This window comes from Leucoraja erinacea, unplaced genomic scaffold, assembly GCF_028641065.1.
Source record: "Leucoraja erinacea ecotype New England unplaced genomic scaffold, Leri_hhj_1 Leri_81S, whole genome shotgun sequence".
NCBI classification, from domain to species: domain Eukaryota; kingdom Metazoa; phylum Chordata; class Chondrichthyes; order Rajiformes; family Rajidae; genus Leucoraja; species Leucoraja erinaceus.
In genome coordinates, this window is record NW_026576751.1 from 163,299 (window position 1) to 451,656 (window position 288,358).

At 46.6% G+C, this 288,358-nt stretch overlaps 1 protein-coding gene across 1 annotated transcript; it reads right to left on the bottom strand.

Moving 5' to 3' along the window:
• Positions 1–68,542: 68,542 nt before the first annotated feature.
• Positions 68,543–199,284, bottom strand: LOC129694837 (putative pre-mRNA-splicing factor ATP-dependent RNA helicase DHX32). The gene is given in 13 exon segments (XM_055631599.1): positions 68,543–74,702; positions 85,724–85,914; positions 89,876–90,066; positions 92,814–92,939; positions 100,503–100,694; positions 103,126–103,281; positions 116,995–117,094; positions 128,556–128,798; positions 139,714–139,815; positions 139,817–140,099; positions 151,191–151,384; positions 166,683–167,037; positions 199,143–199,284. Coding segments are annotated over 12 exon segments (2,283 nt in total). The 5' UTR covers positions 166,998–167,037; positions 199,143–199,284; the 3' UTR covers positions 68,543–74,512.
• Between the last annotated feature and the right edge of the window lie 89,074 nt (positions 199,285–288,358).

Here is a 288,358-nt window from a genome sequence, read left to right on the forward strand (position 1 = left end):
AGCCTTCATCCGCCTTCCCAGCCGTTGTGACGTTAGCTCCACTAAGGTCAGCCATCGTCCTCCGCCTGTTCCACCGTTGAGGTCTTGGTTGGATTGCTCTTTGTCAGAGACCTCCCCCTCGACCTTACTGCCATGGGTGGCCCTGCCAGGAGCATAGATAGCGCCAGACGGCATCGCTCTCAGGATCTCAGGTCCACACAAGCTTCTCCACCACGACAAGGTGACAAACCATGGAGAAATGTCACGTGTAGCAATTAAGGTGTAGCAGTAAGATATGTGAATTACCATACAGCCACCTCGAAAAATTAAACCCAAGCAGATTGGATTCTGTGCTGTACCAACACAGTTTTTGGGGACTGCACTGAAGAAATAACTAGAACAGGGGAACGGAGGAACAGCAAGGACTGTGGTCCTTACCACCCACCTCGGTCAACCACAGCTGAACAGTCCCATGGTGGTTGAACAATGGGGCTCTCCCTCAATATGAGTGATTGTTGGCTCCTTGATTCAATCAGAGAAACTCTGTGGGCTCTGAGGGATGTCCAGGCAGCGTACCGCTGTGACCAGAGCAACGTAACCACGAGGAACTGCAGGTGCTGGAATCTCGAGCAAAAGACAAAGTGGTGGAGTAACTCAGTGGGTGATAGTGTGGAAACAAGCCCTTTGCCCCAACTTGCCCACATCGACCAATATGTCACGTCTACATCAGGGGGCAACACTACACTACATAGGGGCGGCACAATGAATGAATGAATGAATAAGTTTATTGGGCAAGTATTCACATACAAGGAGTTTGCCTTGGTGCTCCGTCCGCAAGCGACAACATGGCATACAGACCAGTTAGGAAAGACACATAAAACATTAATAATAAAACATTATTATTGATTTTACTTCAGAGTCATGTGAGTGACTACGTGAAGACCCCGTCCAGCACGCATGCGCGACATAGCGTCTCACGCAGTGCACAGCGACGGACGGGAGTACGAGCTCTCCCGCAACAATTTGAAAACAAACCTTCAGGTAAGCAAATCTTACTCTGAGGACATGGTGTTTTCGAAACCCTGTTCTGCTTTATTTTAAATAGGAACAAAACAGTGAAAACAAGGAAGGTGGTTCCCCGTCGGGCTGCTATGGACCAGGAGGGTTCCAGCAGTGGGTGGCGACCGGCGGCACCTGGACCGCACAACGCTGCGCTCCACAGTCACCGACAGCATTCCGAGCCAAGCCCAGCGCCGCTAGCGCAGCTCAAGGGAATGGTGGCGACCAACCGCAGCGGGCTGGATGAAAGGCACAACGGAAGTCAGACCGGCCGGTTCACTCAGCAGAGTCCGGCAGAGTAGACTCCCGCCCGAGAGCGGCTAAAGGTGACCATTTCAAGCCTTATGGAAAGGCTCATGGAGCAAAAGCTCCAGCGAGACTTTCTCCGGGAGCTGGGGCAAGCTCACCAAGGGAGCACAAATACTCCCACTCCAGTGCACTGGCCATCGCATCTCCCTCAACAGAGGGGAGCGTTGGCGACCAGGGCTGGGTTGGTCAAGAAGCGGGGTCACTGGCTGAACAAAATTGGGAGTATGCTTGAGGTACAGGACCAGGAAGAGCTGCTGGGTGTGGTGAACCGCTACGTGGCAACACCACGAGTGGAACGGCCGTTACAGCCTAAACTGGCGGCCAGTCTGACTACCTGTCCTTTAAACCTCTCCAAGACAGGTAGTCATTGAGGCGTTGGACTTATTCATGCCTACCCCAAAATTGCATTTGCTCAATCTGCCTGCCATTACAGGGGATACATTGAGCAGGGTATTTAAACCCCAAAAAACTAAAAAATTGCAAAAAATGTAGATACCCCTGACGTCGGCTGTCACTTCACATGCTCATTCCATGGACAGGGTTGACATGCCAAAACACCCTGGCTTTACTGTGCAACACAGTATGTGGATGGATATGCCATTTATTGTCACTATACATGTACAGTGAAACTGAAAGCTGCTCGTACTCAGTGCATACATACAATTTTACACAAAAAACCAAATCAAGCAGAAAAACAAAAAAGAATTCAGAATTTTTTGCCTCATGGGGGGGGGGGGGGGGGGGGATAGGTGCACAAAAACTACGGCAGTACCTCTACATATATACATATAGGCAGATGGAAGTCATGGTTGGTGCGGTGGGCCCGCAGTGCATGTGTGGATTTGAATTTATGGTAGATATAATTCTCGGGAAGCAGCTATTCCTGAAAACGTCGCCACCCCCCCATTTGATGCACCTATAGCGCCTTCCAGAAACCGAAGCAGGTCGAACAGTCCAAACGCAGGATGGGAGGTGGTCTTTGGTGATACTTCTTTGCCCTGTGCTAAGGGGGCGGGAGGTGTAGGGGTCCATCAGGGAGGGGAGAGGGCAACCAATGATCCTCTGCGCTGTCCTGGTTACCCTCTGAAGCCTCTCCCTGTCTGCCATGGTGCAGCTGCCATACCATGCTGTAATGCAGTATGTCAGCAGGCTCTCAATGGACGAGCGGTAGAAGGTCAGCAGCAGGTTAGAGTCCAGGTTGTGCTTCCTGAGGACCCTCAGGAAGTGCAGCCGCTGCTGAGCCTTCTTGATGACCGCCGTCGTGTTGTCCGTCCAGGAGATGTCAGCAGCGATATGGACGCCGAGAAACCGGAAGGTGTTGACCCTGATTGGCAACCTCAGGAAGGAGGTCATAAAAGGTACACAAAATTGCTGGAGAAACTCAGCGGGTGCAGCAGCATCTATGGAGCGAAGGAAATAGGCGAAGTTTCGGGCCGAAACCCTTCTTCAGACTGATGGGGGGTGGGTGGGGAGAAGGAAGGAAAAGGGGAGGAGGAGGAGCCCGAGGGCAGGCGGATAGGAGGGTGGGAGGAGACAGCTAGCGGGTTAAGGAAGGGGAGGAGACAGCAAGGGCTAGCAAAATTGGGAGAATTCAATGTTAATGCCATCCGGACGCAAGGTCCCCAGGCGGAATACGAGGTGCTGTTCCTCCAATTTCCGCTGTTGCCTACTCTGGCAATGGAGGAGACCCAGGACAGAGAGGTCGGATTGGGAATAGGAGGGGGCATCTGAAGTGCTAGAGCCACCGGGAGGTCAGGTTGCTTTATTGCGGACTGAGCGGAGGTGTTTATCGGTGATACTGCATCGCCAAACATTGCCCACTCTTAGCTTAGTCCCCAATGTAAATTGCAGCTGACATCCTAGAGCAGAGGACTGCACCCCAGATGTGGTCATCCGCAGATGCAGGTATTGCCTTCAATTCGCACATCCAGGAATGATTGCTTGGGTCCTTGAATGGAGTCGAGGGGGGAGGTGAAGGGAAGGTTCATAAAACCTGCCCTCAACCTCAAAAATTCGCAGGACTGTGTAGAATGCCGACCTCAGAACCACAGATCCTGCTATTTGGCAAAGAATGACCAAATCAAGCCTAAAATCTGGATAAAGAATTCAAGGCATTTTCTGCCTCATGAGGGCAGGATCTGGAATGAGCAAACCACTCAAAAACCCAGTCGGCAGTACCTCTACGCATCCACCAGTAGGCGTCTACTTCATGGTACTGGTGAAAGCTCGGGGCCCGCATACCGTCCCCGCAAGTCATTCAGGACAGGGCCCCGAGCGGGCCCCATGGAAAACGCGCCACCCCCCAACAAACACCACCCCGACAGACAAGGAACTAGAAACCGAAGGAATGAACACACCACTAAACAACAGTGGAGGTAGGTGAGTATGGTTCCTACCATCACATAAAGGTCAGGGGATTGTGCTAACAGGGGGGGGGGGGGGGGGGGGGGCCCACACCTCAGGAACTTTCCAAATCATGAAAAGTTTATCACACTTGGTGGTTATATACCAAAAGCATTCAAGGATAAAAATTGAATTTAAGAAAAACTTGCCACCAGTTCAGCATGCAGCCCAAAGGGGTTTTACCCTCTCACTAAAAAGGAAACATGTGGGACAAGCTGAACTGGAGAAGACAAACAAAGGGGTCATAAAGAAGTCTAACTATGAACCTTTGGAACCCGTATTAAATTTACCAAAAAATCAAAAAAGATGGTGAATGTCGCACCATCATTGACTTAACCACACTGAATACTTTCGCCAGGTATACACACTTTAATGGAAAACATTTGTAACTACCAAACATGGATTTCCTAAGGATACTTTATGGTAGGCATCGACTTAAAAGATGCATACTATTCAGTACCCATTCATGAAGATCATCGGAGATACCTAAAATTTACCTCTATGGCAGTATAAATTATTGACTAATGGGCTAAATATGAGCCAAAACTGTTTCCAAGATATTCAAATCAGCCCTGACACTATTAAGGAAACATTGTATTTTCTGTGATTCCAAACCGCTGCTTTGAAGTATGTTGCGCATGCGTGCTGGACGGGGTCTTCACGTAATCCCTCATCATAACTCCTCATAAAATACAGATCAAACTTCAAACTGGTTCTTGTTTAATCTTACTATTAAACATGTGAATTAAACAAAATACCAGAGCAAAAGGAGGCTACAGATTTTTGGTTATTGAGTAGCTACTACTCGTGGAAAAAAGCTGTTTTTATGTCTGGCTGTGGCAGCTTTGACAGTCCGGAGTCACAGTCCAGATGGTATGTGCAGCCTCACAGCGCCAGAGACCTGGGTTAAAATCTGACTATGGGTGCTGTCAGTATGGATGTTGCCCATTCTCCCCGTGACTGCGTGGGTTTACTCTGGGTGCTGCAGTTTCCTCCCACATTCCATATAACCATATAACCATTTCCTAAGGATTACTTTACGGTAGGCCATCTCGGCCCTACAAGTCCATACCGAACAAATTTTTTTCCCTAAAGATCACCGGCCTGCATACCGTACCATAACCCTCGATGGGGTCCCTATGGCAGTCATAAATATGCCTATCCAATTTAATATTTAAAACTGTACCAATGAACCTGCCTCCACAAGTTCCACTGGGAGCTCATTCCACACCGCCACCACTCTCTGCGTAAAGAAGTTCCCCCGCATATTACCCCTAAACTTCTGTCCCTTAATTCTGAAGTCATCGTCCTCTTGTTTGAATCTTCCCAATTCTCAAAGGGAAAAGCTTGTCCACATCAACTCTGTCTATCCCTCTCATCATTTTAAAGACCTCTATCAAGTCCCCCCTTAACCTTCTGCTACTCCAGAGAATAAAGACCTAACTTTTTCAACCTATCTCTGTAACTTAGTTGTTGAAACCCAGGCAACATTCTAGTAAATCTCCTCTGTACTCTCTCTATTTTGGTTGACATCCTTGCTATAATTTGGCGACCAAAATTCTACACCATACTCCAGATTTGGTCTCACCAATGCCTTGTACAATTTTAACATTCCAAAAACGTACATGTTTGTAGGCTAATCGTCTTCTGTTAATTGTAAATTGTTGCTCGTGTGTAGGATAGTGTTAGTGTACGGGGTGATCACTCGTCAGTGCGGACTCAGTGGGCTGAAGGGTCTGTTTCCGCACTGTATCTCTAAAAAATGAAGAAAGTCACAACTGCCTAAGTTTAGCATATATCCCTCAAAACCTAAGCTATCCATGTACCTGCACAAATATTTTTTTAATGTGATATTACCTCCCTCAACCACCTCCTCCGGCAGCTCGTTCCATAGACCCAGCACTTTAAGTGGAAAAACGTTGCCCCTCACATTCTTATTACATTTTCCCTCCTTATCTCAAACATATGTCCTCTGGTTCTTGAGCAAAATACATTTATCTTATCTGTGCCGTTCATGATCTTATACAGCTCAATAAAATCACCCCACAACTCTCTGGGTGAAAAGGTTTTTCCACATCTCAGTCTTAATGGCCCACCCTATATTCTTGAACTGCACTTAAACTTTTTAATTTTTGAGAACTCCCTTTACAGACAATATTTTGTGCTGAGCAATAAGTATAATGACTAATAATGCAGCCAGCTTATTGCCAACATGAACATCTACAAGGTTGTGAAATATTACGTCAGTCAATGACTCCGGCAGTCGCCCAAAAAACTGCCAAGTGGGACAGGCCCTTTAGGACTGGATATTTTTACTGTGGATTCTTGATTTTTCAATAATTACCAAGTTTCCCGAGTACCTGCTGTTAGCGCCACGAGTTGCTAAGTTGCGTCCACGAGTTCCGACGTTCCCGCTTCGTTAATTGTACGTGATTACCACAAGTTCAATTTATTTTAAACTCGGGGTCACTCGTGGGTCGACTCGCACCGTGAGATCGGGATTTAAGAGTATCAGTGGTTATGTTGGGAAGGTAGGAGAATAGGGTTGAGAGGGAAAGATAGATTACCCACGATTGCACAATACCTTGCACAAGATGGCGGCGCGCACAGTCGCAGCGGCCCCTCGGGAGATAGTCGGAGCATTAAAAAGTGAGTGTTGTGTGTTCTGTCCAGTCTGTCCAAGATATATGTACTGCAGGAACATGCTCCTAAACATCGGGGCAAACCACGGTAGTAGTACAGGCGCGTTTTGGTGCGATTTAGACCAAATACGCCGCTATGGACTACTACTACCGGCTGCGAAGCCAAACATATCAGCCGCAGATATGACTACGTCCGGAGAGAGGAGGCAGGACAGGAGAGAGAGGAGGAGGAGGAGACGCAAGCGGTGTGAGAGGAGGCAGAAACGGGGTAAAAGAGCAGGCTCTTACACGAGGCGGAGACGGGGGGAAAGAGCAGGCATTCACGCTAGGCTAACAGCCAACCCCACCCGACCTGCAGTGCCCTCGCTTCTCCTCTCTAATGTCCGCTCCCTGGACAACAAACTTGACGAACTGCGTCTTCTCAGGACAACATATAGGGATATACGAAACTGCTGTGTGTTTGTCTTCACTGAATCATGGCTCCACGGCAATATCATGGACATGGCAATACAGCTGGAGGGAATGACATCATTCCGTGCGGACAGAGAGGCAGCTAGCTCTGGTAAGAGCCGAGGTGGAGGCCTGTGCTTGTACATAAACAAGGACTGGTGTGTGAACGCTACGATAGCCGGGAAACACTGCTCTCCGCTGATAGAATTCCTCATCGTGAAATGTCGGCCTTTCTATCTGCCGAGGGAATTCTCCGTTGTTTTTGTTGTGGCTGTATATGTTGCTCCAAGTGCTAATGCAAATTCTAAGGCCAACGAAGCACTGGGAGCTCTGCATGATGCCATCAGTGAGTTCCAGACCAAATATCCTGATAGCTTCATTGTGGTGGCCGGGGATTTTAATCACACCAGCCTTAAGACTGTGCTCCCAAAATTCAAGCAATATGTGGATTTTGAGACCAGGGGAGAGAACATCTTGGACTTGGTTTACACCAACACCCCAGAGGCTTACAAGGCAGCCCCACGCCCTCACCTGGGCCACTCGGACCACATTTCAGTGTTTTTAACACCAGCCTACAGACCTCTGCAAAAACAAGTCAGAGCGGAGAGAAAACACACCAGGGTCTGGCCAGAGGGAGCAGCCTCAGCACTGCAGGATTGCTTCCTGCACACTGACTGGGATGTGTTCAGGACAGCAGCATCCTATGATGACCTCATCAACATCGAGGAGTACGCAGAGACTGTAACCAGCTACATTGCCAAGTGCACCGAGGATGTCACTATCATGAAAACCTTCACTGCACGTGGAAACGAAAAGCCATGGATGACAGCAGAGGTGCGCTCGCTGCTGAGGGCTCGTGATGCAGCCTACAGAGCCGGTAACACAGCCGCTCTTCGATCTACCAGGACTGCACTGGAAAAAGGAATCAGGGCAGCGAAACGTGCCTTCGCGGGGAAAATCCAGGGACACCTCTGTGACACAGGAGACACCAGGAGGATGTGGAAGGGAATCCAAACACTGACGGGGTACAAGGCAAGGCAGCAGGTAACCGACACGGACACTTCTCTCCCAGATGAACTGAACAACTTCTTTGCACGTTTTGATGCAGCAAACACCACACCCAAGGGGAGAGCCAGCCCCTGCTTACAAACCGACCAGCCAGTCCTGACCATAGACTCAAGGGACACACGGAGAATCCTGTCTAAGGTCAACCCGTGGAAAGCTGTCGGACCCGACAACATCCCAGGACGTGTGCTCAAGGAATGTGCTGAGGAGTTAGCAGATGTGCTAACAGACATCTTTAACATCTCCCTTAGTCAAGCCATTGTCCCCACATGCCTCAAAACTTCCACAATAATCCCCATAGCGAAGAAACCAGTGGTTGCCTGCCTAAATGATTACCGCCCTGTCGCCCTGACCCCAATAATAATGAAGTGTTTTGAACGCCTGGTGAAACCCCACATTACTGCCAGCCTCCCCTCATCGTTAGACCCCCTCCAGTTTGCCTATCGCCCCAACCGTTCTACAGAGGATGCCATCTCTACCACGCTGCACACAGTACTCGCGCATCTGGAAAACAAAAACACATACGCCAGAATCCTGTACATTGACTTCAGCTCAGCGTTTAACACCATCATCCCACAGAGACTTGTGGAGAAACTAACCCTGCTGGGCCTCAACACCACCCTGTGTCACTGGATCTTGGACTTTCTGACAGAGAGACCGCAGTCAGTCCGTGTTGGCAAGAACACTTCAGGCTCGATCACGCTGAGCACCGGCTCCCCTCAAGGCTGTGTGCTCAGCCCGCTGTTGTTCACATTGCTCACACATGACTGTGCTGCCAGATTCAGGGACAACAGGATTATAAAATTCGCAGATGACACCACAGTGGTGGGACTCATCAGTGGAGATGACGAATCAATGTACAGGGAGGAAGTGAAACAACTAGTGGACTGGTGCGGCTAAAACAATCTAGCATTAAATGTCGACAAAACAAAGGAGATGGTTGTCGACTTCAGGAGGGCGCAGCCAAAGCATACACCCCTCAACATCAGTGGCACTGCAGTGGAGAGAGTGGAGAGCATAAAGTTCCTCGGTGTGCAAATTACGGACAGCCTCACCTGGTCCAGGAACACCACTGGGACCGTCAAACGGGCCCATCAGCGACTGCACTTCCTGAGGAAACTAAAACAGGCCTCACTCCCCACCAACATCCTCAGGACTTTCTACAGGGGCACGGTGGAGTCTGTACTCACGTACTGCATAAATACGTGGTACTCCACCTGCAACTGCTCGGACAGGAAGGCTCTGCAGAGGGTAGTGAGGGAGCAGAGAGGATCATTGGCGTCTCCCTACCCTCGGTACAAGAACTGTTCCAGAGCCGCTGTCTGAAAAAAGCTCAGAGAATTGCTAAGGACAAACTGCACCCCCTCCACATACACCTGGATCTCCTGCCATCAGGCAAGAGATATCGAAGCATCAAAGCCCGGACTACAAGACTGCTAAACAGCTTCCTACCACAGGCTATGAGGCTGCTAAACAGTCACTCTGTACTCACAGTCACTTGATTCTGCGGCTGGCACGGACACTTTAATAACTGGCACTGGCCACTCAAATCAGCTGCCCCGGACATTTTTATGATTGGTTTATTGTATTTTAACATTGTGTTTTACCTGCTTTTAACTATTTATACTGTTCCATCAGGGACTGGATTGTTTTTAGTGTGACTATTATGTGTGAATGTGAATTAAATTGTGAATCGGCCTGATTTTAACTATTTATACTGTTCCATCAGGGACTGGATTGTTTTTTAGTGTTATTATGTGTGAAATGTTTTAAATTTCATGTGCGATGCTCCGCTATTCACTGGGAAACGTCTTTTCATTTTGCACTGTACAACTGTTGCTTGCAAGATGACAATAAAGGTTGATTGATTGATTGATTGATTGATTGAATGACGGAGTAGACTCAATGGGCTGAATGGCCTAATTCTACTCCCATGAGGAAAGATTAGAAGGACTAGGCTTGTATTCACTGGAATTTAGAAGGATGAGAAGGGTTCTTATAGAAACATATAAAATTAAAAGGACTGGACAAGCTAGATGCAAGAACTTTCTTCCCAATGTTGGAGGGGAGTCCAGAACCAGGGGTCACAGTCTAAGAATAAAGAGGAGGCCATTTGAAACTGAGATGAGAAAAATACTTTTTCACCCAGAGAGTTGTGAGTTTGTGGAATTCTCTGGCACAGAAGGGGGTAGATGGCAATTCACTGGATGGATTTAAAAGAGAGTTAGAGCTCTACAGGCTAGCGGAATCAAGGGATATGGGGAGAAGGCAGGCACGGGGTACTGATTGTGGATGATCAGCCATGATCACAATGAATGGTGGTGCTGGCTCGAGGGGCCAAATGGCATCCTGCACCTATTTTCTATGTTTCCATGTTTCTATATTTCTATATTTCTATCACTTATGAACATATGGGTGGCACGGTGGCATAACGATAGAGTTGCTGCCTCACAGCGGCAGAGACCCGGGTTCGATCTTGGCTGCGGGTGCTGTCTGTACAGAGTTTGTATATTCTCCCCGTGACCTGCGTGGGTTTTCTCCGGGATCTTCGGTTTCCTTCCACACTCCAAAGACGTACAGGTTTGTACATTATTTGGATTGGTAGCAATGTAAAATTATGTACGGACTCGGTGGGCCGAAGGGCCTGTTTCCGCACTGCATCTCGAAACTAAACTAATGACTTATGATCTTATGAACAACTATTTGTAATCCTCTCCAGCTGTCATCTCAGGAAACATTTCTCCAAACACTCTCCCATGCAAGTATCCAGTGATTTAATGTTACCAAATTGATGGCACTTCCTATACGGTGATCGTTGCTGCCTGACTAATTGGTTATTGCAACTTGTTCCTCATCTCTTGACAGGATGTGGTCGTGATCTCCAACAAGTGCAGGAAGGGTTTTAGTTCACATCCAACAATCGTCCCAACATCAACTCAACAACACTTGCGGACGCAGCCCAGACCATCACTCAAACCAACCTCCCTTCCATTGACTCCATCTGCACCTCACGCAGCTTTGGCAAGGCCAGCAGCATCATCAAGGACCAGTCTCACCCTGGTCACTCCCTCTTCTCCCCTCTCCCATCAGGCAAGAGGTACAGAAGTGTGAAAACGCACACCTCCAGATTCAGGGACAGTTTCTTCCCAGCTGTTATCAGGCAACTGAACCATCCTATCAACAACTAGAGAGCAGTCCTGAACTACTATCTACCTCATCGGAGACGCTCGGACTATCTTTAATCGGACTGGGCTTTAACTTGCTCTAAACTTTATTTCCCTTCGTCATGTATCTGTACACGCTGTATCCCCCTTTTCTCTCTCCCTCTTTTCTCATAAAATGCAGTTACATTGACTATTCTCCGATCCACAGGAGCTGATCCAGAGTCGAGAGAACATTGGAAAATGATCATAATTTCATCAATGATTTCTAGGGCCACTTCCTTAAGTACTCTTGGATGCAGACCAACAGGCCCTGGCGATTTATCTACCTTCAGTCCCAACAGTTTACCTAACACCTTTTCCTGACTAATGTGGATTCCCTTCAGTTCCTCCCTCCAACTAGATCCTATGTCCACGAGTATTTCTGGGAGATTGTTTGTGTCTTCCTTAGTGAAAATAGCATCAAAGTACTCATTTAACTGTGCTATAATTTCTTTGTTTCCGCAAATTAGAGAAGTCAATGTTCGTACCGCTGGGGTGTAAGCTGCCCAAGTGGAATATGAGGCGCTGTTCCTCCAATTTGCGCTGGACCTCACTCTGACAGTGGAGGAGGCCCAGGACAGAAAGGTCAGTGTGGGAATGGGAGGGGGAGTTAAAATGTTCGGCATTACACAATGATAACATGGTTCAAACAGAAAAATGTGATCCATTCGTACATTGCTGATGAGTTGTAAGAAGGATTGTTTTAATTCCCTTTTATTTGTGTGGTCAAAGCAATACTCTATCAAACATTAGCACTGTGTTAGGAGCTCATCCACCCTTTGGTAGGTCTTACATAGAAACATAGAAAATAGGTGCAGGAATAGGCCATTCGGCCCTTCGAGCCTGCATCCTGCCTTCTCTCCATACCCCCTGATCCCTTTAGCCACAAGGGCCACATCTTACTCCCTCATAAATATAGCCAATGAACTGGCCTCAACTACCTTCTGTGGCAGAGAATTCCACAGATTCATCACTCTCTGTGTAAAAAATTATTTTCTCATCTCGGTCCAAAAAGACTTCCCCCTTATCCTTAAACTGTGACCCCTAGTTCTGAACTTCCCCAACATCGGGAACAATCTTCCTGCATCTAGCCTGTCCAACCCCTTAAGAATTTTGTAAGTTTCTATAAGATCCCCCCTCAATCTTTTGAATTCTAGCGAGTACAAGCCGAGTCAATCCAGTCTTTCTTCATATGAAAGTCCTGCCATCCCAGAAATCAGTCTGGTGAACCTTCTCTGTACTCCCTCTATGGCAAGAATGTCCTTCCTCAGATTAGGAGACCAAAACTGTACGCAATACTCCAGGTGTGGTCTTGTCTTTGCTCCTGCTGGGGGTCCACAGCCCACTCCTCACCTGGCAAACCAGGTGGGGGAGACGGTTTAGTCGCCGACTATCCGACCATGGAGCGGGTAGCACGGGATTACATGGTACCCGTGGGGGGGGGGAACTCTCCCCGACCTGACCAAGCTAAACATTCAGTCTTACTCAAAGAAAACTGAAGGACATTTAGCAGGGAGACTGATGGAGATGACTGAGAGAGTCAAAGTGTCATAGAATCATAGAGTGTAAACACTACGTTACTATGTTATCATTGATGCATGTCTAGTCTCCGAGAATATCAGAACTTTTTTGCACAGTACCTGGTTTGTGTATATTTTTTACACTGAATAAAGATAATTTAGATGCGGAAACATGTGGGCAATACAAATGGAAAACGCACAGAGTCTCTTGCGCACAGTAGGGGAATCGAGAACCAGGGGACATAGGTTTAAGGTGAGGGGCAAATGACTTACCTGAGAGGTAAATCTTTCCACACAGAGGGTGGTGGGTTTATGGAACAAGATGCCAGAGGAGGTAGTTGAGGCAGGTACTATCACAAAGAAACATTTAGACAGGTATATGGATCGCACAGGTTTAGAGGGATATGGACCAAACGCAGGCAGGTGGGACTGGTGTAGATGGGGCAATATTAGTTTAGTTTAGTTTATTGCCACGTGTACTGAGGTTCAGTGAAAAGCTTTTGCTGCCAGTTCATCAGTCGGCGGAAAGGCTAAACAGTATGACATTTGTGACCTAAAACCCTTCCTGCACTTACATAGAAACATAGAAATTAGGTGCAGGAGTAGGCCATTTGGCCCTTCGAGCCTGCACCGCCATTCAATATGATCATGGCTGATCATCCAACTCAGTATCCCGTACCTGCCTTCTCTCCATACCCCCTGATCCCCTTAGCCACAAGGGCCACATCTAACTCCCTCTTAAATATAACCAATGAACTGGCCTCAACTACCCTCTGTGGCAGAGAGTTCCAGAGATTCACCACTCTCTGTGTGAAAAAAGTTCTTCTCATCTCGGTTTTAAAGGATTTCCCCCTTATCCTTAAGCTGTGGATAACGGGAATCACTTGTGTAAATCACTTGTTGGAGATCACGACCACATCCTGTCAAGAGATGAGGAGCAAGTTGCAATAACCAATTAGTCAGGCAGCAACGATCACCGTCTAGGAAGTGCCATCAATTTGGTAACATTAAGTCACTGGATACTTGCATGGGAGAGTGATTGGAGAAATGCTTCCAGAGATGACAGCTGGAGAGGATTACAAATAGTTGTTCATGAGATCATAAGTCATTAGTTTAGTTTCGAGATGCAGTGCGGAAACAGGCCCTTCGGCCCACCGAGTCCGTACATAATTTTACATTGCCACCAATCCGGAGCTCGGAGGCTCCAGCTGCAGACCGGTGGACGGTGATATCGGGAGCTCGCGGGTCCGGGTGGGAGACCACTTTCCGGAGCTCCCGCAACGCGACTTCTCCAGCCCGTGCCGCGGGGTCGGAACGACCCGGAGCGGGGCCATACATCGCCCGGCGCAGCTTTAATGGCCGTGGGACATTCCAACGCCCGTCGGGGGCTCCAACTTTGTGACTTTTGGACCTGGAGCGGGGTCGTACATCGCCCGGCGCGGCCTAAAATGGCCGTGGGACTTACCATCGCCCGCCTGTGGCTTCAACATCGGGAGAGACATGGTGCAGGGGAGAGAAAAGACTTTGCCTTCCATCACAGTGAGGAGGAGATTCACTGTGATGGAGGTTTTGTGCAAATTAAATTGTGTGTATGTCTTGTAGGAATTGTCTTTGTTTGTATGGCTGTTTCGTTTGAGCCTCACTGAGGTTCAAATGACATGGAATAAATATTGTATATTGTATCGTATCCAAATAACGTACAAACCTGTACGTCTTTGGAGTATGGAAGGAAACGGAAGATCTCGGTGAAAACCCACGCGGGTCAAGTTCAAGTTCAAGTTCAAGTTTATGTTCAAGGTCACATTAATGTCACATGCAACAATTGGTACAGTGAAATTTGAGTTACTATGTACGGGAGAACGTACAAACTCTGTACAGACGGGCATCCGTAGTCGGGATCAAACCCGGGTCTCTGGCGCTGTGAGGTAGCAACTCTACCGCTGCGCCTCCTGTACCTTCACAGTGATTTACTATACCTTGGTACATGTGACAATAAATAAACCATTGAAGCACTGATTCATTATCATAAGGTCATAAATGATATGAGCCATTCGGCCCATCAAGTGTACTCCGCCATTCAATCATAGCTGATCTATCTCTCCCTCCTGACCCCATTCTCCTGATTTCTCCCCATAAGCCCTGCCACCCGTACGACGTTGCTTATGTATTGTGAGAACTGTCTCAGATAATTTTTGTTCCCTTTTATTTATCTCTGTGGTCAAAACCGTACCCGATCCATCGTTAGCATGGGCAGGATGTGAATAGCAGTCATCAGTGAATCAGTGAGCCATTCTCTAGCATGAGGCTCCAGATTCACGGCCTCTCATGACACAGCAAACAGAATATCACTGCCCAAAGCCAAAGCACAACCAAACACTCCCCACCCCATCACCCCAGGCAGCTTCACATAGAAACATAGACAATAGGTGCAGGAGTAGGCCATTCGGCCCTTCGAGCCTGCACCGCCATTCAATATGATCATGGCTGATCATCCAACTCAGTATCCTGTACCTGCCTTCTCTCCATACCCCTTGATCCCTTTAGCCACAAGGGCCACATCTAACTCCCTCTTAAATATAGCCAATGAACTGGCCTCAACTACCTTCTGTGGCAGAGAATTCCACAGATTCACCACTCTCTGTGTGAAAAATGTTTTTCTCATCTCGGTCCTAAAAGATTTCCCCCTTATCCTTAAACTGTGACCCCTTGTTCTGGACTTCCCCAACATCTGGAACAATGTTCCTGCATCTAGCCTGTCCAACCCCTTAAGAATTTTGTACGTTTCTATAAAATCTTCTAAATTCTATCGAGTACAAGCCGAGTCTATCCATTCTTTCTTCATATGGAAGTCCTGACATCCCAGCTAAACATCCAACCTTTCATACACTTTGTGTTTGTTTCATGTATTTTGCATTTATTTCATGAATTGTGTGTTTTTATGACTGTGTGCAGATCAATTTCCCTCCCGGGATAAACAAAGTTCTATCGTATCGCATCGTTATTCAAAGGAACTGACAAATATCTGATAAGGAAACTGATGCAGTCACAGTGCAATAGTGATACAGCGCGGAAACAGGCCCTTCAGCTCAACTTGCCCACACCGACCAACATGCCCCATCTACACTAGTCCCACCTGCCTGCGTTTGGCCCATGTCCCTCCAAACCTGTCCTATCTTTGTACCTCTCTAAATATGTTTTAAACGTTGCTGTAGTACCTGATTCAACTACTCAGGGGTGGCAGGGTGGTGCAGTGGCAGGGTGGTGCAGCGGCAGGGTGGTACAGTGGCAGGGTGGTGCAGCAGCAGAGTTGCAGCCTTTCTGCGGCAGAGACCCGGGTTCGATCCTGACTACGGGTGCTGTCTGTACGGAGTTTGTACGAGGATAGTGTTAATGTGCAGGATCGCTCGTCAGCGCGGACTCAGTGGGCCGAAGGGCCTGTTTCCACGCTGTATCTCTAAAACCTACCACCCCTTGGATGAAAAAAGTTACCCCTCAAAGGACAATAGACAATAGTTGCAGGAGTAGGCCATTCGGCACTTCGAGCCAGCACTGCCATTCAATGTCATCATGGCTGATCATCTACAATCAGTACCCCATTACTGCCTTCTCCCCATATCCCCACTATCTTTAAGAGCCCTATCTAGGTCTCCCTTGAAAGTATTCAGAGAACCGGCTTTCACCGCCCTTTGAGGCAGAGAATTTCACAGACTCACAACTCTCTTGGTGAAAAAGTGTTTCCTCATATCCGTTCTAAATGGCTTACCCCTTATTCTTAAACTATGGCCCCTGGTTCTGGACTCCCCCAGGTTCCTATTAAAAGTCTCCCCCTCTCTTTAAACCTATGTCCTCTGGTTGCCAACTCCCCCCTCCCAATGGTACTGAACTTTCGCATTTTTCAGCTTGAAATTGTGCAATCTGGTGCATACTGTAGCGAGTCTTTTAACTTACACTTGAATGCAATATTTATGCTTTAAATTGGATTAGCAATGAATAAGGTTAGGCTAAATTACATTCCACAGTAGAGCCAGGCTCTGACCAACAGGTGCAGCACATGAATGATATTGGTGTATTCATGTATGGAAATCAGATTATAATCAAGCACTTGTCCCATGTTGACCAACCTGGGTCTCACTGCACACCTGGTACCACTCCTAACCCTGACTCCACCTACTCTCATTCCTGACTCTGAGTCCAGCCTTACACCTGGCCCCCTATTCTACCCTGATCATAGCTGCTTACCTGCTTAGGTTCCCAGTGCTGAACACTCCCATTGTCCCAGCTTTGACTGCACATCTAGTACTATTCCAGACCTTGACTCTGGATGCACACTTGGCCTTGCTCCTAGCCCCTCTGCACTGACAATATATCTGGCCCACATATAAAGCCCCATATCTGACCCCCTGGACTTAACCTATTATGTTCAAGTCCACAGGTGCTTATCTAATGCAGTAATAATTTATGGGAACTTTGCTACATCCATTGTTATCTAACATGCTAGTAACTTTGTCAAATAAGTCATCAATTGGTTGAACACAATTTTGCATCCATAAAATTATACTCACTCAGCTACATAAGTATTCTGTTACCATTTCCTTAATTTTCCTAACAAACTGTCCTGAAGTCATTTTCACCCCCAATATTTTCAGTATTTTGCTGTCTTCCTCTCAGCTGGGACTTTTCCGAAATGCAAATTCCAATAACTATATATTTAAGCAATAATATTCTATTTAATGTGATCTTGAGAGTACTTAATATTTTCTGTGGTATTCATAACACAGCAATGATAAAAAAGAGTCTGAAGAAGGGTTTAGGCCCGAAACGTTACCTATTTCCTTCGCTCCGTAGATGCTGCTGCACCCGCTGAGTTTCTCCAGCATTTTTGTGTACCTAATGATAAAAAGATCTTTGTTTTGATTGCACCTACCAACATGCATACATTATTACATTACAGTTAATATGTACCAAGGGCAAATTTTTGTTCCAATGCTCCCCATTCCCAATTACTTTTACATGGAAGTAATTGAAATCCAAGTAAAGTTGGTTGGTTGGAGTCAGTATCAGCATAATTACTATATTAAACTTAGAATCTTCAGATGTCCTGGTTCAAGCTAAAACTAAAGACAAATACCTCCTCACACATTCACCTGCAAGTATCTCTGAAACTCCATTAAAATATGTCCCTTCTTTGAACAAACTCTTAAACATCGCATCTGAATCAGTTTCCATCTGATTACACTCCTTGAGGATGTTCATCTACATGTTCAATTAATAAAGCAATGAGATTGGGGACATTTCTATTCCTATCAAAGGAATTTGGGAGGGTGGGGGTTTAGAAATAGTCAGTGAGGTAAACAAACATAATAGTTGAGTGGCAAATGACAATAGTGCTACCTTCCCAATATTTAACTGAAGGAAATAATGGGATATCGGGGCTGTATGTTGTGACAGACAGCCTGACACCTTGCATGTCATTTTAATATTACACTTATCCCATCCCCCTGGATATTCTGGAATAATAAATTAAGGTTTTGTCAACTAATTACAAATCAGGAAGCGCTGAGCATTGAGATCCAGACATCATGGACAACTGGCCTCAGCTCCCCGCTCACATCTGGCAGTGCTCTCTGTCTGAACCAGGGGGATGCTGAGTGTTTTTGAAAGTGGGGGGCTGATCGATCACTGATCACTCGCCTTGGGGTACCCGGTGATGGAATGGAGCGACCCAGTGGGGGGAAGGTGTGGGAGGGGGGTTGGGACTTTTTTAAATATGATGTATTAAAATCATGTTTTAGTGCATTGTAGAAGTATGATTTCAATGATTTTTGTTTTAAGAGTTAATTTTTTAAGCGTGGTGGGTATATGGAACAAGCTGCCAGAGGAGGTAGTTGAGACAGGGACTATCCCAACATTTAAGAAACAGTTAGACTGATACATGGATAGGACAGGTTTGGAGGTATGGACCAAAAGCAGGTGGTGTAGCTGGGACATGTTGGCGGGTGTAGGCAAGTTGCGCCGAAGGGCCTGTTTTCACACTGTATCACTCTATGACTACATTATACCTCCACCATGCATGAATGCTTCAAAATCAAGTGGTTGAGTTTTATTGCCATATACTCAAGCATGGAAACATAGAAAATAGGTGCAGGAATAGGCCATCAGCCCTTCGAGTCAGCACTGCCATTCAATATGATCATGGCTGTTCATCTAAAATCAGTACCTCTTTCCTGTTTTTCCCATATCTCTTGATTTTGCTAGCCCCAAGAGTTAAATGTAACTCTCTCTTGAAAACATCCAGTGAATATGCTTCTACTGCCTTCTGTGGCAGGGAATTCCACAGATTCACAACTCTCTGGGTGAAGAAAGTTTGTCCTCATCTCAGTCCTAAATGGCCTACTCCTTAGTCTTAAACTGTGTGACCCATGGTTCTGAACTCCTCCCACATCGGGAACATTTTTCCAGCAGTTACAGTAAGTGAAAATCTAGCAGGCAAGCAGGATTCTTTCTCCAAACATTCCCACTTGACGGCCACTATCTTCCACCGCTTCTACCCAGTGCTTGGTACCTACTTACATCAGCCACTGGTTGTCCTCCAGGATGCACCGAGCCGCAGCCTGGTCCATGCCGGTCACCAGAGCGAATTCGGCAGAGACTCTCACGGCAGCGGCGCAACGCTTCCGACGCCTCCAACGGCCCGGGACTCTTGCAATGAGACTGCTCCATGGCCGGAGCTGCAGCGAGCGACTCGCCAGCCCGGCAAACACTCGCCAACCCGGCAAATACTCACCAGCCCGGCAAACATTTGCCAGTCCCCGACTCCCCTGTCCGCATCTGTCGCGGCCGGCGGCCATTGCCCCACTGCTTCTGCTTCCATCCCTCCCTCAGCCCCGGCTCTCCAACACCCGCGGCCTATGCAGTTGATATTAGTGTTGAAATTCTCGTTGATCACAGAATTTCTCATGACAGAGCGTGAGAAATTCTGTGATAAGCGTGAGAGCGTGAGAATTGGGCAAAATGCGTGAGTTTCACGCTCAATGCGTGAGAGTTGGCAGTTCTGCTATGTCCTCTAGTTCTTGATTCGCCTACTATGTGTAAAACTTAATGGGTAAATCTATTCCTCTCATGCATTTTATGCACCTTTACGAGATCACCCCTCATCCCCCTGAATAAAGTCCTCGCCAGCTTAACCTCTTTCGATAGTTCCATCCTTCAAATAATGGCAACATCCTCGTAAATCTTCTCGCACTCTCTCCAGCTTAATAGCAAGGTTACCAAAGCTGAGCGCAACACTCCAAACACGGCCCAGCTTTCAAGTGAGAGTGGCAAAGTTTAGAGGAGACGTGTGCAAGGCACGAAACTGCAGAGTTGTGGACGCAACCCAGACCATCGCACAAACCGACCTCCCTTCTATTGACTCCATCTATACCTCACGCTGCCTCGGCAAGGCCAGCAGCATCATCAAGGACCAGTCGCACCCCGGCCACTCCCTCTTCTCCCCTCTCCCATCGGCAAAAGGTATAGAAGTGTGAAAACGCACACCTTCAGATTCAGAGACAGTTTCTTCCCGGCTGTCATCAGGCAACTGAATCACGCTATCACAACCAGAGAGCAGTGCTGAACTACTATCTACCTCTTTGATGACTCTCGGACTATCTTTGATTGGAATTTACTGGCTTTACCTTGCACTAAGTGTTATTCCATGTATCTGTACACTGTAAATGGCTCGATTGTAATCATGTATATTCTTTCCGCTAGTTAGCACGCAGTTTGGATAGGCACATAGATATGCAGTGAATGGAGGGAGGGGTGTGCATGATGTGCAGGAAGATAATAGTAGGTCTTGGCATCATGCTTGGTACATACACGGTGGGCAGAAGAGGTGCAGAAGTGTGAAAATGCACACGTGCAGATATACAAGTTATAGGTGTAGAATTAGGCCATTCGGCCCGTCGAGTCTCCTCTGCCATTCAATCATGGATTATTCTACCTCCAAACTGAATTTTCCTGCCTTCTCCCCATAACCCTTGACACCCGTTCCAATCAAGAACCAGTGGAAACATCCTCTCCACATCCACTCTATCTATGCCTTTCGTTGTTTTTGTAAGTTTCAATGAGGTCCCCCCTAAGCCATCTAAACTCCAGCGAGTACAGGCCCAGTGCTGTCAAACGCTCATCATATGCTCACCCACTCATCGCTGGAACTGCTTCTATCCAACAACTGAACCATCCTATCACCAACTAGTGAGCGGTCCTGGGCTACCGACTACCAACATTGGAGACCCTCGGACTATCTTTTCTGGACTTTATCTTGCACTAAACCTTATTCGGCATCGGAAGAGAAATGGATAACAGGGGAGAGAAAAGACTTTGCCTTCCATCACAGTGGGTTCACTGTTTTTGATGTTTTTGTAAATTGAATTGTGTGTATGTCTGTAGGATATTGTCTTTGTTTGTATGGCTGTGGAAACGGAGTTTTGTTTGAGCCTCACTGAGGTTCAAATGACATGTAATAAATATTGATTGATTGATTGATTGATTGATTGATTGATTGATTGATTGATTCCCTTTATCCTGTATCTATGCCTCTCATCATTTAATGTATTTCAATGAGGTGTACTTATATTGAATGGTAGACATACAGCATGGAAACAGGCCCTTCGGCCCACTGAGTCCGGACAGACCAGCGATCCCCGCCCATTAACACTATCCTACACATACTAGGGATAGTTTATAAATATACCAAGCCAATTTAACCTACAAACCTGTACATCTTTGGAGTGTAGGAGGAAACCGAAGATCTCGGAGAAAACCCACGCGGTCAGGGGGAGAACACTCAAACCCCGTACAGACAGCGACCGTACTCGGGATTGAAATCTGGTGCGGTAAGGCATCAACTCTACCACCCAAATTTGTGGAATTCATTGCCACAGAAGGCTGTGGAGGCCGTGTATGGATATTTTCAAGGCAGAGACAGATAGTTTCTTAATTATTACAGGTGTCAGCAGTTATGGGGAGAAGGCAGGAGAGATAGATAAGCCATGATTGAATGGCAGTGTAGGCTTAATGGGCCAAATGGCCTAATTCTGGTCCAATCCCTTATAAAGTTAAACAAGGATCACATTATGCTCTGGGAACCTACAAACTCCGCAGAGACAGCACCCACGGTCAGGATGGAACCCAGGCCTCTGGCGCCGTGAGGCAGCAACTCTACCGCTGCGCCACCATGCCGCCCGAATCTTCAGAAGCGTGGAGCCATCTGACAGTGTACAAGTGCAGATGCAGTATAATGTGGATAAATGTGAGGTTATCCACTTTGGTGACAAAAACAGGAAAGTAGACTATTATCTAAATGGTGGCCGATTAGGAAAAGGGGAGATGCAACGAGACCTGGGTGTCATGGTACACCAGTCATTGAAAGTAGGCATGCAGGTGCAGTAGGCAGCGAAGAAAGCAAATGGTATGTTAGCATTCATAGCAAAAGGATTTGAGTATAGGAGCAGGGACGTTCTACTGCAGTTGTACAGGGTCTTGGTGAGACCACACCTGGAGTATTGCGTACAGTTTTGGTCTCCAAATCTGAGGAAAGACATTCTTGCCATAGAGGGAATACAGAGAAGGTTCACCAGACTGATTCCTGGGATGGCAGGACTTTCATATGAAGAAAGACTGGGTAGACTCGGCTTGTACTCGCTAGAATTTAGGAGATTGAGGGGGGATCTTATAGAAACTTACAACATTCTTAAGGGGTTGGACAGGCTAGATGCAGGAAGATTGTTCCCGATGTTGGGGAAGTCCAGGACAAGGGGTCACAGTTTGAGGATAGAGGGGAAATCCTTTAGGACCGAGATGAGAAAAACATTTTTCACACAGAGAGTGGTGAATCTCTGGAACTCTCTGCCACATACAGTAGTTGAGGCCAGTTCATTGGCTATATTTAAGAGGGAGTTAGATGTGGCCCTTGTGGCTAAAGGGATCAGGGGGTATGGAGAGAAGGCAGGTACAAGATACTGAGTTGGATGATCAGCCATGATCACATTGAATGGCGGTGCAGGCTCGAAGGGCCGAATGGCCTACTCCTGCACCTATTTTCTGTGTTTCTATGTTTGTAAGTGTGTTAGCCGGCTCTGAGGGGATTGCACATGGCGGTGAACAGATTCACTGAACACACACACACACGCACACGCGCACACACGCACACACACACGCGCACACACACACACACACACACACACACACACACACACACACACACACACACACACACACACACACACACACACACACTCACTCACTCACACACACACGCGCACACACACGCACACACGCACACACACACGCACACACGCACACACACACACACACACACACACACACACACACACAGAGCATTTCACAAAAGAACGATTTACTTCTTGTGCAGTCTGTGGTCATTCCTTGGAAAGTGTCGCACGAAATCATCCACTGCCGTGACTTCCCCCCAGAATACTCACCCCAGCCTGTGGTGTCACTTCAAACCGCACAATAGCAGTGACCAGGGGAGGATACACAGTGCGTTGGGGCTGGTGCACTGAGCACCATTCAAGTCCGGCTTCTCATCCAACTTCCCTCCATTCATCTGCTCCTTTATAACTTCATGTTATAGTTATAAGCTCATAAGGAAAAGGAGTAGGATTAGGCCATTCGGCCCATCGGGTCTACTCCACCATTCAATCATGGCTGATCTATCTCTCCCTCCTAACCCGTCTTCTCCCCATAACCCCTGACATTTTAGGAACAGAATTAGGCCATTCAAAACATCAAATCTCTTACGTTTCAGTTTCAGTTTAGTTTATTGTCACATGTACAGTGACAAGCTTTCTGTACATGTTTGTTTTTTCAATCATTCCCTCCCAACCCCATTCTCCAGCCTTCTCCCCATAACCCTTTGCACCCGTACTAATCAAAAATTTGTCAATGTCCGCCTTAGAAATATCCATTGACTTGGCCTCCACAGTCTTCTGTGGCAATGAGTTCCACAGATTCACCACCCTCTGACTAAAGAAATTCCTCCTCATCTCCTTGCTAAAGGGCCTGTCCCACTTGCCGATTTTTTCGGCGTCTGCCGGCATAATTGACTGATGTATCAGGTCACTGAGAGATTTGTGGCGTGATGACGTATTGGCGCCCGCTGGTTATTCAAGTGTTGCAACATTTTTTTGTTGCCGCTGGATTTTGAAAAGTTCAAAATCTTTTGGCGACACTGATATGACGCTGGCAGCCACCGAAAAAATGGGCAAGTGGGACAGGCCCTTCAAGGTACGTCCTTATAGTCTGAGGCTATAGCTTCTGGTCCTAGACTCTCCTGCTAGTGGAAACATCCTCTCCTCATTCACACTATCTGGCTGACTATCATAGTGTCATGGAGTCTTACAGTGTGGAAACAGGCCCTTCGGCCCAATTTGCCCACATCGGCCAACAAGTGGTCATGCTCCTATCACTTATGACCTTATGATCTTATGAACATGCCTACCTGTATGAATCAGCTAGCCAGTGGGCCACTACAGTGGCACAGTGTTGGTCCTGGTATGTCGGACATAGAACTAATATGAATGGGTGATCATTGTTCGGTGCGGACACATAAGGTCATAAGGAATAGGAGTAGAATTAGGCCATTCGGTCCATCAAGTCTACTCTACCATTCAATCATGGCTGATATATCTCTCCCCCCTAACCCCATTCTCCAGCCTTCTCCCCATAACCGCTGACACGGTGAGCTAAAGGGCCTGTTTCCATGCTTCTTCTTTAAATGACTCCAGAGGACATCGGTTCAAGGGGAGGGGGGAGAAGATTTAATAGGATCCTGAGGGGTAACGCTTTCACACAGAGAGTGGTGGGTGAATGGAACAAGGTGCCAGAGGAGGTAGTTGAGACTGGGAATATTTAGACAGGTGCATGGATAGGACAGGTTTAGAGAGATATGGACCAAAACCGGGCAAGTGGGACTAGTGTAGCTGGGAGATTGTTGGCCGGTGTGGGCAAGTTGGGTGGAAGGGCTCGTTTCCATGCTGTGTGACTCTATGACTCCAAATCTAAATATAATCACGTATATTCATGAGGGTGTGTTCACCAGCAGTGGATATCTGTTGGTATCCACTGCTGGTAGAAACAGAGAACTGCAGATGCTGGTTTATACCAAAGATAGACACAAATTGCTGGAGTTACTCAGCAAGTCAGGCAGCATCTCTGGAGATAATGATGAGTGACATTTCGGGCCGGGACCCCCAACGTCACGTATCCATGTGGTAAAGGGATGCTGCCTGGGCAAGGATGTGAGGGGCACGGGCCGGTGGGAGGGTGAACAGGGGTAATACCTCCAGCGCCTTCAAGGTCGCCTGCAGGAGGCACCCCCGAGACACAAAGCAGCACGGTGGCGCAATGGTGGAGTTGCTGCCTTACAGCTCTTGCAGCGCCAGAGACCCCGGGTTCGATCCCGACAACTGGTGCTGCCCGTACAGAATTTGTACGTTCTCCCCGTGACCTGCGTGGATTTTCTCCGAGAACTTCGGTTTTCTCCAACACTCCAAAGACATGGAGGTCTGTGGGTTAATTGGCTTTGGTATAAATGTAAATGATCCCTAGTGCGTGCAGGGTAGTGTTAGTGTGCGGGGATCGCTAATCGGTGCGGGTTCGGTGGACCGAAGGGCCCGCTTCCACTCTGTATGTCTAAAAAGAAAAACATCTAAAAAGAAAGATGGCCGGGAGAGGAGAGGAGAGGAGAGGAGACGGACATCGGTTCACGGGAACTGCTCCAGTACATCGAGCATGCAGGCCGACTGGTCTTTGGACTTTGAATAATGGCGCCAAAAATGGCAGCCCCCGCATGTGTAATAAATGCAAAAATAATGTCATTGTGCAGTTGCACATGTGGCAAGTAAAGCTCCATTGACTATTGACCTGCTGGGTTACTCCAGCACTATGTGTCTATCTTTGCCTGAATCTTGTGATTCTCTCAAGCTCTCAAGCATCAGCCCAACCTAACCCACAAAAAAATCCCCTCGCATGTTTCACCGACCTGGTCAAACAGAAAATCGAAGCATCTTCTGAATCGCTCATTCCACTACTTGCCCAATGTCTCGGGATGATTTGAGAAATCTTGGGAGATTATTCTCTGAAAGGTCAAACTGTTCCAAGAGGAAGGGTTGCCCTTTGAAGTTGCATACGGCTTTTCCCTGTGGCCAGCAGCCACATAAACTGCCCACGGACATCTCCAAAATCCCCGCATTAAAACACACAAACATGCAGACACATTAGAAGGGGATTAGTTTAGTTTAGATTAGTCTAGTTTTTCTTAGCTTACTTTATCTTAGCTCAGTTTAGTTTAGATTAGTTTAGTTTAAATTAGTTTAGTTTAGTTTAGTTTAGTTTTATATTAGTTTATCTTATCCTAGTTTATGTTTTTAGCTTATTTTAGCTTATTTTAGCTTAGTTTAGTTTAGTTTAGCTTTGCTTAGCTTAGTGTCGGTTAGTTCAGCTTAGCTTGTTGTAGCTTAGATTAGTTCTGTTTAGTTTAGTTTAGTTTAGTTTACTTTAGTTTATTGCCACATGTATCTTCCTAAACCTTACGTAGTATTGCAGTGGCACAGCGGTAGAGTTGCTGCCTTACAGCACCAGAGACCCGGGTTCTATCCTGACTACGGGTGCTGTCTATACAGAGTTTGAACGTTCTCCCTATGACTATGTGGGTTTTCTCTGGGTGCTCCAGTTTCCTCCCACACTCCAGGTTTGGTACAGGTTTGTAGGATAGTTAGTTTCTTTCAATTGTAAATTGTCCCTCGTATGTAGGATAGCGCTGATGACCAGGATGATCGCTGGTCAGCATGGGCTCAGTGGGCCGAAGGGCCTGTTCTCACACAGTTTCTCTAAAGGAAAGTATAGTTCCATTTATTGTCACAAGTTACAGTGAAAATGCTAACCAGTCAGCGGAAAGACAGTACATGATTACAATCGACCCATCCACAGCGTACAGATACGTGATAAAAGGAAAAACGTTTAGTGCACGATAAAGTTTAGTAAAGTCAGATTAAAGATAGTCCAAGGGTCTCCAATGAGGTCAATAATAGCTCAGGACCATTCTCTAGTTGGTGATAGGATGGTTCAGTTGCCTGATAACAGCTGGGAAGAAACTGTCCCTGAATCTGGAGGTGTGCGTTTTCACACTTCCGTACTATTTTGCCCGATGGGAGAGGGGAGAAGAGGGAGTGGCCGGGGTGGGACTGGTCCTTGATGATGCTGCTGGCCTTGCCGATTAATGTACAATTAGTATAAATAGGTGGTTGATGGAGTCGGTGGGTTGAAGGAACTATTTATCAGCTGTATCTCTCTATAAATAATCCTGGAACAACAGCTAATGACCAGCATGACCATTTATAGTTGGCAAAACCCAAATGTTCCACCACTATTTTTCAGGGTGGCACGATAGACAATAGACAATAGGCGCAGGAGTAGGCCATTCGGCCCTTCGAGCCAGCACTGCCGTTCACTGACTCCGCTATCTTTAAGAGCTCTATCTGGCCTATGATGGTGCAGCTGGTAGGGCTGATCACTTACAGCATCAGAGACCCGTGTTCGATCCTGTCCTCGGCTGCTGTCTGTGTGGAGTTAGCACGTTCAGTTCGGTTTCCTCCCACATCCCAAAGACGTACAGGTTTGTAGGTTAATTGGCCTCTGCAAATTGGCCCCAATGTGTCGTGAGTGAATGAGAAAGTGGGATAACACAGAACTGGTGTGAACTTGAGATCAGCAGTCGGCGTGGACTCAGTGGGGCTGTTTCCACACTATGATGCTGTGTCCAGTGAAGGATAATCTTCTGTCTATATGTAGAAACAAAGAACTACAGATGCTGGTTAATACACAAAAGGACACAAAGTGCTGGAGTAACTCAGTCGGGCAGCTCCTCCAGAGATGGGTCTGAAGAAGGGTCTGAAAAAAGGTCTCGACCAGGGGATATGGGGAGAAGGCAGGAACAAGGTACTGATTGTGGATGATCAGCCATGATCATATTCAATGGCGTTGCTGGCTCGAAGGGCCGAATGGCCTCCTCCTGCACCTATTTTCCATGTTTCAATGTTTCTATGTAATTCTGCCATTTCCTTGTTTCCCATTATAAATTCAACAGGTCCCTTACAGTCAGAGGCAGGTGAATTCATAATGGCAAACAAAGAAATGGCAGAACAGTTAAACAAGTACTTTGGTTCTGTCTTCACTAAGGAAGACACAAACAACCTCCCAGATGTATTAGTGGACTGAGGATCTAGTGAGAGGGAGGAACTGAAGGGAATCCACATTAGTCAGGAAATGGTGTCAGGTAAACTGTTGGGACTGAAGGCAGATAAATCCCCAGGGCCTGATGGTCTGCATCCCAGAATACTCAAGGTGGTGGCCCTGGAAATCGTGGATGCATTGGTGATCATTTTCCAATGTTCTCTCAACTCTGGATCGGTTCCTGTGGACTGGTGGGTAGCCAATGTAACCCAACTTTTTAAGAAAAGAGGGAGAGAGAAAACGGGGAATTATAGACCGTTAGCCGTACATCGGCAATGGGGAAGATGCTTGTGTCGATTATTAAAGATGTTATAGCAGCGCATTTGGAAAGCAGGGACAGCATGGATTATGAAGGGGAGATCATGCTTGAATAATCTTCTGGATATTTTTGAGGATGTAACAAGTAAGGGAGTGCCAGTGGATGTGGTGTATCTGGACTTTCAAAAAGCCTTTGACAAGGTCCCACACAAGAGATTAGTGTGCAAAATTAGAACACATGGTATTGGGGACAGGGTACTGACATGGATAGAGAACTGGTTGGCAGACAGGAAACAATGAGTAGGAATAATCATATCGTTTTCAGAATGGAAAGCAGTGACTAGTGGGGTGCTGGAAGGCTCAGTGGTGGGACCCCGGTTATTTACAATATACATTAACGATTTAGATGAGGGAATTAAATGTGACCTCCACGTTTGCAGATGACACAAAGCTTGGTGGCATTGTAAGCTGGGATGAGGATGCTATGAGGCTGCAGGGTGACTTGGATAGGTTGGGTGAATGGGCAGATGCATGGCAGATGCAGTATAATGTGCATAAATGTGAGGCTATCACTTTGGTGGCAACAAGAGGAAGGCAGATAATTATCAGAATATTGTCAGATTAGGAAACGGGAAAGTACAACGGGATCTGGGGGCCCTTGTACATCAGTCACTGAAAGTAAGCATGTACGTACAGCAGGCAGTGAAGAAAGCTAATGGCATGTTGGTCTTCGTTGCATGAGGATTTGAGTATAGGAGCAAGGAGGTCCTACTGCAGTTGTACAGGGCCCTGGTGAGACCACACCTGGAGTATTGTGTGCAGTATTGGTCTCCAAGTTTGAGGAAGGACATTCTAGCTATTGGGGAAGTGCAGCGTAGGTTCACAAGGTTATTTCCCGGGATGGTGGCACTGACATTTGATGAAGGAATGGGTCTACTGGGCTAGAAATTCACTAGAAATTAGAAGGATGAGAGGAGATCTTATAGGCACATATACAGTTCTTAAAGGATTGGACAGGCTAAATGCAGGAAAAATGTTCAGGATGTCGGGGTGGGGGGTGGGGGTCCAGAACCAGGGGCACAGTTTAAAAAGACGGGGTAGGCTACTTAGGACTGAGATGAGGGAAAACGTTTTCACCCAGAAAGTTGTAAATTTGTGGAATTCGCTGCCACAGAAGGCAATGGAGGACAATCAAGATGTTTTCAAGAGGGAGTTTGATTTAGCCCTTGGGCCTAAAGGAATCAAGGGATATTGGGAGAAAGCAGGAACAGGGTACTGATTTTAGATGATCAGTCATCATCATTTTGAATGGTGGTGCAGGCTCAAAGGGCCGAATGGCCTACTCCTGCACCTATTTTTTCTATGTTCCATGTTTCTGTTTCTAATTAGGCTATTCGGCCCATCAAGTCTATTTCAATCATGGCTGATCTATCTTTCCCTCTCAACCCCATTCTCCTGCCTTCTCCCCATAACTCCTGACACCCATACTAATCAAGAATTTATCTATCTCTACCGTAAAAATATCCACTGACTTGGCCCCGCAGCCTTCTGTGACAATGAATTCCACAGATTCACCACCCACTGACTAAAGACATATCTCCTCAACTCCTTCCTGAAAGAACATCCTTTAATTCTGGGGCTGTAACTCCTAGTCCTTCTTTGAAAACATATATATCTTGATTCAACTGGCTCACTTTTAACATTAAAGAGGGACTCCTTCGAGTGCAGATGCTGGTTTACACCGAAGATAGACACAAAATGCTGGAGTAACAACGGGACAGGAATGAAGGAATGCGTGGAGTGTCGGGTCGAGACCCTTCTTCAGACTGAGAGTCTGAGGAGAGGGAAGCAGAAATATGAAAGGGTAAAGTGTGAAAAACATGCATCAAAGGGGACAAAGTTCAAGGAGAATGTAGAATAGGTCATTTACCGAGGGGAAGGTGACAAAGATGCATACAAAGATAAAATCTAAACTGGAGGACAGTCAGACTGGTCGGGGAACTAGGATGAGGGGTGGAGAGGGTTGGAGAGCTAGCTTGGAGTTAGACATCAATATTTATATTGCTGGGTTTTAAGCAGCCAAAACGAAATATTAGGTTCTGTTCTCACTTGTGTTTAATAAATCTTAATGGGATATTTTTAAATGGTGATATTCTGTTAAAGCCTAAATTTGGTGGAATTTTTAAAAAGTTTTGCTGTGTGAAAAATCCAGGGAGGGAAGGTTGAACAATCACTATCTGAGGAATATTAACTGGGAGTGGTTCAGAAGAAGAAGAAATTTTAGCAAAAAAACCTAATATTCATTCAATGATCACACGTGCAAATTATCAACTCGCTGGAGTTTCGAAGGATGAGAGGGTAACCTCATTGAAATGTACCGAATGATGAAAGGCTTGGATCGAGTGGATGTGGAGAGGATGTTTCTACCAGTGGGAGAGTCTAGAATGGAGGCCACAGACTCAGAATAAAAGGCAGTGAAGAAAGCTAATGGACTGTTGGCCTTCATAACAAGAGGATTTCAGTATAGAAGTAAAGAGATTCTTCTGCAGTTGTATAGGGCTCTGGTGAGATCACATCTGGAGTATTGTGTACAGTTTTGGTCTCCTAATTTGAGGAAGGACATCCTTGTGATTGAGGCAGTACAGCGTAGGTTCACGAGATTGATCCCTGGGATGGCGGGACTGTCCTATGAGGAAAGATTGAAAAGACTAGGCTTGTATTCACTGGAGTTTAGAAGGATAAGGGGGGATCTTATAGAAACATATAAAATTATAAAAGGACTGGACAAGCTAGATGCAAGAAAAATGTTCCTAATGTTGGGCGAGTCCAGAACCAAGGGCCACAGTCTTAGAATAAAGGGGAGGTCATTTAAACATAGAAACATAGAGAATAGGTGCAGGAGTAGGCCATTAGGCCCTTCGAGCCTGCACCACCATTCAATATGATCATGGCTGATCATCCAACTCAGTATCATGTACCTGCCTTTTCTCCATACCCCCAGATCCCTTTAGCCAGAAAGGCCACAGCTAACTCCCTATTAAATATAGCCAATGAACTGGCCTCAACTACCTTCTGTGGCAGAGAGTTCCAGAGACTGAGATGAGAAAAAACTTTTTCACCCAGAGAGTTGTGAATTTGTGGAATTCCCTGCCACAGAGGGCAGTGGAGGCCAAGTCACTGGATGGATTTAAGAGTGAGTTAGATAGAGCTCTAGGGGCTAGTGGAGTCAAGGGATATGGGGAGAAGGCAGGCACGGGTTATTGATTGGGGACGATCAGCCATGATTACAATGAATAGCGGTGCTGGCTCGAAGGGCCGAATGGTCTCCTCCTGCACCTATTTTCTATGTTTCTATGTAGAAAGCCAAAAGGGGAGGAGATGGGAAGTTGTGGCCAGTGGTGGGATCCCGTTGGAGGTGACAAAAATGTCGGAGGGTTATTTGTTGTATGTGACGGCTGGTAGGGTGGAAGGTGAGGACAAGGGGGACTCTGTCCTTGTTACGAGTGGGGTGACGGAGAGTGAGTCAGAGTTACAGGGTAGAGAAGAGACCCTGGTGAGAGCCTCATCTATAGTAGAAGAGGGGAACCCCCGTTCCCTAAAGAATGATACTCATTCCTGGGATCATTCTCATAAACCTCCTCAGGAACCTCTCCAGAGCCAGCACATCCTTCCTCAGATATGGAGCCCAAAATTGCTCACGATATTCCAAATGTGGCCTGACCAGCACCTTACAAAGCCTCAACATTACATCACCCAGAGAGTTGTAAAGCTGTGGAATTCTCTGCCACTGAAGGCAGTGGAGGCCAATTCACTGGATGTTTTCAAGAGAGAGTTAGATTTAGCTTTTAGTGCTACAGAATCAAGGGATACGGGAAAAAGAAGGAACGGGGTACAGATTTTGGATGATCAGCCATGATCCTATTGAAGAGCTCGAAGGGCCGAATGGCCTTCTCCTGCACCTATTTTCTATGTTTCGATGTTACAATCCCAAGGAATGGCTAATGGAATGTAACTCAGACAAGCGGGTGGGTTTGCACTCTCTGGTACATGTGGTGGAATGGATGGCAAGTCATGGTCCTTATTCATTGTCCTTCCTCAACATCACCATCCCAAACACTCTCTGAAGAACATTGCAACAAGATAGTCTCTGAATGCGTCATCAGTCCAAACGCTTTATCAGGAAGGTGAAACTTTCTGAGATGCTGGTATTTTTCTTTCTCTTTAGGTTATTCCCCCTAGTCTTGGTTTGTGACAGACTGAGAAATCTCATGGGATTTAACCCTAACCCGAACCTACAAACACATCAAGGCACCAAAGGGGTGAGATCATTATTAGAACTGTTGAAAATGCACCGTACAGGAGTCTTTTTATCCAACGCAAGTGGATAAAGCTTCTCCCATTCACACTGATCATAGAGTGATACAGTGTGGGAACTTTGGCCCAACTTGCTCCCACCGGCCAACATGCCCCAGCTACACTAGTCCCACCTGCCTGCGCTTGGTCCATATCCCTCCAAACCTGTCCTATCCACGTACCTGTCTAACTGTTTCTGAAACGTTGGGATAATCCCAGCCTCAACTTGGAGCCCTTTATCCACTTGTTACAAGTACCGAGAACCAGCAAAAAGCTTTGCGTGCTATTTAGTCAAAGCAGAGACAATACATGATTACAATCCAGCCGCCCACAGTGTACAGCTACAGGATAAAGGGAATAGCAGCTATTGTAAATATATAACATCGAAGCCCGCTAAAGTCCGATTAAAGATAGAAACATAGAAACATAGAAAATAGGTGCAGGAGGAGGCCATTCGGCCCTTTAAGCCTGCACCGCCATTCAATATGATCATGGCTGATCATCCAACTCAGTATCCTGTTCCTGCCTTCTCTCCATAACCCCTGATCCCTTTAGCCACAAGGGCCACATCTAACTCCCTCTTAAATATAGCCAATGAACTGGCCTCAACTACCTTCTGCGGCAGAGAATTCCAGAGACTCACCACTCTCTGTGTGAAAAAACTTTTCCTCATCTCGGTCTTAAAAGACTTCCCCCTTATCCTTAAACTGTGACCCCTTGTTCTGGACTTCCCCAAAATCGGGAACAATCTTCCTGCATCTAGCCTGTCCAACCCCTTAAGAATTTTGTAAGTTTCTATAAGATCCCACTTCAATCTTCTAAATTCTAGCGAGTACAAACCGAGTCTATCCAGTCTTTCTTCATATGAAAGTCCTGACATCCCAGGTTCAAAGGTCTCCACTGAGGTCGATTGGAGGTCAGGATCGCTCTCTAGCTGATGAGATAACGGTTCAGTCAACTAACAGCCGGGATGAAACTGCCCCTGGATCTGGAGGTGTGCATTTGCACACTTCTCTACCTCTTGCCCGGTGGAAGAGGGGAGAAGAGGGAGTGGCCAGGGTGAGATTTATCCATGATTATTTTGCTGGCTGTTTTAAGCAGGTCAGGCAGCATCCGTGGAGGGAATAGAAGAGTTGACCTGAATTATCAGCAGTCCATTTCCCTTCACAGACACTCCCGACATGCTGAGTTCCTCCAATAGCTCATGTGATCGCTGATCAGCACAGGCTCAGTGGGCCAATGGGCTTGTTTGAGTATTGTATCCCTACAGTCTAACATCTATAGAAAGGTCTCCTCGCTGGAGTTTCTCCAGCACTTTTGTCTACCGTAGAAAGGTCTCCAATGAGCTAGATGGAAGGTCTGCACCACATTATAGCTGGATGAGAAGACCATTCAGTTTCCTGATAACAGCTGGGAAGAAACTGTCCCTGAATCTTGAGGTGTGCGTTTGCACACTTCTCTACCTCTTGCCCGGTGGAAGAGGGGAGAAGAGGGAGTGGCCAGGGTGAGATTTATCCATGATTATTTTGCTGGCTGTTTTAAGCAGGTCAGGCAGCATCCGTGGAGGGAATAGAAGAGTTGACCTGAATTATCAGCAGTCCATTTCCCTTCACAGACACTCCCGACATGCTGAGTTCCTCCAATAGCTCATGTGATCGCTGGTCAGCACAGGCTCAGTGGGCCAATGGGCTTGTTTGAGTATTGTATCCCTACAGTCTAACATCTATAGAAAGGTCTCCTCGCTGGAGTTTCTCCAGCACTTTTGTCTACCGTAGAAAGGTCTCCAATGAGCTAGATGGAAGGTCTGCACCACATTATAGCTGGATGAGAAGACCATTCAGTTTCCTGATAACAGCTGGGAAGAAACTGTCCCTGAATCTTGAGGTGTGCGTTTTTCACACTTCTGTACCTCTTGCCCGATGGGAGAGGGGAGAAGAGGGAGTGGCCGGGGTGCGACTGGTCCTTGATGATGCTGCTGGCCTTGCCGAGGCAGCGTGAGGTGTAGATGGAGTCAATGGAAGGGAGGTTGGTTTGTGTGACGGTCTGGGCTGCGTTTCAAAGTTCTGTGACTTCTGCCCAATAGGAGAGGGGAGAAGAGGGTGTGACACTTACCTTAAATCAGGGGTTGCCAACTATTTTTGTCCCGTTTACCCCTGGCCACGTTAATAGCACAAAACAATGTTATTTCACTAATTTATGAACAACTAATGATGAACAGATACCAGTATACCAGAACCAAACACAGTCAGTCAATGAGAGAAAATAGGTACAAATCCAGAATCAACAAATCTACCCCTCGGGTAGGCAAAATGTACCCTCTGGGGGTACATTTACCCCAGGTTGGGAACCCTTACATTAAAGCTATGTGGCATGGTGGTGCAGCTGTAAAGTTTCTGCCTTACAGTGCCAGAGATCTGGGTTCCATTGTGACTATGGGAGCTTACTGTACGGAGTTTGCACGTTCTCCCTGTGACCTCGTGGGTTTTCTCCGGGTGCCCCGGTTTCCTCTCACACTCCAAAGACGTGCGGGTTTGTAGGTTAATTGGCTTGGTATGAACGTAAATTGTCCCTAGTGTGTATCGGGAAGCGTTTGTGTGTTGGGGGTCGCTGGTCGGCATGGACCCGGTGGGCCGAAGGGCCTGTTTCGGCGCTGTATCTCTAAACTAAACATACGCTAAACTATGCCCTCCAGTCTTAGACAGTTACGTAGGTGAGACACGGAAGGATACAACTTCGAGTGGACAATTGGGATTGGTGTAGGTGATCCAAAAGGCCATCAAGGACCATGTACGACTCTATGACCACGAGTCGGACTATAACTATGATCAACACAAGATCAGTAGTGTAGTCAGTATGCTGCAAACAAGTTACTGCACAGCAAAAGTGTAATTTGACCTCTACTAAATGATTCTTAATAAATGGTAGCTGAAAGTTTCAAATACCGTTGAAGCACATTCAGTGGGAAGGAATGTTGATGCAAAGACCAGCCTCACCCATAATGAAAGCAACACCAGGATAAATGTACGTCTCAATAGACAATAGACAATAGGTGCAGGAGTAGGCCGTTCGGCCCTTTGAGCCAGCACCACCACTCAATGTGATCATGGCTGATCATCCCCAATCAGTACCCCGTTCCTGCCTTCTCCCCCTGACTCCGCTATCTTTAAGAGCCCTATCTAGCTCTTTCTTGAAAGGATCCAAAGAAACTGCCTCCACCGCCCTCTGAGGCAGAGAATTCCACAAACTCACCACTCCCTGTGTGAAAAAGTGTTTGCTCATCTCCGTTCTAAATGGCTTACCCCTTATTCTTAAACTGTGGCCCCTGGTTCTGGACTCCCCTAAATTCGGCCTTTTAGATCACCTACACCATGTTTCCTGCCTCTACCGTGTCCAAACCCTTAACGATCTTATATGTTTCAATAAGATCCCCTCTCATCCATCTAAATTCCAGTATACAAGCCCATGACAGTCCTGCCATCCCGGGAACTAACCTTGAGAACCTACGCTGCACTCCCTCAATAGCAACTGCACTCCCTCAAAAAAGTCTCCTGTGGGCACTTAATGCATGAGGAATACCCCTGAGACACGGTGTAATGGCAGAGTTTGACCGATATTTGTAAAAGATGCAGAGAGATTTACGAGGATGGTGCCAGGACTTGAGAGTCTGAGATGTAGCCAGAGCTCAGGATGGACATGGTAAATGGTAGGGAATTGAAGAATGCAGGTGAACAGAGGGATCTGGGAATAACTGTGCACAGTTCCCTGAAAGTGGAATCTCATGTAGATAGGGTGGTAAAGAAAGCTTTTGGTGTGCTGGCCTTTATAAATCAGAGCATTGAGTATAGAAGCTGGGATGTAATGTTAAAATTGTACAAGGCATTGGTGAGACCAAATCTGGAGTATGGTGTACAATTTTGGTCGCCTAATTATAGGAAGGATGTCAACAAAATAGAAAGAGTACAGAGGAGATTTACTAGAATGTTGCCTGGGTTTCAGCAACTAAGTTACAGAGAAAGGTTACTTGTTCTTGGTGAGACCACACCTGGAGTATTGCGTACAGTTTTGATCTCCTAATCTGAGGAAAGACATTCTTGCCATAGTGGGAGTACAGAGAAGGTTCACCAGACTAATTCCTGGGATGTCAGGACTTTCATATGAAGAAAGACTGGATAGACTCGGCTTGTACTCGCTAGAATTCAGAAGATTGAGGGGGAATCTTATAGAAACTTACAAAATTCTAAAGGGGTTGGACAGGTTAGATGCAGGAAGATTATTCCCGATGTTGGGGAAGCCCAGAACTAGGGGTCACAGTTTAAGGATAAGAGTGAAGTCTTTTAGGACCGAGATGAGAAAATCATTTTTTACACAGAGAGTGGTGAATCTGTGGAATTTTCTGCCACAGAAGGTAGTTGATGCCAGTTCATTGGCTATATTTAAGGAGTTAACATAGAAACATAGAAATTAGGTGCAGGAGTAGGCCATTCGGCCCTTCGAGCCTGCACCGCCATTCAATATGATCATGGCTGATCATCCAACTCAGTATCCCGTACCTGCCTTCTCTCCATACCCCCTGATTCCCTTAGCCACAAGGGCCACATCTAACTCCCTCTTAAATATAGCCAATGAACTGGCCTCAACTACCTTCTGTGGCAGAGAGTTCCAGAGATTCACCACTCTCTGTGTGAAAAAAAGTTCTCCTCATCTCGGTCACAAAAGATTTCCCCCTTATCCTTAAGCTGTGACCCCTTGTCCTGGACTTCCCTAACATCGGGAACAATCTTCCTGCATCTAGCCTGTCCAACCCCTTAAGAATGTTGTAATTTTCTATAAGATCCCTTCTCAATCTCCTAAATTCTAGAGAGTATAAACCAAGTCTATCCAGTCTTTCTTCATAAGACAGTCCTGACATCCCAGGAATCCCAGGAGTTAGATGTGGCCCTTGTGGCTAAAGGGATCAGGGGGTATGGAGAGAAGGCAGGGATGGGATACTAAGTTGAATGATGTGCTTCAGATGTGATAGAATTGGAGGGGCACGAGGTGGGGGTGTTGCATTGCTTGTGGGAAGATATTACAGCAGTGCTTTGGCAGGATAGATTAGAGGGCTCATCTAGGGAGGCTATTTGGGTGGAACTGAGAAATGGGAAAGGGGTAGCAACACTTATAGGGGTGTATTATAGACTGCCTAAAGGGGAGCGAGAATTGGAAGAGCAAATATGTAAGGAGATCGCAGATATTAGTAGTAAGCGCAAGGTAGTGATTGTGGGAGATTTCAATTTTCCCCACATAGACTGGGAAACACATTCTGTAAATGGGCTGGATGGTTTGGAGTTTGTAAAATGTCTGCAGGATAGTTTTTTGCAGCAATACATAGAGGTACCTACTAGAGAAGGGGCGGTGTTGGACCTCCTGTTAGGAAATGAGACAGGTCAAGTGGCAGAGGTATGTGTTGGGGAACAGTTCGGGACCAGTGATCACAATACCATTAGTTTCAATATAATTATGGAGAGGGGCAGAACTGGACCTAGGTTGAGATTTTTGATTGGAGAAAGGCTAACTTTGAGGAGATGCGAAAGGATTTAAAAGGAGTGAATTGGGATATTTTGATTTATGGGAAAGATGTGGAAGAGAAATGGAGGACATTTAAAGGTGAAATTTTAAGAGTACAGAATCTTTATGTCCCTGTTCGGTTGAAAGGAAATAGTAAAAATTGGAAAGAGCCATGGTTTTTAAGGGAAATTGGACATCTTGTTTGGAAAAAGAGGGAGATCTACAATAATTATAGGCAGCATGGAGTGAATGAGGTGCTTGAGGAGTATAAAGGATGTAAAAAAATCTTAAGTAAGAAATTAGAAAAGCTAAAAGAAAATATGAGGTTGCTTTGGCAAGTAAGGTAAAAGTAAATCCAAAGGCTTTCTACAGCTATATTAATAGCAAAAGGATAACGAGGGATAAAATTGGTCAAATAGAGAGTCAGAGTTGACAGCTATCTGCAAAGCCAAAAGAGATGGGGGAGATATTGAACAATTTATTTTCTTCGGTATTCACCAAGGAGAAGGATATTGAATTATGTGAGGTAAGGGAAACAAGTAGAGTAGCTATGGATACTATGAGATTCAAAGAAGAGGAAGTACTGACACTTGAGAAATATAAAAGTGGATAAGTCTCCAGGTCCGGACAGGATATTCCCTAGGACATTGAGGAGAGTTAGTGTTGGGGCTATGACAGAAATATTTCAAATGTCATTAGAAACGGGAATAGTGCCGGAGGAGTGGCGTACTGCGCATTTTGTTCCATTGTTCAAAAAGGGTTCTAAGAGTAAACCTAGCAATTATAGACCTGTTAGTTTGACGTCAGTGGTGGGCAAATTAATGGAAAGGATACTTAGAGATAATGTATATAAGCATCTGGATAAACAGGGTCTGATTAGGAACAGTCAACATGGATTTGTGCCTGGAAGGTCATGTTTGACTAATCTTGAATTTTTTGAAGAGGTTACTCGGGAAATTGATTAGGGTAAAGCAGTGGATGTTGTATATATGGACTTCAGTAAGGCCTTTGACAAGGTTCCTCATGGAAGGTTGGTTAAGAATGTTCAATTGTTAGGTATTAATGCAGGAGTAGCAAGATGGATTCAACAGTGGCTGAATGGGAGATGCCAGAGAGTAATGGTGGATAGCTGTTTGTCAGGTTGGAGGCAGGTGACTAGTGGGGTGCCACAGGGATCTGTGTTGGGTCCACTGTTGTTTGTCATGTACATCAATGATCTGGATGATGGTGTGGTAAATTGGATTAGTAAGTATGCAGATAATACTAAGATAGGTGGTGTTGTGGATAATGAAGTAGATTTTCAAAGTCTACAGAGAGATTTATGCCAGTTGGAAGAATGGGCTGAAAGATGGCAGATGGAGTTTAATGCTGATAAGTGCGAGGTGCTACATCTTGGCAGGACAAATCAAAATAGGACGTACATGGTAAATGGTAGGGAATTGAAGAATGCAGGTGAACAGAGGGATCTGGGAATAATTGTGCACAGTTCCCTGAAAGTGGAATCTCATGTAGATAGGGTGGTAAAGAAAGCTTGTGATGTGTTGGCCTTTATAAATCAGAGCATTGAGTATAGAAGTTGGGATGTAATGTTAAAATTGTACAAGGCATTGGTGAGACCAATTCTGGAGTATGGTGTACAATTTTGGTCGCCTAATTATAGGAAGGATGTCAACAAAATAGAGAGAGCACAGAGGAGATTTACTAGAATGTTGCCTGGGTTTCAGCAACTAAGTTACAGAGAAAGGTTGAACAAGTTAGGTCTTTATTCTTTGGAGCGCAGAAGGTTAAGGGGGGACTTGATAGAGGTCTTTAAAATGATGAGAGGGATAGACAGAGTTGACGTGGGAGTCAGGGGATATGGGGAGAAGGCAGGAATGGGGTACCGATTGTGGATGATTAGCCATGATCACATTGAATGGCGGTGCTAGCTCGAAGGGCCAAATGGCCTACTCCTGCATCTATTGTCTATTGAAAGCAAAACCATGAGAAATATACATCACCTATGGGGACTTTATGCAGAGGAATATGCCTGAGCTACAGTATGTATGCAGATTATGGATAACTCCAGTATTATGCAGGGAAATCTCATTAAAAATAAGTAATTCAGCTGGACAGGCAGCATCACTGGAGAACATGGATAGGTGACGTTTCGGGTCAGGACCTTTCTTCAGACACAAGGTCTGAGTTGTGAAGAAGGGTCCAATCCTGAAACATCACCTATCCCTGTTGGAGTCTGAAGAGGTGTCCCGACCCAATCGATTGATTGATGGATACGATATTGTCACATGTACATGAACAGTGAAATTCTTTGTTTTGCACACAATACACAAGGTATGCAAAGAGTAGCCACATAAAGGGCGCCAACTAAGTTATAAAAGTATTAAATCTAGTCCTGATCGTCCCTGTTCCTTCTCTCCCTCCACTTGTTTTCAGCGACAGATCATCACCGATCCGTGTTGGAGTCTGAAGAAATGGTGAAGGGGTAGCCCTCTATCTGCAGACAATAAGGCAGGCCCGTACGAAACTTTTCAAAAAGGGAGGTGGCATGACAGGATTACAAACATTTTATGTGAAATAATGTGCGTGCAATGAACATCACGAGCGTGGAGCCCCCTCGCGGACGGGGTTTTAGATGCTCTGGTGCATTCTGAGCCTTATTTTGGAGCATTTTTGCACCAAATTTATGACCAATATTTCAGAAATTATTTTGGTTGATGAGTAATGAGTGGGTGGCATGGGATGATTGGAGTCATTGTTGTATACATTTTTTTAAATCAAGAATTGTTGTCCTTGTTTTAATAATCAAGTTGTACTGTTGTAAAATGTTATGTAAAATGTTATAAAGCAGCATGCAAAAACTGCAAATAAAATACTGTAGGTTTTTGTAGTAAAGAAAACCTTTTTTTAGAAAATGTTTTGTGTGTTGATTTGATTGCCTGTTACTGTTAGACTGTGTTAGTGTGTGCAGTTCAACTTTAATGGTCCTCCTGACCTAACAACTTCACATCACATCAATTTCAACATGGAATTGTGATGTGAGTGCAACATTTAGTTCGACTTCAATTTCCATCATGAATTGGTCAAACTAAATGGTGCATTTACATTACTATGATCGCTTTCAAAGGTTCAAAGGTTCTTTATTAGTCACATACACCAATTGGTGTAGTAAAATGATTGTTGCCAATGCACCACATAAAAGAAAATACAGACATAACAATAATAAAGAAATTTAACATAAAAACATCCCCCCACAATGGTTCCAATTATGAGGGAAGGCACAATGGCCAGTCCCCATCCCATGTCCACCCATAATCGGGCCTAGTTTGGCCTCTGCAGTCGCCTTTACAGAGGCCCAATATTCCAGGCCGTTCTCGCCGGGTGATGGTGCTCCGGCGTCGGGAGAATCCTCACAGCAGCTTGGGAAATCTGGAATGGCCGCTTCCTTACCGGAGACCGCGGCTTCCGAAGCCGACAGGCCGTGCTGGATGGAGCTCCACCACTGGCGATCTCGGCGAGAGATCCCAGGCTCCCGATGAAAAGTTCAGCGCCGCCGCCCGCGGCTGGCCGCTCCACAGACCCGCAGCTCCGCGATGTTTCATCGGCGGTCTTCAACTCACCGGAGTTCCAGAGCAGCGACCCGGGCAAGGCATCGCACGCTCTGCTCCGCGATAGTGTTCCAGCGCTATGCCACTGCCGAAGCCGAGGTACTGGGCAGTCCCCTCAGGAAACGCCGCTCCAGGCCCGTTGGTCGGCCGCGAGGACGGGTCGAAGGTGCTTTCCGGAGAAAAGCCGCCTCTCCGACCAGGTAGGGACCCTGAAAAGCAGTTTCCCCCTTCCTCCACCCACCCCCCCCCCACCCCCCCCCCCCCCCCCCCCCCCCGAAATAAAAAGACCCGAGCTCCAGAAACAAAACCCTATAACTCGCTAAAATAAAAAAAGAGGTGAAAAACTGCAGGACAGCGGCAGGCTGGGCAGCCATACACGTACAGGACAGCGCCCACAAACTGAACTATATTACGGTCATACTATTATAACAAATTCTAGTTCCATGATGACTCATAAACAAGATCACAAATCACATTTTGAATTCTCAAACACAATGCGATTGTGAATAATTGCAGAGCTGCCAAGTTTCACTGAGCATTTCCGTATTTTGATGGCTGAAAATCAGTATTTTGGTGGGGAAATCGGTATTTCTCACATAAATGCAACAGAACCAACTACACGGTAACCGGGTTTTTGAAAATCAGTATTTTGCATGCAACCTCGTGTATTCTCAAATATCAGTATGGAATACTGAAAATCAGTACTACTGAATTGTGAAACCACGTCTGAAATGTGAATTTATAATTCTTGATTTTGATTCCATAACATATAAAAATATATAATAACATAACATAAATGTCACAATTCATCATATAGTTTACCAAACAATCAAACATGCTGGCACACTATGGCATCCCGGTGTGGTTTGCTAGCTGCATTGTGGCTGCAGAGGTGGACGCTGCACAGAGCATCACAAACACTCAACTACCCTCCCTGGATGACATATACAGTGCCCGATGCTTGCACCAAGCAGGGCACATCACACCCTGCAAACCATCTTTTCACTGCTACCCTCTGGGAGGCGATACAGGTGTCTGAAGGCTCGCACCGGTAGACTAAAAAATAGTTTTTACCCATGTGCGATAAAATAACTTAATTCTAACAGAGAAGCACAATATAATTCAGGGATGCAAGATAATGCACAATATTCTTTTAAAATATTTTTAATACCTATTTATTATTTTTTTACTGATTTGTGTATATGTGAGGCAATGGCTGTTGTGTTTGTTCTTTTTAAACCAAAGGAGATGCAATGGAATTTCCTTGCACAGTATTGTTCTATTCTATTCTATGATGCTGCATCATCATTCAGGTGCTCCTGGTAAATGTGTAAATGGTAAAGGTGAGCAGCATGGTAAGTGGAATTTTAAAGAATCACTCAGTGTTACTATTTTAGAGCCACGCTGACTAGCATGACTGAAATTAGTTCTTAGTTCACTGTCACTCAGCACTCAGCATGCCGTTTACCACTACTTCTGCTAATGCAAGGGCTTTCGTTGGCCTTAGTCTGTATGCCATCCCTGGTTCCACGAATATAGCACCTCAGGCCAGTTTATCTAGCATGGCAGTCCTCAGTTTGTTAATGCTGTCAAAGCATGTGTTGTTCCACAGTACACTGATGTAGGTGGCCCTAATTCTACCTCTGCTTGCAGTGCCACGTTTGGTCTCCCGAATTAGTTCATGGTTCCTCTTACAGACATTGACAACACTCTTGGCAGACCACAGACAGGAAGTGTCACAGCTGGCGTCCTGGTGCCATAGCAACAGCCTAGAGCTCAATGCGCTTAGGACAGTGGAATTGATTGTAGACTTTAGGAGAGCTCCCCCTCCCCTCACCCCACTCACCATCAATAACGCCACAGTCACATCTGTGGAGTCCTTTAAGTTCCTGGGAACTATCATCTCCAAGCACCTTAAGTGGGGGGCCACCAATGACTCCACAGTCATTAGAAACGGGAATAGTGCCGGAGGGTTGGCATACTGCGCATGTTGTTCCATTGTTTAAAAAGGGGTCTAAGAGTAAACCTAACAATTATAGACCTGTTAGTTTGACGTCAGTGGTGGGCAAATTAATGGAAAGGATACTTAGAGATAATATATATAAGCATCTAGATAAACAGGGTCTGATTAGGAACAGTCAACATGGATTTGTGCCTGGAAGGTCATGTTTGACTAATCTTCTTGAATTTTTTGAAGAGGTTACTCGGGAAATTGATGAGGGTAAAGCAGTGGATGTTGTATATATGGACTTCAGTAAGGCCTTTGACAAGGTTCCTCATGGAAGGTTGGTTAAGAAGGTTCAATGGTTGGGTATTAATGATGGAGTAGCAAGATGGATTCAACAGTGGCTGAATGGGAGATGCCAGAGAGTAATGGTGGATGGTTGTTTGTCAGGTTGGAGGCCAGTGACTAGTGGGGTGCCACAGGGATCTGTGTTGGGTCCACTGTTGTTTATCATGTACATCAATGATCTGGATGATGGTGTGGTAAATTGGATTAGTAAGTATGCAGATGATACTAAGATAGGTGGGGTTGTGGATAATGAAATAGATTTTCAAAGTCTACAGAGAGATTTATGCCAGTTGGAAGAGTGGGCTGAAAGATGGCAGATGGAGTTTAATGCTGATAAGTGTGAGGTGCTACATCTTGGCAGGCCAAATCAAAATAGGACGTACATGGTAAATGGTAGAGAATTGAAGAATGCAGGTGAACAGAGGGATCTGGGAATAACTGTGCACAGTTCCCTGAAAGTGGAATCTCATGTAGAGAGGGTGGTAAAGAAAGCTTTTGGTGTGCTGGCCTTTATAAATCAGAGCATTGAGTATAGAAGTTGGGGTGTAATGTTAAAATTGTACAAGGCATTGGTGAGGCCAATTCTGGAGTATGGTGTACAATTTTGGTCGCCTAATTATAGGAAGGATGTCAACAAAATAGAGAGAGTACAAAGGAGATTTACTGGAATGTTGCCTGGGTTTCAGCAACTAAGTTACAGAGAAAGGTTGAACAAGTTAGGGCTTTATTCTTTGGAGTGCAGAAGGTTAAGGGGGGACTTGATAGAGGTCTTTAAAATGATGAGAGGGATAGACAGAGTTGACGTGGATAAGCTTTTCCCACTGAGAGTAGGGAAGATTCAAACAAGGGGACATGACTTGAGAATTAAGGGACAGAAGTTTAGGGGTAACATGAGGGGGAACTTCTTTACTCAGAGAGTGGTGGCTGTGTGGAATGAGCTTCCAGTGAAGGTGGAGGCAGGTTCGTTTTTATCATTTAAAAATAAATTGGATAATTATATGGACGGGAAGGGAATGGAAGGTTATGGTCTGAGCGCAGGTATATGGGGCTAGGGGAGAATACGTGTTCGGCACGGACTAGAAGGGTCGAGATGGCTTGTTTCCATGCTGTAATTGTTATATGGTTAGATTATATGGTTAAAAAGGCACAACAGAGGATGTACTTCCTGCGGCAGCTGAGTAAGCACAATCTGCCACAGGCAATGATGGTCCAATTCTACATGGCCATTGTAGAGTCTGTCCTCACCTTCTCCATCATGGTCTGGTTTGGCTCAGCCACCAAGCACGACACCTGGAGGCTGCAGCGAATCGTCCGATCAGCAGAGAAGATTATTGGCTGCAACCTTCCCTCCATTGATGAACTGTACACTGCAAGGGCCAGGAAGCGAGCGGGCAAGATCATCTCTGACCCCTCTCACCCTGGCCACAAACTCTTTGAATCACTTCCCTCTGGAAGGCGACTCCGGACTGTCAAAGCTGCCTCAGCCAGACATAAAAACAGTTTTTATCCACGAGTAGTTGCTCTACTCAACAGCCAACAATCTGTAGCCTCCCTTTGATCTGGTATTTTGTTGGTTCACATGCTTGATCAATGGTGTTTTATCATTAATGTTTTATTATTATTAATGTTTAGTGTTTTCTGAATCATTTGTAACTGTCACTGTATGTCATGTTGTTACTTGTGGGCGGAGCACCAAGGCAAATTCCTTGTATGTGAATACTTGGCCAATAAACTTACTTACTTACCAGCACATATTGCCATTTGGCCATAAATCACATTTCCCAGTTCCATTTTCCGAGAATGTAACTGTGCAAACCTACTCACCACTTTGTCCAAGTCATGGGCAAAGTCATAGTGAATGTGCATTAAGGCGAGTGCAGACAGCCTGTCATTGCTCATGGAAATCCTGGTCTTTGCTTCTTTGCGGATCTGAAAACGTATTTGTCCTCGTTGGCTGGATCAAAGAAAGATGCCGAACTAATTGGTGCCCACTGCAAGCATGCCGCCCGAGGCGAGCATCTCTCTGTCACTCAGGCTCATGACCTCCGCAGTCAAATGGAGGGGGACAGGCTGGGTCAACAGAGCACTGTTGAGAGACTGGCTGCCGACAAGGCCAAGCACTTGAAGAGCCAGATGGCGAGGGGGTGCAAAGTGGAGCCCTATGGTTTGGGGCAGCACTGCCCTCGAGGAAGGCAGCGGCAGCGGCAGTGGGGCCAGCAGCAACATGAAGACTTACCTGGCCTCCGGCAGCCCCCAACATGTGCACACTCACAAACACACACGCGCGAGCTTTCGGAGGCTCAATCCAGCGCTAAATGCAGCTCAACTCTGCCTGTCTCGCCGGGTTAAATACAGCCCTGTCTGGACTGACGGATTACCAGCGCTGCTTCTCCGCGCTGGCCATATTTCCCCCAAGTCCAGGAAGGGCTGTAGGCTCACCTGGCGGGACAGGCAGAGTTAGCTGGGTTTAGCGCTGTTTCTCTGCGCTGGCTGTGGGCCTGGGGGCACCGCGCCCGTCTGACTGCCGACCAAAGATCCTATAGCGGAGGATCTTTGCTGCTGACCTCTCTGGCCACCCGCGAGATTTGGCCGGGGTCGATCCTGGCTGCGGATGAGGCGCAGGTCTGTGCCACGTCTCCCCCCTCAAATCACCACACTCTATCCTCCCTCCACCAATCATCTCGCTGAATCATCATGTCCCACCCCCCATTGCCTGCTGACCGACATCTCTCTCGTCCAATCGGCACCCTCGATCAACAGCCCCACCCCCAATGTCTTGCGGAAAGCGGCGATTTCACCGGGTATTAAAATCTGGATTACAAAAACTTAGGGGGGGGGGGGGATGTCCCCACTTCTCAAAACATGGGGGGCACGTGTCCCCTCTGGCCCCCTCGGGTTTTCCGCCCCTGCAAGGAACCACTCAGCAGCGCCCCAGGAAGCACCAACCACCACACCAGCATCATCCCAGGGTGCACATGTAACCACACCAGCAGCACCACGAGTGTCAGCAGCAGCAAGCCGCCCCCAAGGAGCAGGTTGGTAAAGGCGGATTATGGCGCTCGCACTCCGACATCAGCTGCTGCTTCTCCCGAGCCTCATGTCCTCTATCTGCACACAATAAGATAGATAAGATAAGATATATTTATTGTCATTTGGACCCCTTGAGGTCCAAACGAAATGCCGTTTCTGCAGCCATACATTGCAGGCTTTTCAGCAAAGTAGAAGCACACGTATGCAGGTGCTATGAGTAATTAGTCAGGGTAGGCAGTGGCTTTTAAAAATCTTGAAAACCGTGTATGCGCAGATTATTCTCTCCCTGGTGAGCTGTCAGTCGGCTTTTTAAAAAAATCTTGGAAACTGCCAATGCGCAGATTGTTCTCTAAATTTTTATCAAGTAATTTGTCTTCAACAGGTCCTATCTATTAATAAAGTATTTAAAAACATATAGCTCAAAGAAATTTACTTACCATATTATTTGTACACAAAATCCATTCTTCTCTCTTTGTTTCCTGGTGTACCAAGCTGTTTTAAATTTTCTCAATATGTTTGTTCCTTTGCGCTGTTGAAGGTCTTTAAGTTCCGGCGTTGGTCTGCCAGTTTTAATTATTTTGGTCTTTTCTTCGTAAGTTTGCTTCAAGAAACTTTTCAGGTAATCACTATCCATCTTTGAAAAACCCGCCTAGAAAATTGCGCGTGCGCATGTGCAGTAGGCTGGTGCGCAGCGCAGCACATGCACGCAGTCCATGGTGTATAGGCAGAATTTCAGCTGCCTTTACGGCCGGACCGTTCCCACTGATGGCTAGAAGCATCGTCGACGGCACGTGAGTAATAATAATAATAAATTTTATTTATGGGCGCCTTTCAAGAGTCTCAAGGACACCATAAGCACATACTTCCACATTTTAAATGTACTGCGGATGAAAGGCACGGGAGAATTATTCCTCCCTATGAGATCGATCTCTTAGGGAAGTCTAATTCTCCAGTGCATTTACTATTTATAACCATTTTATATATATTTTATCATTTTAGCCAGGGTAGCCACTGCCTACCATGCCTACCCTGACGGCACGTGCCTGAGCACATGGCATGAAAGGGAGAATAGACACACAAAGCTGGAGTAACTCAGCGGGACATGCGGCATCTCTGGAGAGAAGGAATGAGTGACGTCCCGGGTAGAGACCTTTGTTCATTTGTTCTATATCTCCCCCTACCATCGTCTAGAGGGCTTGAACAGCGGACCATCGGCAGTGGCAAGTGCGGAGGGTTCAAGGGCCCGACCACGGGTGAACAAAGGAGGAAGATGACTGAACTTTATTGCCTTCCATCACAGTGAGGAATGTTGATTCCACTGTGGCGGATGTTTATGTGAAACTTTATTTTATGTGGCTGTGTGTATTGTTGCTTTTCACTTAGTATGGCTATATGGGAACTCAAATTTCACTGTATTAATTAGTGCATGTTAGAATAAACGCAAATTTGAACTATATCTCTCATTTCCCTTTCCCCGGACTCTCAGTTCGAAGAAGGGTCTCGACCCGAAACGTCACCGTTCCTTCTCTCCAGAGATGCTGCCGCCTGTCCTGCTGAGTTACTCCAGCATTTTATGTCAATCTTCGGTTTAAAGCCAGCATCTGAAGTTCCTTCCTGGCATAAAAGGTACATGGATACGTTGGTAAAGGAACAGACAAAGGTCAGACATATTGATCTACCAGAACATGAAGCAAGATGTGAGCTACTGGAGGAACTCAATTTAGTTCCAGTGTAGTTTAGTTTAGTTTAGTTTAGTCACGTGTACCGAGGTACAGTGAAAAGCTTTTGTTGTGGGGGTTCTCCCAACGCTGGAGTACCATCACCCGGCGAGAACATCGGGCGCCGTGGTGGCGACTGTGGAGGCCTCAATAGGCCTCTGGGTGGACAAGAGGATGGGGGCTGGACTTTGTGCCTTTCCCCACAGTGGGAACCACTGTGGGGGGGATGTTTTTGTGTTTCGGTGTTGAACTTCTTGAATGCTATGTTGTATTTTTATTAGTGTGCTGCAGGGACATCTGTATTTCCCCTGAATAAGGGGATTAATAAAGTAAAAATCTAATCGAATCTAATCTAATCTAATCTAAATCTAACCAGTCAGCAGAAAGACAATACATGATTACAATCGAGCCATTATACAATCGAGACACATGAGACACATCTCTTATAGAAACTTACAAAATTCTTAAGGGGTTGGACAGGCTAGATGCAGGAAGATTGTTCCCGATGTTGGGGAAGTCCAGGACAAGGGGTCACAATTTAAGGATAAGGGGGAAATCCTTTAAAACCGAGATGAGAAGAACTTTTTTCACACAGAGAGTGGTGAATCTCTGGAACTCTCTGCCACAGAGGGTAGTTGAGGCCAGTTCATTGGCTATATTTAAGAGGGAGTTAGATGTGGCCCTTGTGGCTAAGGGGATCAGGGGGTATGGAGAGAAGGCAGGTATGGGATACTGAGTTGGATGATCAGCCATGATCATATTGAATGGCGATGCAGGCTCGAAGGGCCGAATGGCATACTCCTGCACCTAATTTCTATGTTTCTATGTTTCTATGATAAGGGAATAGCGTTTAGTGCAAGGTAAAGTCCGATCAAGGATAATCTGAGGGTCTCCAGTGAGGTAGATAGTAGTTCAGCACTGCTCTCTGGTTGTGGTGGGATGATTCATTTACCTGATAACAGCTGGGAAGAAACTGTCCCTGAATCTGGAGGTGTGCGTTTTCACACATTTTTACCATTTGCCCGATGAGAGAGGGGAGAAGAGGGAGTGGCCAGGGTGCAACTAGCCCTTCATTATGTTGCTCTGGCCTTGCCGAGGCAGCGTGAGGTATAAATGGGAGTCAACAGAAGGGAGGTTGGTTTGAGTGACGGTCTGGGCTACGTCCACAATTCGCCGCAATATAAAGTCATAAGGTTATAAGGAAAAGGAGCAGAATTAGGCCATTCAGCCCATCAAGTCTTCTCCGCCATTCAATCATGGCTGATCAATCTCTCCCTCCTAACCCCATTCTCCTGCCTTCTCCCCATAAACCCCGACTCCTGTACAAATCAAGAATTCATCTAACTCTGCCTTTAAAATATCCACTGACTCATTCCTGGGATCATTCTTGTGAGCCTCCTGTGTACCCTCTCCAGAGACAGCACATCCTTCCTCAGATAATGTGCTCAAAATTACTCACAATTTCCTGTGGTCTGGGATGAAGCTGTTCCCAAAACAAGCTGTGATGCATCCCGATAAAATGCTTTCTGAGGTGATTCTATCTATGATCTCCAGAGATGCTGAGTGACCCGCTGAGTTACTCAGCATATCGACACAAGATTCCAGCCTCTCCAGTTTACCTTGTGGCTTCATGGATACAATTGTTTATTCATTTTGCTCGAAGAAACTTAAGAAGGCTGAAATTCTAAACAATAATCTCATCTTTCTGTTTTTTATCATCAATGAAATGGATTGACTGTTTGGGGCCATATGAGTTCTCAGCATATCTCAAGACAAGATTAGGCAAGCAATGTACTAAGAAAGAAATATTAGTCAATTCAGTCACTGGCCATCTCCTATCATACCTGAGTTACCGGGAGTGGCATTTAGGTACGGCACGGTGGTGCAGCGGGTAGAGCTGCTGCCTCACAGCGTCAGAGACCCAGGTTCGATCCTGACTTTGGGTGCTGTCTGTACGTAGTTTGTACGTTCTCCAGGTGCTCCGGTTTCCTCCCACACTCCAAAGACATATAGGTTTGCTGGGTTAATTAGCTGGGTATGAGTGTAAATTGTCCAAGCGATCAGTGATCACCCTGCACACCAGCACTATCCTACACACTACACATTACAAACCTGTGTGCCTTTGGAATGTGGGAGGAAACCGGAGCACCCGGAGAAAACCCGCATGGTCAGAGGGACAACGTTCAAGTTCAAGTTCAAGTGAGTTTATTGTCATGTGTCCCTGTATAGGACAATGAAATTCTTGCTTTGCTTCAGCACACCAGAACATAGTAGGCATTGACTACAAAACAGATCAGTGTGTCCATATACCATGATATAAATATATACGCACTGAATAAATAAACTGATAAAGTGCAAATAACAGATAATGGGCTATTAATGTTCAGAGTTTTGTCCGAGCCAGGTTTCATAGCCTGATGGCTGTGGGGAAGTAGCTATTCCTGAACCTGGTTGTTGCAGTCTTCAGGCTCCTGTACCTTCTACCTGAAGGTAGCAGGGAGATGAGTGTGTGGCCAGGATGGTGTGGGTTTTTGATGATACTGCCAGCCTTTTTGAGGCAGCGACTGTGATAAATCCCCTCGATGGAAGGAAGGTCAGAGCCGATGATGGACTGGGCAGTGTTTACTACATTTTGTAGTCTTTTCCCCTCCAGGGCGCTCAAATTGCCGAACCAAGCCACGAGGCAACCGGTCAGCATGCTCTCTACTGTGCACCGGTAGAAGTTGGAAATTCAGAGTGTCTCCGAGGATCCTCCAGTGCTTCTACGCAGCGGCGGTGGAAAGCATCTTGTCCGGGAACATTACCATCTGGTTCGGGAATTGCTCTGCCAAGGACAAGAAGGCTCTGCAGAGAGTAGTGCGTTCGGCCGAACTCACTATGGGAACTTCACTCACCCCCCTGCAGGAACTATACAACAGGAGGTGCAACTCCAGAGCAAACAAAATCATGAGAGACCTCTTCCACCCCTGCAACGGACTGTTCCAGCCGCTACGGTCAGGCAAACGCCTCCGTTGCCATGCAGTGAGAACGGAGAGGTTGAGAAGGAGTTTCTTCCCAGAGGCAATTCGGACTGTAAACGCCTTTCTCACCAGGGACTAACTGTACAGAACGTTTTTCCTTCTATTATTTATTATGTAAAATAATATGTGTGTTATGATTGTGTTTATAATTTGTTTGGTTGTTTTGTTGTTCCGCGAGCATTGCCACTTTCATTTCACTGCACATCTCGTATGTGTATGTGACAAATAAACTTGACTTGACTTGACTTGACTAGAGAGAGTCTTCCTTGACAAACCGACTCTGCACTTGGTGCAGACAGCACCCGTAGTCGGGATCGAACCCGGCTCTCTGGTGCTCTAGGGCAGCAACTCTACCGCTGCGCCACTGTGCCACCCTCTGACCTTTACTGAACTGTAATCAAAAGAAGAATGTCACTGTACACGTCATAATACTGTAGAGAGTCATTCAACAACACATAACAACCTAAACTGCAAACGTAAACCATTGCTCTCGGCTAGCTATGGTGCTTGTCATTCCCAGGCAGCCTCACAGATCATCAGGGGGAGGGGTGATACCTCCTCACCAACCCCCATGAGACAGGAAATGAGCATCAGCTTTATAGTAAGACCAAAACCAAAGAGCTTCTCCAAATACACGGGCGGGCGATGCACTTGAAGGGTTTGTGGATTGTTGCTCTGATATTCAATGAAAGTTACGTTATTAAAACAACCTACCATTTCTCCGTAACCCGCCAAGGAGGTTGCTTCTCGGTTTAACCGAGTCGTGAAAGGAAGCTTGTCCTATACAACGATGAGTTCCTCCTCACTGGCTCCCACAGCCCACACCCTCGTCATGTCATGTTCACGGGGGCATCGGAAGGTCATTTACCCGAAACCTTCTCTCTCTCTCTCCCTCCTGATCCGCTGAGAATTTCCCCACTTTCGAGCTTCAGCTGCGGTTTCCAGCATAGGCTGGAGTCTAATGTTTGTGCTAATGGCCCCAGGGTTTAGTGTGGGGGATCATGCGCTTTTGTCACGAGCCAAGGGTGTTTTGTTGTCATATGTCCCAAAGAGAACAAACAAATTAGTCATCAAGATAGAGTGATACACAGGGCCAGATTTACGTACAGGCTAGACAAGCTGAAGCTTAGGGCCTCGAGATCTAGGGGGCCCTCGGGCCGCTCCACCAAGGTGTATGAAACTTTAGACATATTCGTATTTTCTGAGCCTTGTCCTTTCAACAGTCAGGAGTGTTCGAGTCGGCGCGTGGCTGCAAGTTTAACAATGTCAGAACAAGCTGCGACTGTGCCCGACCTGCCTGCTTCAGGGGATGAGATGAGGCTCCGGGCGGGGTAAAGGGTGGGTGGGAACGAGCAGCCACCCGCTACGATAGGCGGAATGGTCCTTTCTATAGTTAACCCTGCTCAACATCTCTGATGGGGCTGGTTTCCTGCCCACCGGGACCTCCCACGCTTTGCCCGCCGACCGTGGCCACTCCACCGCCCTCCGGCAGCCCGCAGCCGTCGCCCTTACCTGCAGCCTGGACTCAGCACCGGGCCTGAAATTTCCACACTCCAGACTCCTACTCCCCTGAGTTTGACTGCGCTGGGTCCTAGTGCTAGTCCCCCACAACCCTGCTAACCTCAGTGGCTGTTCCACTGGGTCTTCCCCATTCCCCTCAAACCATGTGAACCCCAGCTCTTCCCCACCCACACTACATTCCTCATACCCCCCTCCCCCCTGACCACCCACCAGCCATCACCTCGGCCTCAGTCCACTCACCTGCCTTCCTCTGGCCCCAACCCCCATACCTGCCGTGTGTTGACCAACCCCCCATGACCTCCCCGTGTCAGATACTGAACGGTCTGTCCTCAGCAGAGGCGTCACCTTTGTCCCCCTCCGTCCCCGCTCAATGAGTTCTGCGCCCGCCGCAATTTGGAGCTCTTCTTTGGAGCGCAGAAGGTTAAGGGGGGGACTTGATAGAGGTTTTTAAAATGATGAGAGGGATAGACAGAGTTGACGTGGAAAAGCTTTTCCCACTGAGAGTAGGGAAGATTCAAACAAGGGGACATGACTTGAGAATTAAGGGACTGAAGTTTAGGGGTGACATGAGGGGGAACTTCTTTACTCAGAGAGTGGTAGCTGTGTGGAATGAGCTTCCAGTGAAGGTGGTGGAGGCAGGTTCGTTTTTATCATTTAAAAATAAATTGGATAGTTATATGGACGGGAAGGGAATGGAGGGTTATGGTCTGAACGCAGGTGTATGGGACTAGGGGAGATTATGTGTTCAGCACGGACTAGAAGGGTCGAGATGGCCTGTTTCCGTGCTGTAATTGTTATATGGTTATATGGTTATTATATGGTTATATTATATGGTTCTTCCGAGGGCAGTCTTATGACAATGCTGCCAATATGGCTGGTAGGTACAAGGGTATGCAGTAAAAGATCCTCAAAAAAAAGAAATTAGCAAGATTTATTCCATGCGCTGCTCACTCATTACATTTGGTGGGTTGTTCGGCTGTTGATTGCTGCCTGATGCAGTGAACTACAGCTTTGGAATTAGCACTGAAATGTATACCTTCTTTTCATCCTCCACAAAGAGATGGGCAGTTCTAAAATCATTTTTGCAACCTCAGTCAAAAGTGCCTAAATATTTGTCAGACACTAGGTGAGAGGCACTGGCAAAAGCCACAGAAGCTATTTTGGAAAGTTAAAACGCTATCACTGAAGCCCACAGACATTTGTACTCTGATGTTAACGTGAAGGGTGATACCAGGCTTCAAGCTAACAATCTTTTACAGAAAATGGAAGAACTGGAATTTGTGTTTACGCTGCATTTTTGGACCCGTCTGCCAGGTCATTTCCACAAGGTCAACAAAGCCATTCAGAAATCCAAACTGTTATTGAGTACTTGTGCAAGTTTGTACAGTTCACTTCAGGATTTTGTAAGCAAAATTAGAGAAGATTTTGATGAGCTTGAGCAACAAGCAAAGGCCACCTTGCCAGATGTTAACTACAGAACTGTCTCAGGGAGACAAAGAGTAAGGAAATGGCAAGGAAATGATGGAAGTGGACCTGGTCCTGGTGCTTTAGATAAACTCTCTTCAAGAGATAAGTTTAGGATAAAATCCTTTATTCCTATACTAGATGCACTTGAAACCTTTTACCCACATTATACTGAACCTGCCATGCATCTGCCCTCACCCAACCTATCCAAATCACCCTGCATCCTCATAGCATCCTCTTCATACCTCCCCCCTCGACTGCATCCAAGGATCACAGCAGTCTTTTCAGGTTCACTTGCACCTCCTCCAACCTCATCTACTGTATCCGCTGTTCCAGCTGTGGACTCCTGTACATCGGCGAGACCAAGCACAGTCTCGGCGATTGTTTCGCTGAACACCTCCGCTCGGTCCACCTAAACCAACCTGATCTCCCGGTTGCTAAACACTCCCATTCCCACACTGACCTTTCTGTCCTGGGCCTCCTCCATCGTCAGAATGAAGTCAAATTGGAGGAACAGCACCTCATATTTTGCTTGGGCTGCTTACACCCCAGTTGTATGAACATTGACTTCTCCAACTTCAAGTAGCCCTTGCATACCCTCGCTCTCCATCCCCTCCCCCTTCCCAGTTCTCCCACCAGTCTTGCTGTTTCCGACTACATTTTATCTCTGTACTGCCCACTCCCCTGACATCAAGAGGAGTTGAGTGTAGGAGCAAAGAGGTCTTTCTGCAGTTGTAGAGCCCTAGTGAGACCACACCTGGAGTATTGTGTGCAGTTTTGGTCCCCTAATTTGAGGAAGGACATTCTTGCTATTGAGGGAGTGCAGCGTAGGTTCACGAGGTTGATTCCCGGGATGGCGGGACTGTCATATGCTGAGAGAATGGAGCGGCTGGGCTTGTATATTCTGGAATTTAGAAGGATGAGGGGGATCTTATTGAAACATATAAGATTATAAAGGGCTTGGACACGCTAGAGGCAGGATACATGTTCCCGATGTTGGGGGAGTCCAGAACCAGGGGCCACACTTTAAGAGTAAGGGGTAAGCCATTTAGAACAGAGATGAGGAAACACTTTTTCACAGAGAGTTGTGAGTGTGGAATTCTCTGCCTCGGAGGGCAGTGGAGGTTGGTTCTCTGGATACTTTCAAGAGAGAGCTAGATAGGGCTCTTAAAGAGTCATGGGGATATGGGGAGAAAGCAGGAACGGGGTACTGATTGGGGATGATCAGCCATGATCACCTTGAATGGCAGTGCTGGCTCGAAGGGCCGAATGACCTACTCCTGCACCTATTGTCTATTGTCAGTCTGAAGAAGGGTCTCGACGAGGTTGATTTGTGTGATGGTCTGGGCTGCGTCCACAATTGGCTGCAATTTCTTCCCAAACCAAGCTGTGATGCATCCCGATAAAATGCTTTCTAGGGCGCATCCGTAGAAGTTGATGAGAGTTGCAGGGGACATGCCAAACTTCCTATGCCTTCCTAGGAAGTAGAGGCGTTGGTATGCCACAGCTACAGTGGTATGCACAGTGTCCTGGTGTGCTACGGACTAGTTGAGCAGTTTGTGAATGGGATTTTTCGAGGTAAGTAGTTACAGTAAAGTGGAGAGGCATTACTGATTTTTTAACCAAAATTAACTTTTCTTTGTGCATTTATTCTTGAATGAAATACCTAGAAATACGTTAGTCAGCTTTGAGAGGGGTCACAATAGAAACTGAAATAAAGTTTGTGGTTAGAGACAACCAAAAAGGAAATAGTTCGAGTCATACTGGCAGTTCTGTGTAAGATGTAAATTTCTCTAAATCGGTGTTGTTTAGAAGCATTTTCACTGGGATCTGATTAATTAGTGCTTTCCCCCAGGAGTATTCCACCTCGTTGCAAAGTATCTTTCATGTGGTGAAACATTCCTGAAAGAATCTGGAAAACCTTGGACTTTTCAGCTTTGTCTAAAACTTGAACGACAAAAAGGTATCTGGAATACTCCCTTAATAAGAGGGATCTGGCATGAGGTGGGTGGAGGGGCGCTGAGAGCAAAGGGGGACCGTTAGGGCTACTTTAGGCTTCAGAGATACAGCGACAAAACAGGCCCTTCGGCCCACCGAGCCCGCGCCGACCAGCGATCCCCACATTATCACGATCCTTGAGACAATTTTACATTGATACCAGCCCATTAACCGACAAACCTGTGCTCCTTTGGAGTGTGGGAGGAAACCCGGAGATCTCGGCGAAAACCCACGCGGGTCGCGGGGAGAACGTACAAGCTCCGTACAGACAGCAGCTGTAGTCAGGATCGAACCGGGGTCTCTGGCACCGAAAGCATTATAAGGCAGCAACTCTACTGTTTCGCCACCCTGCAAAATACGGTATAAATTGTAGCAAGGAATCTGAACGCCCCAGTATAGAATTTACCTTTGTGAACGTTGGAGGAAGGTGAATCGAGGAGCAGAGGACAAAGGTTTAAGGTGAAGGGAGAAAGATTTACATGCCATATTTGAAACTCACCAGGACACAGTTGAAGCTGGTATGACTTGGGTAAGGAAAGGATGGCAAGAGAGGGAATGTAAAGATTCCTTGAAGTTTGAGAAATCAACATTCATATCACTGGCTTGTAAGCTGCCCATGGAAATGCTGTTGTTTGCCTCACTCTGACAAATGGAGGAGGCCCAGGACAGAAAGGTTAGTGTGGGAATGGGATGGGCAATAGTTATATGATGGTCAGGGCCAATTGCACATGAGAAAGATCAAGTCCTGAGAAGGATGGAGGAAAGGCAGAGGTGATGAGCATTTAAGACTCAAAATTTCGCTGACTGGAAAGGGGAGAAGAGGAAGTGATGGAAGTTAATAGTGTGGACTTTAGGGGAGTAGTTCTGGTAGATGCACAGAGTCTCTTGCTCACAGTCCCTCCCACAACCACCTCCCCTGGTAGCTCGTTCCATACACTCTTGCTCAGAGTAGGTGAATCGAGGACCAGAGGACATAGTTTTAAGGTGAAGGGGAAAAGATTTAATAGGAATCTGTGGGATAACGTTTTCACACAAAGGGTGGTGGGTGTATGGAACGAGCTGCCAGAGGAGGTAGTTGAGGCAGGGACTCTATAAACAACGTACCTCATTTAAGACACAGTTAGACAGGTACATGGCTCTTCAGGGAGATGCTAAATGCATTTCTCTGTAGGGTACACTGACAATGATATGGAATCTGAATCTGAAACACTGGCTTGTAAGGTGGGGAAAAATAGTTGTACTCCGACACATGGAGGAGGCTGGGACATGTTGGCCGGGGTGGGCAATAGTTATTGGACCGAATTGCACATGAGAAAGATCAAGTTTCCCCAAAGGCAGAGGTGATCACTCTATGGCAATATCGACCTCGGGGATAAGCCAGAAATACAGGCAGAACTCAAAGCAGATGTGTAGATGCGATCTCTTGCTCACAGTCCCTCCCCACAACCACCTCCCCTGGTAGCTCCAAAACACTCGATGAGTCAGCAGGTTGTTGAAGCCCTGACCACGACCTGTGGGATAACGTTTTCACAAAGCCTCAGTGCAGAGGAGGTTGTACTCAAGCTGGAGAAACAGCCAATGTAAATGGATAGGACAGTTATATGGATGGGGCTAGGGAACTGGGAGGGTTGGACAAATGGTCTGAGCGCAGGTATATGGGACTAGGGCAATATGACCTTATGCCAGTTACGGCACGGACTCAAAGAAGGGTCGAGATGAGCCTGTTTGTTGTGCCCTGAATTGTTCATATCATGGAAGTTGTACTCAAGCTGGAGAAATGCCAATGTAACATCGTGAAAGGAGGGAGATGGCTCCAACAAAGACCGCACATTTTAGCAGCCCTTGACGCAGCAGGGGGTTAATACATACAACATTCTGAGGTAAGATATGCATGCACTACACTCGAGTTGAGTTGAGTGATACAGCATGGAAATAGGCCCTTCGGTCCACCAGGTGTGTGCTGACCAATAATCACCCGTTCACACTGGTGCGATGTTGTCCCAGTTTCACATCCTACACACCAGGAGGCCAATTAACCCACAGACCTGCACATCTTTGGAATATGGGAGGAAACCGGAGCACCCGGATGAAACCCACTCGGTCACAGGGAGAACGTACAAATGGTGAGGATCAAACCCGGGTCTGTGGCACTGTGAGGCAGTGACTGCCACTGAGCCTCTGTACTGCCCATTCTTACATAGAAACATAGAAAGATTCTTGCTAATCTCTATTCTCACATTCCTTTTTTGCTGTTTCTATTTTCATTTTTACTTTCCCTTTCCGATTACTGCATTCAGCAATAACGTATTCACCTGACATGCATCTGGCAAGGCTAGCAGGCAGGGAAATGGACAGAAGATCTTTCTTCAGACTGAGGAACAAGGGAGAGAATCTCCGTGAATTTTCAGTAGCTGAAGCTCTGGGCACAGCTGACCCCCAAAACAAAACTATTCTGACCAAAGTCTTACAAAATTCTTAAGGGGTTGGACAGGCTAGATGCAGGAGGATTGCTCCCGATGTTGGGGAAGTCCAGGACAAGGGGTCACAGTTTAAGGATAAGGGGGAAATCCTTTAAAACCGAGATGAGAAGAACTTTTTTCACACAGAGAGTGGTGAATCTCTGGAACTCTCTGCCGCAGAGGGTAGTCGAGGCCAGTTCATTGGCTATATTTAAGAGGGAGTTAGATGTGGCCCTTGTGGCTAAGGGGATCAGAGGGTATGGAGAGAAGGCAGGTACGGGATACTGAGTTTGATGATCAGCCATGATCATATTGAATGGCGGTGCAGGCTCGAAGGGCCGAATGGCCTACTCCTGCACCTAATTTCTATGTTTCTAAAGTCATAGAGCAGAAACATTCCTTATCCACATCCTCCAGAGAAGCTGCCTGACCCGAGTTTGGTTTATTGTCACGTGTACCGAGGGGCAGTGAAAAACCTGACCTGCTGAGCTACTCCAACACTTTGTGGGGATATTTTTGCAAATCAGCATCTGGACTTCATAAGGTCATATCCAAAAGTCATAGGAGCAGAATTAGGCCATTCAGCCCATCAAGTTTACTCCGTCATTCAATCATGGCCGATCCATCTTTCTCTCTCAATCCCATTCTCCTGCCTTCTCCCCAACTAATCAAGTATCTGTCAATCTCTGCAGGAGATACAGGAGTAGGCCATTCGGCCCTTCGAGCCTGCACCGCCATTCGATATGATCATGGCTGATCATCCAACTTAGTATCCTGTACCTGCCTTCTCTCCATACCCCCTGATCCTCTTAGCCACAAGGGCCACATCTAACTCCCTCTTAAATATAGCCAATGAACTGTGGCCTCAACTACCCTCTGTGGCAGAGAGTTCCAGAGATTCACCACTTGATACATGACAAGGGGATACCATTTAGTACAAGGTAAAGCCAGGAAAGTCCGATCTAAGTCCAATAGTAGTTTAGGACCGCTCTTTGGTTGCGGTAGGGTGGTTCAGATGCCTGATAACTGCTGGGAAGAAATATTCCTTACATCTCCACAAATGTAAACATACCTTTTGTTTAGGGAGGAACTCCAAATGCAGGTTTAATCCAAAGACAGACACAAAAAGCTGGAAGGGTCTCGACCCGAAACGTCGCCTATTACTTTCCTCCAGAGATGCTGCCTGACCCGCTGAGTTACTCCAGCTTTTTGTGTCTGTACACCTGGTTTTAATGCCTAGACTTGGACATCTGGTTTTCAAAGGTCACCTGCCATGCTGTTACATGGTGTTGTCAGTGACTGAGCTACAGGGAGAGGTTGAGCTGGCTGGGACTCTATTCCCTAGAGAGCAGGAGGATGATCAATGGTGTTTTATCATTAATGTTTCATTATTATTAATGTTTAGTGCTTTCTGAGTCAGTCGTAACTGTCACTGTATGTCATGTTGCTACTTGTGGGCGGAGCACCAAGGCAAATTCCTTGTATGTGAATACTTGGCCAATAAACTTACTTACTTATCTCTTAGAGGTGCATAAAATCATAGATCGGGTAGATGCACAAAGTCTCTTGCTGAAAGTAGCGAAATTGAGAACCAGAGGGCGTAGGTTTGAGGTGAATAGTGAAAGATATTATGGGAATCTGAGGGATAATGTTTTGACTGAAATGGTGGTGGGTGTATGGAGAGAGCTGCCAGAGGAGATATTGAGACGGGTACTACCACAACATTTAAGAAGCAATTAGATAGGTACATAGATAGAACAGGTTTGGAGGAATATGGGCAAAACGCAGCCAGGTGGGACTTAGTGTAGATGGGACATGTTGATCGGTGTAAGTAATTTTGGCCGAAGGGCCTGATTCCACACTATGATTCAAAATATATCTATCAATATTTCCCCTTTATGGTTGCAATGAGCACACTTTGAAAAGATTGCAACAGCCACCTTAATAGACAATGGGTGCAGGAGTAGGCCATTCAGCCTTTCGAGCCAGCACCGCCATTCAATGTGATCATGGCTGATCATCCCCAATCAGTACCCCGTTCCTGCCTTCTCCCCATATCCCCTGACTCCGCTATGAACTAGCCTCAACTATGATCAGCCATGATCATATTGAATGGCGGTGCAGGCTCGAAGGGCCGAATGGCCTACTCCTGCACCTATTTTCTATGTTTCTAACTACCCTCTATGGCTGAGAATTCCACAGACTCACCACTCTCTGTGGGAAAAAGTGTTTCCTTGTCTCCGTTCTAAATGGCTTACTCCTTATTCTTAAACTGTGGCCCCTGGTCCTGGCCAATATTTAGTTGTACCTTTTTTTCCCCCATGTGTAGGAAGGAACTGCAGATACTGGTTTACACGGAAGATAAGACACAAAACGCTGGAGTAACACAGCGGGACAGGCAGCATCTCTGGTGAGATAGAATGGGTGAAGTTTCCAGTCGAGACATTTCTTTGGACTTTTTTTGTTCATGTTGGAGGAGATTCTTGGAATGTCTTCTCAAGGTCCCATAGTGAGGCCATCAGTAAACATCAGTGAAATCCACAGATAATCCCCTGGGTCATAATATTCCCCAGTGGTATTCCCACAGTACACGTTCACAAAGAACACTCAACTCGACAGGTGTAATGCTTCCTAATTATTACAAAAATGATTAATGCTATCGCATTTTACAATTAATGTCTTTATACCCCAAAGAGGAAATATAAAGCTACAGTCGGATTTTCAACAACCACCACTTTCTCAGAAGTTACTTCAAGCTAATGCCAAATCCATGTCCTAATATATTCTGTGTGCTGACAAAAATGATTAATTGTCTATCATCGGACATTTTGAACTTGAATGACAATTTTTAATGGTAAGAGTTTATACCCCTTGAAAGAGGAAAGAATCAGAATCAGAATCAGAATCTACAGTCGGATTTTCAACAACCACCACTTTCTCAGAAGTTACTTCAAGCTAACCACCTCACACTAGTTCACGGAATAAGAACCAAATCCATGTCAGAAGAGGCAAACTATGTTCTGTGTGCTGAAGCAAAGCAAGAATTTCATTGTCCTATCAGGGACAAATGACAATAAACTCACTTGAACTTGAATGACATGGAGAAAACAAAAGCACCATTTTTAAGTTGGTAAGAGTGCAGAGAAGATTTACAAGGATGTGAGGTCAGCCAGGAGACTTGAGGGCCTGAGCTACAGGGAGAGTTTAAGCAGGCTATCACTCCATTCCTTGCAGTACAGGATGCTGAGGGGTGATCTTACAGAGGTGTATTAGATCATGAGGTGAATAGATAAGGTGAATGCACTGCTTCTTTTACCCAGAGTAGGGGAATCAAGAACCAGAGGACATAGGTTTAAGGTGGGGAGGGTTAGATTTATTAGGAACTTTCTCACCCAACTTTTTTTTGCCCCTTCTACACGAGACTCACCTGTTTGCTTTTGGCCCTATCCTCTAAACCCATATACTTGTCCAAATGCTTCTTAAACATTGCGATAGTCCCTGTATTTACACAAAAGAGTGGCGAGAGTGTGGAGGAGGTAGTTGAGGTAGGTACTATCACAACATTTAAAAAACATTTGGGAAATGTTTAAATGTATGGGAAATGTTTAAATGGGTATGGGCCCAGCACCGGCAGGCGTGACAAGTGTAGATGGGGCATGTTTGTTGGCATGGGTAGGTGGGTCGATGGGCCTGTTTCAACGCTGTATGACTATATCCATAACTCAAGGAATATAGGCCACACACAGGTCGGTGGGACTAGTGTAAATGGGACGTTGGTCGGTGTAGGCAAGTTGGGCCAAATGGCCTATTTCCATGCTGTATGGCTCTCTATGACTCTAATATATAAAGATATCTCAGAATGTCTTGCACAGAGTAGGGGAATCGAGGACCAGAGAAAATAGGTTCAAGGTGAAGGGGAAAAGATTTAATAGGAATCTGAAGGGTAACCTTTTCACACAAAGGGTGGTGGGTGTGTACGGAACAAGCTGCCAGAGGAGGTAGTTACGGCTGCGTCTATCCCAACGTTTAAGAAACAGTTAGACAGGTACATGGATAGGACAGGTTTGGAGGGATATGGACCAAGCACAGGCAGGTTGGACTAGTGTAGCTGGGACATGTTGGCCGGTGTGGGCAAGTTGGGCCGAAGGACCTGTTTCCACACTGTATCACTCAATTACTCCAATTATCAAACTAAAGCTTACTTTAAAATCCTTCCATGGGTTGGGGGTGTTGATAGCAATGTCCATTTGCAGCTACCACTGAGGCTAGATATTTCAGAAGGAGGTTGAGAGTCAGTCAAATTACTGTGGGTCTCAGGGTGTGATCTAATGGCCAGACTGCCTCAATAATGCCACACCTCCTCACCTGAAGATCGGCCGTGAACCATAGTGTTCTTAACAATACAATAGTTCAGTGGCACAGCGGTAGAGTTGCTCCCTTCCATGCCAGAGGTTCATCGCGAGAGGATTTGATTCATAGTGAGAGGATTTGAGTATAGGAGCAAGGAGGTCCTACTGCAGTTGCACAGGGCTCTGGTGAGACCACACCTGAAGTATTGTGTGCAGTTTTGGTCTCCTAATTTGAGGAAGAACATTCTTGCTATTGAGGGAGTGCAGCGTCGGTTTGCCAGGTTAATTTCCGGGATGGCGGGACTGACATATGATGAAAGAATGGGTGGACTGGGCTTGTATTCACTGGAATTTAGAAGAATGAAAGGGAATCTTATACAGGTGCACAACCTTTTATCCGACGATCCAAATAACGAAAAGCTCCGAATAGCGGCCATTTTTTCGGTCCTTGAAGCTAGATGCATGAAAAAATATTCGGCCAGAGGTGGCGGAATCCGGTCGGTCCTCGAGAACCAGAAGGTGAGAGGTATGCTGCTACCTGGCCCAGTTTAAGAATAAGGGCATGGGAACTTTTAAACTCAGTACCCCACCTACACCCCTCTGACCATTTAGGACTGTGATGAGGAAAAATCTTTTCACCCAGAGTTGTGAATCTGTGGAATTCCCTGCCACAGAAGGCAGTGGAGGTCAATTCACTGGATGTTTTTAAGAGAATTAGATTTAGCTCCTAGGGCTAATGGAATCAAGGGATTTGGGGGAAAAAAAGCAGGAACTGGTACTGATTTTGGATGATCAGCCATAATCATAATGAATGGTAGTGCTGGCTCGAAGAGCTGAAAGGCCATAGTCCTGCACCTATTTTCTATGTTTATATATATTCTAATCCTGACCAAGTGTTGCTATCTGTACCGAGTTTGGATGTTCAAAGACGTGCCGGTTTGTAGGTTAATAAGCGTCTGTGAATTGTCCCGAGGGTGTAGGATAGATGTAGTGTACAGGTGATCACTGGTCAGCACGGACTCAATGGGCCGAAGGGCCTATTGCCACATTGTGTCTGTAAATTAAACTAAATTAAAAATTGTCACTATAAAATAACATACGTTTAGAATAGAGAGGAGTATGAATTTCATCAGCCAGTGGGTGGTGAATATGTGGAATTCATTGCCACAGGCGGCAGTAGAGGTCAGGTCTTTGGGTGTCTTTAAAGTGGAGATTGATAGGGTCTTGTACAGCACGGGTGTCAATAGCTACAGGGAGAAGGCAGAAGAATGGGGTTGTGAGGGGAAAATAGATCAGGCATGAGGATGGCAGATTAGACTGGAACATCCAAAATGGCCTAATTCTGCTCCAATGTCTTATGGTCTAAATTGCAACTTATATTTCAGGTTATAGTTAATTATACATTAATTTAATTACTCCAGCCGTTTTGGTGGGAAGTGAAGTTGTCTTTGTTTCCATAGTCCAGGGCTCTGGATTATTGTCCAACCTCACTGCCACCCATTGCAAATCTCTAAGAATTGCTTGGATAAAATTTCAGCAGCACAGTGGCTCAGTTGTAGAGTTGCTGCCTTGAAGTTCTTGCCACCCGGCTTCTATCCTGACTATTGGTGCTGTCTGTACAGAGTTCGTATGTTCTCCCCGTAACCTATTTGGAGTTTCCCCGGGATCTCTGGATTCCTCCCACACTCCAAAGACGTACAGGTTTTTAGGTTAATTGGCTTTGGTAAAAATATAAATTGTCCCTAGTGTGGGGGATGGTGCTAGTGTACGGGGTGATCGCTGGTCAGCATGGACTCAGTGGGCCTGTTTCAGCGCTGTATCTCTAAAGTCTGGTCTAAAATGTAGGCAGTGTGCTAAGTCCAGATAGTCCAAGCTGTTGGCCAGTTAAAATCATGCCTTCTTGACCAGAATAATATTATAAGAGACTGAGGACATTTTGAATGTTTTTAGTGACTTCTACAGATGGATCACAGCTTGGTTTGGTTACAGCTCTGCCCAAGAATTTTAGATGTAGTCCAATCCATCACAGAAGATCCACCCTCATCATTAAACTCCATGCTTCCACAAAAAAGCAGCCAACATCATCAAAGACGTCCCATTCCTTTTTCTTCCCACTCCCATCCGGTAGATACAGAAGCTTGAAAGCTACCAGACTTAGGAACAACTTTGTTACCAGGCTTTTGAATAGTCCTTCCATAACATAGGAATCTACCATTAGATTCACCTCTACCCCATTGTGGACATCGAGTCAAGAGTGGTTTATCTTCTAATGGAGGATTCTGACCAGAAACATCACCTATTCCTTTTCACCAGAAATGCTGCCTGACCCACTGAGTTACACCAGTATTTCGTGTCCATCTGTGCTCAAACGGAAGAATGAGCTTCTGGCAGCACAATAGTTATGGCCATTGGACTTTGTCTAAGGAGCTGATGCGCTACAATGCTGAGAACTCTGTACCTTCCCATTACTCTATCTATTGTATTTGTGTTTGAAGTGATTGTATCTGTGTACAGTATTATCTGATTTGTTTGGATAGCATGCAAAAGCAAGCTTTTCACTGTACGCGGCAAACATAAACATTAAATTAGACTTAACCACAAATTCTATTCTTAAGTGTATTCCTCACAGCTTCTGAATGCCATTAACCTCCGGTGACTTCCAAGAGCCGAAGCCATTTCATAGAAACGTAGAAAATAGGTTGCATCCGTCGCCACCATCCACCATCCGGATCGTCCAGCGAACATTCGGCCCTCTCCTCACCCGGGCACCTTTAGCCTTCGTGCCTCTAGGGTGCGTCCCACAGCTGGCCTAGAGGGCACGGAATGTAAGACCCCGGAGTGTGGGCTGTAGTGACTGTTCATGGAACGTAAGCAGTGCAGCACAGGAACAGGTCTTTGTGCCCCCTAATCGCAACCTTTTGAACCATCCTACCAACAACTAGAGAGCAGTCCTGAGCTACTATCTCCCTCATTGGAGATCCTCAAACTACTTTTGATCGGAATTCACTGGACTTTATCTTGCACTAAACGTTATTCACGTTATTCCCTTTATCAAGTATCTGTGAGTTGTTGGTATTGAATCATGAATTCTTGCTATTGAAGGAGTGCAGCGTAGGTTTACAAGGTTAATTCCAGGGATGACGGGACTGTCATATGCTGAGAGAATGGAGCAGCTGGGCTCGCATACTCTGGAGTTTAGAAGGATGAGACGGGATCTCATTGAAACATATAAGATTGTTAAGGGCTTAGACACGCTAGAGGCAGGAAACGTTCCCGATGTTGGGTCAGTCCAGAACCAAGGGCCACAGTTTAAGAATAAGGAGTAAGCCATTTAGAACGGAGACGAGGAAACACTTTTTCTCACAGAGAGTGGTGAGTCTGTGGAATTCTCTGCCTCAGAGAGCGATGGAGGCAGGTTCTCTGGATGCTTTCAAGAGAGAGCTATAGAGGGCTCTTAAAGATAGCGGAGTCAGGGGATATGGGGAGAAGGCAGGAACGGGATACTGATTAGGGATGATCAGTGCTGGCTCGAAGGGCCAAATGGCCTACTCCTGCACCTATTGTCTATTGAATTGTCTTTCCAGTGACTGGTTAGCACGCAACAAAAGCTTTTCACTGTACCTCGGTACACGTGACAATGAACTAAACTCCAACGCTCTAACTCAATCTTTGTGCCAAACATGATGCCAAGACCAACTCTAACCTGCCTGTACATGACCTACATCAACTCCATTCCCTGCATGTCCATGTGCCTATCCAAAATTCTCTTAAAAAACATTATTAGTTAGTTCCTGTACGCTGCTGTGTACTGTTCTATGTTCTAAGATGTCAGTTGCAGGCACAAGATCTTTTCAATGTAATGTGCACTCTGTTAAAAGAAAAACAGTAAAACAAAAATGGTTTTTGTTTCATTTTGTAATCGTTAAAATTCACATTACCATCACCACTAAAATTTGTTGATTAATTTTAAATATCGTCTGTATCACATTCATAAAAGTACAATAACTTTGCAATCGGAGTTCCATGTGCTTGTAAGGCCTGTATTCTAGAAATGGCGAGAGGGAGAAAAAGTATGAACCAAATTAAATATAGCAGCAACACCTAAATTCTCAGTTAGCTCCAGACTCAATAGTAGCACAGTAGAATATACCAGCTGTGCAGTTGGCACATACAGAACATAAACGTAAAACTTTCAATGTATGGACATTACTGTCCAAAGCAAAGCCACCATTTGCAAATTAAACACTCCTTCCTTGCTCACTACTCCTCGTCGCCCAAAACAAACCCACGGCAATGAACTTATGACTTTGTTGTTGCAGGATGTGACCTTAATAAATGTTTGTTGAAAACATTAATGCTCCTCCATCCCAAGGCACGAACCCCAAAACCACGGGAACATTTGAGAATCTACAAAATGATCCACATGCATTTAATGCGAGAGAATGATTCACAGTATGGGAAACGTAATGCAGCTTGTCAAGCATAATACAAATGTGTCTATAAATAGGGCTCTTAAAGATAGCGGATTGAGGGGATATGGTGAGAAGGCAGGAACGGGGTACTGTGGATGATCAGCCATGATCACATTGAATGGAGGTGTTGGCTTGAAGGGCCAAATGGCCCCTATTGTCTATTTACTTTTTTCACCCCGGTTACAAAGTTACATAGAATTATCTGGAATAAATAATCATTCTTGACAAAGACAAATACACCAATTTGATTTCTTGAGGAACAAGGTTCCCTAGCCAAGGATAGAGCAGCATGTTCTGCCTTAAAATTAAAATAAAACCTAGTTTTGAAACATATGCTTAGAGTTTCAATTGTCTAAATCACTTAATAGTAACTCATTTAATCACCATTTAAACCGATAGGAGTTGGCAACAGCAGATGTACAATATCATACTTCACGCCTCTACTGTTCGTTTCTCACAACCCTTTGTCTCATTTCCATCTCTGGCCTTGGCCCACTCATCTGCCAACCCCCCCCCCCCATATCGCTTATCCATGTTGGATTACCTGGAACTAGTGTAAACGGGTGATCCATGGTTGGCGTGGATACAGTGGGCCGATGGGCCTGTTTCCATGCTGCATCTCTAAACTAAACGTCCTCCAGAGATGCTGCAGCCACGCCGAGTTACTCCAGTAGTTTGTGTTTATTGCTCAAGATTCCCGCGCCTGCAGTTCCTTATGCCTACTGTGTAATATCTCAAATGTTCACAGTTTACTTCTTGTTAATCCAGAGCAGATGTGCCACTCATGAAACACTGAAGAAATGTCAATGCCTAGCTACCTGGATTTTAGTTTAGTTTAGTTCACGTGTACGGAGGGAGGCCAGTCCGCAGAAAGACTATACATGATTACAATCAAGCCATCCACAATGTAATACAGGATAATGGGAATAACGACATCTGCAAGATAAAGTCCAGTCAAGTCTGAATAAAGATAGTCTGTGGGTCTCCAATGAGATAGCTGATAGCTCAGGACCGCTCTCTAGTTGTTGAAAGGGTGATTCAGTTGCCTGATAACAGCTGGGAAGAAACTGGCGCTGAACCTGAAGGTGTGCGTTTTCACACTTCTGTGCCTCTTGCCTGATGGGAGAGGGGAGAAGAGGGAGTGGTCGGGGTGTGACATGTCCATGATTATGCGGGTGGCCTTGCCGAGGCAGCGTGAGGTATAAATGGAGTCAATGGAAGGGAGGTTGGTTTGTGTGATGGTCTGGGCTGCGTCCACAATTTGCTGCAATTTCTCGTAGTCTTGGATGGAGCTGTTCCCAAACTGTGCTGTGATGCATCCCGATAAAATAACATTTGTCAACTTGTTAGGTTTACACAAGCTCTGATAAAGGTGGGTCTGTACCTCACCAGCAGCAGAACAACACCAGATAAGGAGAAACAAGAAATGGCAGATTTATAAAAAGGCACCAAATGCTGGAGTAAATCAGTGTGTCAGGCAGTACCTGTGGAAAAGAGAAGGGTTCCAACCCAAAATGGCACCTCTCTCTGTTCTCCAGAGATGCTGCTTGACCCGCTGAGTTAATCTAGCACTTTAGGTCCAGTATTTCTGGAAAATATGGATGTCGGGTTGAGACCCTTCTTCAGATGTCAACGATAAACTGGCCTGCAGGTTAATTGGGTAGAAACAAGGAATTGCAAATGCTGATGAACAAAAAAGATACAAAGTGCTGGGGTAACTCAGCGGGTCAGGCAGCATCCCTGGAGAAAATGGTTAGGTGACGTTTCGGGTCAGATTAATTGAGCTGTTACTTTTTCCCCCACACCCAAGTTGAAACATTAGCGTTCAGCCACAAAAGGTGAATAAAATCCTATGCTGTCTTAATGGGTCAAAATTAAAATATGAATTTTAAAGCTATTACTTGTGGTGGACCTATGCCCCATGCAAGGCCAGTCAGCATATGTAGTTGAGATACATTAGCTCAACACATTGACTTTTATCAAAATCATAATGGAAATAATTTACAATTATTCACATTTGTGGCTCTCATCGTGATCAAAAGATGTGACTTTGCAAAAGTAATTTTATATTTCTTCTTGTGACTGATGTCCACGTTGGGTTCAACTTCCACACGTCTTGCCAACGTACAACCCAATCAGCTCAAACAGCAGCCATCAGTGCACTAGTTAGAACATAGTACACAGAAAAGCACCACATTGGAACATTGCAATATCAGTGCTGAATATAACGGGAAGATAAACTAATCTCTTCTCCTGAACAGGATCCGTATCCCTCCATTCCATGCCAAGCCATGTGCAAGCCTCTTAAACCCCACTGTTGTTATCTGCCTCCACCACTATCCATAGCAATGTATTTCAGGCACCCACCACCCTCTGTAACAATACCTCATCATCTCCTTTAGCTTGTCTCATCTTAAAGCTATCCCCTCTAGTTTAGTCTTGGGAAAAATGATCTTGCTGTTTACCCTAGCTATGGCTCTCATTATTTTATATACTACTATCCGATCTCCCCTCAACCTGAAACATTGAAACTTACCGAATAGTGAAAAGCCTAGATAGAGAAGATGTGGAGCAGATGTTTCCACTAGTGGGAAAGTCTACAACCAGAGGACACAGCCTCAGAATAAAAGGAAGTACTGTTAGAAAGATGAGGATGAATTTTTTTAGTCAGATGGTGGTGAATCTGTGGAATTCATTACCACAGAAGCCTGTGGAGGCCGTCAATAAACAATATTTTGAAGACGGATATTGACAGAATCCTGATTAGTACGGGTGTCAGGGGTTACGGGGAGAAGGCACGAGAATGGGGTTGAGAGGGAAAAATACATCAGCCAAGACTGAATGTTGGAGTAGACTTGAAGGGGCCGAATGGTCTAATTCTAACATGAATTCATGAACCTCTGGCATTCTACAGAAAACAATCGCAGTTGATCCAATCCAAGCTTATCCCTTTTAACATCTAACTTTCCCCATTGATGCAGAGAGATGAAGAATGAGACCTCCAGATGATATTTTCCCTCCTTAAACTTCAGCAACTGGGCCATAAAGAGACAGAGTGTAACTAGCACAATACAAGGTACAGAATCAAGCCTCGGCAACAGCACCAGGCATTTATTTCCCAGGGCACAGCTGGTCACTTTGCCACTTGTGATAACGGCTACCTGGAGCCCAAGTTAGTCAATGTTTTGGGAACCATTCACATATTTCATTTCAGCTCCAAGATTTGAAGTTACATGTAAAGACACTATTCTCTGGACACTTGTACATACCAACAAAAGCTTTGCATTCTACCTCGGCTCACGTGGCAAAAAAAACTAGAGGAGCTAAATACAAAAGCGTGATCCGTTTTCACCTACCATTCCAGAATTCCCTAGTTTTAGAGTTTTGATGAAGGATGAAGGCAGGAAAACAAATAAGGAAAGACTTATTTATTAAATAGGACACTTCAATACTCCGCTGTAGCATATTCAAAGCAAAAGCTCTGCTGATCAATCAAGAAAAGCAAAAACGAACAAAATCATGAGAGGACTAGATCGGCTAGATCGCATAGAGTCTGTTGCCCAGAGTAGGGGAATCGAGAATTAGAGGGCATGGGTTAAAGTGAGGAGGGAAAGATTTAATAGTAACCTGAGGGGTAACTTTTTCACACAAAGGGTGGTGTGTATATGGACCGAGCTGCCAGAGGAGGTAGTTGAGGCAGGTACTATCGCAGCTTTTAAGAAACAGTTAGACAGGTGAATGGATAGTACAGGTTTAGAGGGATATGGGCCAAATGCAGGCTGGTGGGACTGATGCAGAGGAACATGTTGGTCTGTGTGGGCATGTTGGCATGAAGGGCCTGTTTCCATGCTGTATGACTATCTAAAGAATGTGTGGAAAGATGCTCTGAAATCACTCATCCTTGGAATGAGAACCCACACCCCCTGACCATTTCTCCCAAGTAAACCGTACAGAGCAGACACAGAGAGAGGAACTAGAATGGCAGCGACTACTAGTTCTCTCAAACAATGACGACTATCGGCTTAAGCACCTCAGCTGCTACAAACCGATCCACTGGGCATCAAACTGGGTTGTACTTGAGATCATTTACAGAAGGTGGAGATGCTTCCAAATAAACAATCCACCGTGCCATGTGTAGAAACAAAGAACTGCAGATGCTGGTTAATACACAAAGTGCTGGAGTGACTCAGCAGATTAAGCAGCGTCGCTGGAGAACACAGATCAGTGATGTTTCCAGTCGAGACCCCCCCCTTCAGACTTCTTCAGAAGCATCTCGACCCGAAACGTCACCTATCCATGTTCTCCAGCGATGCTAACTGACCTGCTGAAGTTCTCCAGCGATGCTACCTGACCCAACATTTTGTATCTGGAGATCTCTGGTTCTGGATGTAATACGTTGAAAAGCTCTAGAGAGAGCATCACTCAGCACTGTGATGGTGGTGGATGTACTAGTCAAGATGGAGGTCCTCCAGTGTGCTGTATGGTGGTCAGATGTCCTGGAGTGTTATGGATAGAAATCTGTAAAACTTTTCACTGTACACGTGACAAGAAGCTAAACTGAACTGAACTATTGACCGATCCAGCATTCTAGTCAGCTCTTGCTCTTCTTAACGGAAGCCAACGTAAAAACTGGGGTAACCAACAAACTATCTACAAGGAGTAAAGGAGAAAGTTGCAAATCTAGTTGTATAATACAATTCCCAGTAACTATACAACCAATTTAGTGTCCAACCTCTTAAAAAGTCAAGTAGTGCATTCGACCCTTGTATTGCTACGTTACCTCCGTCCACGTTACAAGTGTCTCTTGTGCAAACTGCAAGGGACAACGTATTTGGATTTACAAATATGTCCATGAGCACAGATCAAACACGCACATGCGGATAAAGACACACATGCGCATACAGAATTTTCTCCAGGGTAGAGGTGAGTTTTTGTGGCGAGGTGTACTATGTACATATCCGGAAGCAGTAACGAGTACGATGGTCATGGAACCCTGAAGTGTTACACCAGAGAAAGAGGCCATTTGGTGCCACAATCACCGTCTTCACTAGGCATCTTATCGATTCATTGTTCACATTCATTTACTTCAACAGTACCTTTTAAGCGACGATTTGATTATCTTTCAAGAGAATTTATGCTGAGATAAGCTTTTTGTGTTAAAAATCTTGGGCCTCTGACTAAAGTATTGTTTTGTGTTCTTAGTGAGGAATGCCAGTTTTGGGAAATTGGGATATTTTCTTCACTGCCAGAGGCAGAATTAAAACAAAACATTCGCGAGCTGCAAAATTAAATATCCAATTACTTGCGTTCGTGCCAAGCTCAGAAGAACAATACCTGCACGCATCCATGTGGCAATTCGGCACGAAAGTGCAACGGTAGAGTTGCTGCCATACAGCGCCAGAGACCCGGGTTCGATCCTGACTATGGATGCTGTCTGTACGGAGTTTGTATGTTCTCCTTGTGACCAAGTGGGTTTTCTCTGGGTGATAAGACACATGCTGGAGTAATTCAGCAGGTCAGGCAACATTTCTGGAGAGAAGGAATGGGTGATGTTTCGGGACGAGACCGGGTGCAACGATTTCCCCCCACATTCCAAAGATGTGCAGTAGGTTAATTGGCTTCCGTAAATTGTGTAGGAGAGAACTAATGTATGGGTGATTGTTGGTCGGCGTGGACATGTTGTGCCACGCAGTATCTCTAAATTAAACTAAATTTCACTGTTTCCAGAGCAGAGTTGACACCATCACGTTAACAAAAAAGGCAATTCAATGTTAGGGGCCATTAACGCAAATGGGTGAAAATATCCCCAAAGCTCATCTAACATGGGACCTTTATAATGCACTCTGCAGTAAGTATAGAAGTACACTGCAGTTAGGGGTTATGGGGAGAAGGCAGGAGAATGGGGTTAGGTGGGAGAGATAGAACAGCCATGATTGAATGGCTGAGTAGATTTGATAGGCCGAATGGCCTACTACTGCTCCTATTACTTATGACCTTAAGCCCCTGGCAAAGATAAGCAGACCCAACCACAAGTTGCTAGCTCGAAGAAGAATAGGCAGATAAAAAGATAGGTCGGGGAATCATTTCATCTGAAAGTGACTCACTGTTTACTGAACCAAAATATGTTTTGACTAGAATTTCAGAATCACACAGCATTGAAAGTGGCCCACACTGTCTGTTCTTTGGGGGAAATTAGTCACTTGCTCCAACACTTTCCGCAAACTTTTCCTTCCAGTCTTCTTCCCACTCCCTCCAGGAGCGTTACGGACATTGTCACCCATGTTATGAAGATCACGTCCTGGGGCAGCAGAGATTAAAAAATCAAACCTCCTGTCGATTCTGTTAATAAGAGATGGCGAGATAAGTGTCAGAAGTATTTCCTATGCTGGATTTGGTTCCCAGGTCATGTACGGGCCATGTTGGAGGGCCAGTTGTCATTAATGGACCGGTGCCTTTGCTCTCTTTGCAGTGCGACCGCCTCTCTCTCTCTCTCTCCATTTACTGAAGCAGGCAGAGCTCCTCATTTTCGCCCACTTCCAAGTTTTCCTCCTCCCTCAGAGTTTCCTCCAACTCCTCATCCGGCTGGGTTTCAGCCCCGCTTTCCTTCTCCCTCAGTTCCATCAGCAGGTCACGGCTCTCGCTGGCTGGTAGGTTGCTAAGGTAGTACTGTGGTGCAAACTCAAGCAGCCTACAGGAAGGAAACAGAGAAGGAATTTTTAAAAATCAACAGATATTGGGGTGCCAGAAATTCCCAGCTAAAATGGGTTATATATATTGAATAGTGAAAGGCCTGGATTGAGTGAAAGTGGAGAGAGACACAAAACGCTGGAGTAACTCAGCGGGACAGGCTGGATAGAAGGAATGGGTGACGTTTCGGATTGAGAACAATCTTCAGACTGGAGAGGATATTTCCACTGGTGGGGGTGTCTAGGACCAGGGGGTACAACCTCAGAATAAATGGTTGTACCTTCAGAACGGAGATGAGGAGGGATTTCTATAGTCAGATGGTGGTGAATCTGTGGAATTCATTGCCACAGAAAGCTGTGGAGGCAAAGTCAACGGATATCTTTAAGTCGGAGATTGACAAATTCTTGATTAGTACAGGTGTCAGGGGATATGGGGAGAAGGCTGGAGAATGGTGTTGAGAGGGAAATATAGATCAGCCGTGATTGAATGACGGAGTAGACTTGATGGGACGAAAGCTCCTAAAACATATACAAATATTTTTGGAAAAAGTTGTAGCACATGGTGTTGGGTGGGGGATGGCGTTATACTGTCATGGCTACAGAGTTGGTTAGATGCAAGATACAAGATAAATTTAATTGTCACGTGTGCCAGATGGCACAGTGAAATGAATTCCCATACAGCCATACAATAAAAATAAACAGGACTCAACACTCTATAGAATTCAACATAAAACATCCCCACAGCAGAATCAAAGTTTCCCACTGTGTGGGAAGGCACCAAAGTCAGTCTCTTCCTCCACTGTTCCCCGTGGTCAGGGTCTCCCCAAGCCCTCCGCAGTTGCAGCTACGGGTGGCCCGATGTCCAGGACCGCTCGCCGGGATGATACCAGTCCGACGTCGGGGCTGCGGGACGTCCTCAGCGGCGTGGACACAGAGTCGGCCCCCTCCTACCGGAGTCGGCGGCTTCCAAAGTCCGTAGGCCGCGCCGGGTGGAGACCGCTGCTGTAGGCCCTCTGCAAGGCGCCCCAGGTCTCCTCGGTGTTGTTCAGCGCCGCCCGCGTTGGAAGCTCTCCGCACCAGAGCTCCACGATGTTGGAGCAGCGGCCCAACGCTCCGGAGGTCCAAACGGCGACCCAGGTAGGCATCGCCCGCTCCGCGTTGACTCCAGCACTGCGCCGCCGCTGTAGCACCCCTGGTCTGGTTCCCGGTCCCCGGCAGGAAAGGCCGCTCCGATCCAGCTGGTAGGCCGCGAGGTGGGGGGCGAGGACGCGACTCGGAGAAATAGTCGCGTCCCCGCCAGGAAGAGACTGGGAGACGGTTTCCCCCCTACCCTGCCCCCCTCCCCCACATAGAAAAGTAAAAGTTTCCCCCTAAAACAGACTTTAGACTAACTAAAATAATAAAAAAGATAGAGATGACATACAGGCTGTAGGTAGAGGCTGCTGCCAGTGCAGCGCCCCTAGTGAAGTTAATAAACAGAAAACAAAGAGGGAATAATGAATCAAATGTGGTTTGGCAGACTGTAACTTGTTGGGTAATACAGGGATGAGAATTCATAATCTCGCTCAACAATCTGCCTGTGGAGATGATAGATAACACTTAAAAAAAGATCAAAGGCAAACGTGGCTGCAGATGTTGGAAACCTGGAACAAGAGAACGGAAGAGCTGGAAGAACTCACACGTCTCACCACACGTTTTGCCTTTTAAGAAAGTTATTGGCTTTTGGCCGTCCTTGATCACAGCTTTTGTGTTAAGTCAATGGAAAAGCAATAGGGAACAAGATGCTAATTTCCGAGTATGAAAATGGCCATAACATTTTTAATACTGAAGATATGAAAGTGAATTAGGTGTCAAATTAAACTTCTCTTTGTGCTTTATCTGATTGGATAAATTGCAGACTTGATTTTTTAAATCTCAAAATTTTGTAACATTGCTATGTCAATATCCTACCCCCAATACCATGTGCTCTAATTTTGCACACTAATCTCTTGTGTGGGGCAGTAAATTGTTGTGGTAGCTCTACCATAAAGGAGAGAGGAAGGCTTGGTTGATGAAACATCTAGTGCCGTGCTGCCCATAACTGAATGGTCATAGAGTCTTACAGCACAGAAACTGGTCCTTCCACCCAACTTGTCCACGTCGATCAAGATGCCCATCTAAGCTAGTTCACTTTGCTTGTGTTGCCTCATATCCCTCTGAATCCTTCCTATCCATATAACTATCCAAATGTCTTTTATGTGCTGTTATCATAACTACCTCATCAACTCTCACCTTAAACCTTTGCCCTCAAGGTTTAATTTCCCAACCCTGGGAAAAGGACTGTATCAATATCATGATTTTATTCACCTCTCTAAGACCGCTCTTCAGACTCCAATACTCAAAGGAATCAAGACCATGCCTGCCCAACCCTATAACTCAATCCCTTGAGTCCAGGCAACTTGGATTTCGAGATCACACTGCACAAGGCCCTACAATTCATTATGAAAACTCTGTCTTAGTTTGACTTACCAAAATGCAAAACCTCTATACATACCTAAATGCCTCATTCATTGTGAGAAATACAAAAATTGTGCTCTCTTATAAATCAAATATAGCCCAGATAATAGTGATACATTTAATATGGTATACCAGCAGGTGATAAGCAGGTTAAAGGGACAAGCAAATAACCCTGATAGGAGCAGAATTAAGGTTAATTCTCAACCTACTCCGCCATTCAATCATGGCTGATCGAACTTTCCCTCTCAACCCCATTCTCCTGCCTTCTCCCCATAACCCCAGACACCCGTACTAATCAAGAATCTCTGCCTTTAAAATATCCACTGGCTTGGCCTCCACAGCCGTCTGTGGCAAAGAATTCCACGGTTTCACCATCCTGGGACTAAAGAAACTGCTCCTCATCTCCTTCCTAAAAGTACGTCCTTTTATTCTGAGCCTGAGGCATCTGACCCAGCATTCTCCCATTAGTGGACACACCCTATCCTCATCCACTATCCAGGCCTTAACAAATGTTTCTTTAAAAAAAATGCATATTTTCTGAGCAACCTTTAGTACAATCTGCCAAAGAAATAATGATTTTCTGTACATTTGCAAAGCTGGGAAATAGCAGTCAACACAAATTCAGAATGGGGAAGGCCCTGTCTGACCCTGTCAATTAATATTTTTTCAGGAAGTGATACCGTGAACTTTGGAAAACCCTATGATGTGGCATATCTAAAATTACAAAATCCCTCTATCCAAATTTCACAAAATAATTGTCAGTAGTGCAGGAGTGTAGATTCAAGGTGAAGATTAGCGGCATAAGTGTTTTGCCATGACTTTAGAATATAGTACAAAGACAGTACAGTACAGCACAAGAACAGGCCATTTGGCCCACAATGTCTATGCTGAACGTAATGCCTAGATAAACTGACCTCCTTTGTCCGCACCTGATCCATATCCTTTCACTCCCTGCATATCCATGTCTTAGAAATTCATACTTAAAAACAAAATAATGGAAGGATATGGATCATATGACTCTACTTCCTTAGAAGTCTTAGGAAGTTCGGCATGTTCCTGACAACTCTCACCAACTTCTAAAGATGCGCCATAGAAACCCTTTTATTGGGATGCGTCACAGCCTGGTTTGGACTATCTTTGATCGGAGTTTACCTGCTTTATCTTGCACTAAACGTTATTCACTCTGTACACCGTAAATAATGTGTAGGAAGGAACTGCAGAAGCTGGTTTAAACCGAAGATAGACTTAAAATGAGTAACTCAGCGGAACAGCAAGCCGCTCTGGAGAGAAGGAATGGGTAACTTTTCGGGTCGAGACCCGTCCTCAGAAGTTATCTTTCCGCTGACTTTCCGAGAACAAGGGCTGAAGAAAGTCTAGCATGGCGAGTGATGACGGTTTGCGGGGCGACCGGAATGGAGGAAGGGACGGATGCAACGAGCCTTTGTGGCCAGCTGCAGCTCGGACGGTAAAATGACGCCTCTTGCAATATGGATTCCTTGGGCTGCTCTGTGCATACTGTACTAACTGTACAATTGTGTTTATGTACGGGGATAGTCTTGCTGATCTGTATGCAAAAAAATGTATTTCACTGTACCTGGTAATACTGACAATAGAGAAATCATTGATCCATCCCCACCTGTTTGCACCTTCTGCCAAGACTACTCCCTCTGCAACAACTTGGTTCACTCATTCCTTCCCACGGAAGCCAACCTCTCCCCAGGTACTTTCCCCTGCAACTGCAGGAGATGCATCAGGTGAGGCAGATGTTCACGTGCATCTCCTCCAACCTCAACTACTGCATCTAGTGTTCCCGTAGTGGCCTCCTGTACATTGGTGAGACAGAGCTTAGCCTCAGCAACCGTTTCACCAAACACGCGCTGGGTCTGCTGGAACTCCTGGATGATAAATTACTTTAACTCTTTCTGTCCTGGGCCTCCACCATTACCAGAGTGAGGCCACACACAAACTGGACTGACTGCACCACACATTCTGCTTGGGTAGCTTACAACCTGATGGTATGAACATTGATATTTCTAATTTTACTTTGGAGTCACGTGAGTGACTGCGTGAAGAACCCGTCCAGCACGCATGCGTGGCATACTTCAAAGCAGCGGTATGGAATCACAGAAGACACAATAATTGAAATAAACATAGTAAAGAAAAGGAGCTTAAATACCAGTTGATCTCTATAATTGAGGGTGGGAGCGGAGGGCACGTAATCTCTCATCGTAACTCCTCATAAAATACAGATCAAATTTCGAACTGGTAAGTTCTCGTTTAATCTTACTATTTTACATAACGACACCAACCCCTCCCCACCCCTCCAATATGCTACACCTGGACTCGCACCTATTTATCCCCTCCGCTTCCACATACATCCACCTATATACGCACCACAGTGTTGCAGCGGTACAGTTCTGTCACACAGTGTGAAGGACCCAGGTTCGATCCTAACCACGGGTGCCGTCTGTACCGAATTTGTACATTCTACCCATGACCGCATGGGCTTTCTCCCAGTGCTCTGGTTTCATAGACATGCAGGTTTGTTGGTTAATTGGCTTCTGTAAATTGTCTCTAGTGATGGGATAGAACTAATATATGGGGACCATTGGACGGCATGGGCACGGTGGGCCGGGTGGCCTATTTCCATCTATATATCTAAACTAAACCACATTCCTTCCTCTAGCTTCACCATTTGCATCTCTTCAATCCTTTTGCCTCATACCATGTCTTTTCACCTCTGGCCTTAATCTGACCATTTTTCAAAACCCACCTGCATCCACCGATTACTTGTCCAGCTTCTCCTCTCTTCAGGATTTCTTTCAACTCCCCTCTCCACCCCCCCACCCCACGCATAATCAGTCTGAAGAAGGGACCCGACGCTAAATGTCATCTATCCACGCTCTCCAGAGAGACCAGCTGACCTGCTGAGTTACTCCAGCACTACAATGCCCTCTATAATGTTTGGGACAAAGGTCCATCATTTATTTATTTGCCTCTGTAGTCTACAATTTGAGATTTGTAATAGAAAAAAATCACATATGGTTAAAGTGCACATTGTCAGATTTTAATAAAGGCCATTTTTATACATTTTGGTTTCACCATGTAGATATTACAGCAGTGTTTATACTTGTCCCCCCATTTTAGGGCACCATAATGTTTGGGACATTGCAATATAATGTAAATTAAAGTAGTCATGTTTAGCATTTTGTTGCATATTTTTTGCATGCAATGACTGCTTGAAGTCTGCGATTCATGGACATCACCAGTTGCTGGATGCCTTCTTTGGTGATGCTCTGCCAGGCCTGTATTGCAGCCATCTTTAGCTTATGCTTGCTTTGGGGGCTAGTCCCCTTCAGTTTTCTCTTCAGCATATAAAAGACATGCTCAATTGGGGTTGGATCGTGTGATTGACTTGGCTACAAAGAATTGACCATTTTTTAGCTTTGACAAACTCATACTGCTAAAGCAACAAAGGTTTGGGATCATTGTCTTGCTGTAAAATGAACCGCCGACCATTGAGTTTTGAGGCATTTGTTTGAACTTGAGCAGATAGGATGTGTCTGTACACTTCAATATTCATTATGCTACTACAGGTGCACAACCTTTTATCCGGAGTTCCGGAAACCGAAAAACTCCGAAAACCGGCCATTTTTCCCAGGATGTCGTCTGCACACCAAAGCTCGCGTTTGGCGCCAAAATTGACCCGAAACGACCCACGGTCAACCCAGGTCTGTACTACTGTAGCGGCTGCCTCCTCCCCGGAGACCGGGGAGACACTTAAACATCTGTAAATCATTGCTTAAATGTTAGTCAGTTAGTTTGGAGGGCTTTTATGTGAAGGGGGGGTGAAGGGGTAAACTTTAATTCTTAGTCCCCTACCTGGTCGGAGAGGCGGGGAGCGGTCAATGCCTTACCGGGTCGCCGTGCAGTAAGCGCCGCAGCGCTGTGGCCGCCGACACACATCGCGGAGCTGGGGCTGCGGGCGTCCGGCCGCGGGCGGCGCTGGATTTGGAGCGCCTCGCAGCCAGGGGTAGAGTTGCCGGTGTCGGAGCTCCAACCGGCGCCGCCCGCGGCCGGACGGAGCCCCCAGCTCCGCGATGTTGGGAGTCGCCGACCAGGTAGGGGACTAAGAATCAAAGTTTCCCCCTTTACCCCCCCCCCCCCACCACCACATAAAATCCCTCCAAACTAACTGACTAACATTTATGCAATGATTTACAATGATTCCCCGGTCTCCGGGGAGGAGGCAGCCGCTCCAGACTTTTCAAGCCGCCTGCGCTACCTACCTAATCTAATCTAAAAATCTTCCATTTGGAAATCCGAAAATGTCCGAAATCCGACAAGTGTCTGGTCCCAAGGCTTTCGGATAAAAGGTTGTGCACCTGTACCATCAGCAGTTGTATCATTAATGAAGATAAGTGAGCCAGGACCTTCAGCAGCCATACATGCCCAGGCCGTAACACCCCCACCACCGTGTTTCACAGATGAGGTGGTCTGCTTTGGATCTTGGGCAGTTCCTTCTCTCCTTCATACTTTGCTCTTGCCATCACTCTGATATGTTAATCTTCGTCTCATCTGTCCACAAGACCTTTTTCCAGAACTGTGGTTGCTCTTTTAAGTACTTCTTGGCAAACTGTAACCTGGCCATCCTATTTTTGCGGCTAACCAGTGGTTTGCATCTTGCAGTGCAGCCTCTGTATTTCTGTTCATGAAGTCTTCTGTGGACAGTGGTCATTGACAAATCCACACTTGACCCCTGAAGAGTGTTTCTGATCTGTCTGACAGGTGTTTGGGTGTTTTCTTTATTATAGAGAGAATTCTTCTGTCATCAGCTGTGGGTGTCTTCCTTGGCCTGCCAGTCCCTTTGCGATTAATAAGCTCACCAGTGCTCTCTTTCTTCTTAATGACGTTCCAAACAGTTGATTTTGGTAAGCCTAAGGTTTGGCTGATTTCTATAACAGTTTTATTCTTGTTTCTCAGTCTCATAATGGCTTCTTTGACTTTCATTGGCACAACTTTGGTCCTCATGTTGATAAACAGCAATAAAAGTTTCCAAAGGTGATGGAAAGACTAGAGGAAAGACTAGGTGCTGAGAGTCTTATACCTGCATTAAGGGGGCAATTAAACACACCTGAGCAATTAAAGCACAAGGCATTGGGGGTTCAGTATTGATGTGGATAGAGAACTGGCTGGCAAACAGGAAGCAAAGAGTAGGCGTAAACGGGTCCTTTTCACAATGGCAGGCAGTGACTAGTGGGGTACCGCAAGGCTCAGTGCTGGGACCCCAGCTATTTACAATATATATTAATGATCTGGATGAGGGAATTGAAGGCAATATCTCCAAGTTTGCGGATGACACTAAGCTGGGGGGCAGTGTTAGCTGTGAGGAGGATGCTAGGAGACTGCAAGGTGGCTTGGATAGGCTGGGTGAGTGGGCAAATGTTTGGCAGATGCAGTATAATGTGGATAAATGTGAGGTTATCCATTTTGGTGGCAAAAACGGGAAAGCAGACTATTATCTAAATGGTGGCCGATTGGGAAAGGGGGAGATGCAGCGAGACCTGGGTGTCATGGTACACCAGTCATTGAAGGTAGGCATGCAGGTGCAGCAGGCAGTAAAGAAAGCGAATGGTATGTTAGCTTTCATTGTAAAAGGATTTGAGTATAGGAGCAGGGAGGTTCTACTGCAGTTGTACAGGGTCTTGGTGAGACCACAGCTGGAGTATTGCGTACAGTTTTGGTCTCCAAATCTGAGGAAGGACATTATTGCCTTAGAGGGAGTGCAGAGACGGTTCACCAGACTGATTCCTGGGATGGCAGGACTGTCTTATGAGGAAAGACTGGATAGACTTGGTTTATACTCTCTAGAATTTAGGAGATTGAGAGGGGATCTTATAGAAACTTACAAAATTCTTAAGGGGTTGGACAGGCTAGATGCAGGAAGATTGTTCCCCGATGTTAGGGAAGTCCAGGACAAGGGGTCACAGCTTAAGGATAAGGGGGAAATCCTTTAAAAAAAACGAGATGAGAAGAACTTTTTTCACACAGAGAGTGGTGAATCTCTGGAACTCTCTGCCACAGAGGGTAGTTGAGGCTAGTTCATTGGCTATATTTAAGAGGGAGTTAGATGTGGCCCTTGTGGCTAAGGGGATCAGGGGGTATGGAGAGAAGGCAGGTACGGGATACTGAGTTGGATGATCAGCCACGATCATATTGAATGGCGGTGCAGGCTCGAAGGGCCGAATGGCCTACTCCTGGACCTAATTTCTATGTTTCTATGTTTCTATGTCTAATTACAAACACCTGCCATGAAGCCATGTGTCCCAAACATTATGGTGCCCCGAAATGTGGGGACTCTGTATAAACACAGCTGTAATTTCTACTTGGTGAAACCAAAATGTATAACAATACCCTTTAATAAAATCTGACAATGTGCACTTTAACCACGTGTGATTTTTTAAAATTACAAATCTCTAAATGTGGAGTAGAGGAAGTAAATAAATGATGGGTCTTTGTCCCAAACATTATGAAGGGCACAGAATGTCTTTTCTTGCAAATCAGCATTGGCAGTTCCTTGTTTCTGTTTTAATCCAGTTCACCCACCTTCTTGCAACAACGTTTTGAGTACTTTCAAGTACTTATGCAGTTCCCTTTTGAAAGCCACTACTAAATCCGCTTCCATTAACCTTAACATTAACTACCCCTTCCTCCCTCCCTCCCCCAGTAGTGTATTCCAAATTCTAACCACATGCTGACAAACAGATTCTACGCACACCACTTTGGTTCCTCAGTCAGTTTTTCAGGATCGGTTTTCCTCTACTTATTCTGTCCACCCCCTATTCACAGAACAATCTCAGATTCTTCGAGTATTTAAAATCCCTCACCGCTAGAACCACCTTATGTCTCTTCTGCACTACCTCTTAAGGCCTTCACATCGTACCTAAAGAATGATATCTAGAATTGGATATAGCTGTTTTTTTACATTGTTAATTATTACTTACTCCCACTTGTAAGAGAGATCGGGTGCGGCAGAGACGTCCCAGATTTTTACCTTGATTAGAGGTTATTAGTTACAAGGAGAGTCATAGTCTTACAGCATGGAAACAGGCCCTTCAGCCCATCTTGCCCACGCCGGCCAACATGTCCCATCCACACAAGTCCCACCTGTCTGTGTTTAGCCGATATACCTGCAAACCTGTCCTATCCATGTACTGGTTTCTTAAACGTTGTGATAGTACCTGCCTCAACCACCTACTCCGGCAGATCGTTCCATACACCCACCACCCTTTGTGTGAAAAAGTTATGTCTCAGGTTCATATAAAATCTTTCCCTCCTCACCTTAAACCTATGTCCCCTGGTTCTCAATTCCCCTACTCTGGGCAAGAGACTGCACGTCTACCGGATCTATTCCTCTGATGGTCGAGAGATTGGACAAACTAGGATTTTTTTTCTCCTGAGTGTTGGGGGTTGAGGGAAGTTCGGATACGTATATAAAATTATGGAGGCTTAGATAGGGGAGGTACTCAGAACCTTTTTATTAGGGTGGAAATGTCAAAGACTGGAGGACACAGATTGAAGGGGAGAGAAGCATAGTTTAAAGGAGTTGTGCGGGGTAGGTTTTGTTTCACACAGAATACGGTACGTGGCAGTGATGGTGGAGGAGGCAGATATGCTATGTGACATCTAAGAAGATTTTAGAGAGGCACGTGGATATGCAAGGAATGGTGGGATTATGTGCAGGCAGATGAGGTTAGTTAAACCTGGCATCTTGTTTGACATGGACATTGTGGGTTGAAGGGCCTGCTCCTGTGCTGCACTGTTCTCTCTTCTATCTACTCCATAGTTCTATTCATAAAGCTCAGAATCCTAGAATCATTTTAATAGGTTTCTCAAACAATCCTGGCAAATGCAATGAGCTGCATACACATATAATACACACATATGCTCATGCTGCAGTTATAAAAGATGTTGGGGAGGCCATATTTAGAGTATTGTGTTCAGTTCTGGGCACCATGTTATAAGAAAGATGTTATCAAGCTGGAAATGGTATGGAGAAGATTTACAAGAAAGTTGCCAGGACTCGAGGGTCAGAACTATAGGGAGAGGTTGAGTAGGCTAGGACTCTATTCCTTGGAGCACAGAAGGATGAGGGGTGTACTTATAGAGGAGTATAAATTCATGAGAGGAATACATCAGGTTGATGCACAGAATCTCTTAGCAGGGGAATCGAGGACCATAGGTTTAAGGTGAGGGGGAAAAGATTTATGAGGAATTTGAGGGGTAACATTTTCACACAAAGGGTGGTGGGTGTATGGAACGAGCTGCCAGAGGAGGTAGTTGAGGCAGGGACTCACCCAATATTTAAGAGACAGTTAGACAGGTACATGGATAGGACAGGTTCAAACGCAGGCAGGTAGGACTAGTGTACCTGGAGCAAATTGGACCAAAGGGCCTTTATTCCATACTGTATGACTCTATAACGATCCAATTCTGAAGAAAGAAACCCATTTTACACCAGCCTTACATTTCCGGGTGAATCTCGGAGACAACACTAATACAGTTGTCTTGAAAGATGGTAAACTCATGATAAAGGACCCAGGAGGGAGGCGGCAGCTGAGGTTTTCGGGTGAGGTAAGACGACATAGGATGTAGGTGAGCCACGTGATTGTGATTCAGCATCAAGTAATTTCCAGATCCATCCACATCTCTGGCCACCTAGAAACAGGTCGTGTTTGAGGGCGGGGTAGAGAGAGGAAGGGTGCAGAGAGAAAAGGGGAAAGTAGTGTTATTAATCTGATATCATAAAAACAATCCTTACATTTTCCATTGAACTGCATATAACATAGAACATACTAAGAGCGCAGAATAGTACAACTTGAGAATAGGCCCTTCTACCCACAATATCAGTTAGAAATAGAAACAAGGAACTGCAGGTGCTGGTTAATAGATAGAAGGGCACAAAGTGCTGGAGTAACTCATCAGGTCAGGCAGCATCTTGGGAGAACGTGGATAGGTGACGTTTCGAATCGAGACCCAAAGCACCACCTATCCATGTTCTACAGAGATGCTGCCTGATCCTCGGGGTTACCCCAGTACTTTGTGTCTTATGATCCCGTTAATCTCCTCTATCTGCACATGATCCATATCCTTCCATTCCCTGCAAATCTATGTGCCTATCTAAAATATTTCCTCTGGCAGCACGTTCCAGGTACCAGGTATGTCAAAAAACCATCCCCCCACCCCCCTCCCTCCCCGACCTTACAGCTATGCCCTCTTGCCTTTGAAATTTCAAAAGGTTCTGACTTTCTCCCTTTATGCCTTTCATAATTATGTATACTTCTATCAGGTCTCCCGTATTGTGTCCATACCATACATCAAGAATGTAATCACAACCTCATTCCATCAAAGTGCTACGATTTCCCCGTCACATAAATTGTGAGCTCAACTTTAATCTGTGCTATATATCAAGCGCCAGAGACCGGGGTTCGAATGTGACTACAGGTGTTGTCTGCATGGAGTTTGTCCATTCTCCCTGTGTCCACGTGGGTTTTCTCAGGATGCTCCCGTTTCCTCATACACTCTTCAGACGTACAGGTTTGTAGATTAATTGGTTACAATTAAAACAGTAAATTGTCCCTCGTGTGTAGTGTATGGGGTGATCGCTGGTCAGCGAGGACTCGGTGTCCAAAGGGTCCTGTTTTTACCTGTTTTTACGCTGTATAGTCTATATATGCACATAAAATAAATTCTCAGAAAATCGTGTCAAGAATTCAAGAGATCCTATCGGGGGGGGGGGGGGGATTCTTGGCGACCTGCTACGACTATGACAGTCACTGGCAGTCACCTAAAAATAGCCTAAGTGGGACAGGCCCATTAGAGTGCCAAAGAATTGGGTTGAATCCTAACTGCAGGTGTTGGCTGTACAGAGTTTGGACGTTCTCCCTGTGACCGTGTGGGGTTTTTCTGGGTGCTCCGATGTCCTCCCAAACTCCAAAGACATAAAGGTTTGTCTGTAAATTGGCTTTGGTAAAAACTCTATAGTGTCCCTAGAGTGTAGCGTACGGGATAATTACTTGTCGGCGGGGTCTCGTGTATATATATACATATATACATATATATATATATATATATACATATATATATATATATATACACATATATATATATATACATATACATATATATACATATACATATATATACATATACATATATATATATATACATATATATATATATATATATACATATATATATATATATATATACATATATATATATATATATATATATATATATATATATATATATATATATATATATACATATATACATATATATATATACATATATATATATATATATACATATATACATATATATATACATATATACATATATATATACATATATACATATATATATATACATATATACATATATATATACATATACATATATATATATATATACACATACATAAAATAAATGCTCAGATCCTATCAAGAAAGAGGTTCATTAGAGCCGTTTTAGGCAGGTTTATTGGCTGTCGCAGCTAAACCCAGAGAGATCAACATCACTGAAAAGAGCGGCCACTCTATTTAAATTTATTATGGAAACTTCATTCCCTGAAGCAAGTCAACTTTGTGAACATTTCTTCCACAATTGAATTCTGCAGCTTCAATAATAACATGGTGGGTCAGGAGCCCTGGTGTTTGTTTTAAATCTGCAGTTTCTCGGTAGTTGCAGCAACATATTCTGCACTGTTTCTCTTTATAGTCAGTGGCACAGCATGGAAACAGGCCCTTCGGCTCAACTTTCCCACACTGGCCAACATGTCCCAGCTACACTAGTCCCACCTGTCTGCGTTTGAACCATATCCCTCCAAACCTGTCCGATCCTTGTACCTATCTAACTGTTTCTGAAACATTGGGATAGTCCCAGCCTCAACTACCTCCTACGGCAGCTCGTTCCATACACCCACCACCCTTTGTGTGAAAAAGTTACCCCTCAGATTCCTATTATATCTTTTCCCCTTCACCTTAAACCTATGTCCTCTGGTCCTCGATTAACCAACCTACCTTAATAAATGTCTACCGTTAGCATCAATTAGACTGTAGATCGTACTTTAGACTTTAGAGATACAATAGATACAGTAGGAGTAGGCATTTTGGCCCTTCGAGCCAGCACTGCCATTAAATGAGATCATGGCTGATCTTCCATAATCTGTACCCCGTTCCTGCCTTCTCCCCATCCCCCCTAACTCCGCAATCTTTAAGAGCCATATCTAGCTCTCTCTTGAAAATATCCAGAGAACTGGCCTCCACCGCCCTCTGAGGCAGAGAATTCCACAGATTCACAACTCTTTGTGTGAAAATGTGTTTTCTCATCTGTTCTAAATGGCTTATCCCTTATTCTAAAACTGTGGCCCCTGGTTCTGGACTCCCCCAACATCAGGAACATGTTTCCTGCATGTCTAAACCCATAATAATCTTACATGTTCCAATAAGATCTCCTCTCATCCTTCTAAATTCCAGAGTATACAAGCCCAGTCGCTCCATTCTCTCAGCATATGACAGAACCGCCATCCCTTGTGAACCTACGATGCACTCCCTCAATAGCAAGAATGTCTCTCCTCAAATTGGGAGACCAAAACTGCACACAATACTCCAAGAGTGGTCTCACTAGGTACAACTGCAGAAGGACCTCTTTGCTCCTACTCAACTCCTCTTGTTATGAAGGCCAACATGCTATTCGCTTACTTCACTGCCTGCTGTGCCTGCATGCTTACTTTCATAGACTGATGAACAAGGATCTCCAGATCCCGTTGTACTTCCCCTTTTCCCAACTTGCCATCATTCAGACAGTAATCTTCCTGTTTTTGCTACCAAAGTGGATAACCTCACATTTATCCACATTAAACTGCATCTGCTCACTCACCCAACCTGTCCAAGTCGCCTTGCATTCTCATAGCACCGTTCACACTGCCAACCAGCTTTGTGTTATCTGCAAAATTTGCTAATGTTATGTAATCCCTTCATCTAAATCATTAATATACATTGTAAATAGCTCCCAACACCGAGCCTTGCGGTACCCCACTAGTCACAGTGCGGAAACAGGCCTTTTGGCCCACTGATTCATCGCTGACCAGTGATCACCTCGTACACTAGCGCTATCCTACACACTTGGGACCGTTTGCGTTTTGACAGAAACCAATTAACCGACAAGCGATACATACTAAGGGACTGTGGTACACTGTGAAATCGACAGAAGGATGGAGGGTTGGGTGTTTATGCGTGCTATTTTCATGATATTTATTTTAGTTGTTTATCTTTTAATATTTTATCTTGTATGTATCGTTAGCTTTTAGAAATGTTTGAATGGTGCACTGACTGGCTGATATTTTTAAATTTCGTTGTACATGGTTCATGTTACAATGACAATTAAGAAACTATTCTATTCTATTCTATTCTAAGCCTGTATTTCTTTGGAGTGTGGGAGGAAACCGGAGCACCCGGAGAAAACCCCATGCGATCACAGGGAGAACTTACACACTCCGCACATACGAGCACCCGTAGTCAGGATTAAACCCGGGTCTCTGGCGCTGTAAGGCAGCAGCTATACTGCTGCGTCATCATGCCGACCTGATTACTATGGCAGGGGTCTGATCACGCACCTTAAGGAAGTAGCCAGAGATTAGAGCTCGCTTTATGTTGAGAACGTTCTCTTCCATCCCGAAGTTAGGTGGTGAGATTGGCAGCTCGATTCTCTGCATTAGCTCCAAAAGTTCGTAACGAATGATATCGGCCAACTTCAGAGCAGAATAACTCAGATAATTCTTCAGGCACCACGTTTCATCTTCATTATCTGCAAGCACATTTTTCAGTGACAACCACCCAGACTATCCTCACACTGGCAGATAAATTGAAATGCTCCACATGCAGTATAGGCATTATTAAGGAATTATGACAAATTAGGAACTTTTAAACAGCAAAAAAATGTTTTGGTCACTGCAGTTTTCATCCAGAGGCAAAGAGTCGGAAAAAAATGTTGGAAATAGGCAGAATGTTGATATATAAAGAAGCATGTTTAGTTTACTTTAGTTTATTAGTTTAGCTATATTTAAGAGGGAGTTAGATGTGGCCCTTGTGGCTAAGGGGATCAGGGGGTATGGAGAGAAGGCAGGTACGGGATACTGAGTTGGATGATCAGCCATGATCATATTGAATGGCGGTGCAGGCTCGAAGGGCCGAATGGCCTACTCCTGCATCTAATTTTTATGTTTCTATGTTTCTATTGTCACGTGTATCGAGGGAGTACAGTGAAAAGCTTTTTTATTGCGTGCTATCCAGTCAGCATGATTAAAATCAAGCCGTCTATAGTTCAGATACAGGATTAAGGGTAAAACGTTTAGTGCAAGATAAGAGTCTAGTAAAGTCCAATTAAAGATAGTCGGTGGGTCTCCAACAAGATCTGCCATTCCTTGGCCCATTTGCTCAGATGATCAAGATCCCATGGTGATCTATTCATGTTCTCCAGGGATGCTCCCTGAGCCACTGAGTTACTCCAGCACTTTGTGTTAAGGATTAGTGGGTATTAGCTTTAGAAATTGGAGAAACTTGGATTGTTTTCTCTGAAACGCCAGAGATTGAGGGGAGGCCTGGTCGAAGTTTATAAAAATTATGATGCTTAGATAGGGTATACAGTCAGAATCTTATACCTAACGTGGAAATTTCATAGACCAGAAGGCATAGTTTGAAGGAGAGAGGACCAAATTTTAAAGGAGATGTGTGGGGGGGGGGGGGGGAGAGCCTAGGTCTAGAGGTCATAGGCTGAGAATAAAAGGACGTATCTTTAAAAAGGAGATGTGAAGGAATTTCTTTAGTCCGACGACAGTGGATCTGTGGAATTCATTGCCACAGAAGACTGAGGCAAGCCGCTGAGGATGTTCTCCGGTTCCGACGTCGGAGTTCCATCATCCCAGCGAGCGGGCCTGAACATCATGCCACCCGCAAGTGACTGCGGGGGACTTCAGGAGGTCCCAACCACGGGTAAACATCAAAGGACATCAAAGAGGAGGATGACTCAACTTTGGGCCTTCCCTCACAGTGGGAAACTTTGATTCCGCTGTGTGGGGGAGTGTTTATGTTAAAGACTATCGTGTTCTGTTCTTCTCTTTTTATTCGTATGGCTGTATGGTGACCCCAAATCTCACTGTACCAATTGGTGCATATGACAATAAATGTCTCTTGTCTTATAACCATATAACAATTACATCACGGAAACAGGCCATCTCGGCCCTACAAGTCCGTGCCGAACAAATTTTGTCGGTCTTGTCTTGTCTGTGGAAAGTCATTGGATATTTCTAAGGCACAGATTAACAGATTCTTGATTAGTACGGGTGTCAGGAGTTATGGGGAGAAGGCAGGAGAATGGAGATGAGAGGGAAAGATAGATCAGCCACGATTGAATGGCGGAGTAGATTTGGAGGGCCGAATGGCCTTATTCTGCTCCTAGAATTTATGAATTAATGAAACATGATGTTCCCACACACAAAACCAAGCCGACTATCCTAAATCAGTTATTCCTTTCCAGTCCTTCAGACCTACAGTACTGGAGTGTATTGCTTTAGAGACAAGCACTATTAATTGCGGCACACTGCACTTGTTTCTGATTAGTGTCAATGTAGATTAACAGTGAAGAGCTTGATTTCTTTGATGTATGAGATTTTATTTCAGAAGTCTCAAAATAAATTTAAAACCTTTCTATTTTGCAGAGTGCAGAGAAGGTTCACCAGACTGATTCCTGGGATGTCAGGACTGTCTTATGAAGAAAGACTGGATAGACTTGGTTTATACTCTCTAGAATTTAGGAGATTGAGAGGGGATCTTATAGAAACTTACAAAATTCTTAAGGGGTTGGACAGGCTAGATGCAGGAAGATTGTTCCCGATGTTGGGGAAGTGCAGGACAAGGGGTCACAGCTTAAGGATAAGGGGGAAATCCTTTAAAAGCGAGATGAGAAGAACTTTTTTCACACAGAGAGTGGTGAATCTCTGGGAACTCTCTGCCACAGAGGGTAGTCGAGGCCAGTTCATTGGCTATATTTAAGAGGGAGTTAGATGTGGCCCTTGTGGCTAAGGGGATCAGAGGGTATGGAGAGAAGGCAGGTACGGGATACTGAGTTGGATGATCAGCCATGATCATATTGAATGGCGGTGCAGACTCGAAGGGCCGAATGGCCTACTCCTGCACCTATTTTCTATGTTTCTATGTATTTTGGGTTATAATTGTCACACAGCAGGAGCTAAGCTGATAAACAGAGTGGAAGTAGAAACCAGAGAGCAAAGCCAGAGAGGATACAAGAACACTCTGTGCAGGGATACAAGGAATGGAGGGATGACAGAGAGGGGAAAGAGAGCAGGTGAGAAAGAGAGTAGACAGAGAGAAAGAGAGAGCGAGAGATTCAGAGAGGGAGGGTGGGGTGAGCGAGGGAGGGAGAGGGAGAGATGTTGGGGGCAGAGAGAGGGGTTAGAGAGCGGGGGGGAAATTGTGACATTTTGGATCAAAGCCATGTATCATGACGAACTTTACAACCGCTTAATTCACACTTACGCTGTTTGAAGGCATTGTAGACATTGATGAGCGTAAAATGGTCGCCCTCAGGATGCAGAAGTACCCTTCTGCGAATCGCCGCAGATTCCTCCAAATGCTTTGGTGGCACAACGAAACACGGTGATGCTAAAAAGATAAATAATTCTGGTCAGAAATGTCTTTGGAATATCGATACTGCCTTTCACAATCTTAGATTGTCGCAAAAGCTTTGCAGATGATTTGAAGTGCTGAAACGAGGTCATGTAGGGAAACATGGCAGCCAATTTTGACCGTCAACTAAATAACCATATAACAATTACAGCACGGAAACAGGCCATGTCGGCCCTATAAGCCCGTGTCCGTAAATATGAAAGAAAGAACTGCAGATGCTGGTAACATCTAAGGTAGACACAAAATGCTGGAGTAACTCAGCGAGTGAGGCAGCATCTCTGGAGAGAAGGAATGGGCAACGATTTGGGTGGAGACCTTTGTTCAGACTGATGTAAGGGGAGGGGGCGAGACAAAGATAGAATGTAACAGATCTGGGGTAAGACGTGGTTGTAGAGTCGGGGGAAGGAGGAATCACAGAGGGGGACCAGTGAGAGAGGATGCTGCTGAACCCTCGTCGGAGAAAGAACTTCTTCAAAGTAGACATACCTTGAGGAGATTTCGCAGTGGAGTGTAAGAAAGATCTGCAGATGGACAAAATGTGTATCTCTCCTTCCATCCCATCAGCCGTCACATACAGCAAATAATCCTCCAACATTTTTGCCACCTCCAATGGGATCCCACTACTGGCCACATCTTCCCATCTCCATCCCTTTCTGCAGAGACCATTCCCTCCATAACTCCCTGGTCAACTCATCCCTTCCCACCCAAACCACCCCCTCCCCAGGTATTTTCCCCTGCAACCGCAGTAGATGCAACACCTGTCCCTTTACCGATCCCCTTGACTCCATCCAAGGATCTAAGCAGTCTTTCCAGGTGAGGCAGAGGTTCACCTGCACCTCCTCCAACCTCATCTACTGCATCCACTGTTCCAGGTGTCAACTTCTTTACATCAGCGAGACCAAGCGCAGGCTCGGCGATCATTTCGCTGACCACCTCCGCGCAGTCCTTCTTAACCTATCTGATCTCCCAGTAGCGAGTAAAAAAGGTCCTGAATTAGGTTGTGAAAGTGGGACAGGGGCTTTACTCTCCAAAACTGTCCTAGCCTTGTACCTGTCCTAATGTCTCTTAAACATTGTGATGGCGCCTGTCTTAACTATCTCCCAACTAACTCCGCCGGTGGCTTATCCCACCATCTTACCCCTCATATTTCTATTATATCACCTTAAACCTATGTCTCAATTCCCGATACTCTGGGCAAAAGATCCAGATACAGTTATCCAATCTATTCCTCAGATTTGAACACCTCTAGAAAAAGATCACCTCTCATCCTCCTGTACTCCAAGGACTAGGGCAAGGTCCCAGCCTGCTCAACCTCTCCCGATAGCTCAAGCCCCTGAGTCCTGGAAAAATCCTCATAAATCTTCCCTGCACAACTTTCCAGCTTGACAACATCTTTCCTACAAAGATAGATACAAAATGCTCAAATTACTCAGCAGATCAGGCAGCATCTCTGGAGAAAAGGAACCTGGTCCTTTTCCCTAGAGAAGACCTAGGCATTATCTACAGAGATGCTGCCTGGCCCGCTGAGATACTCCAGCATTTTGTGTCTATCTTCGGTGTAATCCAGCATGTGCAGTTCATTCCCAAACATCTTTCCTATAACATGGTGACCAAAACTGAAGACAATACTCTAAATGCGGCCTCAGCAATGCCTTATACAACTGTAGCACGACCTCCCAAATTCTATACTCAATAGCCTTGACTGATGAGCTGTCATGCAGTTTTTTTTGTCCAGTTGCGTGCTGGACACCAACACTTCAGTTCCCCACCCACATGCCTCAGAACTTCTTGTCTTAGCTCCTAGAAAATTTCTAGGGGTCTACGTTGCTGGATACCTCAGCTGGGGAAGATACCAACTCACTTCTTGGTCATAACCAGTTTGGAAATTCTGGGCTAAGTTTATTCTAGATTACAAAAACAAAACAATCTGCTACTGGCAGCAGAAGTTTCTCACATTGACTTGTGCTTCCTGTTGAAAGGAGAAATACTGTGAAGGAGAGATTTCCCAAGAAGTGCAGCATTCACAATCATCTCTTCAGGTCTCACTGGCTACCATGTGTTAAAGTGATAAACAATGCTAATTCTTCAGTCTGTGAAAGACAAGTGCACATGTAAGAGTCAAGTCAAGTCAAAGTATCCTTTATTGTCATTCAGACTGAACGAAATGTTGTGCCTTGCAGTCATAACATAGAATAAAATAACAAAACACACAATGAACACAGATTGAACATCCACCACAGTGAGTCTCCCAGGCACCTCCTCACTGAGATGGAAGGCAAACGTCTTAAAGTCCTTGTCTCTTCCCTCCTTGTTCTCCCTCTGAATTGAGGCGATCCAGGCTTCCGATGTTGTGACCCCGCCGGGTGATGGCAATTCCCGAGGCCGAGTCTGAGCTCCGCGAACGGGCCGGTTCAAACTCCACGGCCCGGGGCGGTCGAAGCTGCCGCCCTCCAGTCCAGCGGACGAAGCTGTTGTTGCGGGAGCTCCAGAGAACCGGTCACCAGCCTGGGACCTGCGAGCTCCCGACGTTGTCGTCCACTGGGCCCGTGGCCGAGCCTCCAAAGTCGGGTCGCCGCTGCCGCCGCAACGCCACCACAGCCCCGAAGTCGGCAAGTCCTGGCTCTGCCTCCGAAGCCTCGAGGTCGGTCCCAGTTGGAGGCCGCCAGCTGCGCGATTGGGCCTCAACGCAGACGGAGACGGGGGATACGACAAGAAAAGGTCGCATCCCCCCCGAAGGAAGAGACTAAAAACAAGATTCTCCCACCTCCCCTCACACATACACAAATAAAATAAACTGAAATAAACCAAAACAACAAAAAACAAAAAAAAGAAAAGACAAATGGACTGCAGGCGAGCCGCAACTTCCGGACGTTGACTTATTCAATTTTCTTCCCAACTTACAAGAAAGTAAGTTGTACTACTCCAAAGACGTACAGGCTTGTAGGTTAATTGGCTTGGTGAATGTAAAAATTGTCCCTAGTGGGTGTAGGATAGGGTTAATGAGCGGGGATAGCTGGTCGGCGCGGACCCGGTGGGCCGAAAGGGCTTGTTTCCATGCTGTATCTCTAAACTAAACAAAACAGGATTTGAAAATGGCACCAAACTGGTGACTACGTATTGCTAAACACTAACTCCCCCTCCCAATACAACACTGACTTTTCTGTCTTTTTCACACTTTACCCTTCCTTATCTGTGTTTCCCTCTCCCCTGACTCTCAGTCTGAAGAAGGGTCTCGAACCGAAACGTCACCCATTCCTTCTATCCAGAGATGCTGACTGTCCCGCTCTGAGCTACTCCACCATTTTATGTCTAACTTTGGTGTAAACCAGCATTTGCAGTTCCTTCCAACACAGACCATGTATACAGTCTTGGTGTACTACTGCTATACACTTGTACTGTAGCTGAGATGCTTATCCAATGCGTGTCTAAATGCTTATGTATAGTGATACTTGTACTGAACTGTATACAGGTGCACAACCTTTTATCCGGAGTTCCGGAAACCGAAAAGCTCCGAAAACCGGACATTTTTTCCAGGATGTCGTCTGCACACCAAAGCTCGCGTTTGCCGCCAAACTTGACCCGAAACGTCCCACGGTCAACCCAGGTCTGTACTACTGTAGCGGCTGCCTCCTCCCCGGAGACCGGGGAGACACTTAAACATCTGTAAATCATTGCTTAATGTTAGTTTGGAGGGCTTTTATGTGATGGGGGTGGGGGAAACTTTAATTCTTAGTCCCCTACCTGGTCGGAGAGGCGGGGAGTGGGCAATGCCTTACCGGGTCGCCGTGCAGTGAGCTCCGGAGCGCTGTGGCCGCCGACTCCCAACATTGCGGAGCTGGGGCTGCGGGCGTCCGGCCGCGGGCGGCGCCGGTTGTAGCTCCGACCCCGGCAACTCTACCCCTGGCTGCGCGGCGCTCCAAATCCAGCGCGGCCCGCGGCCGGCGGCCCGCAGCCCCAGCTCCGCGATGCTGTGTGTCGGCGGCCACAGCGCTCCGGAGCTTACTGCACGGCGACCCGGTAAGGCATTGCCTGCTCCCCGCCTCTCTGACCACGTAGGGGACTAAGAATTAAAGTTTCCCCCTTCACCCCCCCTCCCCACCACATAAAATCCCTCCAAACTAACTGACTAACATTTAAGCAATGATTTACAATGATTCCCCGGTCTCCGGGGAGGAGGCAGCCCCTCCAGACTTTTCAAGCCGCCCGCGCTACCTACCTAATCTACGCTAAAAATCTTCCATTCGGAAATCCGAAAAATTCCGAAATCCGAGAAGTGGCTGGTCCCAAGGCTTTCGGATAAAAGGTTGTGCACCTGTACAAAAATAATTTTCACTGTACCTCGGTGATAAAGTACCCGACCATAAGTACTGTATTGCATCCTAACCATTAAACACACTAATGCATGAGTAGGTTAATATATAATGAGCATTTGACAGCACTGGGACTGTACTCGCTGTAATTTAGAATAATGAGGGGGACCTCATTGGAAAATACAGAATAGTGAAAAGTTTAGGTAGAGTGGATGTGGAGATGTTTCCACTAGTGACACAGCCTCAGAATTAAACAATGTTCTTTTAGGAAGGATAGAAACATAGAAATTAGGTGCAGGAGTAGGCCATTCGGCCCTTCGAGCCTGCACCGCCATTCAATATGATCATGGCTGATCATCCAACTCAGTATCCCGTACCTGCCTTCTCTCCATACCCCCTGATCCCCTTAGCCACAAGGGCCACATCTAACTCCCTCTTAAATATAGCCAAGGATATAATGGAGAAATGTCTTTAGTCAGAGGGTGGTGAATCTGCGGAATTCTTTGCCACAGAAGGTGTGGAGGCCAAGTCAGTGGATATATTTAAGGCAGAGAAAGATAGATTCTTGATTAGTACGGGTGTCAGACGTTATAGGGAGAAGGCAGTAGAATGGGGTTAGGAGGGAGAGATAGATCAGCCATGAGTGAATGGCAGAGTAGACTTGATGGGGCGAATGGCCTAATTCTGCTTCTACCACTTATGACCTAATGCGGTGATCAAGAAAGCACATCATCATATTTACTTTCCTCAAGGGTAAGAGATGATTCAGCATGTCATGAGGATTTTCTTGGAACTTCTACAGATAACCATATAACAATTACAGCACGGAAACAGGCCATCTCGGCCCTACAAGTCCGTGCCGAACAACTTTTTCCCCTTAGTCCCACCTGCCTGCACTCATACCATAACCCTCCATTCCCTTCTCATCCATATGCCTGTCCAATTTATTTTTAAATGATACCAATGAACCTGCCGACACCACTTCCACTGGAAGCTCATTCCACACCACTACCACTCTCTGAGTAAAGAAGTTCCCCCTCATGTTACCCCTAAACTTCTGTCCCTTAATTCTGAAGTCATGTCCTCTTGTTTGAATCTTCCCTATTCTCAAAGGGAAAAGCTTGTCCACATCAACTCTGTCTGTCCCTCTCATCATTTTAAAGACCTCTATCAAGTCCCCCCTTAACCTTCTGCGCTCCAGAGAATAAAGACCTATCAACTTATTCAACCTATCTCTGTAACTTAGTTGTTGAAACCTAGGCAACATTCTAGTAAATCTCCTCTGTACTCTCTCTATTTTGTTGACATCCTTCCTATAATTGGGCGACCAAAATTGTACACCATACTCCAGATTTGGTCTCACCAATGCCTTGTACAATTTTAACATTACATCCCAGCTTCTATACTCGATGCTCAATCAATAAAGTTGCACAATAGAAAGTATTTTGTGATATTTAAAATAATGTTTTTGAGGGTTTGCCATAGTTACGTCACTCACATGCTTTCATACTTTGACTCTCTCACTGTTTTCTCCCTCGCAGAAGGATTATTAAAATTGCCTGCTGGAACTCTGAACTAAAAACATAATGCTGTTTCCAAAGTTCATAATCATAGGAATAGAATTAGGCCATTCAGCCTATCGAGTCTACTATTCAATCATAGAAACATAGAAAATAGGTGCAGGAGTAGGCCATTCGGCCCTTTGAGCCAGCACCGCCATTCAATATGATCACAGCTAATCATCTAAAATCAGTATCCTGTTCCTGCTTTTTCCCCCATATCCCCAGATTCCTTTAGCCCTAAGAGCTAAACCTAACTCTCTCTTGCAAACATCCAGTGACTGATCTATCAATCCCTCTCAACCCCATTCCTCCTGCCTGCTCCCCATAACCTTTGACACCCTTACGAATCAAGAACCTGCCAATCTCCACTTTAAAAATGTCCAATGACAGCCCCCCCCCCCCAGCTATCTGCGACATTGAATTCCCCAGATTCACCATCCTCTGACCAAATAAAGTCCTTCTCATCTCCTTTCTAAAGATAAGTCCTATTATTCTGGCATTCACATAAGAATTACACATCATGACTCATCAGGCCATTAGGTCATTGAGTCTACTCCACCATTCAATCATGGCTGATCTATCTCTCCCTCCTAATCTGTCTTAACTAGACTAAATTCACACGGGAGGGCTGGTCCCCCAACACAATATTCCACCTCTCCAACAATTCCGATATTGGGGGAGGAGGGGGGGGGAGCTTTCTGGAGCGCTAGTATGGGTGCTGTGGGTTGAAGGGACTGGTTTCCAGAAAACTAGTATGGACATTGTGGGTCGAATGAATTCTCGGGCTGGCAGCTCAGTCACTCAAGCCTGGTGTGCTGGCAGCTCACTCACTCACGGCTGGTGGGCTGGCAGTTGACACAGCTATTCATAGAAACATAGAAAATAGGTGCAGGTGGAGGCCATTCAGCCCTTCGAGCCAGCACCGCCATTCATTGTGATCATGGCTGATCATTCCCTATCAATAACCCGTGCCTGCCTTCTCCCCATATCCCTTGACTCCACTAGCCCCAAGAGCTCTATCTAACTCTTAAATCCATCCAGTGATTTGGCCTCCACTGCCCTCTGTGGCAGGGAATTCCATAAATTCACAATTCTCTGGGTGAAAACGTTTTTTCTCACCTATTCCTTGAAATTCCATTTCAAGCAGAATGCAGGCCACCAAGGTGACCTCTACCTTTCCCATCTTGCTGAGACTGAGCCACGCTCAGACATCCGAGTTTTATAGTCCCTCTCCCCTCCCACCGGAAGGGTGTGGCCTTCATGGCGTGGTTGACAGGAGAGAATCTCAACATATTTTAAACATTAATAAGTCTTTTATTTTTCATTGATGGTAACAATCCTCTTGTCCTGCGTAGCGTAGGGGGACTCTGAGAATGATGGCCAAAAATCACAGCCATAAGCGGTAGCGTTTTTTCTAAAATCAATATGCAGTGCAAACAGGAAGTGGTCAATATGAGACTTTTAATTATATAAATAACACAATGTCCTCTTTACAGGCCTGTTTAAAAAAATGCAACTAAAAAAATGCTCCACACACCATGGAGGCAACATTTTGCATGAGGTACGATTTTTAGTTTACCATCCTGATAGATGGTAGAAAAGATGAGGTAAATTGGGGGTGGGCGCAACAATAACTAAAAATTTATTTTTAAATAAATGATTCTCACCTATTACCATTGCAGCTATTGTTAACATCTCATTCACGCAGTCAAATTCACAAGATGCAAGCAGAGCTTTGGCAAGCTGGGGATCCAGGGGGAATTCAGACATAATTATTCCAACTTCTGACAAATTCCCGTCGTCGTCCAGAGCAGCTAAATAATCCAGGTCCTCCAGTGCCTGCATCAGAGCCTCGGGAGCTGAGAAAGACAGGGATCACACATCAACTCTTTGTATTAGTACAGCCACAGGACAATAATTACTATTGCCTCCAGAGTTGCTCGTAGAGTCTTGCAGCAAAATAGCGGGCCCTTGGGCCCAACTTGTCCACGCAGATCCAAGCTGCCCATGGCCCCTTCTAAACATTTTAGTTTAGCTTACTTTAGAGATACAGCACAGAAAGAGGCCCTTCGCCCCACGGGTCCACACCAACCAGCGATCCCCGCAAATTAATGCTATTCTACACACACGACAGACAATTTACAATTATACCAAGCCAGTTAACCTACAAACATGTATGTCTTTGGAGTGTGGGAGGAAACCGGAGCACCCCGAGAAAAACGGTATCGGTCACAGGGTGAATGTACAACCTCTGTACAGACAGCACCCGTAGTCAGGATCGAACCCGAGTCTCTGCCACTGTAAGGCAGCGACTCTACCGCTGCGCCATCGTGCCGGCCTTTTGTATCCATAAAGTCAGGTACCGACAAGCTCAATTTTAATGTTAGTTTTAAAGATACAGCGTGCTTTTCCGATTGAAATGTTGACTAGTGGTGCACTGCAGTGGTTGATACTGGGGAACATTTATTGTGCATAATCTAACTTAACGATTTGGATGTAGATGTTGGAAATTTTTTGTTTTAGTTTTTGCCACTCTACAGTTGCGCCACTGTGCACCCTAATTCTGATAGTTGCTACCTGCACAAGTCTACCTGCACAAGACAGTCAGGCTTTTCCAAGACTGAATGCACAGTGCACCCATCCAGACTGAATGGTTAGTTATTGACCCCACTCATTTTTTAACCATAGCTTCCAAGAGAACTAAAGAGTCATTTCACATCAATATCAGTATTTCTATGTCTGATGATTATGACCTAATTGTCCTCTTTTTTCAAGTAAACCAAATTTAAAGTAGAAGACATTTGCCTAATCAGTCTGGCACATGTGTAGAAGCTATGTGAAGGCATATGAGATGGATATTTGTTTAAGGTGAGAGGGGAAAATGTTAATAGGAACCTGAGGGGAAACGTTTCCACACAGAGAGTGGTGGGTATATGGAATGACCTGCCAGAGGAGGTAGTTGACGCAGGTATCATAACAATATTTAAAATATATTTTCACAGATTTTTTAGTTTAGTTTAGAGATACAGTGCGGAAACAGGCCCTTCGGCCCACCGAGTCCGCACCGCCCAGCGATCCCCGCACATTAACACACTAGAAACAATTTACATTTATATCGAGCCCATTAACCTATAAACCTGTATGTCTGAAGTGTGGGAGGAAACCGAAGATCTCCGAGAAAACCCACTCAGGTCACGGGGAAAACCTACAAACTCCATACAGACAGCACCTGTAGTCGGGATTGTACCCGGGTCTCCGATGCTGCAAACGCTGTAAGGCAGCAACTCTACCGCTGCGCCTTGACGTGGATAGGAAAAGTTTAGAGGGATATGGGCCAAACGCGACAGGTGGGACTAGTGTAGATGGGGCATCTTGATCGGCTGGGGCAGGTTGGGACAAAGAGCCTGCTTTCGTGCTGTGTGACTATGTGAAGGACTATGTCCATTTGTCTACGCTCTTCCAGAGCCTATTTTAAAGCTATAGTCGAGTTTGTCGATGATGTGTGGATGATGAGCGTTTGACGGCACTGGGCCCAGTATTTGCTGCAGTTTAGAAGGATGAGGAGGGACCTCATTGAAACTTGCTGAATAATGAAGGCCCTGGATATAGTGGACGTGGAGAGGATGTTTCCACTAGTGGGAGAGTCTTCGACTAGAGGGCGTAGCCTCAGACTAAAAGGACGTACCTTTAGAAAGGAGATTAGGAGGAATTTCTTCAGAGCGTGGCGAATCTGTGGCCTTCATTGGTTGTGGAGACTGCCATTGGGTATTTTTAAGGCGGAGATTGACAGATTCTTGATTAGTAAGGGTGTCAGCGGTTATGGGGAGAAGGCAGGAGAACGGGGCTGAGAGGGAAAGATAGATCAATCATGATTGAATGGACCTAATTCTGCTCCTAGAACTTGTTTAAAAGACATTTGAACGGGTAAATGGATTAGAGGAATATGGGAAAGGTTTTAGAGGTATATGGACCAAACGCAGACAGGTGGGACTATAGTAGATGGGGCATGATGGTTGGCGTGTGAAAATGGGCCGAAGGACCTGCTCAACTCCATTTCAAACATGCTCACATGTCTGTATGAGTCCAGGACCAGAGGGTGTAGCTTCAAAATAAAAGGACGTACCTTTAGAAAGGAGATGAGGAGGAATGTGGGCAGGTCTGTATGACTCTATGTGAAGGAACTAACCAGTTAACTCCTGCGTCCTGAACCAATTTTAAAGGTGTAGAAGAGTTTGTCCACACCAAGTCAAGGTACTTCTACACGACATAAAACTACCACCTTTCCCTTACCTGGTCTGTCCAGGAAGTCACATTGTCCCATGTCTGCAATATCCAGCCTCTTCAGCAGAAGTACCAGGTGACTCAGGTTGGTCTCAGACACTCGAGGTGGGGGAACCGACGCCATTTTGTTGTGGAATGCTTCCGAGTACAAGCGGAAACACTTCCCTGGAAAAAGAAAGCAGGCACTATCATAAGTAAAATAACTGCTGATGTTAGAATTTTGATATGAAAACAGAATAATGGAAGTTCAGTTTCAGTTTAGTTTATTGTCACATGTACCAAGGTACAGTGAAAAGCTTTTTGTTGCATGCCAACCCGTCAGCGGAAAGACAATACATGATTACAATCAATTTACTTGCACTGACTAGAAGTGACGTGTAGGAAGGAACTGCAGGCGCTGGTTTACACCAAAGACGTAAAATGCTGGAGTAACGGAGTTAAAGGGAAAGGGAGTAAAGGGATAGTTAATGACCCCAGAAATAACGGGACAGAAAGCTCACAAAGGGATAGGAGAGTATGGCCAAGTGTAAAAGGGATCGATGTGAAAGGTGAGATGCGTAAGGAATTAAAAGTATTGTATATGAATGCGCGAATTATAAGAAGTAAAGTAGATGAGCTTGAGGCTCAGTTAGAGGTTGGTAGATATGACATTGTGGGGATTACTGAGACGTGGCTGCAGGAGGATCAGGCCTGGGAACAATACACAGGGTTATACATCCTATAGAAAGGACAGGCAGGTGAGCAAAGGGGGGGAGGGGTGGAGTGCTGGTGAGGGGTGGAATTCAGTCCTTTGCGAGAGAAGACATAGGGACTGACGAGGTACAGTCACTGTGGATTGAGTTGAGGAATTGTAAAGGCAAGAAGACACTAATTGGTGTTATCTACAGACCCCCAAACAGTCCGAAGAAGGGTTTCAGCCCGAACCGTTGCCTATTTCCTTCGCTCCATAGATGCTGCCGCACCCGTTGAGTTTCTCCAGCTTTTTTGTCTACCCCCAAATAGTAGGCCGGATGTAGGGTGCAAGTTATGGCAGGAGTTAAAATTGGCATGTAACAAAGGTAATGCCACTGTGGCGATGGGGGATTTCAATATGCAGGTAGACTGGGAACATCAGGTTGGTTTAGGACCCCAAGAAAGAGAGTTTGTCGAATGCCTCCGAGAGAGATTATTTGAGCAGCTTGTAATGGAGCCGACAAGAGAAAAGGCAATTCTGGATTTAGTGTTGTCCAATGAACCAGATATGCTAAGAGAACTCGAGGTAAAGGAACCGCTTGGAGGTAGTGATCATTAGTTTTAATCTGCAATTTGAGAAGGAGAAGGTTAAATCGGAAGTGTCAGTGATGCAGTTGAACAAAGGGGACTATGAAGGCATGAGAGAGGAGCTGGCCAATGTAGACTGAAAAGGGATCCTAGCAGGAATGACGGTGGAACAGCAATGGCAGGAATTTCTGGGCATAATCCGGAAGATGCAGGATCATTTCATTCCAAAAAGGAAGAAAGATTCTAAGGGGAGTAGGAGGCAACCGTGGCTGACAAGAGAAGTTAGGGATAGAATAAAACCAAAAGAAAAGATGTATAACACAGCAAAGAGTAGCCGGAAGCCAGAGGATTGGGAAACTTTCATAGGACAACAGAAGGAAACAAAACGGGCAATACGGGGTGAAAAGATGAAGTACGAAGGGAAGCTGGCCAGGAATATAAAGAAGGACAGTAAAAGCTTCTTTAGATATGTTAAGGGAGAAAAGAGTAGCAAAGTCAAATGTGGGTCCCTTGAAGGCAGACATGGGTGAAATTATTATGGGTAACAAGGAAATGGCTGAAGAGTTGAACAGGTACTTCGCATCTGTCTTCACGAAGGAAGACACAAACAATCTCCCAGATGTACTGGAGGACAGAGGATCTAAGGGGGTAGAGGAACTGAAAGAAATTTTAATTAGGCGAGAAATAGTATTGGGTAGGCTAATGGGACTGAAGGATGATAAATCCCCTGGACCTGATGGTCTGCGTCCCTGGGTCCTCAGGGAGGTGGCTCTAGAAATAGTGGACGCATTGGTGATCATTTTCCAATGTTCAATAGATTCAGGATCAGTTCCTGTGGATTGGAAGACAGCTAATGTTATCCCACTTTTCAAGAAAGGAGCGAGAGAGAAAACGGGGAATTACAGACCAGTTAGCCTGACTTCGGTGGTGGGAAAGATGCTGGAGTCAATTATTAAAGTGGTAATAATGGGACATTTGGATAGCAGTAAAAGGATTAGTCCAAGTCAACATGGATTTATGAAAAGGAAATTATGCTTAACTAATCTTCTGAAATTTTTTGAGGATGTGACAAGTAAAATGGATGAAGGGGAGCCAGTGTATCTAGACTTTCAGAAAGCATTTGATAAGGTCCCGCATGGCAGACTGGTGACTAAAATTAGAGCACATGGTATTGGGGGTAGGGTGTTGACATGGATAGAAAATTGGTTGGCAGACAGGAAGCAAAGAGTAGGAGTGAACAGGTCCTTTTCAGAATGGCAGACAGTGGCAAGTGGAGTGTCGCAAGACTCGGTGTTGGGGCCCCAAATGTTTACCATATATATTAATGATTTGGAAAAGGGAATTAGGAGCAACACTAGCAAGTTTGCGGATGACACAAAGCTGGGTGGCAGAGTGAGCTGTGAAGAGGATGTTAGGAGGTTGCAGGGTGACCTGGACAGGTTGAGTGAGTAGGCAGATGCGTGGCAGATGCAGTATAACATAGATAAATGTGAGGTTATCCACTTTGGTGGCAAAAACAAAGGGACAGACTATTATCTCAAACGGGGTTAGGTTAGGTAAGGGGGAGGTGCAGCGAGACCTGGGCATCCTTGTACACCGGTCACTGAAAGTTGGCTTACAGGTACAGCAGGCAGTGAAGAAAGCTAATGGAATATTGGCCTTCATAACAAGAGGATTTCAGTATTGGAGTAAAGAGGTTCTTCTGCAGTTGGAAAGGGCTCCGGTAAGACCACATCTGGAGTATTGTGTACAGTTTTGGTCTCCTAATTTGAGGGGCGAGTCCAGAACCAGGGGCCACAGTCTTAGAATAAAGGGGAGGTCATTTAAGACTGAGGTGAGAAAAAACTTTTTCACCCAGAGAGTTGTGAATTTATAGAATTCCCTGCCACAGAGGGCAGTGGAGGCCAATCACTGGATTGATTTAAGAGAGTTAGATAGAGCTCTAGGGGCTAGTGGAGTCAAGGGATATGGCGAGAAGGCAGGCATGGGTTATTGATTGGGGACGATCAGCTATGATCACAATGAATGGCCTCCTCCTGCACCTATTTTCTATGCGTCTATGCTATCTTAGTGGGTCAGACAGCATCTGTGGAGAAAAGGAATATATGACATAGAAACATAGAAAATAGGTGCAGGAGTAGGCCATTCGGCCCTTCGAGCCTGCACCGCCATTCAATATGATCATGGCTGACCATCCAACTCAGTATCCCGTACCTGCTTTCTCTCCATACCCCCTGATCCCTTTAGCTACAAGGGCCACATGTAACTCCCTCTTAAATATTGACATTTTGGGTCGAGACCCTTCATCAGACCGAGTCAGGGGAAAGGGAAACTAGAGGTATGCTGGAAGTGATCATCAGGTTCAAGAAGGAATCACGTAGGAAATCTCTGCCTCAGAAGGCAGTGGACGCCAATTCTCTGGATACTTTCAAGAGAGAGTTAGATAGAGCTCTTAAAGATAGCAGAGTCAGGGGATATGGTGAGAAGGCAGGAACGGGGTACTTATTGTGGATGATCAGCTATGATCACAGTGAATTGAGGTGCTGGCTTGAAGGGCCGAAAGGCCTCCCCTGCACCTATTGTCTTGTCGTCGTTATGGCTATCCCTCGAGGTCGAGGTCGAGGATAATGGTCTACGCTCTGTTGGTTTTATTGGACTCTCAGGTGGCCTACGAGTCCAATCCTGGCTTTGCAGCTCACAGACGCCTGTGTGTGTGTTTGTTTTAATGTGTACTTGATGTTGCACTCCAAGAAGCACACGGTCCTTCACAGATCAATCTACTAATTCCAATGGCAAGGGAACCAAGACGATTGGAGCTGATAGATCTGTTGCAGCCTTCATCCGCCTTCACAGCCGTTGAGTTCAAGATAATTTAATCCGCCTGGTCCGCCGTTGAGGTCTTGTAGGTTGGATCGTTCTTAGTCTGGACCCTCATCCTCGACTTTATCGCCAAGGGTGGCCCTACCAGAAGCTGGTGCTTCCAACGGCAACGCTCTTGGAATCATGGGGTCACGCAAGCCTCTTCACCACGACAAGGTAAACAATCCGAAGTGGACCTATTGACAATAGTCTAACAAAAGTCTCAACACCTTAACACTATACAACACTAACCTCAACTAGGAGTTTTATTATCTAGGTGTGTTGCATTTACAAGCCTGTAATGCTGCTGCGAGTAAGAGTTTAATTGTTCTGTTGTCGAAACATAAGACAATTAAAAAATCTTGACTCTTTAAAGCTCTGTGGGACTTTGATTAGGCCACATTTGGAATATTGCATGACCGTCGGGTAGTACCAGCAATGGCTACCTCGCCAACAGTCTGTCTGTCCCTTCCTTTGGTGTTTCTTTAGTATGTGTTAATTGTATGTTTTAGTGTTCTTTAGCTTGTTTAATGTGGGGGGGTGAGGTTGGGGGGGAACCCTTTTTTAATCTCTTAGCTCGATGGAGATGCAATTTTTTTCCGTATCGTATCTCCGCCCGCACATCGATGAGTTGCCGGCCTTTGCTGGAGACCGACTTCGGGAGCTCCAACTGCGGGAACCTGCAGACGTTAACATCGTGGAGCTCGTGGTCTCTGGTTAGAGACCGACTTTGGGAGCTCCAAGCTGCAGGAGCTACGACCACTCTGACGGGGGAGCTTCGATCGCCCCGACGCATGGGCTTCGATCGTCGACTGCAGGAGTTTCGCTCGCCCCAACTGCGGATTGTTCAACTGCCCCGTCCGTGGGAGAATAAAGAGAAAGAAGATTTGACTTTATTGCCTTCCATCACAGTGAGGAACGTGGGAATCTGCTGTAGTGGATGTATATGTTAACTTTTATGTAGTTGTGTGTTTTGTTGCTTTTTTTTTTAGTATGGAAGTATAATTCGAGTTTCACTGTACCTTAATTGGCACACGTGAAAATTAACGGATCTTTGACCTTTCTGCTTAACACATTACAGGAGGCACATGCTTTGGAGAGGGTACAGAGGGGGTTTACCAGAATGCTGCCTGGATTAGAGGATTTCAGCTACAAGGAGAGATTGGATAAACGTGGATTGTTTTCTCTGGAAGGCCAGAGGTTGAGGAGAGACTTGATGGAAGTATATAGAATCATGAGGCATAGATAGAGTAGACAGTCAGAAGCTTTTTCCCAGCGTGCAAATGTCCAACATTAGTGTAGTGCAGCAGTAGAGTTCTTGCTGCCTTATAGCACCAGGGACCAGTTCGCCCCGAGACATACGTGGGTTTTCTCTGGGATCTCCGGTTTACTCCCACACTCCAAAGATGTACAGGTTTGTAAGTAACTTTCCGTTAGAGACTGTTCTTTTTTTAAAATGTATGTTCCTGCAGTCCACAAGTTGTGAGTACACTGCCGATCACAGTGCTGCTTGCAGGTGGGGGCTTCTACAAAGCAATGACGTGTATGTTTTTAACGGTCAGCATCCTCATTTTATTGATGGGCATTCCTGAAGCTACTCGCTTTATGTTGAAATTCTGGTGGCATTTCCACCTTGGCACTCCCCCAACTTCGAAGAAACCACGTAAGAAAAATGATTTAGCCTCAAGAGGATGTGGGTCAGGTTGTCAAGGCTGCAGTTCACATTCACCTGAGCTGTGTTGACCGCAAGGTCTGGCTTGATCTCTTCAGGAAGCGAGGAGGACCACTTTTACAGCATGTGACGGTAGACAGACTAGACAGAACAAATGCAGGTTGGAGAGAAAGGAGTTGCAGATGCTGGTTTACACTGAAGACAGACACAAAATGCTGGGGTAACTCAGCGGGTCAGCCAACATTTCAGGAGAAAAGGAATAAATGACATTTCTTGTTGAGACCCTTCTTCAGATTGATTATAGATTTGACCTAAAACTTCACCAATTTCGTCTCCCCAGAGATGCTGCCCGACCCGCTGAGCTATTCCAGCATTTTGCGTCTATCTTCAGTGCAGTCTGAAGTAGGGTTTCAACCCGAAACATCACCTATTCCTTTTCTCAGGAGGACATGGATAGATGACTTTTTGGGTCGGAACCCTTCTCCAGGTTTTCCAGTGTCACCTCTTCATGCCTTCCGGAGATGATGCCTTACCTGCTGAGTTACTCCAGCACTTTGTGCAGTGGAGCATTCAAAAGAGGAGAAACAGGAACTGCAGATGCTGGTTAAAAGAACACAATCTCCTGAGGGTATGCCTACTTTGAAGAAGGTCTCCTCTTCTCAGTAGTCCGGCAGTCTGTAGTAGGGTCTCGACCTGAAACATCACCTATCCATGTTCTCCAGAGATACTGCCTGTCCTGCTGAGTTACTCCAGTAATTTGTGCCCTTTTGCATATTAACCAGCATCTGCAGTTCCTTATTTCTACAATCTATTATTTTAGTGTTGGCTCAAAAACCTATTGAATTAAGTTCCTCCACTTTAATATATTAAACGTTAGACTATTAAGTCCTTATCAGTACAACATCTTCCCTTTCTATCCTTTTCCACTTCCAGCTGAGTATTCTGTCATGATTCACTGGCCAAACAAGAGCCATCTCCCTCATTACATAAGATCATAAGTTATTGGAGCAGAATTAGGCCATTTGGCTCATCGAGGCTACTCCGTCATTCAATCATGGCTGATCTACCTTTCCCTCTCAACTCAATTCTCTTGCCTTCTCCCCATAACTTTTGACACCATTACTTATTCAGAACGTGTCACTATCCGTGTTTTTAAATATCCATTGACTGCCTCCACAGTTGTCTGTGGCAATGAATTCCTCAGATTCACCACCATCTGACTAAAGAAATTCCTCCTTATCTCCTTTCTAAATGTACATCCCTTTACGCTGAGGTTGTGCCCTCTGGTGCTAGACCCTCCCACGAGTGGACACATCTTCCCCACATCCACTCTATCTAGGATATTGTATAGGAAGTAACTGTAGATGCTGGTTTACACCATAGATAGACTCAAAATGCTGGTGAAACCCAGCGGGACAGGCAGAATCTCTGGATGGGTGACGTTTTGGGTCGAAACCCTTCGTCAAGCTGAGAGTCAGGGGAGAGGGAGACACAGAGATGTAGAAGGGTAAGGTGTGAAAATGAGAGAACAAAGGGGGACAAATTTCAAGGAAAATGTAGAATAGATCATTGTTAGCTAAGGGAAGGAGACAACGAGGCATACAGAGATAAAATTTAATCAAGAAGGCAGTCAGACTGGTCGGAGAACTAGGATGGGGGAGGGATGGAGAGAGCGGGAAAGCCAGGGGGTTACTTGAAGTTAGAGAAGTCAAAATTCATACCATAGGGTTGTAATCTGCCCAAGCGAAATATGAGGTGCCATTCCTCCAATATGCATTGGGCCTCACTGACAGTGGAAGAGACCCAGGACAGAAAGGCCAGTATGTGAATGGGAGGGGGAGTTAAAGAGTTTAGCAACCGGAAGATCATGTGGGTCTAGGCAGACTGAGCAGATATTGAAGTTCCTATTGAATCCTAGTGACTAGTAGTACACTATAGGATGGATATGTTCTTCACTGTTCATTTTTTATGTATGTTCCTGCAGTCTACAAGTTGTGACCACACTGCTGATCACAGTGCTGCCTGCAGGTGGGGGCTTCTACAAAGCAATGACGTGTACTTCTTTAACGTTCAGCATCCTCATTTTACCGGCGGGCACTCCTAAAGTCACTGTGGTTTATGATGAATTTCTGGTGGCATTCCCATCTTGGCACTCCCCAAACTTCTAAGAAACCTCGTAAGAAAAAAGATTTAGCCTCAACAGGATGTGGGGCAGGTTGCCAAGGCTTCAGTTCACATTCACCTGAACTGCGTTGACCGCAAGGTCTGGCTTGATCTCTTCAGGAAGCGAAGAGGACCACTTTTACAGCATGTGACTGTACACAGACTAGACAGAATGAATAGCGGTTTAGTTTAAAGATGCAGCATGGAAAAAGGCCATTCGGCCCACCGAATATGAGCCGGCCTATGACCAAACCGTACAATATTCTGCATACTAGGGACAATTTACAGAATTCAATTAAACTAAAAAAACCTGTACATCTTTGGAGTGTGGGAGGAAACCAGAGGTCCTGGAGAAAACCCACGCAGGTCATGGGGAGAACGTACAAACTCCATACAGTCAGTACATGTAGTCAGGATCAAACCCGGGTCTCTGGTGCTGCAAGGTAGTCATTCTACCCCCGAGTCATTGTGCCGCCCCTATGTTGCAGATCTCCAGTTGTGAATCCGGCCAATTTTGCTGTATAACTATTATTTTGGTGCTGACTGGAAAAGGTATTGCCCGTTCCACAACTTTGATATATGAAACTCTAGACTGTTTGTTCATTTATATATATAAGCCGTATGTATATATATATATATATATAAGTGCAACTTTCTTTGCCTTTCTTCCCTTCTCCGTTTCTAATTGCACATTCTGTCATGATTCACTGCCTTCTTCCCTATATAAATGAAAGGCACATTTATCAGATGAATACACCTGGCAATAACAGTCATATCCAAGGGTCCGAGGAAGGGTCTCGACCCTAAACGTCGCCTGCCCATGTTCTCCAGAGCTGTTGCATCAACCGCTGAGTTACTCCAGCACTTTGTTTCTATGTAATGTCCACAGTCCGACATGAAAATATCCCCAACAATTGGTAGCACGGTGGCATAGCAGGACATTTGCTGCCTCACAGCACCAGACCTGGGTTCAATCCTGACCACGGGTGCCATCTGTATGGAGTTTGTACATTCTCCCCGTGACCTGCGTAGGTTTTCTCTGGGTGTTCCAGTTTCCTCTCACACACTCTAAAGACGTACAGGTTTGTAGGCCATTGGCTTGGTAAAATTGTAGATTGTCCCCCGGTTTGTGCAGGATAGTGTTCATGTGCGGTGATCAGAGGTCAGAGCGGACTCGGTGGGCTAAAGGGCCCATCTCCACGCTATATTTCTAAACTAAACTAAAACTGATTTGACTGGCCCAACTGCACTGATGCTGCAACCAAGTAAGGTCACCAACACCTCTACATCTTCAGAAGCCCAAACACATTCAGGACTTCTCCAATGACTCTGACCAAGTTTTCGTTGCACCCCAGAAAGCTTCCTATTTGGATGCAACATAGCTTGGTATAGCAACAGCTCTGCCCAAGACCGCAAGAAACTGCAGAGTGGTTCACACAGCCTAGTCCACGCACAGTCCAATGTCATGCAAACCAGTCTCTCCAGCTACATCAGCCACACTTCATGTTGCCTCGGGTAAGCAGCCAACATAATCAAAGATCACTCACATCCCAGTCACTCTCTCACCTCCACTCTCCCGTCCGGCCGAAAATACAAAATCTTCCAAGCACGCACCATCAGATTCAAACACAATTTCTTCCCTGCTGCTATCAGACTCATGTAACTGTACGTCATGTTGTTACTTGTGGGCGGAGCACCAAGGCAAATTCCTTGTAAGTGAATACTTGGCCAATAAACTTACTTACTTACTTATCAAAAACCCTCCATGCTTGTTAACTTTAGTTTAGAGATACAGATATAGATAGATATGGCATTTATTGTCACTATACATGTACAATGAAACTGAAAGCTGCTCGTACTCAGTGCATACATACAATTTAGCACAAAAAACAAGAAACAGAAAAAACAAAAAACAGAAGGGAGATGGGGGGGTGGGGGGAGAATAGGTGCACAAATTCTGCGGCGCTACATACATGTATACATATATACAGATGGAAGTCCGTGTTGGGCGGTGTAGTCAGTGCATGTGTGGATTTGAATTTATGGTAGATATAATTCTCGGGAAGCAGCTATTCCTGAGTCTGTTTGTCCCGGATTTGATGCACCTATAGCGCCTTCCAGAGGGCAGCAGGTCGAACAGTCCAAACGCAGGATGGGAGCTGTCTTTGATGATCTTCTTTGCCCTGCTAAGGCAGCGGGAGGTGTAGATATCCATCAGGGAGGGGAGAGGGCAGCCAATGATCCTCTGCGCTATCCTAGTTACCCTCTGAATCCTCTCCCTGTCTGCCATGGTGCAGCTGCCATACCATGCTGTAATGCAGTATGTCAGCAGGCTCTCGATGGACGAGCGGTAGAAGGTCAGCAGCAGGTTAGAGTCCAGGTTGTGCTTCCTGAGGACCCTCAGGAAGTGCAGCCGCTGCTGAGCCTTCTTGATGACCACTGTCGTGTTGTCCGTCCAGGAGATGTCAGCAGCGATATGGACGCCGAGAAACCAGAAGGTGTTGACCCTCTCCACACACTCGCCGTTGATGTGTAGGGGGGCTAAGTCGGTGCTGTGCCTCCTGAAGTCGACAGCGCGGAAACAGACCTTTAGGCCCACCGAGTCCGTGCCGACCAGCAATCCCCGTACGCTAGCACTATCCTACACACTAGGGCCAACTTACAATCTCGTCCCGAAACATTGCCAAGCCATTTTAATTGGAGATGTAGCTTTTAATTGGAGATGTAGCCTGATCCGCTGACTTATTCCAGTAGTTTGTGTTTTTTTGTGTAAACCAACATCTTGAACAGACCTCTCATATGCTGTGAATCAATTCCCAACCTCCCAATTGTAGCAGCCACTCGCACATTTTTCACCTGCACTTTCTCTTGAGCCATAATACTATATTCTGCACTCTGCTTACCTTCCCTATTGCACCATCTGATGTACCCATGTAGTGTATGAGTGTCTGTTTAGCACACAAAATGGAAGTTGTTCTCGGTATTTTGGTACATGTGACAATAATAGAGCAATACATACAGTAAACCAATACTACTAAATAAAGAACACTGAGTCAGGATGACAACAAACAATGACCAAGTTATAAAATTCCTGAATTATGAATCACAGGTCAATTTTTCTACGTTAGGTTGCCACAGAACTTCTCTTTTCTTCCAGATATCTTATCAGATTGAATGGAGCCAAAACACAACAGTCATAATGTTATATAAAGCACTATAGTCAAAGAGTTGTACACCACAGAAATAGAGTCATAGAGTCCCACAGTGTGGGGGGGGTGGAAGATTGCAACCTTCACGCGGTCCGCCCTGTTTCGACTAATGCAATCAACTAGACGTGCACAAACAGAAGATCAAATAGAACAAGTTGTCCTACAACTTTAAGCTGTGCATGCCACACGAAAGAAGAATAAGAGTGTGGAAACAGGCCCTTCAGCCCAACTTGCCCACACTGGCCAACATATCCCATCTACACTAATCCCACCCGTCTGCGTTTGGCCATTGGGTCGCTGATCTTTTCGAATTAGGCCATTCGGTCCCTCAAGTTTACTCCACCATTCAATCATGGCTGATCTCTCTCCCTCCTAACCCAATTCTCCTGCCTTCTCCCCATAACCTCTGACACCTGTGCTAATCAAAAATGTATCTATCTCTGCCTTAAAAATATACACTGACATGGCCACCACAGCCTTCTGTTGCGAAGAAATCCACAAATTCACCACCCTCTGACTAAATAATTTTCTCCTCGTCTCCTTTCTAAAAGATTGTCCTTTAATTCTTATCCTATGAACTCTCGTCCTAGACTGTCCCACTAGTGGAAACATTCTCTGCACGTCATTAACCTATAGTGATTGTATCCAATTCCAACTTTCCCGCTATATCTTTCCCAGGTAACACCAAGTGTGTGTGTGTGTGTGTGTGTGTGTGTCTGTGTCTGTCTCGGTGTATGACTCAGTGTCTGTGTGTGTGTGTGTGTGTGTGCGTGTGTGTGTGTGTGTGTCTGTGTGTCTGTGTGTGTGTGTGTGTGTGTCTGTCTCGGTGTCTCTCGGTGTCTGCCTCTCCCTCCATCCTCCCCTACCTCTCTCCCTCCCCCCCTCACCCCTTCCCCTCATTCACTCTCTCCACCTCTAACATCCCCTCCCAGCCCCCCCCCCCTCTCCCAGCCCCCCCCCTACCCCTCTCCCCCCCCTTCCCTACCCTCCCCGCTCTCTCTCCTCCCACTACCCACCCTCTCCCCCCTACCCCTCCCTCCCCCCGCTCCCCGCTCCTCCTCCCTCTCCCCACTCTCCACCCCCTCCCCCACCCCCTCCCCTCCCCCTCTCCCCTCCCCTCCCCCTCTCCCTCTCTTCTCCCCCACCCAGTCTCCCTCTCCCCCCCCCCCCCCCTGTGTGTTAAGGGGGTGGTTAGTGTGAGTGTGATGCCGCAGCCCCCCCCCCCCCCCCCCCCCAACCCGCAAACGCGCGTTGGGGAAACAGACCCAACGGGTCTGCACTTGGTCTAGTATTTTAATTAAAAGCATAGTCTAACCAAGGGCAACATGTAGGAAACATGTAGAAAAAGGGTCTCAACTCGAAAGGTCACCCGTTTCTTCTGTCCAGAGATGCTGAGTTACTTCAGCATTTTGTGTCTATCCGCAGAGACCTCTCCCTCCGCAACTCCCTGGTAAACTCATCCCTTCCTACCCAAACCTCCCTCTACCCAGGTACCTTCCCCTGCAACCGCAGAAGATGCAACACTTGTCGTAATACCTCCCCCCTCGACTCTGTCCAGGGACCCCGACAGTCCTTTCAGGTGAGCCAGAGGTTCACTTGCACCTCCTCCAACCTCATCTATTGTATCCGTTGTTCAAGATGTGAACTCTTATACATCGGCGACACCAAACGCAGACTGGGCGATCGTTTGATAGAACACCTTCGCTCAGCCCGCCTGAACCAACCTGATCTCCCGGTTGCTGGACACTAATTCTCCTTCCCATTCCCACACAGACCTCTCTGTCCTCGGTCTCCTCCATTGTCAGAGTGAGGCTAAATGCAAATTGGAAGAACAGCATCTCATATTTCGCTCGGGCAGCTTACAGCCCAGTGGTATGAATATTGATTTCACTCACTTCAGGTAGCCCTGGCATTCCCTCTCTCTTCCCCACCCAACTCACACTAGCTTCTTATTTTTATCCTACAGACAGCTAACAATGGCCCGTTTCCTTTATCATCATTACTTTTTTGCATATTTCATTCATTGTTCTTTATCTCTCCACATCATCATCTATTTGTTTAGAGATACAGCACGGAAACAGGCCCCTCGGCCCACTGAGTCCACGTCGACCAGCGATCCCCATGCACTATCCTACACGCACTAGGGACAATTTACAACTCTTTTTTACCGAAGCCAAAATAACCTACAAACCTGTGCGTCTTTGGAGTGTGGGAGGAAACCGGAGCACCCGGGGAAAACCCACGCAGGTCCTGGGGAGTACGTACAAACTCTGTACAGACAGCGCCCATGGTCAGGATCGAACCCGGGTCTGGCAGTGTAAGGCAGAAACTCTAATGCTGCACCATCGTGCCACCCTATCTCCTTATCCGTAACCAGCCTGAAGAAGGGTCTCTACCCAAAACGTCACCCATTCCTTTTCTCCAGAGATGCTGCCTGTCCCGCTGAGTTACTCCAGCTTTTTGCGTCTATCCCTTATCATGCATCTGTACACTGTAATTGGCTTAATTATAATCATGTATTGTCTTTTCACTGACTGGTTGGCACACAACAAAAGCTTTTCACTGTACCTCCATACACGTGACAATAAACTAAACTGAAAAATTCTGACTATTTCCAAACATTTCCGACAGTTGATGCATTTGTACAGACAATACAAACAGCTCACGCATTATTAACTGGCCTGATGAGCATTTAACTGGTGTGTGCCATCTTACCTGGGCAAGTGTGACCTAGTCTCTGGCACCTCAGCTCAGCCTGGCTCTTGCTAATGGGTTGAATTACCTGAGAATCAGCCCGAATGCGAGGATTATATACCTGAGAGAGGAAATAAAAAAATATGAGGAATAAGACAATACACGAGATATTAGCCTCAAAACCTCTAGACAATTTTCGATGAAAGTCATGTAAACAGGCAGCCCCAGCTTTCCAACACATAACACACTGGTGACTCTCATATATAACAATTCTTCTGGTGATGGATTCTTCTGCTCTTACAGGATTCACAAATCACTGCCGAAAAATGTGTGATTCTTTTTTTACAAATGCAGTGTGGAAACAGACCCTTTGGCCATTGAATCCAGGCCTACCCGCGATCCCCGCCATTAATACTATCCGACACACACTAGGGGAAGTGTAGGAACTAGGGACCCTGGAGAAAACCCACACATGTTGCGGATACAACATTGATACATAGACAATAGGTGCAGGAGTAGGCCATTCGGCCCTTCGAGCCAGCACCACTGTTCAATATGATCACGGCAGATCATCCACAATCAGTACCCCGTTCCTGCCTTCTCCCCATATCCCTTGATTCCGCGAGCTCTATCTAACTCTCTTTTAAATTCATCCAGTGAATCGGCCTCCATTGCCATCTGAGGCAGAGAATTCCACAAGTTCACAACTCTCTGTGTGAAAAAGTTTTTCATCTCAGTTCAAGTTCAAGTGAATTTATTGTCATGTGTCCCTGTATAGGACAATGAAATTCTTGCTTTGATTCAGCACACAGAACATAATAGGCATTTACTACTAAACAGATCAGTGTGTCCATATACCATAATATAAATATATACACACATGAATAAATAAACTGATAAAGTACAAATAACAGAAATGGGTTATTAATAATCAGAGTTTTATCTGAGCCAGGTTTAACAGCCTGATGGCTGTGGGGAAGTAGCTATTCCTGAACCTGGTTGTTGCAGTCTTCAGGCTCCTGTACCTTCTACCTGAAGGTAGCAGGGAGATGAGTGTGTGGCCAGGATGGTGTGGGTCTTTGATGATACCGCCAGCCTTTTTGAGGCAGCGACTGCGATGAATCCCCTCGATGGAAGGAAGGTCAGAGCTGATGATGGACTGGGCAGTGTTTACTACTTTTTGTAGTCTTTTCCTCTCCAGGGCGCTCAAATTGCCGAACCAAGCCACGATGCAACCGGTCAGCATGTTCTCTACTGCGCACCTGTAGAAGTTAGAGAGAGTCTTCCTTGACAAACCGACTCTCCGTAATCTTCTCAGGAAGTAGAGGCGCTGATGAGCTTTCTTGATAATTGCATTAGTGTTCTCGGACCAGGAAAGATCTTCAGATATGTGCACGCCCAGGAATTTGAAGCTCTTGACCCTTTCAACCATCGACCCGTTGATATAAATGGGGCTGTGGGTCCCCCTCCTACTCCTTCCAAAGTCCACAATCAGTTCCTTGGTTTTGCTGGTGTTGAGGGCCAGGTTATTGCGCTGGCAGCATATGGACAGTTGCTCGATCTCTCTTCTATACTCTGACTCATCCCCATCAGTGATACGTCCTACAAAAGTAGTGTCGTCAGTGAACTTGATGATGGAGTTTGCACTGTGACTGGCTACGCAGTCATGAGTATAGAGTGAGTACAGCAGGGGGCTGAGCACGCAGCCTTGAGGTGCTCCCGTGCTGATTGTTATCGAGGCTGACACATTTCCACCAATACCGACAGACTGTGGTCTGTGAATGAGGAAGTCGAGGATCCAATTGCAGAGGGATGCGCAGAGACCCAGTTCTGCGAGTTTGGTAACCAGCTTGGAGGGGATGATTGTGTTAAATGCTGAGCTGTAGTCGATGAATAACAGCCTGACATATGAGTTTTTGTTGTCCACGTGGTCCAGAGCGGAGTGGAGGGCCAGCGAGATCGCATCCACCGTTGATCTGTCGCGGCGGTAAGCGAACTGCAGTGGGTCCAGGATTTTGTCGAGATAGGAGATAATATGCTCCATGATCAACCTCTCAAAGCACTTCATCACCACCGGCGTTAGTGCCACTGGTCGATAGTCATTGAGGCACGTCACCTTACTCTTCTTGGGCACCGGTATAATTGATGCCCTTTTAAAGCAGGTGGGGACCTCAGACCTCAGAAGTGAGAGGTTGAAAATGTCCGTAAAGACTCCAGCCAGTTGGTCCGCACAGGTTTTTAGAACACGACCGGGTATACCATCAGGTCCAGGTGCTTTTCGGGGGTTCACCCCTCTGAAGGATTTCCTGACGTCAGCCTCTGTGACGCCGGCCTCTGTGACTGTTATAAATGGCCTATGCCTTATTCTAAAACTGTGGCCCCTGGTTCTGGTCTCCCCCAACATCGGGAACATGTTTCCTGCCTCTAACGTGTCCAAACCCTTAATCATTTTATATGTTTCTATAATACCCTCTCATCCTAGATTCCAATTAGTACAAGCCTAGCCGCACAATTCTTTCATCATATGACAGTCCCGCCATCCCGCCATCCTGAGAATTAACCTTGTGAACCTACGCTGCACTCCCTCAATAGCAAGAATGTCCTTCATCAAATTAGAACGTACAAACTTTGTACAGACAGCAGCCGTAGTCAGGATCGAACCAGGGTCTCTGGCATTGTAAGGCAGCAACTCTACCCCTGTGTCACCGTGCTGCTGTTTCAGATGCAGAATAAAATTTGCTTTTACAGAATTCATCTGGGATGAGTAAATAAATAATAATAATTTTTTTTTTACCATTTGTACTTTTTGACGCATGCATAGATGATACTGTATTACCTTACATCTTTTATCTTTTTTATCTCTGGCCTATGTCTAACCATCTGCCTATCCAAGAGACCCCCCTCTACGTATCACTCGCCAGGCTTTGCCCTGACTCCCGTCTTCCAGCTTTCTACATCTCCTCCCCACCAACCTAATCAGTCTGAAGAAGGGTCCCAAGCTAAAACACCACCTATCCATGTTCTCCAGAGATGTTGCCGGGCCCACAGAGTTATTCTAGCGTTTTGTGCCTTTTTTCTCGTGGCACTAATTTACCTGCCTAGTTCAAGAGAAGGACTGCAAGGGCACTTTGGTCAAGAGATGGAAAAGGAGAAATAGCTGAAACCTTTGCCACCAAATCGGGTGCAAGAAAACTGCAAAGAGCGTAGCTCTGGTGAACAGTTCCAGAAGATTGTCCATAGGTCAGAGAGTAACTTGCAAAGGAGGATGAACATCCTGAAAATGCATGCTCTTAAGTTCTAAGAGAATTAGGCCACGCGGCCCATTGTCTACTATGTAATTCAATCATGGCCGATCTATCTTTCCCTATCAATGCAATCTCCTTCCTTCTCCCCATAAGGTTCAGGCCACTTAAATCTGGGTTTGACTCCACTGGGTCCTAGTGCCAGTTGACCCAGCCTGGTCTACCTCAGTGGCAGTTCGACTGAGTCTCCTCCCCCCACCCCCTCTAACTGTAAGTCTCCTCCCCCCACCCCCTCTAACTGTGTGGCCCCTGCTCTTCCCCACCCACACCACAGCCCTCTCACCCCCCCACGCCCTGACCACCCACCACCCCCCCCACCACACATCGCCTCGTCCCCACCTGCCTTCCTCCGGCCCCAACCCCCATCCCTGCCGAGTGTTCACCATCCCCCCCGACCTCCCCCTCTCCAACACCGAACGGTCCGTCCTCAACAGAGGTCTTACCTTTGTCCCCCTCCGTCCCCACCTCAATGAATTCCGCGCCCACCACGACTTGGAGCGCTTCTACCGTCGCCTCCGCCTCACAGCTTTCTTCCATGGGAAGGAGTCCTCGCCCCCCACTGATGACCCCTTTTCCCGTCTCCAACGCACCCCCTCCTCGTGGAACCCCCCTCGTGGCCAATTTCCGGCTTTAGAACTTTTTATCAATAACTGCCGTCGCGACATCAACCGCCTCAACTTCTCCACTCCCCTGTCTCACTCCAATCTCTCACCACAGGAACGTTCTGCCATCGACTCACTCCGCAACAACCCAGATTTGGTTATCAAACCCGCTGACAAGGGAGGTGCCGTGGTAGTCTGGCGCGCCGATCTCTACAAAGCTGAGGCCACGCGCCAACTATCGGACACCTCCTCCTACTTACCCCTGGACCATGACCCCACTGACGAGCACCAGGCCACCATCTCCAGCACCATCACCAACTTCATCCACTCCAATGCCCTACCCGACCGAGCCTCCAACCTCATCGTTCCCCAGCCCCGCACAGCCCGATTTTACCTTCTCCCTAAAATCCACAAACCTGATTGTCCCGGAAGACCCATTGTCTCCGCCTGTTCGTGCCCCACCGAACTCATTTCCAAATACCTTGACTCCATCCTATCACCCTTGGTTAAATCCCTCCCTACCTATGTCCAAGACACCTCAGACACTCTCCGTCGTCTCCGCGCATTCAATTCTCTAGGCCCTCACCCCCTCATCTTCACCATGGACGTCCAATCACTATACACCTCCATCCCCCACCACGATGGTCTCACAGCCCTCCGGTTCTTCCTCGACCAGAGAAGCAACCCATACCCAGCCACTGACACTCTCCTCCGCCTAGCGGAGCTGGTCCTTACCCTCAATAACTTCACGTTCGACTCCTCCCACTTCCTCCAAATACAAGGCGTAGCTATGGGCACACGCATGGGCCCCAGCTCTGCCTGCCTATTTGTAGGTTACGTCGAGCAATCCTTGTTCAATACATACCAGGGCCCCATCCCCGACCTCTACCTCCGCTACATCGACGACTGCTTTGGTGCCACCTCCTGCACCCGCACACAACTGACTGACTTCATCCACTTCACCACTAACTTCCATCCGGCACTCAAATACACCTGGACCATTTCCGACACTTCCCTACCATTCCTTGACCTCACTATCTCCATTGCAGGTGATAGACTTCTAACCGACATACACTATAAACCCACTGACACCCATGGCTATCTGGACTACACTTCTTCCCACCCTGCTTCCTGTAAGGACTCCATCCCCTACTCCCAATTCCTCCATCTACGCCGCATCTGCTCCACGGATGAGGCGTTCCACACCAGGACATCTGAAATGTCCTCACTATTCAGGGAACGGGGGTTCCCCTCCTCCACCATAAATGAGGCTCGCACCAGGGTCTCTTCCATACCCCGCAACACTGCTCTCTCTCCCCATCCCCGCACTCGCAACAAGGGCCGAGTCCCCCTAGTCCTCACCTTTCACCCCACCAGCCGTCACATACAAAAAGTAATCCTCCGTCAGTTTCGCCACCTCCAACGTGACCCCACTACTCGCCACATCTTCCCCCATATCTGCCTTCCGCAAAGACCGCTCCCTCCATAACTCCCTTGTCAATTCTTCCCTTCCCTCTCGGTCCACCCCCTCCCCGGGCACTTTCCCTTGCAACCGCAAGAGATGCAACACTTGTCCCTTTACCTCCCCCCTCGACTCCGTTCAAGGACCCAAGCAATCGTTCCTGGTGCGACAGAGGTTTACCTGCATCTCTTCCAACCTCATCTATTGCGTCCGCTGCTCTAGATGTCAGCAGATCTATATCGGTGAGACCAAGCGGAGGTTGGGCGATCGTTTCGCCGAACACCTCCGCTCGGTCCGCAATAACCAAGCTGACCTCCCGGTGGCTCAGCACTTCAACTCCCCCTCCCACTCCGCCTCCGACCTCTCTGTCCTGGGTCTCCTCCATGGCCACAGCGAGCAGCACCGGAAATTGGAGGAACAGCACCTCATATTCCGTTTGGGGAGTCTGCACCCCGGGGGCATGAACATCGAATTCTCCCAATTTTGTTAGTCCTTGCTGTCTCCTCCCCTTCCTCAGCCCCCCTGCTGTCTCCTCCCACCCTCCAGCCTTCTGGCTACTCCTCCTTTTCCCTTTCTTGTCCCCACCCACCCCCACCCCCGATCAGTCTGAAGAAGGGTTTCGGCCCGAAACGTTGCCTATTTCCTTCGCTCCATAGATGCTGCTATACCCGCTGAGTTTCTCCAGCCTTTTTGTGTAACCTTCGATTCTCCAGCATCTGCAGTTCCCTCTTAAACACTTAAATCAGCTGCCCTGGACATTTTATGACTGTTTTTTTTTTTTTTAACTTGTATTTTAATGTTGCTTTTTTTACCTGCACTTTTTTTAAACTATTCGTACTGTTTTTATCAGGAACTGGATTGTTTTTTATTTATGCGTGAAATGTTTAAGTTTTTATGTGCAATGGGTATTCCCTGGGAAACGTCTTCTCATTTTGCACTGTACAATTGTTGCTTTGCATGATGACAATAAAAGGATGATGATGATAATCCCCGACACCCTTACTAATCCAGAATCTGTCAATCTCTGCCTTAAAAATATCCATTGACGGCCTCCACAGCGATCTGTGGCAATAAATCCCACAGATTCACCACCCTCTAACTGAAGAAATTCCTACTCATCTTTCCAAAGATACGTCCTTTTATTCTATAGATTGGGTGAATCAAATTGGCAGGGGTGCTGAGGAAGAGGATTTCTTGGAATGTATGCGGGATAGTTATCTAAATCAACATGTAGAGGAACCAACGAGAGAGCAGGCTATTTTAGACTGGGTATTGAGTAATGAGGAAGGGTTAGTTAGCAATCTTGTTGTACGTGCCCCCTTGGTCAAGAGTGACCATAATATGGTTGAGTTCTTCATTAGGATGGAGAGTGACATTGTTAATTCAGAAACAATGGTTCTGAACTTAAAGAAAGGTAACTTTGAGGGTATGAGACGTGAATTGGCCAAGATTGACTGGCAATTAATTCTAAAAGGGTTGACGGTGGATATGCAATGGAAGACATTTAAAGACTGCATGGATGAACTACAAAAATTGTTCATCCCAGTTTGGCAAAAGAATAAATCAGGGAAGGTAGTACATCCATGGATAACAAGGGAAATCAGGGATAGTATCAAAGCGAAGGATGATGCGTACAAATTAGCCAGAAAAAGCAGCATACCGGAGGACTGGGAGAAATTCAAAGACCAGCAGAGGAGGACAAAGGGCTTAATTAGGAAAGGGAAAATAGATTATGAAAGAAAACTGGCAGGGAACATAAAAACTGACTGCAAAAGTTTTTATAGATATGTGAAAAGAAAGAGATTAGTTAAAACAAATGTAGGTCCCTTGCAGTCAGAAACAGGTGAGTTGATCATGGGGAACAAGGATATGGCGGACCAATTGAATAACTACTTTGGTTCCGTCTTCACTAAGGAAGACATAAATAATTTGCTGGAAATAGCAGGGGACCGCGGGTCAAAGGAGTTGGAGGAATTGAGTGAAATCCAGGTTAGCCGGGAAGTGGTGTTGGGTAAATTGAATGGATTAAAGGCCGATAAATCCCCAGGGCCAGATAGGCTGCATCCCAGAGTACTTAAGGAAGTAGCTCCAGAAATAGTGGATGCATTAGTAATAATCTTTCAAAACTCTTTAGATTCTGGAGTAGTTCCAGAGGATTGGCGGGTAGCAAACGTAACCCCACTTTTTAAGAAGGGAGGGAGAGAGAAAATGGGGAATTACAGACCAGTTAGTCTAACATCGGTAGTGGGGAAACTGCTAGAGTCAGTTATTAAAGATGGGATAGCAGCTCATTTGGAAAGTGGTGAAATCATTGGACAAAGTCAGCTTGGATTTACGAAAGGTAAATCATGTCTGACGAATCTTATAGAATTTTTCGAGGATGTAACTAGTAGCGTGGATAGGGGAGAACCAGTGGATGTGGTGTATCTGGACTTCCAGAAGGCTTTCGACAAGGTCCCACATAAGAGATTAGTATACAAACTTAAAGCACAAGGCATTGGGGGTTCAGTATTGATGTGGATAGAGAACTGGCTGGCAAACAGGAAGCAAAGAGTAGGAGTAAACGGGTCCTTTTCACAATGGCAGGCAGTGACTAGTGGGGTACCCCAAGGCTCAGTACTGGGACCCCAGCTATTTACAATATATATTAATGATCTGGATGAGGGAATTGAAGGCAATATCTCCAAGTTTGCGGATGACACTAAGCTGGGGGGCAGTGTGAGCTGTGAGGAGGATGCTAGGAGACTGCAGGGTGACTTGGATAGGCTGGGTGAGTGGGCAAATGTTTGGCAGATGCAGTATAATGTGGATAAATGTGAGGTTATCCATTTTGGTGGCAAAAACAGGAAAGCAGACTATTATCTAAATGGTAGCCGATTGGGAAAGGGGGAGATGCAGCGAGACCTGGGTGTCATGGTACACCAGTCATTGAAGGTAGGAATGCAGGTGCAGCAGGCAGTAAAGAAAGCGAATGGTATGTTAGCTTTCATTGCAAAAGGATTTGAGTATAGGAGCAGAGAGGTTCTACTGCAGTTGTACAGGGTCTTGGTGAGACCACACCTGGAGTATTGCGTACAGTTTTGGTCTCCAAATCTGAGGAAGGACATTATTGCCATAGAGGGAGTGCAGAGACGGTTCACCAGACTGATTCCTGGGATGTCAGGACTATCTTATGAAGAAAGACTGGATAGACTTGGTTTATACTCTCTAGAATTTAGAAGATTGAGAGGGGATCTTATAGAAACTTACAATATTCTTAAGGGGTTGGACAGGCTAGATGCAGGAAGATTGTTCCCGATGTTAGGGAAGTCCAGGACAAGGGGTCACAGCTTAAGGATAAAGGGGAAATCCTTTAAAACCGAGATGAGAAGAACTTTTTTCACGCAGAGAGTGGTGAATCTCTGGAACTCTCTGCCACAGAGGGTAGTTGAGGCCAGTTCATTGGCTATATTTAAGAGGGAGTTAGATGTGGCCCTTGTGGCTAAGGGGATCAGGGGGTATGGAGAGAAGGCAGGTACGGGATACTGAGTTGGATGATCAGCCATGATCATATTGAATGGCGGTGCAGGCTCGAAGGGCCGAATGGCCTACTCCTGCACCTAATTTCTATGTTTCTATGTTTCTGAGGCTATGGCCTCTGGTCCTAGACTCTGCCACCAGTGGAAACTCCACCATGACTCAAAGTTAATGATTTGAGCACAGATGACATTGTGCCTGAGGAGCATATTTGGTATAGCGTAAGAGAGCGCTGTTTCAAGTAAGATCCTCTTCCACAATGTCATTTGATGAAGTCTTCAAGTTCAAGTGCACATTTATTGTCACATGCACCAAATAAGGTACAGTGATATTAGGTACAGTCTTGGCTATGGAAAGAGGAATTCAGGAGGCTTGAAAAGAGAACATTAATTAATTAAAAAATGCCGCTTGGGCAGACTGGCCTCGTTTGTGCTTTTACAATTCTAACCTTAATCATGCTTTAATTGTTCATGAAGAATTTACTTTCCTTGATATGTAAGCTCAACACCTCCTCTCAGCTTCCAGCCCAGTAAGTAGGGTTGCAACCATGAGTGAAGTTGGAATAAGATTCTTTAGGAGGGTAGATGGACATATGTAATGTTCACTAGATTGGAAGAGAAGGGTTGGAGCTGTGGTCTAACAATGGCAGAAGGTGGTGAATCTTCAGACAAGACTTCTACACCTGAAGAGTGGCAGAAGATTTGAACTCTCTTTTTCAAATAGCTCAAAGTTCATTGTTCATTGTTGATATTAAACATAACTGTTTGATTTTTTCAGTCTTATTTTAATTACATTAAAAACAGATATAAGGAATTAAGTCACAGAATAATCACAATCTCAATGAGTTATCAGACAGGCTCAAGGAAGACTTGTGTTGAAGAGACTACACTGCAGATACTGGATTAGTCCTGAGGCAGGGTTTTGACCGATAACATTGACACATTCCTTCCACCGCTATTGCAGTCGTTGCTCAATTTGTTGAGTTCTTCCAAGATTTGTTGTTGTTCTTATGCTCCCAATGCCAGATTTGAGTTAGTGGAATCATTCAGCTGCCAATCTCTCATGATGGCTTGTGTAGGATACCGCACTCCCGGTGAGCCGTGGCTGCATTCCAACGGCAGACCTGGCTCACTGCAGATCCTGCCCGGAGAGGGAAGCTGCAGACAGGAGGATGGAGGGAGATGGTGGCGGTCGCTGGACTAAAGGCCCGATGTGAAGAAACAGGAGGGTCTTACCTTCCGCGCCCGCGAGGTCAGATGCGGGAGGCGTCCCCCGGGAATGAGGGCTGGACGTGAAGAGAAAGTTTGCGGGACAACGGGAATTGAAGCGATGGTTTCAATGGGCCTCTGTGGCCAGCTATAGATGGGACTGTAAAATGGCGTTAAAATGGTGCCTCTTGCATAAGGACTCAGTGTACATGCTGTACTGACCGGAGGATTGTGTTTAAATATTATGGTGATAGTCTTGCTGATTTGTGTGCAAAAAAAAGTATTTCACTGTACACTTGATAATAAAGAAACCATCGAATCTTTGAGAAGACGGTTCAGGCTAATAATGCAAGGAATTGGGATTAGGATTGGCAACTATTACATTGTGCAGTGACATAAAATTGGGCACTAACTTGCGTCTAACCTGACATATTGGATTCTGATAGACAAGGATTAATTTTACTTGACACACTTGGAGGAAATACGGTAGAAGTGGAAAAACTAATGTTGGACAGTGTGTAAACTGAGCAGCAAATTTAAATGCGTCAGTCATTGGTCAGTAATAGGAGCAGAATTAGGCCATTCCACCCACCAAGTCTGCTCCACCATTCAATCAAGACTGATCCATCTGTCCCTCTCAACCCAATTCTCGTGCCTTCTCCCCATAACCCCTGATCATCATCATCATTGAAAACGTCAACAGCCACGGGTGCCTTACAATGAAATGCACGACTGAAGTGTGGGTGGGCGTTGGCTCGCTAGGAGCCCTGTTTTTGGTCCTGCTGGGGGTCCACAGCCCCCTTCCTCACCTGGCAAACCAGGTGGGGAAGACGGTTTAGTCGCCGACTATCCGACCATGGAGCGGGTAGCACGGGATTACATGGTACCCATGGCGGGGGGGAACTCTCCCCGACCTGACCCGATACCCTTACTAATCAAGAATCTGTCAATCTCTGCCTTAAAATTGACTTGACCTCCACAGCCATCTGTGGCAAAAAAAAATCACAGATTAACCACCCTCTGATAAATTCATGTTCTAGGTCATTCGGCTCCGCATGCATGGTAAAAATGATTTTACAAAACCCAAGACACACAGAAACCAGAACCACTTACAACAGCAAGAGACTGTTTTTTTCTTAATTTAAAAGAAAATATGGAAGAGTATGGTCGACACGGTGGCGCAGAGGTAAAGTTGCTGCCTCACAGACGCCAGAGACGCGGGTTAGATCCTGACTACGGGCGCTGTTTGTACGTTATCTCGGTGACCTGCGTGGGTTTTCTCCAAGATCTTCGATTTCCTCCCACACTCCAAAGACGTACTGATTTGTAGATTGATTGGCTTGGTATAAATGTAAATTGTCACTAGTGTGTGATTAGGATAGCGTTAATGTGCGGGGATTGCTGGTCGGTGCGGACTCGGTGGGCCGAAGGGTCTGTGTCCACGCTGCATCTCTAAACTAAACTAAATGGAAGAATACAAGAGTACACTTACAGTTTTTTGTTCCATTCCAGAGTCTATCACATAAGAAACGTCAATAGAAAATGAAGAATCAGCTAAGGAGTCTGCAATGATAATTTTCCTACGATGATCTTTAAACTTCTGGTTGCAATTATCATAAATCTTCTGAAAGTTGCATCCGGTGCCCGAATGCAATGGAATCGGGATCAGCTCTCCCAACTGAGACCCAATAGCTCCCCCTTCTGTCCGTATGCTTCTACAGCAGTCGGTTACCTCCTGCAAGACAAGAGGCAGCAACATTTACAAAAAATGCAAATGTAAGCAACAATAAAATGCAGTTTGCACCACAGATAGACACAAAATGCTAGAGTAACTCAGAAGGTCAGGCAGCATCTGCCCATACTCCAATGTCTCGATTATTATGTGATAGGAGCAGAATTAGGTCATTTGGCCCATCAAGTCTACTACGCCATTCAATCATTCCCTCTCCCACCTAACCTGAGGTGGCTCAGGACAGAAAGGTCAGTGTGGGAATGGGAACAGGAATTAAAATGGTTGGCTACCGGGAGATCACATGGGTGCTTGTTCTTACCTATTATGAAACAATAGGGGCGATCTTATAGAAACATATACAATTATAAAAGGACTGGACAAGCTAGATGCAGGAAAAATGTTCCCAATGTTGGGCGAGTCCAGAACCAGGGGCCACAGTCTTAGAATAAAGGGGAGGTCATTTAGGACTGAGGTGAGAAAAAACGTTTTCACTCAGAGAGTTGTGAATTTGTGGAATTCCCTGCCACAGAGGGCAGTGGAGGCCAAGTCACTAGATGGATTTAAGAGAGTTAGATAGAGCTCTAGGGGCTAGTGCAATCAAGGGATATGGGGAGAAGGCAGGCACGGGTTATTGATTGGGGACGATCAACTATGATCACAACGAATGGCGGTGCTGACTCGAATGACCGAATGTCCTCCTCCTGCACCTATTTTCTATTTCTATTTCTAATGGAGAAATTGTGGCTTAAAATAAATAATTTTCAGAAAGCATTTAATATCAACTCGAATGTCTACTTTAATATCAAATGGAGTGGAGGAATTTCTTTAGCTAGCGGGTGCTGAATCTGTGGAATTCATTGCCTGGTTGCTGTGGAGGCCAAGACTGGCTATTTTTATGTGGAGATTCATAGGGTCTTGACTAGGAAGGGCATCAAAGGATATGGGGAGAAGGCAGGAGAATAGATTAACCATGATTGGATGGCAGACTCGATGGGCTGAATGGCCTAATTTGCTTCATAGGTACTGAGCAAAGTAGCACAAAACTCCAACTGCAGTGGTGCCAGAACACCAGATTTTCCAGGCTTTGCACAGGTACACAGGTCAGAAAGGTTCAGAGGTGAAGTAAAATGGAACTAGCTCAGTTAGGGCATCTTAGTTGGCATGGACGAGTTGGGCTGAAGGGTCCATTGCATGACGTATGACCAGGCAAGAAAAATAGTGAAAAAAAGAGAAAGAGAGATGGGGGGGGGGGGGTCCCGGAGGCATTGCACCCTGGTAGGGGGATGCAGCATGTTTTTGATCATTGTACCTTGATGTTTACCCTTAATTGATACTGCGATTTTTTTTTAAATTATACCTTAAAATAACACATTTTACTTGCTTCACCTATCTCCTAATTTGGTCTCCTAACCTGAGGAAAGACATTCTTGCTATAGAGAGAGTACAGAGAAGGTTCACCAGACTGATTCCTGGGATGTCAGGACTTTCATATGAAGAAAGACTGGATAGACTCGGCTTGTACTCGCTAGAATTTAGAAGATTGAGGGGAGATCTGAGAGAAACTCACAACATTCTTAAAGGGTTGGACAGGCTAGATGCAGGAAGATTGCTCCCGATGTTGGGGAAGCCCAGAACAAGGGGTCACAGTTTAAGGATAAGGGGGAAATCATTTAGGACTGAGATGAGAATTTTGTTTCCCCACACAGAGTGGTGAATCTGTGAATCTCTGCCACAGAAGGTAGTTGAGGCCAGTTCATTGGCTATATTTAAGAGTGAGTTAGATGTGGCCCTTGTGGCTAATTAGAGAGGTATTTTTGACAATTCTTTGATAATTATACCTTGAAATGACATAATTTCCTTCCTAATTTATACTGTAATATTTTTAAATTACACCTTACAATAACACATTTTACCTGATTGAACACTGTAGTGTATGACATAGACTCTTGAATGCAGTGTGAGCGTTGTGTACGTAACTCTGTGCTCCCCGCCCCAAACCCGGTACGGTAGGCCAAGGGGACAGAAGGAAACCGATACTCGACGTGTGGGGAGCTGAGCGCTAGATGTAGAGATGCGCATGCAAAGATGGTCGGCCCACACCCGCGTACACGCTTTCCATTAAAATCGACTCCGCGGATTTCCACGCACTCAATCACCGGCGCAGCGGCTCACTGTCTCGTGGGAAATTTGAAGATTCAATTTAATTGTCACATGCACCAATTCAGGTACAGTGAGATTTAAGTTCCCATACAGCCATACTAAGTAAACACAAAAATACACACAGCATATCAAATAAAGTTTCACATAAACATCCACCACAGTGGAATCAACATTCCTCACTGTGATGGAAGGCAATAAAGTTCAGTCATCTTCCTCCTTTGTTCACCCGTGGTCGGTCGGGGCCTTTGACGGGGGCCGTTGTCGACGGTCCGCTGTTCAAGCCCTCTCGTCGGGATGATCGAGACTCCGGCGTCAGGACGGATCGGAACACTGGATGGAGCTCCCAAGTCGGCCGCTTCTTACCAGAGACCGCTGCTTGACGGTGTTAAAGTCCACAGGCCCCGCGGCCGGAGCTCCAACACTGGCGATCCTCGGCAAAAGATCCCAGGCTCCGCGATGGTAAGTCCGCGCCACACTTACCATCGCGGTCTTCCTCTTCCTCAAAAGGCCGGTCTCCAGGAAAGACCACACCACTCCACATTGTAGGCCGCAAGGGGGGGGGGGGGGGGGGGGACAAAAATAGCATCTCCATTGCGGTGGGGGGGGGGGCGGAGGTGCGAAACAGACAAAAAATCGCATCTCCATTGTGGTAAGTGAATGGAAAAAGTTTCCCCCGATCCCCCCCCCCCCTCCCCTCCCTCCCACCCACCCCCCCACACCATAAAATGTACCTAGAGACATTAAAACAATCATTTAAGACATACTTAAAATAATAAAAACAGAGAAGGGACAAGACAGACTGCTGGCGAAGTGGCCATTACGAGCTTCAGCGGAGATTTAGACCTATTTTCTTTTTTTTAACCGAATTTCAAAATCCGTGGAAATCCGCGGAGAAATGACATGCCTGTATGACGGTATGAATCTAACCTATTAATATCCGAACATGGATGTATGCATGGGTGGATGAAACAAGCTGCCGGAGGAGGTAGTTGAAGCAGGTACTATCTCAAAGTTTAAGAAACATTTAGACAGGTACATAGATAGGACAGGTTTGGAGGGATATGCGGCAAACACAGGCAGGTAGGATTAGTGTAGATGGGCCACGTGGGCAGGTGTGGGCATTTGGGCCGAATGGCCCGTTTCCATGATGTGAGACTCTATGATGCAGTTTTATGTCACTTTCTTTAAAAAAAACCATGTAGTACAGTCATGTAGTAACATTTAAGGGCAGCACGGTGGCGTAGTGGTAGAGTTGCTGCTTTACAGCGCTATAGACCAGGGTCTGATTCCCACTAGGGGCGTTGTCTGTACAGAGTTTATACTTTCTCCCCCGTGATCACGTGGGTTTTCTCTGAGATCTTCGGTTTCCTCCCACACTCCAAAGACGCGCAGGTTTGTAGGTTAATTAGCTTGGTATAAATGTAAATTGTCCTAGCGTGTGTAGGATAGTGTTAATGTACAATACAATACAGTTTTATTCGTCACATTGCACATAAAGTGCAACTGAAATGAAATTGTCAGCAGCGGTACAATGATAAAGAACACACAATACACAATAAAAATTTAACACAAACATCCACCACAGCATTCATCACTCCCCCCTCGACTCCATTCAAGGACCCAAGCAGTCGTTCCAGGTGTGACAGAGGTTCACCTGCATCTACCCCAACCTCATCTATTGCATCCGCTGCTCTAGATGTCAGCTGATCTACATCGGTGAGACCAAGCGGCGGCTGGGCGATCGTTTCGCCGAACACCTCCGCTCGGTCCACATTAACTAACCTGACCTCCCAGTGGCTCAGCACTTCAACTCCCCCTCCCATTCCCCATCCAACCTCTCTGTCCTGAGTCTCCTCCATGGCCAGAGCGAGCAACACCGGAAATTGGAGGAACATCACCTATTCTGCTTGGGGAGTCTGAACCACAGAGGACACAGTCTCTACAACACTCAACCTTGCACTATCATATCTAGACCGGCAGAATACCTATGCCAGGATCCTCTTTATAGACTTCAGCTCCGCTTTTAACACAATCATCCCACAGCAGCTGGTGGGGAAGCTGAAGCTGTTAAAGGTGGACACTGGCACTTGCAACTGGGTCCTTAACTTTTTGACACAACGGCAGCAGACAGTCAGGGTGGGCAGTCGGACATCAAGAACCATCGCCGTGAGCACTGGCTCACCCCAAGGCTGTGTCCTAAGCCCCCTGCTGTTTAGTCTGCTTACTCATGACTGTACTGCCAGACTCAGCAATAATTATATCAACAAGTTCGCTGATGACACATCAGTGGTGGGTCTCATCAGCGACAACAATGAGTCGGCGTACAGGATGGAGGTGGAGCTGCTTACAGAGTGGTGTAGATCTCACAATCTCACCCTCAACGTGGAAAAGACAAAGGAAATGGTGATCGATTTCAGGAGGGCTGGAAAACACCATCACACACTGCTGCATATTGATGGAGCTGCTGTGGAGAGGGTCAGCAGTGTGAAGTTCTTGGGACTCCACCTGGCGGATGACCTGACCTCTACGACCAACACCACAGCAGTGATCAAAAGAGCTCAGCAGCGGCTCCACCCTCTCCAGAGACTAAGGAAAGCAGGTCTCCCTACTGTTCATCTAAGGACCTTCTACAGGGCACCATCGAGAGTATATTGACCTACGGCATCACTTCCTGGTTCGGGAGCTGCAAGGCTTATGAGCAAAACCAACACAACAGGATAGTGAAGACCGCCAGCAGGATCATTGGTGCCCCACTCCCTTTCCTGTCGGAGATCTCTAAGAAGCGTAGCATCAGCAGAGCCATCTCCATTATCAAGGACCCCTATCATCCATCACACCACATCTTCTCCATTCTGCCATCTGGGAAGAGGTACAGGAGTATCAGCTGCAGAACCAGCAGGATGCTACACAGCTTCTTCCCACAAGCAATAAGACTGGTTAACGGACTGTGTTCCCTCCCCATATATCATACACCAACACATCTAACCTCGCCTATACTTTGACAGCTAGGCACCTGTCAAAGCAAAGCCACTGTCGGTCGGAATGTTTGTTTTTATTTTATTGTAATTTTTAGGCCTACTTTTTGTTTTTAGATATGGTAATTTTAATTTTTTAAAGCTATGTATTTATCCTGTTTTTATTAACTACACTGAATGGAAACTGATCGATTTTTTTTCGTTTCACCAGTGTATGCAAGTACTCAGTTAAAATGATATTAAATAAATACTGAATACTGAATACATCCAGAACTTTCTGCAATTTCTTATCGTCTTGGGCAGAGCTGTTGCCAAACAATGTTGAGATGTATTCTGATAGGATGCTTTCTGTGGTGTATCTGCAGAAGTTGGTCAGAGTGGTTGGAGACATGCCAAACTTCCTTAGTCTGTCTGGTCTTCTGTAACAGTAGAGGTGTTAGGTCTTGGCCATAGCTTCGACGTGTTTCGTCCAAGACAAACTGGTGTGATATTTATGCCGAAGAAATTGAAGTTATCAACCATCTCCATTTTGGCACCAGACCAGGGCATATATACCACCTCACTTCCTGATGGCAATAACTAGCTCCTTCATCTTGCTGACATTGAGGAAGAGGTGTTACCAAACTCTCTACATCTCCTTCCTCCACTCCATCTCGTCATTGCTCGTGATCCAACCCACCACAGTGGTGTCAAATGCAAACTGACAAACGGAATATGAACAGAATTTAGCTGTACAGTCATGTATAGGAACTATCATCGAAGGGCTGAGAATTCAGCGATCATTGCATGGTACCGGTAATGACACATACACTGGCACGTGTGTGTGTGTGTGTGTATATATATATACATGTGTGAGTGCACGAGTATATGTGTGCGATTATGTGAGTGTGCGAGTGTGTACATGTGTGTTATGTGTGTGCATGAGTACGTGTCTGTGTGTGTGAGTGTGGATAAGTGAGAGACAGAGAGGCAGAGAGAATAATAATCTAATGTGTTTACAACAGATAACATCAATGAATGGAATGAAGAAAAGCTATCTGCACTCAACACAACCAAATAGGGAAACCAAAACTGTGGACAGCGCTCCAGGTATGTAGTCAGCAAAGCACCACACCCATAGAAAGAATTCCCTAATTTTGTATTTCATCAACAAACAACAAGGTTTCAGGGACTTCTCTCAGGATGTAGATGTTAAGGCACCTAATAGTGTACCAGTAAGGTACACTATCGAGGCCATGCCCTCTTCGTGCTTTCGTGCTGCCACCATCGGGCAGAAGGTCCAGAAGCCTAAAGTCCTATGTCACCATATTCAGGAGCAACTACATTCCTTTAACTGGGCATAAATTGCTGGAGTTACTCAAACAGACATGCAGCATCTCTGGAGATGCTGCCTGTCCCGCTGAGTAACTTCAGCATTTTGTGTCTATGTTTGGTTTAAACCAGTTCCTTCCTATACCTTCCTCCAATAATCAGGTTCTTGAACCAACCTGCACAATCCCATTCCTATCTGAGCAACTGAACATTACATGTTTAAGAAGGAACTGCAGATGCTGGAAAATCAAAGGTAGACAAAAGTGCTGGAGAAACTCAGCGTGTGAGGCAGCATCTACGGAGCAAAGGAATAGGTGACGTTTCGGGTTGAGACCCTTTTTCAGACTGATGTGGGGGTGGAAGAAGAAAGGAAGAGGCGGAGACAGTGGGCTGGGAATGAGGAAGACACGCCAAGCAGGAATTGATTTGCAAGGTTTGAATTAGCACCACAGAGCGGTCAATCAGTAATTCATTATTAATCACACAAACCAACCTCCCTTCCATTGACTCCATTTATACCTTACGCTGCCTCGGCAAGGCCAGCAACATAACAAAGGACGGGTCGAACCCCCGCCACTCCCTCTTCTCCCCTCAAGCAAAAGGCACAGAAGTATGAAAATGCACCTCCAGATTCAGGGACAGTTTCTTCCCAGCTGCTATCTGGCAACTGAATCATCCTACCACAACCAGAGAGCAGTCCTGAACTAATTTCGATGTCATTGGGGATCCTCGGACTATCAATGATCAGACTTTACTAGCTTTACCTTGCACTAAATGTTATTCACCTTATTATGTATCTGTGCATTGTAAATGGGTCTATTGTAATCATGTGTTGTCTTTCTGTTGACTGGTTAGCACGGTACATGCGACAATGAACTAAACTGAACTGAATCTTCCAGATGTGCATTGTGACAGCAGAACCCAGTTAAAAGGCCTGGAGGGCTGGGATCCGGCTTGGTATAAATATAAACTGTCTCTAGTGTGTGTAGGATAGTATTAATGTGCGGGGATCGCTGGTCGGTGCGGACTCGGTAGGCCGAAGGGCCTGTTTCCGCGCTGTATCTTAAAGCCAAAATAAACTGAGATTTTTTTTTGGAGATAAGTCTCAAGACAATTGAGGGGTTAAGTCAGTAAAGTGCTAGGTGTAAAGATTGTTCTTTATGGTGTTCGCTGTACAAAGCTGACATGACATTAGCAAAGGTTCAGCGGGTTAATGCCACACTACTGCAATACACTTGGGTTCAATGTAGCAATCCACACACCGATATCATGTGCAAACATTGATAAGGCTCGTTCAAAGAGCAGTCTTAAAATACTATGTAGTATTTCCCCAAAAGTGGACACAGGCCCAAAACAACTCACGTTGTCGACAAACATTGTGTGCTACAGGGCCCGGTGCAGTGCTGTACTGTTCTACTATTCCCTGCCACAGAGGGCAGTGGAGGCCAAGTTACTGGATGGATTTAAGAGAGAGTTAGATAGAGCTCTGGGGCTAGTGGAGTCAAGGGATATGGGGAGAAGGCAGGCACGGGTTATTGATAGGGGATGATCAGCCATGATTACAATGAATGGCGGTGCTGGCTCGAATGGCCTCCTCCTGCACCTATTTTCTATGTTTCTATGTTTTTAAGAAGGAACTGCAGATGCTGGATAATCGAAGGTACACAAAAATGCTGGAGAAACTCAGCGGGTGCTTCAGCATCTATGGAGCGAAGGAAATAAGCAACGTTTCGGATGGCCCGAACCGTTGCCTATTTCATTCGCTCCATAAATGCTGCTGCACCTGCTGAGTTTCTGCAGCATTTTTGTGTACCTTCTATGTTTCCACACTCCGTGTTCTTTATACATTTAGAAAACTCTCATTGCCTTCCCATAAACTAATGCATTAAATGATGATTCCCGCCAATGGCTTTTCCATTTTGACAGCACAACACCCAAATATCTTGCAATATTGGCGGCATAGTGTAGGTGTGAAAAGAGTCCTCTGGAAAACACGCCAAGCAGGAATAGATTTGCCAGGTTTGAATTAGCACCACAGAGTCAATCAGTAATTCATTATTAATGGAGATTAGTAATGGCAAGTTACAGTATTTACAGGGGCTCACCCTGAATGTGAGTATTTATAGGGGCTCACCCTGAATGTGGCAGTATTTACAGGGGCTCCCCCTGAATGTAACAGTATTTACAGGGGCTCACCCTGAATGTGGCTGTATTTACAGGGGCTCACCCTGAATGTGAGTATTTAACAGTATTTACAGGGGCTCACCGTGAATGTGGCAGTATTTACAGGGGCTCACCCTGAACGTGAGTATTTACAGGGTCTCACCCTGAATGTGGCAGTATTTACAGGGGCTCACCCTGAATGTGGCAGTATTTACAGGGGCTCACCCTGAATGTGGCAGTATTTACAGGGTCTCACCCTGAATGTGGCAGTATTTACAGGGTCTCACCCTGAATGGGGCAGTATTTACAGGGGCTCACCCTGAATGTGGCAGTATTTACAGGGGCTCACCCTGAATGGGGCAGTATTTACAGGGGCTCCCCCTGAATGTAACATAATTTACAGGGGCTCACGATGATGTCACTATTTACAGAGGGCCACGGTTTTATTTACAGGGGGTTACAGAGGGTACCACAGAGGGTAGTTGAGGCCAGTTCATTGGCTATATTTAAGAGGGAGTTAGATGTGGCCCTTGTGGCTAAGGGGATCAGGGGGTATGGAGAGAAGGCAGGTACGGGATACTGAGTTGGATGATCAGCCATGATCATATTGAATGGCGATGCAGGCTCGAAGGGCCGAATGGCCTACTCCTGCACCTAATTTCTATGTTTCCATGTTTCTATGTTACCGAGAGCGTGCCAATATTCTCAGGAGCATTACATGGAGTGGGGCAGTATTTACAGGAAGTCACAGAGAGAGAGTGCCAATGTTTACAGTGGGTGACATTGAGTGTGTCCGTGTTTGCAGGGGCCTGTTAGCATTAAGTTTGGGTTTGGGAGTGTTCATGGAAGGTCACCGAGATTGCGTTGCCATTTTTACAGGAGCCACCTTGAGTGTCTCAGCATTTACCGGGCTCCTCTAACGCCCCCATCCCGAGGTTCTTATTATAATCTTTCCTCTCTCAACATTAGTCTGTTTAGTTTATTGTCACGTGTACCGAGGTACAGTGAAAAACCTTTGTTGCGTGCTAACCAGTCAGCAGAAAGACAACACATGATTATAATCGAGCCGTCTACAAAGAACAGATACATGATAAAGAGAATATCATGACTAGTTCAGCGCAAGATAAAGCCAGTAAAGACCAATCAAAGATATTATGAGGAGATAATAGTTTAGGACTGCTTTCTAGTTATTGGTAGGATGATCCTATATCCTCTGGTTTTTGATTCCCCTTCTCTGAATAGAACACCTGATGCTTTCACCTCAGCTATTCCCCGATGATTTTATACACCTCATCCTCCTGTGCTCGAAGGAATAAAGTCCAACCTCAGGCCCTCGTGGAAAAAAAGAACTGCTTAGCAATTAAATATTTGGGAATATTATCTTTAAACAATGAAGTTTGATTATTTAAACAGGCACTTCTGTTCTAGAGCACTGTTAGTCGCCGCCCGTCCGATTTTCCATCCATTCTTTCCAGAAAGCAAGAATGTAGCACATAGAAATACAAAGTCAGGAAGCAGCTTGATTAGAAATGCTGGCAGTTCAAACTCCCACCATGGAAAAATATGTTTTCAAAGAGTCTGTTTAGTTTAAGTTTAGAGATACAGAGCGGAAACAGGCCCTTCTGTCCACCGAGACCATGCTGACCAGTGATCCCGTACACTAACACTAGGGACAATTTACATATATTCTTTTAACCAAAGCCAAATTAACCTACTAATCTGTATGTCTTTGTCGTGTGAGAGGAAACAGAGCACCCAGGGAAAACCAATGTGGTGAATGTACAAACTTCATACAGGCGGCATGGCATCTGTGGTTAGAATTGAACAGGATCTCTGGTGCCGTAAGGCTGCAACTCCAGGCTGCGCCACCGTGCCGCCCTCTGTCCTCTAGTCAGGGTTTACTCTCCCTAACAAATAGGTTCGGCATTAACAATAAATCTCATTAAGTTAGTTTTACAATAGGCTGCACAGTGACAGAGCGGAAGAGCTGCTGCCTTACTGCGCCAGAGACCCATGTTCGATCCTGACTACGGGTGCTGTTTGTACAGAATTTGTACATTCTCCCTGTGACCTGCGTGGGTTCTCTCCGGGAAATCCAGTTTCCTCCCACACTCCAAAGACTGACAGGTTTGTAGGTTAATTGGCTTCAGTTAAAGTGAAAATTGTCCCTTAGTGTACGTATAGGACAGTATAAGTGTATGTGGATCACTAGTTGGTGCGGACTTGGTGGGCTGGAGGGCTTGTTTCCATGCTGCATCTCTAAACTAAACTATGTCCAAATCAATGCCTTTACAAGTAAGAATACCCACCTTTTCACTGGCCAAGAAGACTATAATGTTGCCCTCTTCTCCCTTTCTGTGGATATCCAGTACCGTTTGTGAAGCAGCTGAGACACAATCCTTAAACTGTCCCATCTCGATATATGACTTCCACTGGAAATGAACTTTCAGCAGCACCCTCCACTTTCACAAAAGGCACGTCAGGATAGTAACTCCCTAGTCTATCTGCCAGGTACGGTGCTGTGATCACGACCAACTTCAGCTCCGGCCTCTGCTTTGGCAAGTCTTTCAATAAACCAAGGAGCACATCAGTTGCCACGGTTCGCTCGTGGGCTTCATCGATAATTATAACTCCGTAGTGACGTAGCAAGGGGTCGGACATCATTTCACAGAGCAATATATCATCTGTGCAGTACCTGACGAAAAGATAAAGGCTTTGGTTTACAACAAATCTAATGCCGAGAACTTCTCACACCTCTTTATAAACCAACAGACAAACATGGTATAAAATGCATTAAAGCTAGAAATGGTTCACAAAATATTTAAGGATTTTGCCAGCACGGGAGGGCCTGAGCTGTAGGGAGAGGTTGAGCAGGCTAGGACTTTATCCCTTGGAGCACGGGAGGATGAGGGGTGACCTGACAGAGGTATATGAGATCATGAGGGGAATGGACAGGGTAAATGCACAGTGTCTTTTAACCAGAGTTGGGGAATCAAGAACCAGATATTTAATAGGAACTCGAGGGAGAACTATTTTTTTTTCCCCCCACAAAGGATGGATGGTATATGGAACAAGCTGCCGGAAGAGTTGGTTGAGGCAGGTACTATCACAACACTTAAAAGACATTTGGAAAATACATGGATAGGATAAATTTAGGAGGACATGGGCCAAACGCAGGCAGGTGGGACTAGTGTAGATGGGGCATGTTGATCGGCATGGGCAGGTTGGGCCAAAGGACCTGTTTCCGTGCTATATGACTGTGAACTACCTGTAAGATCGGAGACTGGGGGATTAGTTTAATACATTGTTATAGCAAATCAATTCCTGATATGCATTGATATAGTTGAACGCTACAGCAAAATCAACAGACTAACTGGACTTTTGCAAAGGAGAAATCAATATCACACTAAAAAAGGATCAACTTGCGAACAATCCTCCAGTAAATACTGGATCAAGTGGTTTTTTAAATTGGAATGTTACAATTTTAAAATAATAAAGGGTCGTGTTTATCACATGAGATAAGTTGGCAAAAAGTTTGAGTTCAGAAATTTCAGATGACAGGTTCAGAACATGATATTGTTATTAGTTTATTGTTGCCAGGTGTACTGCGATTTAGTGAGAAACTTTATTTTGAGTGGTATCCAGGCAGATCATAACATATAAGAGTGCATCGGGTGGGGGAAGAGAGAAAATAAAAGAGTGCAGAATATAGTACAGATAGACACTAAAAGCTGGAGTAACTCAATGGGTCAGACAGCATCGCTGGAGAAAAGGAATAGGTGACTTTTTGGGTTGAGACCATTCTTCAGACTGAGAGTCACGGGCCACGATTTCAGAGAAAATGCGGACAAAACAAAGTGCAAGGGACATAATGAGGTAGATTGGAAGATTAGGAATGGTTCACAATGTGCATTCCCTGTCCTGACAGTCGGTACTCTTGATGCCAAGTTAGGGCCAGGGAGTGGTTGAACATGAAACTTATGAATAGTGTGGACCTTGTCCCGAATCAAGATGCAACAATGATGTTTATGCGAATGTTTTCCACATAAGGGCAGCACAGTGGCACACTAGTAGAGTTGCTGCCAGACACTCGGGTTCGATCCCGACTACTGCCGCTGTCTGTACGGAGTTTGCACCTTCTCACCGTGACTGCATGGGTTTTCCCTCCAAAGACATTCGGGTTTGTAGGTTAATTTGCTAGTGTGTAGGATAGAGCTAGGGTACGGACAGTGTGTACGATAGTGCTAGTGTGTGGGAATCACAGACTCAGTGGGCTGAAGAGTCTGTTTCTGCGCTGTATCTCTAAACTAAACTAAAACATAATTGCATCTACTTTAAAAGAAGTAACACTCTGGCATCAACTTTAATTGCTTCAAAGACCTTAACACAATTAAGAACATGCTCAAAATCACTCAGTATTCAATACTGATGCTGCTGAAGCAAGTTTAGAGCGTGTCTTGGATAACATCCAGGCTAAGGTTGCCAAGTTGATGGTCTCCTTGGTGCTACACAGTGCTGGTCACTTTCAATAAACACAAGCCATTATCACTACTGCCAGTTCAAGTCTGAAGAAGGGCAACACAATGGCACAGCTGGTAGAGCTGCTACCTTACAGAGCCAGGGGCCTGGGTTTGATCTTAACCTCGGGTGCAATCCTGACCTCGGCTGCTGTCTGTGTGGCATTTCAAGCCCTTCGGCCCAGCAAATCCACACTGATACATTCACAATAGTTCTGTTATTAATAGTTCTTTGTTATCCAACTAACTCATCCATTTACAATATATTAGAAATTTAATCATAGAAATTAGGTGCAGGAGTAGGCCATTCGGCCCTTCGAGCCTGCACCGCCATTCAATATGATCATGGCTGATCATCCAACTCAGTATCCCGTACCTGCCTTCTCTCCATACCCCCTGATCCCTTAGCCACAAGGGCCACATCTAACTCCCTCTTAAATATAGCCAATTAACTGGCCTCAACTACCCTCTGTGGCAGAGAGTTCCAGAGATTCACCACTCTCTGTGTGAAAAAAGTTCTTCCCATCTCGATTTTAAAGGATTTCCCCCTTATCCTTAAGCTGTGACCCCTTGTCATGGACTCCCCTAACATCGGGAACAATCTTCCTGCATCTAGCCTGTCCAACCCCTTAAGAATTTTGTAAGTTTCTATAAGATCCCCTCTCAATCTCCTAAATTCTAGAGAGTATAAACCAAGTCTATCCAGTCTTTCTTCATAAGACAGTCCTGACATCCCAGGAATCAGTCTGGTGAACCGTCTCTGCACTCCCTCTATGGCAATAATGTCCTTCCTCAGATTTGGAGACCAAAACTGTATGCAATACTCCAGGTGTGGTCTCACCAAGACCCTGTACAACTGCAGTAGAACCTCCCTGCTCCTATACTCAAATCCTTTTTGCAATGAAAGATAACATACCATTCGCTTTCTTTACTGCCTGCTGCACCTGCATGCCTACCTTCAATGACTGGTGTACCATGACACCCAGGTCTCGCTGCATCTCCCCCTTTCCCAATCGGCCACCAGGGGCATTTTTATAGAGGCCATTTAATCAACAAATGTTCATGACTTTTCCTGATGGTGTCTGAAGTAGGGTCCAGACCCGAAACGGAATAGGAATACTTTGTCACATGCGACTAGGTACAGCGAGATTCTTTGCTTGCATACACAATGTATACAAATAGCAGCCACCTACGGCGCTGACAAGGTTACAAAGCATGCCGGCTCCCCCTTTTGTTGCCCCCCCCCACCACCACAGCAGTTCCCCCACGCAGGGTCCCCATTATCCTTTGTCCCCCCCCCACGCCAGGTCCTCCATTGTTCTTCACCTCCCCCCTCAACGTGCTTCTCCACGCTCTCATCGACTGTCGGCCGCTGGTAGACTCGCGAGGCATCCCTGCCGCCGCCAGGTTTCACCACCGCCGAGGCCCCATGTCACCCATCAGTGTGGAAACGGGCCCTTCAGCCCAACTGGCCCACAACGGCCAACATGTCCCATCTACACTGGACCCACCTGCCTGCATTGGGCCCATATCTCTCTAAACCTGTCCTCTCCATGTACCTGTCAAAAATGTTTCTTGAACATTGCAATAGTATCTGCCTCAACTACCTCCTCCAGCAGCTCATTCAATACACCTACCACCCTTTGTGGGGAAAGTTACTCCTCATCTACACATAACTAAAACTCTGATCTTGTTATCTTCCGGTTTGGCGGTCATTCTATTTTCGCAATAGCGTAACACCATAGCTCTACGAGTTTTCTCCAGCTTACTCGCCGTTCCCCTATGCTGCGATTGCACCAAGTTTGGTTCCAATTGGTGGAAGCTGATAAGAGTTATCGAGGTTTAAAAATCTTAAAAACTGCGCATGTGCAGATCGGTTGCCTCTCCTGCCATTCAGCGCAGCACGGACTGGTCCCTTGTACTTTCGCTCCGCGGGACGGTCCGCCCCTTCCTGTACCATCGCGTCTTTCCTGCAGCTGCGGGAGGCTCTGGATGGCCCGACCCAGCCCGACCCGACCCAGCACAGTCGGAGATGGCGCAGATGTCACCAAACTGAAAGCGGCGACTCCCGGCAGAGAACGACCAGCGAAGCGGCTAGTGAAGCGACCAGCACCCACTGTGAGTCCCCATCGCACCCCCTACCTCTTCCCCTCTGGACCCCCTCGCTGGCTCCTGCCCCCCTCCCCCGTGATACCGCATCTCCCAAATGGCTCTTCCCCCGCCTTTCTCTGCGTTCTCTCCCATTATGCCCCCACCCCCCCCGCCCCCCCTTCCCACCCACCACTCCTCCCCATACCCCAACCACACACCCCTCACAACCCTCTCCCTGCCCATATACACCTCTCTCCCACACACCCCCCCCACCACACAACCCCTCCCCCCCCAACACACCCCCCCCTCCGCCACACACCCCCCCCCTCCGCCACACCACACACCCCCCCCCTCCGCCACACACCCCCCCCCCTCCGCCACACACCCCCCCCCGCCGCCACACCCCCCCCCTCCGCCACACAACCCCCTCCGCCACACACCCCCCCCCCCCCCACACAACCCCCTCCGCCACACACCCCCCCCCCCCACACACACACCCCCCCCCCCCGCCACACACCCCCCCCCCCCCCACACCACCCACCCCCCCCACCACCCACCCCCCCCCCCCCTCCGCCACACACCCCCCCCCCTCCCGCCACACAACCCCCCCCCCGCCACACCCCCCCCCCTCCGCCACACACCACCCCCCCCCCCACACACACCCCCCCCCCCACAACCCCCCCCCCCACCACACACCCCCCCCCCTCCGCCACACACCCCACCCCCCCCTCCGCCACACACCCCCACCCCCCCCCCCCCCACACACACCCCCCCCTCCGCCACACAACCCCCCCTCCCACACACAACACCCCCCCTCCGCCACACAACCCCCTCCGCCACACACCCACCCCCCCCGCCACACAACCCCCCCCCCGCCACACAACCCCCCCCCCACCACACACACCCCCCCCCCACACAACACACACCCCCCCCCCCCTCCGCCACACCCCCCCCCCCCCCTCCACACAACCCCCCCCGCCACACAACACCCTCCCCTCCGCCACACAACCCCCTCCGCCACACACCCCCCTCCGCCACACACCCCCCCCCTCCGCCACACAACCCCCCCCCGCCACACAACCCCCCCCCGCCACACAACCCCCCCCCCCGCCACACACCCCCCCCCCCTCCGCCACACGAAGTGTAAAAAGGCACACCTACAGATTCAGGGACAGTTTCTTCACAGCCGTTATCAGGCAACTGAATCATCCTACCGCAACCAGAGAGCGGTCCTGAACTACTATCTACCTCACTGGAGACCCTCGAACTATCCTTGATCGGACTTTGCTGGCTTTACCTTGCACTAAATGCTATTCCCTTATCATGTATCTGTACACTGTAAAAGGCGTGATTGTAATCATGTATTTTCTTTCTATTGACTGGATAGAACGCAAAAGCTTTTCACTGTAGCTCGGTACACGTGACAATTAACTAAACTAAATTAGATACTGTTGGGTAAAGCTTGCAGATCATTTTATTGTGCATCAAAAGTGTTTCATGATGAGAAGCATAAAATAGAGTCAACAAATTGGGCTCCTCCCTCTTCTACCTAATTTTGCTTGTCAGGTCCAGGAATTCAACTTAAGCAGGTTAGAGTGAAGAGAAGGGAAACTGAGCCAAGAAACTCCTGTGGCAGTGAATAAACAGTTTAAGCAAACCAACACAGCCATATAAAATCTCACCAACTTCATAAGCAAATAATACAAGTGGCAAGTTACACCGTCTCTTCTATCCTTTCCTCCATCTGAATTAACAAAACAGATTTTGCCATCTAAAGGAAGGGGCAAATTGAATAAAATTACATGAGAATTGATAAAAATCACAACCTTACATCACTCTACTCTCCAAGTTTTAATTTCACTACTAACAACAAGTAGGCAATTAATGAATTCAAATCACTGTGACCAAGGAGGGTGTGTACTGGCATAGACTTCATGGGTAATTCCAAAAAGGTGAAGGAAATGTCACAATTGAAGATAATTATAAGATTAAGCTATTGAAACTTTCACAGGAACCCAGAACAGTACACAGTTAGCGAAGCATTGTTTCGTCAGCCGGTCGGTATATGATAAACGAGGCCGATACTTCAGTCTAAATTTTCCAAACGATTCCCGTATTTTAAAAGTGCAAAGGTTAATCATACTCAGCGCAGCCGGAGTAATAAACTACACAAAAGCACATGACCATCAACACACCAATTACCTCAGCTTAGACAAACAATGGTAAACATCTTTGCTTCCGCCTCTCCCGAATCTTAAAGGAGTGCATTATAACTGTGTGGCATATCTAAAATGAGGTAAACTGTGCACAAATACGTGGAATATTACATTACATGCACTTCACTACATATCGGGAACAAAGAATTAAAGGAGGACAAGTACAGAAAATGAGAGGAGAGTATCTGTAAATTAAATTGGGGGGAGGGGGGGGGGGGGGGATTAGGGGAGGGCACTGACAAATGCAGGAAATTACACTGGTGACATGTGCGAGCTTTACCTAACACTATCTACACTAAAAATCACATGCAAGGTTTATTTATCTAACACTATCAAGCAGGAAAGGGTGCAGAGATTTACGAGCATGTTGACAAATGGAGAGATTAGAGGATGCAATAGATAAATGGGAGGCATTGTCAGAGGAGGAACACTTTGAGCCCAGTGATGATAGTCTGATAGGTATTGAGTCATCAAGTCAAACAGCATGGAAACAGGACCTTCAGCCCCACTTGCCCCCGCCGATCCAAATGCCCCACCTACACTAGTCCCACCAGCCTGCGTTAGGCCCATATCGCTCTAAACCTATCCTATCCAGCTTCCCAGCTGTTATCAGTCAACTGAACCATCCTAGCAACAACTAGAGAGCAGTCCTGAGCTACTATCTATCTCATTGGAGACCCACGGGACTATCTTTCATCGTACTTTACAGGACTTTATCTAGCACTAAACGTTATTCAAGTTATTCCCTTTATCATGTATTTGTACACAGTGAATGGTACGATTGTAATCATGCATTGCCTTTCTGCTGACTGGTTAGCACGCAACAAAATGTTTTCACAGTACCTCGGTTACATGACAATAAACTAAACTCATAAAACTCATATCCATGTACCAGTCAAAATGTCTCTTAAATGTTAAGATTTATGGCTCAACCATCTCCGGCAGTTTGTTCCATACACCCACCACCCTTTGTGTGAAGTTACCCCTCAGATTCCTATTATATCATTTCCCCTTCACCATAAACCTATGTCCTCTAGTTCTCAATTCATCTACTCTGGGTAAGACTCCGTGCATCCACCAGATCTATTCCTCTCATGATTTTGTACACCTCTATGATCATTCCTCATCCTCCTGCGCTCTAAGGAATAGAGTCCCAGCCTACTCTACCTCAGATAGCTCAGATCCTCTAGTCCTGGCAAGGCAACATCCTTGCAGGTCTTCTCTGTACCTTTTCCAGCTTGACAACATCCTTCCTGTAACATGGTGCCCTGAACTGAACACAATACTCTAAATCAGGGGTCGGCAACCTACGGCCCGTAACCCAAAATCATTTGGCCCGCAGGCAGATTTTTTTTCCCCGTAATCATCTGGCTCGCCAAACGCGGGCGAGTGCCGAGCTCTGGCTGTACCGCATCCTGCGCAAAGCCGCCGGCACGGCCATGCACGTTCTGGAAACACGTTTAAGAAAGAACTGCAGATGCTGGAAAAATCGAAGGTAGACAATAATGCTGGAAAAACTCAGTGGGTGAGACGTGCAAGGATGATTTGATGCCTGCCATCCGGGGCGGGATCCATGTGCACATGTGATGGATGTGGCCCGCCATCCGCTCACAGACATGCGTCCTGGCCCCTATGCAGAACAAGGTTGCCGACCCCTGCTCTAAATGAAACTTCACCAACGACTTATACAACTGTTGCCAGGACTCGAGGGCATGCGCTACAGAGATGAGTCCCTCGAGTGCTGGCAATATCCTAGTAAATCCTCTCTGAACCATTTCAAGCTTGACAACATCTTTGCTATAATATCGTGACCAAAAACTGAACAGAATACTCTAAATGTGGCCTCACCAACATCTTGACCTCCCAACTTCTATACTTCAATTTCTATTAGTTCTAAAAATAGTTATGGAGAAAGATAGGACTAGCCCACAAGTTAAGGCCCTAAATTGAGACAAGCTTGGGAACTTGTAGGGATCGACTGAGCGAGACTATTTGCATGTTTGGAAATCTTGGTCGAGAGAGATATTGAGGTGCCAGGCAAAAAAAAGTGGCGTAAATCATTTTGGCAGTATGAACCTAACCCCTCGGCTAGTATAAGAGTACACTTGAGAGGGTAATCAGAAGATAAAAAGAGTGCATGAGGTGGATCAGGCAGGCAGGCATTTAAAACGGGACCCAAGGGGCAACCCAAACAAAGAGGGTGGAGTGTATATGGAATGAGCTGCTCCAGGAAGTTGTACAGGCATGTACAATTAGAGCACAAAGCTGCCGGCCCCGATGGCATCCTCGGGCGGGTGCTCAGGGCATGTGCTGGACAACTATCCCTAGTCTTCACTGACATTTTCAATCTGTCACTGGCCCAGGGTTTTGTCCCCACTTGCCTCAAGACATCAACCATCGTGCCAGTGCCCAAAGAATCAGCCACAGGGAGTCTCAACGATTTCCGCCCAGTGGCACTCACCCCTGTCATTGCAAAGTGCTTTGAGCGGCTGATCTTGGCTCACCTCAAAGCCTGCCTCCCCCCCACACTGGACCCCCATCAGTTTGCCTACCGGACCAACAGGTCTACAGAGGACGCCATATCGGCGGCCCTACACTCTGCCCTGACCCACCTGGACAGCAATAACACCTACATCAGGCTGCTGTTCATTGATTTCAGCTCCGCTTTAACACTGTCATCCCCGCCAGCTTGATCACCAAACTCAGCGGACTTGGCATCTCCACCTCCCTCTGCAATTGGACACTGGACTTCCTCACCAACAGACCGCAGTCTGTAAGGATCAACAACCTCACCTCCTCCACTCTAACACTGAACACCGGCGTGCCTCAGGGCTGTGTGCTCAGCCCTCTCCTCTACTCCCTCTTCACCCATGACTGCATCCCTAAGAATGGCTCCAACGCCATCATTAAGTTTGCCGATGACACCACGGTGGTAGGGCTGATCAGTGACAACGACGAGTCAGCCTACAGGGAGGAGGTCCAGCACCTGGCAGCCTGGTGTGCCAACAATAACCTCGTCCTCAACTCCAAGAAGACGAAGGAGATTATTGTTGACTTCAGGCAGACCAGAGGAGGCAGTCATACCCCCATCCATATAAACGGGACTGAGGTGGAGCGCGTCTCCAACTACAAATTCCTCGGGGTACACATCTCAGAGGATCTGTTCTGGTCCCTCAACACCTCCAAGCTGATCAAAAAGGCGCCTTTACTTCCTGAGGAGGCTCAAGAAAGCCCACCTGTCCCCCCAGATCCTGACCAACTTTTACCGCTGTACCATAGAGAGTATCCTGACCACCTGCTTCACGGTATGGTACAGCAGCTGCACTGCTGCGGACAGGAAGGCACTACAACGGGTGGTGAAAACCGCGCAGTACATCATCGGTGCCCCGCTCCCTGCCATGGTGCCCTCCACCGAAAACGGTGTCTGAGACGGGCCGGGAAGATCATCAAAGACCCCTCACACCCCAACCATGGACTGTTTGCCCTCCTCCCATCAGGGAGGCGGTATAGGAGCCTCAGGTCTCGTACCAGTAGGATGAGGAACAGCTTCTACAATAATACCATCACATTGCTGAACTCGGAGTCCCGCCGATACACCTATCCAGTCTCTCCGTCCACATTGTTTGATTATTCTGTACTTTTATTTCTATATTGCACTATACTACGGACTGACGCTAAACTGCATTTCGTTGTACCCATACTTGTATTTGTGCAATGACATTAAAGTTGAATTGAATTGAATTGAATTGAATTGAGCATTTAAAAGACATTTGGTCTGGTACATGGACAGGAGAGGTTTAGATGGATACGAGCCTAATGTGGGCAAATGGGAGTAGCCTAGACAGGCATATTGGTTGGCGTGGACATGGTTTTATGTGCAGTCTGAAGAAGGGTCTCGACCCGAAACATCACCTATTTCTTTTTTCCAGAGATGCTGCCTGACCCACTGAGTTACTCCAGCTTTTTGAGTCTAGCTTCGGCCTGTTTTCATATTCTATTACTCTATATTTGTAAGTATAAGAGTGCTCTTCCAAATTTATTGCCCAAAATTGATCAAATACACTAAATCAACTTATCTGAGCATGTTGTCATGTACAAATACACTGCTCTGATTATTTACATTACAACAGTAACTGCACTTAACATACCTCTGAAGCACACAAGACATGAAAGATGTTGTGAAATAATGTATTGGGTTTGGTAGAACACTTTGATGGTGTCCTCCATAAAAGGTGAACAGTCAATGTCCTCCACTTTGAGAGCTACTTTGAGTAATTGCAAAATGCTATTGTAGAGAATGTAGACCTACTTTGCTTCTCCTCAAGAAGATAAGGAGATATTATTGCCAGGACTTGAGGAGCTGCACTACAGGAAATGGTTGGGCAGGCTAGGACTTTATTCCTTGGACTGTTGGAGGCCGAGGAGTGATCTTTGAGAGGCGTATAAAATCATGAAGGGAAATAGAAGAATCAGAAAACTAGAAGCTATAGATTTAAAGTGAGAGGGACAACATTTAATAGGAACCAGAGAGGAATCTAGTTCTAAACCTGGAATACAATGAAGATGTTGCCAAAGTATAGAGATGGCTGAAAGCTTCAAGGAGCGAAATTACCTACAAAGATTGTCTCTTACAAGTTGTTATAACAAAAAAGCTTTTCACAGTACCTCGGTATACGTGACAATAAACTAAATTAAAACAAAACTATTTCACTCAGCGGGTGGTAGGTATGTGGAATGAGCTACTGTAACAACAGGGTAAAAGACAAATGGACAGGTGTATGGATAGTAAGTGTTTAGAGGGATATGGGCCAAATGTGGACAAATGGTACCAGCTTAGATGGGGCATCTTGGGTCAGCATGGACGGGTTGGGCCATAGGACGGTTTCTGTGTTCTATGATTCTATGACTGTGTAACTTATGAGTTTCCAATTCTGTGATGTCAATTAATTAAAAGCTTCTCACCTGAGAATAGTTTCTGTTGTGCAGCAGTCTTCATAAGGAACACGGTACCCAACTTCATGCCCTACGTTTAAGTCCAGTTCATCTGCTACACGTTGCGCTAAACACATGGCGGACAGACTGTGGGGTTGAGTGCAGACCACCATTCCGTGTTGATACTGGGCCGACAGGGCATACTCAGCACACCACTGGGAAATCTAAAGAGAGAACACAACGGCAACATAAACCGCACGTTATCTATTTTTAGATAGATACAAAATGCTGGAGTCACTCAGCGGGACAGGCAGCATCTCTGGAGAGAAGGAATGGGTGACGTTCAAGTCGAGATCTTTCTTCAGACCCGAAACATCACCTATTTCTTCTCTACAGAGATGCTGCCTGTCCCGCTGTGTTACTCCAGCATTTTGTGTCTATCTTCGGTGTAAAGCAGCTTCTGCGGTTCCCTTCTACCCATTATTTATTTTTATTTTGTCATTATATACAACACAAAGCAGGACAGCGCCAGAACAATATATGTGTGTTCATAGGTTTTCAAAGCAGAATTAGGTCATTCGGCCCATCAAGTTTACTCCACCATTCAATCATGGCTGATCTATCTTTCCCTCTCGGTTCCATTCTCCTGTCTTCTCCCCATAACCACTGACACCCTTACTAATCAAGAATCTGTCAATCTTGGCCTTAAAAATACTCATTGACTTGGCCTCCACGGCCAGCTGCGGCAATCAGAATTGTTCACTATCCGAACATGTAGGAGACATTTGGACAGGTATATGGATAGGATAGGTTTAGAGAGCGATGGACGAATGGGATGGATGGGGCATATTGGTCGGCATGGGCAAGTTAGGTCAAAGAGTCCGTTCCCATGTTGATCAGCACGGTGACAATGTGAACAGCATGTCTTCCTGCAATTATCTATGTCTCCCTTTCCTGTACTGTCTTCTGTCTAAATGCCTCTTGTTGATACGAATAGTCTTTTCCTTATGGTTTCCCCATTTTAGAGCATCTGCAAAAATAGTTTTTCTATATATTGCTGCAGAAAATATAGCAGACCAGATTTTACTAGATACACAAAAATGCTGGAGAAACTCAGCGGATGCAGCAGCATCTATGGAGCGAAGGAAATCGGCAACGTTTTGGGCCAAAACCCGATACCTCCTCCTCCTTACCCCTGGACCATGACCCCACTGACGAGCACCAGGCCACCAGAAAAAAAAACAAATAAAAAAAACTCTACGACCAGATTTTACTAGACATGGACAAAAAATAAATAAATGGTGGGGCAACATCTCTGGAGGGAGATGGATAGAGTGTATAGGAAGGAACTGCAGTTGCTGCTTTACAAGGAAGATGCACAAAATACTGGAGTAACTCAGCAGGACAGGCAGCATCTCTGGATAGAAGGAAGGGGTGACGTTTCGGGTCAAGATCCTTCATCAGACTAGATAAAGTGTACTCTTAAGAGATGACTCATTTCCCAGAGGTTTGCAGCTGCGAGCTCCATGAGCAGTTGCTGTCATGAAAGGCATGTGCAAGTAATTTTGCACAGGATCCAGGAGTGAAAAGAATCTCCCGAGAGATTTTTTAACATCAATTCTGAATCACCTGATAGCTTAACAATGCAAAAATTAATGCAAATTTCAATTTCTCAGCAAAGGATTTCAAGATCTAGAGTATATATATGCATGTTATATGTGTGGACTTTATAAATCAGAGCATTGAGTATAGAAGCTGGGATGTAATGTTAAAATTGTACAAGGCATTGGTGAGGCCAATTCTGGAGTATGGTGTACAATTCTGGTCGCCCAATTATAGGAAGGATGTCAACAAAATAGAGAGAGTACAGAGGAGATTTACTAGAATGTTGCCTGGGTTTCAACAACTAAGTTACAGAGATAGGTTGAACAAGTTAGGGCTTTATTCTTTGGAGCGCAGAAGGTTAAGGGGGGACTTGATAGAGGTCTTTAAATCCATGAGAGGGAAGAAACAGTGCATGTGGAAGCTTTTCCCTTTGAGAATAGGGAAGATTCAAACAAGAGGACATGACTTCAGATTGAAGGGACAGAAGTTAGGGGTAATCAGGGGGAACTTCTTTACTCAGAGAGGCGGTAGCGGTGTGGAATGAGCTTCCAGTGGAAGTGGTGTCGGCCCCATTGGTATCATTTAAAAATAAATTGGATAGGCCATATGGATGAGAAGGGAATGAAGGGTATGGTATGAGTGCAGGCAGGTGGACTAAGGGACAAAAAAGTTGTCGGCCCGGACTGTTAGGGCAGAGATGGCTGAACCCATGCTGTAATTGTAAACTAGTGAGCAGTTATATGCCTATTATCAAAGGGGTGGGAGTTTAAAAAATCTCCCCATTGGAGTCAGACCAAAGAATTTCACCAGGTTAATTCTGAGACCACCCATACTGAAGCAATGGCCAAGAAGACATGCCATCACCTCTACCTCATTAGAAGGCTTGGGAAGTTTAGCATGTCCTCAACAACTCGCACCAACTTCTACAGATGTGCCATACGAAGCATTTAATCACGGAGCATCACAGCTTGGTTTGGGAACAGCACCATCCAAGACGCCAAGAAATTGCAGAGAAACATTGAAGCAGTCCAGAGCATCACGCAAACCAGCCCCCCTTCCATTGACACCATCTATACTCACGCTGCCTCGGCAAGGCCACAGGAAGAATCAAAGACGAGTCTCACCCCAGTCATTCCTTATTCAACCCTCTCCCATCTGGCAAAAGACACAGAAGTATGAAAACACCCACCTCCAGATTCAGGGACAGTTTCATCCCAGCTGTTATCAGACAACTGAACCATGCTACCTACAACTAGTGAGCAGTCCTAAGCCTATTATCCACCTAACTATGAGCTTGTACGTTCTCCCCATGTACTCATAGGTTTTCTCTGGGTGCTCTGGTTTCCTCCCACACTCAAAAGACGTACAAGTTTGTAGGTTAATTGGCTTCGGTAAAGATTGTAAATTGTTCCCAGTGTGTAGGATAATGCTAGTGTACGGTGATCGCTGGTTGGCTCGGACTTCGTGGGCCGAAGAGCTTGTTTCCGCGCTGTTCCTTTAAACTAAACTAGAAGTGAACCCGTATTGTTAAGTGTGGTTTTATATGCAGGACAAACTGGGTACGGTTGAATTTAATCCGTTTACTTGAACTTTACATCTCCAGCTTCTTTGTTGGGATTCCCAATACCTCTAGATACTATTGCACTAAACTGGGCACCATGAACCAAGTTCTTAAGTCAATAAGTTCAAGGAGCAGAATAAGCAAGTTCGGTATTACAACTGTGTATGCATGAGTTTGCCCAGGTCATGGGTCATCCCGGATAAACATTCTCACCAGCTGAGCTATTGTGTGTAAACATTACGATGGATCATTGTTTTGACCTGCGTTTCATATGTATTTTCCAGTTTTGAGGTAAGAAAATACTGCTTTCAAAACTATTAACGGTGCATTTATGTCTCATTTGTACCAAACTACAATGATTTTGGTGGTTTTATTGGCTTTTCCTTGGTCATTTGCTGGTCCACTTGGGTAAGTGAGCGAGCTCGTGATGATGAATAGCAACCAATTTTTTTTAATTGTTTGTGTTTTTTGGTGGGGGAGGGGGGAGAATGAAATGAATGATTTTTATAACTATCAATAGATAATATGAAATGTAATTGTGAAGTTTTCACCTCTTACTATACTTATCCTCGGCGACGGGCTGCATGCAAGTTTGTTGAATTCTGAATTAGTTCTGCATGTACATGTTGTGCAGTACAAAACTTAAGTCACGAGTCGCCTGACTAATCAGTTGATTTGCTACAATTAGCTTCGGGCTAGTCAAGTTGTGGAAGAAAATTAGTTGGGCTAATCACACAGGACTTCTGATTAATACCTACTGGCTGGTGGCTGCTGCCACCATGGTTAAATATGGTTAAATATTTAACCATGAAGGCAAGCAACCAGTAGGAGCTCACAGAGGTAGAGAATGAGCTCAGCCCCCAGAGACATAACTCCTCCATAAACTTACTATTTTCTTCTGCCTTTCCACTCTAATGGGGGTGACTTAGACTAAAGGTTATCCCAACATAAAGAGTATATTTCAGCATTGGCATGTTGGCACAGGCAAGATTTGCGTTGTGGGAAAACAGGTGGGTGCACCAAAATGTCCTGGAGAGCTGCTGTTTCACCCAAGTCACAGGTCTCCCCGCTTTACCTCGTTGATTTTGGACTTGGAGACCTGCGTGTAGAGATAAGTTGCTGCACCCCCCCTTGCCCCACAGAGAGCTGTTCACATTTGCACATGGTTGCGGGGGGGTGATGTTCACAGCCTCTCCGGTGGCGACTGTTGCTGCCTGACTTTGTCCGCTGTGGATATAGTTGCTGCCGGAGACAGGCGATTACTCAGTGACCACCTGCAGTGATTTGGCAGATGACGCCGGGCTCGACCTAATTCCCTTCACCTTCAAAATAACATTCTGGTGAAAATTAACCTTGTTTCCTCTCTAGTAGACTATCGATCGAAAGCACTATGCCTTGCAATATCTCCAACTCTTTGGGTAACAATGTTGTCAATAAATATCCTATATTTAGCAAACCGCAGAATCGGAAGAGGACAGACATGCAGTGTGGGTATTACAATATAACATGTGCATGAGAAAGTATCCAAGACCCCTCTGAAATGTGTGAAATACATTCTTGTTCTTCACCTTGTGTTGATGCCAAGGAAAATGTTTCAATAGTTTAAAGATGGGAAAAAAATCTCGAATAGATTCTTTGTTTATCCCGAATGACCTTTGACAAATCCCATGATTCATTGCATGCCCACGAGATACCGAACTCACTTATTAGGCCGTTCAGTCCTACTCCGCCATTAAATCATGGCTGATCGATCTTTCCCTCTCAACCCCATTCTCCTGCCTTCTTCTCTCCATAACCCTGTAAATTTTGAAAAATTAATTAACTCAAACACGTTTCTGTAACAAATATATCCTGAGTGACAAATACCTGACAAAAACAAGTTAATTCACCTATCACTTGCTCAAAATACTCATAAAACGATCCTCTACAAATTCTTCTTGTGCATTCTACATGCAACAAGTTGTCTCAACGAATTTTGTGGATGTTAAAATATGTCAATTTATCTTTGCTCCATTTGAAACATTATCTGAATGCTAAATGTCTTATGACACATTTAAATTATCTAATATTTAACAATCAGCGCGTCTATTGACTTTGAATGTTACCTGATCCTCATTTCTTAAATTGACAGTAACCTTTGTCCACATGAAAACATGTGACTGTTTTACATAATGGATATTTACATACCCACCCTACTGATCACAATTTATCTCATCCCTCTGGATTTCTTGAACACACATCACCTGCTCCAAAAATCTACCAAATATTATTTTACATAGGTTCTCTGGGAACAACTAATGATTCCCATTGCAGAAGTAAAAAGCTAGGCTCTTAATTCCCAAGGTGGGATGAGTGAGACAACAGACTTTCTGCTGTGAAGCAAACAAAACCCACAATATGTCCCTTTTGGTCTTTTGCAAAGTGTTGTGGAATCCCACCAACACCTGCAAGTCACCACAATCATAGTTCATGATCATTTACTAAGAACACAACAGGGTACAGTATAGGAACAGGCCCCTCGGCTCACAATGTCTGTGTCTATGCCAAACATAGAAACATAGAAACATAGAAAGTAGGTGCGAGAGTAGACCACCAGGTCCGTCGAGCCCGCACCGCCATTCGCTCATGGCTGAACACTAAACAGACACACTTACCCACAAACAGTAGACACAAGACACAGAACACAAGACACTACCCTCCCCTTTATACCGCTATCACCCCTCTCCACCCCAAGAACCTCGTGATCTCCTGGGGGAGGCAAAAAACCGGATAAAAACCCAGGTCCAATTCGGGAAAAAAATCCGGGAAATTCCTCTCCGACCCCAATCCAGGCGATCGACACTTGTCCAGGAGATCACTCAGGTCTTACTATACTAACCATACCTAGGTCCATATCCCTGCCCTCTCCCCGTAGCCCCTTATCCCCTTGGCAGCTAAAAAACCATCTATTTTAGTCTTAAATATATTTAAAGTTTCTGCTTCCACTGCTCCCTGGGGCAGTGAATTCCATAAATTAACCACCCTCTGGGTGAAGAAGTTCTTCCTCATCTCAGTTTTAAAAGAGCCCCCCCTTATTCTGCAACTATGTCCCCTAGTTCTAGTTTCCCCGATCATTGGGAACATCCTCGGTGCATCCACCCGATCAAGGCCCCTCACGATCTTATACATGAACTAACCGTATCTGTTTACACATGATCCATATCCATCCATTCTCTACATATGCATGTGCCTCTTAAACACCACTATTGGGCCTGCCTCCATCACCACCACATATTGAAAGGCAGCACAGCGGCACAGCTAGTGGAGCTGCTGCTTCACAGCGGCAGAGGCCCAGGTTCGACCCCGACCTCGGATGCTATCTGTGTGGAGTTTACACGTTCCCCCTGTGACCACGTGGGTTTCCTCTGGGTGCTCCAGTTTTCTCTCACACCCAAAAGACACGAGGGTTTGTAGATTAATTGGCCTCTCAATGATCAACGTGTCACACATGCAAAAGCACAGCGAATTTCATTGTTTGCATGTAGTTCAGTAAAGCTTTGTCACGCCCAGTGCAAGGCAAAGTGTACAGAAATACTCCACTGAGCCGGCATGCAAGAGGCTCCAAGTTTCGATGCTATTTTAAAAGTCCAGTCCACGCACCAGGTCTTATGAGCGGCACCCGATCCAGGCTGCTGCAGGGCCTCCAAACATCGCCTTCCTTGGACGAATGTCCAGCAAACCAACGCCCCCGTCTTCACCCGTCCACCTTTATTCCCAGGGGGCGTCTCCTGCAGCCACTCTTAAGGGCGTGGAAGGCCAGACCCTGGCTTGCTCTCCTACCATCCTTGCTCCTCACATCCCACCGGCACTCCCTCCGCTCCAGTCCCTGGTCTTCAATGGATTACCAGGTGCCAGCTTGCAGGCATCTCCCTACAGGCCACAGCCCACCAGGTGCTGCGTGGAGTGGATAGAATGGGCTTGGATAGAGTGGATGTGGAGAGGATGTTTCCACTAGTGGGAGAATCTAGGACTAGAGCCCACAGCCTCAGAATTAAAGGGCGTTCTTTTATGAAGGAGACGAGAAGAAATGTCTTTAATCAGAGGGTGGTGAATCTGTGCCACAGAAGGCTGTGGAGGCGGTCAGCGGATATCTTTAAAGGCAGAAATCAATAGATTCTTGCTTAGTACAGATGTCAGAGGTTATGGGGAACAGGCAGGAGAATGGGATTAACGAGGGAGATAGATCAGTCATGATTGAATTTCTGCTGTCCATCGCTATGTTTGTTATTACTTTCCTTGTATGTGAATTCCTTGTACGCGAGCACTTGGCCAATAAACCTATTCATTCATTCATTCCTTACTGCTGTTCTTTAAGATCCGTCAGAAATTTAAAGACACCTCCATCCTTCCTGGGCTCCGCAGCCAAATTTAACTTGCCCCTAGTGGTTAGGGGGTGATTGCCAACGTGATACAACATAGAACTAGTATGAACAGGCGATCGAGAGTCAGCATGGACTCGATGGACCAAAGGGCATGCTTCCATGTATCTCCAAACTAAACTAAACCACCCTGGGCAACACATTCCAGTAACTCACAACCTTCTGTATATTAAAAAAAAAAAGAACAAGCCCTGCACATGTCCTTTACACTCTTACCTCAGAGGTTAGGAAGGCGAGGACTTTATTTCTTGGAGCGCTGGTGAGTGATCTTATTGAGGTGTATGAAATCAGGAGAACAAAAAGCATGAATGCGCAGTTTTTTACCCAGGCTAAAGTAATTAAAAATCAGAGGACATAGGCTTAAGGTAAGAGCAGAAAGATTTAATAGGAACCCGAGGGGCAAGCTTTTCCAATTAGAAGGCATGGAAAGAGCTGCCAGAGGAGGTAGTTAAGGTACTATAACAGCATTTGAAAGGCACGGACAAGTACATGGACAGGGAAACATGGTTCAAACGATGAGGGCAAATGGGACATTTTAGTCAGCACGGATGAGTTGGGAAGAAGGGCCTGTTTCATTGCCATTTACTTCTATAACGCTATGACATTATTCTGTGGCATTCTATACGCTGGTGTGTAAAGTTGGCACATGCCAAGTGCTCAAGCAAATGACCCTGAAATGACAAATTTCTGGACTGACACAAAATGGCCCAGTATTACATTTCACTCTGGCGTATTGTTTTCCAACCACTTAACTCTATAAATATCACCAAACATTTGATTGAAATTGCATGCACTCAAAGTAAAAGTTAATTAAATTTTACCGACAGGAAAATTACAAATGGGACCAATTCTTGTGATTCTGTAACAGCATGTATTCATGTGTATTGTAATTATCAAATTAAACTAATACTAGCCACCAGTAAGCTCTCACTTGTAAGATTTTCCATTTACACTGTATTTGTCATCTGTTTTCACAATTGGAATTAATGCAAATTGACCATCTTAAGATATATGAAGTCTGTCATGTTTAATTCTTCCTAGTAGGCCAGTTTTACTTAAGCTGTAAAGCATGCCTGTAAATTTAACAAATTGAGCTCAATAATTTTATTGCTTACTTTAATTTGAGAGTTTATTAAGCATCTAGTCAGAGTATATTGGCGCAGCAGGAAATGCTGCTGTCTTACAGCTCCGGGCAACTGGATTCCATCCTGACCTCTGGGGCTATCTGTGTGGGCCTATATTCGTTAGAGTTGAGAAGGATGAGGTAGAAACATAGAAAAATAGGTGCAGGAGTAGGCTATTGGGCCCTTTGAGTCAGCACCGCCATTCAATATGATCATGGCTGATCATCTAAAATCAGTACCCCCTTCCTGTTTTTTCCCCATATCCCTTGATTCCTTTAGCCCTCAGAGCTAAATCTAACTCACTCTTAAAAACATCCAATGAATTGCCCTCCACTGCCTCCCATGACAGAGAATTCCACAGATTCACAACCCTCTGGGTGAACCTCATTGAAGCTTACCGAATAGTGAAAGGCCTGGACAGAGTGGATGAGGGGAGGATGTTTCCACTAGTGCGAGAGTCTAGGACCTGCGGTCATAGCCTCAGAATTAAAGGGTGTTCCTTTCAGAAGGAGATGAGCAAAAATTTCTATAGTCAGGATGGTGAATCTGTTGAATTTATTGCCACAGAAGGCTGCGGAGGCCAAGTCAATGGATTTTATTAAGGCAGAGACAGAGAGATACTTAGATAGATAGTACAGATATCAGGTGTTATGGGTTAAGGCAGGTGAATGGCATTAAGATAGGGCGATAGATCAGCCATGATTTAATGACGGAGTAGACTTGATGGGCCAAATGGCCTAATTCTGCTCCAATCACTTATGAACATGTGTGCTGACTACACATTCTTCCTGTGGCTGTGCGGGCCTCCTCCCCAAATGCTCCCACATCCCAAAAACACGATGACTGGCAGGTCCATTGGCTGCTGTAGATCACTCCTAGTTTAGAAGCCGGTAAAAGAATCAGGGGAAGTTGATGGGCGTGAGAAAGAAAAAGGCTACAGGGAAATGTGGCAGAACGGGACTGCTCCGAGTCCTGGTGGCCTAAACTCAGTGGGGCAATTGGTATCCTGCAGTTTTGTAAGTAACAGCAAAAATAAAATATGGGAGCCGTTTAGATTGAGAGTTAGGTTTATTATTGCCACATGTATTAATTTACAGTGAAAAGGTTTGGTTTCTGATCAGATAACACTAGGTTTAGAATTATTATTGTCATGTTTACCGATGTATAGTGAAAAGCTTTGTTGCGCATTTGAGTATAGAAGCAAGGAGGCCCTACTGCATTTGTACAGGGCCCTGGTGAGACCACACCTGGAGTATTGTGTGCAATTTTGGTTTCCTAATTTAAGGAAGAACATTCTTGCTATTGAGGGAGTGCAGCATAGGTTCAACAGGTTGATTCCCAGGATGGCAGGACTGACATATGATGAAAGAATAAGTCGACTGGGCTTGTATTCATTGGAATTTAGAAGAATGAATACATAAAATTCTTAAAGGATTGGACAGGTTAGATGCAGGAACATGTTCCCGATGTTGCGGTAGCCCAGAATCACTGGGTCACAGTTTAAGAACAAGGGGTTGGCCATTTAGGATTGGGATGATCAGTCCTAAAACTTTTTCACCCAGAGTTGTGAATCTGTGAAATTCACTGCCACAGAATGCAGTGGAGGCCAATTCACTGGATGTCTTCAAGAGAGTTAGATTTAGCTCTTGGGGCTAAAGGAATCAAGGGATATGGGGGAAAAAGTACAAACGGGGTACTGATTTTAGATGATCAGCCATGATCATATTGAATGGCAGTGAACTGCCCAAGCGAAATATTCAGCTAATCAAAGTAAAACTGTGATAAACAACTATCTGACCAGGCTTCTTTCCCCAGTAGCTTTCAGTGCCAAAATGTACTTGCCTCCAGCCAGAGGATCAACAGAAAACTCCTGACCTCCCCGTGAGTCAACTCGCTTCTAACTTCCGAGGTCAAAAGGTATGGGGAGAGTGCTGGAAATTAGTATTGCGTCCAAAATTGGGTTAGATACAGTGAAAAGCTTTTCTTGTATGCCGATCAGTCAGTGGAAAGGCAATGCGTGATTACAATCGAGCCATCCACAGGGTACATAGAAACATAGAAAATAGGTGCAGGAGGAGGCCATTCGGCCCTTCGAGCCAGCACCGCCATTCATTGTGATCATGGCTGATCGTCCCCTATCAATAACCCGTGCCTGCCTTCTCCCCATATCCCTTGACTCCACTAGCCCCTAGAGCTCTATCTAACTCCATCACAAATCCATCTAGTGACTTGGCCTCCACAGCCCTCTGTGGCAGGGAATTCCACAAATTCACAACTCTCTGGGTGAAATAGTTTTTTCTCACCTCAGTCTTAAATGACCTCCCCTTTATTCTAAGGCTGGGGCCCCGGGTTCAGTGCTTGGCCTCCTTGCCCAACATTGGGAACATTTTTCCTGCATCTAGCTTGTCCAGTCCTTTTATAATTTTATATCTTTCGATAAAATCCCCCCTCATCCTTGCAATCTCCAGTGAATACAAGCCTAGTCTTTTCAATCGTTCCTCATATGACAGTCCCGCCATCCCAAGGATCAATCTCGTGAACCTACGCTGCCTTGCCTCAATCACAAGGATGTCCTTCCTCAAATTCGGAGAACAAAACTGGACACAATAATCCAGATGTGGTCTCATCAGAGCCCTATACAACTGCAGAAAATCCTCTTTACTCCTATACTGAAATCCTCTTGATATGAAGGCCAACATTCCATTAGCTTTCTTCACTGCCTGCTGTACCTGCACGCCAACTTTCAGTGACCGGTGTACAAGGACACCCAGGTCTCGCTGCACCTCCCCCTTGCCAAACCTAACGCCATTGAGATAATAATCTGCCCCCTTATTTTTGCCGCCAAAGCGGATAATCTCACATTTGTCTATATTAGACTGCATCTGCCATGCATCTGCCCACTCACTCAACCTGTCCAGGTCACCCTGCAACCTCCCAACATCCTCTTCACTGTTTACACTGCCACCCAGCTTTGTGTCATCCGCAAACTTGCTAGTGTTGCTCATAATTCCCTCTTCCAAATCATTAATATATATGGTAAACAGTTGCGGCCCCAACACCGAGCCTTGCGGCACTCCACTCGCCACTGTACACTATACTCCAGATGTGGTCTCACCAGAGCCCTGTACAGATACAAGATGAAGGGAATAACATTTAGTGCAAGATAAAATCTAGTACAGTCCAATCAAAGATAGTCCGAGGGTCTCCAATGAGGGAGGTAGTAGCTCAGGACTGCTCTCTAGTTGTTGGTAGGATGGTTCAGTTGCCTGGAAAGAAACTCTCTGAATCAGGGTGAGCTTTCACACTTCTGTACCTTTTTCCTGATGGGAGAGGGGAGACGAGGGAGCGGCCAGGGTGTGACCTTCCTTATGCATGCTTGTGGGTTAATTGGCCTCTAAATTTCGATATATTTTAGTTGCATGTAAATTATTGGTTGTGTTCGGTCTTAGTATAGGCCTATCTTGAAAGGTGTGGAGTAAATCATTAATATGGCCTACATTAAACCTCAATTCACTTTCTTGAAATTGAGAATAAAAGAGGGAATATTTAAAAATTATTTGATTTCAATTGGTCCATTGCAGGGCTCGAAATTAACGGTTGCCCGGGTGCCATTGACCACTCAAAATGCTGCCGGGCAACCTAAACATCGAGTCATTTTGCCCGTCTTGGCAACCAGGTACTGGTTTGTACCGAAGATAGACACAAAAAACTGGAGTAACTCCACGGGTCAGGCAGCATCTCTGGAGAAAAGGAACACGACGTTTTGTGTTGGCGGTGACGGCTGTATTGTGGGGTAAAGATACTAGGTGCGGGATGAGGAAGGGTAATAAAAACATAGAAAATAGGTGCAGGAGTAGGCCATTCGGCCCTTCGAGCCTGCACCGCCATTCAATATGATCATGGCTGATCATCCAACTCAGTATCCTGTATCTGCCTTCTTTCCATACTCCCTGATCCCCTTAGCCACAAGGGCCACATCTAACTCCCTCTTAAATATAGCCAATGAACTGGCCTCAACTACCTTCTGTGGCAGAGAATTCCAGAGATTCACCACTCTCTGTGTGAAAAATGTTTTCCTCATCTCGGTCCTAAAAGATTTCCCCCTTATCCTTAAACTGTGACCCCTTGTCCTGGACTTCCCCAACATCGGGAGCAATCTTCCTGCATCTAGCCTGTCCAACCCCTTAAGAATGCTGTAAGTTTCTATAAGATCCCCCTCAATCCTCTAAATTCTAGCTAGTGCAAGCCGAGTCTATGCCGTTCATATGAAAGTCCTGACATCCCAGGAATCAGTCTGGTGAGCCTTCTCTGCACTCCCTCTATGGCAAGAATGTCTTTCCTCAGTTTAGGAGACCAAAACTGTATGCAATACTCCAGGTGTGGTCTCACCAAGACCCTGTACAACTGCAGTAGAACCTCCCTGCTCCTATACTCAAATCCTTTTGCTATGAATGCTAACATACCATTTGCTTTCTTCACTGCCTGCTGCATCCGCATGCCTACTTTCAATGACTGGTGTACCATGACACCCAGGTCTCGTTGCATCTCCCCCTTTCCGAATCGGCCATCATTCAAATAATAGTCCACTTTCCTGTTTTTGCCACCAAAGTGGATAACCTCGCATTTATCCACATTATACTCCATCTGCCATGCATTTGCCCACTCACCCAGCCTATCCAAGGGTTTTTTTTAAAGCGGTTATCGCCGTTAGCGGGTTTGCAAGCAGCGGCCGCTATCAGTGAGGAGGAGGAGATGGAGCCGCTGCTGCGGCTGTGCGGGACCCGTCATTCGCTCCAACACTTCTGAAGCAGCTACACCATAGATCCTATAGCTGTAGGATTTTTGAGCTGCACCGCTCGGCCCCACATCTTGCTGTTGGCTGGCGGAGGGAGGCGATGGCGAGGAGTTCCCAACGGCCAAGGTAGCGGGGCAATGTTGTCCGAGGAGCGCTGACCCTCCTTCCTCCATACCTCGCCCCCCTTCTCTCTCTCTCTCTCTCTTACGCCCCCCCCGGTTATCCTGGGACCCCTCCTCTCCATCCCGCACTGATCCCCATTCACGCCTTTATACTCGGTCCTCACTGACATCCCCTGTGCTCCCCCAACAACCCCGGCTAACCTGGATTTCACTCAATCCCCTTTGACCCCGCGTCCCCTGCTATCTCCGGCCCTTGAATTTGTCCTGCGCTGATCACCCTATCCACCTCACATTAATTCTCCTGCTCCACCATCCATCCTACACTGGTTCCCCAATTCACCCTGTACTTACCCCTTTCCCATCCATCCTGCACTTCTCCTCCATCCATCCTGTACTGATCCTCCATCCATCCAGTACTGATCCACGCATTCATCCCGTACTGACCTACCCTCCATTTACCCTGCACCTTTCCCTCATTATCCTGCAGTGATCTCCATTCATCCTGCACAGACCCTCCGATCCACACTGTACAGACCCCCCTCCCCCCCATTTATCCCGCGCTGATCTCGACCCAAAACATCTGCCTATTTCCTTCGCTCCCCAGATGCTGCCTCACCCACTGAGTTTCTCCAGCACTTTTATCTACCCCCATCCATCCCATACTGAACCCCCCCCCATTCAACACCACTGACATCCTCCCTGCTCTCCCCTCACAATTTCACTTACTCCAACCAACACGTACTAATTCACCTGCCTGCTCAATCCATCCATTCTGCACCGAATGCCTTCTAACCACCGCCCCCCCCCCCCCCCGCCATCTATTCACCCCGCACTGATTCACACACACCCCCCTCCCTGACCTTATTATCTTCAGAGCGAACATTGACTATGTTTGATAACGGAATGCAATCAAATGTGTTTTAATTCCCAATGTTAATATTTGTTTTAATCTATAAAGATGGATTAATTATATTGTGAACACGTGAAACATTAAAACCGCAGTGTTCGATTGTCACTGCTAGTTGACACGTTATTACATAGAAACATAGAAAATAGGTGCAGGAGTAGGCCATTCAACCCTTCGATGTGTTTTAATTCCCAATGTTAATATTTGTTTTAATCTATAAAGATAGATTAATTATATTGTGAACACGTGAAACATTAAAACCGCTGTGTTCGATTGTCACTGCTCCTGTTGACACGTTATTACATAGAAACATAGAAAATAGGTGCAGGAGTAGGCCATTCTGCCCTTCGAGCCTGCACCGCCATTCGATATGATCATGGCTGATCATCCAACTCAGTATCCCATCCCTGCCTTCTCTCCATACCCCCTGATCCATTTAGCCACACTGGCCACATTACAGAATTCATTTTAAAGGCAAATCAATGCTCTTAATATGGAGTATCAGTACTGTAGTTATTTAATGAGCAACATTCACAACTATACGTACGCATATATGTTACCATGGTCCAGGATTTATTGACACAGGTTGATCATACGCTGGATAATCCAACCTCATTTTTGTTTGGAAGTGGAAACAACTAATAGAAATTGCATTCATTGCAATGTGTAAAAAGAGTTGAGATACTGTCTTATAATTTTGCTGCATGTCATTGTGGGATATATCATGTCTTGAATGGTGAATGTTTAGTTTGTGACTTTATTTGAAGCAGAAATAATATGTGAATGCTTCATTGAGTATAATTCCGATTGGTAACTACGCACTTTGTCCGAGCACATTATCGCACGCATCATGCAAGCCGTCTTAAATGACCACCTAAACCGTCATTTGGCAACCTAAAAAACTGCCAAGGTTGCCCGGCTGGCAACAGGGAAAAAAAGTTAAGCGAGAGCCCTGCATTGTGACGTTAAAACCAACAGTATATCACTGACCTGTGTACTTTTGCCACATCCTAGTTGGCCAGACACCAATACCATATTATTGTTGACAAGGCTTTCCATGAAATGGTACTTTGCACCCCAGACCGGCAGAGTTTTTCTCCATTTTAGGAGCTCATAATACCGCGAGGAAAAAGGGAGTCCATCGAAAGGATTGACTTCCAAATCACCTCCGTCGCAGTTCAAGTCTTCGTTTTCGCCGTCACTCAACTGCGAGTTAAAGCCGTTCAGCTTTAAGGAGGAAACGGAGATGGAGTCCGCAGCTGGCCCACTGTCATCGGCCTCTGTCTCCATCGTGTCATTCTCCATCCTTGCTTCAGAATTCAAGAGCTAGAACCAACACTGCATGCTGAAAAACAATTAAGAAAAGATTAGAATTTGAGAGGCAGCCAAAGTGACACAACATGCGTTATATGGTTAATTTCAACAATGGTCACTATGGACTTCCACAAGAATCATAGTCATAGTTATACAGCATGGAAAGAGGCTCTATGGCCTGACTTGCCCGTGCCAACCAAGATATCCTGTGTAACATTAGTCCCACCTTCGTGCATTTGGTTCATATCCCTAAATCTTTCCTGTCAGGGGTTACGGGGAGAAGGCAGGGGAATGGGGTTCGGAGGGAGAGATGGATTAGCCATGATTGAAAGGCGGAGTAGGCGTTCAATGGCCTAATTCTGCTCTTATCATTTATGAACATGATCTATTCATATATCCTGTCCAAATATATCTTTTAAATGTTGCTATAGTAGCTGCCTCATATACCTCCTCTGGCATACACCAACCACCCCTCTGTGTGGAAAAGTTGACCCTCAGGTATGAACCATAAAAAAATTGAAAAAAGAGGAAGAGAGATGGGGGTCCAGGGGGCATTGTTCCTTGGTAGGGTTCCAAGAGGCACCGTCCCTTGTGGGGGTAAAAGGGGGCAGAATTGTTTTTCTTGCACCATTTCCTCGCTTGTTTGCCCTTAATTAATACTGATTTTTTTTATTGTACCTTAAAATAACACATTGTACTCACTTGTCACTTAATTTACACGGAAAAATTGTGATACCAACTCCTTAAAATGACACCAACTCCTTGCTTGCTTACACTTGTCGTATTGAAAATATTTTATATTACACCTACAACTACTTGCAACATGAAACCTGTTCCTTGCTTGTTTACTCTCATTAGCACAATGAATACACGTCCGCCTTCGTGTAAGATAGATTTAATTTGCAATGACAAACTTCCAGAAGGTCACTTGACCTCCGTCACGAGGCACAGGTACATTTGCCAGCTTCTGCTTTTGGCCTCAAGGGGCACTGGCATTTACATTAGATATTACATTACATATACGTCACAAATTCCATTCCAATACATTCAATGAGAGTACATTACAAATACATCACAAGAGGTACACAAAAATGCTGGAGAAGCTCAGCGGGTGCAGCAGCATCTCCTTCACTTCATAGATGCTGCTGCACCCGCTGAGTTTCTCCAGCATTTTTGTGTACGTTTGATTTTCCAGCATCTGCAGTTCCTTCTTAAACATCACAACAGGTATCCTTCACACGGGAAATTTTTGATAATTTTTTTGATAATTATATCTTGAAATGACACAATTTCCTTGCTGGTTTACCCTTAATTTATACTGTAATATTTTTAAATTACACCTTACAATAACACATTTTACCTGATTGAACACTGTAGTGTATGACATAGACTCTTGAATGCAGTGTGAGCGTTGTGTACGTAACTCTGTGCTCCCCGCCCCAAGCCCGGTATGGTAGGCCAAGGGGACAGAAGGAAACCGATACTCGACATGTGCGGAGCTGAGCGCTAGATGTAGAGATGCGCATGCAAAGACGCATACACGCTTTCCACTAAAATCGACTCCGCGGATTTCCACGCACTCAACCATTGGCGCAGCGGCTCACTGTCTCGTGGGAAAATTCAAGATTCGATTTAATTGTCACATGTACCAATTCAGGTACAGTGCGATTTAAGTTCCCATACAGCCATACTAAGTAAACACAAAAATACACACAGCATATCAAATAAAGTTTCACATAAACATCCACCACAGTGGAATCAACATTCCGGTAGGCGGCGCGACTCTGGTCAGCAGCGGCCTCTGCAGCCTGTCCGCGTTTTTATTATTTTTTGTCTGTGTTTTTATGTAGTTTTTGTTATTTTATGTTGGGGTGTGTGTGTGTGGGGGGGTGGGGGTATGGGGGGGGGGAAGAGAGGGGGGGGGGAACTTTTTGGAATCTCTCCAAGCACTGGAGACCCGACCTTTTCTCGTCGGGTCTCATTGCTGTCGTTGGGGCCGCAATGAGGACTCGGCCTCCAACACGAAAAAAGCCGGGGACTCAGGTGCCGACTCACCTCACACGTCGTATTGAGCTGGCCGAGACCGGAGCGGGTGCAACAGCGGTTCTTGCTTGGAGCGTTGCCACTGCCGCTGCTGCTGCTGAGTCGGAGGCTGCTGCTGCGGGTCTGCGGATGGCGGCACCGGGAGCAATGCGGCTACCCTGAGGTAGGGAGAAGCTCAGCGGGTCGGCAGCTCCCTGCAGCGGCGACTTCTCCCCGCCCGTGTTGCGGGGTCGAAGAGCTCCTGGAGCGGGGCCTAACATCACCGCCCCGCGCGGCTTGGAATGCGGGACTTTGCGAGCGCACACCGGGGGCTCCAACATCAAGACCCGGTGTGCGACCTCGCACCACCCGGCGTGGCTTTAATGGCCGCGGGACAATCGCCATCGCCAGCCGGGGGCTTTGACTTTGACTCTGACATCGGGGGGGAGAGAGTGCAGTGGAGAGATAAGTTTATTTGGCCTTCCATCACAGCTATGTGATGGATGTTTATGTAAAATGTAATTATGTTGTGTCTGGGGTCTATTTGTGTGTAATGTATGGCTGCAGAAACGGCATTTCGTTTGGACCTCCGGGGGTCCAAATGACAATTAAATATACTCTTGATACTCTTGATTCCTCACTGTGATGGAAGGCAATAAAGTTCAGTCATCTTCCTCCTTTGTTCACCCGTGGTCGGTCGGGGCCTTTGACGGGGGCCGTTGTCGACGGTCCGCTGTTCAAGCCCTCTCGTCGGGATGATCGAGACTCCAGCGTCGGGACGGATCGGAACACTGGATGGAGCTCCCAAGTCGGCCGCTTCTTACCAGAGACCGCTGCTTGACGGTGTTAAAGTCCACAGGCCCCGCGGCCGGAGCTCCAACACTGGCGATCCTCAGCAAAAGATCCCAGGCTCCGCGATGGTAAGTTCTAGGCTGGATTTAGACAGATTTCTTCTTTTTTTTTTTTTAACCAAAATTCAAAACCCGCGGAGAAATCTCATGCCTGTTCCTATTAAGGCTTTTCCCTCTCACCCTAAACCAATCTGGCTCTTGATTCCCCTACTTTTGGTAAAGACTGTGTCTCTCCTATCTTTTCCCCTCAATATCTTATACACCTCCATAAGATTACCCCTCATCCGTCTGAGCCCCAGAGACCTAGCCTGCTCAACCTCCCACTATAGTTCAGTCGTCAGCAAAAGTGTTACTAAAAGCTTCTCTCATATCCCAAGTAGATTTCAATGCAGAAGCATTGTTGTTCATTGCATTCAAGTATAATGCAATAATGTTTTTGAATAGTGATATTTTAAACATCGATATGTTTAACTGATAAAAGCAAATTTATTTATGTTCAGATACAGAGAAAGTGCAGGCAGGCCAAACTGCAAGAGGCACAATGAGGAGGATTGGGACTGATAGATGCTCCAACAATTTTGATCAGGTTAATTGGAACACACAATCTCGTATCCAATAGTGGTATTTTGGTCAGGTAGAAATTGCTGACTGTAATGCAATGAGCTATAATCTTTGATCTTATACAGTTTATGCCTCACATCACTGCAGTTCAGTTCAGTTTAGTTTATTGTCACGTGTACCGAGGTACAGTGAAAATCTTTTGTTGCGTGCTAACTAGCCAGTGGAAAGACAATACATATAACCATATAACAATTACAGCAAGGAAACAGGCCATCTCGGCCCTTCAAGTCCGTGCCGAACATGATTACAATTCAGCCATCCACAGTGTACAGATACATGATATGGGAATAGTAAATTGCCAGTAAATAGTAAATAGCCAGTAAAGCCTGATCAAAGATAGTCAGAGGGTCCTTGATAAGCTCGATAGTAGTTCAGGACTGACTCTGGTTGCAACAGGATTGTTCAGTTGCCTGATAACAGCTGGGAAGAAACTGTCCCTGAAACTGGAGGTGTACGTTTTCACAAGTTCATAAGTGGTAGGAGCAGAATTGTTCATAATAGTTCATAAGGGATAGGAGCAGCCATTCGGCCTATCAAGCCTATTCACCCATTCAATCATGGGTGATCTATCTCTCCTTCCTAACCCCATTTTCCTGTCTTCTCCCCATAACCCCTGACACGCATACTAATCAAGAATCGATCTCTGCTATAAAAATATCAATTGACTTGGCCTTCACAGTTTTCTGTGGCAATAAATTCCTATTCTCTGATTCACTACCCTCCGACTAAAGAAATTACTCATCACCTTCCTAAAGGAACATTCTATAATTCTGAGGCTATGGCCTCTGGTTCTCGACTCCCACTAGTGAAAACATCTACTCTATCCTGGCATTTCATTATTCCATAAGTTTTAATGAGATTTCCCCCTCATCCTTCTAAATTCCAGTGAGTAGAGGCCCAGTGCTGTCAAATGCTCATCATATGTTAACCCACTCATTCTCGTAAACATCCCCTGGAACCACTCCAGAGCCAGCATATCCTTCCTCAGAAATGAGGTCCAAATTGCTAACAATACTCCAAATGTAGCCTGACAAGCACCTTATAGAGCCTCAGCATTATAAGCACTGTTTATGTTTTCTAGTCATCTTGAAATAAATGCTAGCATTGTTTTTGCCTTCCCCACTACAGATTTGACTTGCAAAGACTTGGCCAGGGAGCAATCCGTCCTTGATTACACTACTGGCCTTTGAGGCAACAAAAGGTATACATGGAGTCAATGGAAGGGAGATCGGTTTGTGAGATGGTCTGGGCTGCGTCCACAATTCGCTGCAATTTCTTGCGGTCTTGGATGGAACTGTTCCCAAACCAAGTTATAATGTATCCCGATAAAATGCTTTCTAGTGCACATCTGTAGAGGTCGGTGAGAGTTGTTGGGGACCTGCCAACATTTCTGATGCCCAACAATCTTTGATGTGAAAGAGTTTTAGAACTGAAACGGTTAAGGGTATACGTGCAGAGGAGCAGCTCATGCAAGAAATGTGTGGAAACAAGATAAGATTCCCAATTACCTGCACAAAACTGCAGAAAAAAAACAAGTGTGCTCCAGGCTCGAGAAGAACCGTTGCTTTAAACGTGCTGATGAGGAAATATGCATGGAATGTAACCTCCCTACAGGTATACATGTATGGCTTTTGTATCGGGCCTGTGAGTGGGAACGTGAGGAAACAATGAGTATGCAATCATAGCAAAAGGATTTGAGTATAGGAACAGGGAGGTTCTACTGCAGTTGTACAGGGTGTTGGTGAGACCACACCTGGAGTATTGTGTACAGTTTTGGTCTCCAAATCTGTGGAAGGACATTATTGCCATAGAGGGAGTGCAGAGAAGGTTCAGCAGACTGATTCCTGGGATGTCAGGACTTTCATATGAAGAAAGGCTGAATAGACTCGGCTTGTACTCGCTACAATTTAGAAGATTGAGGGGGGGATCTTATAGAAACTTACAAAATTCTTAAGGGGTTAGACAGGCTAGATGCAGGAAGATTGTTCCCGATGTTGGGGAAGTCCAGGACAAGGGGTCACAGCTTAAGGATAAAGGGGAAATCCTTTAAGACCGAGATGAGAAAAACATTTTTCACACAAAGAGTCGTGAATCTCTGGAACTCTCTCCCACAGATAGTAGTTCAGGCTAGTTCATTGGCTATATTTAAGAGTAAGTTAGATGTGGCCCTTGTGGCTAAAGGGATCAGGGGGTATGGAGAGAAGGCAGGTACGGGATACTGAGTTGGATGATCAGCCATGATCATATTGAATGGCAGTGCAGGCTCAAAGGGCTGAATAGCCTACTCCTGCACCTATTTTCTATGTATTTATACTCAGGGTTGCTCTCCAATTGTTACATTCTTAAAGTGACTAATGCTGTTCTATTGTCTGATAGCGCGGATAGAACTTTAACAATGTGCATCTATGCTGTAACATGCCTTACATCATTGCAATGGGTAGAATAGGGAGTGACTGTGGTGAGACTAGTCTTTGATTATGCCGGTGGCAGCGTGAGTATAAATGGAGTCAATGGAAGGGAGGCTGGTTTGTGTGATGCTCTGGACTGCTTCAACTCTGCATTTTTTTGCCATCTTGGATGTTCCCAAACCAAGGTGTGATGCAATCTGATTAAATGCTTCGTATGGCACATCTGTAGAAGTTGGTGAGAGTTGTTGAGGACATGCCAAACTTCCCAAGCCTTCTAATGAGGTAGAGGTGTTGGCATATTTTCTTGGCCATTGCTTCAGTATCGGTGGGCTCGGAATTAACCTGGTGAAATTCTTTGGTCAGACTCCAATGTTAATATATATTTTTAAACTCCCACCCCTTTGCAACTACATGCATATATATATATATATATATATACACTCTGGTTCTTGAAATCCTTAGCTGAGAAATTAAAATTTGCAATAATTTTTGCATTGTTAAGCTATCAGGTGATTCAGAATTGATGTTAAAAAATCTCTCGGGAGATTCTTTTCACTCCTGGATCCTGTGCAAAATTACTTGCACATGCCTTTCATGACAGCAACTACTCATGGAGCTCGCAGCTGCAAACCTCTTAAGAGTACACTCTATCTAGTCTGATGAAGGATCTTGACCCGAAAAGTCACCCCTTCCTTCTATCCAGAGATGCTGCTTGTCCTGCTGAGTTACTCCAGCATTTTACTTCTATCTGCAGTGTAAACCAGCATCTGCAGTTCCTTCCTACACTGTAAAGGTATGGAGGCAGGTAATGCATGAAAACGTGAGGGCCTTGGGTAGTAATTTTGTGATTCAAGAGACAATTGAGGACAATAAGAAAATATGTGCCATTTGGGCTCAGGAAATGGGGATTGGAAAGGATTTTTAATGATCTCATAACAAGATTTTGTCGGGATTCCTGTGGGGAGCAACAAATTACTGGCATGGAAAATAATGATAATGGTAGCCCGCTGAAACATGTTTTGTCACCAAATGTTAACCATGGTAATAATTTTAAAAAACACGATAAACTGAAAACAAGATCCTGAACTATTATTCAGAACCACAAAGTGTATTTAGAATGACCAATTATTTATATTTACAAAAGTAATTCAGAGAGAGTGAATGTGAATCATCACCTTGGTGCCATTTATGTTATGTTGTGTCGTAGACTTCCTGTGTTTGTGCTTTTTTTTAAATTCAATTTCAATTTTATTTTTAATATGTGTTATTATCTATTATTTATTATTTATTTATTTTTTTTATGATTTTTTTTTATGATACTGCCTGTAAGGGAAATTCATTTCGTTGTCTCAAATTGAGACAATGACAATAAATTTGAATACAATACAACAATACAATACAATGAAGGAAAGAGCCTGACGAGAGGCTAGGGAGAGCGTCCCCGAGCGCGAGGAGAGGGAGGGGGAAGAAACGCGAGCGCGAGGAGAGACCCCGAGGCACGAGCGAGAGAGCGAGTACACAGGGGAGTACGAGATATATACAGTGCATTCAGAAAGTATTCGGACCTCTTCACTTTTTCCACATTTTGTTTGCGTTACAGCCTTATTCTAAAATGGATTAAATTCATTTTTTTTATATCCACACACAATAGCTCATAATAAAAAAGTGAAAACAGGTGTTTAGAAAAAAGTATTAATTGCAAAGTAATTAAAAATAACTGAAATATCACATTTACATATAACATAGAAAATAGGTGCAGGAGGCCATTCAGCCCTTCGAGCTAGCACCGCCATTCATTGCGATCATGGCTGATCGTCCCCAATCAATAACCCGTTCTTGGTTCTTGGTTCTTGGTCCTCCAAAATATTCCAAATGGAATTTAAACTGGAGGTGGTGAAGGGAGGGCTTAAGCCAGAAAGGGTTATTGGGAAGAAAGAGCTACTTTAAATTTAGTTGCATCTGGTTGGGTAACTATAGTTGGGTGGAGATTATTCCATGCTTTAATTGTGCGGGGGAAGAACGAATTGCTGTACACATCTGTCTTTGTAGCTGGGATCACAAATTGGATCGAATGCCCTCGTCTGCTCCTAATTGGTTTGGGTTTGGTGTAGGTCTTGTAGTCTATGTCGAGCTGACCATTTAACATTTTGTAAAAACAGGTCAAACGGTGAGCTTCACGTCTGTCTTGGAGAGGGTTCCACCCCAGAGAATTCAGAAGTTTGGTGACACTCGCTTCTCTCTCATAGGTGTTAGTAACAAATCGAGCTGCCTGTCTTTGGACACGTTCGATGGAAGAAATGTTTTTATTTGTGTATGGGTCCCATGCTGCAACTGCGTAGTCCAAATGAGGTCTAACGAGGGTGAAGTATAGCTTCTCCTTGACAGAAGTTGAACAATGATGAAAGTTGTGCCTCAGAAAATTTAGGACACCTGTTGCTTTCACCGTTGCATGATGAGTCTGACCATTCCAACGCAGATCATTCTGCAATTTGATGCCAAGATACTTGGTTTGTTTGGATTCTTCAAGGGTGGTACCAAGTATATTGTAAGGAGTTTCGCCTGGATTCCTCTTTCTGGTGACACGCATGGTTTCACATTTGGAAGGGTTGAGCTGCATGCCCCATTGTTGTGACCGCTTAACCATAGTATCGAGATCCTTTTGGAGAGCATCTTCATCATCAGCTGACTAATTGCACGGTACAGCAAACAATCATCAAAGAAAGTCGCAGTCTGGCTGTACTTGCGACTTTTTCATGGATGTCATTTACGTTCCTGCCTTCTCCCCATATCCCTTGACTCCACTAGCCCCGAGAGCTCTATCTACCTCTCTCTTAAATCCATCCAGTGATTTGGCTGCCACTGGATTCAGACCCTTTACTCAGTACTTTGTTAAGGCACCTTTAGCAGCAATTACAGCCTCAAATCTTCTTGGGTATGACACTACAAACTCGGCACACCTGTATTTGGGTAATTTCTCCCATTCTCTGCTGATCCTCTAAAACTGTCAGGTTGGATGGGGAGCATTGTTGCACAGCTATTTTCAGGTCCTTCCAGAGATGTTCGATCGGGTTCAAGTCCGGGCTCTGGCTGGGCCACTCAAGGACATTCACAGACTTGTCACGAAGCCACTCCTGCGTTGTTTTGGCTGTGTGCTTAGTGTTGTTGTACTGTTGGAAGGTGAACCTCCGCCCCAGTCTCAGGTCCTGAACGCTCTGGAGCAGGTTTTCATCAAGGATCTCTCTGTACATTGCTCCGTTCATCTTTACCTCAGTCCTGACTAGTCTCCCAGTTACTGCCGCTGAAAAACATCCCCACAGCATGATGCTGCCACCACCATGCTTCACCGTAGGTATGGTACTGGCCAGGTGATGAGCAGTGCCTGGTTTCCTCCAGACGTGATGCTTGGCATTCAGGACAAAGAGTTCAATCTTGGTTTCATCAAGAGAATCTTGTTTAGGTGCCTTTTGGCAAATTCCAAGCGGGCTCTCATGTGCCTTTTACTGAGGAGTGGCTTCCGTCTGGCCACTCTACAATAAAGGCCTGAATGTTGGAGTGCTGCAGATATAGTTGTCCTTCTGGAAGGTTCTCCCATATCCACAGATAAACTCTGGAGCTCTGTCAGAGTGACCATCAGGTTCTTAGTCACCTCCCTGACCAAGGCCCTTCTCCCCCGATACCTTCGTCTTCATGGTTTTTGCTCTGACATGCACTATCAACTGTGGGACCTCATATAGACAGATGTGTGCCTTTCCAAATAATGTCCAATCAATTTAATTTACCATTGGCTGACTACAATCAAGTTGTAGAAACATCAAGGATAATGAAGGGAACCTAAGCTCAATTTAGAGTGTCATAGCAAAGGGTCTGAATACTTATGCAAATGTGATAGTTCAGTTATTTATTTTTAATTACTTTGCAAAAATTTCTAAACACCGGTTTTCACTTTTATATTATGGGGTATTGTGTGTAGATTGATGATATAAAAAATGAATTTAATCAATTTTAGAATAAGGTTGTAACGTAACAAAATGTGGAAAAAGTGAAGGGGTCAAAATACTTTGAATGCACTGTACATACAGATATATTTTTTACTTTAGACAATAGGTGCAAGAGTAGGCCATTTGGCCCTTCGAGCCATTCACTGTGATCATGGCTGATCATCCACAATCAGTACCCCGTTCCTGCCTTCTCCCCATATCCCTTCACTCCTCTATCTCTAAGAGCTCTATCTAACTCTCTCTTGAAAGCTTCAGAGAATTGGCCTCCACTGCCTTCTGAGGCAGAGAATTCCACAGATTTATGAAATCTGTGTGAAATAGTGTTCTCCTCATCTCCGTTCTAAATGGCTTACCCCTTATTCTTAAACTGTGGCCCCTGGCTCTGGACTCTCTCAACATCGGGAACGGCCTCCAGCGTGTTCAAACCCTTAATAATCTGATATGTTGATTTAAACTAGTGCTATATCAAGAAAATAACACTCGTAACAAAAATTGCAAATAGTCCAAAATTTTCTTCCCCTCTTAGTATATTTGCTTCCAATTTGACATAACACACAGCATTGAAGAATATACAAAGGAGCATTTTTATGACCTGGGAGAAAAACATATACGTCATTTTGTGCCCTATAGCAAATGTCCTATTTTACCACCATACGTGAATAGCTTGCTGTTTTAATGCAGATGCTATTTAATGAAGGAATTCCCACCAGTCCTCGTGAAAGGCTTCTTGCCCAATTAAACAGCTAAGAGCAACACTGATGAGGCCAGATGAGTGCAATCATAAATAACAGTTCCAATGCGTTGAGCAGAATAAGTCAGCAGAACAACTGTGAACTTAAACATAATTAATCTTTGTAAACTACTGAAACGCTTTGGAGGGGTTTTTTTTAAAACAAATCTCTGTATGAGAGTTAATTTACTTTTGAGGGGGCGGTAGGAATGAAATGAAGGGCCCTGACTAGGCACAGAATTATCTCACTAGCAACGAACACGAGAAGTGCATAAAAGTGAGGGTTGATCTGAGAGGAGTTTAAAATCATGAGGATAGTGTTCGACTTTAAGAAGTGAAGCAGTACACATACCCCAATTTGCATTGACGGCACCAAAGTAGAAATGGTTGCAAATTTCAAATTCCAAATTCAGAAATCAGTACCCCGTTCCCGTATTTTCCCCATTGCCCTTGATTCCATTCACCCCTAGAGCTATATCCAACTCTCACTTGAATACATCCAGTGAATTGGCCTCCACTGCCTTCAGTGAGAGAAATTCCACAGATTCACAACTCTCTAGGTTTTTCCTCATCTCAGTCTTAAATGGCTGCCCCTTATTCTTATACTGACTCCTGGTTCTGGACTCCCCCAACATCGGGAATATTTTTCCTACATCTAGCCTGTCAAATCCTTTAAGAATTTTATATGTTTGCACTCCCTCAATAGCAAGAATGTCCTTTCCTCAAATTAGGAGACCAAAATTGCACATAATACTCCAGTGGCGGTCTCACTAGGGCCCTGTACAACTGCAGTAGGACCTGCTTGCTTCTATACTCAAATCCTCTCTCAATGAAGGCCAACATGCCATTAGCTTTCTTCACTGCCTGCTGCACTTGCATGCTTACTTTCTAAATGCTAAATGCTGGAGTAACTGAGCGAGACAGGCAGCAACTCTGGAGAGATGGAATGGGTAACGTTTCGGGTCGAGACCATTCTTCAGACTTCTCCCCCTTTTTAAAGCAACCCTGACTTGATAAAGGTCAGGCACTGTGGTCGTGTGGCGCGCTTGTGGCTGAGACCAAGCGACAACGCCCAGACACAACGCCCGGACACCTTCTCCTACTTATCCTTGGACCATGACCCCACGGACGACACCAGGCCTTAATGTCACACACCATTTCTGATTTTATTACTTCCGGCTGTCTGCCCTCTAAATCCTCCAACCTTGTCATTCCCCAGCCCCGAACGGTCCAATTTTATCTTCTTTTATCCAATTTTATCCATTTTGTATTCTTTCCTACACAATTCAGATAATAATCTGCCTTTTTGTTCTTGCCACCAAAGTGGATAACCTCACATTTATCAACATTATACTGCATTTGCCATGCATCTGCCCACTCACCCAACTTAGCCAAGTCACCCTGCAGCCTCATAGCATCCTCCTCACAGCTCACACTGACACTCAGCTCCTTCAAGCAGTGTTCACCCTGTACACCAGCACTAGCCTACACACGAGGGACAATTTACAGAAGCTAAATAACCTGCAAACCTGTTTGTCTTTGGAATAAAGGGGTGGAAACCTTTGTCCGCAAACTTGGAGACGCAGCCCAGACCATCACACAAACCAACCTCCCTCTATTGACTTCATTTATAGAAATATTGAAACATAGAAAATCCTGCCTTCCCCCCATAACCTCTGACCCATGTACTAATCAAGAATCTATCGATGTATAAGAAGGAACTGCAGATGCTGGTTTAAATCGAACACATATAGAGACACAAAAAGCTGGAGTAACTCAGCGGGACAGGCAGCATCTCTGGAGTGAAGGAATGGGTGACATTTTGGGTCGAGACCAGGTGCTCCGGTTTTCTCCCACATTTCAAAGATGTGCAGGTTAGTAGGTTAAGTGGCTTCCATAAATTGTGTAGGCCAGATGTAATACATGGGTGATTGTTGGTCGGCATGGACTCGGTGGGCCGAACGACCCGTTTCCATGCAGTATCTCTAAACTAGACTAAATTTCAGTTTCCAAAGCAGAGTTGACATAGAAACATAGAAAACAGGTGTAGGAGCAGGCCATTCGGCCCTTCGAACCAGCACCACTATTCAATATGATCATGGCTGATCATCTAAAATCAGTACCCCGTTCCTGCTTTTCCCCCCATATCCCTTGATTCCTTTAGCCTTAAGAGCTAAATCTAACTCTCTTGAAAACAGTCAGTGAATTGGCCTCCATTGCCTTCTGTGGCTGAGAATTCCAGATTCACAGCTGGGTGAAAATGTTTTTCCTCGTCTCAGTCCTAAATGGCCCACCCCTTATTCTTAAACTGTGACCCTAGTTCTGGACTCCACAATATCAGGAACATTTTTCCTGCATCTAGTCGTCCATTCCTTGAAGAACTTTATATGTTCCTATACGATCTCCGCTCATCCTTCCAAATTCCAGTGAATACAAGCCCAGTCGACCCATTCTTTCAGTGCCGCCATCCCAGGAATTAACCTGGTGAACCTACGCTGCCCTCCCTCAATAGCAATAACGTAATTCCTCAAATTAGGAGACCTTCCTCCAATAATGTCCTTCCTCAAAATTGCACACAATACAATTGGCTCACCAGGGCCCTGTACAACTGCAGGAGCTCCTTGCTCCTAAACTCAAATCCTCTTGCAATGAAGGCCGACATACCATTAGCTTTCTTCACTGCCTGCTGTACGTGCATGCTTACTTTCAGTGACTGATGTACAAGCACACCCAAGTCCTGTTACATCTCCCCTTTTCCTAATCTGACACCATTCAGATAATAACCTGCCTTCCTGTTCTTGCCACCAATGTGGATAACCTCACATTTATCCACATTATACTGCATCTGCCATGCATCTGCCCACTCACCCAACCTATCCAAGTCACCCTGCAGCCTCATAGAATCCTCATCGCAGCTCACACTGCGACCCAGCTTTGTGTCATCTGCAAACTTGGAGATGTCACATTTAATTCCCTTGTCTATATCGTTAATATATATTGTAAATAACTGGGGTCCTAGCACCGAGCCTTGTGGAGCCCCTCACTAGTCACTGCCTGCCATTTTGAAAAGGACCCAATTTCAGATTCTGATTCACTCTTTGCTTCAGTGTCTACAGCCAAATGCAGTTAGCTCTCCCTTGAAGAGCGACATCCAACGATTTGAATAAATACCCTGGTGATTGGCCACCGAGGTACGTTGTTGAGTAGAGTGACAGCCGCCGGAAAGAAGCTTTCCTGACCTGCACAACGGAGAGACTCGCCTCCCGGATGGTAGTGTGGGTTGGGGTGACCCTTGGCGATGTCAAAGACTTTTTGAAAGTCCATGATGGAAACACGTTGGGCATTTTCCACTCTCTGGCTTCTCGGAGACAGAGCTTATCCATACCATACTGTGTTGCAGTTGGTAAGGATGCTCTCGAAAGAAGTTCACCAGGATCTGAGGAGACAGATGGACCTTCTTCAGTCTCCTCAGATGATAGCCTTCTTGATCAGAGTAGAGGTATCTGGGTCCAAGAGAAGTCATCGGAGATTCAGGAACCTGAAGCTAAAACACGTTCCACCTCCGCTGACTTTGACGTGCCGCCTCTGGACTCCTGAAGTCACTGAGCTGTCCTTGGAGTTAGGCCAGGTTGTTGTCAGCGCACCATGCAAGTGCTGGACCTCCTCCCTGTAGGCCGATGTTGCTGATGAGGCCAATCACCGTTGTATCATCTGCATACTTGATGATGGTGTTAGTACCATGTACAGGTGTGCAGGCATAGGTGAAGAGGGAGTAGAGGAGGGGCTCAGCAGACAGCCCTGAGGAACGCCGGTGTTCAGGGTGAGGGTTGAAGAGGTGTGCTTGTCTAACCTCACAGACTGGGGTCTGTTGGTTAGAAAGTCCAGTATCCAGTTGCAGAGGGAGGGGTCGATGCCCAGGTTACCGAGTTTGGTGATCAGTTTTGATGGAATAATGGTGTTGAATGCTGAGCTGTAATCGATGAACAGCATTCTTACATAAGTGTCTCTGTTGTCAAGGTGGGAGAGGGCGGAGTGAAGTGCCGTTCAGTTGTCCTCACTCCTTCTTGCGGTAGGCCCTGATAGGGATCCAGTCAGCTTTTGAGGTGGGGATTACCGAACACTGTGATGATGGGGGTAAGTGCCGGGCGGAAGTCGTATAGGCTTGCCGCAAGTTTTTGGCACTTCATCGCATGTGTGTGTCTGTAAGTCAACCTTGGCAAGTGACACCGTGTGTCAGTCCAGACGTCTGTCAGCTGCGCAGACAGCGCTGAGCCCCCCCGCTTGCCGTAAGGGCCAGGTGAACGGGCATGGTCTCAGTGCCACGTACACGTCGTAGGGGTGAGTGTGAGGGTTTGGTGATCGGCAGGTAGCAGCCTGATGGCTGTCTCTAGTTGTCCCTGTCGACTCCATGACAGTCGCCATGAAGCTCCTCAAGGAAGGAGGCGTCCTGGATGTGGGGGTGCCGGTTTTTCCGTGAGGTGATGCCTGCCAGCAACTTGACAGTGGCCTGAAAAATGGCCTAAATGGTACAGGCCCATAACTGATCTATAATTCCCCATTCTCTCTCTCCCTCCCTTCTTTAAAAGTGGAGTTACATTGTCTACCCTTCAGTCATAGAAACATAGAAAATAGCTTCCTGTCTGCCAGGAGTTCTCTATCCATTTAATACGGCCCAATCCGAGCCTAATTTTGCACACTACTCATGTGTGGGACCATGTGGCTTTTTGAAAGTCATGTACACATCCACTGGCTCTCCCTTGTCCATCCTACTCAATAAAAATTCCAGTTAGCCAAGCCTATCTCCTTCCCAAACATGCTGACTTTGACTCCTGTCACTAGCCAAATCGAGAGCTCTATCCCATACACGCTCTAAATCCTGTCCCAGTGACTTTTATGCTACTGCAGGCCTCGCCACATGCCCATCTGTGGAGTCGCCTTCAGAATTCCATAAATTCTGACAACTAGTCTGGATGAAAAACTCCTTTTTCTCACCTCAGTCTTAAAAGGGATGACACTTGCTTTAGCCTTAAATTATAAGCCAACTTTCCTGTTCATCACAGTGTGTGTCTGTATCACCTTGTCCTTGCACCGTGTGAATTTCCCCTGGTGAAGGAAGCAATGTGTTGTGTACGAGCGTGTGTCCCGCGCGTGGACATCACTTCTGTGAGGAATGTCCGCCAAACATTGGGAACATTTTTCCTTGCATCTAGCTTGTCCAGTCCTTTTATAAAAATTTAATGGTATTTGATCTATAAGATCCTCCCTCCTCCTTCTAAAAGTGGAGTTACTCTAGTGAAACATACAAGCCTAGTTCTTTTCAATCTTTCCCCTCATAACCCGTGACCTGCCTTCTCCCCATATCCATCCCTAGGGATCAATCTCGTGAACCTACGCTTCACTGCCTCAATCACAAGGATGTCCTTCCTCAAATTAGGAGACCAAAACTGTACACAATACTCCAGATGTGGTCTCACCAGAGCCCTATACAACTGCAGAAGTCAGGAACTGATGCAGAATAGAGACCAAAATGACAGTCTGCTCAGGGAATCACGAATTTCATTGTCCTATCTGGGACACATGACAATAAACTATCTTGACTTGACTTGACTTGAGATCATCAATTTGGTGAAAGACATCTTCTAGTTTTCTCAAAACACATGGTGACGTTAGTCATAAACACTGTCAACTTGAACCTCAAAGGTCCTATGAATGTTGAGCTGACGGCGAGTTCTACAGTGAAGGCCATAGTTTAAGACAGACCTGCAACTCCATACCAAGTAGCTGGACTTTTGTTACAACTCCAGGAACAATTTGGTCCGAACATGATGCCAAGGTAAACTAATCTCCTCAGCTTGCATGTGATTCATATCCCTCAATATGCAAGTGCCTATCTAAAACGCTCTTAAAAGTCACTAACTAACGCACCTACCTCTGGCAACACTCCTGGCAGCATGTTCCAGGCTCTCTGCCCCGCACACCTCCTTTATAATTTGCCCCTCTCAACTTAAAGCTATGACCTCTAGTCTATGACATTTCTACCCTGTGAAAAAGGTTCGGAACGTGTTAAAACCCTGGAAAAAATGTACTGAAAGATTATACATAAATGATAATCGATATCATGCTAACATTTAGAGACCTGAATAACAAGACCAGTGATGAAAATATTGACTTGAGTGTTTTGTACATCTGTATATATTTGAAACAAAATGCCTCATCACTCTCAAAGGCTTTTGAATTGCCTTCTTCTTATCGAGTCCACACACATGATTAGAAGTTGTTCAGCTGAAGCTGAACACACTTCTTGGCATCTGCATACAATGGTGTCTGTCTTGTGCTTCTTGTGCATGGTAGTGGAAAGATTGGTGTAAACAGGGCCATGACGCGAACGCTCTTTCCTTGACCCCTTTGAATTGATTGAATTCAATCAAACATTATTCAAATTGTTTTCCTTAAACTACTAAATTGTTTTTTTGAAATAATTAAATATATTAAGATAAAAGTAAAATAATTCAGACTGTTCCGGGTTAATCTATGATGTGCTTTTGACAGCACTGGGTCAGTACTCGCTGGAGTTTAGAAGAATGACATACCTAATAGTGAAAGGCATAAATAGAGTGGATGTGGAGAGGATATTTCCACTAGTGGAAGAGTCTAAGACTAGAGGTCAGAGCCTCAGAATTAATGGACGTTACTTTTGAAAGGAGATAAGGAGGAGTTTCTTTGCCATAGAAGACTGTGGAGGCCAAGTCAATGAATATATTTAAGGCAGTGATAGATAATTGATTAGTACGAGTGTCAGGGGTTATGCAGAGAGTGCAGGAGAATGGGGTTAGGAGGAAGAGGTAGATCAGCCATGATGGAATGGCGGAATAGACTTGATGGGTCGAATGGCCTCTCTGCACCTATCACTTATGACCTTATGATCCACTGCACTCAGTTCTTTCCCAAAGGGATAGCCATCTTAGTTACAGAATCATACAGCACAGAAATTGGTCCATGATGCAAGATGCCCCATCTAAGGTAGTCTCATTTACCTGCATATCCCTCTAAACCTCTTAAACATGTACATGTCCAAGTGTCTTTAAATGTTATTATTGTACCTGCCTCAACTACCTCCTCTAGCAGCTCAATCAGAGTGAGACCACATCTGGAGTATTGCATACAGTTTTGGTCTCCTAATCAGAAGAAAGACATTCTTGCCATAGAGGGAGTACAGAGAAGGTTCACCAGACTGATTCCTGGGATGTCAGGACTTTCATATGAAGAAACACTGGATAGACTTGGCTTGTACTCGCTAGAATTTAGAAGATTGAGGGGGGATCTTTTAGAAACTTACAAAATTCTTAAGGGGTTGGACTGGCTAGATGCAGGAAGATTGTTCCCGATGTTGGGAAAGTCCAGAACAAGGGGTCACAGTTTAAGGATAAGGAGGAAGTCTTTTAGGACTGAGATGAGAAAAACTTTTTTTACACAGAGCGGTGAATCTCTGGAATTCTCTGCCACAGAAGGTAGTTGAGGCCAGTTCATTGGCTATATTTAAGAGGGAGTTAGATGTGGCCCTTGGGGCTAAGGGGATCAGGGGGTATGGAGAGAAGGCAGGTACGGGATACTGAGTTGGATGATCAGCCATGATCATATTGAATGGCGGTGCAGGCTCGAAAGGCTGATTGGCCTACTCCTGCACCTAATTTCTATGTTCCTATGTTAATCCATATACCCGCTACCCTCCAAGTGAAAAAGTTGCAACTCACATTTCTATTAAATCTTTTCACTTCATAGTCTCATCCATATCCTGGCCAGCCATAGAGTCATACGAGTCATGGAGTCATACAGCAGAGAAAGTGACCCTAGGGCCCAACTTCCCCACGCCGACCAACATGTCCCATCCAACTAGTCTCATCTGCGTTTGGACAATAATCGCCACAGTACCCCTCTAAACCTTTCATATCCTGTCCTCGAATGGGCGGCATGGAGGTGTAGCAGTAGAGCTACTGCCTTCCAGCGCCAAAGACCTGGGTTCAATCCTGACCTCAGGTGCTGTCTGTACAGAGTTTGTACGTTCTCCCCGTGACCTGTGTGGGTTTTCTCTGAGATCCCCGATTTCCTACCACACTCCAGACATACAGGTTTGTAGGTGAATTGGCTTGGTGTAAATGTAAAATTGCCCCTAGTGTGTAGGGCAGTGTTAATGCACGGGGATCGCGGGTCAGTGCGGACTCGTTGGGCTCCAACTTAAAAAATAAATCATGGGAGCAGAAAACAGAAAGCGTCTAGGCCCACTGTGGCAACAGATTAGATGTGCCTGCTTCCAACTTTAGATCAATTCAGATTTCCACATTTGGCTATGCGTGCACCAATGTTCAAAATGACCGAGCCTTATCAAGCTACCAGCTGTCAGTCAGCTTGTCTCAGCAATACCATTACCGATCATTTAGATATGAAAATGTAATTATAAATGGGTTTGCAAACATGGGTCAAAATTAAACCTCTCACCGAGAACACTAACCAGATGACTAAGTATGCCAAGTATTTGTCAGTATCATTGGTGGTCATTTTTGTCATGGCTCTGCTTCGATAAGGCCTTGTTCTATTTATTGCACATGTTTAACATGCCTTTATAAACAATCACAAGTACAGAAATAAAAACACTAGTACTGAGTAGAAGAAGCCTGCATGTGGTTGCACCTCACAAATCCTACTAAAATATATTGCTGTAATTACTCTTGCCCACAGAGCCCAAGATCACAGAGGTCAAATTCAAGTGAAGCTGTACTGAAAGAAGCTAACACGACTTGGAATTCTCTGCCTCAGAGGGCGGTGGAGGCCGGTTCTCTGGATGCTTTCAAGAGAGAGCTAGATAGGGCTCTTAAAAATAGCGGAGTCAGGGGATATGGGGAGAAGGCAGGAACGGGGTACTGATTGGGGATGATCAGCCATGATCACATTGAATGGCGGTGCTGGCTCGAAGGGCCAAACGGCCTACTCCTGCACCCATTGTCTAACATAAAAATCCCAGAAATTGAAATTTATCCTACTTAGTATTATGATTTTGGACAGGAAATGTATTACTTTGTAAAAGAATAAATCATGCCAAACACGACACAATGTAAAGGACGTATCCAATGAATTTATTTTAAACACACAACCTTGTCATAAACCACCACCTTACTTTTGTGTCAGGCAGCATCTCTGGAGAAAAAGGATAGAAAAAGGACGTTTCGAATCTTTCACACCACCTGAAACATCAACCATTCTTTTTCTACATAGATGCTGCCTGACCCGCTAAGTTACTCCAGCACTTGTTGCCTATCTTCAGTACAAAAGCAGCATCTGCAGTTCCTTTCATAATCACAATTACACAATCAAAATAATACTTTATCAGCCAAATATGTTTACAAATATGTTACAAAACACATTTTAACATAAACATCCACCACAGTGACTTCTCCACATTCCTCACGGTGATGGAAGGCGAAAAAAAGTTCAATCTCTTCCTTTGCTCTCCCGCGGTCGGGGACCTCGAGCCCTGCGTTGACGGGATGATCTCGACTCCCATTGCCAGCGGCAGGCCCTCTGCGTCGCGACAATCAGCTCCTGCATCGATGGAATGTCAGCTCCCCCACGCCGGGCAATCAAACCCCGCTTCGGGGCTGGTCGAACCTTCCGCGATGTTGGAGCTCCCGACATCCACGACCTCTCCAGAAGCCGCGAGCTCCCGATGTAAAGTCCGCAGACCGCGGCTGGAGCAATCCCAGGCACGGGATCGACTCCGATGCAAGACCACGCCCGCGGAGGGGCCCCAAGGTCAGTCCGAGGAGTACTCCAGCTCCATCGATGGTAGGCCGCAGAGCAACCGCAGAATGTGATCCAAAAATTAATCGCATCTCCGGCAAGGTAAGGCACTGAAAAAAGCTCCCCCCTTCCCCTTCCCCACATAAAACACAAACTTTTAACACACACCAAAAATAAAAAGACGAAAAAACAAACAGACTAATGGCGGGGCTGCCAATCATACGGCGCCCCTGGTGGTCAAAACCTACAAGCCTTACTTTAGGGCAATTTTTGGTTTTAATCAGCAGAAACACCCCTGATGATCCAATAAGGAAAAAAAAAAGATTTTGTCTGGAATAGGACATATTTAGAAGGATATGGGCCAAAATCAGGCAGGTGGGACTAGTGTAGGTGGGGAATCTTGGTTCGCAAGGGCAGGAACAAGCTGAAGGAACTGTTTCCACACTGTATGAAGGGATACAGTGTGGATAGGGTAAGAAATTGACATGGATAGAGAACTGGTTGGCAGACAGGAAGCAAAGAGTAGGAATTAACAGGTCCTTTTCAAAATGGCAGGCAGTACCTGGTGGGATGCCGCAACGCTAGGTGTTGGGACCCCAGTTATTTACAATATAAATTAACGATTTAGACAAAGGAATTAAATGTGACATCTACAAGTATGCAGATGACACAAAGCTGCAATGAGGATGCTATGAGGCTGCAGGGTGACTTGGATAGGTTGGGTGAGTTGGCAGGTATGGCAGATTCAGTATAATGTGGATAAATGAGGTTATCTACGTTGGTAGCAAGAACAGGAAGGCAGATTATTACCTGAATGGTAGACACAAAATGCTGGAATAACTCAGCGGGACAGGCATCATCTTTGGAGAGAAAGAATGGGTGACGTTTCGGGTCGAAACCTTTCTTCAGATAGGTGTCAGGGGAGTGGGCAGGACAGAGATAGAATGTAGTCGGAGACTTTAAGACTGGTAGGAGAACTGGGAAGGGGAGGTGATGGTGAGAGAGAGAGGGAAAGCAAAGGCTATTTGAAGTTAAAGAAGTCAATGTTCATACCACTGGTGTGTAAGCTACACAAGTGAAATAGGAGGTGCTGTTCCTCCAATTTGCGCTGGGCCTCACTCTGACAATGGAGGAAGCAGAGGACAGAAAGGTCAGATTGGGAATGGGAGGGGGAGGCTGAGAAACCAGGAGATCGGGCAAGTTAAGTCGGACTGAGCAGATGTGTTCAGCGAAACAAACGCCGAGCCTGCGCTTGATCTCGCCGAAGTACAGAAGTTGACACCTGGAACTGCTGCTACAGTAGATGAGGTTGGAGGAGGTGGGTGAACCTCTGCCTCACCTAAAAAGACTGTCGGGGCTCTTGGATGGAGTCGAGGGGGGGGAGGTAAAGGGACAGGTGTTGCATCTCATGTGGTTGCAGGGAAAGGTACCTGGGTAGGGGATGGTTTGGGTGGGAAGAGACGAGTTGACCAGGGAGTTGCGGAGGGAACAGTCTCTGCAGAAAGCAGAAAAAGGTGGAGATGGGAAGATGTGGCCAGTAATGGGATCCCATTGGTGGCGAAAGTGTTGGAGGATTATATTCTGTATAAGATGGCTGATGGGGTGGAAGGCGAGGACAAGGGGACTCTGTCTTGTTGCGAATGTGGGGAGGGGGAGCAAGAGCGGAGCTGTGGGAAATCGAGGAGACCCTAGTGAGAGCCTCATCTATAATGGAAGAGGAGAACCATTGTTTCCTAAAGAATGAGGATATCTCCTGTGATCTAGTATGGAAAATGTAATCCTGGGTGCAGATGTGGTGTAGACGGAAGAATTGGGAGTAGGGGATAGGGGTAGAGTTCAGGGATAGGGCCAGTGCACACCTGGAACAGTGAATGTTCGACATACTCTACAAAGAGTCAGACATAGCTGGGGCCCATGACATCTGAATGGCGTCAAATTAGGAAAAGGAGAGGTGCAACGAGACCTGGGTGTGCTTGTACTTCAGCCACTGAAAGTAAGCATGGAGGTACAGCAGGCAGTGAAGAAAGTAATGGCATGTTGGCCTTCATTATGAGAGGATTTGAGTTCAGGAGCAAGGGGGTGCTACTGCAGTTGCACAGGGCCCTGGTGAGAACGCACCTAGAGTATTTTGTGCAATTTTGGTCTCCTAATTTGAGGAAGGACATTATTGCTACTGAGGGAGTGCAGCGTAGGTTCACCAGGTTAATTTCCGGAATGGCAGGACTGACATAAGATGAAAGAATGGGTCGACTGGGCTTGTATTCATTGGAATTTAGAAGGATGAGATCTTATAGAAACATATAAAATTCTTAATGGATTGGACAGGCTGGATGGAGGAAAAATGTTCCCGATGTTGGGGGAATCTAGAACCAGGGGTCACAGTTTAAGAATAAGGAGTAGGCCATTTATGACTGAGATGAGGAAAAACTAATTTCACCCAGTTGTGAATCTGTGGAATTCTCTGCCACAGAAGGAGGTCAATTCACTGGATGTTTTCAAGAGAGTTAAATTTAGCTCTCATGGCTAAAGGAATCAAGGGATATGGGGAAAAAGCAGGCACGAGGTACTGATTTTAGATTATCATCCACGATCATATTGAATGGCGGTGCTGGCTCGAAGGTCCAAACGGCCTACTCCTGCACATTTTTTTCTGTTTCTTCGGCCCACTGTGTTTGTGCTGAACATGTCACCAAGTTAAACTTTTCTCATCTTCCTCTTTAGCCTGTTAATCATAGAAACATAGAAAATAGGTGCAGTAGGAGGCCTTTCCGACATTCGAGCCAGCACCACCATTCATTGTGATCATGGCTGATCGTCCCAAATCAATAACCTGTGCCTGCCTTCTATCCATATCACTTGATTCCACTAGCCCTTAAAGCTCTATCTAACTCTCTCTTAAATGTATCCAGTGAATTCCACAAATTCACAACTCACTAGGTGAAAACGTTTTTTCTCACCTCAGTCTTAAATGGCCTCCCCTTTATTCTAAGACTGTGGCCCCTGGTTCTGGACTCGCCCAACATTGGGAACATTTTTCTTGCATCTAGCTTGTCCAGTCCTTTTATAATTTTATATGTTTCTATAAGACCCCCCTCATCCTTCTAAACTCCAGTGAATACAAGCCTAGTCTTTTCAATCTTTCCTCATATGACAGTCCCGCCATCCCAGGGATCAATCTCATGAACCTACGCTGCACTGCCTCAATCACAAGGATATCCTTCCTCAAATTAGGAGACCAAAACTGTACACAATACTCCAGATGTGGTCGTACCAGAGCCCTATACAACTGCAGAAAAACTTCTTTACACCTATACTGAGATCCTCTTGTTATGAATCGCCACTATAGGATACTGTTTCAGACCCCCACCACTCAGTGTGTAAAAAAAAACCTGCCGGCACATCTCCATTAATCTCTCCCCCTCACACAAGTCATGCACTAATGTTTGGCATTTCCACCCTGGGGATAAAAGGTACTGACTGTCTACCTTCTCTACACCTCTCATAATTTTATATACTTCTATCAAGTTTGACCACAATCTCCAACATCCTAGGGAAACCAATAATTATTATCCAAATGGATTTCACATCAACCAGATATAAAAAAAGCATTGTGTAGTAAGGAACTGCAGATGCTGGTTTAAACCAAAGATAGACACAAAAAGCTGGAGTAACTCAGCCGATCAGACAGCATCTCTGGAAAAAAGAAATAGGTGACGTTAAGGATAATGTTAGTTTGAAGAAGGGTCTTGACCCAAAACATTGCCTATTCCTTTTCTCCATAAACATAGAAACATAGAAAATAGGTGCAGGAGTAGGCCATTCGGCCCTTCGAGCCTGCACTGCCATTCAATATGATCATGGCTGATCATCCAAATCAGTATCCTGTACCTGCCTTTTCTCCATAACCCCTGATCCCTTTAGCCACAAGGGCCACATCTAACTCCTTCTTAAATATAGCCAATGAACTGGCCTCAACTACCTTCTGTGGCAGAGAATTCCAGAGATTCACCACTCTCTGTGTGAAAAATGTTTTCCTCATCTCGGTCCTAAAAAATTTCCCCCTGATCCTTAAACTGTGACCCCTTGTTCTGGACTTCCCCAACATCGGGAACAATCTTCCTGCATCTAGCCTGTCCAACCCCTTAAGAATTTTGTACGTTTCTATAAGATCCCCCCTCAATCTTCTAAATTCTAGCGAGTACAAACCGAGTCCATCCAGTCTTTCTTCATATGAAAGTCCTGCCATCCCAGGAATCAGTCTGGTGAGCCTTCTCTGTACTCCCTCTATGGCAAGAATGTCTTTCCTCAGATTAGGAGACCAAAACTGCACGCAATATTCCAGGTGTGGTCTCACCAAGACCCTGTACAACTGCAGTAGAACCTCCCTGCTCCTATACTCAAATCCTTTTGCTATGAATGCTAACATACCATTCGCCTTCTTCACTGCCTGTTGCACCTGCATGCCTACTTTTAATGACTGGTGTACCATGACACCCAGGTCTCGTTGCATCTCCCCTTTTCCTAATCGGCCACCATTCAGATAATAGTCTACTTTCCTGTTTTTGCCACCAAAGTGGATAACCTCACATTTATCCACATTATACTGCATCTGCCATGCATTTGCCCACTCACCCAGCCTATCCAAGTCACCTTGCAGCCTCGGAGCATACCCCTCACAGCTAACACTGCCCCCCAGCTTCGTGTCATCCGCAAACTTGGAGGTGTTGCATTCAATTCCCTCATCCAAATCATTAATATATATCGTAAATAGCTGGGGTCCCAGCACTGAGCCTTGCGGTACCCCACTAGTCACTACCTGCCATTGTGAAAAGGACCCGTTTATACCTACTCTTTGCTTCCTGTCTGCCAACCAGTTCTCTATCCACAATACTGAACCCCCAATACCGTGTGCTTTAAGTTTGTATACTAATCTCTTATGTGGGACCTTGTCGATAGCCTTCTGAAAGTCCAGATATAACACATCCACTGGTTCTCCCTTATCCACTCTACTAGTTACATCCTCGAAAAATTCTATAAGGTTCGTCAGACATGATTCATAAATCCATGCTGACTTTGTCCAATGATTTCACCACTTTCCAAATGTGCTGCTATCCCATCTTTAATAACTGATTCTAGCAGTTTCCCCACTACCGATGTTAGACTGACTAATGCATTGTTGGGAATTAAGAACTTAATTTTGGCAAATTTGATTGGGACTGTGAAGTGCAAGTGAAAGCGGTGTTGGGATAATGGTGCTCTTGAATGAAATGTATTTGCATTATAGACAAGAGTGACCCTGAGAGGGAGCTTACAACCAATTGTATGCGATTGCATCATCCACTGACTGGCAAACCTTTCATTGTTGTTTGGCAGAAAAAAGTCGAACAATGTGTTCCTTGCCCAGGACTTTTTGACATGGTTCTTAAAAAAAGGTTCACATTGCAGCCACAAGGTCCACAGCAAGAACATAAAATCCATCACACTCAGAGCCTGCTTCATTGAAATTAGGTTTATCAGGTCAAGAGAGTTTATTGTCATGTGTCCCAGATAGGACAACTAAATTCTTGCTTGCTGCAGCACAACAGAGCATAACACAACAACAATTATAAGCATAAATACAGAATAGTTCAGTGTGACCAGTGTTGATCTTCTTTGATCAGTGTTGATCTTCTTTAATATTAAGGAGTGGTTAAATTTCACTACGGCGAGAAATCTGCAAGATTTAAGGGTCCCGGGCCCAAACATCACCTATCCACAGGTTCTCCATACCGCTGAGTTAATGCAGTATTTTGTGTCTTTACTTAGTTACCATCCCGGCTCCATTTCCTCTGTCCAATAACTGGCTGTACAACACATCGTAGATTTCTGCCTGCTTGTGGAAGTTACCATTGACGTTATGGCTAACCTCAAACTGAAATGATCCCAATAGATCTCAACTCCACATGGCAAATGTTCATCCATCTCCTCAGCAATCGAAAAACAGATTATATCAGCACTATCACACTGCTGTCTATGGGAGCCAGCTGTCAATAAATTGACTGCAATAGAGACCCCACTTCATAAGCACTTCAAGACCGTAAAGAGCTTCATGGAAAACGGAGGTGATGCATATTGCAACGGTCATCAAATTAACTTCTCTCTCCCATCTATTACTCTGAATTGCAAGAGAATAAGGAGCTGCACAGTGGCGCAGCTGATAGAGCTGCTAGAGTCTAATGCCAGAGACCCGGGTTTGATCTTAACCTCGGGTGCTGTCTGTGTGGAGTCTGCAACTGCCTTGCGACTGTGTGGGTTTCCCCCAGGTGCTCCAGTTTCCTCCCACATCCCAAAGACATGTGGGATGTTAATTGGCCCCAGTGTGTGTTTGGATTGAACAGGAAAGTGGAATAACATAGAACAAGGGTGATCAATGGATGGCGTGACTTTGGCAGAATAAAGGGATTGTTTCCATGCTGTATTTTTCAATCAAACATACATATTTTTTTTTTCTCTTTACCACTTCAGGTCCCCAAGATTGGTGCATTCTATCATACTGATTTTTATTGAATTATAATTAATGACCGGGGACATTTTCAATGGCCTGGCAAAGCTGAGGGATCGAATTAAATGTCCGAGATCCAAAATGTTAACTGTTTTTCTCCCTCTATCGATGCTGCCTAATTGACAGAGAATTTCCAGCATTCTCTTTTTATTTCGAACTGTCGGCATCTGTAGTTTCTGCTGTGCTCCTAAATTTCCAAGCTAATTGCTAAAAGAGCAAAGGGCATTGGGTGGGTAAGGAAGGATAAGTTTCCATTAACCTAACCACGGGATTTGAAATGTGCAGTGCAAATCTAGTGGAGATGGGACATATTCGTTGGCGTGGGCAACTTAGACCGAAGGGCCTGTTTCCATGCTGTACGACTAAAAAGGCAGTTGATGCAAATTCCATTGAAACATTCAAATATATGTGATTTTAGAAAAAATAAATTCAAAGACATGATGAAAGAGCACAGATGTTTGGACTGAATGAACAAATAGCTGCACATTGGCACAGTCCTATAATTTTATAAATAAAGGGACTCCCCCACTGTATGTATATAGTTTTTTCACTGACTGGATAGCGTGCAACCTCGGTACACGGGACAATAATAAACTAAACTTCTTTCAAATAAGGCTGGCCTTTCTCCCTCTGAAATGTATTTATCATAAACAGATATTATGTACACCCAGTGACTAAATTTAATAGTAATTTCCTCTAGCCCAAAATCATACCCAACCCATTTCAATTCACTGTCACAATCATCTGAAACACAAAACCTCTGGTGTTCAGAACATTCAGTTTTCACCCCACCTTTTAATATTACTGATCACTCTTATTAAAATCACAAATTCATCCCACATGACAGATTTAAATTTCAAAACAAGCATCACATTTTAGGAGCACACAAACTCAACAACACATTGGGAGTGGAATGTGCCGTAGAGAATATTGTTTGTCCAATAACACCTGAAGCCGAGGCTCCATCTGCACTCATGGGTGTGAAAGACCCCATGGCCACTATTTATGAAGTATAATTCTTCACCAATTCCTGACCAATGCATGTGTAGGAAGGAACTACACGGTACCAATTGGTTCATGTGACAATAAATGCAACTTGAACTTGAACTACAGATGTGGTTCATACTGAACATAAACACAATGTACTGGAGTGACTCAGTGGGTAAGGCAGCATCTCTGGAGAAAGAAGATGGGTGACGTTTTGGGTGAGAACCCTTTTTCAGACCCTTCACGAGTATGAAGACAGGTTACAACCTGAAACGTCACCCATCCTTTTTCTCCTAAAATGTTGCCTGACCCGCTAAGTTACTCCAGCACTTTAAATCTGTACTGACCAATACGTGCCTTGCTGAAGATTATTAAAATAAATCTTTTAGTATTTTTAGAAATATATACATTTTTTAACGGCAGCATTGTAGCTCAGCGGTAGACCTCATGCCTTACAACACCAAAGACATGTTCGATTCTGACTGCGGGTGCTGTCTGTACGGAGTTTGTATGTGCCAGGACAGGACTCAACAAGAAACCATTTGACGTCAATATATGACAGAAATTAACAGAATTAGGTCCATCAATATGACAATAATTGATGGCACAGAAGGCCATCGGACCCATTGCTTTTAATCACGTATTGTCTTTCCGTTGACTGCTTGCCACGCAATACTTGGTTTTCATTGTACCTCTGTACACGTGACAATAAACTAAACATCAAAATACCATGGAAATTGATAGCACAGAGAGCCATTGAGCCCATTAATACATAAGAGATTGACAGCATTAGTCCCATGAAAACACGATGGGAATTGATAGCACAGGAGCCTATTTAATCCATCAATCTATGAAAGCAATTGACAGCATTGGGCCTGTCCATTCACGATAGGAATTGACAGCAGAAGTAGCCATTGGGCCCATTATTGCATGATAGGAATTGACAGCAGTGGGCCCAATAGAATACAACACAATTGACAAACACACAAAGTCACTGGGGCTGTCAATCTACGACAACAATTGCCAGCATTGTGCCCATCAATATACAACAATCGTCCCCAAAGGAGGCCACTGAGCACATCAATACAAAACAGCAATTGCCAGCATTGGGCTTGTCAATTTACAGCAGCAATTGACACTAAGTAAGTCATTGGGCCCCATCACTACGTGACAGCAATTGACAACACAAGGACATTGGGCCTAATCATCAAAGACAGCAATTGACATCACAGGAGGCCATTTGGCCCATCACTACATGACAGGAATTGCCAGCATTGGGCTTGTCAGTACACAGCAGCAATTGACAGCAGAAAAGGCCATTGGGCCCATTAATACCCGACAAGAATTGACAGAACATGAGGCCATTGGGGCCCATCAATACAAAACGGAAACTGACAGCAGTGGGCTTGTTAATATATAACAACAATTGAGATCAGAGGAGGCCATTAGGCCCATCATTACATGAAAAGCAATTGACAGCACATGAGGTCATTGGGCTTATCACTATATGTAAGCATTTGCCGGCATTGGGCCTATCAATATATGACAGCAATTGACAACACAAAGCCATTAGGCCCATCAATGCCAGACAGCAATTGACAGTACATGGGGCATTTGGGCCCCACCAAATACCTGACAGCAATTACCAGCATTGGGCTTGTGAATATACAACAGCAATTAACACCAGAGGAGGCCATTGGGCCCATCAATACCCAACAAGAATTGACAACGCACGAGGCAATTGGCCCCATCAATACCCGACAGCAATTTCCAGCATTGGGTTTGTCAATACACAACAGAAATTAACAGCAGAGGAGGCCATCATTGCCTAGCAGGAATTGCCATAATTGGGCCCCATCGATAACTGACGGCAATTGACAACACAAGGCCATTGGGTCCATCAATACCTGACAGCAAACAACAGAAAATTAGGCCTTTGGGCCCATCAATTTATGACAGCAATTGGCAGCATTGGGCTTATCAATGTACGATAATTAACACAAGAGGTGGCCATGACCACTTAACAGCACATGAGGCACCCATCAATACCTGACAGCAATTGCCAGCACAAGGCCATTTGGCCTATCAATACCTGACAGCAATTGCCAACATTGTTTGATGGCGAGTTTAATAGTTTAACATCGGGAGAAGAATGGAAAACAGGCGAGAGACAAGGACTTTACCTTCCATCACAGTGAGGAGGAGATTCACTGTGATGGATGTTTGTGTGAATTGTGTTAATTGTGTGTCTTAGTTATTTTTCTTGTTGTATAGCTGCAGAAACCAAATTTTGTTTGAACTTCATTTGAGGTTCAAATGACAATAAACTGTATTGTATTGTATTGTATTGTACTGATGGCTGTGGGGAAGAAGCTGTTCCTGAACCTGGATGTACCAGATTTCAGGCTCCTGTACCTTCTACCTGATGGCAGCGGGGAGATGAGTGTGTGGCCAGGATGGTGTGGGTCTTTGATGATGTTGGCAGCCTTTTTGAGGATGTTGCCAGGACTTGAGGACCTGAGCTATAGGGCGAGATTGAGCAGGCTAGGACTCTATTCCTTGGAGCACAGGAAGATGAGGGGTGATCTTATAGAGGTGTACAAAATCATGGGAGGAATACATCAGGTAGATCCAAGTGCAATTGAGAACTATCAGACATAGGTTTAAGATGAGGGGGAAAAACATTTAATAGGAACCCGAGGGATAACTTTTTAATGTAAAGAGTGGCAGGTATAAGGAACAAGCTGCTGGAGCAGGCATTTGGGGCAGGGACTATTGCAACGTTTAAGAAATATTTAGACGGGTACATGGATAGAATAGGTTCAGAGTGAAATGCCCCCATAGTGATATAGGCCTTTGGGCCAATTATGACAGCAATTTCCAGCACTGGGCTTATTAATATACAATAATTGACACAAGAGGCAGCCGTGACAGCACATGAGGCCAATGGGCCCATCAATACCAGACAGCAATTCCAACATTGGGCTTATCAATATACAACAACATATATGACACAGAGGAGGGCATCGCTACAGGACAACAATTAAACATAGAAACATAGAAATTAGGTGCAGGTGTAGGCCATTCGGCCCTTTGAGCCTGCACAGTCATTCAATATGATCATGGCTGATCATCCAACTCAGTATCCTGTACCTGCCTTCTCTCCATACCCCCTGACCCCCTTTAGCCACAAGGGCCACATCTAACTCCCTCTTAAATATAGCCAATGAACTGGCCTCAACTACCCTCCGTGGCAGAGAGTTCCAGAGATTCACCACTGTGTGTGAAAAAAGTTTTTTCTCATCTCTGTTTTAAAGGATTTCCTCCTTATCCTTAAGCTGTGACCCCTTGTCCTGGACTTCCCCAACATCGGGAACAATCTTCCTGCATCTAGCCTGTCCAACCCCTTAATAATTTTGTAAGTTTCTATAAGATCCCCTCTCAATCTACTGAATTCTAGAGAGTACAAGCCGAGTCTATCCAATCTTTCTTCATAAGACAGTCCTGACATCCCAGGAATCAGTCTGGTGAACCTTCTCTGCACTCCCTCTATGGCAATAATGTCCTTCCTCTGCCAGCAGAACCCACACCAGGCCATACAGGGGTGAAAGGGCTGAACACGATGAGGGGATACGAGGCGAGGCGAGGTGTACGAGGCAAGATGAGGGAGTGAGAGTAAGCTAGTGTGAAACACCAGCAGTGGAGGCAAGGGTCGGTGGTGTGGGTGGAGGAGAAGAGACTGGGAGCCACACTCACCTGTACGAGGCAACATCACCTGTACTTCCCTCTCCCTCTCTCTCTCTCCAGCCGGCGTTTGGAAAGCCAGGAGAAGCTCCTTTCTCGCCTCATCACCATTATTAATTCTATTATTTAATGATTTTTTCCCTCTCCAGCTGCTCCTCCTCCTCCTCCACCTGTAGAGACCTCACAGATACCCGCCCTCCTTCCCTCATCATGTGGGGCCGAATATCCCCCTCCTCACACCACCTCCCCCCAAAAACAAAACAAAAACAAAAACAGCCGCTCTGACCGTAATACATATTTAGTCAGTTATTGATGGAATGTATTTCCACGACCAACTACAAACTACACAACACGACAGACAGACAGACACATCCCTGACAGGATATTTCCCCTCCCTCTCTCCCTCGCTTCATCGATTATTTTCCCCCCCACCTCCCCGTACCGTTGATGTGTACATTTGCGGGCGGACGGGCAGAGACTGTTTACTGCGTTGAAGGAACCGGCCCGGGGACGGTGAGAGGAGTCGAGGAGGCGGCGCCGCCATCATCATCGTCGTCGCCGTCATCGTCGTCATCGCCGCCATCCCCCGCGCGGCCGCATCGGCGCCAAACCGCCGTCCTTAAAGGCGCCAGCCCCGGCCCTGGCCCCAGCCTGGCCCAGCTTGTCAGCCGACGGAAATTTCCACCCTCTCCCTTTAAAGGGGAAGGCAATTGTCCAGAGCTTGACACACAAGCAGCTGGGAGAAACTCAGCAGCAGCAGGGTTGGGACAGGCAGCATCTCTGGAGAGAAAAAGGGAAATAGGTGACGTTTTAAGGCAGAGTAAGTAAGTAAGTTTTATTTATATAGCACGATTTAAGTCAACTCGCATTGACACCAAAGTGCTTTACATGAATAAAATAATAAGTTTCCATACAAACCATAGAAAAAGGTTAAAAAAATGAATAAAATGGACACATTATAGACACAAACGTCCCCCCACAGCAGAATCAAAAATTTCCACTGTGGGGAAAGGCACCAGAAAGTTAACATAGAAACATAGAAATTAGGTGCAGGAGTAGGCCATTCGGCCCTTCGAGCCTGCATCGCCATTCAATATGATCATGGCTGATCATCCAACTCAGTATCCCGTACCTGCCTTCTCTCCATAACCCCTGATCCCCTTAGCCACAAGGGCCACATCTAACTCCCTCTTAAATATAGCCAATGAACTGGCCTCAACTACCCTCTGTGGCAAAGAATTCCAGAGATTCACCACTCTCTGTGTGAAAAAAGTTCTTCTCACCTCGGTTTTAAAGGATTTCTCCTACATCCTTAAGCTGTGACCCCTTGTCCTGGACTTCCCTAACATCGGGAACAATCTTCTTGCATCTAGCCTGTCCAACCCCTTGAGAATTTTGTAAGTTTCTATAAGATCCCCTCTCAATCTTCTAAATTCTAGAGAGTATAAACCAAGTCTATCCAGTCTTTCTTCATAAGTCCTCTTCCTCTGTGAAACACCCGAGGTCGGGGCCCATTTGTGGCCGTGCAGCCAGTCCGATGATTTTCAGGGCCCTCTTGCCGTGAAGATGGAACTTCGGCGTCGGGTGAAACATTCCTCAGCGGCTTGGAAAGGTCTGGAGCGGCTGCCTCCTCCCTGGAGACCGGGGCACTCGTAGTCCTCAGGCCGCGCGGTTGAAGGTCCGACCCCGGCGAACTCAATCCCTGGCTCTGCGGCGCTCCAAATCCAGCGGCGCCCGCGGCCGGACGCCCGCAGCCAGGGATGTTGGGAGTCGGCGGCCACAGCGCTCCGGAGCTTACCGCACGGCGACCCGGTAGGCATCGCCCGCTCCGTGTTGGTATCCAAGCGCTGCGCCACCGCCGCCGAAGCTGTAGTCCCACCAGGTCCCGACAGGAAACGCCACTCCATTTTCGATGATAGGCCGCGAGGACGGGGCGAAGAAGCAGCCTGGAGGGATGCTGCCTCTCCGACCAGGTAGATGACTAAGAAATCAGATTCAGATTCAATTTTAATTGTCATTGTCAGTGTACAGTACAGAGACAACGAAATGCATTTAGCATCTCCCTGGAAGAGCGACATAGCAAATGATTTGAATAAATAATAATAAGTGTCCGGGGGGGGTGGTGATTGGCAGTCACCGAGCTACGTTGTTGAGTAGAGTGACAGCCGCCGGGAAGAAGCTGTTCCTGGACCTGCTGGTTCGGCAATGGAGAGACCTGTAGCGCCTCCCGGATGGTAGGAGGTTAAACAGTCCATGGTTGGGGTGAGAGCAGTCCTTGGCGATGCTGAGCGCCCTCCGCAGACAACGCTTGCTTTGGACAGACTCAATGGAGGGGAGCGAGGAACCGGTGATGCGTTGGGCAATTTTCACCACCCTCTGCAATGCCTTCCGGTCGGAGACAGAGCAGTTGCCATATCATACTGTGATGCAGTTGGTAAGGATGCTCTCGATGGTGCAGCGGTAGAAGTTCACCAGGATCTGAGGAGGCAGATGGACCTTCTTCAGTCTCCTCAGGAAGAAGAGACGCTGGTGAGCCTTCTTGATCTGAGTAGAGGTATTGTGGGTCCAAGAGAGGTCATCGGAGATGTTGACTCCCAGGAACCTGAAGCTAGAAACACGTTCCACCTTCGTCCCGTTATTGTGGATGGGGGTGTGCGTGCCGCCTCTGGACGTCCTGAAGTCTACAATGAGCTCCTTGGTCTTATTGGAGTTAAGGGCCAGGTTGTTGTCAGCGCACCATGCTGCTAAGTGCTGGACCTCCTCCCTGTAGGCCGCCTCATCGTTGTTGCTGATGAGGCCAATCACCGTTGTATCATCTGCATACTTGATGATGGTGTTAGTACCATGTACAGGTGTGCAGTCGTAGGTGAAGAGGGAGTAGAGGAGGGGGCTCAGCACACAGCCCTGTGGAACACCGGTGTTCAGGGTGAGGGTTGAAGAGGTGTGCTTGTCTAACCTCACAGACTGGGGTCTGTTGGTTAGAAAGTCCAGTATCCAGTTGCAGAGGGAGGGGTCGATGCCCAGGTTACCGAGTTTGGTGATCAGTTTTGATGGTATGATGGTGTTGAATGCTGAGCTGTAATCGATGAACAGCATTCTTACGTAAGTGTCTCTGTTGTTCAGGTGGGAGAGGGCGTAGTGAAGTGCCGTTGAGATGGCATCCTCCGTACTCCTGTTCTTGCGGTAGGCAAACTGATAGGGATCCAGTGTGGGGGGTAGGCAGCTTTTGAGGTGTGCCAGGACCAGCCTCTCGAAGCACTTGGTGATGATGGGGGTAAGTGCAACTGGGCGGAAGTCGTTGAGGCTTGTCGCAGTGGAGTGTTTTGGCACTGGCACGATGGAGGTGGTTTTAAGGCAAGTGGGGACAACTGCTTGGGCAAGTGACAGGTTGAAGATGTCAGTCCAGACGTCTGTCAGCTGCGCAGCACAGGCCCTGAGCACGCGCCCGGGGATGCCATCAGGACCAGCAGCTTTACGTGCATTAGTCCTACTCAGTGCCACGTATACGTCGTAGGGGGTGAGTGTGAGGGGTTGGTGATCGGCAGGTAGCACAGCCTTGATGGCTGTCTCTAGATTGTCCCTGTCGAAGTGGCCATAGAAGTGGTTAAGCTCCTCAAGGAAGGAGGCGTCGCTGGATGTGGGGGTGGTGTTGGAGGGTCTGTAGTCCGTGATGGCCTGGATGCCTTGTCACATGTGTCGGGGGTCGGAGTTGTTGTTGAAGTGCTCCTCGATCCTGAGCTTATGGCAGTGCTTGGCCTTCCTGATGCCCCTCTTCAGGTTAGCCCTGGATGAACTGTAGGCTCGAGCATCGCCTGACCTGAAAGCGGAGTCCCGTGCTTTCAGCAGTAGCCTGACCTCGCTGTTCATCCATGGCTTCTGATTCGGGTATATGGTCACCTGTTTGAGGGAGGTAACACTATTGATGGTGGAGTATATAAAGTCCAGAACAGAGGATGTGTAGGAATCAATGTCCGTGTGGGAGTCAAGGGTGGCCTGGGCTGCAAACGCCTTCCAGTCAGTGTTTCCAAAACACTGCTGAAGTGTGAAGTCCGCTTCCTCTGACCAGACTTTAACTGTCCTCACAGTTGGTTTAACCCGTCTGATGAGTGGGGAGTACTTAGGGAGCAGGAACAATGAGACGTGATCAGACTGACCAAGGTGGGGGAGGGGGATGGCTTTGTAAGCTTCAGCCATGTTGGTGTAGACTTTGTCCAGTGTCTTGTCTCCTCTCGTGGGGAAGGAGACATGTTGGTGGAATTTGGGGAGTACAGTCTTCAGGTTGGAGTGATTGAAGTCACCCGCAACAATGAAGGCTGCCTCGGGGTTGTGCGTCTGTTGATTGCTAATGGCAGCATGCAGCTCTTTCATTGCAAGCTTGGCATTAGCATCAGGAGGGATATAGGCTGCAGTCACAACAGTGGAGGTGAACTCTCTGGGCAGAAATAAAGTTTCCCCCTTCCCCACCCCCACCCCCCACATAGAAGACCTCCACTTTAACAGGACAAAATAAAATAAAATTTTAAAAAGGTGTAGAGACGGACTGCGGGCAGGCTGCCATACGCAGACGGCGCCCACTCCTGCAGATTCAGATTCAGATTCAATTTAATTGTCATTGTCAGTGTACAGTACAGAGACAACGAAATGCATTTAGCATCTCCTTTGAAGAGCGACATAGCAAACGATTTTGAATTAAAAAAATAAATAATAAGTGTCCGTGGGGGGGGTGATTGGCAGTCACCGAGGTACGTTGTTTAGTAGATTGACAGCGGCCGGAAAGAAGCTGTTCCTCGACCTGCTGGTTCGGCAACGGAGAGACCTGTAGCGCCTCCCGGATGGTAGGAGGGTAAACAGTCCATGGTTGGGGTGAGAGCAGTCCTTGGCGATGCTGAGCGCCCTCCGCAGACAGCGCTTGCTTTGGACAGACTCAATGGAGGGGAGCGTGGAACCGGTGATGCGTTGGGCAATTTTCACCACCCTCTGCAATGCCTTCCGGTCGGAGACAGAGCAGTTGCCATACCATACTGTGATGCAGTTGGTAAGGATGCTCTCGATGGTGCAGCGGTAGAAGTTCACCAGGATCTGAGGAGACAGATGGACCTTCTTCAGTCTTCTCAGGAAGAAGAGACGCTGATGAGCCTTCTTGATCAGAGTAGAGGTATTGTGGGTCCAAGAGAGGTCATCGGAGATGTTGACTCCCAGGAACCTGAAGCTAGAAACACGTTCCACCTCCGTCCCGTTAATGTGGATGGGGGTGTGCGTGCCGCCTCTGGACTTCCTGAAGTCTACAATGAGCTCCTTGGTCTTCTTGGAGTTAAGGGCCAGGTTGTTGTCAGCGCACCATGCTGCTAAGTGCTGGACCTCCTCCCTGTAGGCCAGCTCATCGTTGTTGCTGATGAGGCCAATCACCGTTGTATCATCTGCATACTTGATGATGGTGTTAGTACCATGTACAGGTGTGCAGTCATAGGTGAAGAGGGAGTAGAGGAGGGGGCTCAGCACACAGCCCTGAGGGACGCCGGTGTTCAGGGTGAGGGTTGAAGAGGTGTGCTTGTCTAACCTCACAGACTGGGGTCTGTTGGTTAGAAAGTCCAGTATCCAGTTGCAGAGGGAGGGGTCGATGCCCAGGTTACCGAGTTTGGTGATCAGTTTTGATGGAATAATGGTGTTGAATGCTGAGCTGTAATCGATGAACAGCATTCTTACATAAGTGTCTCTGTTGTCAAGGTGGGAGAGGGCGGAGTGAAGTGCCGTTGAGATGGCATCCTCCGTACTCCTGTTCTTGCGATAGGCAAACTGATAGGGATCCAGTGTGGGGGGTAGGCAGCTTTTGAGGTGTGCCAGGACCAGCCTCTCGAAGCACTTGGTGATGATGGGGGTAAGTGCAACTGGGCGGAAGTCGTTGAGGCTTGCACATCCGCCATCTTGGATATGTCAACCTCTTCCCAAGAAGCTGGAAGTAAAGGGCCTGTCCCACGAGCATGCGACTCCATGCGCGGCAAGCGCGACCTAACGTGGTCGCTTGAGCCGTACGGCGTCACGGGGCCGGTCCCAATTCGATCGCCGGAGCCGTATGAAGTTGTGCAGAGCAGGTCCCGACATCGCGGGTGGAGCGGGGCCGGGTGGAGCGGGGCCGGGTGCAGGGGGGCCGGGTGGAGCGGGGCCGGGTGCAGGGGGACCGGGTGGAGCGGGGCCGGGTGGAGGGGGCCGGGTGGAGGGGGGCCGGGTGGAGGGTGGAGCGGGGCCCGGGGGCAGGGGGGGGGGCCGGGTGGAGCGGGGCCAGGTGCAGGGGGACCGGGTGGAGGGGGCCGGGTGGAGCGGGGGAGCCGGGTGGAGCGGGGGGCCGGGTGGAGGGGGCCGGGTGGAAGGGGGGGGTGGAGGGGACCGGGTGGAGGGGGGCCGGGTGGAGGGGGGCCGGGTTGAGGGGGCCGGGTGCAGGGGGGGAGGGGGGGCCGGGTGGAGGGGGGCCGGGAGGGGACCGGGTGGAGGGGGGGCCGGGTGGAGGGGGGGCCGGGTTGAGGGGGCCGGGTGGCAGGGGGGCGGGTGGAGGGGGGCGGGTGGAGGGGGGCCGGGTGGAGGGGGGGCCGGGTGGAGGGGGGCCGGGTTGAGGGGGGGCGGGTTGAGGGGGGGCCGGGTGGAGGGGGCCGGGTGGGGGGGGGCCGGGTTGAGGGTGGAGGGGGGGCCGGGAGGGGGGGCCGGGTGGGGGGTGGGGGGGGGGGGCCGGGTGGAGGGGGGGGGTGGAGGGGGGGTGGAGGGTGGAAGGGGGCCGGGTGGAGGGGGGGCCGGGTTGAGGGGGGCCCGGGAGGGGGGGGTGGAGGGGGGCCGGGTGAGGGGGGCCGGGGGGGGGGGGCCGGGGGTGGAGGGGGGGCCGGGTGGAGGGGGGAGGGGGCGGGTGGAGGGGGGCCGGGTGGAGGGGGGGGAGGGGGCCGGGTGGAGGGGGGGGGGGTGGAGGGGGCCGGGTGGAGGGGGGGCCGGGTGGAGGGGGGCCGGGAGGGGGCCGGGTGGAGGGGGGGCCGGGTGGAGGGGGGCCGGGGGGGGGGGGGGGGGGGGCCGGGTGGAGGGGGGCCGGTGGAGGGGGGTGGGAGGGGGGGGGGTGGAGGGGGGGGGGGCGGGTGGAGGGGGGGCGGGAGGGGGGCCGGGTGGAGGGGGGGCCGGGCCGGGGGGCCGGGTGGAGGGGGGCCGGGTGAGGGGGGGGCCCGGGTGGAGGGGGGCCGGGAGGGGGGCCGGGTGGAGGGGGGCCGGGTGGAGGGGGGCCGGGTGGAGGGGGGGGCCGGGTGGAGGGGGCCGGGAGGGGGCGGGTGGAGGGGGCCGGGTGGATGGGGGGGCCGGGTGGAGGGGGCCGGGTGAAGTCAGTTTGATTTGGTTAGCACAGCGGGTGCAGATCATCCCCGGACTACAGATGCCCACACTCCATTGAAGCCTAGTACAACAGTAATAAGCAAGATCCCAGACAAGAAGGAATTGCCTGCTTCATTTGGGGAGTATTTAAAACTCACAATGTACGGGCATTACACTAACTCTCAAGACTTAGGCGAGGTAGTGCAACAATTATTCATCCCTTTGGAGTTGTTATTAGACAATGAGATCAGATCAGTGCTATGTTCGTGGTGAAACAGGGCATTGGAGTAGAACTTGCCCCACGAGAGAACAAAGGGTCACGAGGGCCAAGGAGCCTTTGGATCCCATGGGGTTATAGGGACACCAGGGATCCTAAAGATCAAAAGGAACCAAGAAGAAGCTGGCCAGAGGATAAAGGAGCGAGAAAACAAACATCTTTCTCGCAATCCAATCCATTCTTGTAGTCTTGATCCGCCAGCCAGTCTAGAATACGTGGACGGAATAACCTAACCCCTGCCTCAGAACCCATAAATTAAAAAAAATCTGAGGTGGTGAGTCTGTGGAATTCTCTGCCTCAGAGGGCGGTGGAGGCGGGTTCTCTGGATGCTTTCAAGAGAGAGCTAGATAGGGCTCTTAAAAATAGCAGAGTCAGGGGATATGGGGAGAAGGCAGGAATGGGGTACTGATTGGGGATGATCAGCCATGATCACATTGAATGGCGGTGCTGGCTCACAGGGCCAAATGGTCTATTCCTGCACCTATTGTCTATTGTCCATTGGAATGGAGCATACCCTCCTCATAGCACTGAGATGGTACATGGAGAATGATAAGAACAAATATCCAGAATCAAGAATGCTGCAGAAAGCCCCACAAATACCTGTAAGGAAATTATATAGGGACGGTAGCAATCCCAAGAAACTACTTTAATTGTATCAGATTAGGATCACCAAATCAAGAAAAGCCCACAGACAGAACGGAGTACAAAAATAATAAAGAAATTAAAAAGGGAGACCAAGTAGCTGATGTTAAAAGAAGAACTCAAAGGGAATCAGATTCACACTAGGGAAGGAAGAGAAGAGTATGATTTCCACTGAAATGTCAGTGAGTGCAGGAGGAATAGGAATGAGAAGCAGAAGCAATTATTATGGCAATCCAAACAAATGTAAATTTATTTAATAAACTGTTGTTGAGTTTGTTGTGCCTTCAGGACTGTGGCCCATATATGCCATCATCTGGGGAGTGAGGTAAACTAGCATCTGAACCCTCAAGAACGGGCAGAAAACACAGCTCAGGTGGCATGTGTAACCATCAATTCCATCCAAGTTGCTCCCCAGAGAGAAGTAACACTGTTCTGTCCCTTCAATGTCCAAGATCAGAGGCCACCACCAACATTCACAATCTGGGAAATGCCAAAAGCCAGGAAAGGTTGCTCCTCATAGTGGTATTCCTACTCCTGCAAATTTAACATCCAAGAAGAAGAAGAGCGTTCTATATACAAATCAACAATTAACTTGGTGATAGAGCTGCTCTCCACGCACCCTAGTGCCAAACCTTACATACATAAGAACCCAATATTTGACACCAATAAAGAAAAAGAACTAAGTCTCAGGAAACTGCAAAAGTACAGAAAGCCTCTAAAGACCACTGAAGCAAGTTCCAACTTGAAATGAACCATCACTTTGTCTGGGTGGGCAATTTCAAATTAAATATGGAAACCTAAGAATGACTACTATTCTTAATAAACCTAAGAATGCCCTGGGATGTCAGGACTTTCATATGAAGAAAGACTGGATAGATTCGGCTTGTACTCACTAGAATTTAGAAGATTGAGGGGCGATCTTCTAGAAACTTACAAAATTCTTAAGGGGTTGGACAGGCTAGATGCAGGAAGATTGTTCCCAATGTTGGGGAAGTTCAGGATAAGGAAGGGGTCACAGTTTAAGGATAAAGGGGAAATCTTTTAGGACCGAGATGAGAAAAACATTTTTCACACAGAGAGTGGTGAATCTCTGGAATTCTCTGCCACAGAAGGTAGTTGAGGCCAGTTCATTGGCTATATTTAAGAGGGAGTTAGATGTGACCCTTGTGGCTAAAGGGACCAGGGGGCATGGAGAGAAGGCAGGAACAGGATACTGAGTTCGATGATCAGCCATGATCATATTGAATGGTGGTGCAGGCTCGAAGGGACCTACATTTGTTTAAACTAATCTCTTTCTCTTCACATATCTATAAAAACCTTTGCAGTCAGTTTTTATGTTCCCTGCCAGTTTTCTTTCATAATCTATTTTCCCTTTCCTAATTAAGCCATTTGTCCTCCTCTGCTGTTCTCTGAATTTCTCCCAGTCCTCTGGTATGCTGCTTTTTCTGTCTAATTTGTACGCTTCATCTTTTGCTTTGATACTACCCCTGATTTCCCTTCTTATCCACGGATGCACTACCTTCCCTGATTTATTCTTTTGCCAAACTGGGATGAATAATTTTTGTAGTTCATCTATGCAGTCTGTAAATGCCTTCCATTGCATATCCAGCGTCAACCCTTTTAGAATTAATTGCCAGTCAATCTTGGCCAAGTCACGTCTCATACCCTCAAAGTTACCTTTCTTTAAGTTCAGAACCATTGTTTCTGAATTAACAATGTCACTCTCCATCCTAATAAAGAACTCAACCATATTATGGTCACTCTTGCCCAAGGGGGCATGCACAACAAGACTGCTAACTAACCCTTCCTCATTACTCAATACCCAGTCTAGAATAGCCTGCTCTCTCGCTGGTTCCTCTACATGTTGGTTTAGAAAACTATCCCGCATACATTCCAAGAAATCCTCTTCCTCAGCACCCCTGCCAATGCAGAGATGACTGACCATGTTCTTGCTTTGATCCTAGTGTTGGAAGAATTGTATTACAGAGTAAGAGCAGTGTACAGAGAGAGGCCTTCCATTGAGAGTCGAAGGGAAGAATACTCCACCATTGTAGGAGTATCAGTGGAAGTATGGACTGCTAACTTACTTTATTCCAGGTTCTTTTAGAAACTACATACTCTACAATGGATCAAGCACAGATGAATTAGCAACATGGATGGAGAGGATTCGCGCCCACGAAAACTCAGGAGGTGAAGACTCATCAGACGGGAATCATGAAGCTACGCCCACAAAAACTCGGGAAGCTTGATGAGATTCTGGGAAAATACATCAGCATCTTGTTGTTAATATGTTTGGTGAATTGGAACAGTCACCATTGACCTTTAGTTCTCATTGATGATAGGTTATCATATGATAAGAGAGGGAGGAATATAAATCCTGGCCAAAATAAGGCAGACGATTCATGTATTTACGGCTGTTAGCCCTTTTTGTATAAGAAGCCGCACGCTGCTAGCTGGTGCCGGGAAGTCTGGGTCTCAGATCAATACCTCAGATAGTACCTGCCTCAGCTACCTCGTCCGGCAAGTCGTTCCATACACCCACCATCTTTTGGGTGAGAATCTTGTCCCTCAGGTTCCGATTAAATCATTCCCCCTTCACCATAAACCTGGTCCTCGATTCCCCTACTCTGGGCAAGAGACTCTGTGTGTCAATGGTTCTTTGTTGTCACGTTAAGTTTGCTGATGACACTGTGGTGGTGGGCCTGATCTCAGACAACGATGAGAAGGCCTACCGGGAGGAGGTGGCTGATCTAGCACTATGGTGCCAGGACAACAACCTCCTCTTGAACATCAAAAAAACTAAGGAGCTGATCGTGGACTTTAGGAGGGCACATCATCCGAGGACGTACATTCCATTGAGGATAAATAGGGATACTGTGGATAGGGTGAGCTGTTTTAAATATCTGGGAGTCCACATCTCTGAGGATATGACATGGACATCACACGCCGCAGCACTCGTGAGTAAGGCAAGGCAGCGCCTTTACCACCTCAGGCAATTGAGGAAATTCAGAGTGTCTCCGAGGATCCTCCAGTGCTTCTACTCAGCGGCGGTGGAAAGCATCTTGTCCAGAAATATTACCATCTGGTTTGGGAATTGCTCTGCCCAGGACAAGAAGGCTCTGCAGAGAGTAGTGCATTCGGCCGAACGCACTATGGGAACTTCACTTGCCCCCCTGCAGGAACTATACATCAGGAGATGCAACTCCAGAGCCAATAAAATCATGGGAGACCCCCTTCCACCCCTGCAACGGACTGTTCCAGCTGCTACTGTCAGGCAAATGCCTCCGTTGCCATGCTGTGAGAACGGGGAGGTTGAGAAGGAATTTCTTCCCGGAGGCCATTCGGACTGTAAACTCCCATCTCACCAGGGACTAACTTTACTGAACGTTTTCCCTTCCAATATCTAATATGTAAAAGAATATGTGTGTGTTTATAATTGTGTTTATAGTTTGGTTGTCATTTTGCACAAAGTCCACGAGCATTGCCACTTTTCATTTCACTGCACATCTCGTATGTGTATGTGACGAATAAACTTGACTTGACTTAACTTGACTTGTATAAAATGAGTGTACAAAATCATGAGGAATAAATTGGGTAGATGCACAGTCTCTTGCCCAGAGTAGGGGAATCGAGGACCAGAGGTCACAGGTTCAAGGTGAAGGGGAAAAGATTTAATAGGAATCTGAGGGTTAACTGTTTCACACAAAGGGTGGTGGGTGTATCGAACGAGCTGCCAGAGGAGGTAGTTGAGGCTGGGATTATCTCAACATTTAAAGAGTTAGACAGGTACATGGATAGGACATGTTTGGAGGGATATGAACCAAACACAGGCAGGTGGGAGTAATGTAGCTGGGACATGTTGGCCGCAGTGGGCATGTTGGGTCGAAGGGCCTGTTTCCACACTGTATCACTCAATGACTGTGCAAATACACAGTGAAATTATTTTTCTGCATACAGTTCAGTAAAATGTCGCCATACCGCAGTACAATTTCCAAATCGTACAGAGAGCAAAGAAATAGTCAAAATGTGCAGGAAGTAATTTGCAGATGCTGGTTTAAATCGAAGACAGACACAAAATGCTGGAGTAACTCAGCGGGACAGGCAGCATCTCTGGAGAGAAGGAATGGGTGACGTTTCGGGTCGAGACGTGAATCTTAAGAAGGGTCTCGACCCGAAACGTTACCCATCCCTTCTCTCCAGAGATGCTGCCTGTCCCGCTGAGTTACTCCAGCGCTTTGTGTACAGCATAGAAAAAATCCACTGTGACCACATGCAAGATTTGCCACGTTTTGGCGCCATTTTCTTAAGTCCAGCCCGGCCTGTGCGCTTGGTCTCCTGGAGCGGGGCCTGATCCAGTTGAGCCTCAGGCTGCTGTAGGGCCTTCAGCCGTTGCCTCTATCCGGAGCATCCAGCGAACCGTCGTCCATCTCCTCGCCCACCCGGCCACCTTCAGCCTGCATGCCCTGCGTTGGAGAGCCTCCCGCAGCCAACCATGCGCGCGTGGTAGATAAGACCCTGGTTCACTCTCGTACCCGCCCTTGTTCATGCATCCACCATCGTCAGCTCTCTTCAGTTTAGTTTAGTTTAGAGATACAGTATGGAAACAGGCCCTTCGGCCCATCGAGTCCGTGCCGACCGTCGATCCCCGCACACGCACTGGGGTCCATTTACATGTTTATGCAAAGCCAATGAACCTACAAACCTGTACGTCTTTGGAGTGTGGGAGGAAACCGAAGATCCCAGAGAAAACCCATGCGGTCATGGGGAGAACAGACAAACTCCATGCAGACAGCACCCATAGTCGGGATCGATCCTGGGTCTCTGGCGCTGTGAGGCAGCAACTCTACCACTGGGCTGCCCTCGTCCTCTCCGGTTCTCTTGCAGACAGCCATGTGGCCTATCCAACTGTCATTTAGATGTTGATATTGTACCTGCCTCAACTACTTTATTCCATGTACCCACCACCCCTACAAGAACGAACCCAGGAATGAGTGGGTTAACCTATGATGGGTGTTTGATGGCACTGGGCCTGTACTCGCCAGAGAATGGGGTCAAGAGGGAGAGATCGATCAGCCATAGCTGAATGGTGGAGTTGACCTGATGGGCCGAATGACATAATTCTGCTCCTATCACATGACCATATGGCCTTATGACCTTTTCACTCTATTTAGCTGGGTTTGGCTATAATGTCCCAGTCGCACGTACCTATCCATGCTTTGAATTCATCCACCTTTACCTGTCAGGCCTCTTGGTTTGAAACATATGCAATGTAATCTAACCATCTTTCCTCACTCCCTGCCGTGCTCTTGCCCATCCTGCCTACTGAATTTACTGTCTCAATCGATTACCAGTCATCCACCTGCCTCACAGTGTTTTAGATCCTGCTCCCTTGCCAACATTGTTTAAATCCTTAGGTATCACTTGCAAACCTTACTCAATCTTGACTAAGAGTTCAGTAGATTGAACTGCCTGTTTCATCGACTGCATTGTCAACTCCTTCGTCTAAGTTTTAGAGATGCAGCATGGAAACAGGCCCTTCAGTGCACCGTGTCGAACACCAATCACCCCGTACACTAGTTTTAGACATTGCTTAGACTTCAATAACATGGGGAAAAAATCTGGACGTCTAGGATGTCTAAGGGTCTCAAACTGCAACTTCCATGCAACTGTAGAGACATTATTATTGTACGTGTGTGAGGCGTGGAATCTCACTCGAGCGCTGTCCAAGTCTCTCGATGGTACCTACACTCGAATGCTCAGAAAAGTTCAAAATGCCAGTTTGAGGGATCACATCATCAACGCCCAGCTCGATGGGGCGATTCCACCTCTGACCGAGAAGGTCAGATGGAGAAGGATGAGGCTCACTGGTCACTGCCACCCCCTCCCAGACATGGCCAGCAAACAAGGTGGCGCTGTGGGAACCTACCCATGGAAGACGTGACCTGGGACGGAAGATCAAGACGATACTGAAGATGTTGATGGAAGACCCATGTGTAGAGACAAAAGATGAGATTGCCAGCTGCATGCAGGACAGAGATGTGTGGTGCACCCGTCACCATGCCCGTCCAAAACCAGAACCACTGCATCGTTTTCAATGATAATAATAACTAGACTAAGTGGGACCCGTTAGGTCCCAGCTTTACACGGGAGGGCTGGTCCCCCAACGCGATATTCCATCTCTCCACCAATTCCAATATTGGTGGTCAGTGGGGGGGGGGGGGTCTTTCTGGTGTGCTAGCATGGGTGTCGTGGGTCAAGTCAAGTCACGCACAGTGAGTGCAGGGCCAACAATTCATTTCAAGTCAAGTCAATCCATTTCAAGACAAGTCAAGTCAATCCATTTCAAGTCAGGTCAATCAATTTTAAGCACAGGGCAGGCCAAATAATTCATGGCATTGTCATTTCATTTCCAATTTTGCATTGCAGTTTCAAGCACGGGCAGGGCAGGCCAAGTAACTCATGGCATTGTCATTTAATTTCGAATTTCGCATTGCAGTTTGAAGCATGGGCAGGGCAGGCCAAGCAACTCATGGCATTGTCATTTCACTTCCAATGTTGCATGGCTGTTTCAAGCACAGACAGGGCAGACCAAACAACTCATTGCATTGTCATTAAGAGCTAATAAATCATTTATTGCAAGTACATTGCAGACTCACAGTTCAGTTGATTCACAGCTTAGAATCACAATTGTGGCCTCTCCCTTGCGATCTTCCAGAGGGCCTGACTCGCAGCCAGGGATCCGGGGTTTTATAGTCCTGGCCCCCCCCCCCCCCCCCCGGAAGGGACGTTACCTTCAACATGGTGATTGACAGGCGATAGGACCAATCAGCTGATCTCAAGATTTTTAAAACACTCATAACTTTTTTATTTTTCATCGATCGGAAAAATGCTCAGGGCTGCCTCAGCAGAGGAGGACTGCGAGTAAGATGGCCAAAAATCAGAGCGATATACGGTAACGTTTTTTCTAAAATCAATATACAGCGCAGACAGGAAGTGGTCAAGATTGGACTTTGAGGTTTATATGTTTATAGATATGAATAATAATAATAATAGACTTTTAGAGATACGGTGTGCAAACAGACCCTTCGGCCCACAGAATCTGCACCGACCAGCAATCACCCTGTGCGTTAGTTCAATCCTGCATTCTAGAACCATGTACGGAAGACAATTAACATAAAAACCTGCATGCATTTGGAATGTGGGAGGAAACTGTAGCACTTGGAGAAAACCTACATGATTCACAGGGAGAACGGATAAACTCCGTACAGAAAGCATCCTTAGTCAGGGTCGAACCGGGTCACTGGTGCCGTACGGCAGCCACTCCACTGCTGCACTGCCGTGCAGCCTACACATCTTGGTTCAATCTGTTTAGTTTATTGTCACATGTGACAAATAAAGTGGAAAGCTTTTGTTGCGTGCTAACCAGTTCGCGGAAAGACAATACACGATTACAATCGAGCCCTTCACACTGTGCAGATACATGAAAAAGGGTATATTGCAAATAATGTTTAGTGCTTCGAACGTGTTGCCAGGGTTGGTGGTGGAAGCAGATATGACAGTGCAATACAATAAGCTTTTAGATAGAAGCATGGATAAGCAGGGAATGTGCAGCAGGTAAGAATCGGTCTTGGCATCAAGTTCGGCATAGACATGATCAACACAAAATGCTGGAGTAACTCAGTGGGACAGGCAGAATCTCTGGAAAGGAATGAATGCGTGATGTTTCGGGTCGAGGCACTGACTAAGAGTCAGGGGAGAGGGAGTCTAGAGATATGGAAGGGTATAGGGTAAGATGCGAAAATGACAGATCAAAGCAAACGATGATAAGGAAATCAGCATAGGCACCGTGGGCCAAAGGGCCTGTCGGATCACAAGCAGTTGAAGTTCAGCACAGGCATTATTGTCACATGTCCCAGATGGAACAATGACATTCTTATTTGCAGTAGCACAACAGAATATGCAAACAATACGTAAACAACACAACAAACAAGATAGGAAAAAAAGTTCAGTGTGTGCAACTGTATATATACACATACACCCAAATACAAATATACATATACAGATCATGTGTATATATATACACGCACGCACACATACATACACATAAAAAACAAATAATAATAGTGCAATAATAATAATAATAGTCTATTGCAGTTCAGAGCTTATTTGAGGTTGTAGTGTTTAATAGCCTGATGGCTGTAGGGAAGCTGTTCCTGAACCTGGATGTTACAGTTTTCAAGCTCCTGTACTTTCTTCCCGATGGCAGTGGTGAAATGAGTGTGTGGCCAGGATGGTGTGGGTCTTTGATGATGCTGGCTGCCTTTTTGAGGAATTGACTCCAATAAATCCCTTCGATGGTGGGGAGGTCAGAGCCGGTGATAGACTGGGCAGCGGTCGCAGCTTTTGGCTCTTGGACGTTCAAATTGCCCAACCAGGCCATGATGCAACCAGTCAGTATGCTCTCTACTGTACACCTGTAGATGTTCATGAGAATCCTCTTTGACATACTGAATCTCCGTAATCTTCTCAGGAAGTAGAGGCGTTGATGTGCTTTATTTATAATTGTAGGTATGTTACAACACTTATCTTCAGCGGCGCTGCAATTCTGCCACCTTTGAGGGGGGACTGGGTTAAACGCGTTTTTTTTCTTACCTTGTCCTGGATTATATTTTGTTGGAGTGCAAGATTATGTTGAAGAATCGTTCCGACGGGCGTTCTGTCTATTTTTTTTTTAAATCGTCCGACTCGTTCAGCACTGGATTAATTTTAAAATCAGCTTCTAAAGCCGTCAACGCCGACAACAGGGACGGATTTCATGTAGGTGACAGGTAAAAGAAAGCGGTTTATTTTTATGTATAAAAGTGGTCCTTAAGATGCCTTTGGTTCACATTTTATGTTGCGAAACGGTGATTTAGTCCCCATACCAACGGGCAGTGTTTTCCATGCCGATATGGGGATCTAAAACACTGCAAACCGCAACGTTCCAAATGGTCGCATTCCAGAAAAACCCACAGGCAAGTTGATTTAAATGGCCATTAATTTACAGGTATTAAACATTAAATTCCTTCCATTTGGCCTATAAATCCATGACAATGAGATTTAAAAATTATGTTATATTGTGAATTCTTGTGTGAATGTTATTTGGACACCTAGGCTATTTAAAAATGTTAATCTATTCTTAAGAAATTGATAGATGTTTAGATCTAGTAATTGAATTTTGTAATTAGCTACAATTAGGTAACTAACTAATTATATGCTTTAATTTCAAGTCATCTAAGTAAGATTGTTTCATATTTGTTTCAGAATGCTTCAATCTATAATAACAAAATTTATTTTAGTTCTCTTAATTTTTAATAAAGTTATGGCCATTTGACTGTCCTTGATCACAGCTTTTGTGTTAAGTCAATGGAAAAGCAATAGAGAACAAGATGCTAATTTCCGAGTATGAAAATGGCCATAACATTTTTAATACTGAAGATATGAAAGTGAATCAGGTGTCAAATTAAACTTCTTTTTATGCTTTATCTGATGGGATAAATTACAGACTTGATTTTTAAAATCTCAAAATTTTGTAACATTGCTAATAATTGCATCAGTAGGCTGGGACCAGGAAAATCTTCGGAAATATGCACTCCCAGTAATTTGAAGTTTATTACTCTCCACCATTGATATAAACAGGATTGTGGTCCTCATCCTTCCTCTTGGTCAATCGGTCGATCTCACTTCTATATTCTGGCTCATCTCTTTACGCACTTGTAATTCGTCCAACAATGGTGGTGTCGCGGGTGAACTTGAAGATGGAGTTCGCACTGTGTCCGGCTACACAGTCATGAGTATAGAGTGAGTAGAGCAGGGGGCTGAGCACGCAGCCTTGAGGTGCTCCCATATTGATTGTTAATGAGGATGAAATGTTTCTGCCAATTCGAACAGACTGTGGATGAGGAAGTCGAGGATCCAGTTGCAGAGGGATGTGCAGAGACCCAATTCACGGAGCATGGTAACCAGCTTTTTTTTATATACTCAATATTAATTCAAATATTAAAATAATATATACAGTACAGTAAAAAATCAAACAGAACCCACCACCTTAATACATGACAAATGATAAACTATTATACAACCATCTGTTCCATCAGGGGCTGGATTGTTTTTAGTGTTATTATGTGTGAAATGTTTTAAATTTCACGTGCGATGCTCCGCTATTCTCTGAGAAACGTCTTTTCATTTTGCACTGTACAACTGTTGTTTGCAAGATGACAATAAACGTTGATTGATTGATTGATTGATTGATTGATTGATTGATTGATTGATTGATTGATTGATTGATTGATTGATTGATTGATTGATTGATCTTACACTCCTTGTCAAGGATACATTCACGGCAACCTGGTATCTAGTTTTTTGTTTTTTTAAATAAAAAATGTATTCAATTATTAAAAATAGTATTTACAATACAATAAAACAAAACAGAACCCACCACCATAATACAAGACAGACAAATATATTAAATTAACTATTATACAACTATGGTACAATCTTTGTCAATGATGCATTCAACCCTCTGCGGTGCCCAGTGGTCCCGGAAATCCCCCAGCACGTAGTCCCTCGCTAACACCACCCGGGCACGGACATAACCCCGGAAAAGGGGCAGGCAGCTGGCTCGGGTAGAGCCCTCCACCGTCTGGCGCCGTGACTCGCGGATGGCCAGCTTGGCCAGGCCCAGGAGCAACCCAACCAGGACATCTTCAGCCCTACCCTCTCCCCTACGCACAGGGTGTACAAAGATGAGGATGGTGGGTGAAAAATGCAGCCAGAAGGCAAGGAGCAGCCCCTTTAGGTATTCAAACAGTGGCTGCAGCATCACGCACTCCATGTACACGTGGTACACAGACTCTTCCAGCCCGCAAAAGTGGCAGGCGGCTGGCGAGTCTGTGAACCGCGAGAGAAACAGGTTGCAGGGAACACCTCGGTGCAATACCCTCCACCCCAGGTCCCCAATGTAGTGGGGAGAATCCCTGCGTAGAGGGACCCCCACTGGGGGCCCCCCTCGCGACCAGAAGGCAACACTGACCGCCACTTGGTGTCCGGACGGTGGACCAGGGCGAGGAAGTGCAGGGTGTGGAGGAGGAGCGTCCCTGCGTCTCGGAGGGAGATGAAGGGTGTCGAGGAAAGGCTGCTCAACTTGTGTGGGACCGGCTCCCGGGATGGATTACGGCGCCTGGGTCCGATGAGTACTTGCGGCTGAGCGGGTGGTTGGAAGGGATGATGGTATTGAACGCCAAGCTGTAGTCTATAAACAAAAGCCTGGCGTATGTGTTTTTATTGTCCAAATGGTCCAGTGCAGAGTGGAGAGCCAGTGAGATTGCATCCTCCGTTGAACTGTTGTGAAGGTCAGCAAACTGTAGTGGGTCGAGGTTCGTGTTGAGTTAGGAGTTGATATCCACCATAATCAACGTCTAAAGCACTTCATTACCACGGACGTTGGTGCCATTGGTCGACAGGCACGTCACCTTGCTCTTCTTGGGCACCGGTATTATTGATGCTTTCTTAAAGCAGGTGAGGACCTCAGACCTTAGTAATGAGAGGTTGAAAATGTCTGTAAAACTCTAGCCAGTTAGTCTGCACAGGTGATAAAGGAATAATGTTTAGTGCAAGGTAAAGCCTGAAAAGTCCGATCAAGGACAGTCTGAGGGTCACCAAAGAGGTAGTTGGTAGTTCAGCACTGCTCTCTGGTTGTGGTCGGGCCATTCACTTGCCTGAATTCTCATTGAAGAAAATCGCAGCAACTTATTCTACTGGTGGTTATACTCACCTTATTCAGCAGAGGGAGGTGTTGTACAAGGTAATAATCTGTAGCTACCGGCAATCCTCTCAATGAAGGCATGTGTCTGTACAATGGTTTCACAAGCGCAACATCTCCACCTACTGCACCGTGCCATTGAGGTCTGAGCACTGAGCACTGCACTATGATCGATGATCGGTGCAGAGTCGGTGTCCGCATGCCTGTTTCCATTCTGTATCTCTAAACTGGACTCAACCTGGGCTCAAAGATAGACACAAAAAGCTGGAGTAACTCAGCGGGCCAGGCAGCATCTCTGGAGAGAAGGAATGCAACGTTTTGGGTCAAGATTTCTTAAGGATAAGTGAACAAGGCGGGGCTGTGGAGAGATAAAGTACAATGAATGAAAGATATGCAAAAAAGTAACGATGATAAAGGAAACAGGTCTTCGTAAGCTGTTTGTTGGGTGAAAATGAGAAGCTGGTGCAACTTGGGTAGGGGAGGGATAGAGAGAATGCCGGGTTACTTAAAGTTAGAGAAATCAATATTCATACCACTGGGCTGTAAGCTGCCCAATTTGCGTTTTGCCTCACTCTGGCAATGGAGGAGACAGAGGACAGAGAGGTCTGTGTAGGAATGGGAAGGAGAATTAAAGTGCCCAGCAACCGGGAGATCAGGTTGGTTCAGGCGGGCTGAGCGAAGGTGTTCAGCGAAACGATCGCCCAGTCTACGTTTGGTCTCGCCGATGTATAAGAGTCCACATCTTGAACAACGGATACAGTAGATGAGGTTGGAGGAGGTGCAACTGAAACTCTGCCCAACCAGAAAGGACTGTCGGAGCCCCTGGGCAGAGTCGTGGGAGGAGGTAAAGCTACAGGTGTTGCATCTTCTGCGGTTGCAGGGGAAGGTACCAGGGGAGGGGCTGATTTGGGTGGGAAGGGATGAGTTAACCAGGGAGTTGCGGAGGGAACGGTCTCTGCGGAAGGTGGAAAGGGGTGGAGATGGGAAAATGTGGCTAGTGGTGGGATCCTGTTGGAGGTGGCGGAAAAATTTTGGAGGATTATGTGTTGTATGCGACGGCTGATGGGGTTGAAGGTAAGGACTAGGGGGACTCTGTCTCTGTTGTGACTAGGGGGAGGGGGAGCAACGGCGGAGCTGTGGGATGCCAAGGAGACACGAGTGAGGGCCTCATCTATGATGGGAGAGGGGAATCCCCGTTCCCAAAAGAATGAAGACATCAAGGATGTCTTAGTACGGAACGTCTCATCTAGGATGCACTGATGCACTGCAAATGGTGTTTTGGGTGCTTCGGCTTGAAGTTAAAAGGCACTACTGCAAATGGTGATTTGGGTGCTTTGGCTTGAAGTTAAAAGGCACTACTGCAAATGGTTGTTTGGGTGCTTTGGCTTGAAGTTAAAAGGCACTACTGCAAATGGTGGTTTAGGTGCTTTGGGTAACTTCCTGTTTGCACTATATGTTGATTTTAGATAAAACGCTACCACTTATGGCTGTGACTTTTGGCCATCTTACTCAGTCCCCCTCCGCTCAGCAGGTTCAGAGGTTTCTGCCCATCAATGAAAAATAAAAGTGTTATTAGTGTTTACAAAATGTTGAGAATCTCTCTCCTGTCAATCACGCCATGAAGGGCACACCTTTTCCGGTGGGAGAGGGAGGGGTTATAAAACCCAGAAGTGTGGGTGTGGCTCAGTCTCTGCATGATGGGGAAGGGAGAGGCCACGACTCTTGTCTGAGCTGTGAATCAACTGAACACACTGAATGTCTACTGAACTGTGAGTTTGGTGTTTTGTGTGGTTTCATGGTGGTTTCACCCTGCTTGAAATGGTATGAAACTGCATTTGAATTTGAATGTGGTGGCGTTGCACCCTGCATGAAATGGTATGAAACTGCACTTGAATTTGGTGGCCTTGCACCCTGCTTGAAGTGGTATGAAATTGCACTTGAATTCGGTGGCCTTGCACCCTGCTTGAAGTGGTATGAAACTGCACGAATTCAGTGGCTTTGCACCCTGCTTGAAATGGTAGGAAAATGGATTTGAATTTGGTGGCCTTGCGCCCTGCTTGTAATGGAATTTCAAGGAATAGCCGTGAGTCAACTGCCAGCCCACCAGCCGTGAGTGAGCTGCCAGCACATCAGGCTTGAGGGACTGAGCTGTCACCCCAAGAACCCATACCAGCACTCCAGAAAGCCCCCCCCCTCCCCCCCCCCCACTGGCCACCATTATTGGAATTGGTGGCGAGATGGAATATTGCATCGGGGACCAGCCCTCCCGTGTGAACATGGGACCTAACGGGTCCCACTTAGTCTAGTATCCTTCTAAATCTATGTTATCCGTGTAACTGTCCAAATATTTTTGAAATGTTGGGATAGTCCCTTCCTCAACTACCTCCTCTGGCAGCTCATTCCATACACCCACCATTCTTTGTGTAAAAAAGTTAGCCCGCAGATTCCTATTAAATCTTTCTCCGCTCTTCTTAAACCTATGCCCTCTGGTTCTCATTCTTGCAGGAAAAAGTTACCCCTCACGTTGCTATAAAATCTTTCCCCCTTCACCTTAGACCCATGTCCTCTGATTCTCAATTCCGCTACTCTGGACAAAAGACTCTGTGAGAAACTGTCAGAGAAACTGTCTCTGAATCTGAAGGAATGCAATTTTCAAACTTCTGCACCTCTTGCCTGATTGGAAAGGGGAGAAGAGAGAACGACTGGTGTGAGACTGGTCCTTGATTATGCTGCTGGCCTTGCCGAGGCAGCGTGAAGCGTAGATGGAAGCGTCTAGTCGATGGAAGGGAGGTTGGTTTGTGTGATGGTCTGGGCTGCGTCCACAAATCTCTGCAATTTCTTGCAGTCTTGGATGGAGCTGGTCCCAAACTGTGCTGTGATGCATCCCGATAAAATGCTTTCTATGATGCATCTGTAGAAGTTGGTGAGAGTTGTTTCTTAAACGTTGCGATAATCCTTGCCTCAACTACCTCCTCTAGCAGCTCATTCCATGCACCCACAACCCCTTGCATGAAAAAGTTACCCCTCAGGTTCCTATAAAATCTTTCCCACCTCACCTTAAACCTATGTCCTCTGATTCTCGATTCCCCAATTATAGGGAAGAGACTCTGTGTATCTACCCAATCTATTCATCTCATGAGGGCGGTCACGGTGGTGCAGCGGTAAGGTTGCTGCGTTACAGCGAATGCAGTGCCGGAGATACGGGTTTGATCCCGACTACAGGTGCTGGTTGTACGGAGTTTGTACGTTCTCCCCGTGACCTGCGTGGGTTCTCTCCGAGATCTTCGGTTTCTTCCCACACTCCGAAGACGTACAGGTTGGTAGGTTAATTGCCTTGATAGTGTTAATGTGCGGGAATCGCTGGTCGGCGCGGACCCGGTGGGCCGAAGGGCCTGTTTCCACGCTTATCTAAACTAATTAAAACTAAAAATAAAAATAAAACTATGATTTTATACATCTCTATAAGATTACCCTCATCCTCCTGCGCTCCAGTCTAATTTGCCTCGTCGAATCACCTTGTGGTGATTTGTACAGGTTCAATGTGACTTATTGCATTTGTCATCTATTTACCGTACCTCAACCCCACGGAGATGTGCACAGTGGTGGTCGTGGTCTAGCACGATATCACACGATATAACGGGGGTAGAGTAAAGAGTTCCCATGGTACTCGGCAATTCTGTCATTTGTGCGAGTGACTTGTCCGTCTCCCGATCTTTCCCGTTAATCGTGAATGAACATCGTGGACTGTAGTGTAGTTAATCACGTGGCACAAATGATGTTACTTTGTTGTCACACACTATATTGGTTTTTTTCACCCGAGCTCTTTAATGAGCTGAAGAATAAGGTAGACAAATGTTGTTTGGTGTGATGCACCTTCTCTCAATATGTGCAAGAAGTCGTCTTTTTATTTTGTCAAATATGAATAAAGACTGTGTGTCACATTGACCGTGATGATTGTGTTATTTTATGATCTACTGAGAGGTGAAACTTCAGTCTGAAGAAGGCTCTCGACCCGAAACGCCACCCGTTCCTTCTCTCCAGAGATGCTGCCTGTCCCGCTGAGTTGCTCCAAGCAACTGGTGTCTATCTTCAAAGGACTGACCAGGACTGCCTCTCTCTCTCTCTCTCTCTCCCTCCCTCCCTCTCACACAGGCATGACTGGAGGAACTCCGCGGGCCAGGCAGCATTTACGGAGGGAAATGGACAGGCGACCCATTCTTCAGGCTGCCTTATGTCTCTCTCGCCCCCCTCCCCCCAACTCCCACCCACACACACGAATGCTGGAGAAACTCAGCGGGTGCAGCGGGGCTGAAACGTTGTCTATTTCCTTCATTCCATAGATGCTGCTGCACCCGCGGAGTTTCTGCAGCATTCGCGTGTGTGGGTGGGAGTTGGGGGGGGAGAGAGACATAAGGCAGCCTGAAGAATGGGTCGCCTGTCCATTTCCCTCCGTAAATGCTGCCTGGCCCGCGGAGTTCCTCCATTCATGCCTGTGTGAGAGTGAGGGAGGGAGAGAGAGAGAGAGAGAGGCACACACAAGGTGGATGCGAAATCTCACCTGCCTGTTTCAGTGACAGACACCCACCGCCAGTAAATGAAGACACCCCCATCTGTCTCCCCCTCCTCTCCCTCGACTCCCCCACCTTTCCCTCCCAACTCCAGTCCCGTCCCGACCCCCTGGGAAACTGAAGGTTTCCCGCTGTAATTAAAGAGATCCCACGGTAGACTGTAAAACTGGGACCTTGGTTCTGGACTCCCCCAACATCGGGAACATTCTTCCTCCATCTAGCCTGTACAATCCTGTAGATACGATTAGACAGGTATCTAGTTATTTAATTCAATTAATGATTTCTATCGCCCAGCCTCTCATCTTTCAATCGGGTTCGGCCAGGAAGGAACTGCAGATGCTGGATTAAAACGAAGATAGACACAACATGTAGCTCAGCGGGACAAGCAGCATATCAGAAGGGTCTCGACCCGAAATGTCACCCATTCCTTCTCCCCAAAGATGCTGCCTGCCGTCGAACTCATTCTCTTTAAACCGGCATCTGCTTTTCCTTCTGACACATACACAAGAAATAAGCAACTTTTCGGGCCGAAACGTTGCCTATTTCCTTCGTTCCATAGATGCTGCTGCACCCGCTGAGTTTCTTCAGCATTAGTGTGTGTGGGTGGGAGTTGGAGGGGTAGAGAGATAAGGCAGCCTGAGGAAAGGCTCGCTTGTCAATTTCCCTCCGTAGATGCTGCCTGGCCCGCGGAGTTCCTCCAGTTAGAAACTGTTTTCAGACAAAAAGAGACACACACTGACATTAATGAAATGCTTGTTAGCTAGTTTTATTAGATTTGTATGTAAATAGCAAACTGGCTGGATTCACTCTATCCAACTTCCGGGTTCACCGTTCGCAGGAGTTCCCACGGTGACCGCAAGAGTTACTACGGATATCGCACTGGCCACTACGTTCATAAAATGTTGCAATGCTCAACCACAAGTGTACAAGTCACTCTTGGACAAATTCAAACATGTTTGAATTTTCTCCCGAGTACCCAAGTTACACGATTACCTGCCGTTAGCGCCACGGTGGTCCACGAATGCCGTACTGTTACCGCACGAGGTTCCCACGATGTTAAACTCTGGTTACCTCTTGCATCAAGTCGCCCTGTGAAAAGGGGGTTTTAAGGGGCAGTGAAATTTGAGTTACCAGTTGAATCAGTAGTAAGGAAGGAAAATTCAATGCCAGCATTTATATAAAGGGGACTGGAAACACAAACAGAGATGTAATGCTGAGGCTCTATAAGGCGCTGGTCAGGCCGCATTTGGAATGCAGGGAACATATTTGGGCCCCGTATCTGAGGAAGGATGTGCTGGCTCTGGAGAGGGTCTAGACGAGGTTTACAAGAATGATTCCAGGAATGAGTGGGTTAGCATATGATGAGCGTTTGACAGCACTGGGCCTCTACTCATTGGAGTTTAGAAGGTTGAGGGGGAACCTCATTGAAACTTACAGAATAATGAAAGGCATAGAAAGAGTGGATGAGGTGTGTCTTGTAAGAATTGTTTTGTTTGTATGGCTGTAGAAATAGAGTTTCGTTTGAGCCTCACTGAGGTTTAAATGACAATGAATAAATATTGTATTGTATTGTATTGTATGTGGTAAGGATGTTTCCACTGGTGGGAGAGTCTATGACCAGTGGTCACAGCCTCAGAATTGAAGGGCGCTCTTTTAGAAAGGAGGCGAGGAGGAACTTCTTTAGTCAGAGGGTAGTTAATCTGTGGAAATCATTGCTACAGAGGGCTGTGGAGACCAAGTCAGTGGATATTTTTAAAGCAGGGATAGACAAATTCTTGATTAGAACGGGTGTCAAAGGTTATAGGGAGAATGCAGTAGAATAGGGTTAGGAGGGAGAGGTAGATCAGCCATAATTGACGAGAGGAGTAGAGTCCAATCACATGATCTTATGGCCTGGCGCCTGTATAATGTGAGACATGGAACAGTACATAAAATAGTACTGGAAGAAGGCCTTCGGCCCATCAAGTCTGTGCTGAACATGATGTCATGGCCAATTAGTTTAGTTTAGGCCCTTAGGGAGCTGGCCCTTGGGAAGCAGAGATCAGACAAGATTGAATGGCGGAGTAGATTCGATGGTCCGAATGGCCTAATTCTATTCGTATAATTTGTGAATTTATGAACATGAACTGCCTTTGTCACCGCCATTCATATCCTAGGTTCTTGAGTCCTACAACTACAAAAAAATTAATGCCATAGCAGGCAGCTCATAATTGTATTCTCTTGAGCAATTGAGGATTAGCATTAAACTTCCATATTCCTTGAATACATTAAAAAGCCAAAGTTTATTAAAATAAAATTTGCACAAGAAATGAGGTTGCAGAGTCTCTTCAATAAATTGCTTGCACTTTGATTTTAAAGGCTGATGTAATTCTTTATAGTGCCTTTTCATCCTCATGCCTTGCTCAGTATGCGGTCGGTTTCAAAGAGAACCTCCTCAAGATTTCACTGCGAGGAATGCTGATGAAATCGTGCAGGGAACAAGGTATTGTGCTTAAATCGACACCGAATGCTGGAGTAACCCAATGGGTCAGGCAGCGTCTCTGGAGGAAAGGAATCGGTGCCGTTTTGATTCCAGACCCTTCTTGAGTCGAGACCCTTCCAAAACATCTCGATCCGAATCATCACCTATTCCTTTGCTGAGTTACTCCTTGTGTCTACCTTCGGTGTAAACCAGCATTGCAGTTCCTTCCTGCACACAAAGTTTTATCATAGAGTCATATTGGGCTTGTTTGTCACAGGTGTAGCTGTTAAAGCTGATGCCTCACAGCGCCGGAGACTCAAATTCGATCCTGACTTCTGGTACAGTCTGTGTGTGGAGTTTGCATGATCTCCCCTGTGACCGCGTGGGTTTCCTTCAGGTGCTCTGGTTTTATCTCACACCCCATCGACGTGCGGGTTTGTGGGTTAATTGCCTCTGTAAAACCCCTGTCCCACTGTACGAGTTCATTCCAAGAGTTCTCCTGAGTTTACCGTGATTCGAACTCGGAGTTTTACGGTAACGGCCACTCGTCGGTACTCGGGGCTCATAGAAACATAGTAACATAGAAATTAGGTGCAGGAGTAGGCCATTCGGCCCTTCGAGCCTGCACCACCATTCAATATGATCATGGCTGATCATCCAACTCAGTATCCCGTACCTGCCTTCTCTCCATACCCCCTGATCCCCTTGGCCACAAGGGCCACATCTAACTCCCTCTTAAATATAGCCAATGAACTGGCCTCAGCTACCCTCTGTGGCAGAGAGTTCCAGAGATTCACCACTCTCTGTGTGAAAAAAGTTCTTCTCATTTCGGTTTTAAAGGATTTCCCCCTTATCCTTAAGCTGTGACCCCTTGTCCTGGACTTCCCCAACATCGGGAACAATCTTCCTGCATCTAGCCTGTCCAACCCCTTAAGAATTTTGTAAGTTTCTCGGGGACATCTCTTAGCGTCAAACTCGTGGTAAGCACGGAGAATGAACGTAGTGGGTACGTCGGAGCTCGGGGACATCTCTTAGCGCTAACAGCAGGTACTCGCTAACGGCAGGTAAGCACGGGAAGACTCGTGAAGATTTTTCAACATGTTGAAAAATATTTCCTTCGCTCCATAGATGCTGCTGCACCCGCTGAGTTTCTCCAGCATTTTTGTGTACTCAATGTTGTGACTGCATTGGGCCTGTACTCACCGGACAGCACTGGGCCTGTACTCGCTGGAGTTTAGAAGGATGAGGGGACACCTCATTGAAACATAGTCTCCTTTTTATCGAGTCCACACACAAGCTTAGAAGTTGTTCAGCTGGAGCCGAACACACTTCTCGACATCTGCACAATGGTGTTTGTCTTGTTGCTTCTTGTGCACATGAAGCAAACCAGAGAACATTAACACAAATTTTTAAAACACACTTAAAAATAACAAAAAAAAACAGAGAAAGAGACAGACCGACTGTGGGTGAGGCTGCCATCGAAGCGCCACCTGGTGGATCATGTGTCATGTGCAGGCAGGTTCACTTGGCTTGCCACCAAGTTCAAGTTCAAGTGAGTTTATTGTCATGTGTCCCTGATAGGACAATGAACATTATGGATCGGAGTGCCTGTTCCTGTTCTAAACTGCCCTATACTTTTCTAAGTTCTCTGTATCATAGTTATTGATTCTTACAGGGTGGAAACGGGCCCTTTGGCCCAACTTTCCCATACTGGTCAACATGTTCCATCAACACATATCCCTCCTGCCTGCGTTTGGCCCATATCCCTCAAGAGACTGCCCTATCCATATACCTGTCTAAATGTTTCATAGATGTTGCGATTGTACCAGCCTCAGCTACTTCATCCGGCAGCTCGTTCCTTACACCCACCACTCTTTGTGTGAAAATGTTACCGGTCAGGTTTCTATCACCCCCCCCCCCTCCCCTCCCCCCCCCCCCCCCCCTCACCATAGTTCTTGATTCCCCAACTCTGGGCCAGAGACTCTGTGCATCTACCCGATCCATTCCTCTCATGATTTTGTACACCTCTATAAGGTCACCCCTCATCCTCCTGCGCTCCAATGAATAGAGTCCCAGCCTGCTCAACCTCTCCTTATAGCTCAGTCCCTCTGGCCCTGGCAACATCCTCGTAAATCTTCCCTGCTCCCCTTTCCAGCTTGACAACATCCTTCCCATTAATGCCGAGACACAGCCCTGCTAAGTGCCCACCAATGTTTAATGCTCCCCATGCGAGCTTACGACTGTGCATGTTATCTGCACAAGTGAACATGGCCTTTTCTATTTCTCCAGAGGAACTTGGCATTCTATAAAATTCTTCCCATAAATTCACCGCTAATTGGCTTCTTCAAACAGTGACAGGTAATCCGGGGATCTTTAATTGGAGAATTAATTAATGTTTGTTCCGAGTTGTGGATGTAGATTTTTGCATTTAAGACTTACATGCATAGACTGTCACCTATTCCACCAGAATGAATGTAGTAAATTATCTCAAAGTGCTTCACAGAAGTACGAACAAAGAAATAGAGACACAAGGAACTGCAGATGCTGGAATCTTGAGCAAAACACAAAGGGCTGGAGACTGGTGGTAGTTGATGGAGCCATGCAGTGTGGAAACAGGCCCTTCGGCCCGACTTACCCAGGCTAACCCACATGTCCCATCTGCACTAGTCCCAATCCCCTGCTGTTGGGGGAGTCCAGAACCAGGGGCCACTGTTTAAGAATAAGGGGTAAGCCATTTAGAACGGAGACGAGGAAACACTTTTTCTCACAGAGAGTGGTGAGTCTGTGGAATTCTCTGCCTCAGAGGGCGGTGGAGGCCGGTTCTCTGGATGCTTTCAAGGGAAAGCTGGATAGGGCTCTTAAAGATAGCGAAGTCAGGGGATATGGGGAGAAGGCCGGAACGGGGTACTGATTGTGGATGATCAGCCATGATCACATTGAATGAAGGGCCGAATGGCCTACTCCTGCACCTATTGTCTATTGTCTATTGCCTATTGGCCCATAACCTGCTAAAGCTTTCCTAACCATGAACCTGTCTAGTTTAGACACAAAATGCTGGAGTAACACAGCGGGACAAGCAGCATCTCTGTAGAGAAAGAATGGGTGATGTTTCGTGTCGAGACCCTTCTTCGGTCTGAAGATGTGTCTCGAGCCAAAACGTCAAACATTCCTTCTCTCCAGAGATGCTGCCTTACCCGCTGTGTTACTCCAGCATTTTGTGTCTATCTTCGGTTTAAACCAGCATCTGCAGTTCCTTTCTACACACTACCTGTCTGGTTTAGTATAATTGAGTTTAGTTTATTGTCAGGTGTACCGAGATAAAGTGGACAGCTTTTGTTGCGTGCTAACCAGTCCGTCTCAAATGTCTTTTAAACATTGTTATAGTACCTTCCGTGGATAGGGGGAACTTTTTTTAAATCTCTTACCCTGCCGGAGATGCGATTGTATTCTGGGTGGTATCTCCGGTCGCTCTGCAGTCTAACATCGTGGAGCTGGACGCCTTGCTTGGGACTGACTTTCAGCCCCACCGCGGGTCTGTGGATTTACCATCAGAGCCGATCCCTTGCCTGGGATTGACACTCCAACGCCAGCGTAATTTAACATCAAGGAGCTCGCTGTCTCGTGTTGAGACCGACGTCAGGAAGCTCCAAAAGCCGCACGCCGCTCGACTAGCCCCGACTCGGGGTAGATCGCCCGGCGCGGGGGAGCGAGATCCTTACCTGATGCAGGAGCTTGATCGCCCCGACGAGGAGGCCAGCCACCGGCTAAGGGAGTACGATCATCCCGTCAACGGAAGGCTCGAGGCCCCCGACCGTTGGAGGACAAAGAAGGGAAGAGATTGAACTTTTTTTCGCCTTCCATCACAGTGAGGAATAAGGAGGGGTCACTGTGGTGGATGTTTATGTTAAAATGTATTTTGTGTGTCTTGGTGCTTTTTATTAGTATGACTGTATGGCAAATCAAATTCCTTGTATGTTGCAAAACATACTTGGTTAATAAAGTATGATTATGATTACACTGTGGACGGCTCGATTGTAATCATGTATTGACTTTTCACTAATAGGACAGAATGCCTCAAAAAAGCTTTTCTTTCGAGTTTAGTCTTTAGAAATGCAGTGCGGAAATAGGCCTTTCGACCCACTGAGCCTGCACCGACCAGCGATCACCGCCATGCTCGCACCGTCCCACACACCAGCTACCATGTAAACATTGTATCAAGGCCAATTCACCAAAAAACCTGCACATCATTGGAGTGTGGGAGGAAACCGGAGCACCCAGAGAAAAAACCCACGCAGACACAGGGAGAACGTACAAACTCCGTACAGACAGCACCCGTAGTCATGATCAAACCCAGGTCTCTGGGGCAGTGAGGCAGCAACTCTACCACTGTGCCACCGTGCTGCACCTTTTTCTTTGGAGCACAGTGGGCTGAGTGGTGACTTTATTGGCCTTCATAACGAGAGGAGTTGAGTATAGGAGCAAAGAGGCCCTTCTGCAGTTGCACAGGGCCCCGGTGAGACCACACCTGGAGTATTGTGTGCAGTTTTGGTCCCCTAATTTGAGGAAGGACATTCTTGCTATTGAGGTGGTGCAGCGTAGATTCACCACGTTAATTCCTGGAATGGCGGGACTGTCATATTTTGAAAGAATGGAGCGACTGGGTTGTATATTCTGGAATTTAAGAGGATGAGAGGGCATCTTATAGAAACATCGAAAATTATCAAGGGTTTAGACACTCTAGAGGTAGGAAACATGTTCCCGATGTTGGGGGAGTCCAGAACCAGGGGCCACAGTTTAAGAATCAGGGGTTAGCCATTTAGAACGGAGACGAGGAAAAATGTTTTCACCCAGAGTTGTGAGTCTGTGGAATTCTCTGCTTCAGAAGGTAGTAGAGACCGAATCTCTAGATGCTTTCAAAAGAAAGTTAGATAGATCACTTAAAGATAGCGAAATCAAGGGATATGGGGAGATGGCAGGCACGGGTTAATGATTGTAGATGATCAGCCGTGATCACAGTGACTCGAAGGGCCGAATGGCCTACTGCACATATTGTCTATTGCCTATTGACCACAATTCTCTGTGGATTGTCACCTTGTCGTGGTGGAGAAACTTGTGTGGACCTGAGATCCTGAGAACGATGCCGTCTGTAGCTACGCTCCTGGCAGGGCCACCCATGGCGGTAAAGGGGCTGTCCCACTGCGGCGTCCTAATCCGCGAGTTATGAAGTGTGTCGTCGACCTTCAAGCTCACGAGCACACGCCTGGAAAACCTGGAGCTGGATCGACCGTCAGCGATGAAACCGCGAGCTGGATCGACCGACCGCACACACACACACACATCGCAAATACGGGGGCCAGGGAAAGCGGGGAAGCGCTGTGGGAAATTCACACCTGCGATGAAGAGGACGGTAAAATATGGCTGCACAGTGTACGGTAAGTCCTTTAGAGAGCGAGTAAGGGGAGGGGGGATCAAGGGGAGAGAGGGGGAGAAGGGGAGACAGGGGGACGATCAGCCATGATCACGTTGAATGGCGGTGCTGGCTCGAAGGGCCAAATGGCCTACTCCTGCACCTATTTTCTATATTTCTATGTTTCTATGAAGGGGGGGAGAGAAGGGGGGGGGGGGGGGGGAGGGGGGGGGGGGGAGAAGGGGGGGGGGGGGGGGGGGGGGGGGGAGAAGGGGGGGAGAGAAGGGAGTGGAGACACTTTTAAGAAGCCAGACAACTTATAATAAAGTTTAGCGGGCATTTTCCTTGGTCCTGAAAACTCCAATGAGCCAATTACAATGCCCGGTCAGTGAAGGAGATTGCCTACGGCTGCCCTCGGCTGCCTGTAACTACACAGTGACCCCACTCCACTGCACTACGAGTTCACAAGAACCATGCCGACCAAATTTTACTCGCGGAAAATTTTTCAACATGCTGAAAAATGTCCACAACCTAGCTGAGGTCATGAGTATGCGGGAACTTCCCTCGAGCATGAAGGAGAGTTCCAGCTACCTCATAAGACCTCCTAGGACCACGTGTCGACCATGCTGCGAGTTTGAGTCGAGGGCAAACTCTTCTAAACTCGTAGATTAGGTCCCCGCAGTGGGACAGCCCCTTAAGGTCAAGGGGGAGGTCTCTGACAAAGAGCAATCCAACCAAGACCTCAACGGTGGAACAGGCGGAGGACGATGGCTGACCTTAGTGGAGCTAACGTCACAACGGCTGGGAAGGCGGATGAAGGCTGCAGCAGAAAAGGGTCTCCGGTCGTCTTGGACTCCACGCCACTGGATCCTGACCCAGATCTGTCAAGGACCGTGGGGTGGCTGTCTGTGCACCAGTCTCCCCACGTTAAACAAAGTCACGCACAGGCGTCCTCCAACCCTGGAGACACCCATGGTCAGCCATGACCGAAAGGGAGCATAACATTGATCACCTATCCATGCAAGGCATAAAATAATTTAATGGTCTCAATCTTGTTCTCAATGATATCCTGAACTAGTTGGTTTGTTGAGGTGAGAGGAGAAATGTTTAAAAGAGATGTCAGGGGCGACATCTTCATGCAGAGAGTGGCGTGTATGTAAAATGAGCTGCCAGAGAAAGCTGTAAAGATGGGGGTTTCAGAAGGAACTGCACATGCTGGAAAATCGAAGGTAGACAAAAATGCTGGAGAAACTCAGCGGGTGAGGCAGCATCTATGGAGCGAAGGAAATAGGCAACTTTTCGGGTCGAAACCCTTCTTCAGACCCTTTTGTAAAGATAGGGGCCAGGCAATGCTTTAAAGACACTTAAACAGGTACAAGGATTTTGGTCAAACGATACGGTCTATAAAACCTGGTTGGTCAGAACAAATTGGAAGAACGGCCTGTTGCACACTATTACAAAGAGTAAAGATTTAAGATCATTAGACAATAAGACATAGGAACAGATCTAGGCCATTCAGCCCATCAGGTCTATCCCTAAATTCACTCATGGCTGATCTATTTTTACCTCTCAACCCCATGCTCCTGCCTTCTCCCCATAACCTCTGACACCCGTACTAATCAAGAATCTCTCTCTCTCTTGTTTAAAAATACCCAAAGATTTGGTCTCCACAGCCGTCTGTGGCAATGAGTTCTACAGATTCACCACCCCAAAATTCCTCCTCATCTCCTTTCTAAAGTTAGGTCCTGTTTAGTTTTGTTTGGTTTAGAGATACCACGCGGGAACAGGCCCTTCGGCCCATCCAGTCCGTACCAACCAACGAACCCCACACATTAACATGATCCTACACACACGCACACACTTGGGACAATTTACATTTATACCAAGCCAAGTAATCTACATACCTCTACGTCTTTGGAGTGTGGGATGAAATAGGAGATCTCGGAGAAAACCCCACGCTGGTCACGGGGAGAACGTACAAACTCCGTACAGACAAGCACCCGCAGTCGGGATCGAACCCGGGACTCTTCAGCTGCAAGTTCTGTAAGGCAGCAACTCTACCGCTGCACACACTGTGTCACCCGCTATTCTGAGGCTGTGCTGTCTGGTCCTAGAATCTCCCTCTAAGGAGTGTCAAAGGAGCAAAGGGAAAGATGGGGAAGTGGAGAGGGTCACTCAGATGGTGGTGGGCATTTGGAACAAACACTTATGGAGGCAGGTACAACAACATTATTTAAGAGACATTTGGCTAAGTACAGGAAAGTTTGCGAGGGGTACGGGCCCAACGTAGGCAGCTGGGACCAGCTTACATGGGCCATCTTGGTCGGCATGGACAAGTTGAGTTGAAATAATGTATTTTCCTGCTGTATGATCTATGGCAAGGGTCAGCAGCCTACGGCCCCCGGGCCAAATGCAGCCCGTAACACAAAATCATCCGGGTTTTTCCCCCGTAATAGATAACAGACAGTAGGTGCAGGAGTAGGCCATTTGGCCCTTCGAGCCAGCACCGCCATTCAATGTGATCATGGCTGATCATCCCCAATCAGTACCCCGTTCCTGCCTTCTCCCCATATTCCTTGACTCCGCTATTTTTAAGAGCCCTATCTAGCTCTCTCTTGAAAGCATCCAGAGAACCGGCCTCCACCGCCCTCTGAGGCAGAGAATTCCACAGACTCATCACTCTCTGTGAGAAAAAGTGTTTCCTCGTCTCCGTTCTAAATGGTTTACACCTTATTCTTAAAAATGGCCCCTGGTTCTGGACTACCCCAACATCGGGAACATGTTTCCTGCCTCTAGCATGTCCAAGCCCTTAACAATCTTATAGAGTGTACAAGCCCAGCTGCTCCATTATCTCAGCTTATGACAGTCCCGCCATCCCAGGAATTAACCTTGTCAACCTACGCTGCACTCCCTCAATAGCAAGAATGTCCTTCCTCAAATTAGGGGACCAAAACTGCACACAATACTCCAGGTGTGGTCTCACTAGGGCTCTGTACAACTGCAGAAGGACCTCTTTGCTCCTATATTTGATTCCTCTTGTTATAAAGGCCAACATGCCATTCGCTTTCTTCACTGCCCGCTGCACCTGCATGCTTACTTTCGTAGACTGATGTACAAGGACCCCCAGATCCCGTTGTACTTCCCCTTTCCCAACTTGACACCATTTAGATAGTAATCTGCCTTCCTGTTTTTGCTACCAAAGTGGAGAACCTCACAATTATCCGCATTAAACTTCATCTGCCATGCATCTGCCCAACTCCCCCAACCTGTCCAAGTCACCCTGCATTCTCATAGCATCCTCCTCACAGTTTACACTGCCACTCAGCTTTGTGTCATCAGCAAATTTGCTAGTGTTACTTTGAATCCCTTCATCCAAATCATTGGTATATTGTAAATAGCTGCGGCCCCAGCACCGAGCCTTGCGGTACCCCACTAGTCAAGTCGTCAAGTTTATTCGTCACATACACATACGAGATGTGCAGTGAAATGAAAAGTGGCAATGCTCGCGGACTTTGTGCAAAAAGATAAACAAACAAACTACAAACACAATCACATATTTTTTTACATATTAAATATTGTGGGCAGAAGGAAAAACGTTCAGTTGAGTTAGTCCCTGGTGAGATAGGCGTTTACAGTCCGAATGGCCTCTGGGAAGAAACTCCTTCTCAACCTCACCGCATGGCAACGGAGGTGTTTGCCTGCCCGTAGCAGCTGGAACAGTCCGTTGTAGGGGTGGAAGGGGTCTCCCATGATTTTATTGGCTCTGGAGTTGCACCTCCTGATGTATAGTTCCTGCAGGGGGGCAAGTGAAGTTCCCATAGTGCGTTCGGCCGAACGCACTACTCTCTGCAGAGCCTTCTTGTCCTTGGCAGAGCAATTCCCAAACCAGATGGTAATGTTCCCGGACAAGATGCTTTCCACCGCCGCTGCATAGAAGCACCGGAGGATCCTCGGAGACACTCTGAATTTCCTCAATTGCCTGAGGTGGTAAAGGCGCTGCCTTGCCTTACTCACGAGTGCTGCGGCGTGTGATGCCCATGTCATATCCTCAGAGATGTGGACTCCCAGATATTTAAAACAGTTCACCCTATCCACAGGATCCCCATTTATCCTCAATGGAGTACGTCCTCGGATGATGTGCCCTCCTAAAGTCCATGATCAGCTCCTTCGTTTTTTTGATGCTCAAGAGGAGGCTGTTATCCTGGCACCAGAGTGCTAGATCAGCCACCTCCTCCCGGTAGGCCTTCTCATCATTGTCTGAGATCAGGCCCACCACCACAGTGTCATCAGCAAACTTGATTATTGAGTTGGAGCTGAACCTAGCCACACAGTCATGTGTGTACAGGGAGTACAATAGGGGGCTGAGGACGCAACCCTGGGGCGATCCTGTGCTCAGGGTGAGGGACTTCGATGTATTCCCTCCCATCTTGACTACCTGGGGCCTGGCGGTGAGAAAGTCCAGGACCCAGGCACACAGGGAGGTGTTGAACCCCAATGCCAGTAGCTTCCCGGCTAGTCTGGTGGGGACTATCGTGTTGAAGGCTGAACTGTAGTCTATGAACAGCATCCTCACGTAGCCCCCCTTCTGGCTGTCCAGATGGGAGAGAGCGGTGTGCAAGACCTGGGAGACCGCATCGTCCGTGGATCTGTTCGGACGGTATGCGAACTGCAACGGGTCCATGTTCCGAGGGAGGAAGGCGCAGATGTGATTCTTCACCAGCCTCTCAAAGCATTTCATGACTACCGAGGTAAGGGCCACCGGACGGTAGTCATTCAGACAGGCTGGGGAGGCATTTTTTGGTACCGGTACAATGATGGATTTTTTTGAAGCAGGCAGGGACCACGGACTTGTCCAGGGAGAGGTTGAATAATCTAGTGAGCACCGGAGCTAGCTGCATAGCACAGGACTTGAGTACTCGCCCCGAGATGCCATCGGGGCCTGCAGCTTTCCTCGTGTTCACCCGTGTCAGAGCCCTCCTCACGTCGTGCTCGGACAGCGAGAATGTGTGCACATTCTAGTCACTGCCTGCCATTCTGAAAGGGACCTGTTAATCCCCACTCTTTGTTTCCTGTCTGCCAAACACTTCTCTATCCATGTCAGCACTCTACCCTCAATACCATGTGCCCTAATTTTGCCCACTAATCTCCTATGTGGGACCTTATCAAATTATTTCTGAAGGTCCAGGTACACTACATCCACTGGCTCTCCCTTGTCCATTTTCCTAGTTATATCTTCATAAAATTCCAGAAGATTAGTCAAGCGTGATTTCCCTTTCGTAAATCCATGCTGACTCGGACCGATCCTGTTACTGCTATCCAAATGTGCCGCTATCTCATCTTTTATAATTGACTCCAGCATCTTCCCCACCACCGATGTCAGGCTAACTGGTCTATAATTCCCCGTTTTCTCTCTCCCGCCTTTCTTAAAAAGTGGGATAACATTAGCTGCCCTCCAATCCACAGGAACTGATCCTGAATCTATAGAACATTGGAAAATTATCACCAATGCATCCACGATTTCTCGAGCCACTTCCTTAAGTACCCTGGGATGCAGACCATCAGGCCCTGGGGATTTATCAGTCTTCAGTCCCATCAGTCTACCCAACACCATTTCCTGCCTAATGTGGATTTCCTTCAGTTCCTCCGTCACCCCAGATCCTCTGGCCACTAGTACATCAGGAAGATTGTTTGTGTCAGATTGTTTAGTGAAGACAGATCCAAAGTACCTGTTCAACTCATCTGCTGTTTCCTTGTTCCCTATAATAAATTCACTTTTCGGTCTTGAAGGGTCCAACTTTGGTCTTAACTAATATTTTCCTCTTCACATACCCAAAGATCATCCAGCCCGCCGATTGCTGAGCTCTGGCTGTTCCACATCCTGCGCAAAGCCACCGGCACGGCCGCGCACCTTCTGTGAACACGTTTAAGAAAGAACTGCAGATGCTGATGGAAAAATCCAAAATGCTGGAGAAACCCAGCCGGTGAGACATGCGAGGATTGCATGAGGCTGCCTCACCCACTGAGGTTCTCCAGCATTTTTGTCCACCTTCTGAAAACATGTGATTTGATGCCTGCCATCCGAGGCGGGATGGGGGCGGGATCCACGTGTACACGTGATAGACGTGGCCTGCCCTCCGCTCACAGACCCTGACCTCTATGCCGAGCCCTGATCTATGGCTTTGGCTAGGGAGGGAATTTAGTGCATTGAAGGTTGAATGGTCGATTGTGTACAGTTCTGGTCTCCTAATCTGAGGAAAGGCATTGTTGCCATAGAGGGAGTACAGAGAAGGTTCACCAGACTGATTCCTGGGATGTCAGGACTTTCATATGAAGAAAGACTGGATAGACTCGGCTTGTACTCGCTAGAATTTAGAAGATTGAGGGGGGATCTTATAGAAACTTACAAATTTCTTAAGGGGTTGGACAGGCTAGATGCAGGAAGATTGTTCCCGATGTTGGGGAAGTCCAGAACTAGGGGTCACAGTTTAAGGATAAGGGGAAAGTCTTTCAGGACCAAGATGAGAAAAACATTTTTCACACAGAGAGTGGTGAATCTCTGGAATTCTCTGCCACAGAAAGTAGTTGAGGTCAGTTAATTGGCTATATTTAAGAGGGAGTTAGATGTGGCCCTTGTGGCTAAAGGGATCAGGGGTATGGAGAGAAGGCAGGTACGGGATACCGAGTTGGATGATCAGCCATGATCATATTGAATGGCGGTGCTGGCTCGAAGGGCCGAATGGCCTCCTTCTGCACCTATTTTCTATGTTTCTATGTTTCCATGGTTGGGTACATGGAATGCAAGGTGACGGGACTAGAAAGAATGGGTCTCATAGGTCTCAATGAGGTGTGAAAGTTTATTGTTACAAAGTACAGTGAAAAGCTTTGGTTGCGTGCAAAGCAGTCAATGGAAAGGCAATGCATGGTTACACCCGAACCGTTCACAGTGTACAGATACATGATAAATTAGTGCAAGATAAATTCCGGTAAAGTCTCAACAAAGATAGTCCGAGGGTCTCCAATGAGGTAGATAGTAGCTCAGGACTGCCCTCTCGTTGTTCAAGGGTAAAGAGTATTTCATTCTCATGTGTCCCAGATAGAACAATGACATTCTTACTTGCTGCAGCACAACACAATATGTAAACATAATAAATAATATAACAAAAAACTCAGAAAAAAAGAACAAACAATAACAGTGCAATAATAATAATAATAATAATAATAATAATAAACGTCTATTGTAGTTCGTAGCTTATGAGGTTGTAGTGTTTAATAGATTGATGGCTGTTGGGAAGAAGCTGTTCCTGAACCTGGATGTACCAGATTTTAGGCTCCTGTACCTTCTACCTGATGGCAACGGTAAGATGAGTGTGTGGCCAGGATGGTGTGGGTCCTTGATGATGTTGGCTGCCTTTTTGAGGCAGCGACTGGGATAGATCCCTTCAATGGTGGGGAGGTATGAGCCGGTGATGGACTGGGCAGTGGTCACAACTTTTTGTAGTCTTTTCCGCTCCTGGACGTTCAAGTTGCCGAACCAAGCCACGATGTAACCGGTCAGCATGCTCTCTACTGTGCACCTGTAGAAGTTCGAGAGAATCCTCTCTGACATACCGAATCTCCATAATCTTCTCAGGAAGTAGAGGCGCTGATGTGCTTTCTTTATAATTGCATCAGTGTGCTGGGACCAGGAGAGATCGTCAGAAATATACACGCCCAGGAATTTGAAGTTTTTGACTCTCTACTATCGTCCACTTTGATATAAACAGGATTGTGGGTCCTCAACCATCCTCTTCCAAAGTCCACAATCAGTTCTTTAGTTCTTCTGATGTTGAGGGCCAGGTTGTTGTGCTGGCACCATTTGGTCCATCGCTCGATCTCGCTTCTATACTCTGACTCATCACCATCTGTGATTCGTCCCACAACGGTGATGTCGTCGGCAAACTTGAAGATGGAGTTCGCACTGTGTCCGGCTACACAGTCATGAGTATAGAGTGAGTACAGCAGGGGGCTGAGCACGCAGCCTTGAGTTGCTCCCATACTGATTATCACTGAGGATGAAGTGTTTCTGTTGATTCGAAGAGACTGTGGTCTGTGGATGAGGATGGTTCAGTTGCCTGGTGTTTTGGGTTAGAGAATATTGAGAGGAATGAGCAACGATAGTTTGAAACGAAGGATAACATTTGGAAAGTAAGGTGGCAGCAGAGATTTGAAAGAAGTTCATAAGGTCATAAGGAATAGGAGTAGAATTAGGCCATTCGGCCCATCAAGTCTACTCCACCATTCAAGCATGGCGATCTGTCTCTCCTAACCACTTTCTCTTGCCTTCTGCCCATAACCTCCCGTACCAATCAACTTTATAGAACGAGTATCGAAAAAACTAATAATTTTTTTGAGGATATCAGCATCCGAGGAGCACATTGAGATTTGTCTGTTGAAGGCATGGAACCCATTGCTGATGGAATGGACATCAAAGATTTAGTTTAGTTTAGAGATACAGCATGGAAATTTGCCCTTTGGCCCGTCGAGTCTGCATTCGTGATCTCGTGATCACCGGTTGTCTAGGGACAAGTTTCCAGAAGCCAATTAACCTAAAAACCTGCATGCCTTTGGAGTGTGGGAGGAAGCCAGAGCACCCGGAGAAAACCCACATGGTCACAAGGGGAAATGTACAAACTCTGTACAGACAGCACCCGATTTTGGATCGAATCTGGGTCTGTGGCGCTGTAAGATTGGATCCCCGTACACTAAAACTATCCTACACAATGGGAACAATTTTTACATTCGTTACTGAAGCAAATTAACCTACACATCTGTACGTCTTTGGGGTGTGGGAGGAATCCGGAGCACCAGGAGAAAACCCACGCGGTCACGGGGAGAACGTTCAAATTCCACACAGACAGAAGCCGTGGTCAGGATCAAAGTCCTGACAAAGTCGCTGGCATGGTGGAATTTCTGCTGGACTTTATACAAAGGAGTCTCTGAAACTGAACTGGATCCTAAGTGGAATTATCCACTTCACTTAAAACTTCATAAGCTGCAAAAATGAGCAACTGATTGCGTTTTTAAAATAATTGATGGAAGTTAATTAAGTGAAACTTAAAAAACAATCAGTCGACTGCAAGGTTAGGGATAAAGCCTCTCGAGAGTCTAGAGAGTTGTGAATCTGTGGAATTCTCTGCCTCAGAGGCCGGTGGAGGCCAGTTCGCTGGATACTTTCAAGAGAGAGTTAGATAGGGCTTTTAAAAATAGTGGAGTCAAGGGATATGGGGGAGAAGGTAAGAACGGGGTATTTATTGTGGATGATCAGCCATGATCACAGTGAATGGCGGAGCTGGCTCTAAGGGCCAAATGGCCCACTCCTGCACCGATTGTCTATTGTCTATTGACCACATATCCATGCGAGGCATAAAATAAGTGAATGGTCTCAATCTTGTTCCCAGTGTAGAGGTGTCCTGGTGGCTGAGGTCTCGGTGGGCTGTTTTACAGCCTTTACCGAAGCCAATGAACCTACAAACCCGCACGTCTTTGGAGTGTGGGTGGAAACTGGAGCACCTGGAGAAAACCCACGTGGTCACAGGGAGAACGCACAAACTCAATACAGCCAGCGCCTGTAGCAGGATCGAACCGGGATCTCTGGCGCTGTAAGACAGCAACTCTACCGCTGCGCCACCGTGCCACAATTGTCATAGTCATAGAGTCATACTGTACCGAATCATGGCAATCAAGATGGCCCGTCGAAACTTGTCCCATTTGCTCACACTTGGCCCAACGCAGGAAAATGTGACTGGTTCAAGTTCAAGTCAAGTTCAAGTGAGTTTATTGTCATGTGTCCCTGTATAGGACAATGAAATTCTTGCTTTGCTTAAGCACACAGAAAATAGTAGGCATTTACTACAAAACAGATAAATGTGTCCATATACCATGATATAAATATATACACACATGAATAAATAAACTGATCAAGTACAAATAACAGAAAGTGGTTATTAATAATCAGAGTTTTGTCCGAGCCAAGTTTAATAGCCTGATGGCTGTGGGGAAGTAGCTATTCCTGAACCTGGTTGTTGCAGTCTTCAGGCTCCTGTACCTTCTACCTGAAGGTAGCAGGGAGATGAGTGTGTGGCCAGGATGGTGTGGGTCTTTGATGATACTGATAGCCTTTTTGAGGCAGCGACTGCGATAAATCCCCTCGATGGAAGGAAGGTCAGAGCCGACGATGGACTGGGCAGTGTTTACTACTTTTTGTAGTCTTTTCCTCTCCAGGGCGCTCAAATTGCCGAACCAAGCCACGATGCAACCGGTCAGCATGTTCTCTACTGTGCACCTGTAGAAGTTAGAGAGAGTCTTCCTTGGCAAACCGACTCTCCGTAATCTTCTCAGGAAGTAGAGGCGCTGATGAGCTTTTTTGATAATTGCGTTAGTGTTCTCGGACCAGGAAAGATCTTCAGAGATGTGCACGCCCAGGAATTTGAAGTTCCTGGGCGAGTTTGTCGGCATGTCCGCAACTACTCTCACCAACTTCTACAGATGTGCCGTAAATTCATTTTATCGGGATGCCTGGTTTGGAAACAGCTCCGTCATCGACTGCAAGAAATTGCAGCGAATTGTGGACGCAGCCCAGACCATCGCACAAACCAACCTCCCTTCCATTGACTCCATCTACACCTCACGCTGCCACGGCAAGGGCAGCAGCATCATCAAGGGCCAGTCGCACCCCGGCCACTCCCTCTTCTCCCCTCTCCCATCAGGCTAGATGTACATTAGTGTGAAAACGCACACCTCCAGATTCAGGGACAGTTTCTTCCCAGCAGTTATCAGGCAACTGAATCACCCTATCACAACCAGAAAGCGGTCCTGACCACCCGACTTAACTGGACTTTATCTTGCACTCAACATTATTGCATTTCTCCCACACCTGTACACTGCAGTCGACTTGATTATAATCGTTTATAGTCTTTCCGCTGACTGGATAGCAGGCAACAAAAAATAAGTTTTTCACTGTTAGGTTAATTGACAACTGTAAGTTACTCTTTCAGCATGGAGACGTCAGGAGTGCCAAGGAAGAATTGATGGGGAAATGAGAGAGCTCTGGTTTCACAGAGGTAATTACGGGAGTTCCCTAGAACCAGCAAGATGGGCTAAATGGCCTCTGCTGTCATATATTATAATGGTTTTTAGGAATCACTAATCTGTCTTCTGAATCATATGGTCATAAGGTGATAGGAGTGATAGGATCAGAATTAGGCCATTCGGCCCATCGAGTCTACTCCGCCATTCACTCAGTTGACTGTGCCTAACCCCTCTGTCGGTGGATCACCAGCTTCCTGACAGACAGGAAGCAGCATGTGAGGCTGGGAAAGCACATCTCGGACCCGCAAACGCTCAGCATAGGAACACCGCAAGGCTGCGTACTCTCCCCTCCTCTATCTCTCTACACCAACGACTGCACCTCCACAGACACCTCTGTCAAGCTTCTCAAGTTTGCGGCCGACACAACCCTGATTGGACTGATCCAGGATGGGGAGGAATCTGCCTACAGACAGGAAGTGTCACAGCTGGCGTCCTGGTGCCATGATAACAATCTAGAGCTCAATGCTCTTAAGACAGTGGAATAGATTGTAGACTTTAGGAGAGCTCCCCCTCCCCTCACCCAATTCAATACATCTCTCCTTCCTAATCCCATTCTCCTGCCTTTCCCCATAACCCCTGACACCCGTTCTAATCAAGAATCTATCTATCTGTGCCTTAAAAATATCCACTTACTTGGCCTCCAAGGCCTTCTGTGGCAAATAATTCCACAAATTCACCACCCTCTGACTAAATAAATTTCTCCTTCCTAATTCTGAGGCTGTGACCTCTGGTCCTAGACTCTCCCACTAGTGGAAACATCCGCTCCACATCCACTCTATTTTATTACTTATTATTAATGTTTAATGTTTTCTGTGTCTTTCCTAACTGTCACTGCATGTCGTGTTGTCACTTGCGGGTGGAGCACCAAGGCAAATTCCTTGTATGTGAATACTTGGCCAATAAACTTATTCATTCATTCTATCCAAGCCACATGATGAATTGCAATTTTTAACAGAGTTTTGCACATCTCCCTCAGGACAAAGATTAATGGTGGCGCAGCGGTAGAGTTGCTGCCTTACAGAGAATGCAGCGACGGAGACCCGGGTTCGATCCCGACTACGGGTGCTGTCTGTACGGAGTTTGTACGTACTCCCCGTGACCTGTTTAAGAAAGAATTACAGATGCTGGAAAAATCGGAGGTAGGCAAAAATGCTGGAGGAACTCAGCAGGTGAGGCTGCATCTAGGGAGCGAAGGAATAGGTGACGTTTCGGGTCAAGACCCTTCTTCAGACCTGTTCTGTAGAAAGATCTTGACCCGAAACTTCACCTATTTCCTTCGCTCCATAGATGCTGCCTCGCCCGCTGAGTTTCTCCAGCATTTTGTCTACCCACCCATGACCTGCGAGTGTTTTCTCAGAGATCTTCGATTTCCTCCCACACTCCAAAGACGTAAAGGTTTATAGGTTAATAGGTTTATAGGTTAATTGGCTTGGTAAATGTAAAAATTGTCCCTGGTGGGTGTAGGATAGTGTAATGCCCCTGTCCCACTTAGGAAACCTGAACGGAAACCTCTGGAGGCTTTGCGCTCCACCCAAGGTTTTCATGTGGTTCCCGGAGGTTCCCGGAGGTTTTTGTCAGTCTCCCTAATGGTTGAAAGTGGTTTCCGCTTCTTCTATGTTCCGGTGATTATTTAAAAAAATTAAAAACCGGCCGCGACTAAAAATAGGTTGCTGTTTTAAAAAACGGTAAGACCTTCCACTGCCTGCAACCTCCGGTTGCCAGGTGGTTGCTCCGGCAACCACCTGCAACCTCCGGCAACCACCTGCAACCTCCGGCAACCACCTGCAACCTCCGGCAACCACCTGCAACCTCCGGCAACCACCTTCAACTAGCATCGCAACCGGCTTCGACTAAACAATTACCGATTTTTAAAACAGCAACCTATTTTTAATCGCGGCCGGTTTTGAATTTTTTGAAATAATCGCCGGAACGTAAAAGAAGCGGAAACCACTTTCGACCATTAGGGAGACTGACAAAAACCTCCGGGAACCTCCGGGAACCGCACGGAAACCTTGGGCGGGGCGCAAAGTCTCCCGGGGTTTCCGTTCAGGTTTCCTAAGTGGGACACGGGCATTAATGTGCGGGTATCGCTGGTCAGCGCGGACCAGGTTGGCCGAAGGTCCTGCTTCCACGCCATATCTCTAAACTAAACTAAACTAAACAACTCATCTGAAACTCAGCACCTCTAACCAAGTATCTGGACACTGCAGACGGCTCGATTGTAATCATGAATAGTCTTTCCGCTGACTGGTTAGCACGCAACAACAATTATTTTCACTGTACGAGACAATTGTTGTATTCGAGGGCTAAATAATTCACAAACTATACTTAGTGTCCAGAACCCAAAGTGTATTTATTACCAGCCAAACATGGATGGCCCTAAAGCCCAGCAAATCCCCCAGGGACCCTCCCTGATAGAAACATGCCTTTCGAGACAGGCTCCTCTAGTGGTGACTCCAGGACACAACACTTTTCCCTCCTTGTAAATGAAGGTTATCATATAAGTCCAGTTATCCACCCAAATATGTCCATATGCAATCAGTCCAAAATAACAGCTCGGCGAACATAATGTTTATGGTTTCACAGCTGATCACCGTGCAGATATTGAGGTCTCCTCTAGGACACAACAACAATAGACTAAACTAAACTATCCCTGTTCTCCAGGGATACTGCGTGACCCACTGAGTTACTCCAGCAATTTGTGCCTTCCCTTCAAAGACACACCTTCCTTGTCCTACGGCAACTCGCTTGCACTTCCTCTAATGTAACGCGAGAGAATGTCTGCTTGCAACTTAGAGGAAGTGCAAGCAGCATAGAGCATTGAGTAGTATAGCACAGGAACAGGCCCTTCAGCCCACAATGCGTGTGCTGAAAATGATGCCGTTAAAATATACTCTGTCAGCCCTGCGTTCCGTGTATATTCACGTGGCTAACTACAGCCCAGAAGACTGCATGGCGTGGCCAAGAGTCGCTAGTCAGCCGTCGGCGGAAGACCTGTCGGTAGGACTGGTATGGTTTAGTTTAGATTAGAGATACAGCGCGGAAACAGCCCCTTTGGCCAACCGAGTCCGCACCGACCAGCGATCCCCGCACATTAACACTATCCTACACACACTAGGGACAATTTGCACATACACCAAGCCAATTCACCTACAAACCTGCACGTCTTTGGAGTGTGGGAGGAAACCGAAGATCTCAGAGAAAACCCACGTAGGTCATGGGGAGAACGTGCAAACTCCGCACAGACAGCACCTGTAGTCGGGATTGAACCCGCGTCTCCCGTGCTGCAAGCGTTGCAAAGCATCAACTCTACCGCTGCGCCACCGTGCCACCCAGCATGGTGGCCCTGGTAGGCCCTAGTGGGTGTAGGATAGTGTTAATATGCGGGGATCGTCAGTCGGCACGGACTCGGTGGGCCGAAGGGCCGGTTTCCACGCTGTATCTCTAAAGTCTAAACTAAAGTCCACTCCGCCATTCAATCATGGCTGGTCTATCTCTCCCTCCTAACCCCATTCTCCTGCCTTCTCCCCATAACCCCCTGACACCCGCACTAATCAAGAATCTAACTATCTCTGCCGTAATATCCACCGACGGCCTCCACAGCCGCCTGTGGCAAAGAATTCCACAGATTCACCACCTTCTGACTAAATAGGATCCCACACACAAAGGACAATTTAAAGATGCCAAGTAACCTACAAACCTGCATGTCTTTGGAGCGTGGGAGGAATCCGGAGCACATGTGGATCCCGGGTAGCCACGCCTGGAAGGTCCATCCCGCCTGCCGGACGGAGCCCTTTGGCCCACTGAGTCCGTGCCGACCAGCAACCTCCGCGGGCTAACACGATCCTACACATTGGAGCACTTTACTCCAGCACGTTACGTTTTGTTTAATTTGGAGACACAGCATGAAAACAGGCCCTGCGTCCCACCGAATCCTTGCTGACCAGTGATCACCCCCGAACACTAGTTCTATCCTGCACAGTTAGTACAATTAACCTGCAAACCTGTACAACAGACAATAGACAATAGGTGCAGGAGTAGGCCATCCGGCCCTTCGAGTCAACACCACCATTCTATGTGATCATGGCTGATCATCCACAATCATTACCCCGTTCCTGCCTTCTCCCCATAATCACCTGACTCCGCTATCTTTAAGAGCCCTATCTAGCTCTCTCTTGAAAGCATCCAGAGAACCGGCCTCCACCGCCCTCTGAGGCGGAGAATTCCACAGACTCACCACTCTCTGTACGTCCTTGGAGTGTGGGAGGAAACCGGAGCATCCGGAGAAAACCCACGCAGGTCACGGTGAGGACGTACACACCCCGTGCAGACAGCACCCATAGTCAGGATCGAACTCGGGTCTCTGCGGCTGTAAGGCAGCAACTCTACCACTGCGCCACCGTGTTAACCTGTCAGCGGAAAGACAATACATGATTACAATCGAGCCGTCCACAGTGTACAGATGCATGAAAAAAGACTTAACGTAAATAACGTATAGTGCAAGACAAAGTCCAGTAAAGACCGATTGAAAATAGTCTGAGGGTCTGCAGTGAAATAGGTGGTAGCTCAGGACCGCTATCTGTTATTTACAGGCAGAGGAGATAGATAGGTTTACCTTGGCATCATGTTCAACACGGACATTGTGGGCCGAATGGCCTGTTCCTGTTAATCACAGTTCTGTGTTCTGGTTATTAGCTCACCTGGTGGGTTTACATTGGGGAACGTTTACTGGAGGTGTACACCTCCCAGTAACACCTGTTCCTTCCTCTCTATAACTTCCATTTACAACTAGCTGTCTGGCAGAGGCATGCTATGTAAGGTCATGAGCTCTCGCAGCAGAAGTAGGCCGTTCGGCCCATCGTCTACTACACCATTCAATCATGGCTGATCTATCTCTCCCTCTCAACCCCATTCTCCTGCCTTCTCCCCACAATCCCTGGCACCTATACTAATCAAGGATCTGCCTTAAAAATATCCATTGACGGCCTCCACAGCCTTTTGTGGAGATGAATCCCACAGATTCACCACCCTCTGACTCAATAAATTCCTCCTCATCTCCTTTCTAAAGATGCCTTTATTCTGAGGCTGTGTCCTTTGGTCTTAGACTCTTCCACTAGTGGAAACATCCTCTCCACATCCACTCGATCCAGGCCTTTCACTATTGGGTGAGTTTCAACGAGGTCCTCCCTGGTTCTGCACCAGCTGCAGCTCGATGCTGTCAGCAGTTTAAGGATGTATTAAGCAGAAGTTGAAGTTCCACTTTTGCAGAAGTTTTCTGTGGTCAATTTTGTTCATGTTTGTGTCCCCTGCAGCAGCGTGCAAAGAGCAAGCGATGGCTTTCAAAGCTGGAGCTTATGGTGTTGAATGCTAGTGTACTTCCATAAAGCAGACTGGGAACTCACGGGATTCATCAAACAATCCTGGCAGACCCAGACCACAGCACGGTAAACTCAGGCCAACATTCGTCAAAGACAGCCGGAGTAACTCAGCGGGACAGGCTGCATCTCTGGATAGAAGGAATGGGTGACGTTTCGGGTTGGGACCCTTCTGCAGACCGAGGGTGGGGAGAGAGGAGGAGAACTTCCTCAAAGTAGGCATACCTTGATGGGACTTGTCCCGCCCTGGATATTTGGTAGAGTCATGGAGCATAGAGTCATACAGTGAGGAAACAGTCCCTTCAGCCCAACTTGCCCTCACCGACCAACATGTCCCATCTACACTAGTCCCACCTGCCCATATCCCTCTCACCCTGTCCTATCCATGTACTTGTCCAACCGGGGGCCCCGTCCCGCCTCCTGCACCCGTTTCCTCCCACATCCCTAAGTCATGTGGGGCCCCCTAGTGTGTAGGGAGTGGGTGAGAGAGTAGGACAACATTGAACCATTGTGGGCGGGTGATCGATGGTCAGTGTGAACTCAGTGGGCCACAGGGTCTGTTTCCATGTTGTTATCCAATTTCAAATCAAGTCAAGTCAAGTTTATTTGTCACATACACATACAAGATGTGCAGTGAAATGAAAGTGGCAATGCCTGCGGATTGTGCAAAAAACTACAGAACAACAGAACAGTATTTACATATTAGAAAAAACAGCAATTTTAAAAAGACACAACTCAACAGTAAATTAGTCCCTGGTGAGATCAGAGTTTACAGACCTAATGGCCGCTGGGAAGAAACTCCGTCTCTTCCTCTCTGTTTTCGCAGCATGACAGCGGAGGCGTTTGCCTGCGTAGCGTCTGGAACAGTCCGTTGCTGGGGTGGAAGGGGTCCCCCATAATGTTGCTGGCTCTGGATCTGCAGCTTCTGATGTATAGTTCCTGCAGGCGGGCGAGTGAAGTTCCCATAGTGCGTTTGGCTGAACGCACTACTCTCTACAGAGCCTTCCTGTCCTGGGCAGAGCAGATCCCAAACCAGATCGAGATGTTTCCGGACAAGATGCTTTCTACAGCCCCAGAGGAGAAGCAATGAAGGATCCTCAGAGAGACTCTGAATTTCCTCAGCTGCCTGAGGTGGTAAAGGCGCTGCCTTGCCTTACTCACCAGTGCAGCAGTGTGTGATGTCCATGTCAGATCCTCTGTGATGTGGACTCCCAGGTATTAAAAGCAGCTCACCCTATCCACAGTAGTCTCATTTATTTCAAGTGACGTGTACGTCCTCGGGTGTTGTGCCCTTCTGAAGTCCTTAGTTTTTACGACATTCAAGAGGAGGCTGTTGTCCTGACACCAGAGTGCCAGATCAGCCACCTCCTCCCGGTAGGCCTTCTCATTGCTATCGGAGATCAGGCCCACCACCAGTGTGGAAGATGCATCATCTAGATGCGCTGGGACACATCCTCAGCGATGTGACCTGGGGTCATCGGGTGTTTCGGGTCTCACAGCATCAGACACCCTCGACCAGGCGACCCAGCCGGGGTTTGATCAGGCCCCGACTTGTGTCCCAGCAGCAACCGCCCACGGATCAGCCCTCTTAATCCAACGCCACCTAGTGGCTTTCTCTGCGGCTTGGCTTGCGGATTGAATGGCCCCCTTCTTTGCCAGCCCCGTAATGCCCCACTGGTTGAGGACTTTGCAGAGTGAGGGTCCTACAAAGCCTCTACAGCCCACCTCTACGGGCTCATAGCATGTCTCCCATCCACTGTCCTGGCACATCTCCACCAGTTCCTGGTACCTCTCGCTAGCCTCTTCAATACGCTCTCCCCAGGGCACTGTCAGCTCCACAATGATCAGCTGTTTTGTCACTTTTGTGATGATCATGTCTGGCTGGAGTGATGTTGCTGTGGAAATTTCAGCTGTTTGCCCAGGTCGACGTGCAGCTGCCAGTCAGTGGCTGTGTAGAGGAGGCACGTCCTTGTCTTTGGTTGTGGTCGAGGCTTCTCTCCAGCTTTGACAAAGTGATTGCTTTATTTGGGGGCGTGGTGGTGTTTGCTGTTCCCGATGGCAGTGACTATGCTCTCAGCAACCACCTTGAGCACCTGGTCATGGCACCACCGATAGCGACCTTCCCCAGGGGACTTTGGGCAGCTGCTGAGGAGATGTTCTCATGACATCTGACACCAGAGTGCCAGATCAGCCACCTCCTCCCGGTAGGCCTTCTCATCGTTGTCTGAGATCAGGCCCACCATCACAGTGTCATCGGCAAACTTGATTATAGTATTGGAGCTGAACCTAGCCACACAGTCATGTGTGTACAGGGAGTACAATAGGGGGCTGAGGACGCAACCCTGGGGGGTTCCTGTGTTCAGGGTGAGGGGGCTTGAGGTATGTCTCCCCATATTGACTACCTGGGGCCTGGCGGTGAGAAAATCCAGGACCCAGGCACACAGGGAGGTGTTGAGCCCCAATTCCAGCAGCTTCTCAGCAAGTCTGGTGGGGACTATCGTGTTGAAGGCTGAACTGTAGTCTATGAACAGCATCCTCACGTAGCCCCCCTTCTGGCTGTCCAGATGGGAGAGAGCGGTGTGCAAGACCTGGGAGACCGCATCGTCCGTGGATCTGTTTGGACGGTATGCGAACTGCAACGGGTCCATGTTCCGAGGGAGGAAGGCGCAGATGTGGTTCTTCACCAGCCTCTCAAAGCATTTCATGACTACCGATGTGAGGGCCACCGGACGAAAGTCATTCAAGACAAGCTGGGGAGGCATTCTTAGGCACTGGTACAATGATGGATCACTTGAAGCAGGCAGAGACCAGGGACTTGTCAAGGGAGAGGTTGAATATTGTGGTGGGCACTGGAGCAAGCTGAATAGCACGAGACTGAAGTACTCGCCCAGAGATGCCATCTGGGCCTGCAGCTTTCCTCATGTTTATACTTGTCAGAGCCCTCCTCAAGTCATGCTCGGACACCGGGAATGTGTGGACATCCCCAGCAGTGGGCCTCCCTCCAGCCTCGCTAGCCGGCCCGCTCACAGTGGTGTTTTAGACAGCGAGCTAGGGGTGATGTTGGCCGTTTCGAAACATGCGTAGAAAGAGTTCAGGTCATCAGCTCGGGAGGTGCTGGCACTCCCGGTTGAGGGTGGGGCTGCTCCGATAGTTAGTTATAGTCCGTAGCCCCTGCCAAAGGTGTCTGGTTTCCCGCTGCTCCATCTGTGACTCCATCTTGTCCCTGTACCTCCTTTTTGCATCCTTCACCGCCCTTCGCAGTCGGTAGGACTCAACCTTGGAGACGTCCATATTTCCGGATGCCAGGCCCGAGTTGTAGGCAGTGGTGCGAGCATTCAAGGCAACACGAACGGACCTGTCCACCCAGGGTTTTTGGTTCGGGAAGGTGCTTACCCTTACCGTGGGGACGATGTTGTCGGCTATTGTTGCGCTGAAGTCCGTGACTGCTTCCGCGAACTCATTGACGTCACTGGAACTTGCTTGGAACATATTCCAGTCAACATCACTCAGTGCATCTTGCAGCATGGCCTCTGACTGGTCGGACCACCGCTTTACGTCCCTCGTCTCTACCGCTTCCCGAACTATCCGTTTATACTCCGGCAACAGGAAAATGGCAGCGCGGTGTGATTTTCCAAAAGGAGGGAGAGAAATCTCTAATCGAAACACAAAGTGCCTGAGTAATTCAATAGGTCAAGCAGCATCTGCGGAGGTAATAGTTAGCCAACATTTTTGGGTTTGATAATAGACAATAGACAATAGACAATAGGTGCAGGAGGAGGCCATTCTGCCCTTCGAGCCAGCACCGCCATTCATTGTGATCATGGCTGATCATCCCCAATCAGTACCCCATTCCTGCCTTCTCCCCATATCCCCTGACTCCGCTATTTTTAAGAGCCCTATCTAGCTCTCTCTTGAAAGCATCCAGAGAACCGGCCTCCACCGCCCTCTGAGGCAGAGAATTCCACAGACTCACCACTATCTGTGAGAAAAAGTGTTTCCTCGTCTCCGTTCTAAATGGCTTACCCCTTATTCTTAAACTGTGTGGCCCCTGGTTCTGGACTCCCCCAACATCGGGAACATGTTTCCTGCCTCTAGCGTGATAACATTCGTGCCCTTCTTCAGAAACATAAACTTTGCTCAAGATTCTAGCATCCGTAGAGTCACTCCAGCACTTTGTGTTTCCTTCCAGAGACCAGCATCTACAGGTCTGGGTCTTTCTGGGCACTGTGTTAGAGGAAAGATGTTGTCAAACTGGAAAGGCCACATTTAGAGTATTTTCACTTTTGGGCCCATTTTATAGGAGAGATGTTGCCAAGTTGGAAAGAGGACAGAGATGATTTACGAGGATGTTGCCAGGACTCGAGGGTGTGAGCTATAGGGAGAGGTTGAGCAGGCTGGGACTCTATTCCTTGGAGCGCAGAAGGATGAGGGGTGATCTTATAGAGGTGTACAAAATCATGAGAGGGTAGATGCACAGAGTCTCTTACTCAGAGTAGGGGAATCGAGGACAAGAGGACATAGGTTCAAGGTGAGGGTTAAAGACTTAATAGGACTTTTTCCACACAAAGTGTGGTGGGTGTATGGAACGAGCTGCCGGAGGAGGTAGTTGAGGTAGGTACTAACGCATCGTTTAAGAAGTAATTGGACAGGTAGATGGATAGGACAGGTTTGGAAGGATAGAAACATAGAAACATAGAAAATAGGTGCAGGAGTAGGCCATTCGGCCCTTCGAGCCTGCACCGCCATTCAATAAAGGATCTATCTATCTATCTATCTATCTATCTATCTATCTATCTATCTATCTATCTATCTATCAATATGATCATGGCTGATAGAAACAAGAAACATATAAAATAGGTGCAGGAGTAGGCCATTCAGCCCTTCGAGCCTGCACGGCCATTCAATATAATCATGGCTGATCATCCAACTCAGTATCCTGTACCTGCCTTCTCTCCATACCCCCTGATCCCCTTAGCCACAAGGGCCACATCTAACTCCCTCTTAAATATAGCCAATGAACCGGCCTCAACTACCTTCTGTGGCAGAGAGTTCCACAGATTCACCACTCTGTGTGAAAAATGTTTTTCTCATCTGAGTCCTAAAAGATATCCCCCTTACCCTAAAACTGTGACCCCCTTGTTCTGGACTAATGGGAAATGGGTCAAATGGGATATGGTGACCCCTTGTTCTGTACTGTTCTGGGATATGGGTCAAACGCAGGTAGGTGGGACTAGTGTAGACGGCAGATGTTGGCCGGTTGTGGGCAAGTTGGGCTGAAGGACCAGTTTCCACACTGTGTCACTCTATGACTGAAGTTCTGCCCAGTTGGAGAGAACTTCCTCGCTTCATCGGTCCTAACGTGACGTAGCTTAAACATGTGATTTGCTTGAGTTGAGACTCTTGCAGCACTACGGAGTATTGGGAGCCTCAGAGAGAGAGAGAACAAACTTCTGTGGGGTCCTCTGTTTGAAAGTTTTGTTGAGAGACGCGCTTTGAGAGATGTTCTCCTGGGGCCGTTCCGTGGACGCGAGATATGGAGTGGGTAAGTTGCAATGGACTTATCTGTGTGTACAGACTGCATGTAAACGCTGCAAATGTTGAAAGCAACAGTTGTTTCCTGGCCATCGGAGTAGAACCCGAAATTAAATGGATAGCGAAAACAGGATGTGGTGGAAATTAAGCAAAGCAATTTCGAGAGCGCAGAAATAATCTTATCCCTGGTGTGTGTGTGTAAAAAAAAACCATGAGAAGAGTCCAGCGTTTGTCCAGGGGTGCGGGGAATAAGAGTTGGGCGTGCAACTCAAACACGGGCTTCAAGAGCACACTGCAGCCTCACCGTGTCTTGTGAGTGAGTGTGCAACTCATTCATAGCGAAACAGCTTCTCTGACTGTAACTGACGTGCGTTCAGGAACTGGCAGGTGTCATGTGGGTTGGTGGCGATGTGTAACGCGGGCTGTCTGAATTCTGGGGTGGCCTTGACATATAACTGCACCCCATCACTGTGAGATCATTGGAGTGATATGGTCGTGAAGAAGCACTTGGACAGGTCCATGGACAAGAAGTGTTTTTCATCGTTAAGATGACATCCAAACCTCTACACTCCCATGTGTGTGTATGGCTCGAAGGGCCGAATGGCCTACTCCTGCACCTATTGTCTAATGTCTCTCCTCTCCTCTCATCCCCCCCCCCCCCCCCGTCCTGATCAGCCATGATCATATTGAATGGCAGTGCTGGCTCGAAGGGCCGAATGGCCTACTCCTGCACCTATTTTCTATGTTTCTATGTCCTCTCTCTTCAGGGGCCACAGACTTAGAATACAGGGGAGGTCATTTAAGACTGAGGTGAGAAAAAACTTTTTCACCCAGAGAGTTGTGAATTTGTGGAATTCCCTGCCACAGAGGGCAGTGGAGGTCAAGTCACTGGATGGATTTAAGAGAGAGTTAGATAGAGCTCTAGGGGCTAGTGGAGTCAAGGGATATGGGGAGAAGGCAGGCACGGGTTATTGATAGGGGACGATCAGCCATGATCACAATGGATGGTGGTGCTGGCTCGAAGGGCCGAATGGCCTCCTCCTGCACCTATTTTCTATGTTCTATGTTTCTGTTTCCCCCTCCTCTATCCTCCCCTCCTTCTCCCTCTCCCACTCTTCACCTCACCTCTCTCCTCCATTTTGGATGCTTTCAAGGGAGATTTAGATAGGGCTCTTAAAGATAGTCCAGGGATATCAGTCCAGTTGAGCCAGCACCGCCATTCAATGTGATCATGGCTGATCATCCCCAATCAGTACCCCGTTCCTGCCTGCTCCCCATATCCCCTGACTCCGTTATTTTTAAAAACTCTATCTAACTCTCTCTTGAAAGCATCCAGAGAACCGGCCTCCACAGCCCTCTGAGGCAGAGAATTCCCCAGACTCACCACTCTCTGTGAGAAAAAGTGTTTCCTCGTCTCCGTTCTAAATGGCTTACTCCTTATTCTTAAACTGTGGCCCCTGGTTCTGGACTCCCCCAACATCGGGAACATGTTTCCTGCCTCTAGCGTGTCCAAACCCTTAATAATCTGATATGTTTCAATAAGATGCCCTCTCATCCTTCTAAATGCCAGGGTGTACAAGCCCAGCCGCTCCATTCTCTCAGCATATGTACGCCCTGCCTTAGGAGAGACGTTGTTAAGATTGAAGGAGTGCAGTGAATATTGATGATGATATTGCCAGGACAAGGGCCTGAGCTATAGGAAGCGGTGATGCAGGCTAGGATTTTATCGCATGAGATGCTGGAGGATGAGGGGTGATTTTATAGAGAGGTGTGTAAGATAATACTGGGAATACCTAGGGTGAATGCAGAGGTAGATTTACTGCCTGACCGCGCCAGAGACGCGGGTTTGATCCCGACTACGGGCGCTGTCTGTATGCAGTTTGTACGTTCTCCCCGTAACCTGCGTAGGTTTTCTCTGGGATCTTGGGTTTCCTTCCACACCCCAAAGACGCACAGGTCTGTATGTTGATTGGCTTGGTGTAATTGTAATTTGTCTCGAGTGTGTGAAAAAGTGTTTCCTCATCTTCGTTCTAAATGGTGACTAAAATTAGAGCACATGGTTTATTGGGGGTAGGGTGTTGACGTGGATAGACATTGGTTGGCAGACAGGAAGCAAAGAGTAGGAGTGAACGTGCCCTTTTCAGAATGGCAGGCAGTGGCGAGTGGAGTGCCGCAAGGCTCGGTGTTGGGGCCGCAACTGTTTACCATATATATTAATGATTTGGAAGAGGGAATTAGGAGCAACACTAGCAAGTTTGCGGATGACACAAAGCAGTGGCAATGTGAACTGTGAAGAGGATGTTAGGAGGTTGCAGGGTGACTTGGACAGGTTGAGTGAGTGGGCAGATGCGTGGCAGATGCAGTATAATATAGATAAATTTGAGGTTATCCACTTTGGTGGCAAAAACAAGGGGGCAGATTATTATCTCAATGGGGTTAGGTTAGGTAAGGGGGAGGTGCAGTGAGACTTGGGTGTCCTTGTACACCGGTCACTGAAAGTTGGCGTGCAGGTACAGCAGGCAGTGAAGAAAACTAATGGAATGTTGGCCTTCATAACAAGAGGATTTCAGTATAGGAGTAAAGAGGTTCTCCTGCAGTTGTATAGGGCTCTGGTGAGACCACATCTAGAGTATTGTATACAGTTTTGGTCTCCTAATTTGAGGAAGGACATCCTTGTGATTGAGGCAGTGCAGCGTAGGTTCACGAGATTGATCCCTGGGATGGCGGGGCTGTCGTATGAGGAAAGATTGAAAAGACTAGGCTTGTATTCACTGGAGTTTAGAAGGATGAGGGGGGATCTTATAGAAACATATAAAATGATAAAAGGACTGGACAAGCTAGATACAGAAAAAATGTTCCAAATGTTGGGCGAGTCCAGGATCAGGGACCACAGTCTTAAAGTAAAGGGGAGGCCATTTAAAGCTGAGGTGAGAAAAAAGGATTGTGTTAGTGTGCGGGGATCACTGGTCGGTGCGGACATGGTGGGCCGAAGGGCCTGTTTCCGCGCTGTATCTCCAAACTAAAACTAAAGGACATAGGTTTAAGATGGGGTTGGGGGGAGGGGGTGGGGGTGCATGGGTGGGTGGAGATTTAATAGGAATCTGGGGAGGCAATTGTTTTCACACAAAGGGTGATAGGTGTATGGAACAAGCGGCTGGAGGAGATGGTTGAGGCAGGGATTACCATTCCGTACCAGAAAAGAGGTTCCTTCAGGGACAGTTTGTTTCCCAGCTGTTATCAGGCAACTGAACCGCCTTACCCCACTAGCGAGCGGGAATCCCTTTATCCTGCATCTGAACACTGTGGATGGCTCAATTATAATCACGTATAGTCTTTCTGTTGTCTTGCTTCCAACTACAGACGTTCATTTTGTCACATGACACAATAAACTAAACTAAAAATTAAGCATTTGGACAGGTTCTGTACCTATCTGTGTATGCGTGTGTATGCGTGTGTATGCGTGTGTGTGTGTGTGTGTGTGTGTGTGTGTGTGTGTGTGTGTGTGTGTGTGTGTGTGTGTATGCGTGTGTGCGTGTGTGTGTGCGTGTGTGTGTGTGTGTGTGTGTGTATGCGTGTGTGTGTGTGTGTGTGTGTGTGTGTATGCGTGTGTGTGTGTGTCTTTCTCTAGCTCTCTCTCTCTCTCTCTCTCTCTGTCTCTCTCTCTATCTGCCTCTGACTGTCTCTGTCTCTCTCTGTCTCTCAGTCTGTCTGTCTGTATTTGTCTTTCTCTCTCTCTCTCTCTCTCTCTCTCTGTCCCTCCCTCTCTCTGCATCTCTGCTTCTAATTTTCAGCCGGTTTCCTTTACTGAGTCTTTCTCTCTGTCTCTCTCTCTGTCTATCTCTCTATCTATCTCTCACTCTCTCTATCTATATCACCCTCTCTCTCTCTCTCTCTCTCTCTGTCTGTCCCCTCTTTCCCCCCCATTCCCCCTTTCCCCTTTCCCCCTTTCCCCCTTTCCCCTTTTCCCCTTTTTCCCCCTTTCCTCTGCTCCTCTTTCCCTCTGTCTCTCTTGCCCTCTGTCTCTCTTTCTGTCTCTCCGTCTCTCCATCTCTGTCTCTCTCTCTCTCTCTCCCCCTGCAGTTGCATCTTAGAGGATCTCTTGCTAGGAGCTAGTGTGTTGGTCTGTACATTCTCCAGGGCACTAATTGCACGCAGCAGACTTCATCCACTCAAGGTGACTCCACAAGTGCTTTTCCATTCGGCACTGAAGCTGTGAGTCATGGGGTTCTCGGGTTGTGTAAGCATAGAAATGGGCTTTCCAACCCCCATCCCAGGTGTGGGGGGGGGGGGGGGGGGGGGGGAGAGCAGTTTTGTTCAATGCTAAGATAAAGTCCAATCCCTCACATCCTTCCAGGTCACCAATGGGCATTCGACCAGCCTAACCCATAAAGCATAGAAGCAGAATGAGGCCATTCAGCCCATCGAGTGTGTCCCGCCATTCGATCATGGCTGATCTATTTTTCCCTCTCAACCCCGTTTCTCCTGCCTTCTCCCCATACACATTGACACCGTTACTTATCAAGCCTACTCTCTATTCTTGAAGTTACACTTAATGAACTGCAGCTGCTGGTTTACAAACAAAAAGGCACAAAGTGCTGGAGCATCTCAGGGGGTTAGAAGATAGTTTCCAATTCAAAACGTCACCTATCCATATTCACTTGCCTATCGACAAGTCTCTTAAATGTCACCATCGTACCTGCTCCACCACCACCAGCTGAGTCGACAGAGACGAGGAAACACTTTTTCTCACAGAGAGTGGTGAGTCTGTGGAATTCTCTGCCTCAGAGGGCGGTGGAGGCCGGTTCTCTGGATGCTTTCAAGAGAGAGCTAGATAGGGCTCTTAAAAATAGCGGAGTCAGGGGATATGGGGAGAAGGCAGGAACGGGGTACTGATTGGGGATGATCAGCCATGATCACATTGAATGGCGGTGCTGGCTCGAAGGGCCGAATGGCCTACTCCTGCACCTATTGTCTATTGTCTATAGTCACTGGCAGAAGACAAAGAGTGGTATTAAAGGGGGCTTTTTCTGGTTTGGCTGCCAGTGACTAGCGGAGTTCCGCAAGGGTCGGTGCTGGGCCCGCTACTCTTCACGTTGTATATTAATGATTTGGACGAGGGGATTGAAGGCTTTGTATCAAAAGTTTACAGATGATATGAAAATAGTTGGAGGTGCAGGTAGTGTGGAGAAAGGAGGGACTCTGCAGAAGGACTTGGACAGGTTGGGAGAGTGGGCAGAGAAGTGGCAGATGGAATATAGTGTAGCAAAGTGTGGAGCCGTGCGTTTCGGCAGTAGGAATAAAGATGGAGACTATTTTTTGGAAAAAAAAGTCGTGACCCCTGAACCGGATATTCACAAATCCTAAAATAAAATGAGGAACGTCTTCAGACTGATGTGCTGACTTTGAACAACAAGCAAGCTTAACATGGAATGTGGAGCGGTATAGCACAAGAACAGGCCCTTCAGCCCACAATGTCTGTGCTGAACATGGTGCCATATCCATAGCCTACACACTATTCCTTGCAATGTCTATCTAAAGGCATGCAAATGCCACTGCAGTTCAGTTCAGTTCCATCCAGTTTAGTTGATTGTCACGTGTGCCGAGGTACAGTGAAAAGCTTTTGTTGCGTGCTATCCCGTCAATGGAAAGACAATACATGATTACAATCGATCCATTCACAGTGTACAGACACATGATAAGGGAATTATGTTTAGTGCAAGGTAAAGCCAGTAAAGTCCGATCAAATATAGTCCAAGGGTCACCAGTGAGGTAGATAGTAGCTCAGCTCTGCTCTCTGGTTGTGGTGGGATGATTCAGTTGCCTGATAACAGCTGGGAAGAAACTGTTCCTGAATCTGGAGGTGTGTGCGTTTTCACACTTCTGTACCTCATGCCTGATGGGAGAGGGGAGAAGAGGGAGTGGCCGGGGTGAGACTGGTCCTTGATGATGCTGCTGGCCTTGCCGAGGCAGCGTGAGGTGTAGATGGAGTCAATGGAAGGGGGGTTGGTTTGTGCGATGGTCTGGGCTGCGTCCACAATTCGCTGCAATTCCTTGCGGTCGTGGATGGAGCTGTTCCCAAACCGTGCTGTGATGCATCCCGATAAAATGATTTCTATGATGCATCTGAAGACATCGGAGAGAATTGTAGGGGACATGCCGAACCTCCTAAGCCTTCGAAGGGAGTAGAGACGTTGGTGTGTTGTCTTGGTCGTTGCTTCAGTATGGGTGGTCCATGAGAGGTTGTTGGTGATATTAACTCCTGGGGAACGTGAAGCTTTCAACTATCTCTACTTCAGTGCCGTCAATGCAGACTGGGGTGTGTGGGCCGCTTCACGACCTATCTCCTTTGCCTTGCTGACATTGAGAGAAGGGTTGAAGGACACGAGGTTCTCGATCTCCTCCCTGTACTCCGTCTCATCAATATTTAATCTCCGGCCCACAATGGAGGTGTCGTCTGTGAATTTGAAAATGGAATTAGATGTGTAGGGGGGGGGGGGTTGTATTGTTTTGGATCATGAAGGGGAGGGTGAATGCACAGAGCCTTTTACCCAGAGTCAGGGAATCAAGAACCAATACAATACAATTTATTTGTCGTTTGGACCCCGTTGAGGTCCAAACGAAATGTCGTTTCTGCAGTCATACATACAAAACGAAAAAGACCCAAAGACACAACACAATTTACACAAACATCCTTCACAGCGCATCTTCTCCTCGCTGTGAAGGAAGGCAAAAAAGAACATATCTCATAACCAGAGGACATAGGTTTAAGATGAGAGGGCAAATATTTAATAGGTACCTGAAGGGGAACTTTTTCACACATAGGGTTGTCAGGGTATGAAACAAGTCGCCAGAGGGGGGGGACTATAATAATATTTGAAAGACATTAGGACAGGTATATGGATATGAAAGGTTTTGAGGGATATGGGCTGTACTAGGACTAGTGTCTTAGAATAAAGGGGAGGTCATTTAAGACTGAGGTGAGAAAAAACGTTTTCACCCAGAGAGTTGTGAATTTGTGGAATTCCCTGCCACAGAGGGCAGTGGAGGCCAAGTCACTGGATGGATTTAAGAGCGTGTTAGATAGAGCTCTAGGGGCTAGTGGAATCAAGGGATATGGGGAGAGGGCAGGCATGGGTTATTGATAGGGGACGATCAGCCATGATCACAATGAATGGCAATGCTGGCTCGAAGGGCCGAATGGCCTCTGCCTGTACCTATTTTCTATGTTTCTATGTTTCTATGTTAGTGTAGATGGAGCATGTTGGTTGGCGTGGGCAAGTTGGGCTGAAGGGCCTGTTTCCATGCTGTAGTAAACGATGACTCACATTGGGTTAAAAATGTGGAAGTGTTAACGTCTCTCTTCATTAAACCACAGATCGTTCCCTTCCCCCACCCCCCCTTCAGCCAGTGGAGGAGATTGGAAACGCAGGCTCTGTGTTCTTGTCGAGTGTATGTGGTCAGTTCGTTCTCAGGAAGCTCCAACAATGATGGGAGATCAGATCAGAGAGTCAATGAGTCAATCTAAGATAGTCCCACCAGCATTTTGTCCATCTAAGATAGTCCGTCCCACCTGCCCACATTTGGTCAACATCGTTCAACTTTAGAGATACAGCGTGGAAACAGGCCGTTCGGCCCACCGGGTCCGTGCCAACCAGCTCGGACTATCCCACACACTAAGGACAAGTTACAATTACATTTAAATCTTTCCTTTCCATGTACCTGGCCAAATATCTTTCAAATGCTTTTTCAGTAGAAACATAGAAAGGTAGACAATAGGTGCAGGAGGAGGCCATTCGGCCCTTCGAGTCAGCACCGCCTGACTCGAAGTCTGTGAGCTTCCTTGTTGTCCAACCCACCATGTTGAACGCTAATTCAAGAGGGCTCAATACTGGGGCCAATGTTGGCCTGGAGAGGATATTGGCCGTGTTTTGCCCATCTTTCCAGTAAATACTACTTTTACGCCAGAAATACAGTAAATACAGACAAATTCTTGATTTGAACGGGTGTCAAGGATTATGCGGAGAAGGCAGGAAAATGGGATTAGGCGGTAGAGATCAGCCATGATTGGATGGCAGAGTGGTCTCGATGGGCAGAGTGGCCTAATTCTACTGCTAGTCCTTGCTTTCTCCCTCCTTCCCCTCCCCCCTTCCCAGCTCTCCCACAAGCCTACTGTCTCCGCCTCTTCCTTTCTTTTTCCCACCGACCTTCCCCGAAACGTCACCAATTCTTCGAGTCAGCACCGCCATTCATTGTGATCATGGCTGATCATCCACAATCAGTACCCCGTTCCTGCCTTCCCCCCCACATCCCTTGACTCCACTAGCCCCTAGAACTCTATCTAACACTCTCTTAAATCCATCCAGTGAATCAGCCTCCACTGCCCTCTGTGGCGGAGAATTCCACAAAGTCACAACTCTCTGGGTGAAAACGTTTTTTTCTCATCTCAGCTTTAAAGGGCCTCCCCTTTATTTTTAGACTGCGGGCCCTGGCTCGGGGATCAATCCAACATTGAGAACAGTTTTCCTGCATCTAGCTTGTCCAGTCCTTTTATAATTGTATGTTTCTGTTATTGTATTGTATTCTTGTATTCAAATTTATTGTCATTGTCTCAATTTGAGACAACAAAATGAATTTCCCTTACAGGCAGTATCATAAAAAAAGAAATAAATAAATAACCAAAAAAACCCATAATAAATAAATAAATAAACAAACAGATAAATAAATAAATAATAGATAAATAATAAAACATTAGATGTGATTCCAACAGTTGTAATGTCACACTGTGTCACCACTCTTGTTTGCTTGTGTGATGGACTTCTGCACTCAACTACCTGCCTCAACTACCTCTTCTGGCAGCTCGTTCAATGCATCCACAATACATTGTGTGGAACCAGCTGTCCCTCCGGTTTCGTTTTAATCTTGCCCCTTCTCACTGTAAACCTGTCTTCTTGAGTTCCCTGCTCTCAATAAAAGACTGTGCCTCTATCCTTTCTATTCCCCTTATGATCTTATTAACAAGTCTAGACATCGGTGCACAGATATGAAGGGAATGGAGGGGTGTGGATGACTTACAGGCAGAGTATGTAAAACATAGAACAGTACAGCACAGGAATGGGCCATTCGACCCACACACCTGGAGTGTTATGTCCAGTTTTGGTCTCCAAATTTGACGAAGGACATCCTTGTGATTGAGGCAGTGCAGCGTAGGTTCACGAAATTGATCCCTGGGATGGCGGGACTGTCATATGAGGAAAGATTGAAAAGACTAGGTTTGTATTCACTGGTGTTCAAAAGGATGAGGGTGTGGGGGGGGTGGTGGTCTTGTAGAAGCTTATAAAAGGACTGGACAAGCTAGATGCAGGAAAATTGTTGGATATTTCCACCCTGGATATAAAGGTTCTGACTGTCTACCCTATCTATGCTTCTCACAATGCTATATAGTTCTATCAAGTCACCGCTCAACCTCCGATGTTCTAGAGCAGGGCATCTAGATGTCTAGAGTAGAACTTACGGCTCGGGTGCTCTAACCCAAAATCATCCATCCGGCCCACAGGCGCATTTTTTTTCAATTCGTTTTTGCTCCCTGGGAACTGCAGCCAATCCCGGGGCTCGCAGGTGATGGACCTGGGAACTGCAGCCAATCCCGGGGCTCGCAGGTGATGGACCTGGGAACTGCAGCCAATCCCGGGGCCCACAGGTGATGGACCTGGGAACTGCAGCCAATCCCGGGGCTTGCAGGTCATGGACCTGGGAACTGCAGCCAATCCCGGGGCCCGCAGGTGATGGACCTGGGAACTGCAGAAAACGAATTGAAGAACATGTGAAAACTAACAGGAAGATTGTTCCCGACTTTGGCATCATGTTTAGCACGGACATTGTGGGCCAGAGGGCCTGTTGCTGCAGCTGCACTGTTCTATCTTCTATGTCAATTGACTGGACCTCGAATAATCATGCCATGGTTTGGATTAGTTCAGTTTAGTTTATTGTCACATGTACTGAGGTGAAAAGCTTTTGTTGCATGCTAACCAGTCAGCAGAAAGAGTCTGGAGAAAGATTTTGACCCAAAACGTCACCCATTCCTTCACTCCAGAGATGCTGCCTGTCCTGCTGAGTTACTCCAGCTGTTTGTGTCTATTTTCGGTGTAAGCCAGCACCTGCAGTTCCTTCCTACACATCTGTAGTTCTTTGTCTCAACATTTCCTGAGAATTATTTATCTCAGTCTGTGTTCTGATTTGGGATTTTTCACAATTCAGTTTAATTTATTGTCAGGTGTACCGAGGTACAGTGAAAAGCTTTTTTGTTGCATGCAAATCAGTCAGCGGAAAGACAATACATGATTCCAATCGAGCCGTTTACAGTGTACAGGTATTAGAAACATAGAAACGTAGAAAATAGGAGCAGGAGGAGGCCATTCGGCCCTTCGAGCCAGCACCGCCATTCACTGTGATCATGGCTGATCATCCACAATCAATAACCCGTGCCTGCCTTCTCCCCATATTCCTTGATTCCACTAGCCCCTAGAGCTCTATCTAGCTCTCTCTTAAATCCATCCAATGACTTGGCCTCCACTGCCCTCTGTGGCAGGGAATTCCGCAAATTCACAACTCTCTGGGTGAAGAGGTTTTTTCTCACCTCAGTCTTAAATGGCCTCCCCTTTATTCTAAGACTGTGTGGTCCCTGGTTCTGGACTCGCCCAACATTGGGAATATTTTCCCTGCATCTAGCTTGCCCAGTCCTTTTATAATTTTATATGTTTCTATAAGAAAACCCCTCATCCTTCTAAACTCCAGTGAATACAAGCCTATTTTTTTCCAATCTTTCCTCATATGACAGTCCCGCCATCCCAGGGATCAATCTCATGGACCTACGCTGCACTGCCTCAATCACAAGGATGTCCTTCCTCAAAGTTAGTCCGAGGGTCTCAAATGCAGTAGTTCAGGACCGCTCTCTGGTTGTGGTAGGATGGTTCAGTTGCCTGATAACATGTGGGAATAAATAAACTGTCCCTGAATCTGGAGGTGTGCGTTTTCACATTTCTATACCCTTTGTCTGATCGGAGAGTGAAGGGGGAATGGGAATCTTACAAGTACACGATCACCATCCAAAACACCAGGGATAATTTACAATTATATCGAAGGCAGTTCACTTACAAACCTGTAAATCTTTGGAATGTGGGGGGAAACCGGAGCACCCGGAGAAAACCCACATGGTCACAGGGAGAACGTACAAATCGTCCACACATCCAGTCTATCTACACCTGTCAAAACTTGCACGAATAAGCGAGGGTTTGATTGAAATCTACCAAGTTCCAGGAATTACATACAGCATCAGGTGGCACGGTGGCGCAGCGGTAGAGCTGCTGCCTCAAGGGCCTGTCCCACTTGGCCTTCATTTGCGCCTCATTTATGCATCATATGTGAAATAGGTCGACGCGTGGGGTGCGTGTAGGTGATGCACGCGTTGCGCATGGTGAGGCGTAGAATAGCATGCGGTGGCGAGCGATATCAAGCGGAGCTCCAGGATTTCGTAGTGTAACGAAATCCTCGCCCACCACCTGCGTGACGTATCGCGTACGCACGCTGTCCTATTGGCTACGCACGCTAACGCATTGGCGTCGCACACTGGTGTCCCGACTTCTCATGTGATGACACGTGGTTACGTCACCCTGTGTCGACGTCCGTAACCATGCATCGCCGCGCGCCGCTGGGTATTCTAATGACGTCACGCGCTCCAGACGTATTTTACATATGACGCGTAAATGAGGCGCAAATGACGGCCAAGTGCGACAGGCCCTTTACAGCGCCAGAGACCCGGGTTGGAGACCGACTCTCACGCTATCGTTTAGATGACCTTCTCACTATTGCACGATGGTGCTGCCAGGGCATGTTGGCTTTCTGCACGCCGGTCCCAGAAGGGGATCTACAATTCTGATAACTGCTCGATAACGGCTTTTCAGCCCAAACCGCTGAAGTGAGAATTTTTGCTCCATTTGCTTCTGGGAAGTGAGGGCGGGGTTAGTTCCTGGCGGGGTCCCATGCCCGAAACCAAGCTGGCTGCAAGCTGAAGGTTTTGGTTTAGAAATCACGATGCTTCTGAAGTATAGAAAAGCAGAAGAACGATGATATATAATGAAATGAAATGAATGAACAATGAGGGAAAACTTTTTCACGCAGAGAGTTGTGAATCTGTGGAATTCTCTGCCACAGAAGGCCGTGGAGGCCAATTCACTGGATGTTTTCAAGAGAGAGTTAGATAGAGTTCTTAAAGGGTCAGTCCCACTGTACAAGGTAATTCAAGAGTTCTCCCGAGTTTTCTCCCGATTCGAACTTGGAGAATGTCCGTAGCGGTTCCGTAGGAGTTCGTGAATGTCCCGTAGCGGCTCGTAGCGGTTGGTATTCGGGAAATCCGGTAAACGCGTGACGTTTTTTTTCAACACTGTGAAAAATGTACACGAGTAAATAAATACGTGTGATGAAAAAAATGGTTACTCTTTACTCGTACGAGCCGCTACGAGACATCCACGAACTCCTAAAAGCAGGAAACTGGGTACGGATTTTGGATGATCAGCATATGGGCCGAATGGCCTACTCCATTCATTCATCAACGTTGAAAACATTAGCGACGCAGTGGCGCTGGTTCCCGACGGGAACGGTAACGGACGCACCGCACACCTCTGTCCTCCAGTTCCTGCGGGGCTTCCGCCGCTGGAAGTCTAGGATGTTGGTGTGTGTGTGTGTGCTTGATCATCATTCCTTACAATGCCGTGTACGACAGTGATCGCAACTTCTACTGAAGTGTGGATGGCCGTTGGCTCGATAGAAGCTCATCCGCCCTTTGACAGGTCTTGTTGTTGGTCCTGCTGGGGGTCCACAGCCCCCTCCTCACCTGGCAAACCAGGTGGGGGAGACGGTTTAGTCACCGACTATCCGACCATGGAGCGGGTAGCACGGGATTACATGGTACCCGTGGCGGGGGGGAACTCCCCCCGACTGACTACTGCTCTCCGTATAGCTAAGGCCCTCAAGTCTTGGTAACATCCTTGCACCCTTTCCAGATTGACTCTGTTTTTCCCATCACATGGTGCCCAGAAGTGAACACAATACTTCTAAATGTGGTCTCACCTACGACTTATACAACTGCCTCACAGCGCTAAAGACCCGGGTGTGATCCTGACTACTGGTGCTGTCTGTACGGAGTTTGCACGTTCTCTCCCCGTGACCTGCGCGGGTTTTCTCCCAGATCGTCAGTTTCCTCCCACACTCCAAAGACGTACAGGCGTGTAGGTTAATTGGCTTGGTGTAAATGTAATTTGTCCCTAGTGTGTGTAGGATAGTGTTAATGTGTGGGGATCGCAGGTCGCTGTGGACTCGGTGGGCTGAAGGGCCTGTTTACGCTCTGTATCTCTAAACTAAACTAAAAAGGCAGGAAAATGGGATTAGGTGGCAGAGATCAGCCATGATTGGATGGCAGAGTGGTCTCGATGGGCAGAGTGGCCTAATTCTACTGCTAGTCCTTGCTTTCTCCCTCCTTCCCCTCCCCCCTTCCCAGCTCTCCCACAAGCCTACTGTCTCCGCCTCTTCCTTTCTTTTTCCCACCGACCTTCCCCGAAACGTCACCAATTCTTTCTCTCCATAGATGCTGCCTCACCTGCTGAGTTCCTCTAGCATTTTTGTATATCTTCTGCAGTACTTTATAATCGAGACACTGTTGGCGATACTTTGTCAAATGCTTGCTCTACATAGTCTTTGGTTTAGTTTCGAGATACAGTGCAGAAACAGGCCCTTCGGCCCATCGAGTCCGCTCCGACCAGTGATCACCCCGCACACTAACCACACTATCCTGCATACACTAGGGACAATTCACAAATTTAACAAGTCAATTAACTTACAAACCTGCACGCCGTTGGAGTGTGGGAGGAAACCGGAGCACCCGGAGAAAACCCACGTACAGGGAGAACGTGCAAACTCCGCACAGACAGCACCCGTAGTCAGGATCGAACCCGGGTCTCTGGCGCTGTGAGGCAGCAGCTCTACCGCTGCGCCACCGTTCACCTGCACCTACTTTGTAACTGCAATGCTATATTGCTGCTGCTAGATTCAGCACTGGTATTTTTCCCTGGAATTCATAAGTCACAGGAGTAGAATGAAGCCATTTGGCCCATCAAGTCTACTCCAACATTCAACCATGGCTGATCTATCTTTCCCTCTCAACCCCATTGTCTGGACCAAAGGGCCTGTTTCGGCACTATATCTCTCCGCTGTAATCTAAACTAATCTAAACTAAACTAAACTAAATTTAAACGGTGTTTACATGGGGACGTGTGAGGAGCCTTTGAAGGGTGCTGGAGTTTAGAAGGATGAGGGGGATCTCATTGAAAATTAAAGGTAGATGAAGTGGAAGTAGAGAGGATGTTTCCAGCAGTGTGAGTGTCTAGGATCAGAGGGCACAGCCTCAGAATAAAGGGATGTACCATCATAATAGAGATGGAGAGGAATTTATCTCTGTCTAACTGAAATCCATCCATTGAATTGGCCTCTTCTGCCTTCTGTGGCAGAGAATTCCACAAATTCACAACTCAAGTTCAAGTTCACATTTATTGCCACTTAACCAATTAAGGTACAGTGAAATCTCTGGGTGAAAAAGTTATTTCTCATCCCAGTTTTAAACGGCCTACCCTTTATTCTTATACTGTGGCCGCTGGTTCTGGACTCGCCCAACATTGGGAACATTTTCCCTGCATCTAGCTTGTCCAGTCCTTTTGAGGTACGTGTTGAGGTACAGAGAGACTTGGACATGATTATACGCCAGGCACTGAGAGCAGACCTCAAGATCCGGTAAACAAGAACGTTAATGACTGTGACTTAGTTCAAGAATAGCTTCTTCCTAATAGCCATCAGGTGCTTGCACACCACACAGCACTAACCTCAGCAACGATGAACATCTATGGACTGTCTTGGGTTGCAATAAGGCCTGCTTTTTGTACTTAGACAATAGACAATAGGTGCAGGAGGAGGCCATCGGCCCTTCAAGCCAGCACCGCCATTCAACGTGATCACGGCTGATCATCCCCAATCAGTACCCCGTTCCTGCCTTCTCCCCATATCCTCTGCTATTTTTAAGAGCCCTATCTAGCTCTCTCGTGAAAGCATCCAGAGAACCTGCCTCCACCTGAGGCAGAGAAGACTCTGCTTGTCATAGAGACATACAGTGTGGGAAACAGGCCCTTCGGCCCACCTTGCCCTTACTGGCCAACATGTCCCATCTAGCCTAGTCCCACCTATATGAAATGAAATGAAATGAAATGCCTTTATTTGTCGTTGTAAGCACTCCATACAACTAAATTATTATTGCCACTCCATTGGTGCATAATATACAAATATAAAAACACAGGACACAATTTAAAAACAATGTTAAAAACTAGGTATTAAGATAAGTAAGTAATCAGTACTGTCCATGGTGATAGTAACGGTTCAAGGTGGGTACAATATAACCATATAACCCTATAACAATTACAGCACGGAAACAGGCCATCTCGACCCTTCTAGTCCGTGCCGAACACATAATCTCCCCTAGTCCCATATACCTGCGCTCAGACCATAACCCTCCATTCCCTTCCCATCCATTAGCAGCATGGAAGAGTGCAGCATGAATAATTCTCAGTGTTATTTCATATTGAGTGTGAAGATTGCTTTGGGGAAGAAACTGTCTCTGAGTCTGGAGATGCATGTTTTGGCTGACGTGTAACGCCTGCCAGGGGGCAACAGTTCGAAAAGGTGGCGACGGGGGTGTGCGGAGTCATTGATGATTTTAGTGGCTCTGCTGAGGTAGCGTGAGATGGCAATATCCTCCAGAGAGGGCAGTGGGCAGCCGGTGATTCTCTCTGCTGTTTTTACCACTCTCTGCAGCATTTGGCATTTGGCCCATATCCCTCTCAAACTGTCCAAACCATGTACCTGTCTGCATGTTTCTTAAACGTTGCAATGGTACCAGCCTCAACTACCTCCTCCGACAGCTCGTTCCATACACCCACCACCCTTTGTGTAAAAAGGTTACGCCTCCCCATGTCCCCTTTAAATCTTACTCCCCCTCACCTTAAACCTGTATCCTCTGGTCCTCAATTCTCCTACTCTGAGCAAGAGACTCTGTTCATTTACCTTAGTATTAAGGTTAGAAACATAGAAACATAGAAATTAGGTGCAGGAGTAGGCCATTTGGCCCTTCGAGCCTGCACCGCCATTCAATATGATCATGGCTGATCATCCAACTCAGTATTCTGTACCTGCCTTCTCTCCATACCCCCCTGATCCCTTTAGCCCCAAGGGCCACATCTAACTACCTCTTAAATATAGCCAATGAACTGGTCTTAACTACCTTCTGCAGCAGAGAATTCCAGAAATTCACCACTCTCTGTGTGAAAAATGTTTTTCTCATCTCAATCCTAAAAGATTTCCCCCTTATCCTTAAACTGTGACCCCTTGTCCTGGACTTCCCCAACATCGGGAACAATCTTCCTGCATCTAGCCTGTCCAACCCCTTAAGAATTTTGTACATTTCTATAAGATCCCCCCTCAATCTTCTAAATTTTAGCAAGTACAAGTCGAGTCTATCCAGTCTTTCTTCATATGAAAGTCCTGACATCCCACATCCCAGGAATCAGTCTGGTGAACCTTCTCTGTACTCCCTCTATTGCAAGAATGTCTTTACTCAGATTAGGAGACCAAAACTGTACGCAATACTCGAGATGTGGCCTCACCAAGACCCTGTACAACTGCAGTAGAACCTCCCTGCTCCTATACTCAAATTCTTTTGCTATGAATGCTAACATACCATTCGCTTTCTTCACTGCCTGCTGCACCTGCATGCCTACTTTCAATAACTGGTGTACCATGACACCCAGGTCTCGTTGCATCTCCTCTTTTCCTAATCGGCCACCATTCAGATAATAGTCTACTTTCCTGTTCTTGCCACCAAAGTAGATAACCTCACATTTAGCCACATTATACTGCATCTGCCATGCATTTGCCTACTCACCCAACCTATCCAAGTCACCTTGCAGCCTCCTAGCATCCTCCTCACAGCTAACACTGCCCCCCTGCTTAGTGTCATCCAGCAAGCTGAAGTACCATCTACCTCATTGTTGACTGTCAGACTGTCCCGAATCGGACTTTGCTGGCTTTGCCTTGCACTGAACGTTATTCCCTTATCATGTATCTGTACACTGTGAGCGGCTCGATTGTAATCATGTATTGTCTTTCCGCTGACTGGTTAGCACGCAACAAAAGCTTTTCACTGTACCTCGGTACACATGACAATAAAGTTATCAGTTGAGTTTATTGCCACGTGTGCCGAGGTACAGTGAAAAGCTTTTGTTGCGTGTTAACCAGTCAGCGGAAAAACAATACATGATTACAATCGATCCATTCACAGTGTAAATTAAGGGAATAAACTGAAGATCGTCAAATTTCTGGACATAAAAGGCATCAAAAGTATCTAATCGATATAGATGAACAGAGAGCTACCCTCTGAGACAAGGCAGATATATCTTTTAACACGTGCACAGGGAGGTCCTCCAAATCGACAGTTTTAATAGAGAAATTGCAAGGATATCTGGTACAGGAACAAGAAAGCAGAACTTAGATTGAAGGTTCCTTTCACAATTGAACCTCAAGACATCAAGGCCTGCATTGTAGGCAGTCAAAGTCTTTTAAATTATAGTCAGAGTCACACAGCATGGAAACAGGCCCTTCAGCCAACCTCTCCCATATCGACCAACATGCCCCAGCTACACCAGTCCCTTCTGACTGTGTCCCACCTAACTGTGTGTGGCCCATATCCCTCTAAACCTAGTATATGTAGGAATGAACTGCAGCTGCTGGTTTACAACGAAGATGGACACAAAACGCTGGAGTAACTCAGCGGGACAGGCAGCATCATAACCAGCGAGCAGTGCTGAACTACTATCTACCTTTGGTGACCCTCAGACTATCCTTGATCAGACTTTGCTGGCTTTACCTTGCACTAACCATTATTCCCTTATCATGTAGCTATACACTGTGAATGGCTCGATTTTTCCTTTTCTCCAGAGATGCTGCCTGACCTGCTGAGTTACTCCAGCATTTTGTGTCTATCTTCCCTTGAAATCTATCCTATCCATGTACCTGTCCAAATGTTTCTGAAACATTGTGATAGTACCTGCCTCAACTATCTCCTCTGGCAGCTTGTTCAACTATCTCCTCTGGCAGCTAATTAAAAAAAAAAAAGTTTCTGTTAAAACTTGCCCCGGTCACCTTAAACCTATGTTCTCTGGTTTTTCATTTACCCGTCCCTGGGCAAAGGTATCTGTGCATTTACCCGATCTATTCCTCTCATGATCTTATACACCTCTATAAGATCACCCTCCAGGCTGAAGTCCGAGCTTGCCCAACCTCTCCCGATAGCTCAGATCCATCCATGTCCTGGCAACATCCTCGTAAATCTTCTCTGCACCCTATCCAGCTGATCAGTCCACGTTTTAAATGGAAGATAAGACACAGAGTGCTGGAGCAACTCAGCGGGTCAGGAAGCATCTCTGGAGAAAAGGACTTGGTGTCGTTTCAGTCCGAAGAAGGGCCCAAAATATCACCAATTCCTTTTCAAGGAACAAGGGGGCAGATTATTATCTCAATGGGGTTAGGTTAGGTAAGGGGGAGGTGCAGTGAGACCTGGGCGTCCTTGTACACCGGTCACTGAAAGTTGGCGTGCAGGTAGAGCAGGCAGTGAAGAAAGCTAATGGAATGTTGGCCTTCATAACAAGAGGATTTCAGTATAGAAACATAGAAACATAGAAATTAGGTGCAGGAGTAGGCCATTCGGCCCTTCGAGCCTGCACCGCCATTCAATATGATCATGGCTGAGTAAAACTCCTATAGGAGTAAAAAGGCTCTTCTGCAGTTGCAGTGAGACCACGTCTGGAGTATTGTGTACAGTTTTGGTCTCCTAATTAGAGGAAGGACATCGTTCTGATTGAGGCAGTGCAGCGTAGGTTCACGAGATTGATCCCTGGGGATGGCGGGACTGTCATATGAGGAAAGATTTGAAAAGACTAGGCTTGTATTCACTGGAGTAAACTGGAGAAAGATGAGGGGGAATCTTCTAGAAACACATAAAATTATAAAAGCACTGGACAAGCTAGATGCAGGAAAAATGTTCCCAATGTTGGGCGAGTCCAGAACCAGGGGCCACAGTCTTAGAATAAAGGGGAGGTCATTTAAGACTGAGGTGAGAAAAAACTTTTTCACCCAGAGAGTTGTGAATTTGTGGAATTCCCTGCCACAGAGGGCAGTGGAGGCCAAATCACTGGATGGATTTAAGAGAGAGTTAGATAGAGCTCTAGGGGCTAGTGGAGTCAAGGGATATGGGGAGAAGGCAGGCACGGGTTATTGATAGGGGACGATCAGCCATGATCACAACGAATGGCGGTGCTGGCTCGAAGGGCCGAATGGCACCTATTTTCTATGTTTCTATGTTTCTATGCTGCCTGACCTGCTGAGTGACTACAGCACTATGTGTCTATCTCCGGTGCAAACTTGCATCTGCAGTTCCTTCCTGTGCAAAGCTTGTGGTCCACTAGACAAAATTCTTCATGCTTGCTTTCACCTTCCTGTCCACCCAGTCTCTGCCTGCATTTCTGGGGTGATAAACCATCCCAGATTACTTCCCCTCCGGTGCGTTGGAGGCCGTGTCCTTGCTCAAGACAAGCTGTGGCATTCTCTCCCTTTATAATTTTAACTCCTTTAAATTTCTCATTGCATTTAAACTGCTAGAAACAGCTTAGAAAGATTGGCACAGCGGTAGAGTTGCTGCCTCACAGCGCCAGAGACACTGGTTCAACCCTGCCCTCCGCTACTGCCTGTACGGAGTTTGTACGTTCTCTCCGTGACCTGCGTGCTTTTTCTTCGGGTTCCTCCCACGTCCAAAGACACGCGGGTTTGTTGATTGGCTCCTGTGGATTGACCCCAGTGTGTAGGGAGTGGGAGTTCTCTGCCACAGAAGGTAGTTGAGGCCAGTTCACTGGCTATATTTAAGAGGGAGTTAGATGTGGTCCTTGTGGCTAAAGGGATCAGGGGGTATGGAGAGAAGGCAGGTACAGGATACTGAGTTGGATGATCAGCCATGATCATATTGAATGGCAGTGCTGGCTCAAAGGGCCGAATGGCCTACTCCTGCACCTATTTTCTATGTTTCTATGTGAAAGTGGGATAACAATAGATAATAGACAATAGGTGCAGGAGTAGGCCATTTGGCCCTTCGAGCCAGCACCGCCATTCAATGTGATCATGGCTGATCATCCCCAATCAGTACCCCGTTCCTGCCTTCTCCCCATATCCCCTGACTCCGCTATCTTTAAGAGCCCTATCTAGCTCTCTCTTGAACACATCCAGAGAACCTGCCTCCACCGCCCTCTGAGACAGAGAATTCCACAGACTCACCACTCTCTGTGAGAAAAAGTGTTTCCTCGTCTCCGTTCTAAATGGCTTACCCCTTATTCTTAAACTGTGGCCCCTGGTTCTGGACTCTCCCAAGTCAGAGGGTAGTTAATCTGTGGAACTCATTGCCACAGAGGGCTGCGGAGGCCAAGTCAGTGGATATTTGTAAGGCAAGTTCTTGATTAGAACGGGTGTCAAGGGATTATGGGGTGGAGGCCGAAAATGGGATAAGGTGGCAGAGATCAGCCATGATTGAATGGCGGAGTGGACACAATAGGCCGAATGGCCTAATTCTACTCCTATCACGTGAACCTGTGAACGATGGGCCGAAGGGCCTGTTTTCATGTTGTATATCCGGCGACTCCGGACTGTCAAAGCTGCCACAGCCAGACATAAAAACAGTTTTTATCCACGAGTAGTTGCTCTACTCAACAGTCAAAAATCTGTAGCCTGCCTTTGATCTGGTATTTTGTTGGTTCACATGCTTGATCAATGGTGTTTTATCATTCATGTTTTATTATGTTTCATTCATGTTTTATGGTGAATCTCTGGAACTCTCTGCCACAGAGGGTAGTTGCGGCCAGTTCATTGGCTATATTTAAGAGGGAGTTAGATGTGGCCCTTGTGGCTAAGGGGATCAGAGGGTATGGAGAGAAGGCAGGTACGGGATACTGAGTTGGATGATCAGCCATGATCATATTGAATGGCGGTGCAGGCTCGAAGGGCCGAATGGCCTACTCCTGCACCTAATTTCTATGTTTCTATGTTTCTATTATTATTAATGTTTAGTGTTTTCTGAATCATTCGTAACTGTCACTGTATGTCATGTTGTTACTTGTGGGCGGAGCACCAAGGCAAATTCCTTGTATGTCAATACTTGGCCAATAAACGTACTTACTTACTTACTTATCTTACTTACTATCTTACTTCTATCTTAACGAAAAATATATTAACAGTGCAGCCCCAATAGAGACCCTTCTTCCCTAGATAAATTCTGAAGATGATCTCATCTGCCTGATCAAGGGAACATGAAATGGCACATGATCCATATCCCTCCATTCCCTGCATATCCATGTGCCTATCAGAAAGACCCTTAAACACCATTATCATATCTGCTTCGACCACCACCCCTGGCAGCGCGTTCCAGGCACCCACTTCCCTCTGTGGTGAAATAAAAATGCCCCGCTCATCTTGGTCATAGAGTGATACAGTGTGGAAACATGCCCTTAGGCCCAACTTGCCCACATGGGCCAACATGTTCCATCTACGCTAGTCCCACCTGCCTGTGTTTGGTCTATATCCCTTCAAACCTGTAAGCATGCAGGTACAGCAGGCAGTGGGGAAAAAAGTGAATGGCATGTTGGCCTTCGTAACAAGAGGAGTTGAGTATTGGAGCAAAGAGGTCTTGCTGTTGTACAGGGCCCTAGTGAGACCACATCTGGGGTATTGTGTGCAGTTTTGGTCTCCAAATTTGAGGAAGGACATTCTTGCTACTGAGGGAGTGCAGCGTAGGTTCACAAGGTTAATTCCCGGGATGGCGGGACTGTCATACATTGAAAGAATGGAGCGACTGGGCTTGTACACTCTGGAGTTTAGGAGGATGAGAGGGTATCTTATTGAAACATGTAAGATTATTAAGGGATTGGACACGCTAGAGGCAGGAAACATGTTCCTGATGTTTGGGGAGTCCAGAACCAGGGGCCACAGTTTAAGAATAAGGGGTAAGCCATTTAGAACTGAGGTGAGGAAAAATAAGGTCATTTAGAACAAAGATGAGGAAAAGCTTTTTCACCCAGAGATAGCGAAGTCAAGGGATATGGGGAGAAGACAGGAACGGGGTACTGATTGTGGATGATCAGCCATGATCACATTGAATGGCGGTGCTGGCTCGAAGGGCCAAACGGCCTACTCCTGCACCTATTGTCTATTGTTTGTTGTCTATCCATGTACCTGTCTAACTGTTTCTTAAATGTTAGGATAGTCCCTGTCTCAACTACCTCCCCTGGCAGCTCATTCCATACACCCACCGCCCTTTGTGTGGAAAAATTACCCCCCAGATTGCTGTTAATTTTTTTCCCCGTCACCATAAACCTATGTATTCTGGTCCTCGATTCCCCTACTCTGGGAAAGAGACTCTGTGCATCTACCTGTTTAAGAAGGAACTACAGATGCTGGAACAATTGAAGGTAGAGTCGTACGGCCTCACGGGGCCGGTCCCACTTCGATCGCCGGAGCCGTATGGAGTTGTGCGGAGCTGGTCCCGACATCGCGCGATGCTCCGAAAAAATGACCGTGTTTAAAAATTCCCCGCGGCAACGGCCTGCTGGTCCGCAGCTGCATTGAGGCCGTGTCACTCACTCGACCTCCGCGCGGCTCCCGCTTCTGGTTTGGTCACGCTTGCCGCATGCCTTACGGCTCAAGCGACCACGTTAGGTCGTACTTGCCGCATGCAGGCGCATGCTGGTGGGACCGGCCCTTTAGGTCGCGCTTGCCGCATGCAGGTCGCATGCTCGTGGGACAGGCCCTTAAGAAGGCCAAGTCAGTTGAATAGCGGAGTAAACTCCTATCCTTATGATCTGTCGCTTGTATAATGTCAGACATGGAACACAGTACACAAAATAGTCCAGGAACAAGCCCTTCAGCCCATAATGTCTGCGCTGAACATTATGCCACGACCAATTAGTTTAGTTTAGAGATGCAGCGTGGAAACAGGCCCCTCGGCTCACCAAGTCCGCGCCAACCACCGATCCCCGTACACCACGACTATCCTATACACTAGGGACAAATTATTTTGAACCAAGCCAGTTAACCTACAAACCCGTACATTTTTGGAGTTTGGAGGAAACCCAAACACCATGGTCATGGGGAGAACGTACAAACTCTGTACAGACAACACCCGTAGTCAGGATCGAACCCGGGTCTCTGGCGCCGGTCTCCGGCCTGTAAGGCAGCAACTCTACTGCTGCGCCACCGTGCTGCCCACATCTACCTGCACGTAATGCAATCCCCGCATACCCATGTGCCGATCCAAAAGTCTTCGAAGAAACCGCACTTGTATCTGCCTAAACCCTCCCCCCCACCCCCCCCACCACCCGCACACCCCCGAGCAGCTCGTTCACTGGCCGGATAACACGCCACAAATACTTTTCATTGTGCCTTGGCGTACGTAATAATAACCTAAGCTGAACTTAAAAAAAGGCACTTGTCAACCACTGTGTAAAACTCGGTTGTATTTTTATATGACACATTTAAAGTCTGCGCATAGAGAGCTAACCCCAAAACCTTCACAGCTAAATGGCTTCCAATTTGTGGGTCTAGGTATCTCTATATAACATCTCCATACGCCTGTGAAGGTGTGAAGTAAAACCTTGATCAAAGGAGGAGGACTGACTGAACCTCCTTTGAGGACCCAAGCAATCGCTCCAGGTGCGACAGAGGTTTACCTGCATCTCCTCCAACCTCATCTATTGCGTCCGCTGCTCTAGATGTCAGCAGATCTATATCGGTGAGACCAAGCGGAGGTTGGGCGATCGTTTCGCCGAACTCCTCCGCTCGGTCCGCAATAACCAAGCTGACCTCCCGGTGGCTCAGCACTTCAACTCCCCCTCCCACTCCGTCTCCGACCTCTCTGTCCTGGGTCTCCTCCATGGCCACAGCGAGCAGCACCGGAAATTGGAGGAACAGCACCTCATATTCCGTTTGGGGAGTCTGCATCCTGGGGGCATGAACATCGAATTCTCCCAATTTTGTTAGTCCTTGCTGTCTCCTCCCCTTCCTCAGTCCCCCTGCTGTCTCCTCCCATCCCCCAGCCTTCGGGCTCCTCCTCCTTTTTCCTTTCTTGTCCCCGCCCCCGATAAGTCTGAAGAAGGGTTTCGGCCCGAAACGTTGCCTATTTCCTTCGCTCCATAGATGCTGCTGCACCCGCTGAGTTTCTCCAGCTTTTTTGTGTACCTTCGATTCTCCAGCATCTGCAGTTCCTTCTTAAACACTGACTGAACCTTGTTGCCTTCCACCACAGTGAAGAACGCTGCGTTGGATGTTTGTGTTAAATTCTATTGTGTATTGTGTATTCTTTTTGAGTGTATCGCTGCTGGCAAATTCATTTCACTGCACCTTGTGACGAATAGAATTGACTTTGACTTTGACTTTGACCGTAGCATACTCTCAGCCCTGTGGTCAACATCCCAGGCTAGACTGGGGTAGAAGCAGAGGCCAGAATTTACCACGTCTTAATTGAATTGGACAGATTGTTCATAAGTTCTAGGAGCAGAATTTGGCCATTCGACCCAACCGCTTCCCAGTCGTTTCCTGGCGAGGTTGCGACTATTTCTCCGAGTCGTATCCTCGCCCCCCACCACTGGATCGGTGCGGCCTTTCCTACCGGGGAGTGGGGAGCAGGAACCGGACCAGAGCTTCGGCAACAGGATCCCACCACTGGCCACATCTTCTCATCTCCACCCCTTTCAGCTTTACGCAGAGACCGTTCCCGCTCGAAGGGCCAAATGGCCTACTCCTGCACCTATTGTTTATTGTCTATAATCAGTACCCTGGTCCTGCCTTCTCCCCATAGAGTGGTGAATCTCTGGAACTCTCTGCCACAGAAGGTAGTTGAGGCCACAGTTCATTGGCTATATTTAAGATCAAGTTAGATGTGGCCCTTGTGGCTAAAGGGATCAGGGGGTATGGAGAATAGGCAGGTACGGGATACTGAGTTGGATGATCAGCCATGATCACATTGAATGGCGGTGCAGGTTCGAAGGGCCGAATGGCCTACTCCTGCACCTATTTTCTATGTATCTATGTATATCCCCTGACTCTGCTGTCTTTAAAAGCCCTATCTAGCTCTCTCTTGAAAGCATTCAGAGAACCGGCCTCCACCGCCCTCTGAGGCAGAGAATTCCACAGACTCACCACTCTCTGTGAGAAAAAGTGTTTCCTCGTGTCCGTTCTAAATGGCTTACTCCTTATTCTTAAACTGTGGCCTCTGGTTCTGGACTCCCCCAACAAGAGAGAGAGAGGGAGAGCGAGAGAGAGCTAACGGACACCCTTTATCAGATGGTACCTAAAACCAAGAGGCTGAAGGAACTTAGCGGGTCAGGCAGTATCTGCGGAAGGAAATGGGCAGACAACAGATTGGACTTATCAGATGCTGTCTATCCCACGGGGCCTTCTTGTATTGGGCACATTCACCATTGCAGTTTTATTGAATAGATTATTACAGTTTATTACTGTTCCCTAGTATGATGCAAAGCTTTGTTTTGCATGCTGCCTGAACAGATCGGATCAATTCAGCGTAAACAGCATCTGCCGTTCCTTCCTGTACACACATCAGATCATATGTGATCGGAGTAGAATTAGGCCAATCAGCCCATCAAGTCTACTCCGCCATTCAATCATGGCTGATCTATCTCTCCCTCCAGACCCCATTCTCCTGCCTTCTCCCCGTAACCTCTGACACCCACACTGATGAAGAATCTAACTGTCTCTGCCATAAACATATAAGATTGTTAAGGGTTTGGACACATGTTCCCGATGTTGGGGGAGTCCAGAACCAGGGGCCACAGTTTAAGAATAAGGGGTAAGCCATTTAGAACGGAGACGAGGAAACACTTTTTCTCACAGAGAGCGGTGAGTCTGTGGAAGTCTCTGCCTCAGAGGGCGGTGGAGGCGGGTTCTCTGGATGCTTTCAAGAGAGAACTGGATAGGGCTCTTAAAAATAGCAGAGTCAGGGGATATGGGGAGAAGGCAGGAACTGATTGGAGATGATCAGCCATGATCACATTGAATTAACCTTGTAAACCTACGCTGAATTAACCTTGTAAACCTAAATCTACGCTGCACTCCCTCAGTAGCAAGAATGTCCTTCCTCAAATTTGGAGACCAACACTGCACACAATACTCCAGGTGTGGTCTCACTAGGGCGCTGTACAACTGCAGAAGGACCTCTTTGCTCCTATACTCAACTCCTCTTGTTATGAAGGCCAACATGCCATTCACTTTCTTCACTACCTACTGTACCTGCATGCTTACTTTCATAGACTGGTGAAGAAGGACCCCCAGATCCCTATGTACTTCCCCTTTTCCCAACCGACCTGATCTCCCGGTGGCTCAGCACTTCAACTCCCCCTCCCAATCTGACCTGTCCTGGGCCTCCTCCATTGTCAGAGCGAGGCCCAATGCAAATTGGAGGAACAGCACCTCATATTTTGCTTGAGTAGCTTACACTCCAGCGGTAGAAACATTTACATTTCACTTGCACACAATCCCCTGCCCAGAATTCAACGATCCATATACTTGTTTCCATTGACTTAAAAAAAGACACAAAGTGCTGGAGTAATTCAGCAGGCCAGGCTGCCGTTCCTTTCTACACACTTTATTGTAGGGGAGAAGGCAGGAACGGGGTACTGATTGGGGTGATCAGCCGTGATCACATCGAAGGGTCGAATGGCCTACTCCTGCACCTATTGCCTATTGTATATTGTCTAAATATATCCATTGACTTGGACTCCACAGCCGTCTATGGCAAAGAATCCCACAGACTCACAACCCTCTTCATCTCCCACCTAAATGAAAGTCCTTAATTCAGAGGCCCAGCGGGAGTAACTCAGCGGGACTGGCAGCAACTCTGGCGGGAAGGAATGGGTAACATTCAAGGCATGAATTGAATGTGAAGAGCCACTCACTGACTATGTGTGCACGTGTATGCATTATAGGTCGGCACGGTGGTGCTGCCCAATTTGTTCTGTCTATTTTTGGATTTTTCAACGTGGACCGGTAGAACTGTTAAAACAAAATAGCAGCAGCTTTGAAGGTTTGATAATGAATCATCTGGGCAAGGTGATTTTGACACCTAAATGACTAGGCTATGAAAACCCTTGCCAGTAACGTGGAATTTGGTGGTTTATTAAAAACTAAGATTAAAGCTGAACACCTTTGCTCAGCCCCCCTGATGCTACCTGACCCACTGAGTTGTTCAGTATTTTGTGTCTATCTAAGGTTCAAGCTGGTTAACTTTGGTCATGCAGACTAAGTGAAACCCATCCAGAGTGAAGCGGAGATCTGCAGTATGTAAAATGATGAGAGGCATAGATAGGGTAGACAGCCAGAACCTTTATTCTCAGTATCAATGACTATATTTGGGCGGCACAGTGGTGCAGCAGTTGAGTTGCTGCCTTACAGCACCAGATGACTGGGACAAGTGTAGATGGGACACGTTGGTTGGCAGGGGCGGAAAACCCAGGGGGGGGGGGCCAGAGGGGACACGCCCCCCCCCCCGTGTTTTGAGAGGTGGGGGAGACCCCCCCCCAAGTTTTTGAAATCCGGATTTTAAAACCCGGTGAAATCTCCGTTTTCCGCGAGAGTGGGGGTGGGACTGATGATCGAGGGCGCTGATTGGACGAGAGAGACGTCGGTCAGCAGGCAATGGGGACGGGACACGATGATTCAGCGAGATGATTGGAGGAGGGAGGAGTGGGGGGGGGGTGAGGTGGGACTGAGGATAGAGTGCAGTGATTGGAGGGGGGAGACGTGGCACAGACCTGCGCCTCATCCGCAGCCTGGATCGATCCCGGCCGGCTCTCCGGCGCCGTCCCGAGTGGCCAGAGAGGTCGGCAGCAAAGATCCTCCGCTATAGGATCTTTGGTCGGGAGTCAGACGGGCGCGGTGCCCCCAGGCCCACAGCCAGCGCAGAGAAGCAGCGCTAAACCCAGCTCAACTATGCCTGTCCCACCAGGTGAGCCTACAGCCCTTCCTGGACTTGCGGGAAATTTGGCCAGCGTGGAGAAGCAGCGCTGGTGTCCCGTCAGTCCAGACAGGGCTGTAGTTAACCCGGCGAGACAGGCAGAATTGAGCTGCATTTAGTGCTGGATTGAACCTCCGAAGCCTCGCGCGTGTGTGTGTGTGTGTGCGTGTGCGCATGCGCGCATGGCCGCCAAAAAATAGTGTCCCCCAGTCCCCTCCATGTTTTCATAGCGAGTTCCGCTCTTGTTGGTCGGTGTTGGCAAATTGGACCGAAGGGCCTGTTTCCACGCTGTTTGACTATAACAGGCCCTTTGGCCCACAATGTCTGTGCTGGACATGATTCCTCCATATCAATCCATCCCCTTCATACGAGGATGTTGCCAGGACTAGAGGGTGTGAGCTATAGGGGGAGGTCAAGTAGGCTGGGTCTCTATTCCTTGGAGCGCAGGAGGATGAGGGGTGATCTTATAGAGGTGTATAAAATCATGAGAGGAATAGATTGGGTAGATGCACAATCTCTTGCCCAGAGTAGGGGAATCAAGGACCAGAGGACATAGGTTCAAGGTGAAGGGGAAAAGATTTAATAGGAATCTGAGAGGTAACTTTTTCACGCAAAGGCCGGTGGGTGTCTGGAACAAGCTGCCAGAGGAGGTAGTTGAGGCTGGGACTATCCCAACGTTTAAGATACAGTTAGGCAAGTAGATAGACACAAAAAGCTGGAGTAACTCAGCGAGACAGGCAGCATCTCTGGAGAGAAGGAATGCAACGCTTTGGGTCGACACTTCTTGAGGATAAGGGAAACGAGAGATTTGGGCGAAGCTGTGGACAGATAAAGAACAATGAATGAAAGAAATGCAAAAAAGTAACGATGATAAAGGAAACAGGCCTTCGTTAGCTGTGTGTTGGGTGAGAACGAGAAGCTGGTGCAACTTGGGTGGGGGAGGGATAGAGAGAGAGGGAATGCCGGGGCTACCTGAATTGAGTGAAATCAATATTCATACCACTGGGCTGTAAGCTGCCCGAGCAAAATATGAGATGCTGTTCCTCCAATTTGAGTTTAGCCTCACTCTGACAATGGAGGAGACCGAGGACAGAGAGGTCTGTGTAGGAATGGGAAGGAGAATTAGTGTCCAGCAACCGGGAGATCACGTTGGTTCAGGCGGGTTGAGCGAAGGTTTTCCACGAAATGATCGCCCAGTCTGAGTTTGGACTTTACTGCATTTAGACAGGTACATGGATAGGACAAGTTTGGAGGGATATGGACCAAGCACAGGCAACTGGGACTCCTCATCATCATCAACATCGGCGGTCACTCGAAACCAGTATGACTGTTCTGTTTTGGGAGGACGCCTGTGCGTGACTTTGTTTAACGTGGGGAGACTGGTGCACAAACAGACACCCCACGGTCCTTGACAGATCTGGGTCAGGATCCAGTGGCGTGGAGTCCAAGACGACCGGAGACCCTTTTCTGCCGCAGCCTTCATCCGCCTTCCCAGCCGTTGTGACGTTAGCTCCACTAAGGTCAGCCATCGTCCTCCGCCTGTTCCACCGTTGAGGTCTTGGTTGGATTGCTCTTTGTCAGAGACCTCCCCCTCGACCTTACCGCCATGGGTGGCCCTACCAGGAGCGTAGATAGCTCCAGACGGCATCGCTCTCAGGATCTCAGGACCACACAAGCTTCTCCACCACGGCAAGGTGACAATCCACGGGGAGGATGTGGAACTCATGTAGATGGGGCATTGTTGGCCGGAATGGGCAAGCTGGGCCGAAGGGCCTGTTTCCACACTGTATCACTCTATGACTTGATCCAAAAGTCTCTCGAATTCCACTACGGTATCTGGCTCAACCCAGAGGAAACCCATGCGACCAGTCACAGGGAGAGCATGCAAACTCCACACAGACAGCACCCGAGGTCAGGATCGAACCAGGGTCTCTGGCGCTGGGAGGCAGTGAACTCTTCCAGCTGCCCCTCTGTGTAGCCCTGGTCTTGTGGATTTGCAGAAGGGGGGAGGATAGTGTGTGAGTGCTCCCACAACTGTACAAATGCTTCCTCTATTGAGTCCTGCAATGCAACACAAGATGTTTTCCCTCTTGGCTGGTTTTCAGAGAAGGCTTTCTGTGATTTAGTTATTCAAAGTGCTTATCCTGCAGAAAGTACAATTGTTAACACACTGTTGGTTTTACCGTCAGCATATTATATGTTTTGTGTATAATGCATTTCTCACTTCTCTCTGCTCTTATTTCCAGCTCGGAGTGAGTTGAGCCTTGTTTTATGTCATGTGATAGAAGCAGAATTAGGCCATTCGGCCCATCAAGTCTACTCTGCCATTCAATCATGGCTGATCTATCTCTTCCTCCTAACCCCATTCTCCTGCCTTCTCCCCATTACCTCTGAGGCCCGTACTGAACTGAACTGTTCTGTATTTATGCCTACAATATTCTGTTGTTGCTGCAGCAAGCAAGAATTTCATTGTCCCATATGGGACACATGACAATAAAACTCTCTTGACTCTTGAATCTATCTATCTCTGCCTTAAAAATATCCATGGACTTGACCTCCACAGCCTTCTGTGACAAAGAATTCCACAGATTCACCACCCTCTGACTAAACAAATTCCTCCTCATCTCCTTGAAGGATCTCGACCCAAAACATCACCTATTCCTTCGCTCCATAGATGCTGCCTCACCCGCTGAGTTTCTCCAGCTTTTTTGTCCACCTTCTTAAAGGAACATCCTTTAATTCTGAGGCCATGACCTTTAGTCCTAGACTCTCCCACTAGTGTGAAATGGAGAAATCCGCTCCACGTCCACTCCAGCCAGGCCTTTCACTATTCGGTGAGTTTCAATGAGGCGCCCCTCATCCTTCTACACTCCAGCGAGTACAGGCCCAGTGCCATTATAGGGGCTGATACAAGCTCGTGAGGCTGCATGGTGGCACAGCAATAGTTGCAGCCTCACAGCTCCAGAGAGCAAGGTTCGATCCTGACTTCGGGTGCTGTCTCCGTGGAGCTTGCATGTTCTCCGTAGGTTTGTTCTGGATGCTCCGGTTTTCTTCCCATATCCAAAAGACATGGATTTAGGTTTGGCCTCGAAAATTACCTCTAGTGCGTTGGGAGTGGATGTGAAAGCGAGGTAGAGTTTTACAGCGCAGAACTTGGCCCTTCTACCCAACATTTTGGCAGAACTGGTTCCTCAGATTCTTGTTCACCATTCGTCTCCTTAACCAAGATCATGAAAAGCAAATGATTGATATTATTATTGTGTGTCTGTCAGTACAACAGTCCCAATGATTCAATATGTACTTTGATTAGAGAGAGTACAGAGGAGATTTACTAGAATGTTGCCTAGGTTTCAGCAACTAAGTTACAGAGAAAGGTTGAACAAGTTAGGTCTTTATTCTTTGGAGTGCAGAAGGTTAAGGGGGGACTTGATAGAGGTCTTTAAAATGATGAGAGGGATAGACAGAGTTGACGTGGATAAGCATTTTCCATTGAGAGTAGGGAAGATTCAAACAAGAGGACGTGATTTGAGAATTAAGGGACAAAAGTTTAGGGGTAACATGAGGGGGAACTTCTTTATTCAGAGAGTGGTAGCTGTGTGGAATGAGTTTCTAGTGGAAGTGGTGGAGGCAGGTTCGATTTTATCATTTAAAAATAAATTGGATAGGTATATGGATGGGAAAGAAATGGAGGGTTATGGTCTAAGTGCAGGAAGATGGGACTAGGTGAGAGTAATTGTTCGGCACGGACTAGAAGTGCCGAGATGGCCTGTTTCCGTGCTGTAATTGTTATATGGTTATTAGATTCATGAAATGTATTCTCTGGAATTTAGCAGTATCATTGAAACACCTAGGAGTCATAGAGTGATACAGCGTGGAAACAGGCCCTTCAACCCAACCTGCCCACACTGACCAACATGTCCCATCTACACTAATCCCACCTGCCCACGTTTGGCCCATATCCCTCTAAACCTGTCGTATCCATGTACCTGTAAATGTTGGAATTGGATAAACCTGTTAAAGGTTTGTTAAAGAGAGAGTTGGATACAGCTCTGAGGGCTAACGGAATCAAGGGATACGGGGAGAAGGCTGGAACGGAGTACTGATTCTGGATGATCAGCCATGATCATATTGAATAGCGGTGCTGGCTCGAAGGGCCGAACGGCCTACTCCTGCACCTATTTTCTATGATTCTATTATTCATGTTTAATGTTTTATGTGTCATTCTTAATTGTCACTGTATGTGGTGTTGTTACTTGCGAGGGGAGCACCAAGGCAAATTCCTTGTATGTGAATATACTTGGCCAATAAACTTATTCATTCATTCATTGCGATAGTCCCAGCCTCAACTACCTCCTCTGGCAGCTCGTTCCATACACCCACCACCCTCTGTGTGGAAATCAAGTTGTCCCTCGGGTTCCAATTAAATCCTTCCCCCCTCACCTTAAACGTATGGCCTCTGGTTCTCGATTCTCCTACTCTGGGTAAAATACTCCGTGCATTCACCCGATGTATTCTACTCATGATAACACAGAACTAGTGAGCGGGTGGTCGCTGGTCGGCATGGACATCCATCTGTGCTTTATCAATCAATCAATCAATGAGGCTGCCAGCCAACACATTTTATAGAGGTGGGAGGAGCACCCACAGGAAGCACATGCAATCACAGGGAGAGCATGAGTAGACTAAGTGGGCCGAATGGCCTGTTTCCATGCTGATTTGTTCTATCAATCAATCGATCAATCAATAGGTGCAGGAGTAGGCCATTCGGCCCTTCGAACCAGTACTGCCATTCAATGTGATCACGGCTGATCATCCCCAATCAGTACCCCGTTCCTGCCTTCTCCCCTACAATAAAGTGTGTAGACAGGAACGGCAGCCTGGCCTGCTGAATTACTCCAGCACTTTGTGTCTTTTTTTAAGTCAATGGAACCAAGTATATGGATCGTTGAATTCTGGGCAGGGGATTTTGTGCAAGTGAAATGTAAATGTTTCTACCGCTGGAGTGTAAGCTACTCAAGCAAAATATGAGGTGCTGTTCCTCCAATTTGCATTGGGCCTCGCTCTGACAATGGAGGAGGCCCAGGACAGGTCAGATTGGGAGGGGGAGTTGAAGTGCTGAGCCACTGGGAGATCAGGTCGGTTGGGAAAAGGGGAAGTACATAGGGATCTGGGGGTCCTTCTTCATCAGTCTATGAAAGGAAGCATGCAGGTACAGTAGGCAGTGAAGAAAGCGAATGGCATGTTGGCCTTCATAACAAGAGGAGTTGAGTATAGGAGCAAAGAGGTCCTTCTGCAGTTGTACAGCACCCTAGTGAGACCACACCTGGAGTATTGTGTGCAGTTTTAATCTCCAAATTTCAGGAAGGATATTCTTGCTACTGAGGGAGTGCAGCGTAGGTTTACCAGGTTAATTCCCGGGATGGCGGGACTGTCATACGCTGAGAGAATGGAGCAGCTGGGCTTGTACACTCTGGAGTTTAGAAGGATGAGATCTCATTGAAACATATAAGATTACTAAGGGTTTGAACAGGCTTTGGCAGGAAACATGCACCCGCTGTTGCGGGAGTCCAGAATCGGGGCCACAGTTTCAGAATAAGGGGTAAACCATTTAGAACGGAGAAAAGGAAACACTTTTTCACACAGAGAGTTGTGAGTCTGTGAAATTCTCTGCCTCAGAGGGCGGTGGAGGCCGGTTCTCTGGATACCTACAAGAGAGAGCTAGATAGGGCTCCTAGAGATAGCGGAGTCAGGGGATATGGGGAGAAGGCAGGAACGGGGTAAGGGCTAGTGTAAGGGGATCGCTGGTTGGCACAGACTCGATGGGGCGAATTGTCACTTTCCACTCTGTATCTCTAAACTAAACTAGATCGGTCCTAAACTAGAATGGCGGGAGCAGACTTGATGGGCCGAATGGCCTAATTCTACTCCGAGAACTTAGGATCGTTGTTTGGGAAGTCAAGCATGCTGGGATAGAGAGCAGAATTCCAGGGTGCATCCCAGCTTGGTTAAAGCCAGCTCTTGATTAGTACGGGTGTCAGGGTTTATGAGGAGAAGGCAGCAGGAAGGGGTTAGGAGGGAGCGATAGATCAGTTATGATTGAATGGCAGAGTAGACGATGGGCCGAATGGACTAATTCTGCTCCAATCACATGATCTTACGATGATCTCTGCCCAGAATCGCCAGAAATTGTATCCTCTAGTCCTGACAACATCCTCACTGAGGGTACAACCCTACACGCTGAGTGGCGACCTCATTGAAATGTACCAAATAGTGAAAGACTTGGATAGATTGGATGTGGAGAGGATGTTTCTACTCGTGGGAGAGTCTCAGACCAGAGGTCACAGCCTCAGAATTAAAGGACGTTCTTTTCGGAAGGAGATGAGGAGGAATTTCTTTACTCAGTGGGTGGTGAATCTGTGCAATTCTTTGCCACTGAAGGCTGTGGAGGCCAAGTCAGTGGATATTGTTAAGGCAAAGATAGATAGATTCTTGATTAGTACAGGTGTGAGAGGAGAAGGCAGGAGATTGAAGTTGGGAGGGGGAGGTAATGAGCCAACGATTGAATGGTAGAGGAGACTTGATGGGCCAAATGGCCTCATTCTACTCCTTCTTCTTCTTGCGTATGGTGTGCACAGCCTAAAGTTGTAGGACAACTTGTTCTATTTGATTGTGCACGCCGGCTTGATTGCATTCGTCGAAACAGGGCAGGCCACGTGAAGGTTGCAATCTTTCACCCCATTCTACTCCTGTTCCTCATGACATTATGACCTAGATTCTTGATTAGTACGGGTGTCTGTGGTTAAAGGGAAAAGGCTGTGGAATTGGGTTAGGAGGGAGAGACAGATCAGCCATGATTGAATGGCGGAGTAGACTTGATGGGCCAAATGGCCTTATGATCGTATGATTTTGTGTTAGGGAGCAGAACTC